General features: G+C 52.8%; 3 protein-coding genes across 3 annotated transcripts in view; 1 reads left to right on the top strand and 2 right to left on the bottom strand.

The window, feature by feature from the left end:
- Positions 1-101,240: 101,240 nt before the first annotated feature.
- Positions 101,241-255,714, bottom strand: LOC147097851 (calcium-activated potassium channel subunit alpha-1-like). Its single transcript, XM_085970789.1, has 28 exons — positions 255,571-255,714; positions 254,479-254,586; positions 245,163-245,282; positions 236,249-236,310; positions 235,906-235,996; positions 228,621-228,732; positions 226,888-226,963; positions 225,757-225,832; positions 214,809-214,979; positions 213,241-213,332; positions 212,099-212,209; positions 210,198-210,303; positions 194,771-194,853; positions 190,480-190,549; positions 188,031-188,186; positions 183,580-183,689; positions 179,481-179,549; positions 178,671-178,757; positions 177,207-177,280; positions 168,612-168,690; positions 127,197-127,290; positions 123,978-124,202; positions 120,867-121,068; positions 116,224-116,301; positions 115,447-115,577; positions 113,983-114,177; positions 104,356-104,462; positions 101,241-102,396 (listed from the first exon to the last, which is right to left on the bottom strand). Exons 1-28 carry the CDS (start codon positions 255,712-255,714, stop codon positions 101,337-101,339), a joined length of 4,089 nt encoding a protein of 1,362 aa, XP_085826915.1. The 3' UTR covers positions 101,241-101,336.
- An 11,282-nt stretch (positions 255,715-266,996) lies between these two features.
- On the top strand, positions 266,997-281,859 carry aspdh (aspartate dehydrogenase domain containing). Its single transcript, XM_085970883.1, has 8 exons — positions 266,997-267,278; positions 269,619-269,714; positions 270,966-271,110; positions 271,694-271,778; positions 272,958-273,107; positions 275,853-276,079; positions 279,866-280,023; positions 281,719-281,859. Exons 2-8 carry the CDS (start codon positions 269,660-269,662, stop codon positions 281,754-281,756), a joined length of 858 nt encoding a protein of 285 aa, XP_085827009.1. The 5' UTR covers positions 266,997-267,278; positions 269,619-269,659; the 3' UTR covers positions 281,757-281,859.
- A 1,808-nt stretch (positions 281,860-283,667) lies between these two features.
- LOC147097849 (AT-rich interactive domain-containing protein 5B-like) overlaps positions 283,668-287,010 on the bottom strand; it is a 92,012-nt gene continuing 88,669 nt past the window's right edge. Inside the window, exon 4 of the mRNA XM_085970787.1 lies at positions 283,668-287,010. This exon is cut by the window's right edge and continues 756 nt beyond it. Coding sequence (XP_085826913.1) covers positions 285,931-287,010 — 1,080 coding nt within the window. The 3' untranslated portion in view covers positions 283,668-285,930.

Genomic DNA, 287,010 nt, shown 5'->3' with positions numbered 1-287,010 from the left:
CTGAGCTATCTGAAGGCAGCAATGCTGACTGATGTGTGCAATGTGCAGTGTATCTCGACTATCCATCACTGCCTCGTTCCGGACCATAGTTAAAGGAAGAACTGTCTAAAGTGATGATGCTTTTCTTTGTGGGAGAATGTTAAAGATTATAATCCAGCATTTAAAATCCATTAACTGATTTCCCCAGCCTGGAACATTTTAAGAAGCGTGTTAAGGAGATTTGATGTTTGGTAAAGTAATTTTGATATCCAGCCTAGGTGGGCACAGAATATAAAGGGATTACTGTCGCTTTAAATCCCCTTATTCTGCTGTTGATTAAATACCAGAGTTAGGTTTACATTTAGACAATAGGATTTGGTTATGATGAGGCCCATTAAAGTCCTCAAGACATCTGCAAATCCAAATCGGATTCGATCCCACAAAAGGCTGTGCATGCTGGGGGTCAATTGGAATTTTCTAGACTGTGACTGCTCTTATTGAGTAAAGGGATTGAGGGATAGGAAGCAAAGCGGGTAGATTGAGTTGAGGTGCAGATCAGCCATGATCTAATTGAATGGCGGAGCAGGCTCGAGGGGCTGAATGGCCTCTTCCTGTTCCTGCCGTTTTCTGGATGGTTTCCTTTGACTTTAATTCATATATTGTTTAGGGTTTAAATTTATTCTTGGGATGTGGGCGTCGCTGGCAAGGCCGGCATTAATTGCCCATCCCTAGTGACCCTTGAGAAGGTGGTGGTGAGCCGCCGTGTTGAGCCGCTGCAGTCCGTGTGGTGAAGGTGCTCCCACAGTGTTGTTACGGAGGGAGTTCCAGGATTTTGCTTCTTTTAAGGCCTTCACTTGAAGGCCTTAGTCTCTCCTGAAAGCCTGGGCTTGGAGTTGATATTGCTGCCCATGACTGACTGAATGTATGCAGGATGTATCAGTACCATTCAGCCAGTACCTCCTGCTCAGGACCACCGGCCTCACCTGCCTAATCTGCTGCTGCTATCGATCACTCGATGGGAAGACCCGGGAGGGAGGTTGGAGCAGGACGGGAGGGGCCGATCGCAACGCCTGTGGGGTCGGGGGAGAATTCCTGTTTTACCGACAGGCAAGTGGCATTTCCTGGGCTGAGTGTGAATCTGAGCTAAGGATAAACAAGGCTCCAACTCTCGCTTGATCCTCGCTCCGACCCTCGCTCGATCCTCGCTCCAACCCTCACTCCGATCCTCGCTCCGACCCTCGCTCCGACCCTCGCTCCGATCCTTGCTCCTACCCTCGCTCCGACCCTCGCTCCGACCCTTGCTCGATCCTCGCTCCGATCCTCGCTCCGATCCTCGCTCCGATCCTCGCTCCGACCCTCGCTCTGACCCTCGCTCCGATCCTCGCTCCGATCCTCGCTCCGACTCTCGCTCCGATCCTTGCTCCGACTCTCGCTCTGATCCTCTCCGACTCTTGCTCCGATCCTCGCTCCGATCCTCGCTCCGACCCTCGCTCTGATCCTTGCTCCGACTCTCGCTCCGATCCTCGCTCCGACTCTCGCTCCGATCCTCGCTCCGACTCTCGCTCTGATCCTCTCCGACTCTCGCTCCGATCCTCGCTCCGATCCTTGCTTCAACCCTCTCCAACTTTCGCTCCGATCCTCACTCTGATCCTCGCTCCGACTCTCGCTCCGACCCTCGCTCCAACTCTCGCTCCGATCCTCGCTCTGACCCTCGCTCCGATCCTCGCTCCGATCCTCACTCCGATGCTCGTTCGATCCTCGCTCCGATACTCGCTCTGACTCTCGCTCCGACCCTCGCTCCGACTCTCTCTCCGACTCTCGCTCCGACCCTCGCTCCGACTCTCGCTCGATCCTCGCTCTGATCCTCGCTCCGATCCTCGCTCCGATCCTCGCTCCGACCCTCGCTCCGACCCTCGCTCCGATCCTCGTTCGATCCTCGCTCCGATCCTCGCTCCGATCCTCGCTCCGACCCTCGCTCTGACCCTCGCTCCGATCCTCGCTCCGATCCTCGCTCCGATCCTCGCTCCGACTCTCGCTCCGATCCTCGCTCCGACTCTCGCTCTGATCCTCTCCGACTCTCGCTCCAATCCTCGCTCCGATCCTTGCTTCAAACCTCTCCAACTTTCGCTCCGATCCTCACTCTGATCCTCGCTCCGACTCTCGCTCCAACCCTCGCTCCAACTCTCGCTCCGATCCTCGCTCTGACCCTCGCTCTGACCCTCACTCCGATCCTCGCTCCGATCCTCGCTCCGACTCTCGCTCCGATCCTCGCTCCGACTCTCGCTCTGATCCTCTCCGACTCTCGCTCCGATCCTCGCTCCGATCCTTGCTTCAACCCTCTCCAACTTTCGCTCTGATCCTCACTCTGATCCTCGCTCCGACTCTCGCTCTGACCCTCGCTCCAACTCTCGCTCCGATCCTCGCTCTGACCCTCGCTCCGATCCTCGCTCCGATCCTCACTCCGATGCTCGTTCGATCCTCGCTCCGATACTCTCTCTGACTCTCGCTCCGACCCTCGCTCCGACTCTCGCTCCGATCCTCGCTCCGATCCTCCTTCGATCCTCGCTCCGACTCTCGCTCCGACCCTCGCTCCGACTCTCGCGCCGATCCTCGCTCCGACTCTCGCTCCAACCCTCACTCCGACCCTCACTCCGATCCTCGCTCCGATCCTCGTTCGATCCTTGCTCCGACCCTCTCCGACTCTCGCTCCGATCCTCGTTCGATCCTTGCTTCGACCCTCGCTCCGACCCTCTCCGACTCTCGCTCCGATCCTCGTTCGATCCTCGCTCCAACCCTCGCTCCGATCCTTGCTCCGACCCTCTCTCCGACCCTCTCCGATCCTCGCTCCGACCCTCTCCGACTCTCGCTCCGATCCTCGCTCCAATCCTCGCTCCGACCCTCGCTCTGACCCTCGCTCCGATCCTCGCTCCGATCCTCGCTTCGACCCTCGCTCCGATCCTCGCTCCGATCCTCGCTCCGATCCTCGCTCCGACTCTCGCTCCGATCCTCGCTCCGACTCTTGCTCCGACCCTCGCTCCGATCCTTGCTTCAACCCTCTCCAACTTTCGCTCCGATCCTCACTCTGATCCTCGCTCCGACTCTCGCTCCGACCCTCGCTCCAACTCTCGCTCCGATCCGCGCTCTGACCCTCGCTCTGACCCTCGCTCCGATCCTCGCTCCGACTCTCGCTCCGATCCTCGCTCCGACTCTCGCTCCGATCCTCGCTCCGATCCTCAAACAAGCGTGCTAAGCTTGAATAAAGGAGACTATGAAGGTATGAGAGCGGAATTGAGTAGAGTGGATTGGGAAAACAGATTAAAGGGTAAGACGATACATGGTCAGTGGTGTACATTTAAGGAGTTATTTTACAACTTCCAAAAAATATATATTCCACTGAGAAGAAAAGGGTGTAAAAGAAAAGACAGCCATCTGTGGCTAAGTAAAGAAATTAAGGATAGTATTCGACTAAAAACAAGGGCATATAAGGTAGCCAAATCTAGTGGGAGGATAGAGGATTGGGAAAACTTTAAAAGACAGCAAAAAATAACAAAAAGATTGATTAAGAAAGGGAAGATAGATTATGAAAGTAAATTAGCAAAAAATATAAAAACAGATAGTAAGAGTTTTTATAGTTATATAAAAAGAAAAAGGGTGGCTAAAGTAAATGTTGGTCCCTTAGAGGATGAGACCGGGAAATTAATGGTGGGAAATATGGAGATGGCAAAAACACTGAATGAATATTTTGTATCAGTCTTTACAGTAGAGGACGCTAAGAATGTCCCAACACTGGACAAACAGGGGGCTATAGGGGGGGAGGAGCTAGACACGATCAAAATCACTAAGGAAGTGGTACTCGGTAAAATAATGGGACTCAAGGCGGATAAATCACCTGGACCTGATGGCTTACATCCTAGGGTCTTGAGAGAAGTGCCGGTAGGGATTGTGGATGCATTGGTAATAATTTTCCAAAACTCCCTGGACTCAGCAAAGGTCCCGGCAGACTGGAAAACTGCTAATATAACACCCTTATTTAAAAAGGGCAGTAGACAGAAGGCTGGAAACTATAGACCGGTTAGCCTAACATCTGTGGTAGGTAAAATTTTGGAGTCCATTATTAAGGAGACAGTAACAGGACATTTGGATAAACATAATTTAATAGGACAAAGTCAGCATGGTTTTATGAAGGGGAAGTCATGTTTGACAAATTTGCTGGAGTTCTTTGAGGAAGTAACATATAGGGTGGATAAAGGGGAACCAGTGGACGTAGTGTATTTAGATTTCCAAAAGACATCTGACAAGGTGCCACACAAAAGATTATTGCTTAAGATAAAAAAAATCACGGGATTGGGGGTAATATTCTGGCATGGATAGAGGACTGGCTATCTAACAGAAGGCAGAGAGTTGGGATAAATGGTTCATTCTCAGACTGGCAATCAGTAACTAGTGGTGTTCCGCAGGGGTCAGTGCTGGGTCCCCAACTCTTTACAATCTATATTAACGATTTGGAGGAGGGGACCGAGTGTAACATATCAAAGTTTGCAGATGATACTAAGATGGGAGGGAAAGTAGTGAGTGAGGAGGACATAAAAAACCTGCAAGGGGACATAGACAGGCTAAGTAAGTGGGCAGAGATTTGGCAGATGGAATACAATACTGGAAAGTGTGAGGTTATGCACTTTGGCAGGAAAAATCGTAGAGCAAGTTACTATCTTAATGGCAAGAAACTGGAAAGTACTGAAGTACAAAGGGATCTGGGGGTCCTGGTGCACGAAACTCAAAAGGTTAGTATGCAGGTGCAGCAAGTGATTAAGAAGGCCAATGGAATGTTGGCTTTCATTGCTAGGGGGATAGAATATAAAAATAGGGAGGTATTGCTTCAGTTGTACAAGGTATTGGTGAGACCGCACCTGGAATACTGCATACAGTTTTGATGTCCATACTTAAGAAAAGACATACTTGCTCTCGAGTCAGTACAAAGAAGGTTCACTCGGTTAATCCCGGGGATGAGGGGATGGACATATGAGGAGGGGTTGAGTAGATTGGGACTCTACTCATTGGAGTTCAGAAGAATGAGAGGCGATCTTATTGAAACATATAAGATTGTGAAGGGGTTGGATCGGGTGGATGCGGGGAGGATGTTCCCGATGATGGGTGAAACTAGAACTAGGGGGCATAGTCTTAGAATAAGGGGCTGCTCTTTCAAAACTGAGATGAGGAGGAACTACTTCACTCAGAGGGTGGTAGGTCCATGGAATATGCTGCCCCAAAAAGCTGTCGAAGCTACATCATTACATAAATTTAAAACAGAAATAGACAGTTTCCTAGAAGTAAAGGGAATTAAGGGTTACGGGGAGCGGGCAGGAATTTGGACATGAGTCTAGGTTCGGATCGGTCATGGCCCTGTGGGTAGCGGAGCGGGCCCAGAGGCCGTGTAGCCTGATCCTGCTCCTATTTCGTGTGTCTAATTCTGTTAGATTCAGGAGATGGTTCTGTGATAGTAGATTGGCAGTTAGGATCAGATCAGCCATGATCTTATTGAATGGCGGAGCAGGCTCGAGGGGCCGATTGGCCTACTCCTGCTCCTATTTCTTATGTTCTTATGGTGGCCACAAATCCTGCCCCTCTCAACAGGAACTCATTCAACCCCTCGAGCCTGTTACAGAGGAAGAGGAGGAGGCCATTCAGCCCCTCAAGCCTGTTATACAGGAACAGGAGGTGGCCATTCAGCCCCCTCGAGCCTGTTACAGAGGGACAGGAGGAGGCCATTCACCCCCTCAAGCCTGTTACACAGGAACAGGAGGAGGCCATTCAGCCCCCTCGAGCCTGTTACACAAGAACAGAAGGAGGCCGTTCAGCCCCTCGAGCCTGTCACACAGGAACAAGAGAAGGCCATTCAGCCCCTCGAGACTTACACAGGAACAGGAGGAGGCCATTCAGCCCCTCGAGCCTGTTACACAGGAACAGGAGGAGGCCATTCAGCCCCTCAAGCCTGTTACACAGGAACAGGAGGAGGCCATTCAGCCCCTCGAGCCTGTTACACAGGAACAGGAGGAGGCCATTCAGCCCCTCGAGCCTGTTACACAGGAACAGGAGGATGCTGTTCAGCCCCTCGAGCCTGTTACACAGGAACAGGAGGAGGCCATTCAGCCCCTCGAACCTGTTACACAGGAACAGGAGGAGGCCATTCAGCCCCTCGAGCCTGTTACATAGGAACAGGAGGAGGCCATTCAGCCCCTCTGGCCTGTTACACAGGAACAGGAGGAGGCCATTCAGCCCCTCTGGCCTGTCCCGCCATTCAATTAGTTCATGGCTGATCCATATCTTAACTCCATCTACCCACCTTGGTTCTGTAAAACGTACCTAACAAAAATCTATCAATCTCAGTTTTGAAATTTTCAATTGACCCCCAGTCTCAACAGCTTTTTGGGGGAGAGAGTTCCAGATTTCCACTGCCCTTTGTGTGAAGAAGTGCTTCCTGACATCACCCCTGAACGGCCTGGCTCTCATTTTAAGGTTCTGCCCCCTTGTTCTGGACTCGGGGTCGGGGTCAGTTGCACGAGCAAAGAAAATGCGTCTTAAAAGAAATACCTATATTATTATGTATATAATTCAGCTGTTGTAAGACCAGGCTGACAATTACATGACCAAAGGAGAGGAATTACTGCTGTCCCAGATCAGTTCTCTCCACAGCCCCTACACCCTGAGGCTGAATGGAACTGAGGTCCAATCAGTTTTACATCTCCAGTTAATTTTGTCGGAAGCAAGCCGGCAATGCATCATGGGGCAGATGTCCCTGAAGGTGACCCCTTCGCCAACCTGACAACACGATACATAATCTTTAATAAAGTCGCTATCTTGTCTGCTCGGCCTGTCCCCGCCTGTGATTAACGGCGGCCTCAGCTCAGTTAGCTGTCTCTTCGCTTCACCCTGACACAGTGGATGAAACAATTATCCCAGCTTATCGGGCGCTGCAGCCAGTACTGCGCCAGGCCAAGACTTCCTGCAGGAGGAGACTGTGGATCAAAACTAACAGGCCCAACAGCGAAACGAGCTTCGGGAACGGGCTGGAAGACAGATTGCCCATCCCAGCATCCATTGCAGGCTCTTACATCATCATGGCAGGCAGTAATTCCGTTCATTCCGATCATTCCGATCATCCGGCATCTCCTCGCAGTGAGAAAGGATGTTAGATCTCATTACTTACCGCAAAACACAAGCTTTAACCCAAAGGGACTGTACGGACCTCAACAGTTGTTTTTACAATGCCGATCGGGGCAGTTGAAGCATCTTAAATAATGTGTTTTCCCTCCAACAACAGCCACAACTTGCATTTATATAGCGCCTTTAACGTAGTAAAACGTCCCAAGGTGCTTCACAGGAGCATAAATCAGACAAAATTTGACACGGAGCCACATAAGGAGATATTAGGGCAGGTGACCAAAAGCTTGGTCAAAGAGGGAGGTTTTAAGGAGCGTCTTAAAGGAGGCGAGGCGGAGAGGTTTAGGGAGGGAATTCCAGAGCTTAGGGCCCAGGCAGCTGAAGGCATGGCTGCCAATGGTGGAGCGATGGAAATTGAGGGATGTTCAAGAGGCCAGAATTGGAGGAGCGCAGAGATCTCGGAGGGTTGTAGGGCTGGAGGAGGTTACAGAGATAGGGAGGGGCGAGGCCATGGAGGGATTTGAAACTTTTAAAATTGAGGCATTGCCGGAGCAGGAGCCAGTGTAGAAAAATGTTATGAACGAGTTTACAGCCAAAAGCGGGATCTGTACTGAAGACAGGAACTCCCTGAAACACACCACCTTCAGGGAGTGGGTGTGCAGAATGTTTCTGGAATTCAAGAACAAAGAAAGACTTGCATTTCTATAGCACCTTTCACAACCACCGGACGTCCCAAAGCACTTTACAGCCAATAAAGTACTTTTTGAAGTGTAGTCACTGTTGTAATGTGGGAAACGCAGCAGCCAATTTGTGCACAGCAAGCTCCCGCAAACAGCAATGTGATAATGACCAGGCAATCTGTTTTTTCGTGATATTGGTTGAGGGATAAATATTGACCCAGGACACCGGGGAGAACTCCCCTGCTCTTCTTCGAAATAGTGGCCATGTGATCTTTTTACATCCACCTGAGAGGGCAGACAGGGACTCGGTTCAACGTCTCATCAGAAAGATGGCACCTCTGACAGTGCAGCACTTCCACAATACTGCCCCTCCAACAGTGCAGCATTCCCTCAGTACTGCCCCTCCGACAGTGCAGTGCTCCCTCAGTACTGCCCCTCCGACAGTGCAGCACTCCCTCAGTACTGCCCCTCCGACAGTGCAGCGCTCCCTCAGTACTGCCCCTCCAACAGTGCAGCATTCCCTCAGTACTGCCCCTCCGACAGTGCAGTGCTCCCTCAGTACTGCCCCTCCGACAGTGCAGCACTCCCTTAGTACTGCCCCTCCGACAGTGCAGCGCTCCCTCAGTACTGCCCCTCTGACAGTGCAGCCCTCCTTCAGTACTGCCCCTCTGACAGTGCAGCCCTCCCTCAGTACTGCCCCTCTGACAGTGCAGCCCTCCTTCAGTACTGCCCCTCCGACAGTGCAGTGCTTCCTTAGTACTGCACTGGAGTGTCAGCCCAGCTTTATGTGCTCGAGTCGCTGGAGTGGGACCTGAACACACGAGCTTCCTGTTACACAGGCTTCGTAATTCCTCTCACGCAACTCTGGCTCCTTAACCTGCCTGACGACCGCAAGCATCGAAAGTCTGTTCTCAGGCCCCCCATTACTGAAAAAGATCGCTGGTATTTTCGGTTAACTTCCTGTTTCCCAGGATGAGTAGCGAAGTTCAGACATCATTCGCTCCCAGTCCCTCAGCACAAAGAGATCAGATCGGTTGGTGATAGGAGAAGGTATTAACTATTCGTTCTGTACCTGGGGTACCGTCCCCCCGACCCGCACACCCCTGCCCTGCCCCCACTGCTCTATGTGTGGTGGGATCTTTACCTCCACACGGCAGCCAATTTGCGCACAGCAAGCTCCCACAAACAGCAATGAGGTAATGACCAGATCATCTGTTTTGGTGGTGTAGGTTGAGGGTTACAAAATATTGGCCAGGACACTATGAAGAACCCCCAGCGATTTTTCAATAGTGCCGTGGGATCTTTTACACCCACCTGAGAGAGCAGACGGAGCCTCGGTTTAACGTCTCATCCGAAAGACGGCACCTTCGACAGTGCAGCACTCCCTCAGCACTGCACTGGGCGTGTCAGCCCGCAATATGTGCTCAATCTCTGGAGTGGAGAAGGAGATGGAGTGAAGTGTGGTGCAGTGATTGTAGGAGGGTGAAGGGAATCGAGGGAGAGGAGAATTGTGAGTGGTGAGGCTGGAGGTGTGAGCAGAGAGTGTGAGCAGAGAGTGTACAGAGTGTGAGTAGAGAGTGTGAGCAGAGAGTGTGAGCAGAGTGTGAACAGAGAGTCTGAGCAGAGCGCGTGATCAGAGTGTGAGCAGAGAGTGTGAGCAGAGAGTGTACAGTGTGAGTAGAGAATGTGAGCAGAGAGTGTGAGCAGAGTGTGAACAGAGAGTGTGAGCAGAGCGCGTGAACAGAGTGTGAGCAGAGAGTATGAGCAGAGTGTGAACAGAGTGTGAGCAGAGAGCATGAGCAGAGAGTGTGAGCAGAGTGTGAGTAGAGAATGTGAGCAGAGTATGAGCAGAGTGTGAACAGAGAGTGTGAGCAGAGCACGTGAACAGAGTGTGAGCAGAGAGCGTGAGCAGAGTGTGAGCAGTGTGAGCAGAGAGCGTGAGCAGAGAGCATGAGCAGAACACATGAGCAGAGAGTGTGAGCAGAGCGCGTGAACAGAGTGTGAGCAGAGCACGTGAACAGAGAGTGTGAGCAGAGAGTGTGAACAGAGAGTGTGAGCAGAGAGTGAGAACAGGATTTTTACCTTGACAACTCTGGTGAGGTCATTGAATTTCTTTCAGCAGTTCAGCCACCTCCTGGGAGCTAAGCTCCCGGCATTGACCTTTTCCCACTGGCGGTGGAGGTGTTACATGGAAGACTCTCAAACTTCATATCTGAACTCAACCAGGTCCGGTCGCTGCCTTTCGGCCACTATCATTGGCTCGCTCCATAACTCCAGCGGAAGTCTGGCCGATCGGCACGAAAACAAGGCCAAGGACGGCATGGGCAGGGGCGGGGTCAGGGTCAGGGGCGGGGGTGGCGCGCAGATACACCGGGTCCTGACCTTCACCGGGGGAATCCCAGTAGGCCTCGTAAGACCTGAGGCCTGTAGCCTTGGCCTTCCTGCACTGGGAGTCTCCGTTTCCCCTCGGCCTAGTGAGGGATCCAAGTGCAAGATCAGAAGCTGGTAATCCCAGCCAGAAGTAGGCCCCATCAGAGGGGGTCCTGCCCGGGGGAGCGGGGGGGGGGGATTTCAAAGACGAAGAATATTATTTCCTGTCAGAAATATTTTGCATCGGGGCACTTACACTTACAAAGGAGACAGACTGGGGTCTTGGGGTGGAGGTGGCGGGGGGGAGGCCCGGCATACAATATGGACTCCTAGTGCCACGATCGCCTGCCAACCCCAAGGCGCCCTCCCACTGACCCCGCTAGCTCCATAGTGCGTGTTCGAAGGAGCGCTATGCAGACTCCGAATCAGTGGGACGGCGCTTTCAGCGAACCGCCTCCTCCCCCACCCTGTTTTATTTGTTCCAACATTAGACCTGCTGCGTGCGTTAGACACAGTTGGAAGCGGCTAAATGTCGGCTGGGGTGTTAAGTGCCACTAAAAGACAGGTTGTTACGGGAAACGGGCCTTGCAGGTAGGCCTCGAAGTAGCAGCCGGGCGACGCGGGGCTGGTAAACACGTTCAGACTGGAATCGGCACGCTCCTTAGCAACGCTCTCGCTTTAGATCCCTCCCGCCCCGCTTTGTCCAGATATGACCTCAGAAAAAAGTCATTATATGAAAAAAAATGATAAATGCAGTTTGGCATGACATAAAGCAAAATCCACACTTTGAGCTTTGTAATGGAGTTCGTATCAGATCACCACAGTCGAATGTGGAGCCGTAATCATGTCTCATAGGGTAGTAAAATCAGCCAGCCGTGTCAAGATGATGAACTAGATTGTCCTGAGATACTCCTGCTGTCTGTCAGAGATATCACCTTCAGTGGAATGCTCATCTGGCGATAGAGTGTGATTTATCGAAGGTCAGGCCTGCAATGCGAGTTCTGCGAGGCAGGACTGGGCAACGGAGATAATTGGCTGAACAGAAATGGCCTTGCGACAAGAGTTCAGGGTCTGACTGAAACCAGTAATAGATTGGAAGCTGCTCATTCTCATTGTGAGGCTCTGCAAGGTTGTGTTAAATAAGACGACTAGAATTGATGTGGGGAGAGTGAATTAACAGCAAAGGGTGAGCACAAACCCGAATAATGTGGAGCACTCGGTTAACGAGTGAGTGTCCAGATCATTGATGGATGTTTTTCCCGCTCAACTATATTTATGACCTTTTCTTGTCATATGACTCCTTCATAAATCATGCCGGCTGGTCTAATTAAATGTTGCCTCCTCGTGACTTCTCCATTCGAAATCCATGGAACCTAATCTAATCAGCAAGAAACACAGAGCAACACAGCTATCAATTAGCGTATTTTAGCCAGTACATGCCAAGTACAATCTGTGTATTGAGACACCAGACAATCTATCCCTGTGTCTGACCTGTATTTTTAATAGTCTGATATAATTTAGCAGAAAATGTTTCTACAGCGTGGAACATTGCACATCAATGACTTGCGTCTGAGGTTAGCTGGTTTGAAAGGAATCTTTCCCAACACGTCACAAGCTAAGCTTAGAAAACTTGCATTTCTATAGCGCCTTTCACCACCTCAGGACGTCCCAAGCGCTTCACAGCCACTTTGAAGTGTAGTCACTGCTGCAATGCAGGAAAAGCAGCAACCAATTTGCGCACAGTAAGCTCCCACAAACAGCAATGTGATAATGACCAGATAATCAGTTTTAGTGATGTTGGTTGAGGGATAACTATTGGCCCCAGGACACCGGGGAGAACTCCCCTGCTCTTCTTCGAAAAGTGCCTTGAGATCTTTTACCTCCACCTGAGAGAGCAGACGGGGCCTCGGTTTAATGTCTCATCCGAAAGACGGCACCTCCGACAGTGAGTGCTCCCTTAGTACTGCCCCTCTGACAGTGCAGCACTCATCAGTACTGCCCCTCCAACAGTGCAGCACTCCTTCAGTACTGCCCCTCCAACAGTGTGGCACTCCCTCAGTACTTCCCCTCAGACAGTGCAGCACTCCCTCAGTACTGCCCCTCCAACAGTGCAGCACTCCTTCAGTACTGCCCCTCCAACAGTGTGGCGCTCCCTCAGTACTGCCCCTCCAACAGTGCAGCACTCCCTCAGTACTACCCCTCCAACAGTGCGGCACTCCCTCAGTACTGCCCCTCTGACAATAGAAACATAGAAGATAGGAGCAGGAGTAGGCCATTCGACACATCAAGCCTGCTCCGCCATTCAGTGAGATCATGGCTGATCATCCAAATTCAGTACCCTGTCCCTGCTTTCACAGAATCACAGAATCACAGAAACCCCACAGTGCAGATAGAGGCCATTTCGGCCCATCGAGCCTGCACCGACACATATCCCACCCAATTCCCCGCAACCCCTACACCAACACATATCCCACCCTATCCCCGTAACCCCACGTATTTAATCCCCCGAACACTAAGGGTCAATTTATCATAGCCAATCAACCTAACCCGCACATCTTTGGACTGTGGGAGGAAACCGGAGCACCCGGAGAAAACCCACGCAAACACGGGGAGAATGTGCAAACTCCACACAGACAGTCGCCCGAGGCCGGATTCGAACCCGGGTCCCTGGCGCTGTGAGGCAACAGTGCTAACCACTATGTCACCGTGCTCCCCATAGTCCTTGATCCCTTTAGCCTTAAGAAATATATCTAACTCCTTCTTGAATATATTTAATGAATTGGCCTCAACTGCCTTGTGTGGTAGAGAATTCCACAGGTTCACCACTCTCTGGGTGAAGAAATTACTCCTCATCTCTGTCCTAAATGGCTTACCCCTTATCCTTAGACTGTGACCCCTGGTTCTGGACTCCCCCGCCATCAGGAACATCCTTCCTGCATCTAGTCTGTCTAGTCCTGTTAGAATTTTATAAGTTTCAATGAGATCCCCTCTCATTCTTCTAAACTCTAGCGAATATAAGCCTAATTGACCCAATCTCTCCCAATGCAGCACTCCCTCAGTACTGCCCCTCTGACAGTGCAGCACTCCCTCAGTACTGCCCCTCTGACAGTGCGGCTCTGCCTCAGTACTACCTCTCCGACAGTGCAGCACTCCCTCAGTACTGCCCCTCTGACAGTGCAGCACTCCCTCAGTACTGCCCCTCTGACAGTGCAGCACTCCCTCAGTACTGCCCCTCTGACAGTGCAGCACTCCCTCAGTACTGCCCCTCTGACAGTGCAGCACTCCCTCAGTACTGCCCCTCTGACAATGCAGTGTCCTTCGTACTCCACTGGGAGTGTCGGCCTGGTCAAGTCTCTGGAGTGGGACTATGAAACCACGACTTTCTGGTTCAGACATGAGAGTGCCACCTACTGAGCTGACAGCTAATTTGTTTAATTTGTTTCTATTGCCTCAGTCAGTGTATCAGTGATCAATTAATCTCTTCTTTTAAATGAATGGCCTGGATTCTTGAGCTCGGGCGACTGGTTGACAATCTAATTAAGAGGCCCACTGATGAAGGAATTGATGAGATGGGAAGCGAGGGGCTCCTCTAAGGTTGGAATTCAGTGTTTGAAGGAGATGTCGGGGGTGGTGGGGTCGAAGCCCATCCCTCTAGTCCCCTAACGCGCCCATTGAAGCCCATTTCTCTAGTCCCCTAACTCTCCCATTGAAGCCCATTCCTCTAGTCCCCGAGCTCTCCCATTGCAGCCCATCCCTTAGTCCAACTGCCCTCCCATCGAAGCCCATCCCTCTTGTCTCCTAACTCTCCCATCGAAGCCCACCCCTCTAGTCCCCTAACTCACCCATCGAAGCCCACCCCTCTCGTCCCCTAACTCTCCCATCGAAGCCCATCCCTCTAGTCCCCTAACTCACCCATCGAAGCCCACCCCTCTCGTCCCCTAACTCACCCATCGAAGCCCATCCCTCTAGTCCCCTAACTCTCCCATCGAAGCCCATCCCTCTCGTCCCCTAACTCGCCCATCGAAGCCCATCCCTCTCGTCCCCTAACTCTCCCATCGAAGCCCATCCCTCTAGTCCCCTAACTCACCCATCGAAGCCTATCCCTCTTGTCCCCTAACACTCCCATCGAAGCCCATCCCTCTCATCCCCTAACTCATCCATCGAAGCCCATCCCTCCAGTCCCCTAACTCTCCCATCGAAGCCCATCCCTCCAGTCCCCAAACTCTCCCATTGAAGCCCATCCCTCTCGTCCCCTAACTTACCCATCGAAGCCCATCCGTCTTGTCCCCTAACTCACCCATCGAAGCCCATCCCTCCAGTCCCCTAACTCTCCCATCGAAGCCCATCCCTCTCGTCCCCTAACTCACCCATCGAAGCCCATCCCTCTCATCCCCTAACTCTCCCACCGAAGCCCATCCCTCCAGTCCCCTAACTCTCCCATCGAAGCCCATCCCTCTCGTCCCCTAACTTACCCATCGAAGCCCATCCCTCTGGTCCCCTAACTCTCCCATCGAAGCCCATCCCTCTAGTCCCCTAACTCTCCCATCGAAGCCCATCCCTCTCGTCCCCTAACTTACCCATCGAAGCCCATCCCTCTAGTCCCCTAACTCTCCCATCAAAGTCCATCCCTCTAGTCCCCTAACTCTCACATCGAAGCCCATCCCTCTAGTCCCCTAACTCACCCATCGAAGCCCATCCCTCTCGTCCCCTAACTCACCCATCGAAGCCCATCACTCTCGTCCCCTAACTCTCCCATCGAAGTCCATCTCTCTCGTCCCCTAACTCTCCCATCGAAGCCCATCCCTCTAGTCCCCTAACTCACCCATCGAAGCCCACCCCTCTCGTCCCCTAACTCACCCATCAAAGCCCATCCCTCCAGTCCCCTAACTCTCCCATCGAAGCCCATTCCTGTAGTCCCCTAACTCTCCCATCGAAGCCCATTCCTCCAGTCCACTAACTCTCCCATCGAAGCCCATTCCTCCAGTTCTATAACTCACCCATCGAAGCCCATCCCTCTAGTCCCCTAACTCGCCCATCGAAGCCCATCCCTCTCGTCCCCTAACTCTCCCATCGAAGCCCATCCCTCTAGTCCCCTAACTCGCCCATCGAAGCCCATCCCTCTCGTCCCCTAACTCACCCATCGAAGCCCATCCCTCTCGTCCCCTAACTCACCCATCGAAGCCCACCCCTCTCGTCCCCTAACTCGCCCATCGAAGCCCATCCCTCTTGTCCCCTAACTCACCCATCGAAGCCCATCCCTCTAGTCCCCTAACTCTCCCATCGAAGCCCATCCCTCTAGTCCCCTAACTCTCCCATCGAATCCCATCCCTCTAGTCCCCTAACTCACCCATCGAAGCCCATCCCTCTCGTTCGCTAACTCGCCCATCGAAGCCCATCCCTCTCATCCCCTAACTCTCCCATCGAAGCCCATCCCTCCAGTCCCCTAACTCTCCCATCGAAGCCCATCCCTCTCATCCCCTAACTCTCCCATCGAAGCCCATCCCTCTGGTCCCCAAACTCTCCCATCGAAGCACATCCCTCTAGACCCCTAACTCACCCATTGAAGCCCATCCCTCTAGTCCCCTAACTCTCCCATCGAAGCCCACCCCTCTCGTCCCCTAACTCGCCCATCGAAGCCCATCCCGCTAATCCCCTAACTCTCCCATCGAAGCCCATCCCTCTAGTCCCCTAACTCTCCCATCGAAGCCATCCCTCTCGTCCCCTAACTCACCCATCAAAGCCCATCCCTCTAGTCCCCTAACTCTCCCATCGAAGCACATCCCTCTCATCCCCTAACTCTCCCATCGAAGCCCATCCATCTCGTCCCCTAACTCACCCATTGAAGCCCATCCCTGTAGTCCCCTAACTCTCCCATCGAAGCCCACCCCTCTCGTCCCCTAACTCTCCCATCGAAGCCCATCCCGCCAGTCCTCTAACTCACTCATCGAAGCCCATCCCTCTCGTCCTCTAACTCTCCCATCGAAGCCCATCCCTCTCGTCCCCTAACTCACCCATCGAAGCCCACCCCTCTAGTCCCCTAACTCACCCATCGAAGCCAACCCCTCTCGTCCCCTAACTCTCCCATCGAAGCCCATCCCTCTAGTCCCCTAACTCACCCATCGAAGCCCACCCCTCTTGTCCCCTAACTCACCCATCGAAGCCCATCCCTCTAGTCCCCTAACTCTCCCATCGAAGCCCATCCCTCTCGTCCCCTAACTCGCCCATCGAAGCCCATCCCTCTAGTCCCCTAACTCACCCATCGAAGCCCATCCCTCTTGTCCCCTAACTCTCCCATCGAAGCCCATCCCTCTCGTCCCCTAACTCTCCCATCGAAGCCCATCCCTCTAGTCCCCTAACTCACCCATCGAAGCCCATCCCTCTTGTCCCCTAACTCTCCCATCGAAGCCCATCCCTCTCATCCCCTAACTCAGCCATCGAAGCCCATCCCTCCAGTCCCCTAACTCTCCCATCGAAGCCCATCCCTCTTGTCCCCTAACTCTCCCATCGAAGCCCATCCCTCTCATCCCCTAACTCAGCCATCGAAGCCAATCCCTCTTGTCCCCTAACTCACCAATCGAAGCCCATTCCTCCAGTCCCCTAACTCTCCCACCGAAGCCCATCCCTCCAGTCCCCTAACTCTCCCATCGAAGCCCATCCCTCTCGTCCCCTAACTTACCCATCGAAGCCCATCCCTCTGGTCCCCTAACTCTCCCATCGAAGCCCATCCCTCTAGTCCCCTAACGCTCCCATCGAAGCCCATCCCTCTCGTCCCCTAACTTACCCATCGAAGCCCATCCCTCTAGTCCCCTAACTCTCCCATCAAAGTCCATCCCTCTAGTCCCCTAACTCTCCCATCGAAGCCCATCCCCCTAGTCCCCTAACTCACCCATCGAAGCCCATCCCTCTCGTCCCCTAACTCACCCTTCGAAGCCCATCCCTCTCGTCCCCTAACTCTCCCATCGAAGCCCATCCCTCTCGTCCCCTAACTCACCCTTCGAAGCCCATCCCTCTCGTCCCCTAACTCTCCCATCGAAGCCCATCCCTCTAGTCCCCTAACTCAACCATCGAAGCCCACCCCTCTCGTCCCCTAACTCACCCATCGAAGCCCATCCCTCCAGTCCCCTAACTCTCCCATCGAAGCCCATCCCTCCAGTCCCCTAACTCGCCCATCGAAGCCCATCCCTCCAGTCCCCTAACTCTCCCATCGAAGCCCATCCCTCTAGTCCACTAACTCTCCCATCGAAGCCCATCCCTCTAGTCCCCTAACTCTCCCATCGAAGCCCATCCCTCCAGTCCCCTAACTCTCCCATCGAAGCCCATTCCTCTAGTCCCCTAACTCTCCCATCGAAGCCCATTCCTCTAGTCCACTAACTCTCCCATCGAAGCCCATTCCTCCAGTCCTATAACTCACCCATCGAAGCCCATCCCTCTAGTCCCCTAACTCGCCCATCGAAGCCCATCCCTCTCGTCCCCTAACTCGCCCATCGAAGCCCATCCCTCTTGTCCCCTAACTCACCCATCGAAGCCCATCCCTCTAGTCCCCTAACTCTCCCATCGAAGCCCATCCCTCTAGTCCCCTAACTCTCCCATCGAATCCCATCCCTCTAGTCCCCTAACTCACCCATCGAAGCCCATCCCTCTCGTTCGCTAACTCGCCCATCGAAGCCCATCCCTCTCATCCCCTAACTCTCCCATCGAAGCCCATCCCTCCAGTCCCCTAACTCTCCCATCGAAGCCCATCCCTCTCGTCCCCTAACTCTCCCATCGAAGCCCATCCCTCTCGTCCCCTAACTCACCCATCGAAGCCCATCCCTCTCGTCCCCTAACTCACCCATCGAAGCCCACCCCTCTCATCCCCTAACTCGCCCATCGAAGCCCATCCCTCTTGTCCCCTAACTCACCCATCGAAGCCCATCCCTCTAGTCCCCTAACTCTCCCATCGAATCCCATCCCTCTAGTCCCCTAACTCACCCATCGAAGCCCATCCCTCTCGCTCGCTAGCTCGCCCGTCGAAGCCCATCCCCCTCATCCCCTAACTCTCCCATCGAAGCCCATCCCTCCAGTCCCCTAACTCTCCCATCGAAGCCCATCCCTCTGGTCCCCTAACTCTCCCATCGAAGCCCATCCCGCTAGTCCCCTAACTCTCCCATCGAAGCCCATCCCTCTAGTCCCCTAACTCTCCCATCGAAGCCATCCCTCTCGTCCCCTAACTCACCCATCAAAGCCCATCCCTCTAGTCCCCTAACTCTCCCATTGAAGCCCATCCCTCTCGTCCCCTAACTCTCCCATCGAAGCCCATCCATCTCGTCCCCTAACTCAACCATTGAAGCCCATCCCTGTAGTCCCCTAACTCTCCCATCGAAGCCCACCCCTGTCGTCCACTAACTCTCCCATCGAAGCCCATCCCTCGAGTCCCCTAACTCACTCATCGAAGCCCATCCCTCTCGTCCTCTAACTCTCCCATCGAAGCCCATCCCTCTCGTCCCCTAACTCACCCATCGAAGCCCACCCCTCTAGTCCCCTAACTCACCCATCGAAGCCCACCCCTCTCATCCCCTAACTCTCCCACCGAAGCCCATCCCTCTAGTCCCCTAACTCACCCATCGAAGCCCACCCCTCTTGTCCCCTAACTCACCCATCGAAGCCCATCCCTCTAGTCCCCTAACTCTCCCATCGAAGCCCATCCCTCTCGTCCCCTAACTCACCCATCGAAGCCCATCCCTCTCGTCCCCTAACTCTCCCATCGAAGCCCATCCCTCTAGTCCCCTAACTCACCCATCGAAGCCCATCCCTCTTGTCCCCTAACTCTCCCATCGAAGCCCATCCCTCTCGTCCCCTAACTCATCCATCGAAGCCCATCCCTCCAGTCCCCTAACTCTCCCATCGAAGCCCATCCCTCCAGTCCCCAAACTCTCCCATTGAAGCCCATCCCTCTCGTCCCCTAACTTACCCATCGAAGCCCATCCCTCTTGTCCCCTAACTCACCCATCGAAGCCCATCCCTCCAGTCCCCTAACTCTCCCATCGAAGCCCATCCCTCTCGTCCCCTAACTCACCCATCGAAGCCCATCCCTCCAGTCCCCTAACTCTCCCACCGAAGCCCATCCCTCCAGTCCCCTAACTCTCCCATCGAAGCCCATCCCTCTCGTCCCCTAACTTACCCATCGAAGCCCATCCCTCTGGTCCCCTAACTCTCCCATCGAAGCCCATCCCTCTAGTCCCCTAACTCTCCCATCGAAGCCCATCCCTCTCGTCCCCTAACTTACCCATCGAAGCACATCCCTCTAGCCCCTAACTCTCCCATCAAAGTCCATCCCTCTAGTCCCCTAACTCTCCCATCGAAGCCCATCCCTCTAGTCCCCTAACTCACCCATCGAAGCCCATCCCTCTCGTCCCCTAACTCACCCATCGAAGCCCATCCCTCTCGTCCCCTAACTCTCCCATCGAAGCCCATCTGTCTCGTCCCCTAACTCTCCCATCGAAGCCCATCCCTCTAGTCCCCTAACTCACCCATCGAAGCCCACCCCTCTCGTCCCCTAACTCACCCATCGAAGCCCATCCCTCCAGTCCCCTAACTCTCCCATCGAAGCCCATCCCTCTAGTCCCCTAACTCGCCCATCGAAGCCCATCCCTCCAGTCCCCTAACTCTCCCATCGAAGCCCATCCCTCTGGTCCACTAACTCTCCCATCGAAGCCCATCCCTCTAGTCCCCTAACTCTCCCATCGAAGCCCATCCCTCCAGTCCCCTAACTCTCCCATCGAAGCCCATTCCTCTAGTCCCCTAACTCTCCCATCGAAGCCCATTCCTCTAGTCCACTAACTCTCCCATCGAAGCCCATTCCTCCAGTCCAAAAACTCACCCATCGAAGCCCATCCCTCTAGTCCCCTAACTCGCCCATCGAATCCCATCCCTCTCGTCCCCTAACTCTCCCATCGAAGCCCATCCCTCTAGTCCCCTAACTCGCCCATCGAAGCCCATCCCTCTCATCCCCTAACTCACCCATCGAAGCCCATCCCTCTCGTCCCCTAACTCGCCCATCAAAGCCCATCCCTCTCATCCCCTAACTCTCCCATCGAAGCCCATCCCTCCAGTCCCCTAACTCTCCCATCGAAGCCCATCCCTCTGGTCCCCTAACTCTCCCATCGAAGCCCATCCCTCTAGACCCCTAACTCACCCATTGAAGCCCATCCCTCTAGTCCCCTAACTCTCCCATCGAAGCCCATCCCTCTCGTCCCCTAACTCGCCCATCGAAGCCCATCCCGCTAGTCCCCTAACTCTCCCATCGAAGCCCATCCCTCTAGTCCCCTAACTCTCCCATCGAAGCCATCCCTCTCGTCCCCTAACTCACCCATCGAAGCCCATCCCTCTCGTCCCCTAACTCTCCCATCGAAGCTCATCCATCTCGTCCCCTAACTCACCCATTGAAGCCCATCCCTGTAGTCCCCTAACTCTCCCATCGAAGCCCATCCCTCGAGTCCCCTAACTCTCCCATCGAAGCCCATCCCTCGAGTCCCCTAACTCTCCCATCGAAGCCCATCCCTCTAGTCCCCTAACTCACCCATCGAAGCCCATCCCTCTCGTCCCCTAACTCGCCCATCGAAGCCCATCCCTCTGGTCCCCTAACTCTCCCATCGAAGCCCATGCCTCACGTCCCCTAACTCACCCATCGAAGCCCATCCCTCTTGTCCCCTAACTCTCCCATCGAAGCCCATCCCTCTAGTCCCCTAACTCACCCATCGAAGCCCAGCCCTCTAGTCCCCTAACTCTCCTATCGAAGCCCATCCCTCTAGTCCCCTAACTCACCCATCGAAGCCCATCCCTCTAGTCCCCTAACTCACCCATCGAAGCCCATCCCTCTAGTCCCCTAACTCTCCCATCGAAGCCCATCCGTCTCGTCCCCTAACTCTCCCATCGAAGCCCATCCCTCTAGTCCCCTAACTCACCCATCGAAGCCCACCCCTCTCGTCCCCTAACTCACCCATCGAAGCCCATCCCTCCAGTCCCCTAACTCTCCCATCGAAGCCCATCCCTCTAGTCCCCTAACTCGCCCATCGAAGCCCATCCCTCCAGTCCCCTAACTCTCCCATCGAAGCCCATCCCTCTGGTCCACTAACTCTCCCATCGAAGCCCATCCCTCTAGTCCCCTAACTCTCCCATCGAAGCCCATCCCTCCAGTCCCCTAACTCTCCCATCGAAGCCCATTCCTCTAGTCCCCTAACTCTCCCATCGAAGCCCATTCCTCTAGTCCACTAACTCTCCCATCGAAGCCCATTCCTCCAGTCCAAAAACTCACCCATCGAAGCCCATCCCTCTAGTCCCCTAACTCGCCCATCGAATCCCATCCCTCTCGTCCCCTAACTCTCCCATCGAAGCCCATCCCTCTAGTCCCCTAACTCGCCCATCGAAGCCCATCCCTCTCGTCCCCTAACTCACCCATCGAAGCCCATCCCTCTCGTCCCCTAACTCGCCCATCAAAGCCCATCCCTCTCATCCCCTAACTCTCCCATCGAAGCCCATCCCTCCAGTCCCCTAACTCTCCCATCGAAGCCCATCCCTCTGGTCCCCTAACTCTCCCATCGAAGCCCATCCCTCTAGACCCCTAACTCACCCATTGAAGCCCATCCCTCTAGTCCCCTAACTCTCCCATCGAAGCCCATCCCTCTCGTCCCCTAACTCGCCCATCGAAGCCCATCCCGCTAGTCCCCTAACTCTCCCATCGAAGCCCATCCCTCTAGTCCCCTAACTCTCCCATCGAAGCCATCCCTCTCGTCCCCTAACTCACCCATCGAAGCCCATCCCTCTCGTCCCCTAACTCTCCCATCGAAGCTCATCCATCTCGTCCCCTAACTCACCCATTGAAGCCCATCCCTGTAGTCCCCTAACTCTCCCATCGAAGCCCATCCCTCGAGTCCCCTAACTCTCCCATCGAAGCCCATCCCTCGAGTCCCCTAACTCTCCCATCGAAGCCCATCCCTCTAGTCCCCTAACTCACCCATCGAAGCCCATCCCTCTCGTCCCCTAACTCGCCCATCGAAGCCCATCCCTCTGGTCCCCTAACTCTCCCATCGAAGCCCATGCCTCACGTCCCCTAACTCACCCATCGAAGCCCATCCCTCTTGTCCCCTAACTCTCCAATCGAAGCCCATCCCTCTAGTCCCCTAACTCACCCATCGAAGCCCAGCCCTCTAGTCCCCTAACTCTCCTATCGAAGCCCATCCCTCTAGTCCCCTAACTCACCCATCGAAGCCCATCCCTCTAGTCCCCTAACTCACCCATCGAAGCCCATCCCTCTAGTCCCCTAACTCTCCCATCGAAGCCCATCCGTCTCGTCCCCTAACTCTCCCATCGAAGCCCATCCCTCTAGTCCCCTAATTCTCCCATCGAAGCCCATCCCTCTCGTCCCTTAATTCTCCCATCGAAGCCCACCCCTCTCGTCCCCTAACTCACCCATCGAAGCCCACCCCTCTCGTCCCCTAACTTACCCATCGAAGCCCATCCCTCTCGTCCCCTAACTCACCCATCGAAGCCCACCCTGATGCGCTATCAACAACACCAAAGACTACGAGATGGACTTATATGAAGTAGGCTTTTATTGACTAAGAACTGGAGCATGCCTCTGCTAGTGAATCCATCCTAAGAGCTCCCGGGGGAAGGGTGGTGAGTCACCTTTATACCCGGGCTTAGGGGTGGAGCCAGGGGTGGAGACATGCCCGGACTTGTACAGAGTTAACAGTGGTTTACCACACTGACATGTACAGGGTTAACAGTGGTTTACCACATTCACCCCTCGTTTAAAAAAGAGTCCGGCGGGGTGAAGTGTTTCTAAAGTTCGTATACGAAAGTCTCTCCGGGGGTCTTGTCTGCCGTAATGATCTTCGTGGTGCCGGTTGCGGTGGTTCTTTGCCCACGGCCGCTTCTCGCGTGGGACGGAGCACTGGCGTGTCGTCCTCTCGGGGTAGGGATGGCACCGGCATGTCGTCAGTTCGTGGTAGACACCCCGGTGGTGCGTCGTGGGTAGTGGTGGTGGGTGGAGGTAGTGGATGGTGATCGATGGTGTTTCGGGTGGTACCTGAGGGTGCGAGGTCTCGAATTGAGACTGTGTCCTCCCGCCCGTCAGGATACGCCACGTAGGCGTACTGTGGGTTGGCGTGGAGGAGGTGAACCTTTTCGACCAGGGGGTCCGTCTTATGGCTCCTCACGTGTTTCCTTAGCAAGACGGGTCCCGGAGACGTCAGCCATGGCGGTAGTGATGTCCCCGAGGTGGATTTCCTGGGGAAGACGAACATCTTCTCGTGAGGGGTGGCGTTTGTGGCAGTACAGGGCAGTGATCGTATGGAGTGGAGCGCATCGGGGAGGACATCTTGCCAGCGGGAGATTGGGAGGCCCTTGGATTTTAGGGCGAGCATGGCGGTCTTCCACACCGTTGCGTTCTCCCTCTCTACCTGTCCGTTACCCCGGGGGTTGTAGCTGGTAGTCCTGCTCGTGGCTATGCCCTTCTCGAGCAGGTACTGGCGCAGCTCGTCGCTCATGAGCGACGAGCCCCTGTCGCTGTGGATGTAATTGGGGAAGCCAAATATGGCGAACAGGTCGTTGAGGCACCTGATGACTGTGGCGCTGGTCATGTCCGGGCAGGGGATGGCGAAGGGGAAACGGGAGCACTCGTCAATAATATTGAGGAAGTACGTGTTGCGGTCAGAGGAGGGAAGGGGCCCCTTGAAATCGACGCTGAGACGTTCGAAGGGGTGGGTGGCTTTAATCAGGTGTGCCCTGTCTGGCCTATAAAAATGCGGTTTGCATTCGGCGCAGACCTGGCAGTTCCTGGTCATGGTCCTGACCTCCTCGATGGAGTAAGGCAGGTTACGAGCTTTAATAAAGTGGAAGAACCTGGTGACCCCCGGGTGGCAGAGATCATTGTGGAGGGTCCGTAGCCTATCGACTTGTGCGTTGGCACTTGTCCCACGGGATAGGGCGTCTGGGGGCTCATTAAGTTTCCCGGGCCGGTATAAGATATCGTAGTTGTAGGTGGATAACTCGATCCTCCACCGCAATATCTTATCATTTTTGATTTTCCCCCTTTGTCTGTTGTTAAACATAAATGCTACTGACCGTTGGTCAGTGAGCAGGGTGAAACGTTTACCGGCCAGGTAATGCCTCCAGTGCCATACAGCCTCCACTATCGCCTGGGCCTCCTTCTCGACTGAGGAGTGTCGAATTTCGGGGCCCTGGAGGGTCCGTGAAAAGAAGGCCACGGGTCTCCCCGCCTGGTTAAGGGTTGCGGCTAGGGCGAAGTCAGATGCATCGCTCTCCACTTGGAAAGGGATGGACTCATCCACTGCGTGCATTGTGACCTTCGCAATGTCCTCTTTTATGAGGGTGAAGGCCGCACAGGCCTCTGCCGTCAGGGGGAAGGAGGTTGACTTGATGAGGGGCCGGGCTTTGTCCGCATAGTTGGGCACCCACCGGTCGTAGTAAGAGAAGAACCCTAGGCATCTCTTCAGGGCTTTTAGGCAGTGGGGGGGGGGGGGGTAGTTCCAGGAGGGGGCGCATTCGGTCGGGGTCGGGGCCGATGACTCCGTTTTCCACCACGCAGCCAAGAATAGCGAGGCGCGCGGTGCGGAACATACATTTTTCTCTGTTGTATGTCAGATTCAGCCGTTGGGCCATACGGAGGAATTTTTCTAGGTTGGCGTCGTGGTGCTGCCGGTCATGGCCGCAGATGGTGACGTTGTCTAGATAGGGGAAGGTGGCCTGCAGCGCGTTCTGGTCAACCATCTTATCCATCTCCCTTTGGAAGACCGAGACCCCGTTGGTGACGCCGAAGGGGACTCGGAGGAAGTGGTAGAGGCGACCGTCAGCCTCGAAGGCCGTGTACTGGCGGTCCTCAGGCCTGATGGGGAGCTGGTGGTATGCCGACTTCAGATCAATCGTCGAGAATACCCGATATTGTGCCATCTGGTTGACCATGTCAGATATGCGGGGAAGTGGGTATGCGTCTAATTGCGTGTATCGATTGATCGTCTGGCTGTAATCAATAACCAGGCGCTGTTTTTCGCCGGTCTTTACTACCACCACTTGGGCTCGCCATGGGCTGGTGCTGCCCTCGATAATCCCTTCCCTCAGGAGTCTTTCTACTTCTGATTTAATAAAGCTCCTATCCCCGGCACTGTACCGCCTGCTTTTAGTAGCAATTGGCTTGCAGTCTTTGGCGAGGTTAGCGAACAACTGGGGGGGTTTGACCTTCAGGGTGGACAGGCTGCATACTTTGCGCGGCGCCGTGTTTAAATTCTGCCGGCTGCAGACTGTAAGTGGGGGCAGGGGCCCGCCATATGCCATCGTGACGCTCTCCAGATGGCACTGGAAGTCTAATCCTAGCAGTACGGGAGCGCAGAACTGTGGCAGGACGAGGAATTTAAACTCTCTGTACTCCACGCCGTTCACTGTCAGAGTCGCTACACAGTAGCCGCCGACGTCCGCCGTATAGGACTTTGAGGCCATATAGACCTGGTGGCGTGTGTGCATAACCGATAGGGAGTAGCGTTGCACCGTGTCGGGGTGGATGAAGCTCTCCGTGCTTCCGCAGTCGAAAAGGCAATTTGTGGCATGGCCATTTACCTTTACGTTCATCATGGACCTGGCTAGTTGATGGGGCCTAGATTGGTCCAGGGTGATGGAGGCCATCGTCGAGGTCGGTGGGTCGCTGTAGTATTCGCCCGCGCCGGGGGCCTGGTCCCGGAATGGTGTCCAAGATGGCGGCTCCCCCTCGGCTGGTGGTGCCCAAAATGGCGGCCCGCACGGCTCACACGTGGTTGGTGGGGTCCAAAATGGCGGCCTGTACGGTTCACATGCGGCGCTGCTGGAATTGGGGGTCGATTTCGCCCTGCACACTCTCGCGTAGTGGCCTTTCTTGCCGCATTTGGAGCAGGTCGCGTCCTTTGCTGGGCATTGCTGTCTGGGGTGCTTGGCCTGGCCGCAGAAGTAGCATTTCTGGCCTCTGGTCATTGCAGCTGTAGTTGGGCTGCTGGCGGCTTGTGGCCTTACCGGGTCCCAAGATGGCTGCTCCCGTGGCATCCACGTGGCCATCCGGTCGGGGGGTAGGCGTCCATGTTCTGGAGGGCCACGTCTAGCGAGTTAGCGAGGGCCACCGTCTTCTGCAGGTCGAGCCCCCTCTGTTCCAGCAGCCTCTGCCGAGTATAGTTGGACCTGATGCCGGCTACGTAGGCGTCTCGGATCAGGTCTTCCGTGCATTCCTTGGCCGTCACCGCTTTGCAATTACAGTCCCGGCCGAGGACTCTCAGTGCCAGTAAATATTCGGCGCCCGATTCCCCGGGGCGCTGTTTTCGGGTAGCCAGGAGGTGTCTGGCGTAGACCTCGTTAACAGGCCTCACGTATTGTTCCTTTAGCGTCGCAATGGCGGCCGCGTAAGTAGTGGTGTCTCGGATGATCGAGTAGACTCGGTGGCTCACCCATGAGTTCAAGACAAGCTGTTTCGCGTCATCTGTAGTGACGGTAGTGCTGGAGGCCTCCAGGAAGGCTTCGAAACAGCTCAGCCAGTGTTCAAAGTTATTGGCTGCATCTGCTGCTTGAGGATCCAGGTCTAAACGTTCCGGCTTCAAGATTTGCTCCATGTCGAAAATTAGTCAATAAAGTTGATGCGCTATCAACAACACCAAAGACTACGAGATGGACTTATATGAAGTAGGCTTTTATTGACTAAGAACTGGAGCATGCCTCTGCTAGTGAATCCATCCTAAGAGCTCCCGGGGGATGGGTGGTGAGTCACCTTTATACCCGGGCTTAGGGGTGGAGCCAGGGGTGGAGACATGCCCGGACTTGTACAGAGTTAACAGTGGTTTACCACACAGACATGTACAGGGTTAACAGTGGTTTACCACACACCCCTCTCGTCCCCTAACTCTCCCTTCGAAGCCCATCCCTCTCATCCCTTAACTCACCCATCGAAGCCCATCCCTCTCATCCCCTAACTCTCCCATCGAAGCCCATCCCTCTCGTCCCCTAACTCTCCCATCGAAGCCCATCCCTCTCGTCCCCTAACTCACCCATCGAAGCCCATCCCTCTCGTCCCCAACTCACCCATCGAAGCCCACCCCTCTCGTCCCTTAACTCACCCATCGAAGCCCACCCCTCTCGTCCCTTAACTCACCCATCGAAGCCCATCCCTCTTGTCCCCTAACTCACCCATCGAAGCCCACCCCTCTCGTCCCTTAACTCACCCATCGAAGCCCATCCCTCTTGTCCCCTAACTCACCCATCGAAGCCCACCCCTCTCGTCCCTTAACTCACCCATCGAAGCCCATCCCTCTCGTCCCCTAACTCACCCATCGAAGCCCATCCTTCTAGGCCCCTAACTCTCCCATTGAAGCTCCTCCAATTCTGGCCTCCTTTGCATCCCCGATTTCCTTCACTCTGCCACTGGCAGCCATGCCTTAAACTGCCAAGGCCCTAAGCTGTAGAATTCCCTTTCTAAACCGCTCCGCCTCTCTCTCCTCCTTTAAGATGCTCCTTACAACCTCTCTCTTTGACCAAGCTTTTGGTCGTCTGTCTTTGGCCCGGTGCCTGAATTACGCTCCTGTGCAGCGCCTTGGACGTTTTACTATGTTAAAGGTGCTATATAAATGCAAGTTGTTGCTGTTCTTATTGAACTCTTCACCCGGTATGCAGATGGTAAGAATATTGCTGAGACCAGGTCTCAGTGCAGTCCAAGGGGAGTGCCACCCCCTTTCTTGTGCTTTAGCATCAAGCTCGCTGTGTTGATGAGACTTTTTGTTATTTGTGTATCCACTCGTGCGTAGGATGGCTGGGTGTCTGTGACAGAGAACAGCGACGGTGTAACTAGGGCCTGCCGCATATTTGGAAACAGCAATCGCTACAGTTCATTGTGACTGCAGAGCTGATTGAACGTCACCGCCTCGGGGTGTAATATAACTAGTTATATTCAAACAACAGCGTGTCAAATCAACTCCCATCATTCTTACCCTGTGCAACTCAAGTCTCCCTCAATTTCAGAGGAACAGGAGGAGGCCATTCAGCCCCTCGAGCCTGTTCCCCCATTCAATTAGATCATGGCTGATCTGTATCTCACCTCCATCTACCCACCTCAGTTCTGTAACCCTTAATACCCTTACCCAACAAAAATCTATTGATCTGAGTTTTGAAATTTTCAACGGATTCCCAGCCTCAACAGCTTTTTTGGGGAGTTCCAGATTTCCACCACCCTTTGTGTGAAGAAGTGCTTCCTGACATCACCCCTGAACGGCCTGGCTCTAATTTTAAGGTTCTGCCCCCTTGTTCTGGACTCCCCCCACCAGAGGAAATAGTTTCTCTCTCTCTACCCTCTCAACTCCTTTAATCATCTTAAACACCTCGATTAGATCACCCCTTAACTGTCTAATCTCGAAGTAACCAGGCCCAGTCTGTAGTCGCGCACTGATGCTTCTCTCCTGGCCCAGGTTGTTTGAATTTCAGATGATTGTCTGTGTGGGTGGGACTACGTGGGGTGGGGTGGCGAGTGCCAATGCTGAACCCCCCTATTGTTTGGGGCTGCGCCCCATTTCCTTCTGCGACGGCGGGCTGGTGGCCAATTCACACCACCGCCCTCCCCCTCCCCACCCACCGCCCCTCCCCCTCCCCACCCGCCGCCCCTCCCCACCCACCGCCTCTCCCCCTCCCCACCCGCCGCCTCTCCCCCTCCCCACCCGCCGCCCTCCCCCTCCTCACCCGCCGCCCCTCCCCCTCCCCACCCGCTGCCCATCCCCCTCCCCAACCGCCGCCCCTCCCCCTCCCCACCCGCCGCCCCCCTCCCCACCCACCGCCCCTCCCCCTCCCCCTCCCCACCCGCTGCCCCTCCCCCTCACCCGCCGCCCCTCCCCCTCCGTCGCCCTCCCCCTCCCCACCTGCCGCCCCTCCCCCTCCCCACCCGCCACCCCTCCCCCTCCGTCGCCCTCCCCCTCCCCACCCGCCGCCCCTCCTCCTCCCCACCCCTCCCCCTCCGCCCCTCCCCCTCCCCACCCGCTGCCCCTCCCCCTCCCCACCCGCCGCCCCTCCCCACCCACCACCCATCCCCCTCCCCACCCGCCGCCCCTCCCCCTCCTCACGCTCCCAAACATTCTGCCTTTCAGGTGGCAGCTCAAAGTGCAAACAAAAAATAATTGGCCGCACTGTGGCAACATATCGAAGACGTTCTTCATCCCTGGTGGCATCATGGTGCGACTGCCCACCCCTCCCCCTCCTCCTCCGCTTCCTCCACCCTCCGATTCCTCCGCCCTCCGTGCCCCAGCACTCCTCCGTCCACTCCCCCCTCCGAGTTTCGAAGGAGCAATCTACAGAACAGCAAAGATGCATTTAAGGGGAAGCTCAATAAACACATGAGGGAGAAAGGAATAGAAGGATATGGTGATAGGGTGAGATAAAGAGGGGTGGGAGGAGGCTCGTGTGGAGCATAAACACCGGCACGGAGCAGTGGGGCTGAATGGCCTGTTTCTGTGCTGTAAAATTAGATGTAATATTAATACCCCAGACTGCAACTGCAGCAGAAAATAGGTTGAGGAAAGTGTGTTTACGACGGGATTATTGGTCAGTTACTTTTAGACTGTTTATACGGGTCTAATTAAATCTTCTAAAGCATTCGAACACATAAGACACGCACATTAGGATGAGTTACTGTGAGAGAACATGATGCATCACCCCAGCCACCTTGCTCACTCCGCAAGAAAAAAAAACTGTCTAGACAGGTGGCTGTGTGTAATGGAGTAGCTGAGTCAGTGATTGGGCAGCAGTGCTAACCTTTGACCTCGCTAGATGTCCCACGTCCAGCACAGCCAGTGACCTCACTGAAGAAGAGAGAAAGAAAGAAGGAAATAAGGAGATGGGCTCTGCATTGGCGAGTGTCTCTCCCAGCGGTTGCTCACTGGGCCGCACTCTCTCACCTCTGAGTCTGAAGGTTGTGGGATCAATCCCCACTCCAGAGACTTGAGCCACATAACCCAGGCTGACATTCCCAGTGCAGCACCGAGGGAGTGCTGCACTGTCGGAGGTGCCGTCTTTCGGATGAGGCGTTAAACAGAGGCTCTGTCTGCCCCCTCAGGTGGATGTAAAAGATCCCACGGCCACTCTTGGAAGAAGAGCAGGGGAGTTCTCCCCGGTGTCCTGGGACCAATATTTATCCCTCAACCAACATCACTAAAACATATTAACTGGTCATTTATCACATTGCTATTTGTGGGAGCTTGCTGTGTGCAAATTGGCTGCCGCGTTTCCCACATTACAACAGTGACTGTGCTTCATTGGCTGTGAAGCTCTTTGGGATGTCTTGAGGTTGTGAAAGGTGCTTTTGAAATGCAAGTCTTTCTTCCACTCCAGAGAAAGGATTGATCAGGAGGTGAGGTGTGGGTTGGTGAAAGGATCTGTACAACCCAAGCCTACTTGTTGGCGTCGTGTTAAAGGGAGCGCTTGATCTTTCGATCAAACAGGAACAAAGGAATACTTGCCCAGAGTCGCCTCCCCGTCTGGGCCCAAATGCAGCTTTTACAATGTGCGTCGCGACCTGTTCTGTGATGAGCTTTCAAAAACTTGAGGCAACAGCTGAGAGTTGCTCACGAAGCCTCTGTCCATTTAGAAACATAGAAGATAGGAGCAGGAGTAGGCCATTCGGCCCCTCGAGCCTGCTCCGCCATTCAATGCGATCATGGCTGATCATCCAAATTCAGTACCCTATCCCTGCTTTCTCCCCATATCCCTTGATCCCTTTAGCCTTAAGAAATATATCTAACTCCAATCTACACACAATGATTGTCTCCGGGCTCAGCAGTGGAAGGGTGGAGGACAAGATTCCCTGCGCCCTCAGTGTAGTGATACAACCTTCCCTACTGATGGTCTCCTGTAGAAACATTGGGAACAGGAGGAGGCCATTCAGCCCCTCGAGACTGTTACACAGGAGCAGGAGGAGGCCATTCAGCCCCTCGAGACTGTTACACAGGAACAGGAGGAGGCCATTCAGCCCCTTGAGCCTGTTACACAGGAACAGGAGGAGGCCATTCAGCCCCTCAAGACTGTTACACAGGTACAGGAGGAGGCCATTCAGCCCCTTGAGCCTGTTACACAGGAACAGGAGGAGGCCATTCAGCCCCTCGAGCCTGTTACGCAGGAACAGGAGGAAGCCTTTCAGCCCCTTGAGCCTGTTACACAGGAACAGGAGGAGGCCATTCAGCCTGTCGAGCCTGTTACACAGGAACAGGAGGAGGCCAATCAGCCCCTGAGTCTGTTCCGTCATTTAATTAGATCATGGCTGATTTGTAGCTCAACCCTGTTTACCCGCCTTTGCTCCATACCCCTTACCCAATAAAAATCTAATAATCTCAGTTTTGAAATTTTCAATTGACCCCCCAGCCTCAACAGCTGTTTCGGGGGGGAGTGTTCCAGATTTCCACTCCCCTTTGTGTGAAGAAGTGTTTCCTGACATCACCCCTAAACGGCCTGGCTCTAATTTGAAGGTTCTGCCCCCTTGTTCTGGACTCCCCCCACCAGAGGAAATCGTTTCTCCGGGGTCGATTTTAACTCAGGTGCAGGGAATTGTCGGGTTCCCCGAATTTGGTGTTTCCCACATGAATCTAAATGGGTCTGTGACATTGATGCAATTTTAACTCAATTGGCCAATTGATTTCCAACATGTGGGAAGCCTTGGCAATTGATTATTTCCAGTCCGAAAGTCGCAGAATATGACGTCATCATTGCTGCTGCTTTTAGGGCCCACAGCAAGCCTTGCTTCTTCTGCAGGCTTCCAAACTTCACCATTGAGATGGCACAGGAGCCTGCAGGAGCAACGGCCAGCGGGAGATCAGAGGTGATGGAACTCCATGCACAGATGCAGGAGTCTCTGGTAGATTTTGTCTCCAGGGTCACTGCGAGTGTGGAACGAATGGAGGAGTCCATAGCGAACAAGAGCAGAGCCTTTGTGGAGTCATTGGTGCATGAACGCATCAACATGGAAAGGATGGCTACCTATGTGGAAATGATTGCTGCCTCCGTGGTAAGGCTGGCTACGGTAGAGGAGAGGAGGGCTATGGCCATGGAGGAGGTTAGTCGCCAGGGTATGGAAAACATGGTGAGTGTTCAGAATAGAATGACATCTCTTGAGGAGCGATGGGCATCTATTGAACAGGGAAACCAGACCTTCATGGAAGTCCTTCTGAGTAGGACTGCCATTGCAGATACGGGTCCCCATGGCCCCCCTGATGTGCAGCAAGGTGCTCTCAAGCCACTTGCAGGCACTGAGGGGGACCTGACCCATGAGAGGGAGGTTGGTGGCAGACCTCAAGGAAGTGGGGCTCCTCTTCAAGCGCTCACACTTCCATGCCACTGCAGAGCCCTCGGTCAGAGCCCCGCCGGAGTTCACACCCAACTGAGATAGATGTCTCAACTCCTGCACAGCCGCAGGAGCAGCAGACTGCTGACGAGCCCTCACAGGCTCGCCACCCCAGAGGACGCCCGCCAAAGGTGTCGAGACAGGAGCAGCAGGAAAGTGAGCAAGGGGCCTCCACATCTGCTGAAGCCACAGGGGAACCACTACGTAGGAGCACGCGTAAGAGGAAAATAAAGCACAAATAGTCACAAGGGTAGTCACTTGGGTGAAATGTTGTGTATTCTGTAAAAATGCCATCAGTTGTTTGTTTTGCATAAAAATTCTGATGGCAACTGCTGCAGTTGTGGCGTGTGTCATTTCGCGAATGGGGCTGGAGGTCCTCTAATGCCAAGAAGGGAAGGAAAAAAAGGCCTCCCATGCTTCTGGTAGATGCCTCAGTTGAGGAAGTGCTGAGTGAGGCTGGCGGGAGGGGTCTCGCAGGAGGTCACACTGGAGAAGTGTGTGAGGCTCCAACCTTCCACAGGTGTGGTTAAGCCTGGTAATAGTTGCCCCAGGCCTGAGACAACGAAGTCCTGCCACCTGCAAATGATGGCTGATCAAATCTCCTCTTTAATGGTTGACCTGCAGCTGTTAGTCAGCAAGCCAATAGTGCTCCCGCCAGGTTTCACAGGTGTGATCCCCACCAGGCGTGTTTTACGTGGGAAAAGGGTTAAACAGGCAAGGGCCTGTTAAAATGGGATTATAAAGGCCAATGAGTGCTGTTTAAGGGCCATAAAGACCAGTCCCGCCTGTTGCAGGCGGGATTGATTCGGGGCCATCAGACACGCCTGGGTTAAAATGGCTAGGTGTCGGGAACCAGGCCGGGGGGGGGGTCCCGACCCCCAGGTTTTGCGATTTTAACCCCCCACACGCCTCAAAGCCCGCCTGACGGCTGAGTTAAAATCAAGCCCCCCGTATCTACCCTATGAAATCCCTTTAATATTTTGAAAACCTCGATTAGATCACCCTTAATCTTCTAAACTCAAGGGAATCTTATTGCTGCTGGTGTGCATAATTTGGCTGAAGCATTGTTCTACGTAACAGCCCTGATGACTTTTCCTTAATTCACCACAAGTGAAGTGTTTCTCAGGGGCGTGATAAGGCCTGATCTTATTGCACATCCACAAAGTCCGAGTGTAAAACCGTGCTTTAGCATCAGTGCGATGTGCACAGTCACACCTACAGCTGCACCCTCCCACCACGAGGTGGATTCCCCCATCCCAGTTCCTCCGGCATCACCGAGGGGAATTCGCTCCATCCTGGCTTTCTCGAGCAATGCCAGGGGAGGTCCACAAACATCTCAGAAAATATAAGGCGCAGAGTGCTGATAAAGTTCCATCTCTTTCAAACAATCTCCAGAAGGTTAGAACTCAACACGACTCGACTCCAAGAACATAACAAAATGAAAGTCTTCGGTTGTGTGTGAATAACTCTTTCCCCGTGGACAGAGGAATGTTGCTTCTCATCGTTCTCAGTCAGGACGGGCCCAGAGTCTCTCAGATGTGCTGATCAGTTGCATTTCATGGTTCATTTTTCTTCTGAAAGAAATAATTTTAGTCTGAGGCAGCAATACATGAAGCGCTGTAATCTAATCGAACCCGGTGACTGTAATTTTGACAACATGTTTAACGATCAGTGCCAATTAGAGTAATGAATTCAATTACATTTCTGCAATTCCTCTATCTTAGAATGTCAGAGATGAGAAATGGCCATCGAAGACATTCCCTCTAGTCCCCGAACGCTCACATTGAAGCCCATCCCTCTAGTCCCCGAACTCCCCATCGAAGCCCATCCCCCCAGTACCCCTAACTCTCCCATCGAAGCCCATCCCTCTAGTCCCCTAACTCTCCCATCAAAGCCCATCCCTCTAGTCCCCTAACTCTCCAATTTAGCCCATCCCTCTAGTCCCCTAACTCTCCAATCGAAACCCATCCCTCTAGTCCCCTAACTCTCCAATCGAAGCCCATCCCTCTAGTCCCCTAACTCTCCCATCAAAGCCCATCCCTCTAGTCCCCTAACTCTCCAATTTAGCCCATCCCTCTAGTCCCCTAACTCTCCAATCAAAACCCATCCCTCTAGTCCCCTAACTCTCCCATCGAAGCCCATCCCTCTAGTCCCCTAACTCGCCCATCGAAGCCCATCCCTCTAGTCCCCTAACTCTCCCATCGAAGCCCATCCCTCTAGTCCCCTAACTCGCCCATCGAAACCCATCCCTCTAGTCCCCTAACTATCCCATCGAAACCCATCCCTCTAGTCCCCTAACTCTCCAATCGAAGCCCATCCCTCTCGTCCCCTAACTCGCCCATCGAAGCCCATCCCTCTAGTACCCTAACTCTCCCATCGAAGTCCATCACTCCAGTCCCCTAACTCTCCAATCGAAACCCATCCCTCTAGCCCCCTAACTCTCCCATCGAATCCCATTCCTCTAGTCCCCTAACTCTCCAATCGAAACCCATCCCTCTCGTCCCCTAACTCTCCCATTGAAGCCCACCCCTCTAGTCCCCAAACTCTCCCATCGAATCCCATCCTTTGGTCCCCTAACTCTCACATCGAAGTCCATCCCTCTAGTTCCCTAACTCTCCCATCGAAGTCCATCCCTCTAGTCCCCTAACTCTCCCATCGAAGCCCATCCCTCTAGTCCCCTAACTCTCCCATGGAAGCCCATCCCTCTAGTCCCCTAACTCTCCCATCGAAGCCCATCCCTCTAGTCCCCTAACTCTCCCATCGAAGCCCATCCCTCTAGTCCCCTAACTCTCACATCGAAGTCCATCCCTCTAGTCCCCTAACTCTCCCATCGAAGCCCATCCCTCTAGTCCCCTAACTCTCCCATCGAAGCCCATCCCTCTAGTCCCCTAACTCTCCCATCGAAGCCCATCCCTCTAGTCCCCTAACTCTCCCATCGAAGCCCATCCCTCTAGTCCCCTAACTCTCACATCGAAGTCCATCCCTCTAGTCCCCTAACTCTCCCATCGAAGCCCATCCCTCTAGTCCCCTAACTCTCACATCGAAGTCCATCCCTCTAGTCCCCTAACTCTCCCATCGAAGCCCATGCCTCTAGGGGAATAAGGAAATGGCAGAAACGTTAAACAAATATTTTGTATCTGTCTTCGCAATAGAAGACACAAAAAACATACCAAAAATAGTGGGGAAGCAATGGTCTGATGAGGGCGAGGAACTTAACGTAATTAATATAAGTAGAGAAAAGTACTAGAGAAACTAATGGGACTAAAAGCCGACAAATCCCCTGGACCTGATGGCCTACATCCTAGGGTTCTAAAAGAGGTGGCTGAAGAGATAGTGAATGCAATGGTTTTGATCTTCCAAAATTCCCTAGATTCTAGAATGGTCCCAGTGGATTGGAAGGTCGCAAATGTAACACCGCTATTCAAGAAAGGAGGGAGAGAAAAAAACAGGGAACTACAGGCCAGTTAGCCTGAAATCAGTCGTCGGGAAAATGCTGGAATCCATTATTAAGGAAGTGGGATCAAGTCACTTAGAAAATCATAACATGATTAGGCCGAGTCAACATGGTTTTATGAAAGGGAAATCGTGTTTGACAAATTTATTAGAGTTTTTTGAGGATGTAACTAGCAGGGTAGATAAAGGGGAACCAGTGGATGTAGTATATTTGGATTTCCAAAAGGCATTCGATAAGGAGCCACATAAAAGGTTATTCCACAAGATTAGGGCTCATGGGGTTGGGGTAATATAGTAGCATGGATAGAAGATTGGTTAACGGACAGAAAACAGAGAGTAGGGAGAAACGGATCTTTTTCAGGTTGGCAGGCTGTAACTAGTGGGGTGCCGCAAGGATCAGTGTTGGGGCCTCCGCTATTTACAATCTATATTAATGACCTAGATGAAGGGACTGATTGTAATGTATCCAAGTTTGCTGATGATCCAAAGCTAGGTGGGACAGTAAGCTGTGAGGAGAACAGATACAGATATAGATAGACTGAGTGAGTGGGCAGTAAGGTGGCAGATGGAGTATAATGTAGGGAAATGTGAAATTATTCACTTTGGTAGGAAGAATAGAAAAACAGAATATTTTTTAAATGGTGAGAAACTTTCAAATGTTGGTGCTCAGAGAGATTTGGGTGTCCCCGTGCAAGAAACACAGAAAGCTAGCATACAGCAAGCAATAAGGAAGGCGAATGGCATGTTGGCCTTTATTACAGGGGGTTGAAGTATAAGAGTAAGGAAGTCTTGCTACAATTGTACAGGGCCTTGGTGAGACCACACCTGGAGTACTGGGCACAGTTCTGGTCTCCTTATCTAAGGAAGGATATACTTGCCTTGGAGGCGGTGCAACGAAGGTTCACTAGATTGATTCCTGGGATGAGAGGGCTGTCCTATGAGGAGAGATTGTGTAGAATGGGCCGATACTCTCTGGAGTTTAGGAGAATGGGAGGTGATCTCATTGAAACATACAAGATTCTGAAGGGGATTGACAGGGTAGATGCTGAGAGGTTGTTTCCCCTGGCTGGACAAGATGTCTTAATTTTTTAATTCTCCAAGTGCTCTCGATGCCCTGCTACCTCTTTCGATGCTGCGTTTAATACTCGCGTCTTTGCCTGTTTTGCAGCAAGTGCTGGTCTAGAACTAGGGGGCATAGTCTCAGGATAAGGAGTAGGCCAGTTAAAACTGAGATGAGGAGGAATTTCTTCACTCAGAGGGTGGTGAATCTTTGGAATTTTCTGCCTCAGAGGGCTGTGGATGCTGAGTCTTTGAGTATATTCAAGGCTGAGAGGGATAGATTTTTGGACTCGAGGGGAATCAAGGGATATGGAGATCAGGCGGGAAAGTGGAGTTGAGGTCGATGATCAGCCATGATCTTATTGAATGGCAGAGCAGGCTCGAGGGGCCCTTTGGCCTACTCCTGCTCTTATTTCTTATGTTCTTATGTCCCCTAACTCTCCCATTGAAGCGCATCCCTCTAGTCCCCCAATTCTCCCATTGAGCCCCATCCCTCTCGTCCCCTAACTCTTCCATCGAACCCCATCCCTCTAGTCCCCTAAGTCTCCCATCGAAGCCCATCCCTCTAGTCCCTTAACTCTCCCATCGAAGCCCATCCCTCTAGTCCCCTAACTCTCCCATCGAAGCCCATCCCTCTAGTCCTCTAACTCTCCCATCGAGGCCCATCCCTCTAGTCCCTTAACTCTCCCATCGAAGCCCATCCCTCTAGTCCCCTAACTCTCCCATCAAAGCCCATCCCTCTAGTCCCCTAGCTCTCCCATCGAAGCCCATCCCTCTAGTCCCCTAACTCTCCCATCAAAGCCCATCCCTCTAGTCCCCTAACTCTCCCATCGAAGCCCATCCCTCTGGTCCCCTAACTCTCTCATCGAAGCCCATCCCTCTAGTCCTCTAACTCTCCCATCGAAGCCCATCCCTCTAGTCCCCTAGCTCTCCCATCGAAGCCCATCCCTCTAGTCCCCTAGCTCTCCCATCGAAGCCTATCCCTCTAGTCCCTTAACTCTCCCATCGAAGCCCATCCCTCTAGTCCCCTAACTCTCCCATTGAAGCCCATCCCTCTAGTCCCTTAACTCTCCCATCGAAGCCCATCCCTCTAGTCCCCTAACTCTCCCATCAAAGCCTATCCCTCTAGTCCCCTAGCTCTCCCATCGAAGCCCATCCCTCTGGTCTCCTAACTCTCCCATCAAAGCCCATCCTTCTAGTCCCCAACTCTTCCATCGAACCCCATCCCTCTAGTCCCCTAACTCTTCCATCGAACCCCATCCCTCTAGTCCCCTAACTCTTCCATCGAACCCCATCCCTCTAGTCCCCTAACTCTCCCATCGAACCCCATCCCTCTAGTCCCCTAACTCTTCCATCGAACCCCATCCCTCTAGTCCCCTAACTCTTCCATCGAACCCCATCCCTCTAGTCCCCTAACTCTTCCATCGAATTCCATCCCTCTAGTCCCCTAACTCTTCCATCGAACCCCATCCCTCTAGTCCCCTAACTCTTCCATCGAACCCCATCCCTCTAGTCCCCTAACTCTTCCATCGAATTCCATCCCTCTAGTCCCCTAACTCTTCCATCGAACCCCATCCCTCTAGTCCCCTAACTCTTCCATCGAACCCCATCCCTCTAGTCACCTAACTCTCCCATCAAAGCCCATCCCTCTAGTCCCCTAACTCTCCCATCGAAGCCTATCCCTCTAGTCCCCTAACTCTCCCATCGAAGCCTATCCCTCTAGTCCCCTAACTCTCCCATCGAAGCCCAGCCCTCTAGTTCCCTAACTCACAAATCGAAGCCCATATCTCTAGTCCCCTAACTCACCCATCGAAGCCCAGCCCTCTAGTGTGCTTGCTGGAAATTTTCTGTTTTTATCTCTAACCCCTAACTCTCTGCTGAATTTTGAATGTTCCTAGTATTTCTCTCTTAACCCAGCACATTATTCCAAATTGTTTTGAGTTCTTTAAGTGAAGAAGATCTGGGTCTGATCTGGTTTAAATACAATATTAAGTCTCCGGCTCTAAAGCATGCATCTGATCAGACATAGGAAACATCAGGCCGCACCACAAGATCCTGGGTCGCTGCCCATCTCACCAGCTGCTGGCAGGCTGGAGCCCTCAGACTGTCTGTCACTGGAGCCCGGCACTTTGGAGCTGCAGAACCCGATCCTGAATCTGAATTCAGGCCAAGTTTGATTAGTTTGTGTCAGAACAAATGAACTCTGAGGCTGCCCTTGCTGTTCCGAGTGCACTTGCTGCAAAACAGGCAAGGACGCGAGTATTAAATGCAGCGTCGAAAGAGGCAGCAGGGCATCCGAGAGCACTTGGAGAATTAAAAAATGAAGACATCTTGTCTTTAAGAAGATAAAATCTCTCTCTGCTTTCCCCAGCAGCGACGACACAATTATAAGAAAGGAGGAAAGAAAGAAAAACAACAAGTTGTGTTAATTTAGCACCTTTAATGTGGTAAAACGCCCCAAGGCGCTTCACTGGTGTGATTATGAAACAAAATTTGACACTGAACCACATAAGGAGATATTAGAGCAGGTGACCAAAAGCTTAGATAAAAGAGGGAGGTTTTAAGGAGCGTCTTAAAGGAGAGCGAGGCGGAGAGGTTTAGGGAGGGAATTCCAGAGCTTAGGGCCCAGGCGGCTGAAGGCACGGCCACCAATGGTGGAGCGATTAAAATCGGGGATGCTCAAGAGGCCAGAATTGGAGGAGCGCAGAGATCTCGGAGCGTTGTAGGCAATGTTCTCTCTAATTTTTTTTGGCGCAGCGTGGCCCCTTTAAGGGGTTGCGCGGGCCATTGACAATACCGCGCAGGCGCGATTTTTACCATTGAAAAGCCGGCAAGCCGGTTGCGCGGGATCCCTGGAGCGCTGCACAGCCACACTGCTCAAGCATAACGTTGGCTGAGGGGCTGGAGGAGGTCATTGAGATAGGGAGGGCCGAGGCCATGGAAGGATTGGAAGACTAGGATGAGAATTTTTAAATGGAGGTGTTGCCGGACCGGGAGCCGGTGTAGGTCAGCGAGCGGTGAACGGGACCGGGTGTGAGTTAGGACACGGGGCAGCAGAGTTTTAGATGAGCTGAAGTTTATGGAAGGTGAAGGATGAGAGGCCGGCCAGGAGGGTGTTGGAAATGTTCAGGACGGGTTAGGTTAAAATTGGGGCTTTAGTGTCAGTCAGGAAGTGGTTCTGCGTTGTCTCGCCTCTAGAACGATGAGTTAGGGCAAACCAAATGGCCGTGCTCAGCCTCACTCACCTCCTGATCCTGAAAAGATTGGGGTGCAAAAAAAGCGGTTGATGGGATAAAGTTATACGGCTCTGGGTTCGAAAAATTATTTTCGTCTCTTCAAAGGGAGACCTCAGGCAAACCTGGCCAGTGGAATTTCCCAGCTCTGCGTTGTGTTACCGTGGAGACCCAGGGAGCTGGGTTACCGTGGCTCCTCCTCCAAACAAAATTCCGGTCGCAAGGCTCTGGAGAAATTCACGATTTCACTCGCAATCTGCTCACACTTCTCCCCGGTGCCCTGGGGCCAATATTAATCCTTCAACCAAGATCACTAAAACAGATGATCTGGTCATTATCACATTGCTGTTTGTGGGAGCTTGCTGTGCGCAAATTGGCTGCCGCGTTTCCTACATTACAACAGTGACTCCACTTCAAAAGTACTTCATTGGCTGTGAAGGGCTTTGGGACGTCCTGAGGGGGTGAAAGGCGCTATAGAAAGGCACGTTCTTTGGTACTATAAGCGAGCAGTAGATAATGTGTGGTGAGATTTTGAAGGTGACACGTTCAGGAGCAGAAAATAAAAAGGATTTCTGTCTTCTTTAATCAAACAGCTTCAATCGAGATTGAGTTGCAATCCTTGTCCCGAAACATTTATTTCCCTTTAAACCCGTAGCACAATCGCAGGGGTTGGGGTTAGGGGGGAGCGAGGGGGGCTTATTAACATTCAGGCCGCATTCCCAGCCCATCATTATCATGAATCAACAGAATAAATGGGGCCCTTCAGAGCGCAGTAATAAGAATTTGATAAATCATCAGGCGAAAATTAACTGGATGTCAAAACAATCTCGGGGAAGTGTGATGGATTAGGGGTGATTGTTGCAATTAATCTCGCAGCGCGAGCTCAACACAGCAGCAGAGACGGATGGGTTCGTAGCCTAGCAAGGTCAGGGTGTCAAGAGAGAGGGGAGGAGGGGCGAGGGGGGCGGATGGCGGCGGAGGGGGGGGGGTGGGTGGTTGGGGGAAGGTCTGAGTCGGCAAAAAATACCCAGCAATGAGAGAGCGCGTCGCGGGAGACTGCGCAGTGCGCTTACAGAAAAACAAAGGCTGACGAATCCCAGCTGCTCGGGATGATGAGAGCAGCACCTCCTCGCAGCTCCAATAAATATAATGTAGGTCAAGCTCGGGAGTTTGAAACGCAAACGCGATTTCCCGCAGGAAAAGCAAAGTATGACATTCACGCGCGATTTTGCGACAGGATTCGGAGCCTTGCAGTGAAAATACTGTAAATTCATTCTTCTGCCCTGGGAATTCTTTTCTTTTTATCTTTCGCTCCAGGTGATTCAGCTGCCTTATTCTAACCAAGGGAAAAGGGTCGCCAACTCTGGTTGGCCGTATTCCTGGAGGTTCATCACATGGCCTCCCGCCCCGCCTGGTCAAACAGCCCTTCCTCCTCCCCCAACCACCTGCAATATTTTTCTAACTAATAAACCAACGTATTCAATGATGTAAAAACAATTTGTTTTAAATGTCCCCGTGCTTTTGCTCTCAGTGTCCTGGAGCTTAATCCAGGAGGGTTGGCAACACGAGAAAGGAAGCGAGGGAGGCGGGCGATAGAACTAACGGAGAGCTTCGGAACATTCCCTTCAGCCTCTGCTCTTAGCAAAGAGTCGGGCTCAGCGAGGAGGCAAACTGAAGTGTTGGGGCACACTATATACATTCCAGGTTTGGAAACGGGAGGAGGAGGCTCTATGAATATCTTCATCCTCAATGATGGTGGAGCCCAGCACGTGAGTGCAAAAGACAAGGCTGAAGCGTTTGCAACCATCTTCAGCCAGAAGTGCCGCGTGGATGATCCATATCGGCCTACTCCTGAGGTCCCCACCATCACAGAAGTCAGTCTTCAGCCAATTCGATTCACTCCACTTGATATCAAGAAACACTGAGCGCACTGGATACAGCAAATACAGCAAAGGCTATGGGCCCTGACAACATGCCGGCTATCGTGCTGAAGACTTGTGCTTCAGAACTAGCCGCGCCTCTAGCCAAGCTGTTCCAGTACAGCTACAACACTGGCATCTATCCGACAATGGAAAACTGCCCAGGTATGTCCTGTCCACAAAAAGCAAGACAAATCCAATCTGGCCAATTACCGCCCCATCAGTCCACTCTCAAACATCAGCAAAGTGATGGAAGGTGTCATCGACAGTGCTATCAAGCATTACCTGCTCACTGATGCCCAGTTTGGGTTCTGCCAGGACCACTCGGCTCCCGACCTCATTACAGCCTTGGTCCAAACATGGACAAAGGAGCTGAATTCCAGAGGAGAAGTGAGAGTGACTGCCCTTGACATAAGGCAGCATTTGACCGAGTGTGGCATGAAGGAGCCCGAGTGAAACTGAAGTCAATGGGAATCGGGGGGAAAACTCTCCACTGGCTGGAGTCATACCTAGCACAAAGGAAGATGGTTGTGGTAATTGAAGGTCAATCAACACAGCCCCAGGACATTGCTGCAGGAGTTCCTCAGGGCAGTGTCCTAGGCCCAACGATCTACAGCTGCTTCGACCTTCCCTCCAACATAAGGTCAGAAATGGGGATGTTCGCTGATGACTGCACAGTGTTCAGCGCCATTCACAACTCCTCAGATAATGAAGCAGTCCATGCCCGCATGGAACAAGACCTGGATGACATTCAGGCTTGGGCTGATAAGTGGCAGGTAACATTCGCGCCACAGAAGTGCCAGGCAATGACTATCTCCAACAAGCGAGAGTCTAACCACCGCCCCTTGACATTCAATGGCATTACCATCGCCGAATCCCCCACCATCAACATCCTAGGGGTCACCATTGACCAGAAACTTAACTGGGCCAGCCACATAAATACTGTGGCACAAGAGCAGGCCAGAGACTGGGTATTCTGCAGCGAGTGTCTCACCTCCTGATTCCCCAAAGCCTTTCTACCATCTACAAGGCACAAGTTTGGATTGTGATGGAATAAGCTCTACTTGCCTGGATGAGTGCAGCTCCAACAACACTCAAGAAGCTCGACACCATCCAGGACAAAACAGCCCGTTTGATTGGCACCCCATCCACCACCTTAAACATTCACTCCTCCACCACCGGCGTACCGTGGCTGCAGTGTGCACCATCTACAAGATGCACTGCAGCAACTCGCCAAGGCTTCTTCAACAGTGCCTGACGTAATAAAACTCACTACGCACTTGGTTTGAGTATAAAGCAAGGCTTTAATAAACTTGTTTCAGAACATGGAGGTCTAGTTGTACTTCACTAGTTCCTTGTCTTACAAAATGTCCCTGTAAGCTGGGCCCACGCCCGAGTATTTATACTCCTTGGATGGCGCCACCAGCTGGCCGTCCAGCGTTATTTCACGAGTAGTTTCTTGATGAATGATGAGATTTATAACAGCGCCTCCCAAACCCGCGACCTCTTCCACCTAGAAGGACAAGGGTTGTTTTCCTTAGAGCAGAGAAGGCTGAGGGGGGACCTGATTGAGGTGTATAAAATTATGAGAGGCATAGATAGGGTAGATAGAAAGGAACTTTTCCCCTTAGTAGAGGGGTCAATAACCAGGGGGCATAGTTTCAAGGTAAGGGGCAGGAGGTTTAGAGGGGATTTGAGGAAAAACCTTTTCACCCAGAGGGTGGTTGGAATCTGGAACTCACTGCCTGAAAGGGTGGTAGAGGCAGGAACCCTCACAATATTCAAGAAGCATTTAGATGAGCACTTGAAACGCCATAGCATACAAGGCTATGGACCAAGTGCTGGAAAATGGGATTAGAATAGACAGGGCTTGATGGCCGGCGCGGACACGATGGGCCGAAGGGCCTCTTTTTGTGCTGTATAACTCAATGGCCTAGAAATTGGCCTGAGGTGCCCAAGCGGCGCAAAGATCGCCTGGGCGCTGGAATTTGCGCCGCGATCGCTGCATTAGCGATCGCCGCAAATTCAGCCTCAGCGCCCCAAGAGGGACACGGCTCGAGGCGCTCCGCATCCCTCTTAGGGCGCTGAAAGTGAATTTCGCAGCGCAACGCGCCGCAGCGTCGGCAGGCCTCCCTCCCCCTGTTAAGGGGGAGGGGCCTGCAACAGCGCGAGCCCTGATCGCGGGTGCCGGCAAAAGAGCCCGGCACCAAGGAGAAGTGCCGGGCTCTCGGGAAACAGCCAGCATTGCCGCGGGGGGGGGAACCAGGAGGCCGGGGACGGAGGTGCTGGCAGGCAGCCGCCGAAAACAGTGGCCGCCCCGCACCTCCACCTTAACTTGTGCCTCTGCCGGCGCAGCAAGGCCCCGGGAACCTGGCGCTGTTTGCGAACGGCGCTACACCGGCATTCGCAAACAAATTTCGCGATCGGGGCGCTGCACACACCGATGACGTCATCGGTGGAGGCGCAGCACAACAGGCTAACACCACCATTAGCGCCCCCACTGAATATGGCAGAAGGCGCAGCCAGTGGCGCTACAGCCACTGACTGCCTCTTTAGGCGCTAAAAGGTGGCGCTAGCCATCCAATTTTTAGCCCTATGACTCTATGGGCTGGATTTTGATTGAGGAGGCGTGTAGGAGGCGGGACTACAACTTTTGGGGTTGTAGTCCTTCCTCCATCGAGTTGTGGCCAACCCACTCGATTTTCATTTGATTGACCTTGTTGAGCCCGCCCAGCGGGTTCAGCAGGCCAATTAAGGGCCACCCGGCAACAGGTGATGTCACAGATTGACAGTTCATCTGTCAAGAGCTCTTTGAAGCTGTCAAACACTGACAATCTGTACACTTAAGTTAATTCCTTCCTCTCGGGCTGATTTAGAGATCTCTCCAGAACAGAAAGCTGAATGCTGCAGATTTTGACAGCTCGCGGCCATTCTGCTTTCTGTGCCGGTGAGATGAGGGACTCCTGAGACCTGAAGGAAGGAAGGCTGTAAAGGTAAGTAAAACTTATTTAAACACTTTACACACACCAAACACACTTACCTCTGCACTCATGCACCCATCACTCACCTGAACACCGGACATCTCGAACCCTCCAAGCCCTTCAGCCCGACGGTCCGCTTCGCTAACTTGGCGTGGTTTGGAGCCGTCGGGAATCCCACACTTCAGGGATAAAAATAGGGATTAGGCTAAAAACTACCTGTTAACAGGCAGTTAATTGGCACTAATCCCCTTCCCACCTCGGGGAGGCGGCTCCCAGCACAGGTCAGGTATCCACCTACTTTGAAACTGGCATGGAGGCGGGTTGGGGGGGGGGATGGGTTCGTGCCCCTCCGATTTTGCGATTTTAAACCCCCACACGCCTCCAATCCCGCCTCCACGGCCCAATGAAAATCCTGCCCTATGACTCTATAAGTATGTAATTGTATGTAAACAGTTGCCGGTAATGGTGTGGTTCCAGTCTCTGGCCAGTAGGTGGTGCTGTGGAGCAAGTTTCTGAAGTCTCTCTCCTAACTCAGTCTCTACCTTATAGATGAAATAAATTTGAATATATCGACTGAGCCTGATCAAGATCATGGGCAATTTATTAAATTCTACGAGCGACAGAGGGTGATAGTTATTGAGACAACAGCGAACAAGAAATATGCTTTAACGGTCTTTCAGGGAGGCGTCTGTGTTAATGCATTCCGCCAGGCAGCTGAGGAGCTGAAGGCAGCTTGTTCACACTGGGTGACAAGCGTTAATGAAAGGAAGTTACAGGTTTATCTAAAACAGAAAGTCGTGCGGTCTGCCTCCTCTTCCCACTGTTCTGTGTTGAACTGGCGATGACAGTGATGTAGATAATGGAGTCATGATAGTCATGGCAACACTATCACTGGATTCCACTGCCAGAGAGAGGCCTATTGTTAACAGGCCTCCTTTTGTGTTATTGTTCGTCCTCTTATCAGCCAAAGTGAAAACACTTTGAATCAGAGACCGACCTAGTCATGGTTAGCAAAGATCTAATTGTCGGGGCATGGTAGTGTAGCAGCTACTACCAAACCCGAGCTCAGAAGTTCATATCCCACCATGTCGCTCTGAGGTCAATAAATCTGATCATTTGTTGGGTTGGCAGCCGATTAAAATGGTGTCAGCCGTGGCTCAGCGGGCAGCACTCTCACCACTGAGTCAGAATGTTGTGGGCTCAAGTCCCACTCCAGAGACTTGAACACAAAATCCAGGCTGAGGCAACACTGCACTGTCGGAGGGGCAGTATTGAGGGAGTGCCGCACTGTCGGAGGGGCAGTACTGAGGGGGGGCAGTACTGAGGGAGCGCCGCACTGTCGGAGGGGCAGTATTGAGGGAGCGCCGCACTGTCGGAGGGGCAGTATTGAGGGAGTGCCGCACTGCAGGAATGGCCGTACTGAGGGAGCGCTGCACTGTCGGAATGGCCGTACTGAGGGAGTGCCCCATTGACCACTCACCCATTGACCACTCACCCATTGACCACTCACCATTGCCCCCGCACCATTGCCCCTTACCCTCACTCCCATTGACCCCGTGCCCATTGACCCCTTACCCATTGACCCCGCACCCAGTGACCCCTCACCCATTGACCCCTCACCCATTGACCTCTCACCCATTGACCCCGCACCCATTGACTCCTCACCCACTGACCCCGCACCCATTGACCCCTCACCCATTGCCCCCTCACCCATTGCCCCCGCACCCATTGACTACACACCCATTGACCCCTCACCCATTGACCACTCACCCATTGCCCCCTCATCCATTGACCCCCCGCCCATTGACCCCTCGCCCATTGACCCCTCGCCCATTGACCCCTCACCCATTGACCCCTCACCCATTGACCCCCCACCCATTGCCCCCACACCCATTGCCCCCTCGCCCATTGCCCCGCACCATTGCCCCTTACCCTCACTCCCATTGACCCGCACCCATTGCCCCTTGCCCATTGACCCCGCACCCATTGCCCCTTGCCCATTGACCCCTCACCCATTGACCCCTCACCCATTGACCCCCAACCCATTGCCCCCTCGCCCATTGCCCCCTCGCCCATTGCCCCTTACCCTCACTCCCATTGACCCGCACCCATTGCCCCTTGCCCATTGACCCCGCACCCATTGCCCCTTGCCCATTGCCCCTTGCCCATTGACCCCTCACCCATTGCCCTCGCTCCCATTGCCCTCACGCCCATTGCCCCCACACCATTGCCCCCGCACCCATTGACCCGCACCCATTGACCACTCACCCATTGACCCCTAACCCATTGCCCCCTCACCCTTGCCGCCTCACCCATTGACCACTCACCCATTGACCCCTCACCCATTGACCCCTCGCCCATTGACCCCGTGCCCATTGACCCCTCGCCCATTGCCTCCTCACCCTTGCCCCCGCACCCATTGACCACTCACCCATTGACCCCTAATGCTTTGCCCCCTCACCCTTGCCCCCTCACCCATTGACCACTCACCCATTGACCCATCACCCATTGCCCCCACACCCATTGACCCCTCGCCCAATGACCCCGCACCCATTGACCCCTCACCCATTGCCCTCGCTCCCATTGCCCTCACGCCCATTGCCCCCACGCCATTGCCCCCGCACCCATTGACGCGCACCCATTGACCACTCACCCATTGACCCCTAACCCATTGTCCCCTCACCCTTGCCCCCTCACCCATTGACCACTCACCCATTGACCCCTCACCCATTGCCCCCACACCCATTGACCCCTCGCCCATTAACCCTGCACCCATTGACCCCTCGCCCATTGCCCCCTCACCCTTGCCCCCGCACCCATTGACCACTCACCCATTGACCCCTAACCCATTGCCCCCTCACCCTTGCCCTCACCCATTGACCACTCACCCATTGCCCCCACACCCATTGACCCCTCGCCCATTGACCCCGCACCCATTGACCCCACACCCTTTGACCCCTCACCATTGACCCCCCACCCATTGCCCCCTCACCCATTGCCCTCGCACCACTGACCCTGCACCATTGCCCCCTTACACTTTGCCCTCACTCACATTGACCCCACACCCATTGACCCGGCACCATTGACCCCGCACCATTGACCCTGCACCCATTGACCCCTCACCCATTGCCCCCTCGCCCATTGACCCCGCACCCATTGACCCCTCGCCCATTGCCCCCTCGCCCATTGCCCCCGCACCCTTTGCCCCCGCACCCATTGCTCCTTGCCCATAGACCCGCACCCATTGACCCCTCACCCATTGCCCCCTCGTCCATTGCCCCCACACCCATTGACCCCACACCCATTGGCCCCGCACCCATAGACCCGCACCCATTGACCCCGCACCCTTTGCCCCCGCACCCATTGACCCCGCACCCATAGGCGGCACATGATGGGCTGAGGTTATGACAGTGTGTGATGTGGCCTGTCCTGCTCACCCTGATGTGGGGAGGAAGCGAGTGGGATGAACAACGGAATATCTGACTTGACAGAGAAATAAAGAAGACCTAAACTGTGAGCGTCACTGACACCCCATCGCAGTCAGAGTTGGTTCGATATTTCCCCTCTTTTAGTTTAGGCGTGTGGAGAGCGCACTTCAACCCGAAACAAGGCTATCAAAAGAACTGCAGCTTCGATCAATATTAATCTGCTTTCAGATGGAGTGTTGAAGCCTTCAAAGACACATCACTGTCTGTAGATTAATGTTTACAGCGAGATTCCCAACTGGTGCCCTCCCTCTCCCCACTGTTTAAGAGAGCAATTGAACTCATTTAAGAACGCACAGGTTAACACTTCCATTAAAATGCTGCAAGGAGGAAGGTCGCAATGACATTTATCAGCAGGCAGACGTTAGACAGGCCTGAGGACCTCGCTGGATGGCTTCTCCCGACTCGCCCATTGGGAATTGTCCAATCCGGGCGCTGTTTATAACAGAAACCGAGGGAATCTCACTGCGGGGACCATTCCACTCGTCTTACTCCCATGGTGCTCGCAACATTCCTCTCCATCAGTTTGCTGCCACCCACCCAGTACTGAGGGAGCACGGCACTGTCTGAGGGGCAGTACTGAGGGAGCACGGCACTGTCGGAGGGGCAGTACTGAGGGAGTGCCGCACTGTCTGAGGGGCAGTACTGAGGGAGTGCCGCACTGTCTGAGGGGCAGTACTGAGGGAGCGCCGCGCTGTCTGAGGGGCAGTACTGAGGGAGTGCCGCACTGTCTGAGGGGCAGTACTGAGGGAGCACGGCACTGTCTGAGGGGCAGTACTGAGGGAGTGCCGCACTGTCTGAGGGGCAGTACTGAGGGAGTGCCGCACTGTCTGAGGGGCAGTACTGAGGGAGCACGGCACTGTCTGAGGGGCAGTACTGAGGGAGCGCCGCACTGTCTGAGGGGCAGTACTGAGGGAGCACGGCACTGTCTGAGGGGCAGTACTGAGGGAGTGCCGCACTGTCTGAGGGGCAGTACTGAGGGAGTGCCGCACTGTCTGAGGGGCAGTACTGAGGGAGCACGGCACTGTCTGAGGGGCAGTACTGAGGGAGCACGGCACTGTCTGAGGGGCAGTACTGAGGGAGCACGGCACTGTCGGAGGGGCAGTACTGAGGGAGTGCCGCACTGTCTGAGGGGCAGTACTGAGGGAGTGCCGCACTGTCTGAGGGGCAGTACTGAGGGAGCGCCGCACTGTCTGAGGGGCAGTACTGAGGGAGCACGGCACTGTCTGAGGGGCAGTACTGAGGGAGCGCCGCACTGTCTGAGGGGCAGTACTGAGGGAGCACGGCACTGTCTGAGGGGCAGTACTGAGGGAGTGCCGCACTGTCTGAGGGGCAGTACTGAGGGAGCACGGCACTGTCTGAGGGGCAGTACTGAGGGAGCACGGCACTGTCTGAGGGGCAGTACTGAGGGAGCACGGCACTGTCGGAGGGGCAGTACTGAGGGAGCACGGCACTGTCTGAGGGGCAGTACTGAGGGAGCACGGCACTGTCTGAGGGGCAGTACTGAGGGAGCACGGCACTGTCGGAGGGGCAGTACTGAGGGAGCACGGCACTGTCTGAGGGGCAGTACTGAGGGAGTGCCGCACTGTCTGAGGGGCAGTACTGAGGGAGTGCCGCACAGTCTGAGGGGCAGTGCTGAGGGAGCGCCGCACTGTCTGAGGGGCAGTACTGAGGGAGCACGGCACTGTCTGAGGGGCAGTACTGAGGGAGCGCCGCACTGTCTGAGGGGCAGTACTGAGGGAGTGCTGCACTGTCTGAGGGGCAGTACTGAGGGAGCACGGCACTGTCTGAGGGGCAGTACTGAGGGAGCACGGCACTGTCTGAGGGGCAGTACTGAGGGAGCACGGCACTGTCGGAGGGGCAGTACTGAGGGAGCACGGCACTGTCTGAGGGGCAGTACTGAGGGAGCACGGCACTGTCTGAGGGGCAGTACTGAGGGAGCACGGCACTGTCTGAGGGGCAGTACTGAGGGAGCACGGCACTGTCGGAGGGGCAGTACTGAGGGAGCACGGCACTGTCGGAGGGGCAGTACTGAGGGAGCACGGCACTGTCGGAGGGGCAGTACTGAGGGAGCACGGCACTGTCGGAGGGGCAGTACTGAGGGAGCACGGCACTGTCTGAGGGGCAGTACTGAGGGAGCACGGCACTGTCTGAGGGGCAGTACTGAGGGAGCACGGCACTGTCGGAGGGGCAGTACTGAGGGAGCACGGCACTGTCTGAGGGGCAGTACTGAGGGAGCACGGCACTGTCTGAGGGGCAGTACTGAGGGAGCGCCGCACTGTCGGAGGGGCAGTACTGAGGGAGCGCCGCACTGTCGGAGGGGCAGTACTGAGGGAGCACGGCACTGTCTGAGGGGCAGTACTGAGGGAGCGCCGCACTGTCTGAGGGGCAGTACTGAGGGAGCGCCGCACTGTCGGAGGGGCAGTACTGAGGGAGCGCCGCACTGTCTGAGGGGCAGTACTGAGGGAGTGCCGCACTGTCTGAGGGGCAGTACTGAGGGAGCACGGCACTGTCTGAGGGGCAGTACTGAGGGAGCACGGCACTGTGGGAGGGGCAGTACTGAGGGAGTGCCGCACTGTCTGAGGGGCAGTACTGAGGGAGTGCCGCACTGTCTGAGGGGCAGTACTGAGGGAGCGCCGCACTGTCTGAGGGGCAGTACTGAGGGAGCGCTGCACTGTCTGAGGGGCAATACTGAGGGAGCGCCGCACTGTCTGAGGGGCAGTACTGAGGGAGTGCCGCACTGTCTGAGGGGCAGTACTGAGGGAGTGCCGCACTGTCTGAGGGGCAGTACTGAGGGAGCACGGCACTGTCTGAGGGGCAGTACTGAGGGAGCGCCGCACTGTCTGAGGGGCAGTACTGAGGGAGCACGGCACTGTCGGAGGGGCAGTACTGAGGGAGCACGGCACTGTCTGAGGGGCAGTACTGAGGGAGCACCGCACTGTCTGAGGGGCAGTACTGAGGGAGCACGGCACTGTCTGAGGGGCAGTACTGAGGGAGTGCCGCACTGTCTGAGGGGCAGTACTGAGGGAGCACGGCACTGTCTGAGGGGCAGTACTGAGGGAGCACGGCACTGTCTGAGGGGCAGGACTGAGGGAGCACGGCACTGTCTGAGGGGCAGTACTGAGGGAGCACCGCACTGTCTGAGGGGCAGTACTGAGGGAGCACGGCACTGTGGGAGGGACAGTACTGAGGGAGCACGGCACTGTCTGAGGGGCAGTACTGAGGGAGCACCGCACTGTCTGAGGGGCAGTACTGAGGGAGCACGGCACTGTCTGAGGGGCAGTACTGAGGGAGTGCCGCACTGTCTGAGGGGCAGTACTGAGGGAGCACGGCACTGTCTGAGGGGCAGTACTGAGGGAGCACGGCACTGTCTGAGGGTCAGTACTGAGGGAGCACGGCACTGTCTGAGGGGCAGTACTGAGGGAGTGCCGCACTGTCTGAGGGGCAGTACTGAGGGAGCACGGCACTGTCGGAGGGGCAGTACTGAGGGAGCACGGCACTGTCGGAGGGGCAGTACTGAGGGAGTGCTGCACTGTCGGAGGGGCAGTACTGAGGGAGTGCTGCACTGTCGGAGGGGCAGTACTGAGGGAGCACGGCACTGTCTGAGGGGCAGTACTGAGGGAGCACGGCACTGTCTGAGGGGCAGTACTGAGGGAGTGCCGCACTGTCTGAGGGGCAGTACTGAGGGAGCACGGCACTGTCTGAGGGGCAGTACTGAGGGAGCACGGCACTGTCTGAGGGTCAGTACTGAGGGAGCACGGCACTGTCTGAGGGGCAGTACTGAGGGAGTGCCGCACTGTCTGAGGGGCAGTACTGAGGGAGCACGGCACTGTCTGAGGGGCAGTACTGAGGGAGTGCCGCACTGTCGGAGGGGCAGTACTGAGGGAGCACGGCACTGTCTGAGGGGCAGTACTGAGGGAGCACGGCACTGTCTGAGGGGCAGTACTGAGGGAGTGCCGCACTGTCTGAGGGGCAGTACTGAGGGAGTGCCGCGCTGTCTGAGGGGCAGTACTGAGGGAGTGCCGCGCTGTCTGAGGGGCAGTACTGAGGGAGCGCCGCACTGTCTGAGGGGCAGTACTGAGGGAGCACGGCACTGTCTGAGGGGCAGTACTGAGGGAGCACGGCACTGTCTGAGGGGCAGTACTGAGGGAGCGCCGCACTGTCTGAGGGGCAGTACTGAGGGAGTGCCGCACTGTCTGAGGGGCAGTACTGAGGGAGCACGGCACTGTCTGAGGGGCAGTACTGAGGGAGTGCTGCACTGTCTGAGCGGCAGTACTGAGGGAGTGCTGCACTGTCTGAGGGGCAGTACTGAGGGAGTGCTGCACTGTTGGAGGGGCAGTACTGAGGAAGCAACGCACTGTCGGAGGGGCAGTACTGAGGGAGTGCTGCACTGTCTGAGGGGCAGTACTGAGGGAGCGCCGCACTATCGGAGGGGCAGTACTGAGGGAGCGCCGCACTGTTGGAGGGGCAGTACTGAGGAAGCAACGCACTGTCGGAGGGGCAGTACTGAGGGAGTGCTGCACTGTCTGAGGGGCAGTACTGAGGGAGCACGGCACTGTTGGAGGGGCAGTACTGAGGAAGCAACGCACTGTCGGAGGGGCAGTACTGAGGGAGTGCTGCACTGTCTGAGGGGCAGTACTGAGGGAGCGCCGCACTATCGGAGGGGCAGTACTGAGGGAGCGCCGCACTGTTGGAGGGGCAGTACTGAGGAAGCAACGCACTGTCGGAGGGGCAGTACTGAGGGAGTGCTGCACTGTCTGAGGGGCAGTACTGAGGGAGCGCCGCACTATCGGAGGGGCAGTACTGACGGAGCACGGCACTGACTGAGGGGCAGTACTGAGGGAGTGCCGCACTGTCTGAGGGGCAGTACTGAGGGAGCGCTGCACTGTTGAAGGGGCAGTACTGAGGGAGTGCTGCACTGTCGGAGGTGCAGTACTGAGGGAGCGCTGCACTGTCAAAGATGCCATCTTTAGGATGAAATGTTAATCCGAGGCCCCGTCTGCCCTCTCAGGTGGATGTAAAAGATCCCGCGACCACTATTTCGAAGAAGAGAAGGGGAGTTCTCCCCGGTATCCTGGACCAATATTTATCCCTCAATCAACATCACTAAAACAGATTATCTGATCATTTATCACATTGCTGTTTGTGGGATCTTGCTGTGCGTACGTTGGCTGCCGTGTTTCCTACATTACAACGGTGACTTCATTTCAAAAATACTTCATTGGCTGTAAAGCGCTTTGGGACGTCCTGAGGTGGTGAAAGATGCTGTAGAAATGATAGATCTTTCGGTTTCTTAGTAGTTCCCAGTTTTCAGAATTGGCTTCAATATCTCCGTGTCCAGCTCCCAGGGACCGATCCCAGCCCCGGTAAATGGGCAGAGACACTCAGATCGGTCCCCAGCAACACTGGCTCAAACCGGCCCCACCGCACGTACTCAGGCCCTCTGCTAGATTCGGGAGATTTAATTTCCGCTCTCTCGCTGCGCGCCTCATTAAATAGGCCAACGACAAGGATATCATCAACTTGCAGAGATTCGCATTGGGACAAATAAGACAGCAGCTCGTTTCATTTATAACACAATACATCCAAAAAGAAATGTTCCCCACTGTGCTCCCAGCCTCAAAGGACATGCTTGGCTGTTGGTAACAAATGATGTTGAATGCGGTAAATTAATATCACCGCAGCCTAGTTTTCAGCCCCGGTGTCCTCAATACTGAGGCTTCAAGGTAAAATCAAACACATGGACCTTCTCACTTAGAATGGCAGGCTGTGAGAGGTCCAGGGGGAGTCAGGGGCGGTGGCGAGACCCGAAGGTCAGGGCGCCAGTGGAGGTCGGTGGGCATTCCAAGCTAGGGATGAGATGAAGGTCGGGATTCAGGAGGCCATGGATTGGGGGGGTGGGGGGGGAGGTGACAGTGCTGGTGGTGGGGGGGTGAGGGTTTCAGCAGCAGTGAGGGGGGCAGGAGTGGTCCGGTTGTAGGGTGCAGAGCCCATTGCAGGCCATTGGATTAAGGTTGGAGGGGCTGCTGGAAAGGATCAGGGTGCAGAGTTCCTGGCTGGGGGAGAGGAGAGGGGGTTGCTTGTCATGTCTTCAATCTCTTGGCATTATAAGCAAAGCACCAAAGTAGAACTTAAGATGTGATTAACATAAAGTTTCCCTGCCATTGATCTGGTTTTGACAGGTCATGTATCATACAGAAGTACTTACATTTACATTGCAACCAGTCTCTAAATCAGCGTTCGGGAAAACTGATTATAATGTCACTTCCTCGAGATGAATGAATCGGTGTAATCAAGAATCAGGTTTTTTTTTAAAGATATTACTCCGTGTTTTAGCACCAAAGGCTTTTCATTTCCTCTTTGATTCCTCCTCTCCTTGCCTTATTTGCTGGGCTCTTCCATTCGCCACTCTTGTTTATGTGAATCGTGTCCGCGGCCCTCATCCGTCATCCTGTCAGCGCGGGGGATGTGAGGCCTTGCCAGCAGTCTCGCAGCCTTTAACTCTCATTCATCTACCTGTCAAAATCTCCCAAAGAACATTTCCCAGCTCCTGCAACAACAAAAAGATTCAAATATTTCCCCTTTCCTTACGTTTTGCCCGAGCCTGACTTTCGGTTAAGTCTCAATATCCTGCGGCGAGTGACTAATGACCCGCCGCCGTGACCCGCCCGGCTCCGTTGCCTAGGTTACTGTAACCTCAGGGATGAACTCAGTTGCTGGAGTCTCCTGTTTGCTTGATGCGAACGATTGAGGATTCAGGATAAGAAGCGGAAATTCATGGCAGGAGAGGTTAGAAGAAATGATTTGCAATGATTGGGACCAAATCTAGGCGGGTGTGTGAGTCCAAAACTTCACAGACTGGACAGACTAGATGCAGGAAGGCTGTTCCCGATGGTCGGGGAGTCCAGAACCAGGGGTCACAGTCTAAGGGTAAGGGGACAGAGATGAGGAGGAATTTCTTCACCCAGAGAGTGGTGAACCTGTGGAATTCTCTACCACAGAAGGCAGTAGAGGCCAATTCATTAAATATATTCAAGAAGGAGTTGGATATATTTCTTGAGGCTAAAGGGATCAAGGGATATGGGGAGAAGGCAGGGACAGGGTACTGAATTTGGATGATCAGCCATGATCTCATTGAATGGCGGAGCAGGCTCGAGAGGCCGAATGGCCTATTCCTGCTCCTATCTTCTATGTTTCACCATTCAGGGTGAGCGAGGCCTTGGGCCTACACTCTCTGACAGAGAGACAGTATAGAGTCGATTTTAACACCGGGAGCGGTGCGGACCAGGGGATAAGATGCCACTCCCTCCCCCTCACACTTTCTTAACCGATCGGGAACGGGAGGGCTGCCTGGGCAGGGCTTCCTGGGCAGGGCAGGGCAGGCCTGGGGCCTACATTGGGGCTGCAAACCCTATTTTAACTGGAAATGTCAGGCAGGGATTCACCTCCGCGAGAAATCCTGTGGACGCCCCAATTCCCTCGGCCTTTCCTCCCCCTCCCACCTCCAGCAGACCACCCCACCCAGCACGGACCATACGCCGGGGATCATTCCCCTGGGTCTCCGGCAGCCTCGGCCTCCCGCCTGATTTACCGCTCACCCCCACTGGTGTTTAAAGGAGGCCCGGGAGTTAAAATAGCGGCAGGCCCCATACAGGGGGGAAACGGTGGGGGAATCCAGCCCAGCCCAGGTTAAAATATTCCTCAAGGACCTGGTGGTTATTAGCGGTTGCGATGATGGGCTGCGCAAGGAACCGCTCCATAATGTGAGGTGGGGGGGTGGGGAGAAAGCCCAGTCCTCACAACAACAACAGCTTGTATTTATATAGCGCCCTTAAGGCGCTTCACAGGAGCAATTATCATTCAAATTTGACACCGAGCCACATAAGTAGATATTAGAACAGGGCTTGGTCAAAGAGGTAGGTTTTAAGGAGCGTCTTAAAGGAGGAAAGAGAGGTAGAGAGGTTTAGGGAGCGAATTCCAGAGCTTAGGGCCTAGGCAACAGAAGGCACGCCCACCAATGGTGGGGCGATTAAAATCAGGGATGCTCAAGAGACCAGAATTGGAGAAGCACAGAGATCTTGTAGGGTTGTGGGGCTGGAGAAGTTTACAGGGATAGGGAGGGATTTGAAAACCAGGATGAGAATTTCAAAATCAAAGCGTTGCTTAAATGGGAGCCAATGTAAGTCAGCGAGCACAGGGGTGATGGATGAACGGGACTTGGTGCGAGTTAGGACACCGGCAGCAGAGGTTTGGATGACGTCAAGTTTACGGAGGGTAGAAAGTCGGAAGCCGGCTAGGAGTGCGTTGGAATAGTCAAGTCCTGAGGTACCATAGGCATGGCTGAGGGTTTCAGCAGCAGATGAGGTGTGGCAGGTGCGGAGTTGAGAGGTGGAAATAGGCAGTCTTAGTGTAGGTGTGGATATGTGGTCGGAAGCTTATCTCGTACAGACAAGCTAAATACTCATGCTCACTTTACAGGACAAAGCAGCCCGCTTGATCGGCACCCCATCCACCACCTTAAACATTCACTCCCTCCATCACTGGCGTACCGTGGCTGCAGTGTGTACCATCTACAAGATGCACTGCAGCAACTCACCAAGGCTTCTTCAGCAGCACCTCCCAAACCCGCGACCTCTTCCACTTAGAAGGACAAAGGCAGCAGGTACATGGGAACACCACCACCTCCAAGTTCCCCTCCAAGTCACACACCATCCCGACTTGGAAATATATTGCTGATCCTTCATCGTCGCTGGGTCAAAATCCTGGAACTCCCTCCCTAACAACATTGTGGGAGTACTTTCACCACACGGACTGCAGCGGTTCAAGAAGGAGGCTCACCACCACCTTCTCAAGGGCAATTAGGGATGGGCAATAAATGCTGGCCTTGCCAATGACGCCCACATCTCACTAATTAATTTTTTTTTAAATTTTGAATTAAAACCATTGGGTTCGATATTTAGTACGACGGTTTTATAATTGCATCGACTACCACCCCAGCCCTCCCCCCCCCCCCCCCCCCCCGCCCACACAAAGAAAATCTAGTCTTAAAAAGTAGACCAGCACGTCCACAGGCAGTGCTGGTCCTATAGCCAGAGCCAGAGCTCCATCTGAAAGTGTGGAAGCTCAGTAGTGAGGTACGAGTGATCTCTCCTCCGACAGGTACTGAGGTACGAGTGATCGAGGTATGTGGGCCTTTGATAAAATGCCACGTAAGAGGTTAGTGTGCAAAATTAAAGCACATGGGATTGGGGGGTAATATACTGGCATGGATTGAAAATTGGTTAACAGACAGGAAACAGAGAGAAGGAATAAATGGGTCTTTTTCAGGGTGGCAGGCGGTGACTAGTGGGGCACCGCAGTGATCAGTGCTTGGGCCCCAGCTATTCACAATATATATCAATGATTTGGATGAGGGAACCAAATGTAATATTTCCAAGTTTGCTGACGACACAAAACTAGGTGGGGTTGTGTGTTGTGAGGAGGCTACAAAGAGGCTTCAAGGCGATTTAGACAAGTTGAGTGAGTGGGCAAATACATGGCAGATGCAGTATAACGTGGATAAATGTGAAGTTATCCACTTCGGTAGGAAAAACAGGAAGGTAGAGTATTATTTAAATGGTGATAGATTGGGAAATGTTGATGTACAAAGGGACCTGGGTGTCCTTGTACACCAGTCACTGAAAGCAAACATGCAGGTGCAGCAAGCAGTTAGGAAGGCAAATGGTATGTTGGCCTTCATTGCAAGAGGATTTGAGTACAGGAGCGAGGATGTCTTACTACAGTTATACAGGGCCTTGGTGAGACCACACCTGGAGTACTGTGTGCAGTTTTGGTCTCCTTACCTAAGAAAGGATATACTTGCCATAGAGGGAGTGCAGCGAAGGTTCACCAGACTGATTCCTGGGATGGCAGGACTGTCGTATGAGGAGAGATTAGGTCGACTAGGCCTGTATTCACTAGAGTTTAGAAGAATGAGAGGGGATCTCATTGAAACGTATAAAATTCTGACAGGGCTAGACAGACTGGGTGCAGGGAGGATGTTTCCCCTGGCTGGGGGGTTCTAGAACGAGGGGTCACAGTCTCAGGATACGGGGTAGGACATTTAGGACTGAGATGAGGAGAAATTTCTTCACTCAGAGGGTGGTGAACCTGTGGAATTCGCTACCACAGAAGGCTGTGGAGGCTAAGTTACTGAATATATATATAAGAAGGAGATAGATAGATTTCTAGACACTAAAGGCATCAAGGGGTATGGGGAGAGAGTGGGAATATGGTATTGAGATAGGGGGAGGGTGGGAGAGGGGGTGGGGGAGGTACTGAGGTACGAGTGACCTCTCCTCCAACAGGTACTGAGGTACGAGTGATCTCTGCTCCGACAGGTACTGAGGTACAGGTGATCTCTGCTCCGACAGGTACTGAGGTACGAGTGATCTCTGCTCCGACAGGTACTGAGGTACGAGTGACCTCTCCTCCGACAGGTACTGAGGTACGAGTGATCTCTGCACCGACAGGTACTGAGGTACGAGTGACCTCTGCTCCGACAGGTACTGAGGTACGAGTGATCTCTGCACCGACAGGTACTGAGGTACGAGTGACCTCTGCTCCGACAGGTACTGAGGTACGAGTGACCTCTGCACCGACAGGTACTGAGGTACGAGTGACCTCTGCTCCGACAGGTACTGAGGTACGAGTGATCTCTGCTCCGACAGGTACTGAGGTCGAGTGATCTCTGCTCCGACAGGTACTGAGGTACAGGTAATCTCTGCTCCGACAGGTACTGAGGTACGAATGATCTCTGCTCCGACAGGTACTGAGGTACAGGTGATCTCTGCTCCGACAGGTACTGAGGTACGAGTGATCTCTCCTCCGACAGGTACTGAGGTACGAGTGACCTCTGCTCCGACAGGTACTGAGGTACAGGTGATCTCTGCTCCGACAGGTACTGAGGTACGAGTGACCTCTGCTCCGACAGGTACTGAGGTACGAGTGATCTCTGCACCGACAGGTACTGAGGTACGAGTGACCTCTGCTTCGACAGGTACTGAGGTACAGGTGATCTCTGCTCCGACAGGTACTGAGGTACGAGTGACCTCTGCTCCGACAGGTACTGAGGTACGAGTGATCTCTGCTCCGACAGGTACTGAGGTACAGGTGACCTCTGTTCCGACAGGTGCTGAGGTACAGGTGATCTCTGTTCCGACAGGTACTGAGGTACAGGTGACCTCTGTTCCGACAGGTGCTGAGGTACAGGTGATCTCTGTTCCGACAGGTACTGAGGTACGAGTGATCTCTCCTCCGACAGGTACTGAGATTCGAGTGATGTCTGCTCCGACAGGTACTGAGGTACGAGTGATCTCTGCTCTGACAGTTACTGAGGTACGAGTGACCTCTGCTCCGACAGGTACTGAGGTACGAGTGACCTCTGCTCCAACAGATACTGAGGTACGAGTGATCTCTGCTCCGACAGGTACTGAGGTACGAGTGATCTCTGCTCCGACAGGTACTGAGGTACGAGTGACCTCTGCTCCGACAGGTACTGAGGTACGAGTGATCTCTGCTCCGACAGGTACTGAGGTCGAGTGATCTCTGCTCCGACAGGTACTGAGGTACAGGTAATCTCTGCTCCGACAGGTACTGAGGTACGAATGATCTCTGCTCCGACAGGTACTGAGGTACGAATGATCTCTGCTCCGACAGGTACTGAGGTACAGGTGATCTCTGCTCCGACAGGTACTGAGGTACGAGTGATCTCTCCTCCGACAGGTACTGAGGTACGAGTGACCTCTGCTCCGACAGGTACTGAGGTACAGGTGATCTCTGCTCCGACAGGTACTGAGGTACGAGTGACCTCTGGTCCGACAGGTACTGAGATACGAGTGATCTCTCCTCCGACAGGTACTGAGATTCGAGTGATGTCTGCTCCGACAGGTACTGAGGTACGAGTGATCTCTGCTCTGACAGGTACTGAGGTACGAGTGACCTCTGCTCCGACAGGTACTGAGGTACGAGTGACCTCTGCTCCAACAGGTACTGAAGTACGAGTGATCTCTGCTCCGACAGGTACTGAGGTACGAGTGATCTCTGCTCCGACAGGTACTGAGGTACGAGTGACCTCTCCTCTGACAGGTACTGAGGTACGAGTGATCTCTGCTCTGACAGGTACTGAGGTACGAGTGACCTCTGCTCCGACAGGTACTGAGGTACGAGTGACCTCTGCTCCAACAGGTACTGAAGTACGAGTGATCTCTGCTCCGACAGGTACTGAGGTACGAGTGATCTCTGCTCCGACAGGTACTGAGGTACGAGTGACCTCTCCTCTGACAGGTACTGAGGTACGAGTGATCTCTGCTCCGACAGGTACTGAGGTACGAGTGATCTCTCCTCTGACAGGTACTGAGGTACTGTTGACCTCTGCTCCGACAGGTACTGAGGTACGAGTGATCTCTGCTCTGACAGGTACTGAGGTACGAGTGACCTCTGCTCTGACAGGTACTGAGGTACGAGTGATCTCTGCTCTGACAGGTACTGAGGTACTGGTGATCTCTGCTCCGACAGGTACTGAGATTCGAGTGATCTCTGCTCCGACAGGTACTGAGTTACGAGTGATCTCTGCTCTGACAGGTACTGAGGTACGAGTGATCTCTGCACCGACAGGTACTGAGGTACGAGTGACCTCTGCTCTGACAGGTACTGAGGTACAGGTGATCTCTGCTCCGACAGGTACTGAGGGTACAGGTGATCTCTGTTCCGACAGGTACTGAGGTACGAGTGATCTCTGCTCCGACAGGTACTGAGGTACGAGTGATCTCTCCTCCGACAGGTACCGAGGTACGAGTGACCTCTCCTCTGACAGGTACTGAGGTACGAGTGATCTCTGCTCCGACAGGTACTGAGGTACGAGTGATCTCTCCTCCGACAGGTACTGAGGTACTGGTGATCTCTGCTCCGACAGGTACTGAGGTACTGGTGATCTCTGCTCCAACAGGTACTGAGATTCGAGTGATCTCTGCTCCGACAGGTACTGAGGTACGAGTGATCTCTGCTCTGACAGGTACTGAGGTACTGGTGATCTCTCCTCCGACAGGTACTGAGGTACGAGTGACCTCTCCTCCGACAGGTACTGAGGTACGAGTGATCTCTGCTCTGACAGGTACTGAGGTACTGGTAATCTCTCCTCCGACAGGTACTGAGGTACGAGTGACCTCTCCTCCGACAGGTACCAGCTCAGCCTCCTGCGATCTTCAAGCAAACCCCTTCATGCTCTCTTCAGCAGTTCAGCGGCTGCTGGTCAGGTAAGGTGTCCACCACTGCAATAACAAATTATTATTTGTGTGTGCGTGTATATTAATCTGTCAGGGCGGTGATTTATGGACTGGGGTTTGGCTCCTGCCCCGTTAGCCTACGGTGGTTTGGAAAATATTTCAGAAAGAAGAAGGTTATGCCTGACATTACACTCGAGGTGTGATCATTGCAACATAATCTCATGCAAATAAGGTCAGCTGAGTCCCATTATTCATAATGTCATGCACCGAATCCTATTCTGATTTATAAGCACAAAGTTGTCATGTTCTCTGAGGCCAGTCATGAGGATTGATGGCTGTTTCTGGCAGGTGATGACAGACAGGGTCGATCTGGATGGCCATGTGCTTTTTATCACAACGATATTCTGGGTAAACACTGCTCCACTGCCGGTGAAATCTCTGATTGAAACTGGAGTTGATGTAAAATGGCCGGTGAGTCTTTCCTCAGCTGCTAACCGTCACGAGTTCCCCCTCAGCTCATTGTCCCTCCTACTAGTTGCGATGCACAGGAGATGTGTGCAGCAAGTTGCTGTCACGGCCATTTCCTGTCAGGTAGGCCGGCCAAGCATAACTCCCAGCCAGCCCAGTTCTTCCTTTAAATAGTTAGGAAGTTTCGGAGCATCAACCTGGCTCAGTCGGTAGCAGGTGTGACTCGGAGTGTGAAGGTCATGGATTCAAAACTCCATTCCTGGCATCTCTTAATCCTGTTGCCCGGCCCTCTCCCCATCCGGCCCATCGCCCTTGCATCCTGTCCCAATGAAAAAGCTCCCCCCACTGCCCCCCACCCCCGAGTCCTGTTCCCCTCTCCTTCTCTGAAAGTGCCAGTCCCTTTCCCCAACTGCATTATTTATTTTTTCAAATACTTCTCCACGTCCCTTTCAAAAGATGAATTCCGCTTCACCCGTTGTTTCAGGCCGAGTATTCCATGTCCAGCCAACCCTCTGAGTGAAAGAACGCCTCCCATCCTCTCAATTCGTTCTTTACTGATGCTTTTAAATTCATGCCATTAATATATTTTCTAAGTATATATTTTATATAAAGCGTGAGCTTCCTGTGGTTGATAAAGTCCTCTAACCTGCCGTGGCGAGTTGCAGTTCCGGAACTCACTGGCAGGTACGATCTATTCGCTACGTAACAGGCTTGCAGCCAAAGTGATAGACTTGCCCTCAGGATGTCGGCGTCGCTGGCAAGGCCGCACTTTGTGAGTGGCCACGTCAGAAGGCGCTGAGTCAAGTTTGGGACTGGAGTCACGTGAAGGCCCAGACCGAGTAAGGGTGGCAGCTTCCCTTTACTGAAGGGTGAACCAGTTGGGTTTTTACGGCAATCCGGCAGCTTCAAGGTCATTTCTTTCTGGTGCCAGCCCACAGTTCACCACAAACCCCAGTGAGTCTCCCGCCATTTGACAAACGGCAAGTAGGTCTCAGTGTGTCCGAAGGCTACAGTCTACTACGTTAGAGAATGAGAAATGTTGTCAATCTCCCTTTAGAAGGTTTCAGCTCGGAAGCCAAGGCCCATCCTTTCTCCATTGCTGCTTATAGTAAGGATCCAAAATATGCTAAAATCCAACCTATTTTCCTGTCTCCTGTTGTGTTTCTTTATAACCTTAACACCCAACACAAACAGCGTATGATGCAGAGACAACCAGAGCTGTAGGGGAAGCTTACAATCGGACAGGTCCTAGAAGGGACAAGCATGGGCCGGCACCAGGTCCATCCCTTGGGGACAACCTGATTGAAGAGTGTCCTGGGTGAAGCCCAGGCCCCAATCCAACACCTGCCAGTAATGGCGGAACTAGCCTGGCCAAACATAACTGAAAAACATCAGAAGCCCAAGAGTCTCTGGCAGGCGATGGGAGACCCATAATGGAAAGTAGAAGAAAACAAAGACTTGCATTTCTACAGCACCTTTCACCACCTCAGGACGTCCCAAAGTGCTTTACAGCCAATGAAGTACTTTTGGTGTGTAGTCACTGTTGTAATGTAGGAAACGCAGCAGCCAATTTGCGCACAGCAAGCTCCCACAAACAGCAATGTGATAATGACCAGATCGCCTGATTTAGTGATGTTGATTGAGGGATAAATATTGGCCCCAGGACACCAGGGAGAACTCCCTTGCTCTTCTTCAAAATAGTGCCATGGGATCTTTTACGTCCATCTGAGAGGGCAGACAGAGCCTTGGTTTAACATCTCATCCGAAAGATGGCACCTCCAACAGTGCAGCATTCCCTCAGTACTGCCCGTCCGACAGTGCAGCGCTCCCTCAGTACTGATCCTCCGACAGTGCAGCGCTCCCTCGGTACTGCCCCTCCGACAGTGCTGCGCTCCCTCAGTACTGACCCTCCGACAGTGCGGCGCTCACTCAGTACTGCCCCTCCGACAGTGCAGCGCCCCCTCAGTTCTGCCCCTCCGACAGTGCAGCACTCCCTCAGTACTGTCCCTCCGACAGTGTGGCACTCCCTCAGTACTGCCCCTCCGACAGTGCAGCGCTCCCTCAGTACTGATCCTCCAACAGTGCAGCGCTCCCTCGGTACTGCCCCTCCGACAGTGCTGCGCTCCCTCAGTACTGACCCTCCGACAATGCGGCGCTCACTCAGTACTGCCCCTCCGACAGTGCAGCGCTCCCTCAGTTCTGCCCCTCCGACAGTGCAGCACTCCCTCAGTACTGTCCCTCCGACAGTGCGGCGCTCCCTCAGTACTGCCCCTCCCACAGTGCAGCACTCCCTCAGTACTGCCCCTCCGACAGTGCAGCACTCCCTCAGTACTGCCCCTCTGACAGTGCTGCACTCCCTCAGTACTGCCCCTCCGACAGTGCAGCACTCCCTCAGTACTGCCCCTCCAACAGTGCTGCGCTCCCTCAGTACTGCCCCTCCGACAGTGCTGCACTCCCTCAGTACTGCCCCTCCGACAGTGCAGCACTCCCTCAGTACTGCCCCTCCGACAGTGCTGCACTCCCTCAGTACTGCCCCTCCGACAGTGCAGCGCTCCCTCAGTACTGCCCCTCCGACAGTGCTGCGCTCCCTCAGTACTGCCCCTCCGACGGTGCAGCGCTCGCTCAGTACCACCACTCCGACAGTGCACGGCTCCCTCAGGTAGATACTTGGGACTATGATATTGTAGCTATTACAGAGACGTGGCTGAAAGAGGGGCAGGTATTGCAGCTCAACATTCCTGGTTACAGGATTTTCAGACGGGATAGAGAGGGAGGTAAAAAGGGAGGGGGGGTCGCGGTATTGATTAAAGAAACTATTACAGCTGTGAGGAGGGATGATATGTTGGAGGGATCATCAAACGAGGCATATGGGTCGAATTGGAAAACAGAAAAGGGGCGATCACACTGCTGGGAGTGTACTACAGACCCCCAAACAGTGAGAGGGAGATAGAAGAAAAAATATGTAGGCAAATTTCTGAGTACAAAAACTATTCTTCTTCGGCAGTCCCTCGGAACCGAAGATGTCTTGCTTCACATTAAAAATGAGTGCTGAGGTGACTGATGAGTCCAATGCGGGACCTACAGTCTCTGTCACAGGTGGGACAGACGGTGGTTGAAGGGGCGGGTGGGTGGGGTGCTTGGGTTGACATGCGCTCCTTCCGCTGCTTGCGCTTGGCTTCCACATGCTCTGGCGAAGAGACTCAAGGTGTTCGGCGCCTTCCCGGATGCTTCTCCTCCACTTTGTGCGGTCTTGGGCCAGGGATTCCCAGGTGTCGATGGGGATGTTGCGCTTTTTCAAGGAGGCTTTGAGGGTGTCCTTGAAGCATTTCCTCTGCCCACCCGGGGCTCTCTTGCCGTGTCGGAGCTCCGAGTAGAGCGCTTGTTTTGGGAGTCTCCTATTGGGCATGCGGACAATGTGACCCATCCATCGGAGCTGATCGAGCGTGGTCAAAGCTTCAATGCTGGGGATGTTGGCCTGAGCGAGAACACTGACGTTGGTGCGCCTATCCTGCCAATGGATTTGCAGGATCTTGCGGAGGCAGCGTTGGTGGTACCTCTCCAGTGCTTTGAGGTGCCCGCTGTACATGGTCCATGTCTCTGAGGCATACAGGAGGGCGGGTATTACTACTGCTCTGCAGACCATGAGCTTGGTGGCGGGTTTGAGGTCCTGGTCTTCAAACACTCTCTTCCTCAGGCAACCGAAGGCTGCACTGGCACAGTGAAGGCGGTGTTGGACTTCGTCATCGATGTCTGCCCTTGTTGACAGTAGGCTCCCGAAGTATGGAAAGTGGTCCACGTTGTCCAAGGTCTTGTCATGGATTTTGATAATTGGGAGGCAGTACTGTGTGGTGGGGGCAGGTTGGTAGAGGACCTTTGTCTTACGGATGTTTAGTGTAAAGCCCATGCTCTCGTACGCTTTGGTGAAGGTGTTAACGATGGTTTGGAGTTCGACTTCCGAGTGTGCGCAGACGCAAGCGTCGTCTGCATACTGTAATTCGACGACAGAGGAAGGGACGACCTTGGATCTGGACTGGCGGCGACGGAGGTTGAACAGTTTCCCGTTTGTTCTGTAAATTAGCTCCACTCCAGTGGGGCGCTTACTGAGGGTGAGATGGAGCATTGCCGCAAGGAAGATCGAGAAGAGTGTTGGTGCGATGACACAGCCTTGCTTGGCCCCGGTCCGTACGTGTATTGGGTCTGTGGTGGAACCGTTGGTCAGGATCACGGCTTGCATGTCGTCGTGAAGCAGGCAGATGGTGACAAACTTTTGAGGGCAGCCAAATTTGAGGAGGACACTACATAATCCCTCATGGTTGACAGTGTCAAAGGCCTTTGTGAGGTCAAAGAAGGCCATGTACAGCAGTTGGTACTGTTCCCTGCATTTCTCTTGTAATTGGCGCGTAGTGAAGATCATGTCCATTGTGCCCCTTAGTGGGCGGAGTCCGCATTGCGACTCTGAGAGGAGCTCTTCAGCCACTGGGAGAAGGCGATTGAGGAGGATTCTTGTGATGACTTTCCCTGTGGCAGACAGCAGGGAAACTCCTCTGTAATTACCGCAATCGGACTTGTCACCTTTCTTGAAGATGGTCACAATTACAGCGTCTCTGAGATCCCCTGGCATGCTCTCCTCCTTCCAGATAAAAGAAATGAGTTCATGAATTCGCGCCAGTAATGCTTCTCCGCCATGCTTTAGCGCCTCGGCAGGGATTCCATCTGCTCCTAAGGCCTTGTTGTTCTTCAATTGTCGGATGGCCTTTTCAACCTCATGCCGGGCTGGGATTGTGCTGAGATGGTGGCGGGTAGCATGCTGCGGGATGGAGTTGAGGACACTCATGTCGAAGACAGAGTCTCGGTTAAGGAGATCTTCAACGTGCTCCTTCCAGCGGGCACTGACTGCCTCCCTGTCCTTGATGAGTACCTCTCCGTTCTTGGCCCGCAGTGGGGTAGGACCTTGGGTGCTTGGGCCGTAGGCGGTCTTGACTGCGCCAGAGAATCCACACACGTCGTGGTTGTCGGCTAGCTGCTGGATCTCCTGCGCTTTCTCCACCCACCACCTGTTCTTTAGGTCGCGAGTTGGAAAACAGAAAAGGGGCGATCACACTGCTGGGAGTGTGCTACAGACCCCCAAACAGTGAGAGGGGGATAGAAGAACAAATATGTAGACAAATTTCTGAGAAGTGCAAAAACTATAGGGCAGTAATAGTAGGGGATTTCAACTACCCCAATATTAACTGGGATAAAATTAGTGTGAAGGGTATAGAAGGTGCGGAATTCCTAAAATGCATCCAGGAGAACTTTTTTAACCAGTATGTAGCAAGGGAGGGGGCGGTTCTGGACTTAGTTTTAGGAAATGAAGCTGGGCAGGTAGAAGGCGTATCAGTGGGGGAGCATTTTGGTGCTAGTGACCATAATTTTGTTAGATTTAAGGTAGTTATGGAAAAGGACAAGGATAGACCAGGAATAAAAATTTTAAATTGGGGAAAAGCAACTTTTGCTAAGCTCAAAGGGGATTTAGCCATAGTGGACTGGAAACAGCTACTTGAAGGTAAATCAGTGTCAGAGCAGTGGGAGGCGTTCAAGGAGGAGATCCGGAGGGTTCAGACCAAACATGTGCCCTTAAAGAAAAAAGGTGGGACTAACAAATCTAGAGCCCCCTGGATCTCTAGGGACATGCAGGGTAGGATAAAGAAAAAAAGGGAGGCGTATGACAGACACCGAGGGCTAAATACTCCAGGATCTGTAGAGGAGTACAGAAAGTGCAATTAAAAAGGATATTAGGAAAGCAAAGCGAGAGCATGAAAAACTCTTGGCAAGTAAAATCAAGGAAAACCCAAAGATGTTTTATAAATATATTAAGAGTAAGTGGATAACTAAAGAAAGGGTAGGGCCTATTAGAGATCATGAGGGTAATCTGTGTGTGGAGGCGGGAGACGTCGGTAGGGTTCTTAATGAATACTTTGTGTCTGTTTTCATAGAGGAGAGGGGCGAAGCAGACATTGCTATCAGGGAGGAGTGTGAAATATTAGATAAAATAAACATAGTGAGAGAGGAAGTATTAAGGGGTTTAGCAGCTTTAAAAGTGGATAAATCCCCAGTCCCGGATGAAATGTATCCCAGGCTGTTAAGCGAAGCAAAAGAGGAAATAGCAGAGGCCCTGACCATCATTTTTCGATCCTCTCTGGCTTCAGGTGTGGTGCTGGATAACTGGAGGACTGCTAATGTGGTACCCTTGTTTAAAAAGGGAGAAAAGGATAGACCGAGTAATTACAGGCCAGTCAGCCCAACCTCGGTGGTGGGAAAATTATTGGAAAGAATTCTGAAGGACAGGATAAATCTTCATTTAGAAAGACACGGATTAATCAAGGATAGTCAGCACGGATTTGTTAAGGGAAGGTCCTGTCTGACAAACTTGATTGAATTTTTTGAAGAGGTAACAAGGAGGGTAACATAAGAACATAAGAAATAGGAGCAGGAGCAGGCCAATCGGCCCCTCGAGCCTGCTCCGCTACCCACAGGGCCATGACCGATCCGAACCTAGACTCATGTCCAAATTCCTGCCCGCTCCCCAGAACCCTTTATTCCCTTTACTTCTAGGAAACTGTCTATTTCTGTTTTAAATTTATGTAATGATGTAGCTTCTACAGCTTTTTGGGGCAGCATATTCCGTGGACCTACCACCCTCTGAGTGAAGTAGTTCCTCCTCATCTCAGTTTTGAAAGAGCAGCCCCTTATTCTAAGACTATGCCCCGTAGTTCTAGTTTCACTCATCATCGGGAACATCCTCCCCGCATCCACCCGATCCAACCCCTTCACAATCTTATATGTTTCAATAAGATCGCCTCTCATTCTTCTGAACTCCAATGAGTAGAGTCCCAATCTACTCAACCTCTCCTCATATGTCCATCCCCTCATCCCCGTGATTAACCGAGTGAACCTTCTTTGTACTGACTCGAGAGCAAGTATGTCTTTTCTTAAGTATGGACACCAAAACTATATGCAGTATTCCAGGTGCGGTCTCACCAATACCTTGTACAACTGAAGCAGTACCTCCCTATTTTTATATTCTATCCCCCTAGCAATGAAAGCCAACATTCCATTGGCCTTCTTAATCACTTGCTGCACCTGCATACTAACCTTTTGAGTTTCGTGCACCAGGACCCCCAGATCCCTTTGTACTTCAGTACTTTCCAGTTTCTTGCCATTAAGATAATAACTTGCTCTACGATTTTTCCTGCCAAAGTGCATAACCTCACACTTTCCAGTATTGTATTCCATCTGCCAACTCTCTGCCCACTTACTTAGCCTGTCTATGTCCCCTTGCAGGTTTTTTATGTCCTCCTCACTCACTACTTTCCCTCCCATCTTAGTATCATCTGCAAATTTTGATATGTTACACTCGGTCCCCTCCTCCAAATCGTTAATATAGATTGTAAAGAGTTGGGGACCCAGCAGTGACCCCTGTGGAACACCACTAGTTACTGATTGCCAGTCCGAGAATGAACCATTTATCCCAACTCTCTGCCTTCTGTTAGATAGCCAATCCTCTATCCATGCCAGAAAATTACCCCCAATCCCGTGATTTTTTATCTTAAGCAATAATCTTTTGTGTGGCACCTTGTCAAATGCCTTTTGGAAATCTAAATACACTACGTCCACTGGTTCCCCTTTATCCACCCTATATGTTACTTCCTCAAAGAACTCCAGCAAATTTGTCAAACATGACTTCCCCTTCATAAAACCATGCTGACTTTGTCCTATTAAATTATGATTATCCAAATGTCCTGTTACTGTCTCCTTAATAATGGACTCCAATATTTTACCTAACACAGATGTTAGGCTAACCGGTCTATAGTTTCCAGCCTTCTGTCTACTGCCCTTTTTAAATAAGGGCGTTACATTCGCAGTTTTCCAGTCTGCCGGGACCTTTGCTGAGTCCAGGGAGTTTTGGAAAATTATTACCAATGCATCCACAATCCCTACCGCCACTTCCCTCAAGACCCTAGGATGTAAGCCATCAGGTCCAGGTGATTTATCCACCTTGAGTCCCATTACTTTACCGAATACCACTTCTTTAGTGATTTTGATCGTGTTTAGCTCCTCCCCCCTTATAGCCCCCTGTTTGTCCAGTGTTGGGATATTCTTAGTGTCTTGTAGATGAGGGTAGTGTGTTTGATGTAGTGTATATGGACTTTAGCAAGGCTTTTGATAAGGTTCCACATGGCAGACTGGTCACGAAGCTAAAAGCCCATGGGATCCAGGGCAAAGTGTCAAATTGGATTCAAAATTGGCTCAGAGGCAGGAAGCAGAGGGTAATGGTTGATGGGTGTTTTTGTGACTGGAAGGCTGTTTCCAGTGGGGTTCCGCAGGGATCAGTACGAGGTCCCTTGCTTTTTGTGGTATATATCAACGATCTTGACTTGAATATAGGGGGTATGATTAAGAAGTTTGCAGATGACACTAAAATCGGCTGTGTGGTTGATACTGAAGAAGGAAGCTGTAGACTGCAGGAAGATATCAATAAATTGGTCAGGTGGGCAGAACAGTGGCAAATGGAATTCAATCCGGAGAAGTGTGAGGTAATGCATTTGGGGAGGGCTAACAGGGAAAGGGAATACACATTAAATGGTCGGACACTGAGTAGTGTAGAGGAACAAAGTGACCTTGGAGTGCATGTCCACAGATCCCTGAAGGTAGCAGGCCAACTAGATAAGGTGGTTAAGAAGACATACGGAATGCTTGCCTTTATTAGCCGTGGCATAGAATACAAGAGCAGGGGGGTTATGCTTCAACTGTATAAAATACTAGTTAGGCCTCAGCTAGAGTACTGCGTGCAGTTCTGGTCACCACATTACAGGAAAGATGTGATTGCACTAGAGAGGGTACAGAGGAGATTTACAAGGATGTTGCTGGGAGTAGTGAATCTTAGCTATGAGGAAAGACTGGATAGGCTGGGTCTGTTTTCCTTGGAACAGAGGAGGCTGAGGGGAGACCTTATTGAGGTGTATAAAATTATGAGGGACCTAGATAAAGTGGATAGAAAGGACCTATTTCCCTCAGCAGAGGGGTCAAAAACCAGGGGGCACAGATTTAAAGTAATTGGGGGAAAGTTTAGAGGGGATTTGAGGGGAAATTTCTTCACCCAGAGGGTTGTGGGGGTCTGGAACTCACTGCCTGAAAGGGTGGTAGAGGCAGGAACCCTAACCACATTTAAAAAGCACTTGGATGTGCACTTGGGATGCTCTAACCCGCAGGGCTACGGACCAAGAGCTGGGAAGTGGGATTAGGCTGGATAGCTCTCTGTTGGCCGGCGCGGACACGATGGGCCGAAATGGCCTCCTTCCGTGCTGTAACTTGCTATGATTCTATTATTCTCAGTACTGCCCCTCCGACAGTGCAACGCTCCCTCAGTACTGACCCTCCCTCAGTACACTCACTTCTCCTCTTCTCCATTCCTCCTCCTCCTCCCCCTCCTGCTCATCTTCTGACAAACCACCCAAAGAACCGCTCAGGGACCTGTGCGCCGCACCAGATGAAGCAGACGCCCATTACTCCAGGCACAGGGTGCGGCCTTGGGATGCTGGTGTTAAGTTACCATCGCAAGGCTGCTCCACCCTGGGCCAGACTTTCAAGCTGCTGAATTATTGCCACAAGGAAGCTGGCAGAGATTCTGTAGAGTGGAACTGACAGCATAATCCTCCCAATCGGTCTGATTCCTTTGAACTCTGTCTTCAACCTTCCTTCCTTTCTTCCTTTCTTTCTTTCTTTCTTTCTCTCCTTGCTCTTTGACCCCTGCTGGGCTACATTTCCACAGTCACTGGCAGCCCTCTGGTATAATCCAGCTGTAACTCAGTGGGCAGCACTCTCGCCTCCGAGTCGAGAAGGTCGTGGGTTCGAGCCCCACTCCAGAGACTTGAGCACATAATCCTGGCTGACACTCCAGTGCAGTACTGAGGGAGCGCTGCACTGTCGGAGGGTCAGTACTGAGGGAGCGCCGCACAGTCGGAGGGACAGTACTGAGGGAGCGCCGCACTGTCGGAGGGGCAGTACTGAGGGAGCGCCGCACTGTCGGAGGGGCAGTACTGAGGGAGCGCCGCACAGTCGGAGGGACAGTACTGAGGGAGCACCGCACTGTCGGAGGGGCAGTACTGAGGGAGCGCTGCACTGTCGGAGGGGCAGCACTGAGGGAGCGCTGCACTGTCGGAGGGGCAGTACTGAGGGAGCGCCGCAGTCGGAGGTGCAGTACTGAGGGAGTGCCGCACAGTCGGAGGGACAGTACTGAGGGAGCGCCGCACTGTCGGAGGGGCAGTACTGAGGGAGCGCCGCACAGTCGGAGGGACAGTACTGAGGGAGCGCCGCACTGTCGGAGGGGCAGTACTGAGGAAGCGCCGCACTGTCGGAGGGGCAGTACTGAGGGAGCGCTGCACAGTCGGAGGGACAGTACTGAGGGAGCACCGCACTGTCGGAGGGGCAGTACTGAGGGAGCGCTGCACTGTCGGAGGGGCAGCACTGAGGGAGCGCTGCACTGTCGGAGGGGCAGTACTGAGGGAGCGCCGCAGTCGGAGGGGCAGTACTGAGGGAGTGCCGCACTGTCGGAGGGTCAGTACTGAGGGAGCGCCGCACAGTCGGAGGGACAGTACTGAGGGAGCACCGCACTGTCGGAGGGGCAGTACTGAGGGAGCACTGCACTGTCGAGGGGCAGCACTGCGGGAGCGCTGCACTGTCGGAGGGGCAGTACTGAGGGAGCGCCGCAGTCGGAGGGGCAGTACTGAGGGAGTGCTGCACTGTTGGAGGGTCAGTAGTGAGGGAGTGCCGCACTGTCGGAGGGGCAATACTGAGGGAGTGCCGCACTGTCGGAGGGTCAGTAGTGAGGGAGTGCTGCACTGTCGGAGGGAGTAGTGAGGGAGTGCCGCACTGTCGGAGGGTCAGTAATGAGGGAGTGCCGCACTGTCGGAGGGACAGTACTGAGGGAGCACCGCACTGTCGGAGGGGCAGTACTGAGGGAGCGCTGCACTGTCGGAGGGGCAGCACTGAGGGAGCGCTGCACTGTCGGAGGGTCAGTACTGAGGGAGCGCCGCAGTCGGAGGGGCAGTACTGAGGGAGTGCCGCACTGTCTGAGGGTCAGTACTGAGGGAGCGCCGCACAGTCGGTGGGACAGTACTGAGGGAGCACCGCACTGTCGGAGGGGCAGTACTGAGGGAGCACTGCACTGTCGAGGGGCAGCACTGAGGGAGCGCTGCACTGTCGGAGGGGCAGTACTGAGGGAGCGCCGCAGTCGGAGGGGCAGTACTGAGGGAGTGCTGCACTGTTGGAGGGTCAGTAGTGAGGGAGTGCCGCACTGTCGGAGGGGCAATACTGAGGGAGTGCCGCACTGTCGGAGGGTCAGTAGTGAGGGAGTGCTGCACTGTCAGAGGGGCAGTACTGAGGGAGCGCTGCACTATCGGAGGGGCAGTACTGAGGGACTGCTGCACTGTCGGAGGGACAGTTCTGAGGGAGCGCTGCACTGTCGGAGGGTCAGTACTGAGGGAGTGCCGCACTGTCGGAGGGTCAGTAATGAGGGAGTGCCGCACTGTCAGAGGGGCAGTACTGAGGGAGCGCTGCACTATCGGAGGGTCAGTACTGAGGGACTGCTGCACTGTCGGAGGGACAGTTCTGAGGGAGCGCTGCACTGTCGGAGGGTCAGTACTGAGGGAGCGCTGCACTGTCGGAGGGAGTAGTGAGGGAGTGCCGCACTGTCGGAGGGTCAGTAATGAGGGAGTGCCGCACTGTCGGAGGGTCAGTAGTGAGGGAGTGCTGCACTGTCGGAGGGGCAGTACTGAGGGAGCGCTGCACTATCGGAGGGGCAGTACTGAGGGACTGCTGCACTGTCGGAGGGGCAGTTCTGAGGGAGCGCTGCACTGTTGGAGGGTCAGTACTAAGGGAGTCCTGCACTGTCGGGGAGGCAGTACTGAGGGAGTGCCGCACTGTCGGAGGGGCAGTACTGAGGGACTGCTGCACTGTCGGAGGGGCAGTTCTGAGGGAGCGCTGCACTGTCGGAGGGGCAGTACTGAGGGACTGCTGCACTGTCGGAGGGCCAGTTCTGAGGGAGCGCTGCACTGTCGGAGGGGCAGTGCTGAGGGACTGCTGCACCGTCGGAGGGACAGTTCTGAGGGAGCGCTGCACTGTCGGAGGGTCAGTACTAAGGGAGTCCTGCACTGTCAGGGAGGCAGTAATGAGGGAGTGCCGCACTGTCGTAGGGGCAGTACTGAGGGACTGCTGCACTGTCGGAGGGACAGTTCTGAGGGAGCGCTGCACTGTCGGAGGGACAGTTCTGAGGGAGTGCTGCACTGTCGGAGGGTCAGTACTAAGGGAGTCCTGCACTGTCGGAGGGGCAGTACTGAGGGAGTGCCGCACTGTCGGAGGGACAGTTCTGAGGGAGCGCCGCACTGTCGGAGGGGCAGTACTGAGGGAGTGCCGCACTGTCGGAGGGGCAGTACTGAGGGAGTCCTGCACTGTCAGAGGGGCAGTACTGAGGGAGTGCTGCACTGTCGGAGGGGCAGTACTAAGGGAGTGCTGCACTGTCGGAGGGACAGTTCTGAGGGAGCGCTGCACTGTCGGAGGGTCAGTACTGAGGGAGTGCCGCACTGTCGGAGGGTCAGTAATGAGGGAGTGCCGCACTGTCGGAGGGTCAGTAGTGAGGGAGTGCTGCACTGTCGGAGGGGCAGTACTGAGGGAGCGCTGCACTATCGGAGGGGCAGTACTGAGGGACTGCTGCACTGTCGGAGGGGCAGTTCTGAGGGAGCGCTGCACTGTCGGAGGGTCAGTACTAAGGGAGTCCTGCACTGTCGGGGAGGCAGTACTGAGGGAGTGCCGCACTGTCGGAGGGGCAGTACTGAGGGACTGCTGCACTGTCGGAGGGGCAGTTCTGAGGGAGCGCTGCACTGTCGGAGGGGCAGTACTGAGGGACTGCTGCACTGTCGGAGGGCCAGTTCTGAGGGAGCGCTGCACTGTCGGAGGGGCAGTACTGAGGGACTGCTGCACCGTCGGAGGGACAGTTCTGAGGGAGCGCTGCACTGTCGGAGGGTCAGTACTAAGGGAGTCCTGCACTGTCAGGGAGGCAGTAATGAGGGAGTGCCGCACTGTCGGAGGGGCAGTACTGAGGGACTGCTGCACTGTCGGAGGGACAGTTCTGAGGGAGCGCTGCACTGTCGGAGGGACAGTTCTGAGGGAGCGCTGCACTGTCGGAGGGTCAGTACTAAGGGAGTCCTGCACTGTCGGAGGGGCAGTACTGAGGGAGTGCCGCACTGTCGGAGGGACAGTTCTGAGGGAGCGCCGCACTGTCGGAGGGGCAGTACTGAGGGAGTGCCGCACTGTCGGAGGGGCAGTACTGAGGGAGTGCTGCACTGTCGGAGGGGCAGTACTAAGGGAGTGCTGCACTGTCGGAGGGACAGTTCTGAGGGAGCGTGCACTGTCGGAGGGGCAGTACTGAGGGACTGCTGCACTGTCGGAGGGACAGTACTAAGGGAGTGCTGCACTGTCGGAGGGACAGTACTGAGGAATTGCCACACTGTCAGACGTGCTATCTTTCAGATGAGACATTAAACCAAGGCCCCGTCTGCCCTCTCATGGTACTATTGGAGGAAGAACAGAGGGGGAGTTCTCTCCGGTGAACAGAGGGGGAGTTCTCTCCGGTGAACAGAGGGGGAGTTCTCTCCGGTGAACAGAGGGGGAGTTCTCTCCGGTGAACAGAGGGGGAGCTCTCTCCGGTGAACAGAGGGGGAGTTCTCTCCGGTGAACAGAGGGGGAGTTCTCTCCGGTGAACAGAGGGGGAGTTCTCTCCGGTGAACAGAGGGGGAGTTCTCTCCGGTGAACAGAGGGGGAGTTCTCTCCGGTGAACAGAGGGGGAGTTCTCTCCGGTGAACAGAGGGGGAGTTCTCTCCGGTGAACAGAGGGGGAGTTCTCGCCGGTGTCTCGGGCCCAATATTTATTCCTCAACCGACACTTAAAATCTGGTCAACAACAAAAATGTAACTCTCACATTAATGCGTACTATTCACCTTGGTTGCCATACCACAAACTGGGGCTCTGGCATTACAATTTCTGACACTCGTTAGATTGGTCATTATCACGTTGTTGTTTGTGGGATCTTGCTGTGCGCAAATTGGCTGCTGCGTTTCCTACATTGCAACAGTGACTACACTTCAAAAAGTACTTCATTGGCTGAGAAGCGCTTTCTTTCTTTGTTTCTTCCTTCCTTCTTTCCTTCTTTCCTTCTTTCCTTCCTTTCTCGCTCACTCTCCTGTCAGTGGGGCTCTTTACGAAGCTGACAATGTAAATGGAATGAAGCAGCCAGTGGCTTGCTCATCTGTAGATAGATTGGCCAGAATATTATCAATACTTTGTCATTTTAATCTTGAAGCTCCCATTACAGCAGATTATGTTCCCTGAGACAGATCCATTTTTAGCTTGTCGGTAACACATCAAAGACACTTCAGGACTGCAGTTGTAAAGCGGAGTGGAATAATGACAGGTTTGTTTGACTACTGGCCATTGTGACTCAGATATATAAAGCCGTGCATTACTCTCAATCCCTGCCAGCAAACAATTGCCTTCTTGACAGGACGTCAGTAGATATAAAGGGGCTTTCTATTTCCCACTCCCACCCCTCCCCAATTAAAGCTGATGTCCTTTTTTGCCCAGAGTGGCGGCACAAACAATTTGCAGAAGCCAGATTCTCTGAACTGCGCCCGATCTCGTTAGACTGAGGGAACACAGCGGAGAACCATCTTAGCTCCAGTTCAGGCAATGTGCAGTGCTGGGAGGTAGGTCGCACTTACACCTGAGCATAGAGTTTCAAATCTGTACCAAAATCCTCCAGTGGGGAGGGGAGCGGTGGAGGGGGGAGGGAGTGGAGGGGAGGAGAGGAGAGGAGGGGGGATGGGGAGGTGAGGGGAGGGTCGGGAAGGTGGAGAGGGGAAGGAGGAGCGGGAGGGGAGGAGAGGAGATTGGAGGGGAGGAGAGGGAAAGGGAGTGGAGAGGAGAGGGGATGGGCAGGTGAGGGGAGGGAAGGGAAGGTGGAGGGGAAGGGAGAGGAGGGGAGGAGAGGAGATTGGCGGGGAGGAGAGGGAAAGGGAGTGGAGAGGAGGGGGGATGGGGAGGGAAGGGGAGGGAAAGTGGAGAGGGGAGGTTGTGCCTGTTATTATGTAACGACCCCTCCCCTCCCCTCCAGATGTATGGACATCCAGCGAGGCCACGGTCCGTCCCATCTCATCTCCGTCCCACTGTGACTGGCTGAGTTTGTTCTGGGCCTGTGAGAGGCCCGGGGCCAGGGAGTAGTGAGAGGGGCCCGGGACCAGGGAGCGGAGTGAGAGAGGCCCAGGGGGTTGGTGCAGGGTCAGAGGCCCGGGGCCAGGGGGCAGTAGGAGGGGCCTGGGGGGCAGGGGGCGGGGACAGGGGCGAGGGGCGAGAGAGCAGTGGGAGGGGCTCGGGGGCGGAGTGCGAGGCCCGGGGTGAGGGGGCAGGGGGTGGAGTGAGAGGATCCCAGGGGTGGGTGCGAGGGGGTGGAGTGCGAGGAATCCAGGGGTGTGGGACAGTGGGAGGGTCGCGGGGGGCAGGGGGCGGAGTGAGAGAGGCTCAGGGGCGGGGGCAGGGGGCAGAGTGAGAGGATCCCAGGGGCGGGTGCAAGGGGGTGGAGTGCGAGGAACCCGGGAGTGAGGGACAGTGGGAGGGTCCCGGGGGCGAGGGCGGGGGTGGAGTGAGAGAATCCCGGGGGCGGGGGGCAGTGGGAGGGTCGCGGGGACAGGGGGCGGAGTGAGAGAATCCCGGGGGCGGGGGACAGTGGGAGGGTCGCAGGGGCGGGGGCAGAGGGCGGAGTGCGAGGATCCCGGGGGTGGGGGACAGTGGGAGGGTCCCGGGGGCGGGGGCAGGGGGCGGAGTGCGAGGATCCCGGGGGTGAGGGACAGTGGGAGGGTCCCGGGGGCAGGAGGCAGTGGGAGGGTCCCGGGGGCGGGAGGCAGTGGGAGGGTTGCAGGGGCGGAGTGGGAGAGGCCCGGGGGTGGAGTGCGAGGAATCCAGGGGTGAGGGACAGTGGGAGGGTCCCGGGGGTGGGAGGCAGTGGGAGGGTTGCGGGGGCGGGAGCAGAGTGGGAGAGGCCCGGGGGTGGAGTGCGAGGAATCCAGGGGTTTGGGACAGTGGGAGGGTCCCGGGGGCGGTAGGCAGGGGGCGGAGTGCGAGGATCCCGGGGGCGGGAGGCAGTGAGAGGGTTGCGGGGGTAGGAGGTGGAGTGGGAGGATTCCGGGGGCAGGGGGCAGTGGGAGGGTTGCGGGGGTAGGAGGTGGAGTGCAGGAAGCTCTACATTTTGTTTTCACAGCCTGTGAGAGAGGCTTGGCTTTGGTTTTTTTTGTCTCGATTGATGAAAGCCTGGCTGATCTCAGCCTGTCTGAGAGAGAACGAAACTCTATATTGTTTCTGGCACTAGAGTCCTTCCCCTCTGACATCTGCCACTTTGTGACGGGAATACATTCCAAACTCATTATCCCGGGAAGCTGAATCCCACAATGACAACACATTAATCAGACTCACATCAGAAATAGGCGCTAGAAAGCATCAAATCGTTTACATGACATGCGGTAATCAATCTTGCTGAGTGGCGGCTGTGAAAGTTCACATTATTTATGCATGGTATAATGAAAGGACATCCCTTTACTCTGCGTCTCACTCTGCCAAGTACTTTCCTTTGTAAAACAAAGAGTAGAGATTTGGAGAGGGAGAGGGAAGGTGCGCTGAGCTTTAGTTTAGACAAGTGGGGTCAGTTAGCTCCTCTGTTTACAGGGTCGGGGAGCTGAATCTGGGCCTCGGACCCTTGCCAGTCTGAGCTGGGATCTCTGCCGATTCAGCTATTGCGAACCAAGGAGTTTTTCCACTCTACTAACCGACCTCCCGTGGCGGCGAGCGCAGTCACAGGAACGGGAGGAGGCCATTCAGCCCCTCGGGCCTGCTCCACCATTCAATCAGATCGTGGCTGATCTGTACCTTAACTCCATTCACCCGCCTTTGCTCCATATCCCTGACCCATCTCAGTCTTGGAAAATTACAATCGACCCCAACATTCACAATCTTCAGTTGAAGCAAGGTTGGGGGGGTATAACGGACTGGGCGTTAACTTATTCCCTGACTTAGAGCCCTACATTCTATCCTTTTTTAATATGTCCTTTATAATCCATATTAATACGGGAAACTGGCTCTGTAAGTTTTTCACATTGTAATTATACCTTCCTGTCAGTGGTGTCACTGCAGCGCATCCACTGGCGGGAGGGTATCATTACACCGTTACAAGTTTACAAAGTTTACATAGACAAATCCCATTACAAATGTAGACATCACAGAAAGAAGTTGACAGAGAGTGCAGAGAGATGTGAGATTTTAATATACGGTAGACGATATCATCACTTCACACAAACCTGGACATTCCTTAGCAAAGCAGTGAAAAAAACTGCATGAGTTTGATTGAATTTTTGGAGCCATCGCTCTATTCACACAGAGGGGCTTGTTAGCTGTAAACAAGGAGTTTTGATGCCCAGTACACATGACAGTCATATTATCAGCACTGAGGGAGCGCCGCACTGTCGGAGGGGCAGTACTGAGGGAGCGCCGCACTGTCGGAGGGTCAGTACTGAGGGAGTGCCGCACTGTCGGAGGGTCAGTACTGAGGGAGTGCCGCACTGTCGGAGGGGCAGTACTGAGGGAGCGCTGCACTGTCGGAGGGGCAGCACTGAGGGAGCGCTGCACTGTCGGAGGGGCAGTACTGAGGGAGCGCCGCACTGTCGGAGGGTCAGTACTGAGGGAGTGCCGCACTGTCGGAGGGGCAGTACTGAGGGAGCGCTGCACTGTCGGAGGGGCAGTACTGACGGAGCGCTGCACTGTCGGAGGGTCAGTACCGAGGGAGCGCCGCACTGTTGGAGGGGCAGTACTGAGGGAGCGCTGCACTGTCGGAGGGGCAGTACTGAGGGGGCGCCGCACTGTCGGAGGGTCAGTACTGAGGGAGTGCCGCACTGTCGGAGGGGCAGTACTGAGGGAGCGCTGCACTGTTGGAGGGGCAGTACTGACAGAGCGCTGCATTGTTGGAGGGTCAGTACCGAGGGAGCGCCGCACTGTCGGAGGGTCAGTACTGAGGGAGTGCCGCACTGTCGGAGGGGCAGTACTGAGGGAGCGCCGCACTGTCGGAGGGGCAGTACTGACGGAGCGCTGCACTGTCGGAGGGTCAGTACTGAGGGAGCGCTGCACTATCGGAGGGGCAGTACTGAGGGAGCGCCGCACTGTCGGAGGGTCAGTACTGAGGGAGTGCCGCACTGTCGGAGGGGCAGTACTGAGGGAGCACTGCACTGTGGGAGGGGCAGTACTGAGGGAGCACTGCACTGTGGGAGGGGCAGTACTGAGGGAGTGCTGCACTGTGGGAGGTGACATCTTTCAGATGAGATGTTAACTCGAGGCCCTGTCTGCTCTCTCAGGTGGACGTAAAAGATCCTACGGCCGCTATTTGCTACAACAGCAGGGGAGTTCTCCCCCATGTCCTGGGCCAATATTTATCCCTCAACCAACATCACTAAAAAAAAATTATCTGGTCGTTATCACATTGCTGTTTGTGGGATCTTGCTGTGTGCAAATTGGTTGCCATGTTTCCTACATTACTACAGTGACTACACTTCAGAAGTACTTCATTGGCTGTAAGACACTTTGGGACCTCCAGGTGGTGAAAGGCGCTGTAAAAATGCAAGTCTTTGTTCATCATTGCTTCCTGAGCTGATCCAGTCTGTGTTCACTTGAAGGCAAAGTCCCATGATGCAAACTATGGTAGTGAACGGTGACATCAGTCAAACCTTCCCCGATGAACAGGGTGATGCTGGGGCTCTTCATTATAGCAGAGGCTCGGAGGCAGGCAAATAACACAGGCAGCTCAATGGTCCTGGTGAGTGGGCCGTATCTTACCCTCCTCCCTTGGAGAGCAGCGGTCTGGCAGTGTGGCGTTGTCATTAGTTTTGTATCTTCGCTCTCTTCCTTTGGAGAATGGTGTGAAACAGTGGGAGGATTCACGGACTGATTAACAGTCATGAGCCACGATGCGAACGCTCCTTCCATGGCTGTGACTGCCTTTCTCCCAGCCCATGTTGGGGGGGTGTTGGTCAGATATGGCGGGAGAGGTTTTTTGGGCTCCCACAACCCACACGGTGAAGGGAGGGTGGGGCGGCACACACACCCACCGGACACGAGGATCCCGCCGGATGTTAAAGCTGAATTCCAAGCCCGAGCTCCAGGCTCCTCTCGCCGGGACTGCCTGGAGTGGGATTCGAACCTGTGACTTACTGACTCAGAGGGAGGAACATTATCACTGAGCCAAAAGCAAAATACTGCGGATGCTGGAAATCCGAAATAAAAACAGAAAATGCTGGAAACACTCAGCGGGTCAGGCAGCATCTGTGGAGAGAGACACAGAGTTAACGTTTCAGGTCGATGACCCTTCGTCAGAACTGAAAAAAGTTAGAGATGTGACAGGTTTTTAGCAAGTGCAGAGGCAGAGAAAGTGGGAGCGGAGGAAAGCACAAAGGGAAGGTCTGCGATAGGATGGAAGGCAGGAGAGACTAAATGACAAAAGGGATGATGGTGCGAGGTGAATGGAGATGGTAATGGGACAAGTTAAGAAACAAAAGATGGGTCTAGAAGAGGTGTAAATGGGAATGGCAGAATCATCAACAGCTATCCTCTGAGAAAATGACGGCTGCTCTGTACCTAACTCCATTCACCTGCCTTTGCTCCGTATCCCTTGATATTCTTACCCAACAAAAATCTCCGTTTTGGAAGCTCCAATTGACCCCCGAGTATCCACAGCTTTTTGGGGAGTTCCAGATTTCCACGACCCTTTGTGTGAAGAAGTGCTTCCTGACATCACCCCTGAACGGCCTGGCTCTAATTTTAAGGTTCTGCCCCCCTTGTTCTGGACTCCCCCCACCAGAGGAAAGAGTTTCTCCCTCTACCCTATTGAATCCTTTGAACGTACGCATTATCTATGTTCTCACACTAGAATTCGTCCTAACAAAGTTCTCAGTTTGGATCTGCCCACCCACACGCTGCTTTGGCTGCGAGTGTGATTTATGGGATTCTTTGCTGTAATCTACATTTTCATCAGACAGTGCAAGTATCGAAACAGGGAGAGGAGCCCAAGGCAGCTTCGCCAATCTCTCGCAAACTGCCTGACTTACAAATAACCCCCAGTCTCTGCTCAAAGATCGCCTCTATAGGTGAAGTGAAAAAATTCAACTAGCAAGATATTTTGTACAACAACAACTTGCATTTATATAGCACCTTTAAAGTAGTAAAATGTCCCAAGGTGCTTCACAGTAGTACTGAGGGAGCGCCGCACTGTCGGAGGGGCAGTACTGAGGGAGCGCTGCACTGTGGGAGGGGCAGTACTGAGGGAGTGCTGCACTGTCGGAGGGGCAGTACTGAGGGAGCGCTGCACTGTGGGAGGGGCAGTACTGAGGGAGCGCTGCACTGTGGGAGGGGCAGTACTGAGGGAGCGCTGCACTGTCGGAGGGGCAGTACTGAGGGAGCGCTGCACTGTCGGAGGGGCAGTACTGAGGGAGCGCTGCACTGTCGGAGGGGCAGTACTGAGGGAGCACTGCGCTGTCGGAGGGGCAGTACTGAGGGGGCGCCGCACTGTCGGAGGGGCAGAACTGAGGGAGTGCTGCACTGTTGGAGGGGCAGTACTGAGGGAGTGCTGCACTGTCAGAGGGTCAGTACTGAGGGAGTGTTGCATTGTCAGAAGGTCAGTACTGAGGGAGTGCTGCACTGTCGAAGGGACAGTACTGAGGAAGCGCTGCACTGTCAGAGGGTCAGTACCGAGGGAGTGCTGCACTGTCGGAGGGGCAGTACTGAGGGAGTGCTGCACTGTTGAAGTGGCAGTACTGAGGGAGTGCTGCACTGTCGGAGGGACAGTACTGAGGGAGTGATGCACTGTCGGAGAGGCAGTACTGAGGGAGTGCTGCACTGTCGGAGGTGCCGTCTTTCAGATGAGATGTTAAACCGAGACCATGTTCAAGTGGATGTAAAAGATCCCATGGCCACTATTGGAAGAAGAGCAGGGGAGTTCTCCCCGGTGTCTTGGCCAATATTTATTCTTCAACTAACATCACTAAAAAAGCAACTATCCTGGTCATTTCGCTTATTTGCTGTTTGTGGGATCTTGCTGTTCCTACATTGCAGCAGTGACTGCGCTTTAACTCATTGTTAGTGAAGCACTTTGGGATGTCCTGAGGATGGGAAAGACGATATATAAATGCGAACTTCCCCTTCAAAGGGTGTGTTCCCGATCTGACGGGACGTCTCGTCTCGAGTGTTTTGCGAAAGTGTGTCGGCTCCATGTGATCCCTCGAGTGCGCCCTTTGCTTCTGAAGAATTGAAAACTCTTTCTTTATAAACCAGGCCAGCCAAGCAGCCTGACCCTCATACCGCCTGGTGCAACACTGTAATACCGGGCCGCCCTGGCGAGCGGAGGCTGTTACCTTGCAGAGTTCAAATTCTTGAGTATGAACAGCCACAAGCCTCGAGATCATGGGGGCAGGTTGTCCAAGCTCCACTCCAACTGGATTTTCTACCCCACCCCACCCCCCAATCCCCACCCTGCACCCTCCCCAAACCCCTTCCGGTTTGTTGACCATGAATTGCTTGTCCTGAAGATTTGTTTCTGTCTCTTGGAGTGATAATGTGATCAGGGATGCCTGATGCAAATACTGAGCCCCATGTTAGCCTTTATTGTAAGGGGGTTGGCGTATAAGAGGAAAGAAGTCTTGCTGCAGTTAAATGGGGCCTTGGTGAGACCACACCTGGACTATAGTGTACAGTTTTGGTTTCCTTATCGAAGAAAAGGATTTACTTGCCTTTGAGGCGGTGCAACAAAGGTTGATTCCTGGGATGAGAGGGCTGTCCTATGAGGAGAGATTGAGTAGATTGGGCCGATACTCTCTGGAGGTGATCTCATTGAAACATATAAAATTCTTACAGGGCTTGACAGGGTAGATGCAGGGAGGATGTTCCCCCTGGCTGGAGAGTCTGGAACTAGGGGGCCACAGCCTCAGGATAAAGGGTAGGCCATTCAGGACTGAGATGAGGAGAAATTTGTTCACACAGAGGGTGGTGACTCTTTGGAATTCTCTACCCCAGAGGGCTGTGGAGGCTCAGTCATTGAGTAGCTTCAAGGCTGAGATCGATAGATTTTTGAATATTAAGGGATATGGGAATAGTGCGGGAAAGTGGAGTTGAGGTCGATGATCAGCCATGATCGTATTGAATGGCGGAGCAGGCTCGAGGGGCCGAATGGCCTACTCCTGCTCCTATTTCTTTTGTTCTTATTATCAGGTTTGGGGGGAGGAATTGCCAGCTCTGGCTGGGGCATTCTCGGAGGTTTCATTACATGACATCGCACCTGGAACTCCCCTCACTCCCGGCATTGGTCCATCCTTTGGGTGCACTGCCATCCCACGGCCAATTGGAAAGGGAGCAGACTCTTCGTTACCCAATAGGATTAATCGGGACTGTTAGTGAAAGAGCTTCTTTTTGCCATCGCCAATATTTTTATAACCAATAATTGAAAGTGTTCAAAGAAAATGACAAACTAACACCTTTTTTTAACTCCCCGGTGATGTTTCTCCCGGGTGTTGCTGGCAGCCGGTGTCCCGGAGATTAATCTTCAATTCTTGGAGACTCCAGGCCAACCCTGGAGGGTTGGTAACCTTGTGTGGAGGCCTGAGGCCTGAGACCTGGGCTTACTCCATGCCCTGTGCACACAATGCTAGACGATGACGTAGGCCGGAAGTGCTTTGAGTATATACAGGTTGCACACCGACTGCCTGCAAGGCTTGTTAAGGCCCTCCATTTTATTTAATTTAGTGTAAAGCCGCATAATAATAATTTCAATTGGCCAATTCGAGGGAGGCCCACTCAAACATGTCACCGTTTGTTGCTTGTCCAAACTGAGCCTCCCTCTGCTGCAGCATGGCTTCCATCATCTGGGCTGCGAATCAACCGTGCTGCCCCACGCCAGAAAACAAAGCAGACACGGCTTTGAGGGCAGTCAGCAGCCCTTTCAGTGCTGCTGGTCTCCCTACGATCTCAGTGCGGGGAACTGCGGCAAGGTGCATTGCAATGTGGGGTGAGGTCAGCGGGTCACCCCCAATGCGCTCGCAGTGCCCCACGGGGCCACCCTGCCCTGCCCACCCTGCTTAACACAGTCTGGGAAGAAGGAACAGAAATAAAGACTTGTATTTCTATAGCGCCTTTCACCACCTCAGGACGTCCCAAATCACTTTACAACCAATGAAGTACTTTTTGAAGTGTGGTCACTGTTGTAATGTAGGAAATGCGGCAGCCAATTTGCGCACAGCAAGCTCCCACAAACAGCAAATTGATAATGGCTAGATCATCTGTTTTTAATGATGTTGGTTGCTTTTCTTCCAATAGTACCACTGGTGCCCTAATCCCGTTCTTCATTAAGCAAGCTATTCGACCCTGGGCTCCCTCTTGGCCTCACCCAATCAGATAACGATCGTTCCAATCAGATAACAATCGCGAGCAGGAACTCAACCAAATTTCAACTCCACCCCCTGAGGGCAATTGTAACCCCGACTAACCTCAACCTCACCCCCTCCACTCCCCTCCCCTACCCCTCTCTATCCACCCCAACCTCACCCCCTCCACTCCCCTCCCCTACCCTACCCCTCTCTACCCACCCCAACCTCACCCCCTCCACGCCCCTTCAATTCCACTCTATTCCCCTCCCCTATCCTACCCTACTCCCTTCCCATCCTCTCCCTACCCCTCTCTACCCACCCCAACTTCACCCCCTCCACTCCACTCCCCTACCCTACCCTACTCCTCTCCCATCCCCTCCCTACCCCTTTCCACCCACCCAAGCCTCAACCCACCCCAATCCTCACCCCCACACTGAGTGGAAAGAAGTCGAGTGAGATGGCGAGGGAAGCGGATCAAGTTTCCTGATCGGATCCTGGGAACCGAGTGCCAATTAGGGCGGGCTATTTATTTTTAAAGGAAGAAGCAACACCTTGGCACGTGTTTGAGGAAGTAAAAGGTGAACGTTTCAACTCAGCTTGCTCGGTGACGGATGTGTGGTGCCACTTTCCATCGATTGGAGTGAGAAGCCTTTGTTGTGAGGCTTATCAATGGTTGCAGCAGACTTGCAGACTCCAGCACGCAGATATCAGGCCAACAATCACACTCGAAGTCTCTGACCTCGGTTTCGAAAGGCACCTCGGGGCTTTGACTCACTCAGTCTGCAGAGAGTACCTGCATTGTTTGCACCTCCACGCATATCGCGCTGGCTGTGTGACAGGACTGCCTCCGTGTAGCAGATCAACAGGTGATTGTAGAGTGGCAGATTATTGAGCACATTCCATGCAACTCAGTGCCAGGGAACTCATTGATCGAGACAGGACCTTCTGTCCCCTTCTCTCGTTTTCCTGAAGCCTCAGCAAGGTTAGCCACTGACCAGTTAAGACGCACACATCCCTGGTAGGCGCTCAGTGTCATAGGAAGGACGGGGGCCGAGCCTCCAATATTGGTAGGTTCCAGTATGTTGATAAGGATATACTTGCCTTGGAGGCGGTGCAATGAAGGTTCACTAGACTGATCCCCGGAATGAGAGGGCTGTCCTATGATGAGAGATTGAGTAGAATGGGCCGATACTCTCTGGAGTTTAGAAGAATGAGAGGTGATCTCATTGAAACAATACAAGATGCGGAAGGGGATTGACAGGGTAGATGCTGAGAGGTTGTTTCCCTTGGCTGGAGTGTCTAGAACCAGGGGACATAGTCTCAGGACAAGGGGTCGGCCATTTAAGACTGAGATGAGGAGGAATTTTTTCACTCAGAGGGTGGTGAATCTTTGGAATTCTCTGCCCCAGAGGGCTGTGAATGCTGAGTCTTTGAGTATATTCGGCTGAGATCGATAGATTTTTGGACTCTAGGGGAATTGAGGGATATGGGGATCGGGCGGGAAAGTGGAGTTGAGGTTGAAGCTCAGCCATGATCTCATTGAATGGTGGAGCAGGCTCGAGGGGCCGTATGGCCGACTCCTGCTCCTAATTCTATGTTCTTGCGATGGTTCCAGTGATGGTGGAGATTTCATCACATGACCTCCCCCTCCAACTGCCCCACCCGGTCAAACAGCCGCCTCCAATATATTGTTATAATTAATAAATGAAAGAGTCAAAGAATTTTTTTTTAAAACCCTTCTTTTTCTAATGCTGCAGTACTTTTTCTCCCTTGATGCTCACAGCAGATTGATCTTCAATCCTGGAGGGGTGACCCTCAGCAGAGCCCCTGCCCATGGAGACAAGATTTACCCTCCAGTGAAGGTCTCTTATTGTGTGATGTGTCTTTGTCTCTGAATGCAATCAGTTCAAATGTACACCTCACTGCTACAAACGTCAAAACCCCTGGGCATCTGTTCGCACTTTGTCTCACACAAGCTTAAGAAGCTTAATTGGCAGAAGGGTGAGCTTTGTTTAGCAGACATAACACAACAAAGTGAAGGCCTAAATGCTTAATGATGGTGTTTGAAAGATTCCAAGGCAGCTCCGTCAACACCTCTCATCGCACCAAAGTGAAGTCTCTCCTTTATTATGTACATAGTGCGTCACGCATCCTGTTTTACAAAGACAAATTGGCAGAAAAATAAACCTTCAACAAATGGGCCATATTCTTTTCCAAGGGGTCTCCGGCCCCCATTGCAGAGTTACGGCCTACTTCTGAATTTGTAACGGTCTAAGAACAGGTTGCTATGGATTACAGCACCTTAAAATATCATTGGAAATGAGTAGACCTTGCATTTCTCCAGCGCCTTGCACAACCTCAGGACGTCCCAAAGCGCTTTACAGCCAATTAAGTACTTTTTTTTGGAGTGCAGTCACTGTTGTAATGTGGGAAACGAGGCAGCCAATTTGCGCACAGCAAGCTCCCACAAACAGCACTGTGATAATGACCATATAATCTGTTTTAGTGATGTTGGTTGAGGGATAAATATTGGCTCCAGGACACCGGGGAGAACTCCCCTGCTCGTCTTCGAAATACTGGCCGTGGGATGTTTTACAATTGCTGGGTTAAAAGGTTAACAACAGTATCCATTTATGATCATCCCAAGATGCTTCACAAAGAGGGCCACATGTGGAGTCAATCGGGCACTCACTAGGCGGGCAGGGTGGGGGTGGGGTTGGGGGAGGTGGGGTTGGGGGGTGAGGTTGGGGGGGGTTGAGGTTGGGGCGGGGGTGGGGTTGGGGTGGGGGTGGGGTGGGGTGGGGGTGGGGTTGGGGGGTTGGGGTGGGGTTGGGGTGGGGGTGGGTTGGGGTGGGGGTGGGGTTGGCGGAGGTGGGGTGGGGTGGGGTTGGGGGGTGGGGTTGGGGGGTGGGGGTGGGGTGGGGTGGGGTTGGGGGGGTGGGGGACAAACACCCAATTGAGATCCTACATGCAGAATTCTGTAAAAGTATCCTCCGGACTCAAAGGAAAACCGTAAACAATGCATGCAGGGCAGAACTAGGCCAATATCCATTAATAATCACTATCCAAAAAAGAGCCACCAAATTTTGGAAACACCTAGAAATGAGCAACCCCCAATGCTATCATTACGAAGCCCTGAAATGCCAAGAGAGGACCATAAAGAAGAATACCCTCAGTCAACTAGTCCTGGGACTCAGTGAAGTAACTACTAACACTACTAACAATAACCAGCCCCAGGACAGTGACAGCGTAACACAAAGAATTCGACCCAACACAATCGTCGCTAAGCAAAAGGAAAAATATCTGTCATATTGGACAGAAACAACAAAAACCCAAAGCAAACTCAATTGCTACTTGGCCCTAAACAGACAATACAACATGGCTGATTACCTGACCATGGTAAAGGATAGCAAACTGAGAAAAACCTTGACAATGTACAGACTTAGTGAACATAGCCTGGTGATCGAAAAAGGTAGACACAGGCAGACCCGGCTACCAAGAGAGGACAGGATATGCTCTCACTGCAGTCAGGGAGTGGGGGAGACAGAGATGCACTTCCTCACAGCTAGCTTGAAAATATTAGGGCATAAGGGGGAATTTCTACCCAAAATTCACAAAATATGCCCGGAATTCAGAAATTTGAATGACGACCAAAAACTCCCATACCTACTAGGGGAAGAGAGAAATTGTGTAACCTTAGCGGCACACTATGTTACAGCTTGCCATAAACAGAGGGACAACCACTAAATATAAGAAAAGAGTATATACAAATTATATGAATGTATATTTATACACTCCGGGATATATCTGTTTATACACTGTATGGATAGATCTGTATTTTTGTGTACAACCATGAATGTTTTTTCGATGCTTTGGCAACATAAGATGTACCTTGTCATGCCAATAAAGCGATTTGAATTGAATTGAATTGAATTGGTTGGGGGGTGGGGGGTGGGGTGGGGTTAGGGGGGGGGTGGGGTTGGGGGGTGGGGTGGGGTTAGGGTGGGGTGGGTGGGTTGGGGGGTGGGGTTGGGGGGTGGGGGTGGGGTGGGGTTGTGGGGGTGGGGGGGGTTGGGGTGTAGGGTTGGGGTGGGGTTGGGGTGGGGGTGGAGTTGGGGTGGAGGTGGGGTTGGGGGAGTGGCGTTGGGGTTGGGGGGTGGGGTTGGGGGAGGTGGGGTTGGGGGGTGAGGTTGGGGTGGGGGTGGGGTGGGGTTGGGGGGTGGGGTTGGGGGGGTTGGGGGGTAGGGTTGGGTTGGGGTGGGGGTGCAGTTGGGGTGGGGTTTGGGGAGTGGGGTTGGGGTGGGGTTGGGGGGTGGGGTCGGGGGGGGTGGGGTTGGGGTGGGTGTGGGGTGGGGTTGGGGGGGGTGGGGGTGGGATGGGGGGTTGGGGGGGGTGGGGTTGGGGTGGGGGGGTTGGGGGGTGGGTTTGGGGTGGGGGGTGGGATAGGGGGGTTGGGGGGGTGGGGCCGTGGTGGGGGGGTTGGGGGGTGGGGTTGGGGTGGGGGTGGGGTTGGGGTGGGGTGGGGGTGGGGTGGGGGTGGGGTTGGGGTGGGGTTTGGGGGGGTGGGGTCGGGGTGGGGGGTGGGGTGGGGGGGCGTTGGGGGGAGGGGTTTTTGGGGGGAGGGGGGTGGTTCGGTGCCAAGGGTTTTGGTGGTGGCTGAACAGAATGCTTTGAGTCTCGGTCTTTGTTGAGTTGGAGAAAACCGTGAGTAGTTGTCAACTCAATTCATCTGATAACACATTTGCCTCTGAGTCCTTATAAACAGATGATCTGGTCATTATCACATTGCTGTTTGTGGGATCTTGCTGTGTGCAAATTGGCTGCCACATTTCCTACATTACAACAATGACTACACTTCAAAAAGTACTTCATTGGCTGTAAAGTGCTTAGGGACGTCCTGAGGTGGTGAAAGGCGCTGGAGAAATACAAGTCTTTATTTCTGTTCCTTCTTCCCAAACTGTGTTAAGCAGGGTGGGCAGGGCAGGGCAGGGTGGGCAGGGCAGGGTGGGCAGGGCAGGGCAGGGTGGGCAGGGCAGGGTGGGCAGGGCAGGGTGGGCAGGGCAGGGCAGGGTGGGCAGGGCAGGGCAGGGTGGGCAGGGCAGTCTTTTGGAGCACTCCTGTAGCAAGCGATGTTGCCTCCTTCTCTTCCACCGCGGTCTCTCTCTCTCCCCCGGGTCTCTCGCTCTCTCCCCCGGGTCTCTCTCTCTCTCTCTCTCTCTCTCTCTCTCTCTCTCTCTCTCTCTCTCCCCCCCGGGTCTCTCTCTCTCTCTCCCTCTCCCCCGGGCCTCTCTCTCTCTCTCTCCCCAGGTCTCTCTCTCTCTCTCTCTCTCTCTTCCCCCGGGTCTCTCTCTCTCTCTCCCTCTCCCCCGGGTCTCTCTCTCTCTCTCTCCCCCGGGTCTCTCTCTCTCCCCCGGGTCTCTCTCTCTCTCTCTCTCCCCCAGGTCTCTCTCTCTCTCTCTCTCTCTCCCCCGGTCTCTCTCTCTCTCCCCCGGGTGTCTCTCTCTCTCTCCCCCAGGTCTCTCTCTCTCTCTCTCTCCCGGGTCTCTCTCTCTCTCCCCCGGGTGTCTCTCTCTCTCTCCCCCAGGTCTCTCTCTCTCTCTCTCTCCCGGGTCTCTCTCTCTCTCCCCCGGGTGTCTCTCTCTCTCTCTCTCCCGGGTCTCTCTCTCTCTCTCTCTCTCTCTCCCCCGGGTGTCTCTCTCTCTCTCTCTCCCGGGTCTCTCTCAATTCAATTCAATTCAATTCAAATCGCTTTATTGGCATGATAAGGTACATCTTATGTTGCCAAAGCATCAAAATACATTTATGGTTGAACACATAAACGCAGTTCTATTCATACAGTGTATAAACAGGTATATCCCTGAGTGTATAAATATACATTCGCATGATTTATATATACTCTTTTCTTAGTTTACTGGTTGTCCCTCTGTTCATGGCAAGCTGTAACATGGTGTGCCGCCAGTGCTACACAGCTTCTCTCCTCCCCCAGTAGGTATGGGAGTTTTTGGTTGTCATTCAGATTTCTGAATTCAGGGCATATTTGTGAGAATTTTTGGTAGAAATTCTCCCTGATGCCCTGATATTTTCCACAGGCTGTGAGGAAGTGCATCTCTGTCTCCACTGCTCCCTGACTGCAGTGAGAGCATATCCTGTCCTCTCTTGGCAGCCTGGTCTGCCTGTGTCTGCCTTTTTCGATCGCTAGGCTATGTTCGCTTTCTCTCTCTCTCTCTCTCTCCCCGGGTCTCTCTCGCTCTCTCCCGGGTCTCTCTCTCTCTCTCTCCCGGGTCTCTCTCTCTCTCTCATCTCTCTCCCCGGGTGTCTCTCTCTCTCTCTCCCGGGTCTCTCTCTCTCTCAATTCAATTCATTCAATTCAATTCAATTCAATTCAATTCAATTCAATTCAAATGCTTTATTGGCATGAAAGTTTACAGGGAACCATATTGCCAAAGCTTACATAACAAAAAGTACAGTTTTCCAACATTCTGTAGGTGTCAAACAATTTTGACCTTCGTTGGGTACAGACAATATTAATTTAAACAGTCGTTGACCCTCGTTGGGTACATTCAGTATTAATTTTTAAACAGTCGTTGGGTACATTCGGTATTGATTTAAACATTCTTAATGTTTATATATGCTATGGGTGTGCTCGTTAGTCCCTCACTGTTCCTCAGGTTGTGACATGTTGTTACATATTGGGCACCAAGGTATGGTCTGTCTCCTTCTCCAAGGGCTAATCTTAATTTTGACAGGTCATCCAATTCTTTGAAATCTGGGGTTGTTGGCTGAGCTTGTCAAAATATATGTTTCTTGTTTTGTTGAATTTTCGCATTTTAGGAGAAGTGCATCTCTGTCTCAACCTCGCCGGCCAGACATTGATCACATATTCTATTCTCTCTAGGCTGCCAGGATTTCTTGTATCTTCCTTTTCAATTGCAGTTGGTGGTCGCTTAGTCTGTACCTGGTGAGGGTCTGTCTCTGTTTTGTGTCTCTGATGGTCGAGAGATAGTCTGCCAGTTTATATTCTCTTTTTAGGGCCCGGTAACATTCTATCTGCTTTGGCTTTTGGTTATTTTGTTCCACTGTTCCAGGTAGGTTTCTTTGCATTGTTTAATGATTTGGTTCACATCTCTGGATTGGTGTTGGAGGGCAGTGTTGGTCTGGGACTGGTCAGGGTCCGGCTGAGTAGGAGTACTTAATTTCAGTAGCAGCTGACTCTCTCCCTCTCCCCCAGGCGTCTCTCTCTCTCTCGCTCTCTCCCAGGTCTCTCTCTCTCTCTCTCTCCCGGGTCTCTCTCTCTCTCTCCCGGGTCTCTCTCTCTCTCTCTCTCCCGGGTCTCTCGCTCTCTCCCCTGGGTGTCTCTCTCTTTCTCTCTCTCCCAGGTCTCTCTCTCTTTCTCTCTCTCTGCTCTCCACCGCCACTTTCAGGTGTGGAAATTAATTCCCTGCCCTCCGCGTTAGCCCGCTTGGGTCAGAGGCGCGCCCGCTCAGCGCAAACACAATGGCCAAGCTGCCTGTTCTGGAGACAGCCTCTGTCAACGGACGCTGTGGGTCGACGGGGCTGTGGCTGTTGGTTAGCTGACAAGTTTGAAGAGGCCCAGGGCAAGTCCAAGCATGTACGAGAGGGTGTTTACTGTGGCCTTGTGAGATGAATGGAGAAATGGAAAGTCTGTGAAGGGCCTCTTTCACAACCATACGTGCTGGCTGCTTGTTATAATCCTCTTTGCTTATTGTACAGTCAATGTTGGACATCCTGGGAGTTAGTTTGTGCCTATCTGTCACTTCTACACCCCAGCAAGTAAGGGACGAATAAAGATTAGGTTTTAATCCTATAAAGGCAGTAAACTATTACAAGTCAGTCACATTACTAAAGCTTTTGGATTTCATTCAACAGAAGTTCGGGAAGAAAGCTGGCTTTCTGATTAGACTGACAAGGTTTTGAAATCTCCTGTCTCATAAAGTTACGAAACAAAGACTTGTATTGATGTAGAGACTCAGGAACATGTCAAACTGCCTCACAGGCAATGAATTAAAGGCGTTGAGCTGCTACAAGGGCAAATGCACAGCTATTCCGTGCACAGCAAGATGCCAAAAGACAACACTGAATGTGCTTCAGGTTGAGGGATAAATATTGGTCCGGATACCCCGGGAGAACTCCCCTGCTCTTTTTCCAATTGTGCCATAGGATCTTTTACATCCACCCGAGAGGGCAGACGGGGCCTCGGTTTAACATCTCATTCGAAAGACATCAACTCCGACAGTGCGGCACTCCCTCAGTACTGCCTCGCCAACAGTGCGGGACTCCCTCAGTACTGCCCCTCGACAGTGCGGCCCTCCCTCAGTATTGCCCCTCCAACAGTGCAGCACTCCCTCAGTACTGCCTCTCCAACAGTGCAGCACTCCCTCAGTACTGCCTCTCCAACAGTGCAGCACTCCTTCAGTACTGCCCCTCGACAGTGCGGCACTCCCTCAGTACTGCCTCTCCAACAGTGCGGCACTCCTTCAGTACTGCCCCTCGACAGTGCAGCCCTCCCTCAGTACTGCCTCTCCAACAGTGCGGCGCTCCCTCAGTACTGCCCCTCCGACAGTGCGGCCCTCCCTCAGTACTGCCCCTCCGACAGTGCAGTGCTCCATCAGTACTGCCCCTCCAACAGTGCAACACTCCCTCAGTACTGCCCCTCCGACAGTGCAGCACTCCCTCAGTACTGCCCCTCTGACAGAGCAGTGCTCCCTCAGCATTACCCCTCCAACAGTGCAGCACTCCCTCAGTACTGCCCCTCGAGCAGTGCGGCGCTCCCTCAGTACTGCCCCTTCAACAGTGCAGCACTCCCTCAGTACTGACCCACCGACAGTGCGGCGCTCTCTCAGTACTGCCTCTCCGACAGTGCAGCGCTCCCTCAGTACTGCCCCTCCAACAGTGCAGCGCTCCCTCAGTACTGCCTCTCCAACAGTGCAGCATTCCCTCAGCACTGCCCCTCCAACAGTGCAGCACTCCCTCAGTATTGCCTCTCCAACAGTGCGGCACTCCCTCAGTACTGACCCTCCGACAGTGCAGCAGCCCCTCAGTACTAGCCCTCCGACAGTGCAGCGTTCCCTCAGTACTGCCCCTCCGACAGTGCAGCAGCCCCTCAGTACTGCCCCTCCAACAGTGCAGCGTTCCCTCAGTACTGCCCCTCCGACAGTGCGGCACTCCCTCAGTACTGCCCCTCCGACAGTGCAGCACTCCCTCAGTACTGATCCTCCAACAGTGCAGCACTCCCTCAGTACTGATCCTCCGACAGTGCAGCACTCCCTCAGTACTGATCCTCCGACAGTGCAGCACTCCCTCAGTACTGATCCTCCGACAGTGTAGCACTCCCTCAGTACTGATACTCCGACAGTGCAGCACTCCCTCAGTACTGATCCTCCGACAGTGTAGCACTCCCTCAGTACTGATCTTCCGACAGTGCAGTGCTCCCTCAGTACTGCCCCTCCAACAGTGCAGCACTCCCTCAGTACTGCCCTGGGAGTGTCCACCTGGATTTTGTGCTCAAGTTGGAGTGGGGCTTGAACCTACAACCTTCTGACTCGAGGGAGAGTGCTCGCAATGCGCCCGGGCTGACACCGTACAAATTCCTCTGAATATTAGAGTTAGTAGCTGCTATTAATGATTTGGCAGAAGAGTGGATCAGGTATTGCACTGCACAAAAAACACAACTCAATCAATCATTGAAGCTCTTTCTGTTCTTGTTAATGAGCTAATACAGATAGAGAGAAAAAACAATATTGGAACCCCTCAAGCACTTTTTAATTTATCTTATTTATAATGATAAATGATCGGCTGGCAGGGAATTTTGTTATGGATTTGTGAATTTGAAATCTCATTTTTTAATTTTACAATAAGTCACTCTTGAATTCATCAGCGTAATTGCCAGACTCAGAGAATTCTGGAGGGGATTAGCTTGCCGGAGGTGGGGTTTTGAGAATTAGTGAAGGGGATGGTTAGAAAGGCTTCAAGTGCAGCCACCCAGTAATGAAGCTAAGTGTTAGTGAGGTGCGGGAGTGGGAGGAGCTTCTGTGACTGTTTACATGTGGGTCGGTTGAAAGTCGGGACAGATTTGCAGGCCTGTCTGCCTCGGACGCCTGCACTGAACCCTGCCTGGCGATGTCAGGGGAGGGTTGAACCATTACTGAGCTCTGATGTTTATTAGGTGGGGAGGGAGGGGGCAGAGAGAGAGAGGCGTTGGAGCTATGGAGCGGTGCCTGAAGTTCGATATCGTGCCAATACCAGATACCTTTCCAAAGCTGAATGTGTGATTCATCGATAGCCCTGCTATTGCCTTCTGGTCCCACTTATCACTAATTATCCCGTCAAGACCTCAACTTTTCCACGTTATGGAAAAGGAAAGGAAACTTATTCTTGGTTCAAGATTTTAGGAAGAGAGTCGGAATTTGAAACTCCCTGGAGTCCGGCTGCAGAGTTCTATCCTTCTCCAAATTTCCCCTCATCCAGTTTCCCCCTCCCCTCCCCCTCCAGCCACGGATGCACAGGTGTCAGCCTCATCCAAGGGACTGCTTGCGAGCTTGGGGCCATTCCACTGGGGGAGGCATCACACCCAATCCAGCAGGGGCGCTCGTTCCTTTGTGCTTATTTGCTCTCGCGATGTGGGCGCCGCTGGCAGGGCTGCCGTTTATTGGCCCCGTCCCTCGGTGTCCTGAGAAGCTGGTGGTGGTGGGCCTTCTTCTTGAAGTCTTGAGTGACCACCTTAAGGGGACATTAAGAGTCAACCACATAGGCTGATACTGGAGTCATGTATAGGCCCAGAGCAGGTAGTGGGCGGCAGGTTCCTTTCCCTGAAGGACATCAGTGAACTAGACGGGTTTGCACCACATTTTCTCTGGAACCAGCCCGTGAATTACAAGATTAGTTGAATTCGGCTCCACAACATGCCACAGTTGGGTTTGGGCCCACGACCTCTGGCTTGCTGGACCAGTACCGTAACCACAACAGTACCTGCCTTGTAATGTAGGCTGCGATCGGAAGCGGGATCCCTGCCTGGTTTTTCCAGACTGGGGGCGGGGGAGGTGCAGCTGAGACTAACTAATTCAGCGCAGGCCGGCATTGGGGCTGGGACTTTACTGGGTCATAAAGCCCAGGTACAGAGACTCTAACTAGGAACCGTGCCCCCCACGAGCCTGCCCCGCCATTCAATCCGATCACGGCTGACCTGCACCTCAAACCCATTTAACTGCCTTTGCTCCATATCCCTCGATACCCTCACCCAACAAAAATCTATCGACCTCAGTCTGGGACGTTCCAAGTGCTCCCAGCATCCACAGACTCTTGGGGCGGAGAATTCTAGATAGAAGCAGATCATTTCAACAACAACAACAACAACTTGTATTTATATAGCGCCTTTCACCCAGTAAACCATCCCAAGGCGCTTCACAGGAGCGTTGTCAAACAAAATTTGACACCAAGCCACATAAGGACAAGAGGTAAGTTTTAAGGAGCGTCGTAAAGGAGGAGAGCGAGGCGGAGAGGTTTAGGGAGGGAATTCCAGAGCTCGGGGCCCAGGCGGCTGAAGGCGCTGCCGCCAATGGTGGAGCGATGGAAATCGGGGGATGCGCAAGTGGCCAGAATTGGAGGAGCGCAGAGATCTTGGAGGATTGTGGGGCTGGAGGAGGTTACAGAGATAGGGAGGGGACGAGACCACGGCGGGATTTGAACACAAGGATGAGAGTTTTAAAATCAAGGCGTTGCTGGAATGGGAGCCAATGTAGGTCATTCCAGTGGTTGAGGGGCCTAGAAGAAAGGGAGTTTGCATGGATGTAAGACTAAACGTAAGAGATTTTTGAATTTGTATTTTCTAAGTAACTCTCAATTGATTGAGCTTGCAGGGGCAGGGTTTGAACTCACGGACTTTAGTTGCCATCCCAGTGCCATCACCACTCTCTCACACGGTATGCCTGTATTCTACATTAGCCTGCGTCAGCGGTGAGGTATCAGGTAGACTCGAATGCAGCGAGCATCTGGCCAATATTACATCCAGATGTGCGCCAGGTGTTTTTTATTTACAGCACTTGTCTGCGCAGCTTTAGCCTGCAGCACGAGCCCGAGATTTACAGATTAAACACGGCGGTGAGGTGTTTATACTCTGAAATGGAGAAGGCCCAGAGTCGTAGTAACAGGAGCAACCTGTCAGGACGGAGTCCCCTGCTCCTGCCTGTCTTATTCAGCCCACTTCCAAGAAAGTTGAAAGGGGAACAAAAGCAGCAAATTAATTTAAATTTAATTATATCCCGCCAAAAATAAATAAAGATTAAACCAACGGGCTTAATATTATTCATTTTTTTGAGGGATTATATTTCATGTCATTCATCTGCTCCGTCTGTTTAAATCATAGAGTCATTCATCGAATCAAAGACCCTGACAGCACAGGAGGAGGCCATTCGGCCCATCGTGCCTGTGCCGGCTCTTTGAAAGAGCTCTCCGATTAATCCCACTCCCCTGCTCTTGCCCCATAGCCCTGTGAATTTTTCCTTTTAATCAATTTTAAGCTCGAATTTACAGAGTAACAGGCTTCAGAATTAAGATCAATTATTGTATGAGGTAGAAAGGGTGACAGTTAGAAGAATTGTACAACACATTTGGTGTAAATACTTTTATTTCATTCATTCTGGGGATGTGGGTGCCGCTGGCGAGGCCGGCATTTACTACCCATCCTGAGTTGCCCTGAGGCGGTGAGCCGCCTTCTTGAACCACTGTAGCAGTTTTACACTGAGTGACTCACTCGGCCACTTCAGAGGGGCAGTGAAGAGGCAACTGCGTTGGTGTGGGACTGGAGTCACATAGGCAAGCACGCCAGCCAATCTGCGCACAGCAAGATCCCACGAGCCGCAAGTGACGGCCAGGTATTCTGTGTTGATGGTGCCCTTTGAGCCAGGACAGAGCCCCGCTTGCGCCTCTTCGAATAGTGCCACGGGATCTTGTATGTCCACCTGGGAGGGCAGACGGTTTAACGTCTCATCTGAAAGACACTTTCCCTGCACCCAGCTCGTGCAGAGCCTCCTCAAATTTAGCAGCCATCAAGCGGGAGAGGAGAGGTGCTGGGCCGCTCCATGCATTCTCGTCTCTGCTGTAAGAAGGTCGTGGGGTCAAGTCCCACTCCCGCGACTTGATCACATAATCCAGGCCAACACTCCCAGTGCAGTACTGAGGAGCGCTGCACTGTCAGGGGTGCATCATTTGGATGAGGCCCCGTCTGCCCTCTCGGGTGGATGTAAAAGATCCCGCAGCCAGTATTGGAAGAAGAGCAGGGGAGTTCTCCCCGGTGTCCAGGGCCAAAATTCATCCCTCAAACAACATCACTTCAAAAGTACTTGCTGGCTGTAAAGCGATTTGGGACATCCTGAGGACATGCTAGGCGCTATAGAAATGCTTTCACTTGCCTGCAGACTCATGGTTAGACCTTGGGGGTCCCGTCCCTGTTATATTGGCCTCCTAGTCTGTGGTCCCCTGCTCTTGCAGTCTTGCTGAAAGCCGGTAATGGACTGAGCAGTTGTTTGAGGCTTTCCAAAGCGGACATTTTGTCCCCCTCCCCCTCTTGTGACACTCCCTTTTACTTCTCCCATCCCTTTAAAATTAATACATTCTTACCTAACCCCGTCTGAGTTTACAGCTGTGACTGTGAATAATGATGCAGAGGTACATCGAGTTTACAGCACAGAAACAGGCCATTCGGCCCAACAGATCCGTGCCGGTGTTTCTGCTCCACATGCGCCTCCTCCCACCCCTCTTCATCTCACCCCATCACCATATCCTTCTGTTCCTTTCTCCCGCGTGTGTTTATCCAGCTTCCCCTTAAATGCATCTATACTATTCACCTCGACCACTCCCTGTGGTAACGAGTTCCTGATTCTCACCACTCTCTGGGGAAAGACATTTCTCCTGAATTCCCTACTGGATTTATTAGTGACTCTCTTATATTGATGGCCCCTAGTTCTGGTCTCCCCCACAAGTGGAAACATCTTCTCTACGTCTACCCTATCAAACCCATCAAAAAAAGAGTCTGCTCGCTTCCCAATCGTCGTGGAAACACGGGGCGTCACGAGGATGGGCCAATAGTGGGGGGCAGGGCAGTTGGAGATGGGAGGTCATGTGTTGAACCATCCAAGAATACATCCAACCAGAGTTGGCAACGCTCATGTAGGTTGAACCCCTTTCGAAGGAGATGCTACCGTTTGGGAAGTTCATTATGAGTGAGACTTGTAAGGCAGTAGGATGATGGTAGAATTACATTTTTAAAGTATTAGCTTAAAATAAGCAGGGTGGTTACAGTAAGTTCAAACACAGGGTTAATATATTTCGGGTGATACGACAGTAAACTCAAACCTGTTTGATCATATTATAAAAGGTACCAATAAGAGGACCATTTTTGTACCGCTTGGTCTCCGTACCTAAGGAAGGATATACTTGCCTCAGAGGTGGTGCAATGAAGATTCACTAGATTGATTCCTGGGATGAGAGGGTTGTCCTATGAGGAGAGATTGAGTAGATTGAGAGATTTAGAAGAATGAGGTGATCTGATTGGAACGTATAAGATTCTGAGGGGGATTGACAGGGTAGATGCTGAGAGGCTTTATTGAGTATATTCAAGACTGAGATCGATAGATTTTTGAACACTAAGGAAAATTGAGGGATATGGGGATCGGGCGGGAATGTGGAGATGAGGTAGAAGATCAGCCAGGATCTTATTGAATGGTGGAGCAGGCTCGAGGGCTGAATGGCCGACTCCTGCTCCTAATTCTTATGTTCTTATTTGATCACATTGTTTGGGCTATTGATCAAGGGAAGTAAAGGCAGATGGTGCGATTACAATCTTTAGGTGAGTTTGCATCTTAATTAAGTGGGGTTTGCATGCAGCGTATGGTGAGCAATACAAGAAAGGCATGTTAGTGGAGCCACTGAAACTTGGATCACAGCATAGAAACTGGGATAAAGAAAGAACTGGGGTGTGAATCAAAGGACGAACACGAGGAAGAGGCAGGGGTTATGATTCTACCCAGAAGACCAGGTAATACCATTTGGCTTATTCTCTGTGCTATTGCTAAAGGGATAGTATTCCCTCAGATGCATACAGGCTCTTGCTGACTCTTCATAACTGCCTTGCTTCACATCCCTTTCTCACTTCTGCCTGACCTTTGCGGAAAGTCAAATACAGGCAGGTTCTTGAAAAGCGCCATGGTTCCCAGCCTCATTTAAAGGGTAAGGAGCCATCAAATAAAAGAGTGAAATGTGTAACAAAGAAGTGTTATCAGAACTTTATTGATAACTGGCAGAGAAATACAAAAATGGTTGTAATATATCTACTGCCAAGCTCGTATGGAATGACAAAAAAAATGTCATTCTGGATCATCTTCACCAGATTTAGGCTTTTCCTTTGACTGTCTGAGTGCCGAGTCTTCACCAGATTTAGGCTTTTCCTTTGACTGTTTGAGCACCGAGTCTTCACCAGATTTTGAACCTTCCTTTGACTGTTTGAGCGCCGAGTCTTCACCAGATTTAGGCTCTTCCTTTGACTGTTTGGGCGCCGAGTCTTCACCAGATTTAGGCTCTTCCTTTGACTGTTTGAGCACCGAGTCTTCACCAGATTTAGGCTCTTCCTTTGACTGTTTGAGCACCGAGTCTTCACCAGATTTAGGCTCTTCCTTTGACTGTTTGAGCACCGAGTCTTCACCAGATTTAGGCTCTTCCTTTGACTGTTTGAGCACCGAGTCTTCACCAGATTTTGAACCTTCCTTTGACTGTTTGAGCGCCGAGTCTTCACCAGATTTAGGCTTTTCCTTTGACTGTTTGAGCACCGAGTCTTCACCAGATTTAGGCTCTTCCTTTGACTGTTTGAGCGCCGAGTCTTCACCAGATTTAGGCTCTTCCTTTGACTGTTTGAGCACCGAGTCTTCACCAGATTTAGGCTCTTCCTTTGACTGTTTGGGCGCCGAGTCTTCACCAGATTTTGGCTCTTCCTTTGACTGTTCAACTGGCATGACGTCAGATGATTTATTTTTATCTTTTGACTGTTTGTGCATATCAGTGGATTTCTGCCTTATGCCCATCATGGTTTGCCCGAAAGTTTTCAACACATTGGAGTGACCAAATAAGCTCTCTTCAGAAGTCATAATCCCGAACTTGTCCGACCCTCGCTTAGCGTCAATGAAGCTCTGCTGCCCTATTAGGTCTAGTCGAGCGCTATCGAGATTGAAAAGGTGATGGTCAATGTTTGTGGCCCTTACAGCCATGGAGGTTTTTCTGGCCATTGTGTGCAACGGGATGAACTTGGAGGAGTAATTCTTCTGACAGTAGGTGGAGGTGGCCATGGTTTGCGTGTCAAGGTAGGGCACAGAACACATGATGAAGTCTGTCATGATAAGTTCAAACGAAGAGAAGGGATTTGTGATGACGAATCTGAAGGAGAGGACAACAAGAGTGACTTTGAATCATAGAATGATACAGAAGGAGGCCATTCTGGGCCATCGTGCCTGTGCCGGCTCTTTGGTCGAACTCTCCAATAAGTCCCACTCCTCTGCTCTTTCCCCATAGCCCTGAAAATGTTTCCTTTATAACTATTTATCCAATATCCTTTTGAAACTTATTATTGAATCTGGTTCCACCGCCCTTTCAGGCAGCGCATTCCAGATCACAACAACTCCAGTGTATTACTGAGAGAGCCAGAGGTGCCGTCTTAAAACACCTCATTGGATCAAGCTCTTGGTCACCCCCCCCAACATCTCCTTTGTTGCCTTGGTGTCCATTTTCTTTTTTGCATGACACCTCTGCGCCGCGCTTTGGGATGTTTTCCGACATTAAAGGCGCTATATAAATGCGATGTGCTGTTGTCTTTCGGATGAGACGTTAAACCGAGACCCCCATTGGCCCTCTCAGGTGGGTGTAAAAGATCCCACGGCAACAAGGTTTCCTGTCACTTTTTTATTGGGTGCGCGGCCCATTCAAATTTTTGCACATGCACAGTTATTCCAATTGAAAAGCCGGCGAGTGGCCTGCGCGGGAGCTAACGACTGCTGCATGGCCGCGCGATTCATGGGAACATTACACGGCACTATTTCAAAGAAAAGTAGGGGAGTTCTCCCCGGTGTCCTGGGGCCAATATTTATCCCTCAACCAACGTCACTTAAAAAAACAGATGATCTGGTCATTATCTCATTGCTGTTTGTGGGAGCTTGCTGTGCACACGATTGGCTGCCACGTTTCCTACATTACAACAGTGACCACACTTCAAAAGTAATTGAGACGTCCTGAGGACATGAATGGTGTTTTATGCAAGTTCTTTATTTCTTCTGTTTTAGGCCCTTTTCGATTTGAGGCACTTGGAGCGGAGGAAACAGATGAGCGTTGTCCATGTGCTCGTTCCTTGTGTCTGCATTGCTAAAAATGAATCTCAGCTGAAATTGTGGGTCTACACAGCAGCCAATTTGTGTGCAAGTGACAAGCAGTGAATAACTAGATAATCTATTTTTTTTTGGTGGTGTAAAGGGTGGATTGTTGACCTGCACATTGGGACTACTCCCTGCTCTTCTTCCAATAGAGCCATGGGGTCCAACTGTACAGGTGGACAGAGCCTCATCCAGACGCCGACTCCCTTGGTACTGCACTGATCAGCCGAGATTACGTCCTCAAGTCTCTGGAGTGGAGATGGAAACCCGTGACCTTCTGACTCAGAGTGCTACCGACTAAGGCAAGCTGACAGTGTTGCGTTCAGTTCTGGGCCCCACATCTCAGGAAGGGTATATTGTCCTTGGAGGGAGTGCAGCACAGATTCACCAGAATGATACCCGGGGGGGGGGGTAAAAGGCTTAAATTACGAGGACAGGTTGCACAGTCTGGGCTTGTGTTCCCTCGAGTATGGAAGATTAAGGGGTGATCTAATAAAGGATTCAATAGACTAGATAGAGAGAAACTGTTTCCTCTGGTGGGGGGAGTATAGAACAAGGGGGCATAACCTTAAAATTAGAGCCAGGCCGTTCAGGGGTGATGTCAGGAAGCACTTCTTCACACAAAGGGTGGTGGAAATCTGGAACTCTCCCCCCCAAAAAGCTGTTGAGGCTGGGGGTCAATTGAAAATGTCAAAACTGAGATTAATAGATTTTGGTTGGGTAAGGGTTGTGTTACAGAGCCAAGGCGTTAAGATACAGATCAGCCGTGATCTAATTGAATAGTGGAACAGGCTCGAGGGGCTGAATGGCCTCCTCCTGTTCCTGTGTTCTTATGTTTCTATGACAGCAATTATGGTAGATATTAGCAAACTTGTTATGGCCATTACAATGCAATGGTTGCCAAGCAACTGCGCGGAGTATGGACACAGAGGCGCAGGGCATAGTGACACTATACGGTAACAGAAAGTATTACCGCTTCTTCGATTGCTTGGCTGGGTCTTGCAATCGAAATATCCCGAAGCAAAGTATTCCATAGGTGTTCAAGGCTTTGCAGAAGAGTTCCCCGTACTTTCCTCCATCCTAGTAAAACACAGAGACCTGTTACAGAAGAGAAATGCTTCTTGGGCAGCGCGAGTGAAGCAGAAAAGCAGCATTATTCACGTTGGGTCCCCGGGTACGCTATTCGACCTTGGTGGGGCATCCTGTCTTCACACCATCGCAACGTGTACATTGGAGAATAGAAACACAGGCTGGGTTTTTATTTTACTGAGGTACTCACCTTGTTTCTCAGAGCCCCTGCCCCCTCCCCCCTCACTGCCACTACCATCCCGTCCCGACAGCTGTCCCCACACAAACTCGAGGATCAAAATACTCGATGGGGCATTGCAGAGCCGTCCAGACCCAGCTGCCAATCAGGACAGGTTTTTTTTCTCAAAGTCCACTCACTAGGGTTGCCAACTCTGGCTGGACACATGCCTGGAGGTTTCATCACATGACCTCCTCCCGCCAACCGCCCCGCCCCCACTCTCCCACCATTGGTCAACCGACATGTCCATCATCATGATGGCCTGCCCCCTTCCCACGGCCAATCGAAAATTTCTCCTCAAATCCCCTCTAAACCTCCTACCAATTACTTTAAATCTGTGCCCCCTGGTTATTGACCCTTCTGCTAAGGGAAATAGGTCCTTCCTATCCACTCTATCTAGGCCCCTCATAAATGTTATGATGCGCTATCAATTACTCATAAAAGACTGAGAGTTAAGAGAGTAACTAAAGGCTTTTATTAGCAAAGAACAGAGCATGCCTCTCGTGGTTGACTGGGTTCCAAGAAGGCAGGGGGCTGCAGGTCAATCACCTTTATACCTGGGCCTGTGTGGGTGGAGCCAGCCGAGACATGTTGAGGCATGCATAGGTACAACAGTGTGTAACAACAACAACAACAGTGGTTTACCACATTCACCCCTTGTTTAAAATTGAGTCCGGCGGGGTGAAGTGTACTAAAGGTTTGTGTAAGTAAGTCTATCAGGTGGCCTTGTATGCCGTCCTGATCGTCGTGGTGGCGGCAGTGATGGTGCAGCATCCAACGTTGAGTCTGGCGTCTCATTGAGTGGTTGGGTTGTGGGTAGTGGTGGATGGCAATGGTCGTGTTTCAGGGGCCCCCAAAGGTGTGAGATCTCGTGTGGGGGCTGTGTCCTCCCGCCCGTCCGGGTACGCTACGTAAGCGTACTGGGGGTAGGCGTGGGTAGCGGTGGATGGCGAGGGGGGTGTTTCGGGAGCACCCGAAGGTGCGAGGTCTCGTATGGAGACTGTGTCCTCCCGCCCGTCCGGGTACACCACGTAAGCATACTGAGGGTTGGCATGGAGGAGGCTCACCCTCTCGACCAGGGGGTCCGTCTTATGGGACCGCACATGCTTCCGCAGTAGGACGGGTCCTGGAGAAGTCAGCCATGTCGGTAACGAGGTCCCCGATGTGGACTTCCTGGGGAAGGAGAACATTCTCTCGTGAGGGGTAGCATTGGTGGCTGTACAGAGCAGTGACCGAATGGAATGGAGCGCCGCAGGGAGGACTTCCTGCCAGCGAGAGGTCGGGAGGCCCTTAGATTTCAAGTTTAAAAGGACTGCCTTCCAGACCGTCGCATTCTCCCTTTCCACCTGGCCATTCCCCCGGGGGTTGTAGCCGGTGGTCCTGCTTGTAGCGATACCTCTCGAGAGCAGGTACTGCCGGAGTTCGTCGCTCATAAAGGATGAGCCCCTGTCGCTATGAATATAGCTAGGGAAACCGAACAAGGCGAAGAGGTCATTCAGACATTTAATGACCGTGGTACTGGTCATGTCTGAGCAAGGGATGGCAAACGGGAAACGGGAGTACTCATCAATTATGTTGAGGAAGTACACATTGCGGTCGGAGGAGGGGAGGGGCCCTTTAAAATCGACGCTCAGCCGTTCAAAGGGGCACGTGGCTTTGATCAGGCTTGCTCTGTCTGGCCTATAAAAATGCGGTTTGCACTCGGCACAGATTTGGCAGTTCCTGGTCATGGTCCTGACCTCCTCGATGGAGTAGGGCAGGTTACGGGATTTGATGAAGTGAAAAAACCTGGTGACCCCCGGGTGGCAGAGGTCATTGTGGAGGGTCTTCAGTCTATCGACCTGCGCGTTGGCGCATGTACCACGTGATAGGGCATCTGGGGGCTCATTGAGTTTCCCGGGCCGGTACAAGATATCGTAATTGTAGGTGGAGAGTTCGATTCTCCACCTCAAGATCTTGTCGTTCTTGATTTTGCCCCTCTGCGTATTATTAAACATAAAAGCTACTGAACGCTGGTCAGTGAGCAGGGTAAATCGTTTTCCAGCCAGGTAATGCCTCCAATGTCGCACAGCTTCCACAATGGCCTGGGCCTCCTTTTCGACAGAGGAGTGTCGAATCTCGGGGCCCTGGAGGGTCCTTGAGAAAAAGGCCACGGGTCTCCCCGCCTGGTTAAGGGTTGCAGCTAGGGCAAAGTCGGAAGCGTCGCTCTCCACTTGGAAAGGGATGGACTCACCCACTGCGTGCATTGTGGCCTTCGCAATATCTCCTTTTATGAGAGTGAAGGCTGCACAGGCCTCTGCTGTCAGGGGGAAGGAGGTGGACTTGATGAGGGGTCTGGCTTTGTCCGCATAGTTGGGCACCCACTGAGCATAGTACGAGAAAAACCCTAGGCATCTCTTCAGTGCTTTTTGGCAGTGGGGGAGGGGGAGCTCCATAAGGGGGCGCATCCTGTCGGGGTCGGGGCCGATGACTCCGTTCTCCACTACACAGCCAAGAATGGCAAGGCGCTTGGTACGAAACATACATTTGTCCTTGTTGTATGTTAGGTTCAGCCGCTGGGCCGTACGGAGGAATTTCTCTAGATTAACATCATGGTCCTGCTGGTCGCGGCCGCAGATGGTGACGTTGTCTAGATAGGGGAAAGTGGCCTGGAGCGCATTCTGGTCGACCATCCGGTCCATCTCCCGTTGGAAGACTGAAACCCCGTTGGTGACGCCGAAGGGAACTCTGAGGAAGTGGTAGAGACGACCGTCAGCTTCAAAAGCTGTGTACTGGCGGTCCTCAGCCCTGATGGGGAGCTGGTGGTATGCCGACTTCAGATCAATCGTCGAGAACACCCGGTATTGTGCTATCTGATTGACCATGTCAGATATGTGGGGGAGTGGGTATGCATCTAGCTGGGTGTAGCGATTGATCGTCTGGCTGTAGTCAATAACTAGGCGCTGTTTTTCGTCAGTCTTCACTACCACCACTTGTGCTCGCCATGGGCTGGTGCTACTTTCAATAATCCCTTCCTTCAGGAGTCTTGCTACCTCGGATTTAATGAAGCTCCTATCCCCGGCACTGTAACGCCTGCTTTTGGTAGCGATGGGCTTACAGTCGCGGGTGAGGTTAGCGAACAAGGACGGGGGGGGACTTTAAGGGTGGAGAGGCTGCAAATGGTGCGCGGCGGGTGATTTAAAAGCTGCTGGCTGCAGACTGTGAGTGGGGGGAGGGGTCCGTCGTACGCTAATGTGACACTCTTAAGGTTGCACTGAAAATCCAACCCCAGTAGAACGGCAGCGCAAGGATGGGGCAGGACCAGGAGTTTAAAATTTTTGTATTCTGTGCCCCTTACTGAAAGGGTCACTACACAGTAGCCACCGACGTCCGCTGACTGGGCTTTGGAAGCCAAAGAGATCCGATGTCGCGTCGGCAGGACCGGGAGAGAGTAACTCCGCACCGTGTCGGGGTGGATAAAGCTTTCCGTGCTCCCGCTGTCAAAAAGGCAGGTAGTGGCGCGGCCGTTTACCTTAATGTCCATCATGGACCTGGACAGTTGATGAGGGAGAGATTGGTCCAGCGTCACGGAGGCCAGCGTATGGTCGAGCGAGTCGATGTGGTCGTCAGATGAGGCGGTGGTTGAGTCCGGGTCCCCCGTGGTTGAAGTTGGAGACGTCCGAGATGGCGGACAAAATGGCGGCGCCCATGGTCCCGATCCCCACGCGGCTGGGGGAGCCCAAGATGGCGGACAAGATGGCTGCCCCCACGGTTCGCACGCGGCGCTGCTGGTGTTAGCGGTTTTACCTTTGCAGGCGCTGACATAGTGTCCTTTCTTCCCGCAACCGGAGCAGGTAGCGTTTCTCGCCGGGCAGCGTGCTCTGGGGTGTTTTGCCTGGCCACAAAAATAACATTTCTGTGCCTTGGACATCGCAGCAGCAGTTGAAGGTGGTGGTCCCATGACCCAAGGTTGTGGCGTCCACGTTGCGGAGCGGTTAGGGGAGAAGGCGTCCATATTCCTGTGGGCCGCGTCGAGCGAGAACGCGAGGGACACTGCCTTTCTCAGGTCCATTTCTCCCTTTTCCAACAGTCTCTGCCGGGAGTAGTCGGACCTTAGACCCTCAACGAAAGCATCTCGGATCAGTCCCTCCGTGTGTGCTGCGGCTGATGCTTCTTTGCAGTCGCAGTCTCGGCCGAGTATCCGTAGTGCCCGTAGGAAGGCCTCCACCGATTCCCCGGGCTGCTGTCTGCGGGATCTTAAGAGGTGCCGGGCATAGACCGTATTTACCGGGCGTGCGTATTGCCCTTTTAGCAGACCGATAGCCGCCGCGTAGGTCGTCGCGTCCTGGATTATTGTATAAACTTGGTGGCTCACCTTTGAGGCCAGGATTTCCAACTTGTTTTCGTCCAGGGTCACAGTTGAGGCTTGCAGGTAGGCCTCGAAGCAACGCAGCCAATGCGCGAATTTGGTAGCCGAACCCGCCTCTTGGGGGTCTAGGTCCAGGCATGTTGGTATGAGGGCTCGCAGCAGCTCCTGTTGCTCAGCGTTTGGTGCAGCAGCCTGCTGTTCAGCGTTTGGTGCAGCAGCCTGCTGTTCAGCAAATGTCGACATTTTGTTTTTGCTAATAAAATTGATGTGCTATCAATTACTCATAAAAGACTGAGGCCTAGAAATTCGGTTTGAGTCCGCCAGGGCTTTAGCGCCCGAAATTTTGCGCCCGCCATAATTGCCGCTGCGTCCGCCTAAAATTCAGTTGCCCCGGGCCCAGATGGCGGCGGGCGCTAATGGAGGGTTTTAGCGCCTCGCTATGGGCGTTGAATGCAGGTTTCAGGCGCTAATCCCCCGCTGCGGCACCCGATGCGGTGCGGCAGGCTGGGGTACTGCAGGTCACCTCCTTCGCTTAAGGAGGAGCTGCGTGCAGCCGACAGCTGACCGGTGGATTCCCCCGACAAATGAGCCCGGCACCTCGCGGGACACACACATCAGTGCCGCGGGGGGGTGGTGCAGGAGTCCGGGGAGGGAGGTGCGGGCAGGCGGCTGCCGGGAAAGCGGCCGGCCGCCGCTCCACCTTTATGCGCCGGCCTTACGGTGCTGCAACATCCCGTTCCACAATCGTTGTTTGCGGCTGCCACGGGCGAGGCGGCCGCAACTGAATTTGGCCATCGGGCCGGATTACCACTGCAACCGGGGCGCTGCGCACACCGATGACGTCATCGGTGCCGGCGCAGCGCTACCGGGTAACGCCGATGTTAGGGCCCATCGCAATTTCGGGCGCAGCGATACCGCCGGCGCAAGCCACTCCAACGCCCCTAATTGGGCGCTAACCCAACCGAATTTCTAGGCCTGAGAGTTAAGAGAGTAACTAAAGGCTTTTATTAGCAAAGAACAGAGCATGCCTCTCGTGGTTGACTGGGTTCCAAGAAGGCAGGGGGCTGCAGGTCAATCACCTTTATACCTGGGCCTGTGTGGGTGGAGCCAGCCGAGACATGTTGAGGCATGCATAGGTACAACAGTGTGTAACAACAACAACAACAACAACAACAACAACAGTGGTTTACCACATGTTATACACCTCAATCAAGCAGCATCTCTGTTACCCGAGGGGATGAGCCTTGGCCGTCAGTCAAACTCCCATTTCTTTCCCATCGCCAACAATTTAATAACTAATAAGCAGCAGTGTCCGGGAGATCAATCATCAATTCCTGGAGACTCCAAGCCAGTCCAGGAGAGTTGGTAACTCCTCCGGTCACTCAGGAAGAGGAGTGGGCCTTTGGCGTAGCGGTAGCATCCCCGCCGCTGGGCCATGAAGGCATAGGGTTTCGAACCCCGCTCCAGACAGTCCCGGCAAGTGGAGTCGGAGCTCCAGCTCTAAATTCTAGGTTGACATCCAGTGGGATACTTGCGTCCGTGGGTGTGGGTGGCCCCCCCCCCCCTCATATGGGTTGTGGGAGCTCGTAAAACCCTCCTGTCATAGGACTAACCACCCTAATGGCTGGTACGAAGATGGTTACAGTCACGGAAGGAGCGTTAATTGCAGCCAGAAATCCTTCCACCACTTCATACAGTTCCCCAAAGGGAACAGTATGAAGACACATATGACGACGACTCAGGAAGAGCAATGTTAGCAGGGTTTCTTGAAGAAGATATTAAGACAACATGGGAGAGAATATTTTTATTCATTCTTGGGATGTGGGCATTGCCGGCAAGGCTGGAATTTATTACCCTTCCCACGTTCATAGAACCAGAGAAATTTACAGCACAGGAGGAGGCCATTCGGCCCATCGTGTCCGCGCCGGCCAACAAAGAGCTACCCAGCCGAATCCCACTCTCCAGCTCTTGGTCTGTGGCCCTGTAGGTTACGGCACTTCAAGCGCATATCCAAGTACTTTTTAAATGTGATGATGGTCTCTGCCTCTCCCACCCTTTCAGGCAGTGAGTTCCAGACCCCCACCACCCTCTGGGTGAAGAAATTTCTCCTCAAATCCCCTCTAAACCTCCTACCACTTACTTTAAATCTCTGCCCCCTGGTTATTGACCTCTCTGCTAAGGGAAATAGGTCCTTCCTATCCACTCTATCTAGGCCCCACATAATTTTATACACCTCAATTAAATCTCCCCTCAGCCTCCTCTGTTCCAAAGAAAACAACCCTCAGCCTATCCAATCTTTCCTCAGAGCTAAAATTCCCCAGCCCAGGCAACATCCTCGTAAATCTCCTCTGCACCCTCTCTAGTGCAATCACATCCTTCCTGTAATGTGGTGACCAGAACTGCACGCAGTATTCTAGCTGTGGCCTAACTAGTGTTTTATACAGTTCAAGCATAACCCCCCTGATCTTATATTCTATACCTCAGCTAATAAAGGCAAGTATCCCGTATGCCTTCTTAACCACCTTATCTACCTGTCCTGCTACCTTCAGGGATCTGTGGGCATGCACTCCAAGGTCCCTCTGATCCTCTGCACTTCTCAGTGTCCTACCATTTTTTTTATTTACTTATGGGATCTGGGCAACCGTTAGCCCTCCCCAAATGCATTACCTCACACTTCTCCAGATTGAATTCCATTTGTCTCTGTTCTGCCCACCTGACCAGTCCATTGATATCTTCCTGCAGTCTGCTGCTTTCTTCTTCATTATCAACCATACGGCCAATTTTTGTATCATCTGCAAACTTCTTAATCATACTTCCTACATTCAAGTCTAGATCATTGATATATACCACAAAAAGCAAGGGACCTAGTACTGAGCCCTGCGGAATCCCACTGGAAACAGCCTTCCAGTCACAAAAACACCCTTCGACCATTACCCTCTGCTTCCTGCCTCTGAGCCAATTTTGGATCCAACTTGCCACTTTGCCTTGGATCTCATGGGTTTTTACTTTCGTGACCAGTCTGCCATGCGGGATCTCATCAAAAGCCTTGCTAAAATCCATATAGACTACATCAAACGCACTACCTGCATCGACCCTCCTTGGTACCTCCTCAAAAAATTCAATCAAGTTAGTCAGACACGACCTTCCCTTAACAAATCCATGCTGACTGTCCCTGAATAATCCGTGTCTTTCTAAATGAGGATTTATCCTGTCCCTCAGAATTTTTTCCAATAATTTTCCCACCACCAAAGTTAGGCTGACTGGCCTGTAATTACTCGGTCTATCCCTTTCTCCCTTTTTAAACAACGGTACCACGTTAGCAGTCCTCCAGTTCTCTGGCACCACACCTGTAGCCAGAGAGGATTGGAAAATGATGGTCAGAGCCTCTGCTATTTCCTCTCTTAACAGTTTGGAATACATATCATCCAGGCCTGGGGATTTATCCACTTTCAAAGATGCTAAACCCCTTAATACTTCCTCTTTCACTATGTTTATTGCCCCGTTGCTATGTTGCCCCGAGAAGGTGGTGGTGGCCTTCTTCTTGAATCGATGCCGTCCATTCTTTCTAGTGGTTTGATACAACTGAGTGGCCACTTCAGAAGGCAGCCGAGAGTAAACCAGGTTGGTGTGGGTCTGGAGTCACATATAGGCCCAGACTAGGTAAGGACGGCAGATTTCCTTCCCTAAAGGACATTAGTGAACCAGTTGGGTTTTTACGACAATCCGACAGCTTCATGGTCACTTTTACTGAGAGCGGGTTTTTATTTCCAGATTTTTTTTAACTGAATTCAAAATGTTCAAACTGCCCTGGTGGGATTTGAACTCACGTTCCGGGGATTATTAGTCCAGGCCTCTGGGTTGCTAGTCCAGTAACATAACTCGTGTCATCATGGTATAAAGACAAAATTAAAAGCTCTTTATCTGAATGCATGCAGCATTCATAACAAGATAGATGAGTTGATAGCACAAATAGAAGTAAATGGGTATGATCTGATAGCCATTACAGAGACGTGGTTGCAAGGTGACCAAGGCTGGGAACTGAATATTCAGGGGTATTTGCCATTTTGGAAGGATAAGCAGAAAGGAAAAGGAGGTGGGGTAACTCTGTTAATAAAGGATGAGATCACTGCAGTGGTGAGAAATGAGATTGGCTCAGAAGATCAAGATGTAGAATCAGTTTGGGTGGAGATAAGAAATAATAAGGGAAAGAAGTCGCTGGTGGGAGTAGCCTATAGGCCCCCTAACAGTAGCTACACTGTAGGACAGAGTATAAATCAAGAAATAATGGAGGCTTGTAAGAAGGGTACTGCAATAATCATGGGCGATTTTAAATCTTCATATAGATTGGACAAATCAAATTGGCACAGGTAGCCTTAAGAACGAGCTCATAGAGTGTATTCGGGATGTTTTCTTAGAACAATACATTGTGGAACAAACCAGGGAACAGGCTATTTTAGATCTGGTATTGTGTAATGAGACAGGATTAATTAATGATCTCATAGTAAAGGATCCTCTAGGGAAGAGTGATCATAGCATGTTAGAATTTCAAATTCAGTTTGAGGGTGAGTAACTTGGGTGTCAAACTAGTGTCCTGAACTTAAATAAAGGCAATTACAAAGGTATGAAGACAGAGTTGGCTAAAGTGGACTGGGAAAATAGATTAAAGGGTAAGACGGTAGATAAGCAGTGGCAGACATTTAAGGAGATATTTCATAACTCTCAGCAAAGATATATTCCAGTGAGAAGGAAAGACTCTAAGAGAAGGATAAACCATCCGTGGCTAACTAAAGAAGTTAAGGATGGTATCAAATTGAAAGAAAAGGCATACAATGTTGCGAAGATTAGCGGAAGGCCTGAGGATTGGGAAATTTTTTAGAAATTTCCAAAGCCAGCAAGTGCCACCCCAGCCCCTCACCACAGAGCGCCAACGTGGGGAGACTGCCTACCGCAAACTCTACAAAGCGCTTGTCGCACAGGGTGATTCGCGCCAGCTTGCACCGGTTCCTCTGCTCCGCCTTGTCCTGGGCGAGGATGCTGCCCCTCAGGGCGTCCTCGTCGGCCAACTGTTCGTCAAGCTCCGGGGTCGCGCCCCCCGTAACCATGGTGCGGATTAGCAGCAGTATGTTGTCATTGAAGTAGGTCTGGAAAGGGAGAGCAAGAACATTCTTTAGATTGAGCGTGACACGATCGCCTGTGAAATTAGATTAAGGCACACTTACCCATGTCCTAACTCGCACCAACTCCCGTTCACCCATCACACCCACCACTCGCTGACCTACATTGGCTCCCGGTCCAGCAACACCTCGATTCTAAAATTCTCATCCTTGTTTTCAAATCCCTCCATGGTCCTCGCCCCTCCCTATCTCTGTAACCTCCTCCAGCTCCACAACCCCCCGAGATCTCTGCGCTCCTCCAATTCTGGCTTCTTGCACACTCCCGATTGTCATCACTCCACCATTGGCGGCCGTGTCTTCAGCTGCCTGGGCCCCAAGCTCTGGAATTTCCTCCCTAAACCTCTCCGTCTCTCTCCTCCTTTAAGACGCTCCTTAAAACCTGTCCTAATATCTCCTTATGTGGCTCGGTGTCAGATTTTGTTTGATAATCGCTCCTGTGAAGCACCTTGGCATGTTTTACTAGGTTAAAGGCGCTATGTAGATGCAAGTTGTTGTGTGTTGTAGATGACCAAGTTGACTCTTGATAACCAATTCCATTATTTTACCTGGTTTCAACAAAGCCTAATTGCCTGGATCTGCATTGCCACCTCTTTGAAAAGTATTTCCAATCTCCTAGGACTTTGCAGGAATTCAGCATCTCACAAATCTCATCCGTTGCCTCTCTTAGTACCTCAGGATAAATACCATCCATGCCTTGAGATTTGCTGCCCTAATCCCTCCAGGCCCATTTGGACCTTCATCCCATTGATGTAAAGTGACAAACACCATTAAGATTTTCTATTTGCTTTCTCACTAATGCAATGAGAGGTATCAGGGCCTTCAAATCCAGGACACATCTCTGAGGTTCTTGACATTAACCAACCTGATTTCACCTCAACCTCGTCACATCGGCAACTATTACATAAGAACATAAGAAATAGGAGCAGGAGTCGGCCAATTGGCCCCTTGAGCCTGCTCCGCCATTCAATGAGATCATGGCTGATCTTCTGCCTCAACTCCATTCACCGGCCCTATCGCCATATCCCTTGATGCCCTTACTAGTCAGAAATCTATCAACTTCTGTTTTGAATATACCCAATGACTGAGCCTCCACAGCCCTCTGGGGTAGAGAATTCCAAAGATTCACCACCCTCTGTGTGAAGAAATTTCTTCTCATCTCAGTCCTGAATGGCCTACCCTTTATCTACATTGACCTGCACTAAGATTCCAGTGTCTGTTTACTGTGGTTTAACTCACCGTACACATCAAAGAATTCAAAATATTGGACGCAAATACGCATCCACTGGCGTACGGCTGTGTGAGGTAAAGGTCCGTATCTGGGTCATCTCGGTCCTCCTGGTCCAAAAAATGGACATTCGAATCGTGAACTGGAATTAAAAAGGGAGCTGAGAGAGGGCCAAATGGAAGTGTCTGTAGACCCGACACAATTCTTTGAAGTAATAGGAGAGGAGAGATAAAGGAAGTGTAGTGGCTCTTGGAATGTCAGAAACACAGCAGCCAATTTGCGCACAGCAAGCTCCCACAAACAGCAATGAGATAAATGACCAGATAATCAGTTTTAGTGATGTTGGTTGAGGGATAAATATTGGCCAGAACACCGGGGAGAACTCCTCCGCTCTTCTTCAAAATAGTGTCGTGGGATCTTTTGCATCCACCTGAGAGAGCAGACGGGGCCTCGTGTGTAACACCTCATACATAAGATGGCACCTCCGACAGTGCAGCACTCCCTCAGTACTGCACTGGAGGGTCAGCCTAGATTTTGTGCTCAAGTCTCTGGAGCGGGACTTGAACCCACAAACTTCTGAGTACAGAGGTGAGCATGCTAGCCACTGAACCACGGCTAAGTCCACACATCCCACACCATTGTTTCACTAGCGGTTCGGTAGACTTGGGTTTTCGAAGCCTGGTCTCTGAAGCTGCAGATTATTGGAAAGTGAGCCCAGTCTGACTGGTGGTGAGGACACTAAGGAGGTTTAAACAGGTATAGGACTCTAAATAAACACATTCTCTTACCGAGTGCAGTGATGATGGGAATTCTGTAGTAGTGCTTGTTCTCTATGGAGGGAAAATCAGAATCTGTAAAGTTAGCTCCTATAAAACAAAGAGTCAGATGCAAGTCAACCATTTTGTGATAGGTGGCAATTAAACAGTTCCTCAGTATCCTTGAGTGTGAAGCATAGCCAGGTATCATCACCTGATCTCTACACTCACCAAGCAACAACTGGTGATTCCCTGCTCTTCTTCAAAATAGTGCCATGGGATCTTTTACATCCATCTGAGAGAGCAGACAGGGCCTCTTCATTCTGAAAGACAGCACCTCCAACAGTGTGGCGCTCCCTCAATACTGCCCCTACCGACAGTGTGGCACTCCCTCAGTACTGCCCCTCTGACAGTGCAGCACTCCCTCAGTACTGCCCCTCCAACAGTGAGCACTCCCTCAGTACTGCCCCTCTGACAGTGAGTGCTCCCTCAGTACTGCCCCTCCGACAATGCAGCACTCCCTCAGTACTGCCCCTCCGACAGTGCAGCACTCCCTCAGTACTGCCCCTCTGATAGTGCAGCGCTCCCTCAGTACTGCCCCTCCGACAGTGAGTGCTCCCTCAGTAATGTCCCTCTGACAGTGCAGCACTCCCTCAGTACTGCCCCTCCGACAGTGAGTGCTCCCTCAGTACTGCCCCTCCGACAGTGCAGCACTCCCTCAGTGCTGCCCCTCCAACAGTGCAGCACTCCCTCAGTAATGCCCCTCCAACAGTGTAGCGCTCCCTCAGTAATGCCCCTCCAACAGTGCAGCACTCCCTCAGTACTGCCCCTCCGACAGTGCAGCGCTCCCTCAGTACTGCCCCTCCGACAGTGCAGCACTCCCTCAGTACTGCACTGGAAGTGTCGGCCTAGATCTTTGTGCTTAAGTCTCTGGGACTTGAACTCACGACCCTCTAGGCTCAAAGGCGAGAGTGCTACCCACTGAGCCATGGCTGACGCCTCTCCACATCTGGTTTTAGTGTTTGTTCTACAATGAGCGAAGTGACATAGTTCGGAAGGGGGATCGAAGCCCTCGCAAAATCGCACAGTCGTAGTCCACAGCCCAGCGAGTGAGCGGGCACTGACCACTAAGCATTGCTGCCTAATTAATCGAGTTATCACTGCCTTATTTTCGAGCTGGCTCACTTCCAGCAAGTGTCAAGTTGTAGTGCACGTTAATTCATGTTCTGGTGCCTGTTATCCCGCTCTACCGCTCAGCTTTGTACAAGCGAAGCAGAGATAAGACAAGGCCCTAATTAAGACCGTAGCGTCTGATTTAAGGAAAAGAAAGCCAGCACGCATTCCAATTAGAGCCTGCACCCCCTGATCACCTGCGTCTAAAGGCCTGTCTAAATAGATTTGACCTGACGTCTGTGGGATTTGTATGTAATTGATAATAGGCTTCGTTTGCTCCTTGTAGTGACAGGCTCTCCCCCCCCTCCCCCCAACCCCCTCCCCACCCCACCCCAACCCCCACCCCCACCCCCACTCTCCCACCCTCCCACTCTCCCCCACCCCTCCCACTCTCCCCCACCCTCTCCCACCCTCCCACTCTCCCCCACCCCCCACTCTCCCCCACCCTCTCCCACCCTCCCACTCTCCCCCACCCCCCTCCCCACCCCCCTCCCCCCAACCCCCTCCCCACCCCCACTCTCCCACCCTCCCACTCTCCCCCACCCCCTCCCCACCCCTCCCACTCTCCCCCCCCACCCTCCCCTCTCCCCCCCACCCTGTCCACCCTCCTCAACCCCCTCCCCCACCCACCCACTCCCCCATTCTCCCCCTCTCTCCCTCTCCCACCCTCCACCACCCCCTCTCCCACCCTCCCCCACTCTGCCCCATCCCAACCTAAGAACATAAGAAATAGGAGCAGGAGTTGGCCATTCGGCCCCTCGAGCCTGCTCTGCCATTCAATGAGATCATGGCTGATCTTCTGCCTCAACTCCATTCACCGGCCCTATCGCCATATCCCTTGATGTCCTTACTAGTCAGAAATCTATCGACTTCTGTTTTGAATATACCCAATGACTGAGCCTCCACAACCCTCTGGGGTAGAGAATTCCAAAGATTCACCACCCTCTGAGTGAAGAAATTTCTTCTCATCTCAGTCCTGAATGGCCTACCCTTTATCTTGAGGCTGTGGCCCCTGGTTCAAGGGAAACATTCTCCCAGCATCCATCCTATCAAGCGCTGCAATAATTTTGTATGCTTCAATTAGATCCCCTCTCATTCTTCTGAATTCAAGAGAATACAGGCCTAGTTTACTCAATCTCTTCTCATACGACAGTCCCACCATCCCAGGAATCAATCTCGTGAACCTTCGTTGCACTCGCTCTATGGCAAGTATATCCTTCCTTAGGTAAGGAGACCAAAATTGTACACAGTACTCCAGGTGTGGTCCCACCAAGGCCCTATATAATTGGAGTAAGACTTCTTTACTCCTGTACTCAAATCCTCTTGTAATGAAGGCCAGCATACCATTTGCCTTCCTAATGGCTTGCTGCACCTGCACATTCACTTTCAGTGACTCATGTACAAGGACACCCAGGTCCCTTTGAGCATCTGCATTCCCCAATCTTTCACCATTTAGGAAATACTCTGCCTTTCTGTTTTTTCTACCAAAGTGGATAACTTCACATTTATCCACATTATATTCCATCTGCCATGTTCTCACCCACTCACTGAGACTGTCGAGATCCCCTTGAAGCCTCTTCACATCCTCTTCGCAACTGACACTGCCACCTAGCTTTGTATCATCAGCAAATTTGGAAATGTTACATTTAGTCCCCTCATCCAAATCATTGATATAGATTGTGAATAGCTGGGGCCCATGCACCGATCCTTGCAGTACCCCACTAGTCACAGCCTGCCATCCTGAAAAAGACCCGTTTATCCCTACTCTTTGTTTTCTGTCTGTTAACCAATTCTCAATCCATGCTAGTATATTACCCCCAATTCCATGTGCCCTAATTTTGTATACCAACCTCTTGTGTGGGACCTTATCGAAGGCCTTCTGAAAATCCAGATACACCACATCTACCAGTTCCCCTTTGTCTACTTCACTAGTTACATCCTCAAAGAACTCCAATAGGTTTGTCAAACAGGATTTCCCTTTCATAAATCCATGTTGACTCTGCCCAATCTTACTATTAGTTTCTAAGTGCCCAGTTATTGCATCCTTTATAATAGATTCCAGCATTTTCCCAACTACTGATGCGAAGCTAACAGGTCTGTACTTCCCCGTTTTCTCTCTCCCTCCTTTCTTAAATAGCGGGGTTACATTTGCTATCCTCCAATCTGCAGGAACCATTCCAGAATCTATAGAATTTTGAAAGATGACAACCAATGCGTCCACTATTCCAATGGCCACCTCTTTCAAAACCCTAGGATGTAGGTCATCCGGTCCTTGGGATTTATTGACTTTTAGTCCCATTAATTTTGCTAGTACTGTTTTTTTACTAATAATAATTTCTTTAAGTTCCTCATTCTCGCCACACCCTTGGTTTTCTCGTATTTGTGGGAGGTTTTTTGTGTCTTCCTCTGTGAAGACAGAAACAAAGTATTTATTTAATTTCTCTGCCATTTCCTCGTTCCCCATTATAAATTCTCCTGTCTGACTGTAAAGGACCTACATTTACCTTCGCCAGTCGTTTCCATTTCACATACCTATAGAAGCTTTTACAATCTGTTTTTATATTTTTCGCTAGTTTGTGCTCATATTCCATTTTCCCTTTATCAATTTCTTGGTCCCCCTTTGCTGATTTTTTAAAAAGATCCCAATCCTCAGGCTGACCGCTTTTTCTGGCAACTTTATAAGCTCCCTCCTTTCACTTAATACTAGCTTTAATTTCTTTTGTTAGCCATCACCTCCACCCTCCCCCTCCCTCAATTTCTCCTTATTTATTCTCTCAAAATTTTGAGCACCTCTATCAGATCTCCCTTTAACCTTCTCTGCTCTAAGTAGAACAACGCCAGCTTCTCCAGACCCTCCACGTGACTGAAGTCCCTGAGGTTTTGGGGCAGAATTGGTGTAATTTGGGCACGTGTGTGGGAAGGGAGGGGATTGATGGGGTGGGAATGGGGGCCAAATTTGGGGCAGACGTTTATCCATTGAGAAACTCGAATGGAGAAGGGGTTGACAGTATAGGTTATAGTCCTGTTGTCACTCAGTTACGAACCCCATCAGTAAACCTGGTCATTAGTGGACTGACACCTAAAATTAAATGACCGTGAAGCTGCTGGATTGTGGTAAAAAACCCAACTGGTTCACCAATGTCCTTCAGGGAAGGGAAGCTGCACAACCCCCACCCCACCCTGCACCAATAGGTGACTCTGGGCTGCAGTCGACGGTTGACTCTTAATGTCCTCTGAAGTGGCCACTCTTCTATCAGGGCAACTAGGAGAAGCCAACAGGTGAGGGCTTGCCAGCATTGCCCAGATCCCAAAGGGAATTTCCGCTAGTTGGGACGAGTCACCATTTATTGATAAAGTCCTTGACTAGTTCTCAGCCACATAACAGATGCAGGTCAGCCATGAACTAATTGAATGGCGGAAGAGGCTCGAGGGGCTGAATGGCCTCCTCCTGTTCCTGTGTTCTTATAAAAATCTCCAGCCTGTTGGGCAGTGAGCATCCGTACCGAGTGAAGACAGCGAGAAGAGCTCACTGTCTTCCTTAGAATCCTCGAAGAGCATTGCCTTGAGGTTGAGGGTGGCCAGGATACATTCCTTGTCCTGCAGGGTCTTCTCCTCCAAGTCGCTGCGATTCGATGAGATGATGACGGTCATGTCGCAGCTCCCGATGCTGACTGCTTTTAAGTCGGCGCGGCATAACGGCGAGCCCTGCACCAAACACCGAGAGGTAATTATACATCGTCCCTTATCGCTACACAGCTCTCAGCCGCTTCTCCAATACACTGACAGGGCTGTAGATTAGCAGCCAATGGCGCAGTAGAAAGACAGAAAGAAAGAATCAGAAAGAAAGAGAGGGAGAGAAAGAAAGAGAAAAGAATCAGAGAAAGAATCAGTGAAAGAAAGAACAACAGAAAAAGAGAAAAATGAAAGAGGAAAATAACTCGCATTTATATTCACGACCTCACGATACTTTACAACCAATGAAAAGCAAGACCTGTATTTCTACCGCACCTTTCACAACCTCAGGACGTCCCAAAGCGCTTCACAGGCAATCAAGAATTTTGTTTTGAAGTGTAGTCACTGCTGTACTGTCGGAAACACGGCCACCAATTTGTGCACAGCAAGCTCCCACAAACAGCAATGTGATAAGGACCAGATAATCTGTTTTAGTGATGTTGGTTGAGGGATAAATATTGAGCCGCAAGACACCGGGGAGAACTCTGAGCTGTGACTAACATCTTAGTCAGAAGGTCGTGGATTCAAAATCCAGGCTGACTCTCCCAGTGTAGTACTGAGGGAGTGCCGCACTGTCGGATGGAGAGTACTGAGGGAGCGCCGCACTGTTGGAGGGGCAGTACTGAGGGAGCGCCGCACTGTCGGAGGGGCAGTACTGAGGGAGCGCCACACTGTCAGAGGGGCAGTACTGAGGGAGCGCCACACTGTCGGAGGGGCAGTACTGAGGGAGCGCCGCACTGTCGGAGAGGCAGTACTGAGGGAGCACCGCACTGTCGGAGGGGCAGTACTGAGGGAGCACCGCACTGTCAGAGGGGCAGTACTGAGGGAGCACCGCACTGTCGGTGGGGCAGTACTGAGGGAGCGCCGCACTGTCGGAGGGGCAGTACTGAGGGAGCACCGCACTGTCAGAGGGGCAGTACTGAGGGAGCGCTGCACTGTCGGAGGGGCAGTACTGAGGGAGTGCCGCACTGTCGGAGGGGCAGTACTGAGGGAGTGCTGCACTGTTGGAGGGGCAGTACTGAGGGAGCGCCGCACTGTCAGAGGGGCAGTACTGAGGGAGCGCCACACTGTCAGAGGGGCAGTACTGAGGGAGCGCCGCACTGTCGGAGAGGCAGTACTGAGGGAGCACCGCACTGTCGGAGGGGCAGTACTGAGGGAGCACCGCACTGTCAGAGGGGCAGTACTGAGGGAGTGCTGCACTGTCGGAGGGGCAGTACTGAGGGAGCGCCGCACTGTCGGAGGGGCAGTACTGAGAGAGCACTGTACTGTCAGAGGGGCAGTACTGAGGGAGCACCGCACTGTCAGAGGGGCAGTACAGAGGGAGCACTGCACTGTCGGAGGGGCAGTACTGAGGGAGCGCCGCACTGTCGGAGGGGCAGTACTGAGGAAGCACCGCACTGTCAGAGGGGCAGTACAGAGGGAGCAATGCACTGTCGGAGGGGCAGTACTGAGGGAGCACTGTCGAAGGAGCAGTACTGAGGGAGCGCCGCACTGTCAGAGGGGCAGTACTGTCAGAGAGGCAGTACTGAGGGAGTGCTGCACTGTCAGAGTGTCAGGGCTGAGGGAGCGCTGCACCGTCGGTGGGGCAGCATGGAGGGAGCACTTCACTGTCGGAGGGGCAGTACTGTCAGAGAGGCAGTACTGAGGGAGCGCCGCACTGTTGGAGGAGCAGTACTGTGGGAGCGCAGTACTGTGGGAGCGCCGCACTGTCGGAGGGGCAGTACTGTCAGAGAGGCCATACTAAGGGAGTGCTGCACTGTCGGAGGGACAGTACTGAGGGAGTGCTGCACTGTCGGAGGGGCAGTACTGAGGGAGCACTTCACTGTCGGAGGGGCAGTACAGAGGGAGCACTGCACTGTAGGAGGTGCTATCTTTCGGATGAGACGTTATACCGAGGCCCCATCTGCCCTCTCAGCAGCGCCTATATTTCCTAAGGAGGCTGAAGGGATGTAACCTGTCACCCCTGATCCTCTCTAACTTTTACCGCTGACGAACTGTATCACAGCATGGTATGGCAGCTGTAGCTACTATGACCGGAAAGCCCTGCAGCGGGTAGTCAAAACTGCCCAACGCATTACCGGCACCCGGCTACCGACCATAGAGCACATATACCAGAAACGCTGTTTACGGAGGTCACGGACCATCATCAAAGGCCCTACCCACCCCAGCCACAGTCTGTTCACCCTCCTGCCATCTGGGAGACGCTACAGATGCATTCGCACCCGAACGACCAGATTTAGGAACAGCTTCTTTCCCAGGGCTGTCATCCTACTGAACTCCACAAATAAACTCTAAAGCCTGCACATCTGCCAATGCACTTTATTATGTTTATGTTTATGTTAATGTATTACAAGCCAAATGTATGTTGAATGTTTAAATGTCTTAATCTAAATGTACACTCTCGGGAGCCGCAAGCCTACATTTCGTTGTACTGCACTTGTGCACTAACAATGACAATAAAGTTGATTATTATTATTATTATTATTATGTAAAAGTCCCACAGCCACGATTGGATGACTCAAACAGATTATCTGGTGATTTATCACATTGCGGTTGTGGGAGCTTGCTGTGCGCAATTTCCTACCTGACAACAGTGAGTGCACTTCAAAAGCACTTCATTGGCTGTAAAGTGCTTTGGGATGATCTGAGGTTATACAAAGCGCTGTAGAATGCAACATCTTTCTTTACTGGAGTGTCAGCCTAGATGATGTGCTCAAGTGCAAGAGTGGAGCTTGAACTCATGACCTTCTGACCCGGAGACAAGGTTGCGGCCGACCGAGGGCTGCACTTGGCGCACCGTCAGCCCTCCCTGGGCTTGTGAGCAACTCTCCATGTTTATCAGCCTGCCGAAGATGAACTGCGTAGCGTGCTCTGGTACTGACCGGCAGAATGAAGACCTTGGGGAAGTTACTGATTGTCTCCCACTCCTGGGCGATGTACTTCAGCGACACCACGAACACAATGGACTTCAGCTCGTCATATGTGAAGCTGCTCGCCCGCAGGGGCATCACAAAGTTGCGCAGGCCAATCTCAGGGCACTGCTCCTCGCCAAAGATGCAGACGATCACGTGTTTAGAGAGGTGCAGTCGAGATGCCATCGCACGATTCTGGAGGACAGGAAACAGCGACAGCAGGCTACTTGAACGCTATGTTACTACGATGAGGGGACCATTAGGAAACAGGAGGAGGTCATTCAGCCCCTCGAATTCAGTCTTGAAAGTACCAATTGACCCCAGCATCCACATCCCACTTTTGGGGGAGAGAGTCCCAGATTTCCACTACCCTTTGTGTGAAGAAGTGCTTCCTGACATCACCCCTGAACGGCCTGGCTCTAATTTTAGGGTTATGCCCCCTTGAACTGGACTCCCCCCACCAGAGGAAATAGCTCTTCTCTATCTAATCTATCAAATGCCTTTATCATTTTAAACACCTCAATCAGATCACCCCTTAATCTTCTATACTCGACGGAATACAAGCCTCATCTATGCAACCTGTCCTCATAATATAGATACAGAGTAAAGCTCCCTCTACACTGTCCCATCAAACACTCCCAGGGCAGGTACAGCACAGGGTTAGATACAGAGTAAAGATCGCACTAAACTGTCCCATCAAACATTCCCAGGGCATATAAAGCACGGGTTAGATACAGAGTAAAGCTCCCTCTACACTGTCCCATCAAACACTCCCAGGGCAGGTACAGCACGGGTTAGATATAGAGTAAAGCTCCCTCTACACTGCCCCATCAAACACTCCCAGGGCAGGTACAGTATGGATTAGATACAGAGTAAAGCTCTCTCTACACTGTCCCGATAGCACTCCCAGGGCAGATACAAAACGGGTTAGATACAGAGTGAAGCTCCCTCTACACTCTCCCATCAAACACTCCCAGGGCAGGTACAGCACGGGTTAGATACAGAGTAAAGCTCCCTCTACACTGTCCCATCAAACACTCCCAGGGCAGGTACAGCACGGGGTTAGATACAGAGTAAAGCTCCCTCTACACTGTCCCATCAAACACTCCCAGGGCAGGTACAGCACGGGTTAGATACAGAGTAAAGCTCCCTCTACACTGTCCCATCAAACACTCCCAGGGCAGGTACAGCACGGGTTAGATACAAAGTAAAGCTCCCTCTACACTGTCCCATCAAACACTCCCAGGGCAGGTACAGCACGGGTTAGATACAGAGTAAAGCTCCCTCTACACTGTCCCATCAAACACTCCCAGGGCAGGTACAGCACGGGTTAGATACAGAGTAAAGCTCTCTCTACACTGTCCCGTCAATAACTCCCAGGGCAGGTACAGCACGGGTTAGATACAGAGTAAAGCTCCCTCTACACTGTCCCATCAAACACTCCCAGGGCAGGGACAGCACGGGTTAGATACAGAGTAAAGCTCTCTCTACACTGTCCCGTCAATAACTCCCAGGGCAGGTACAGCACGGGTTAGATACAGAGTAAAGCTCCCTCTACACTGTCCCCATCAAACACTCCCAGGGCAGGTACAGCACGGGTTAGATACAAAGTAAAGCTCCCTCTACACTGTCCCATCAAACACTCCCAGGGCAGGTACAGCACGGGTTAGATACAGAGTAAAGCTCCCTCTACACTGTCCCATCAAACACTGCCAGGGCAGGTACAGCACGGGTTAGATACAGAGTAAAGCTCCCTCTACACTGTCCCATCAAACACTCCCAGGGCAGGTACAGCACGGGTTAGATACAGAGTAAAGCTCCCTCTACACTGTCCCATCAAACACTCCCAGGGCAGGTACAGCACGGGTTAGATACAGAGTAAAGCTCCCTCTACACTGTCCCATCAAACACTCCCAGGGCAGGTACAGCACAGGTTAGATACAGAGTAAAGCTCCCTCTACACTGCCCCATCAAACACTCCCAGGGCAGGTACAGCGCGGGTTAGATACAGAGTAAAGCTCCCTCTACACTGTCCCATCAAACACTCCCAGGGCAGGTACAGCACGGGTTAGATACAGAGTAAAGCTCCCTCTACACTGTCCCATCAAACACTCCCAGGGCAGGTACAGCACGGGGTAGATACAGAGTAAAGCTCCCTCTACACTGTCCCATCAAACACTCCCAGGGCAGATACAGCACGGGTTAGATACAGAGTAAAGCTCCCTCTACACTGTCCCATCAAACACTCCCAGGGCAGGTACAGCACGGGTTAGATACAGAGTAAAGCTCCCTCTACACTGTCCCATCAAACACTCCCAGGGCAGGTACAGCACGGGGTAGATACAGAGTAAAGCTCCCTCTACACTGTCCCATCAAACACTCCCAGGGCAGGGACAGCACGGGTTAGATACAGAGTAAAGCTCCCTCTACACTGTCCCGATAACACATCCCACGCCAGCCTCTAATGGGCCGTCCCAATGCATACTGACATTTTCCATTACCCACAGCACCATCCTATGCCAATGTCCGACTAATTATCGGCCCCTCAGGAACAGATTATTGCTGGGAGCCTGCACAACTGGAAACTACGTTGAAATCTTGCCCAGACAGTTGCAGCTTTCCATTAAGGGCAAGCGGTCCAGTGGGGGTCTTCCCTGGGGGTCTTCTCGATCATAACTATGGTGGAGGAGCCTCAAATACCGCCCAGCATTTCAGCTGGACGTGTGGGAGAATCTCCGGTGGAAATATGCACCGCGATACCTCAGCTCTTCCGACCATAGAGAACATATACCAGAAACGCTGTTTACAGAGGTCACGGACCATCATCAAAGACCCTACCCACCCCAGCCACAGTCTGTTCGCCCTCCTGCCATCTGGGAGACGCTACAGATGCATTCGCACCCGAACGACCAGATTTAGGAACAGCTTCTTTCCCAGGGCTGTCATCCTACTGAACTCCACAAATAAACTCTAAAGCCTGCACATCTGCCAATGCACTTTATTATGTTTATGTTAATGTATTACAAGCCAAATGAATGTTGAATGTTTAAATGTCTTAATCTAAATGTACACTCTCGGGAGCCGCAAGCCTACATTTCGTTGTACTGCACTTGTGCACTAACAATGACAATGAAGTTGATTATGATTATTATTATTATAACAGTCGCCAGCCCAACTCTGAGTACCCACCAGCGTCACCTGATTGATGCCCTTTGGCGGGCACCAGTGAAACATGCCGGTGGAGTCCAATTTCACTATCTCTTTAGCTGGCATCGCTTCCATTCTGCAGGATAAAAAAGGAAAATCAGAAGCATGAAGTGACCTTTGCCCCTTGATTCAGAGTGTGACGGGACGTGCCCTCGCCAAGTGTGAACGGAGGTGGGCGCTCGTGTTGGGGTTCAGCAGCGGAGGCCTGCGCCCCACGGTGAGAACCGCGCTTTGAGGGAGCCACTGATGGCGGTGTGGAGAGAAACGCACTGATAACATTGAGCCTCACAAACGTGTCGCTGGGATGTCGAAGTGTCTCCGCGTAGTTTGGAGTTTTGCCTCAACGGGGCACACTGAATCAGAACTTGTGACTTCAGACATAGAAACATAGAAGATAGGAGCAGGAGTAGGCCATTCGGCCCCTCGAGCCTGCTCCGCCATTCAATGAGATCATGGCTGATCATCCAAATTCAGTACCCTGTCCCTGCCTTCTCCCCATATCCCTTTATCCCTTTAGCCTTAAGAAATATATCTAACTCCTTCTTGAATATATTTAATGAATTGGCCTCTACTGCCTTCTGTGGTAGAGAATTCCACAGGTTCACCACTCTCTGGGTGAAGAAATTCCTCCTCATCTCTATCCTAAATGGCTTAACCCTTATCCTTAAACTGTGACCCCTGGTTCTGGACTCCCCGGCCATCGGGAACATCCTTCCTGCATCTAGTCTGTCTAGTCCTGTTAGAATTTTATAAGTTTCAATGAAATCACCTCTCATTCTTCTAAACTCCAGCGAGTATAAGCTCAATCGACCCAATCTCTCCTCATACGTCATTCCTGCCATCCCAGGTATCAGTCTGGTGAATCTTCGCTGCACTCCTTCCATGGCAAGAACATCCTTCCTCAGATAAGGCGACCAAAACTGCACACAATACTCAAGATGTGGTCTCACCAAGGCCCTGTACAACTGCAGCAAGACATCCTTGCTCCTGTACTCAAACCCCCTCGCTACGAAATCCAACATACCATTTGCCTTCTTAACCGCCTGCTGCACCAGGTTGTCGAGGCTGACTCGTCAGTGCAGCACGGAGGGAGGATTATACAAGATTATAGCACAGAAGGAGGCCATTTGGCTCAACATATCAGTGCTGGCTCTTTGTTAGAGCAATCCCAAACTAAACCCACTGCCCCACTCTCTCGCCCCATAGCCCTATATCAATCGAACAACAACTTATATCTATATAGTGTCTTTAACATAGTAATACGCCCCAAGGCGCTTCACAGGAGCGATTATCAGACAAAATTTGACACCAAGCCACATAGGGAGATATTAGGACAGGTGACCAAAAGCTTGGTCAAAGAGGCAGGTTTTAAGGAGCGTCTTAAAGGAGGAAAGAGAGGCGGAGAGGTTTAGGGAGGGAATTCCAGAGCTTAGGGCCCAGGCAGCTGAAGGCACGGCCGCCAATGGTGGGACGATGAAAATTGGGGATACGCAAGAGGCCAGAATTGGAGGAGTGCAGAGATCGTGGGAGGGCTATCTCTGTAATCTCTTACAACCCTCAGTGAATAATACCTTCAGTGGGACTGATGCCAGTTCTTCCCTTCCCCTCCCCCTCTCCGCTGTGGCTCAGTGGGTAGCACACTCGCCTCTGAGTCAGAATACTCCAGAGCCTTGAGCACAAAAACATAGGCTGACACTCCAGTGCAGTACTGAGGGAGCACCGCACTGTCAGAGGGGCAGTACTGAGGGAGCGCCGCACTGTCGGAGGGGCAGTACTGAGGGAGCGCCGCACTGTCGGTGGGGCAGTACTGAGGGAGCGCAGCACTGTCGGAGGGGCAGTACTGAGGGAGTGCCGCACTGTCGGTGGGGCAGTACTGAGGGAGCGCAGCACTGTCGGAGGGGCAGTACTGAGGGAGTGCAGCACTGTCGGAGGGGCAGTACTTAGGGAGCGCCGCACTGTCGGTGGGGCAGTACTGAGGGAGCGCCGCACTGTCAGAGGGGCAGTACTGAGGGAGCGCCGCACTGTCGGTGGGGCAGTACTGAGGGAGCGCCGCACTGTCAGAGGGGCAGTACTGAGGGAGCGCCGCACTGTCAGAGGGGCAGTACTGAGGGAGCACCGCACTGTCGGAGGGGCAGTACTGAGGGAGCGCCGCACTGTCAGAGGGGCAGTACTGAGGGAGCGCCGCACTGTCAGAGGGGCAGTACTGAGGGAGCACCGCACTGTCAGAGGGGCAGTACTGAGGGAGCACCGCACTGTCGGAGGGGCAGTACTGAGGGAGCACCGCACTGTCGGAGGGGCAGTACTGAGGGAGCACCACACTGTCGGAGGGGCAGTACTGAGGGAGCGCAGCACTGTCGGAGGGGCAGTACTGAGGGAGCACCACACTGTCGGAGGGGCAGTACTGAGGGAGCGCAGCACTGTCGGAGGGGCAGTACTGAGGGAGCACAGCACTGTCGGAGGGGCAGTACTGAGGGAGCACCACACTGTCGGAGGGGCAGTACTGAGGGAGCGCAGCACTGTCGGAGGGGCAGTACTGAGGGAGCGCTGCACTGTCGGAGGGGCAGTACTGAGGGAGCGCTGCACTGTCGGAGGGACAGTACTGAGGGAGCACCACACTGTCGGAGGAGCAGTACTGAGGGAGTGCTGCACTGTCGGAGGGTCAGTACTGAGGGAGCGCCGCACTGTCGGAGGGGCAGTACTGAGGGAGTGCCGCACTGTCAGAGGGGCAGTACTGAGGGAGCACCACACTGTCAGAGGGGCAGTACTGAGGGAGCGCCGCACTGTCAGAGGGGCAGTACTGAGGGAGTGCTGCACTGTCGGAGGGGCAGTACTGAGGGAGCACCACACTGTCAGAGGGGCAGTACTGAGGGAGCGCTGCACTGTCAGAGGGGCAGTACTGAGGGAGTGCTGCACTGTCGGAGGGTCAGTACTGAGGGAGCGCCGCACTGTCGGAGGGGCAGTACTGAGGGAGCACCACACTGTCAGAGGGGCAGTACTGAGGGAGCACCACACTGTCAGAGGGGCAGTACTGAGGGAGCGCTGCACTGTGGGAGGGGCAGTACTGAGGGAGTGCTGCACTGTCAGAGGGGCAGTACTGAGGGAGCGCTGCACTGTCGGAGGGGCAGTACTGAGGGAGCACCACACTGTCAGAGGGGCAGTACTGAGGGAGCGCTGCACTGTCGGAGGGGCAGTACTGAGGGAGCGCAGCACTGTCAGAGGGGCAGTACTGAGGGAGCGCCGCACTGTCAGAGGGGCAGTACTGAGGGAGCGCAGCACTGTCGGAGGGTCAGTACTGAGGGAGCGCCGCACTGTCGGAGGGGCAGTACTGAGGGAGCGCTGCACTGTCGGAGGGACAGTACTGAGAGAGCGCCGCACTGTCGGAGGGGCAGTACTGAGGGAGCGCTGCACTGTCGGAGGGGCAGTACTGAGAGAGCGCTGCATTGTCAGAGGGGCAGTACTGAGGGAGCGCCGCACTGTCGGAGGTGCAGTACTGGGGGAGCACCACACTGTCAGAGGGGCAGTACTGAGGGAGCGCAGCACTGTCGGAGGGGCAGTACTGAGGGAGCGCTGCACTGTCGGAGGGGCAGTACTGAGGGAGTGCTGCACTGTCGGAGGGGCAGTACTGAGGGAGCGCTGCACTGTCGGAGGGGCAGTACTGAGGGAGCGCTGCACTGTCGGAGGGGCAGTACTGAGAGAGCGCTGCATTGTCAGAGGGGCAGTACTGAGGGAGCGCCGCACTGTCGGAGGGGCAGTACTGAGGGAGCACCACACTGTCAGAGGGGCAGTACTGAGGGAGCGCAGCACTGTCGGAGGGGCAGTACTGAGGGAGCGCTGCACTGTCGGAGGGGCAGTACTGAGAGAGCGCTGCATTGTCAGAGGGGCAGTACTGAGGGAGCGCCGCACTGTCGGAGGGGCAGTACTGAGGGAGCGCTGCACTGTCGGAGGGGCAGTACTGAGAGAGCGCTGCATTGTCAGAGGGGCAGTACTGAGGGAGCGCCGCACTGTCGGAGGGGCAGTACTGAGGGAGCGCTGCACTGTCGGAGGGGCAGTACTGAGGGAGCGCTGCACTGTCGGAGGGGCAGTACTGAGGGAGCGCTGCACTGTCGGAGGGGCAGTACTGAGGGAGCGCTGCACTGTCGGAGGGGCAGTACTGAGGGAGCACCGCACTGTCGGAGGGGCAGTACTGAGGGAGTGCTGCACTGTCTGAGGGGCCGTCTCTCGGATGAGATGTTAATCCGAGACCCCGTCTGCAATCTCAGGTGGATGTAAAAGATCCCATAGCCCTATTTCAAAGAAGAGCTGGGGAGTTCTCCCCGGTGTCCTGGTCAATATTTATCCCTCAATCAACATAACAAAAACACAGTTTTATTTGGTCATTATCACATTGCTGTTTGTGGGATCTTGCTGTGCGCAAATTGGCGACTATGTTTTGTACATTACTACAGTGACCACACTTCAAAACAAAGTGCTTCATTGGCTGTACGGCGCTTTGGGACGTCCAGTGGTCGTAAAAGGTGTTGTAGAAATGCAAGTCTTTCATTTTTTCTTTCTCCCCTCTCCCCATCTCAGCCCTCTCGCAGATGACCCCGTTCAGGTGATCAGCGACCTCCGCCCTCAGGCCCGAGTGTTGTTCAGAATCAGGTCAGTTTGACCTTCAAGAGTCAATGTGTGCTGCCGTTTGTTTTCCCAGCCAATGAAACGGTTATTTTTGGCACTAACTCTCTATTATGACAAGCATATATTTTACCAGTTGACTAAGCAGAGCCAAAGAGTTAATCCTGCCCCATAACAAAACAGCAGTGATTGAGACACAGGCCCAGCTTAAATGAGGTAAAGAAATGTTATCAAAGTGCGTGCGCGCGACGTGCACAGAGCAGCTAATTTGCAGCAGGTTCTGCCCCACTCCGAGCCTCGGACAGCTGCCTGCTCGCAAATCCATCAATGAGGCCGAGCGAGCAGGGTTTTTATTTGGAGTCGAACTCCGCCTTACCCCCAGATTTACGACCGCCCTTCTGCCCTTTGAAGGACTGAGGAGCATTTCTGTATTTAACATTATTCATTTTTTTTTTGTTTTGTGCGTGTACGGGAGGGACTTTGACAGGCGCTGATCTACAGAACTGGCTTTGGGCCCATCACTTTCCCTTTGCTTAATTAAATTAAGGCTGCGGCCTGTGAAAGAGCTGGAGTCAGGCGGTGCAAACCTTTCCCTTCAGCGTGTGCCAGCAAAAGAAATAAATCCAGCTTGTGCGCAATGGGCCCTTGCTCATGGTCAAGGGGTTCAACTGGGCGAGGGCTTGGAGCCCGGGGCTGCGAGTCTTTCCGTCGCCCTGGTCTGATTGGTTTTGCTTGTTTTCAACTTCCTATGATATCACAAACTGCAACAGTAACAGAAATCTTTGACGGTGGCAGGACATGGTGATAAAGCTGTTAAAGAAGCATCCTGGGCTTTATAAACAGAAGCATAGGGTACAAAAGCAAGGAGGTTACAACACACTGGTTCGGTTCTAACTGGTGTCTGGTGTCCAATTCTGGGCACCACACTTTAGGAAGGATGTCAAGGAGAGGGTGCGGACTGGACCAGGGATGAGGGACTTCAGTGATGTGGAGAGACTGGAGAAGCTGGGATTGTACTCCTTAGAGCAGAGAAGGTTAAGAGGAGATTTAATAGAGATGTTTAAAATCATGAGGGGTTTAGAGCAAATAAAGAGAAACTGTTTCCAGTGGCAGGAGGGTCGGTAACCAGAGGACACAGATTGAAGATAATTGGCAAAAGAGCCAGAGGCGACATGAGGAAACACTTTTTTACTGAATTTGGATGATCAGCCATGATCTCATTGAATGGCGGAGCAGGCTCGAGGGGCCGAATGGCCTACTCCTGCTCCTATCTTCTATGTTTCTATGTTTACGCAGCGAGTTGTTGTGATCTGGAATGCGCTGCCTGAAAGGGCGGTGGAAGCAGATTCAATAGTAACTTTCAAAAGGGAATTGGATAAATACTGGAAGGGGAAAGATTTGCATGGCTCGACCAAAGAGCAGGCTCAGGAACGACGGGCTGAATGGCCTCCTTCTGTGCTACAAGGGGAATGGCACCCGAACAAGCGTGCGGATAGTGCCTATAACTTTAGGGGGTAACAGACAGGGACACTGCCAACGGGCTGTTGTGTGTTGCGTATCAAGCAAACGGAAGAATCCAAAGTGTGCGGACTGACAGCAGTGAGATACACCCCACCCCGCCCCCACCCTTTAATATTGATACATTCCAAATTATCGGTCTTGAGAAGACAACAACAACTTACATTTATACAGCGTCTTTAACATAGTAAAACGTCCCAAGGTGCTTCACAGGAGCGATTATCAAACAAAATTCGACACCGAGCCACATGAGGAGATATTAGGACAGGTGGCCCAAAGCTTGGGCAGAGGGAGGTTTTAAGGAGCATCTTAAAGGAGGAGAGAGAGGCGGAGAGGTTTAGGGAGGGAATTCCAGAGCTCAGGGCCCAGGCAGCTGAAGGCACGGCCGCCAATGGTGGAGCGATTAAAATCGTGAATGTGCAAGAGGCCAGAATTGGAGGAGCGCAGAGATCTCGGGGGGTTGTGGGGCTGGAGGGGGTTACAGAGATAGGGAGGGGGGCGAGGGCCATGGAGGGATTTGAGCAGGAGGATTTGAATTGTAAAAGAGAGGGCTTGGTGGAGGGGTGATTTGTAGGGCCAGGCAGCTGATGGTATCAGAGAGTCGCTAGTCATTGATGATTAAAGCTTTAATGAACTACAGCTGTTGTCAGGGCGATGGAAAATCTCTGCAAAGCTGGGAGGGGGAGGGAAACAGCACAGGCCCAAGAATGTCCGCTGTTAATCTTTCAGCCAGTGATTAATGGCAGCCTACAATAAAACATTAAACTGGCGAGCGGAGTTGTCTTATCAAAGCTCGTGAGTAATTTACAGGATCACAAATCAATCAGCAGGCATCCTGTTCCAAACAGACTCCAGTAACGTTTAAAGAGCAGCTGTCAGAATGGAGGCAGCTCGCTACTAACCCGAGAGACGGAGAGAAGGAAAGAGCTGAAATTTGCCTTGTGAGAGGGCACTTCATCACTCAAGCTTCTGTCGAGCTGCCTTCTTGCCAAGTTTGTAACAGACCCTGTTCACCATTCCCGACTTGAAGACTCTTTGCTGCCTTGCATTCTGGGGCTGAACAAAGTAAATCCGGTGATAAATAAAGGCTACGGGGCCAAGAGCAGAGAAATGGGATTAGGTGGAGAGCTCTTTCAAGGAGCCGGCACAGGCGCGATGGGCTGAATGGCCTCCTTCCGTGATATAAGGTTCTATGATTGCAATTCTTTTCTGTCGCTGAGGGGTGTCTGCCTGAGCATGTCAGTGGGCCATCAGGTCTACTTTGACTGCATAGCGTAGAAAAGTGACGGGTGACAACTATGTGTGCAGGAAGTGTGTCCAGCTGCAGCTCCTAGCAGACCGCATGGCGGCGCTGGAGCTGCGAATGGACTCACTCTGGAGCATACGCGATGCTGAGGATGTTGTGGATAGCACATTCAGTGAGTTGGTCACACCGCAGGTAAAGGCTAGCTCAGACAGTAAATGGGTGACCAAAAGGCAGGGTAAAGGCAGGAAGGTAGTGCAGGAGTCACCTGCGGTCATCTCCCTCCAAAACAGGTTTACCGTTTTGGGTACTGTTGGGGGAGATGACTTATCAGGGGAAGGCACCAGCAGCCAGGTTCAGGGCACCATGACTGGCTCTGCTGCACAGAAGGGCGGGAAAAAGAGGGATAGGGCTATAGTGATAGGGGATTCAATTGTAAGGGGGATAGATAGGAGTTTCTGTGGCCGAGACCGAGACTCCAAGATGGTATGTTGCCTCCCTGGTGCAAGGGTCAAGGATGTCTCGGAGCGGGTGCAGAGCATTCTGAAGGGGGAGGGGGAACAGCCAGTTGTCGTGGTACATGTAGGTACCAACGATGTAGGTAAAAAGAGGGAGGAGGTCCTACAAGCTGAATTTAGGGAGTTAGGAGCTAAATTGAAAAGTAGGACCTCAAAGGTAGTAATCTCTGGATTGCTACCAGTGCCACGAGCTAATAAGTTTAGAGAGAGTAAGATAGATAAGCTAAATACGTGGCTTGAGCAGTGGTGCAAGGGAGAGGGATTTAAATTCTTGAGGCATTGGAACCAGTTCTTGGGGAGGAGTGACCTGTACCAAGGGGACGGTCTACACCTGAACTGTGAGGGAGCCGATGTCCTCGGGGTAATATTTTCTAGGGCGGTTCGGGAGGATTTAAACTAATTTGGCAGGGGGATGGGAACCTAGGTAGTGGAAAAGAGGGAAGTCATATGAAGTCAGAAATAGATGGTAGAAAGGTGAGAAGCAATAAGCAAAGGAGAGAAACACAAAGGGCCAAACTAATTCATAATGAGAGTGTGAAAAAAGCAAGCCTGAAGGCTTTGTATCTTAATGCTAGAAGCATTAGGAACAAGGTGGATGAATTAGTTGTGGAAATAGAGGTAAACAAGTATGATTTGATTGGGATTACAGAAACGTGGCTGCAGGGTGGGCAAGGCTGGGAACTTAACATCCAGGGATATACAATATTTAGGAAGGATCGGCAAAAAGGTAGGGGAGGTGGGGTAGCATTGCTGGTAAAGGAGGGGATTAATGCAATGGAAAGGAAGGATATTAACTCGGATGAAACGGAATCTGTATGGGTAGAAATGAGAAATAGCAAGGGGAGGAAAACGTTAGTGGGTGTGATATATAGGCCTCCAAATAGTAATATGGAGGTGAGGGAAGGCATAAAAAGGGAAATTAGAGAAGCGTGCGATAAGAGCACAGCTGTCATCATGGGTGACTTTAATTTACATATTGATTGGACTACCCAAATTAGTAAAAATTCTGAGGAGGAGGAATTCCTGGAATGTTTTCGGGACGGTTATCTGGACCAATATGTCGAGGAGCCGACTCGAGATCAGGCCATTTTAGACTGGGTATTGTGCAATGAGAAGGGACTTATCAACAATCTTCTTGTACGAGGCCCCTTGGGTCAGAGCGATCATAATATGATCGAGCTCTCAGTCGAGATGGAGAGTGAGGAAATTGAATCAGAGACTAAGGTCCAGAACTTAAATAAAGGGAATTACGAGGGTATGAGACGGGAATTGGGTAAGATTGATTGGGTGGTGTTTCTGGGGGGATTGACAGTGGATAGACAATGGCAAGCATTCAAAGATAGAATGGAAGAATTCCAGAACATGTTTATACCGGTTTGGCATAAAAATAAACCTAAAAAGGTGGCTCAACCGTGGATAACGAGGGAAATTAGGGACAGCATAAAATCAAAAAAAAGGGCATATCAACTGGCAAAAAAAAGCAGCAGACCGGAAGATTGGGGGCAGTACAGGATACAGCAAAAGAGGACAAAGGGATTAATCAGGAAGGGGAAAATAGAATACGAAAGTAAACTTGCAGCAAACATAAAGACAGACTGCAAAAGCTTTTATCGGTATATCAGGAGGAAAAGACTGGTAAAATCCCAAGTCGGTCCCTTGCAGTCCGATTCGGGAGAATATATAATGGAGAATAAGGAAATGGCAGACCAATTAAACTCATACTTTGGTTCTGTATTCACAAAGGAGGACACAAATAACCTCCCAGGAATATCGGCAAACATAGGGACTAATGAGAGGGAGGAGCTGACAGAAATTAGTATCTCTAGGGATATGGTGTTGGGTAAGTTGAGGGGACTGAAGGCCGACAAATCCCCGGGGCCTGATAAACTACATCCTAGGGTACTTAAGGAGGTGGCCCTGGAGATAGCAGATGCTCTAAGGATCATCTTCCGGAACTCCATTGACTCGGGAACAGTACCCGTGGATTGGAGGGTAGCTAATGTTACCCCAATATTTAAAAAGGGGGGTAGAGAGAAAGCAGGGAATTATAGACCAGTAAGCCTTACATCGGTTGTGGGCAAAATGCTAGAGTCCATTATTAAGGATAAAATAGCGGAGCACTTGACAAATGGGGAAAGGATCGGACAGAGTCAACATGGATTTACAAAGGGTAAATCGTGTTTGACTAATCTGCTGGAATTTTTTGAGGAAGTAACTGGTAAAATAGATGGGGGAGAGCCAGTGGATGTGGTGTACCTTGACTTCCAGAAAGCCTTCGATAAGGTTCCACACAAAAGATTATCATGCAAAATTAAGGCTCATGGGATTGGGGGCAAAGTATTAACGTGGATAGAGAACTGGCTGGCGGATAGAAAACAGAGAGTTGGAATAAACGGCTCGTTTTCGGAGTGGCAGGCAGTGACCAGCGGGGTGCCGCAAGGATCTGTCCTGGGACCCCAGCTGTTCACAATATATATAAATGATCTGGATCAGGGAATTGGATGCAATATTTCCAAATTCGCTGACGACACTAAACTAGGAGGAGGGGTGGGCTCTGATGAGGATGTCAGGAGGCTACAGTGCGATTTGGACAGGTTGGGGGAATGGGCGGATACGTGGCAGATGCACTATAATGTGGATAAATGCGAGGTTATCCACTTTGGGGGTAAAAACAGGAGGGTAGATTATTATCTAAATGGCAATAGATTGGGAGATGGGGAAGTGCAGAGGGACCTGGGTGTTCTTGTGCACCAGTCACTGAAGGAGAGCATGCAGGTGCAACAGGCGATTAAGAAGGCAAATGGTATGTTGGCCTTCATATCAAGGGGGTTCGAGTATAGGAATAGGGATACCTTACTACAGCTGTACAAGGTGCTGGTGAGACCGCATCTGGAGTATTGTGTACAGTTTTGGTCGCCCCATCTGCGGAAGGATGTTCTTGCCATGGAAAGAGTGCAGCGGCGATTCACCAGGCTGATACCTGGAATGGCGGGAATGACCTACGAGGAGAGATTGAATAGTTTGGGCTTGTACTCACTGGAGTTTAGAAGATTGAGAGGGGATCTCATCGAAACATATAAAATTATGGCAGGCCTGGACAGGCTGAATTCAGAGAGAATGTTTCCAATGGCAGGGGAGCACAGAACCAGGGGCCACAGTCTAAAAATAGCGGGCAAATCATTTAAAACAGAGATGAGGAAGAATTTCTTCACTCAAAGAGTGGTGAGCCTGTGGAATTCCCTGCCACAGAGGGCTGTGAAGGCTAATTCAATAAATATTTTCAAGAGAGAATTGGATATATTTCTGAAGGCTAAGGGGATTAAGGGTTACGGAGAAAAGGCGGGGACGGGGTACTGAACTGGTAAGATCAGCTAAGATCTCAGACGAAGATCAGCCATGATCTCATTGAATGGCGGAGCAGGCTCGAAGGGCCGAATGGCCTACTCCTGTTCCTATCTCTATGTTTCTATGTGATCTAATCAAGGTGCTTAAGATGTTAAAAGGGGGAGTCCTACCCTGGTTATATAGCCTGGGTCTCCTTAGAACAGAAAAGACTGAGTGAAGATTTGATAGAGGTGTTTAAAATCATGAAGGGGTTTAGATAGAGTAAATAAAGAGAAATTGTTTCCACTGGCAGAAGGGTCGGTAACCAGAGGACACCGACTTAAGGTGATTGGCAAAAGAACCAGAGGCGACATGAGAAAAAACTTTTAACGCAACGAGTGGTTAGGATTTGGAATGCACTGCCTGATCGGGTGGTGGCGACAGATTCAATAGTAGCTTTCAAAAGGGAATTGGATAAATACTCGAACAAGAAAAAATTGCTGAGATATGGGGAAAGAACGAGGGAGGTCTTTGAAAGACCGGGCACAGATTCGATGGGCCGAATGGCCTCTTGCTGTGCTGTAAGATTCTATGATTCTATAATCCAGGCTGACGATCTCAGTGCAGTACTGAGGGAGCACTGCACTGTCGGAGGGCAGTACTGAGGGATCACCGTACTGTTGGAGGGGCAGTACTGAGGGAGCGCTGCACTGTCGGAGGGGCAGTACTGAGGGAGTGCTGCACTGTCGGAGGGCAGTACTGAGGGATCACCGTACTGTTGGAGGGGCAGTACTGAGGGAGCGCTGCACTGTCGGAGGGGCAGTACTGAGGGAGTGCTGCACTGTCGGAGGGCAGTACTGAGGGATCACCGTACTGTTGGAGGGGCAGTACTGAGGGAGCGCTGCACTGTCGGAGGGGCAGTACTGAGGGAGTGCTGCACTGTCGGAGGGCAGTACTGAGGGATCACCGTACTGTTGGAGGGGCAGTACTGAGGGAGCGCTGCACTGTCGGAGGGGCAGTACTCAGGGATCACCGTACTGTCGGAGGGGCAGTACTGAGGGAGCACTGCACTGTCGGAGGGGCAGTACTGAGGGAGCGCTGCGCTGTCGGAGGGGCAGTACTGAGGGAGCGCTGCACTGTCGGAGGGGCAGTACTGAGGGAGTGCTGCAGTGTCGGAGGGGCAGTACTGAGGGATCACCGTACTGTCGGAGGGGCAGTACTGAGGGAGCGCTGCACTGTCGGAGGGGCAGTACTGAGGGATCACCGTGCTGTTGGAGGGGCAGTACTGAGGGAGCGCTGCACTGTCGGAGGGGCATTACTGAGGGATCACCGTACTGTCGGAGGGGCAGTACTGAGGGAGCGCTGCACTGTCGGAGGGGCAGTACTGAGGGAGCACTGCACTGTCAGAGGGGCAGTACTGAGGGAGTGCTGCACTGTCGGAGGGGCAGTACTGAGCGATCACCGTACTGTCGGAGGGGCAGTACTGAGGGAGCGCTGCACTGTCGGAGGGGCAGTACTGAGGGAGTGCTGCACTGTCGGAGGGGCAGTACTGAGGGAGCACTGCACTGTCAGAGGGGCAGTACGGAGGGAGTGCTGCACTGTCGGAGGGGCAGTACTGAGCGATCACCGTACTGTCGGAGGGGCAGTACTGAGGGAGCGCTGCACTGTCGGAGGGGCAGTACTGAGGGAGTGCCGCACTGTCGGAGGGGCAGTGCTGAGGGAGGGCCGCACTGTCGGAGGGGCAGTACTGAGGGAGCGCCGTACTGTCGGAGGAGCAGTACTGAGGGAGCGCTGCACTGTTGGAGGGGCAGTACTGAGGGAGTGCCGCATTGTCGGAGGAGCAGTACTGAGGGAGCGCCGCATTGTCGGAGGGGCAGTACTGAGGGATCACCGTACTGTCGGAGGGGCAGTACTGAGGGAGCGCTGCAGTTTCGGAAGGGCAGTACTGAGGGATCACCGTACTGTCGGAGGGGCAGTACTGAGGGAGCACCGCACTGTCAGAGGGGCAGTACTGAGGGAGCGCCGCACTGTCGGAGGGGCAGTACTGAGGGAGCACCGCACTGTGGGAGGGGCAGTACTGAGGGAGCGCTGCACTGTCGGAGGGGCAGTACTGAGGGAGCGCCGCACTGTGGGAGGGGCAGTACTGAGGGAGCGCCGCACTGTGGGAGGGGCAGTACTGAGGGAGCGCCGCACTGTCGGAGGGGCAGTACTGAGGGAGCGCCGCACTATCGGAGGGGCGGTACTCAGGGAGCGCTGCACTGTCGGAGGGGCGGTACTGAGGGAGCGCTGCACTGTGGGAGGGGCAGTACTGAGGGAGTGCTGCACTGTCGGAGGGGCAGTACTGAGGGAGCACCGCACTGTGGGAGGGGCAGTACTGAGGGAGCACCGCACTTTGGGAGGGGCAGTACTGAGGGAGCGCCGCACTGTCGGAGGGGCAGTACTGAGGGAGCGCCGCACTGTCGGAGGGGCAGTACTGAGGGAGCACCGCACTGTCAGAGGGGCAGTACTGAGGGAGCGCCGCACTGTCGGAGGGGCAGTACTGAGGGAGCGCCGCACTGTGGGAGGGGCAGTACTGAGGGAGCGCTGCACTGTCGGAGGGGCAGTACTGAGGGAGCGCCGCACTGTGGGAGGGGCAGTACTGAGGGAGCGCTGCACTGTCGGAGGGGCAGTGCTGAGGGAGGGCCGCACTGTCGGAGGGGCAGTGCTGAGGGAGCGCCGCACTATCGGAGGGGCGGTACTGAGGGAGCGCTGCACTGTCGGAGGGGCGGTACTGAGGGAGCGCTGCACTGTGGCAGGGGCAGTACTGAGGGAGTGCTGCACTGTCGGAGGGGCAGTACTGAGGGAGCGCCGCACTGTCGGAGGAGCAGTACTGAGGGAGCGCCGCACTGTCGGAGGGGCAGTACTGAGGGAGCGCCGCACTGTCAGAGGGGCAGTACTGAGGGAGCGCTGCACTGTCGGAGGGGCAGTACTGAGGGAGCGCCGCACTGTGGGAGGGGCAGTACTGAGGGAGCGCCGCACTGTGGGAGTGGCAGTACTGAGGGAGCGCCGCACTGTCGGAGGGGCAGTACTGAGGGAGCGCCGCACTATCGGAGGGGCGGTACTGAGGGAGCGCTGCACTGTCGGAGGGGCGGTACTGAGGGAGCGCTGCACTGTGGAAGGGGCAGTACTGAGGGAGTGCTGCACTGTCGGAGGGGCAGTACTGAGGGAGCGCCGCACTGTGGGAGGGGCAGTACTGAGGGAGCACCGCACTTTGGGAGGGGCAGTACTGAGGGAGCGCCACACTGTCGGAGGGGCAGTACTGAGGGAGCGCCGCACTGTCGGAGGGGCAGTACTGAGGGAGCACCGCACTGTCGGAGGGGCAGTACTGAGGGAGCGCCGCACTGTCGGAGGGGCAGTACTGAGGGAGCGCTGCACTGTCGGAGCGGCAGTACTGAGGGAGCGCCGCACTGTGGGAGGGGCAGTACTGAGGGAGCGCCGCACTGTGGGAGGGGCAGTACTGAGGGAGCGCCGCACTGTCGGAGGGGCAGTACTGAGGGAGCGCCGCACTATCGGAGGGGCGGTACTGAGGGAGCGCCGCACTGTGGGAGGGGCAGTACTGAGGGAGTGCCGCACTGTCGGAGGGGCAGTGCTGAGGGAGGGCCTCACTGTCGGAGGGCTAGTACTGAGGGAGCGCCGCATTGTCAGAGGGGCAGTACTGAGGGATCACCGTACTGTCGGAGGGGCAGTACTGAGGGAGCGCTGCAGTTTCGGAAGGGCAGTACTGAGGGATCACCGTACTGTCGGAGGGGCAGTACTGAGGGAGCGCCGCACTGTCAGAGGGGCAGTACTGAGGGAGCGCCGCACTGTCGGAGGGGCAGTACTGAGGGAGCACCGCACTGTGGGAGGGGCAGTACTGAGGGAGCGCTGCACTGTCGGAGGGGCAGTGCTGAGGGAGGGCCGCACTGTCGGAGGGGCAGTACTGAGGGAGCGCCGCACTATCGGAGGGGCGGTACTGAGGGAGCGCTGCAATGTCAGAGGGGCGGTACTGAGGGAGCGCTGCACTGTGGGAGGGGCAGTACTGAGGGAGTGCTGCACTGTCGGAGGGGCAGTACTGAGGGAGCGCCGCACTGTGGGAGGGGCAGTGCTGAGGGAGCACCGCACTTTGGGAGGGGCAGTACTGAGGGTGCGCCACACTGTCGGAGGGGCAGTACTGAGGGAGCGCCGCACTGTCGGAGGGGCAGTACTGAGGGAGCGCCGCACTGTCGGAGGGGCAGTACTGAGGGAGCGCCGCACTGTCAGAGGGGCAGTACTGAGGGAGCGCCGCACTGTCGGAGGGGCAGTACTGAGGGAGCACCGCACTGTGGGAGGGGCAGTACTGAGGGAGCGCCGCACTGTGGGAGGGGCAGTACTGAGGGAGCGCCGCACTGTCGGAGGGGCAGTACTGAGGGAGCGCCGCACTATCGGAGGGGCGGTACTGAGGGAGCGCCGCACTGTGGGAGGGGCAGTACTGAGGGAGTGCCGCACTGTCGGAGGGGCAGTGCTGAGGGAGAGCCGCACTGTCGGAGGGGCAGTACTGAGGGAGCGCCGTACTGTCGGAGGAGCAGTACTGAGGGAGCGCTGCACTGTTGGAGGGGCAGTACTGAGGGAGTGCCGCATTGTCGGAGGAGCAGTACTGAGGGAGCGCCGCACTGTCGGAGGGGCGGTACTGAGGGAGCGCTGCACTGTGGGAGGGGCAGTACTGAGGGAGTGCTGCACTGTTGGAGGGGCAGTACTTAGGGAGCGCCGCACTGTGGGAGGGGCAGTACTGAGGGAGCACCGCACTGTGGGAGGGGCAGTACTGAAGGAGCGCCGCACTGTCGGAGGGGCAGTACTGAGGGAGCGCTGCACTGTGGGAGGGGCAGTACTGAGGGAGCGCTGCACTGTCGGAGGGGCAGTACTGAGGGAGCGCCGCACTGTGGGAGGGGCAGTACTGAGGGAGCGCTGCACTGTCGGAGGGGCAGTACTGAGGGAGTGCTGCACTGTCGGAGGGCAGTACTGAGGGATCACCGTACTGTTGGAGGGGCAGTACTGAGGGAGCGCTGCACTGTCGGAGGGGCAGTACTCAGGGATCACCGTACTGTCGGAGGGGCAGTACTGAGGGAGCACTGCACTGTCGGAGGGGCAGTACTGAGGGAGCGCTGCGCTGTCGGAGGGGCAGTACTGAGGGAGCGCTGCACTGTCGGAGGGGCAGTACTCAGGGATCACCGTACTGTCGGAGGGGCAGTACTGAGGGAGCACTGCACTGTCGGAGGGGCAGTACTGAGGGAGCGCTGCGCTGTCGGAGGGGCAGTACTGAGGGAGCGCTGCACTGTCGGAGGGGCAGTACTGAGGGAGTGCTGCAGTGTCGGAGGGGCAGTACTGAGGGATCACCGTACTGTCGGAGGGGCAGTACTGAGGGAGCGCTGCACTGTCGGAGGGGCAGTACTGAGGGATCACCGTGCTGTTGGAGGGGCAGTACTGAGGGAGCGCTGCACTGTCGGAGGGGCATTACTGAGGGATCACCGTACTGTCGGAGGGGCAGTACTGAGGGAGCGCTGCACTGTCGGAGGGGCAGTACTGAGGGAGCACTGCACTGTCAGAGGGGCAGTACTGAGGGAGTGCTGCACTGTCGGAGGGGCAGTACTGAGCGATCACCGTACTGTCGGAGGGGCAGTACTGAGGGAGCGCTGCACTGTCGGAGGGGCAGTACTGAGGGAGTGCTGCACTGTCGGAGGGGCAGTACTGAGGGAGCACTGCACTGTCAGAGGGGCAGTACGGAGGGAGTGCTGCACTGTCGGAGGGGCAGTACTGAGCGATCACCGTACTGTCGGAGGGGCAGTACTGAGGGAGCGCTGCACTGTCGGAGGGGCAGTACTGAGGGAGTGCCGCACTGCCGGAGGGGCAGTGCTGAGGGAGGGCCGCACTGTCGGAGGGGCAGTACTGAGGGAGCGCCGTACTGTCGGAGGAGCAGTACTGAGGGAGCGCTGCACTGTTGGAGGGGCAGTACTGAGGGAGTGCCGCATTGTCGGAGGAGCAGTACTGAGGGAGCGCCGCATTGTCGGAGGGGCAGTACTGAGGGATCACCGTACTGTCGGAGGGGCAGTACTGAGGGAGCGCTGCAGTTTCGGAAGGGCAGTACTGAGGGATCACCGTACTGTCGGAGGGGCAGTACTGAGGGAGCACCGCACTGTCAGAGGGGCAGTACTGAGGGAGCGCCGCACTGTCGGAGGGGCAGTACTGAGGGAGCACCGCACTGTGGGAGGGGCAGTACTGAGGGAGCGCTGCACTGTCGGAGGGGCAGTACTGAGGGAGCGCCGCACTGTGGGAGGGGCAGTACTGAGGGAGCGCCGCACTGTGGGAGGGGCAGTACTGAGGGAGCGCCGCACTGTCGGAGGGGCAGTACTGAGGGAGCGCCGCACTATCGGAGGGGCGGTACTCAGGGAGCGCTGCACTGTCGGAGGGGCGGTACTGAGGGAGCGCTGCACTGTGGGAGGGGCAGTACTGAGGGAGTGCTGCACTGTCGGAGGGGCAGTACTGAGGGAGCACCGCACTGTGGGAGGGGCAGTACTGAGGGAGCACCGCACTTTGGGAGGGGCAGTACTGAGGGAGCGCCGCACTGTCGGAGGGGCAGTACTGAGGGAGCGCCGCACTGTCGGAGGGGCAGTACTGAGGGAGCACCGCACTGTCAGAGGGGCAGTACTGAGGGAGCGCCGCACTGTCGGAGGGGCAGTACTGAGGGAGCGCCGCACTGTCGGAGGGGCAGTGCTGAGGGAGCGCCGCACTATCGGAGGGGCGGTACTGAGGGAGCGCGGCACTGTCCGAGGGGCGGTACTGAGGGAGCGCTGCACTGTGGGAGGGGCAGTACTGAGGGAGTGCTGCACTGTCGGAGGGGCAGTACTGAGGGAGCACCGCACTTTGGGAGGGGCAGTACTGAGGGAGCGCCACACTGTCGGAGGGGCAGTACTGAGGGAGCGCCGCACTGTCGGAGAGGCAGTACTGAGGGAGCGCCGCACTGTCGGAGGGGCAGTACTGAGGGAGCGCCGCACTGTCGGAGGGGCAGTACTGAGGGAGCACCGCACTGTGGGCGTGGCAGTACTGAGGGAGCACCGCACTGTGGGAGGGGCAGTACTGAGGGAGCGCTGCACTGTCGGAGGGGCAGTGCTGAGGGAGGGCCGCACTGTCGGAGGGGCAGTGCTGAGGGAGCGCCGCACTATCGGAGGGGCGGTACTGAGGGAGCGCTGCACTGTCGGAGGGGCGGTACTGAGGGAGCGCTGCACTGTGGCAGGGGCAGTACTGAGGGAGTGCTGCACTGTCGGAGGGGCAGTACTGAGGGAGCGCCGCACTGTCGGAGGAGCAGTACTGAGGGAGCGCCGCACTGTCGGAGGGGCAGTACTGAGGGAGCGCCGCACTGTCAGAGGGGCAGTACTGAGGGAGCGCTGCACTGTCGGAGGGGCAGTACTGAGGGAGCGCCGCACTGTGGGAGGGGCAGTACTGAGGGAGCGCCGCACTGTGGGAGTGGCAGTACTGAGGGAGCGCCGCACTGTCGGAGGGGCAGTACTGAGGGAGCGCCGCACTATCGGAGGGGCGGTACTGAGGGAGCGCTGCACTGTCGGAGGGGCGGTACTGAGGGAGCGCTGCACTGTGGAAGGGGCAGTACTGAGGGAGTGCTGCACTGTCGGAGGGGCAGTACTGAGGGAGCGCCGCACTGTGGGAGGGGCAGTACTGAGGGAGCACCGCACTTTGGGAGGGGCAGTACTGAGGGAGCGCCACACTGTCGGAGGGGCAGTACTGAGGGAGCGCCGCACTGTCGGAGGGGCAGTACTGAGGGAGCGCCGCACTGTGGGAGGGGCAGTACTGAGGGAGCACCGCACTTTGGGAGGGGCAGTACTGAGGGAGCGCCACACTGTCGGAGGGGCAGTACTGAGGGAGCGCCGCACTGTCGGAGGGGCAGTACTGAGGGAGCACCGCACTGTCGGAGGGGCAGTACTGAGGGAGCGCCGCACTGTCGGAGGGGCAGTACTGAGGGAGCGCTGCACTGTCGGAGCGGCAGTACTGAGGGAGCGCCGCACTGTGGGAGGGGCAGTACTGAGGGAGCGCCGCACTGTGGGAGAGGCAGTACTGAGGGAGCGCCGCACTGTCGGAGGGGCAGTACTGAGGGAGCGCCGCACTATCGGAGGGGCGGTACTGAGGGAGCGCTGCACTGTGGGAGGGGCAGTACTGAGGGAGTGCTGCACTGTTGGAGGGGCAGTACTTAGGGAGCACCGCACTGTGGGAGGGGCAGTACTGAAGGAGCGCCGCACTGTCGGAGGGGCAGTACTGAGGGAGCGCTGCACTGTGGGAGGGGCAGTACTGAGGGAGCGCTGCACTGTCGGAGGGGCAGTACTGAGGGAGCGCCGCACTGTGGGAGGGGCAGTACTGAGGGAGCGCCGCACTGTCGGAGGGGCAGTACTGAGGGAGTGCCGCACTGTGGGAGGGGCAGTACTGAGGGAGCGCCGCACTGTGGGAGGGGCAGTACTGAGGGAGTGCCGCACTGTGGGAGGGGCAGTACTGAGGGAGTGCCGCACTGTCGGAGGGGCAGTACTGAGGGAGCGCCGCACTGTCGGAGGGGCAGTACTGAGGGAGCGCCGCACTGTGGGAGGGGCAGTACTGAGGGAGCGCCGCACTGTGGGAGGGGCAGTACTGAGGGAGAGCCGCACTGTGGGAGGGGCAGTACTGAGGGAGCGCCGCACTGTGGGAGGGGCAGTACTGAGGGAGCGCCGCACTGTGGGAGGGGCAGTACTGAGGGAGCGCCACACTGTGGGAGGGGCAGTACTGAGGGAGTGCCGCACTGTCGGAGAGGCAGTACTGAGGGAGCGCCGCACTGTCGGAGGGGCAGTACTGAGGGAGCACCGCACTGTGGGAGGGGCAGTACTGAGGGAGTGCCGCACTGTCGGAGGGGCAGTACTGAGGGAGCGCCGCACTGTGGGAGGGGCAGTACTGAGGGAGCGCCGCACTGTGGGAGGGGCAGTACTGAGGGAGCGCCGCACTGTGGGAGGGGTAGTACTGAGGGAGTGCCGCACTGTCGGAGGGGCAGTACTGAGGGAGCGCCGCACTGTCGGAGGGGCAGTACTGAGGGAGCGCCGCACTGTGGGAGGGGCAGTACTGAGGGAGCGCCGCACTGTCGGAGGGGCAGTACTGAGGGAGCACCGCACTGTGGGAGGGGCAGTACTGAGGGAGCGCTGCACTGTCGGAGGGGCAGTACTGAGGGAGCGCCGCATTGTGGGAGGGGCCATCGTTTGGGTGAGAAGTTAAACCCAGGTCCCGTCTGACCTCTCAGGTGGAAGTTAAAGATCCCCTGGCACTATTTTGAAGAAGAGCAGGGGAGTATCGCCAACATTCCTCCCACAAGCAGAAGCAGATTAGCCGGTTGTTTAACTCACTTGCTGTGTGTGGGATCTTGCTGTGCGCATATTGGCTGCTGCGTTTCCTACATTACAACAGTGACTACACTTCAAAAGTACTTCATTGACTGTGAAGCGCTTTGGGACGTCCTGAGGTTGTGAAAGTTGCTGGATAAACGAAAGCATGTTCTTTCTCACTAAATCTCACCACTTGTCAGACTTTAAAACACCGTGCACCCTGCGAGATATATCATTTCATCCGACTTTCCAATGCACCAAGTCTTGTCTGAACTGATTGGATTAAACCGGCCTGGTTGGGGGTAGATCTGGCTTCTGATGTCAATGCATCTCTCCACGCCCCCCCCCCCGCCTCCCCAAGAGCTAGAAGGAACATTGTGTTCAGTCTCCCCCTGCGCCTCACGGGCTAGTCTTCGCGAGGCAAATGCTTTCCCTGTAAAGTAGAATTCTAACACTGATCCTTGTCAGTCAAATCGCCCGAGGCATGAGCTATTTGAAAATTCAACACCCCTTCCCCTGCTCCCCCCTTCCTATTTTATGCTCGATTATCTGAAGACACCAATCTATTTGGTGTGCAGAATAACGCCAGATAAAAGTGTTTGAAAGCGCTCCAAGGGTTTCTGGGATGTGGGTTGAAGACAGCATTGAATCCCAACGGATGATTTATTTCGTGTTCCTAATCTTTTTACTGAGTCATCGCTCAGACGCTTCCCGGTGACAGATCTTAATAATAATGACCCCTGGAGCAAGTTATGGTCCCAGCTATAGAAACATTGATCAAAGTGGCAATGCAAGTAAATGAAATACCACAGGCAATAATGCTACATGTTTAAGACAGCAATCGGTTACTAAATGCGATTTGCTCCGTCTCCCTGTCTATTTTTTGGAACGCTGCACTGTGAAGTCCTCTTGTGATTTATTGAGACGGAAATTGAGATGCATCTTTTCCTGCCCTTTTCTGCCTTGTTCCACACAAACTGAGACTTGCATCAATACAGCACCTTTCAGAGCCTCAGGACGTCCCAAAGCCTTTCACAGCCATTGAAGTACTTTTGAAGTGTTGTCACCTGTCCCGTCTTGATCCAAAAATATATCAGCTGCCAGTACTGAGGGAGCGCTGCACTTTCGGAGGTGCCAATAGATGAGACGTTAAACCGAGGCCCCGTCTGCTCTCTCAGGTGACTGTAAAAGATCCCATGGCCACTGTTGGAAGAAGAGCAGGGAAGATGTCCTGGCCAACATTCCTCTTTCAGCCAACAAAAAGCAGATTATCTGGTCATTCATCTCATTTGCTGTTTGTGGGATCTTGCAGTGCACAAATCGGCTCTCACATTTACCGACAAACCAGCAGTGACTGCACTTCAAAAGTACTTCATTGGTTGTGACGTGTTTTTGGAATGTGACTGAGGCTGTGAAAGGCGCTGTAGAAATGCAAGGTTTTTTTAAAATTAAAAATGTTACATCTGCACGCGCTTCCTGTTGTCGTGTTTCGGTCCGTCTTTAGAATGGGAGCTTCCTAGGTAAACATGTCACGCTGCAATTGCACTCTCCCGCCAGTGGTGGCGCTGCAGTGCCTCACTTGTGTTTCCCACAGCTCCTCAGCCTCCACTGCGGTGAGACACCTCTGCTCCAACCAACCCTGCTTCCGAAATTGCTGCACGCTTTGCTATTTAACTGCAAATAATATCAAGACTGATCAGGATGGGGCTCTTATCTCTAGAACAGGAAAGGCTGAGGGGTGGTCTGATCGAGGTCTTTAATATTACGAAGGGGTTTGAAAGGGTAAACGTAGAGAAGTTGTTTCCACTTGCGGGGGGGAACTAGGGGCCATCAATATAAGATCGTCACTAATAAATCCAACAGGGAATTCAGGAGAAACCTCTTTACCCAGAGAGTGCTGAGAATGTGGAACTCGCTCCCACAGGGAGTGGTTGAGGCGAATAGTATAGATGCATTTAAGGGGAAGCTCGATAAACGCAGGAGGGAGAAAGGAATAGAAGGATATGCTGATGGGGTGAGATGAAGAGGAGTGGGAGGAGGCTCGTGTGGAGCAGAAACACCGGCACGGACCAGTGGGGCCGAATGTCCTGTTTCTGTGCTGTAAATTCTATGTAAATCAAAGTATTATATAAAAATGGAGACTGGGTTACATCTGGGCGCTCTGGTCCAGTTATCACCCCTGACCTGTGACCTCGCTTCACCTGAAGGTTACACTCGGTCTCAGCTCCCACAGTGCAACGGCACGGGAGGTCGACGAGCTCGCTGAAACAAAAGTGACGCACAAAGTATCCCGGGCGCCCGGGAAGTTTAGCCCAGATTCAACTTCCGATTCACGAGGGAAGGACTTCCCAGAAGAGGCAGCATTCCTCATTTCGGAGTGTTCTCTGCGAGAGAAAGTTGAAATTACCTCTGGGGAAAGGGTGAGTCTGGGACTTTCTCCTGTTCCAAATTGCCTTCATAATTCATTTGACTATTTAAAAAAAAAAAAATGCCTGTTCATCTTTCAGTGATGAGTTGTTTGTATTTAGTAAGTCAAGTGCTTCTCATCCTTCAAAGCTTCTAACTTCATATTGAGGAATAAATCAGCTATAATTGCAGTGTCCGACAACCAGCTCAACGGGATGAGGCCTAATTGGGCATGGACAATGGCCAATACCCGGGAGTTTGGCGAGCAATTTATCACCAAGGATATATCGGCCTTGGAGGGGGGGCAGCGCAGATTCACCGGAATGATACCAGGGCTAAAAGGGTTAAATAATGAGGACAGGTTGCACAGACTGGGCTGGTGTTTAGAAGGTGGAATCGGGGAATATGGAGATTGGACAGGAAAGTGGAGTTGAGGTTGACGATCAGCCATGATCTTATTGAATGGCGGAGCAGGCTCGAGGGGCTGTATGGCCTCCTCATGCTCTTAATTCTTATGTTCTTATGCAGGGGTGATCTAATCGAGGCGATTAAAACAATTACAGGATTCGACAGGGTAGAGAGAGAGAAACTGTTTCCTCTGGTGGGGGGAGTCCAGAACAAGGGGGCAGAACCTTAAAATTAGAGCCAGGCCGTTCAGGGGTGATGTCAGGAAGCACTTCTTCACACAAAGGTTAGTGGAAATCTGGAACTCTCTCCCTCAAAAGGCCGTGGAGGCTGGGGGTCAATTGGAGCCTCGAGACTGAGATTGATAGATTTTTGTTGGGTAAGGGTATCGAGGGATACGGAACCAAGGCGGGGAAATGGGGATGAAGCGCAGATCAGCCATGATCTGATTGAATGGCGGAGCAGGCTCGAGGGGCTGAATGGCCTCCTCCTGTTCCTCTGAAGGGTTTAGTACTCGGAGAGATGCCAGACACAGTTTAACCTCTGGGTGGGGGTGGGCGGGGCAATAGGACCAGTGCGGTAGAAAATTCTACACCCTAAGTATAATGCCTACACCTTCCACCCCTAATGAGCAGATTCAGCATTTACCCCTGTCCCAGGAACCGCCCCAGCTTCCCATACAGACCCTCCAACACCGATTTAGGCTGTGACCCTTTGCACAGCCAGAATGCACTGTTAATGGACTGGAGGGATGGGCTTCGATGGGAGAGTTCGGGGACTAGAGGGATGGGCTTCGATAGGAGAGTTCGGGGACTAGAGGGATGGGCTTCGATGGGAGAGTTAGGGGACCAGAGGGATGGGCTTTGATGGGAGAGTTAGGGGACTAGAGGGATGGGCTTTGATGGGAGAGTTAGGGGACTAGAGGGATGGGCTTCAATGGGAGAGTTAGGGGACCAGAGGGATGGGCTTTGATGGGAGAGTTAGGGGACTAGAGGGATGGGCTTTGATGGGAGAGTTAGGGGACTAGAGGGATGGGCTTCGATGGGAGAGTTAGGAGACTAGAGGGATGGGCTTCGATGGGAGAGTTCGGGGACTAGAGGGATGGGCTTCGATGGGAGAGTTAGGGGACCAGAGGGATGGGCTTCGATGGGAGAGTTAGGGGACCAGAGGGATGGGCTTCGATGGGAGAGTTCGGGTACTGGAGGGATGGGCTTCGATGGGAGAGTTAGGGGACTGGAGGGATGGGCTTCGATGGGAGAGTTAGGGGACTAGATGGATGGGCTTCGATGGGTGAGTTAGGGGACTAGAGGGATGTGATGCGCTATCAATTACTCATAAAAGACTGAGAGTTAAGAGAGTAACTAAAGGCTTTTATTAGCAAAGAACAGAGCATGCCTCTCGTGGTTGACTGGCTTCCAAGAAGGCAGGGGGCTGCAGGTCAATCACCTTTATACCTGGGCCTGTGTGGGTGGAGCCAGCCGAGACATGTTGAGGCATGCATAGGTACAACAGTGTGTAACAACAACAACAACAACAACAGTGGTTTACCACATTCACCCCTTGTTTAAAATTGAGTCCGGCGGGGTGAAGTGTACTAAAGGTTCGTGTAAGTAAGTCTATCAGGTGGCTTTGTATGCCGTCCTGATCGTCGTGGTGGCGGCGGTGATGGTGCAGCATCCAACGTTGAGTCTGGCGTCTCATTGAGTGGTTGGGTGGTCAATGACGGGTCCTGGGGCTGCGGCATGCCGTCTAGCGGGGTTGGGTTGTGGGTAGTGGTGGATGGCAATGGTCGTGTTTCAGGGGCACCCAAAGGTGCGAGATCTCGTGTGGGGGCTGTGTCCTCCCACCCGTCCGGGTACGCTACGTAAGCGTACTGGGGGTAGGCGTGGGTAGTGGTGGATGGCGAGGGGGGTGTTTCGGGAGCACCCGAAGGTGCGAGGTCTCGTATGGAGACTGTGTCCTCCCGCCCGTCCGGGTACACCACGTAAGCATACTGAGGGTTGGCATGGAGGAGGCTCACCCTCTCGACCAGGGGGTCCGTCTTATGGGACCTCACGTGCTTCCGCAGTAGGACGGGTCCTGGAGAAGTCAGCCATGTCGGTAACGAGGTCCCCGATGTGGACTTCCTGGGGAAGGAGAACATTCTCTCGTGAGGGGTAGCATTGGTGGCTGTACAGAGCAGTGACCGAATGGAATGGAGCGCCGCAGGGAGGACTTCCTGCCAGCGAGAGGTCGGAAGGCCCTTAGATTTCAAGTTTAAAAGGACTGCCTTCCAGACCGTCGCATTCTCCCTTTCCACCTGGCCATTCCCCCGGGGGTTGTAGCTGGTGGTCCTGCTTGTAGCGATACCTCTCGAGAGCAGGTACTGCCGGAGTTCGTCGCTCATAAAGGATGAGCCCCTGTCGCTATGAATATAGCTAGGGAAACCGAACAAGGCGAAGAGGTCATTCAGACATTTAATGACCGTGGTACTGGTCATGTCTGAGCAAGGGATGGCAAACGGGAAACGGGAGTACTCATCAATTATGTTGAGGAAGTACACATTGCGGTCGGAGGAGGGGAGGGGCCCTTTAAAATCGACGCTCAGCCGTTCAAAGGGGCGCGTGGCTTTGATCAGGCTTGCTCTGTCTGGCCTATAAAAATGCGGTTTGCACTCGGCACAGATTTGGCAGTTCCTGGTCATGGTCCTGACCTCCTCGATGGAGTAGGGCAGGTTACGGGATTTGATGAAGTGAAAAAACCTGGTGACCCCCGGGTGGCAGAGGTCATTGTGGAGGGTCTTCAGTCTATCGACCTGCGCGTTGGCGCATGTACCACGTGATAGGGCATCTGGGGGCTCATTGAGTTTCCCGGGCCGGTACAAGATATCGTAATTGTAGGTGGAGAGTTCGATTCTCCACCTCAAGATCTTGTCGTTCTTGATTTTGCCCCTCTGCTTATTATTAAACATAAAAGCTACTGAACGCTGGTCAGTGAGCAGGGTAAATCGTTTTCCGGCCAGGTAATGCCTCCAATGTCGCACAGTTTCCACAATGGCCTGGGCCTCCTTTTCGACAGAGGAGTGTCGAATCTCAGGGCCCTGGAGGGTCCTTGAGAAAAAGGCCACGGGTCTCCCCGTCTGGTTAAGGGTTGCAGCTAGGGTAAAGTCGGATGCGTCGCTCTCCACTTGGAAAGGGATGGACTCATCCACTGCGTGCATTGTGGCCTTCGCAATATCTCCTTTTATGAGAGTGAAGGCTGCACAGGCCTCTGCTGTCAGGGGGAAGGAGGTGGACTTGATGAGGGGTCTGGCTTTGTCCGCATAGTTGGGCACCCACTGAGCATAGTACGAGAAAAACCCTAGGCATCTCTTCAGTGCTTTTTGGCAGTGGGGGAGGGGGAGCTCCATAAGGGGGCGCATCCTGTCGAGGTCGGGGCCGATGACTCCGTTCTCCACTACACAGCCAAGAATGGCAAGGCGCTTGGTACGAAACATACATTTGTCCTTGTTGTATGTTAGGTTCAGCCGCTGGGCCGTACGGAGGAATTTCTCTAGATTAACATCATGGTCCTGCTGGTCGCGGCCGCAGATGGTGACGTTGTCTAGATAGGGGAAAGTGGCCTGGAGCGCGTTCTGGTCGACCATCCGGTCCATCTCCCGTTGGAAGACTGAAACCCCGTTGGTGACGCCGAAGGGAACTCTGAGGACGTGGTAGAGACAGCCGTCAGCTTCAAAAACTGTGTACTGGCGGTCCTCAGCCCTGATGGGGAGCTGGTGGTATGCCGACTTCAGATCAATCATCGAGAACACCCGGTATTGTGCTATCTGATTGACCATGTCAGATATGCGGGGGAGTGGGTATGCATCTAGCTGGGTGTAGCGATTGATCGTCTGGCTGTAGTCAATAACTAGGCGCTGTTTTTCGCCAGTCTTCACTACCACCACTTGTGCTCGCCATGGGCTGGTGCTACTTTCAATAATCCCTTCCTTCAGGAGTCTTGCTACCTCGGATTTAATGAAGCTCCTATCCCCGGCACTGTAACGCCTGCTTTTGGTAGCGATGGGCTTACAGTCGCGGGTGAGGTTAGCGAACAAGGAGGGGGGCGGGACTTTAAGGGTGGAGAGGCTGCAAATGATGCGCGGCGGGCGATTTAAAAGCTGCTGGCTGCAGACTGTGAGTGGGGGGAGGGGTCCGTCGTACGCTAATGTGACACTCTTAAGGTTGCACTGGAAATCCAACCCCAGTAGAACGGCAGCGCAAAGATGGGGCAGGACCAGGAGTTTAAAATTTTTGTATTCTGTGCCCCTTACTGAAAGGGTCACTACACAGTAGCCACCGACGTCCGCTGACTGGGCTTTGGAAGCCAAAGAGATCCGATGTCGCGTCGGCAGGACCGGGAGAGAGTAACTGCGCACCGTGTCGGGGTGGATAAAGCTTTCCGTGCTCCCGCTGTCAAAAAGGCAGGTAGTGGCGCGGCCGTTTACCTTAATGTCCATCATGGACCTGGACAGTTGATGAGGGAGAGATTGGTCCAGCGTCACGGAGGCCAGCGTATGGTCGAGCGAGTCGATGTGGTCGTCAGATGAGGCGGTGGTTGAGTCCGGGTCCCCCGTGGTTGAAGTTGGAGACGTCCGAGATGGCGGACAAAATGGCGGCGCCCATGGTCCCGATCCCCACGCGGCTGGGGGAGCCCAAGATGGCGGACAAGATGGCTGCCCCCACGGTTCGCACGCGGCGCTGCTGGCGTTAGCGGTTTTACCTTTGCAGGCGCTGACATAGTGTCCTTTTTTCCCGCAGCCGGAGCAGGTAGCGTTTCTCGCCAGGCAGCGTGCTCTGGGGTGTTTTGCCTGGCCACAAAAATAACATTTCTGTGCCTTGGACATCGCAGCAGCAGTTGAAGGTGGCGGTCCCATGACCCAAGGTTGTGGCGTCCACGTTGCGGAGCGGTTAGGGGAGAAGGCGTCCATATTCCTGTGGGCCGCGTCGAGCGAGAGCGCGAGGGACACTGCCTTTCTCAGGTCCATTTCTCCCTTTTCCAACAGTCTCTGCCGGGAGTAGTCGGGCCTTAGACCCGCAACGAAAGCATCTCGGATCAGTCCCCCCGTGTGTGCTGCGGCTGATGCTTCTTTGCAATCGCAGTCTCGGCCGAGTATCCGTAGTGCCCGTAGGAAGGCCTCCACCGATTCCCCGGGCTGCTGTCTGTGGGATCTTAAGAGGTGCCTGGCATAGACCGTATTTACCGGGCGTGCGTATTGCCCTTTTAGCAGACTGATAGCCGCCGCGTAGGTCGTCGCGTCCTGGATTATTGTATAAACTTGGTGGCTCACCTTTGAGGCCAGGATTTCCAACTTGTTTTCGTCCAGGGTCACAGTTGAGGCTTGCAGGTAGGCCTCGAAGCAACGCAGCCAATGCGCGAATTTGGTAGCCGAACCTGCTTCTTGGGGGTCTAGGTCCAGGCATGTTGGTCTGAGGGCTCGCAGCAGCTCCTGTTGCTCCGCGTTTGGTGCAGCAGCCTGCTGTTCAGCGTTTGGTGCAGCAGCCTGCTGTTCAGCAAATGTCGACATTTTGTTTTTGCTAATAAAATTGATGCGCTATCAATTACTCATAAAAGACTGAGAGTTAAGAGAGTAACTAAAGGCTTTTATTAGCAAAGAACAGAGCATGCCTCTCGTGGTTGACTGGGTTCCAAGAAGGCAGGGGGCTGCAGGTCAATCACCTTTATACCTGGGCCTGTGTGGGTGGAGCCAGCCGAGACATGTTGAGGCATGCATAGGTACAACAGTGTGTAACAACAACAACAACAACAACAACAGTGGTTTACCACAGGATGGGCTTTGATGGGTGAGTTGGGACTAGAGGGATGGTCTTCGATGGGAGAGTTAGGGGACGAGATGGATGGGCTTCGATGGGAGAGTTAGGGGACTAGAGGGATGGGCTTCGATGGGTGAGTTAGGGGACCAGAGGGATGGGCTTCGATGGGAGAGTTAGGGGACTAGAGGGATGGGGTTCGATGGGAGAGTTAGGGGACGAGAGGGATGGGCTTCGATGGGAGAGTTAGGGGACTAGAGGGATGGGCTTCGATGGGAGAGTTAAGGGACCAGAGGGATGGGCTTCGATGGGTGAGTTAGGGGCCTAGAGGGATGGGCTTCGATGGGAGAGTTAGGGGACTAGAGGTGTAATGAAATCTGTTTGTTCTTGCCTGTATTCGTTTTGCACTCATGTATATTACCCTCCCCCACACGGTGTATAGTTTCACTTCCTCTTTCCTGACTAACCTGTATGACTCATTCCTGTGAGCCAGTCAGTGTGTTGAGATGTTAGCTCTGATCTTAGTGATTAAAAGCCAACTTGTTTAAGCCTATAACTTCTAGTTTTGTGGTTATTGAAGGCGCATCAATTTTAATCACTAAAGAATACTAGGATGGATCGACTCCTAAAACCAGAGCGTCTGGACTTGGATCCACATTCTGCTGAAGCATCAAATCAATTTGGACACTGGCTCAAATGCTTCGAACTCTTCGCAAGGGCCTCATCCGCTAGCGAGGTAGATAAACTGAGTCTACTGACTACTCGCATTAATCATCGGATTTATTCGTTCATCCGGGATGCCACCTCTTACACGGAGGCCATCACTATCCTGAAGGCCCAATACCAGAGGCCAGTAAACGAAGTGTACGCCAGACATCTGCTGGCTACACGCAGGCAGCGACCTGAGGAATCAATGGACGATTTCTTACAGGGCCTAAAGGACTTGGTCCGGGACTGTAACTGCAAGGCCGTGACGGCCAACGTGTACTCTGACGACTTGGTCCGCGATTCCTTCATCACGGGCCTCAAATCGAATTATATCCGGCAGAGACTGCTGGAGGAGGAGGTCCTGGACTTAAAAAAGGCAGTGGCCACTGCGCGATCGCTGGACGTGGCCCAGAAACACTCTGACTCTTATTCTTCCGGCCATGCGGCCCTCGCCGCCTCGTGCGCGCCGAGCGGGCCGCCATCTTGGAATCAGCCATCTTCCCCATCCAGGTCTCAGACCAGCTCTACACCGCCGGAGTCCCCACACAGAAGTTCACCCAGGAGTCCTACTACAGCAGCAATGTCTCGAGGCCCGAAATGCTACTTCTGCGGCCAGGCCAAGCACCCCAGACAACGCTGCCCAGCGAAGGACGCTACATGCTTCAAATGTAAGAAAAAGGGGCATTTTAGCAAAGTCTGCAGGGGGAATCCGATTTCCAACTCCGTCACCGCCTCGTGCGTGCCGTGCGGGCCGCCATCTTGGGATCCACCATCTTTACCCGACTCAACGGCCGCCCAGGGCCCAACAGTGGCTTCGATCACGGTGGATCAATCCAGGCCACACCCGTTGACAAAATCCATGATGGACATATAGGTAAACGGGAATTTAACGAAATGTTTAATTGACTGTGGGAGTACCGAGAGTTTTATCCACCCTAGCCTGGTACGGCAGCACTCATTAACGGTAACCCCTACACGGAGCAGAATTGCTATGGCTGCTAAGCCCCACACTTCGGACATTTTGGGCTACTGTGTGGTAACACTGACTGTAAAAGGCACGGACTACAAGGATTTTAAACTCCTCGTGATGCCAGAACTCTGTGTTAATGTAATCTTGGGCCTGGACTTCCAGTGCCACCACGAAAGTGTCACGCTAGCATATGGCGGGTCCCAGCCGCCACTCACAGTCTGTGGCCTATCAACCTTAAAAATCAGCCCGCCCTCTTTATTCGCTAATCTCGCTCCGAACTGTAGGCCCATAGCGACCAAAAGTAGACGGTACAGTCTGGAAGACAGACACTTTATCAAGGCGGAAGTGGACAGACTCCTGCGGGAAGGCATTATTGAATGCAGTACCAGCCCGTGGCGTGCCCAAGTAGTCATAGTTAAAAATAGCGAAAAGAAACGGATGGTAATTGACTACAGCCAGACTGTTAATATTTATACCCAGCTGGACGCCTACCCTTTACCCCGCATATCAGAAATGGTCAACCAGATCGCGCAATACCGAGTCTTCTCGACTATCGACCTCAAATCCGCGTATCACCAGCTCCCCATTAGAACGGAGGACCGCCCATACACCGCCTTTGAGGCGAACGGACGCCTCTACCATTTTCTCAGAGTGCCCTTCAGGGTAACAAATGGGGTCTCGGTCTTCCAACGTGAGATGGACCGCATGGTTGACGAGAATAAACTACAAGCTACCTACCCCTATCTGGACAATGTCACTATCTGCAGGCACAACCAGCAAGACCACGATCTAAATCTTGCGAGATTTTTAAAAACTGCCCTAAAGCTGAATCTAACCTACAACGAAGACAAATGTGTCTTCAACACAACCCGTCTCTGTATCCTCGGCTGTGTGGTGGAAGATGGGGTAATTGGACCGGACCCTGACCGATTATGCCCCCTAAAGGAACTGCCCCTGCCACACAATCCCAAAGCTTTAAAAAGGTGCCTGGGATTTTTTTCGTATTATGCCCAATGGGTGCCCAATTACTCTGATAAGGCCCGACCCCCTCATTAAATCAACGTCCTTCCCACTATCAGCTGAAGCTCGGGAGGCTTTCACCAGTATCAAACAGGACATTGAAAGGGCTGCACTGTGTGCAGTGGACGAAAGCATTCCCTTTCAAGTCGAAAGCGATGCGTCAGACTTTGCTTTAGCTGCGACCCTCAATCAGGCTGGGAGACCTGTGGCCTTCTTCTCCCGAACCCTTCAGGGACCTGAAATCAGGCACTCTTCTGTCGAGAAGGAGGCACAGGCTATAGTGGAGGCAGTGCGGCACTGGAGACACTACCTAGCCGGCAAACGTTTCACCCTGCTCACCGACCAGCGGTCGGTGGCTTTCATGTTTAATAACAAACAAAGGGGGAAAATCAAGAATGACAAAATACTCAGGTGGAGGATCGAACTATCCACGTTCGACTATGATATTATGTACAGGCCGGGAGCCCTTAATGAACCCCCAGACGCCCTATCGCGGGGAATGTGTGCCAGCATTCATACGGACAAATTACAGGGTCTCCACAACGACCTCTGTCACCCAGGGGTCACCCGACTATACCATTTTATAAAGTCCCGCAATCTGCCCCACTCCATCGAGGAGGTCAGGGCAATGACCAGAGCCTGCCGCATCTGTGCGGAATGCAAGCCTCGTTTCTACAGGCCTGACCGTGCACACCTTATCAAAGCCACACGGCCATTCGAGCGCCTAAGTCTGGACTTCAAGGGACCCCTTCCCTCTGCCGACCGTAACGTATACTTCCTCAATATCATCGATGAATATTCCCACTTCCCCTTCGCCATTCCCTGCCCAGACATGACCAGTGCCACGGTCATCAAGTGTCTCGGTAATCTATTCTGCATGTTTGGCATGCCGAACTACATACACAGCGATAGGGGAACATCATTTATGAGTGACGAACTGCGCCAGTTCTTGCTCTCAAAGGGGATAGCCACTAGCAGAAGCACTAGCTACAACCCCCGGGGTAATGGGCAAGTGGAAAGGGAGAATGCTACTGTTTGGAAGGCTGTCACGTTAGCCTTAAAGTCAAAAGGCCTTCCGACCTCCCGCTGGCAGGAAGTCCTCCCAGACGTGCTCCACTCCATAAGGTCTCTGTTATGTACAGCCACTAACGCTACCCCTCACGAAAAGATGTTCGTTTTCCCCCGGAAATCGACCTCGGGCATATCTCTACCCGCGTGGCTGACGTCCCCGGGGACAGTACTATTGCGGAAGCACGTGAGAGGCCATAAAACGGACCCCCTTGTGGAAAAGGTACAGCTCCTCCATGCAAACCCTCAGTACGCCTATATCGAATACTCTGACGGGCGAGAGGACACTGTTTCCATAAAAGACCTCGCTCCCTCGGGGAGCGGAGAGAACGATGAGAGACTACCCGAGGAAGACCTACACAAAGAGACAGGACGGCCAGAGGTATCAATACCCAACTTTAACCTGGAGGACACTGCAGATAACCTGGAAGACACTGCGGAGGCCCGGACAGCGGAGGAACCAGAATCCACTCCCCTAGAGGCACCCCAACCGGCTTTGCGCCGATCACTGAGAACCGCAAAACCTCCTGACAGACTCACTTATACCAACTTTTAAGAAACATCACCCCGATGGACTAAATCTAAAGAAGGGGTGAATGTAATGAAATCTGTTTGTTCTTGCCTGTATTCGTTCTTGCCTGTATTCGTTTTGCACTCATGTATATTACCCTCCCCCACACGGTGTATAGTTTCACTTCCTCTTTCCTGACTAACCTGTATGACTCATTCCTGCGACCAGTCAGTGTGTTGAGATGTTAGCTCTGATTTTAGTGATTAAAAGCCAACTTGTTTAAGCCTATAACTTCTAGTTTTGTGGTTATTGAAGGCGCATCAATGGCTTCGATGGGAGAGTTAGGGGACTAGAGGGATGGGCTTTGATGGGAGAGTTAGGGGACGAGAGGGATGGGCTTCGATGGGAGAGTTGGGGTACTGGAGGGATGGGCTTCGATGGGAGAGTTAGGGGACGAGAGGGATGGGCTTCGATGGGAGAGCTAGGGTACTGGAGGGATGGGCTTCGATGGGAGAGTTAGGGGACTGGAGGGATGGGCTTCGATGGGAGAGTTAGGGGACCAGAGGGATGGGCTTCGATGGGTGAGTTAGGGGACTAGACGGATGGGCTTTGATGGGAGAGTTAGGGGACCAGAGGGATGGGCTTCAATGGGTGAGTTAGGGGACTAGACGGATGGGCTTTGATGGGAGAGTTAGGGGACTAGAGGGATGGGCTTCGATGGGAGAGTTAGGGGACTAGAGGGATGGGCTTCGATGGGAGAGTTACGGGACTAGAGGGATGGGCTTCGATGGGAGAGTTAGGGGACGAGAGGGATGGGGTTCGATGGGAGAGTTGGGGTACTGGAGGGATGGGCTTCGATGGGAGAGTTAGGGGACGAGAGGGATGGGCTTCGATGGGAGAGTTAGGGTACTGGAGGGATGGGCTTCGATGGGAGAGTTAGGGGACTGGAGGGATGGGCTTCGATGGGAGAGTTAGGGGACCAGAGGGATGGGCTTCGATGGGTGAGTTAGGGGACTAGACGGATGGGCTTTGATGGGAGAGTTAGGGGACCAGAGGGATGGGCTTCAATGGGAGAGTTAGGGGACCAGAGGGATGGGCTTTGATGGGAGAGTTAGGGGACTAGAGGGATGGGCTTCGATGGGTGAGTTGGGGGACGAGAGGAATGGGCTTCGATGGGAGAGTTAGGGGACTAGAGGGATGGGCTTCGATGGGAGAGTTAGGGGACTAGAGGGATGGGCTTCGATGGGAGAGTTGGGGACCAGAGGGATGGGCTTCGATGGGAGAGTTAGGGGACCAGAGGGATGGGCTTCGATGGGAGAGTTAGGGGACCAGAGGGATGGGCTTCGATGGGTGGGTTGGGGGACCAGAGGGATGGGCTTCGATGGGTGAGTTAGGGGACCAGAGGGATGGGCTTCGATGGGTGAGTTAGGGGACCAGAGGGATGGGCTTCGATGGGAGAGTTAGGGGACCAGAGGGATGGGCTTCAATGGGAGAGTTAGGGGACCAGAGGGATGGTCTTTGATGGGAAAGTTAGGGGACTAGAGGGATAGGCTTCGATGGGAGAGTTAGGGGACTAGAGGGATGGGCTTCGATGGGAGAGTTAGGGGACTAGAGGGATGGGCTTCGATGGGAGAGTTAGGGGACGAGAGGGATGGGCTTCGATGGGAGAGTTAGGGGACTAGAGGGACAGGCTTCGATGGGAGAGTTGGGGACCAGAGGGATGGGCTTCGATGGGAGAGTTGGGGACTAGAGGGATTGGCTCCAGTTGAGCCTCCACTCCAAGCTGTGATTTTTTTGTTTCTCTCTGTTTCTGATAAGTTTTTTAAACCTCCGTGAACACGCTCCAAATAATCTATCTGTCATCGCTGGCAGGCGCCCGTTGTAAATTATATTAGTTCGGGATATTTCACATCAAACCCATTGCAAGCTTGTCATGAGAAATACTGTTTACAATGGATTGTGGCAGGATTGCTGTCTGCACTGGGAGCTGAGGACTAACAATCAGCTGCTTCGCTATGAAGTATTCCTGCTCTCAATGTCAGTATTTAGGCAAATTCTGGGCCTCACATCTCCTGGGGATGAATAAAGAGCGTTATAGGCATCACTTCTTATTTGAAAACATGGATAGCGACGCCAGGGAACTAACTAACAACACATTTTACAGGGCAATAAGCCGTGCCATCTGTGGCTCAGTGGGCAGCTCGCTCGCCTCTGAGTCAGAAGTCGTGGATCCCATTCCAGAGACATGATCGCAAAATCCAGGCTGAAACTCCAGAGCAGTACTGAGGGAGTGCCGCACTGTTGGAGGGCGATTATTGAGGGAGCGCCGCACTTTCGGAGGGGCAGTACTGAGGGAGCGCTGCACTGTCGGAGGGGCAGTACTGAGGGAGTGCCGCACTGTCGGAGGGGCAGTACTGAGGGAGCACCGCACTGTCAGAGGGGCAGTACTGAGAGAGCGCTGCACTGTCGGAGGGGCAGTACTGAGGGAGCACCGCACTGTCAGAGGGGCAGTACTGAGGCAGCGCTGCACTGTCGGAGGGGCAGTACTGAGTGAGTGCTGCACTGTCGGAGGGGCAGTACTGAGAGAGCGCTGCACTGTCGGAGGGGCAGTACTGAGGGAACGCCGCACTATAGGAGGGGCAGTACTGAGGGAGCGCTGCACTGTCGGAGGGGCAGTACTGAGAGAGCGCTGCACTGTCGGAGGGGCAGTACTGAGGGAACGCCGCACTATAGGAGGGGCAGTACTGAGGGAGCGCTGCACTGTCGGAGGAGCAGTACTGAGAGAGCGCTGCACTGTCGGAGGGGCAGTACTGAGGGAACGCCGCACTATAGGAGGGGCAGTACTGAGGGAGCGCCGCACTGTCGGAGAGGCAGTACTGAAGCAGCGCTGCACTGTCGGAGGGGCAGTACTGAGGGAGCGCTGCACTGTCGGAGGGGCAGTACTGAGGGAGTGCTGCACTGTCGGAAGGGCAGTACTGAGGGAGTGCTGCACTGTCGGAAGGGCAGTACTGAGGGAGCACCGCACTGTAGGAGGGGCAGTACTGAGGGAACGCCGCACTATAGGAGGGGCAGTACTGAGGGAGCGCTGCACTGTCGGAACGGCAGTACTGAGGGAGCGCCGCACTGTCGGAGAGGCAGTACTGAGACAGCGCTGCACTGTCGGAGGGGCAGTACTGAGGGAGCGCTGCAGTGTCGGAGAGGCAGTACTGAGGCAGCGCTGCACTGTCGGAGGGGCAGTACTGAGGGAGCGCCGCACTGTCGGAGGGGCAGTACTGAGGGAGCGCTGCACTGTCGGAGGGGCAGTACTGAGGGAGCACTGCACTGTAGGAGGGGAGTACTGAGGGAGCATTGCACTGTCGCTCCGGCCTAGCTCCGATGGATGAACCACATCATCCGCATGTCCGATACGAGACTCCCAAAACAAGCGCTCTACTCGGAGCTCCGATATGGCAAGAGAGCCCCAGGTGGGCAGAGGAAACGCTTCAAGGACACCCTCAAAGCCTCCTTGAAAAAGTGCAACATCCCCACCAACACCTGGGAACCCCTGCCTTCCTGACATCGCTCGCTGCACGGGGTGGGGCCCAGACAGGCTGAAGCACCCCAGGAACAAGAGGCATCTCGAGCTAGGGGAACGGCTGGGGACTTTAGGGAGGTGCAAGTGCTGAAGGGCAACTAGAGCTGGAACAGATGCAAGATGTATCCCAGGCTACTATGTGAGGCAAAGGAGGAGATTGCAGGGGCTCTGACACAAATTTTCAGAACCTCTCTGGCCACAGGGGATGTGCCAGAGGACTGGAGAACAGCTAACGTAGTACCATTATTCAAGAAGGGTAGTAGGGATAAACCAGGGAATTACAGGCCAGTGAGCCTAACATCAGTGGTAGGGAAATTATTGGAAGAAATTCTGAGGGACAGAATTGGTCTCCACTTGGAGAGGCAGGGATTAATTAGGGATAGCCAGCATGGCTTTGTCAAGGGAAGATCATATCTGACCAATTTGATTGAATTTTTCGAGGGGCTGACTAGGTGTGTGGATGATGGTAGTGCAGTGGATGTGGTTTACATGGATTGCAGTAAGGCTTTTGATAAAGTCCCGCATCGGAGACTGGTCAGGAAGGTAAGAGCCCATGGGATCCAGGGTGCCTTGGCACATTGGATCCAAAACTGGCTTAGTGGCAGAAGGCAGAGGGTGATGGTGGAAGGTTGTTTTTGTGACTGGAAGCCTGTGTCCAGTGGGGTACCGCAGGGATCGGTGCTGGGTCCCTTGCTGTTTGTGGTCTACATTAATGATTTGGATGTGAATGTAAAAGGTATGATCAGTAAGTTCGCAGATGACACGAAAATTGGTGGGGTGGTAAATAGCGAGGCGGGAAGCCTCAGGCTACAGGACAATATAGATGGGTTGGTCAGATGGGCGGAACAGTGGCAAATGGAATTTAACCCTGAAAAGTGTGAGGTGATGCATTTTGGACGGACTAACAAGGCAAGGGAATACATAATGAATGGTAAGACCCTAGGAAAGACAGAGGATCAGGGGGACCTTGGTGTGCATGTACATAGATCCCTGAAGGCAGCAGAACAGGTGGATAAGGTGGTTAAAAAGGCATATGGGATACTTGCCTTCATTAGCCGAGGCATAGAATATAAGAGCAGGGAGGTTATGATGGAGCTGTACAAAACGCTGGTAAGGCCACAGCTGGAGTATTGTGTGCAGTTCTGGTCGCCACACTATAGGAAGGATGTGATTGCTTTGGAGAGGGTGCAGAGGAGGTTCACCAGGATGTTACCTGGGCTGGAGCGCTTCAGCTATGAAGAGAGACTGGACAGGCTGGGGTTGTTTTCCTTGGAGCAGAGAAGGCTGAGGGGAGACCTGATTGAGGTATACAAAATTATGAGGGGCATAGATAGGGTGGATAGAAAGGAACTTTTCCCCTTAGTAGAGGGGTCAATAACCAGGGGGCATAGTTTCAAGGTAAGGGGCAGGAGGTTTAGAGGGGATTTGAGGAAAAACTTTTTCACCCAGAGGGTGGTTGGAATCTGGAACTCACCGCCTGAAAGGGTGGTAGAGGCAGGAACCCTCACAACATTCAAGAAGCATTTAGATGAGCACTTGAAACGCCATAGCATACAAGGCTACGGACCAAGTGCTGGAAAATGGGATTAGAATAGACAGGGCTTGATGGCTGGCACGGACACGATGGGCCGAAGGGCCTCTTTCTGTGCTGTTGGACTCTATGACTCCAGGCAGACAGGGCAGGTTGGGAGGCTGCAGATGTAGGGAGGAATTTCTTCACCCAGAGAGTGGCGAACCTGTGGAATTCTCTACCACAGAAGGCAGTAGAGGCCAATTCATTAAATATATTCAAGAAGGAGTTGGATATATTTCTTAAGGCTAAAGGGATCAAGGGATATGGGGAGAAGGCAGGGACCGGGTACTGAATTTGGATGATCAGCCATGATCTCATTGAATGGCGGTGCAGGCTCGAGGGGCTGAATGGCCTATTCCTGCTCCTATCTTCTATGTTTCTATGTTTCTATGAATGAGGCCATTGAAGGAGTTGCTAAGAAGGATTTTTGAATTCACAACCAATGTCCCAATGCTCCCCCTAATTTTTTTTGGGTGCGCGGCCCATTAAAAACTTTGTGCACGCGCGGGACCTCCAAACAGCCGCGCGGCTGTGCAGCTTCGCGGGAACGTTGGTCTCCACACACTGAGGTGCATCCTTCCCTGAACCCACAAACTGCGTTAGGAAATTCCGTTACCCTCGTTGTCTGAGAGCAAGGGGCAGAGTCTGGGAGGGGAGAATTTCCAGCAGTATTCCTTTGCAACTGGAAGAGAGGGCACCGCTTTCATCTCTCATCTCACAAGCGCCGCAGGGGACAGTAATATAATAAAAATATTACATCTGTCAACTCTGTCCATTCTAAATTCAGCTTAACATCGGTGTTAGGAAAAATAATGGAATCCCTACTATAGAAGAACATCTAGAAACCAAAAGCATAGTAATGAGTAGTCAGCATGGGAAAGTCTTGCTTGACCAACCTCAATGAATTTTTTGAAGAGGTAACAGAGAGAGTAGACAATGGTAATGCAGTAGATGTAAGTTATCTAGATTTTCAAAAGGCCTTCGATAAGGTACCCCATAATAGACTGATGAACAAGGTCAGAGAATGTAGAGTCGGGACAAGTAGCAGAATGGATTGCTGGTTGGCTTCAGGACAGAAAGCAGAGAGTAGGGGTAAAGGGTAGTTATTCACAGTGGCAGAAGGTGGGTAGTGGTGTTCCATAAGGATCAGTGCTGGGATCACTGTTGTTCACAATTTACATTAACGATTTAGATTAGGAATCAAAAACACAATTTCTAAATTTGCGGATGACACCAATTTGGGGGGGGGGATAGTCAATACTGAGGAGGACTGCAACAAATTACAGGAGGACATTAATAAACTTGCAGAATGGGCATATAATTGGCAAATGAAGTTCAACACAGATAAATGTGAGGTATTACATTTTGGTAGGAAGAATAGGGAGGTCACTTATCACTTGGAGGGAGCGAGTCTAGGTGGGGTAGAGGAACAAAGGGATCTCGGAGTACAGATACACAAATCACTAAAAGTTGCGACACAGGTTAACAAGGCCATAAAAAAAGCAAACCAAGCACTAGGGTTTATTTCTAGAGGGATAGAATTGAAAAGTGGGGAAGTTATGCTAAACCTGTGTCGAACCTTGGTTAGACCACACTTGGAGTACTGCGTACAGTTCTGGTCGCCATATTATAAAAAGAATATAGAGGCACTGGAGAGGGAGCAGAGAAGATTTACAAGGATGATACCAGAAATGCACGGGTATACATATCAGGAAAGGATGAACAGGCTGGGTCTCTTTTCTCTTGAAAAAAGAAGGCTGAGGGGTGACCTAATAGAGGTCTTTAAAATTATGAAAGGTTTTGATAGAGTGGATACAGAGAGAATGTTTCCACTTGTGGGGAAGAGCATAACGAGAGGCCATCAATATAAGACCGTCACCAAGAAATCCAATAGGGAATTCAGAAGAAACTTCTTTACCCAGAGAGTGGTGAGAATGTGGAACTCGCTACCACAGGGAGTGGTTGAGGCGAATAGTATCGATGCATTTAAGGGGAGGCTGGACAAGCATATGAGGGAGAAGGGAATAGAGGGTTACGCTGATAGATTTAGATGAGGAAAGACGGGAGGAGGCTCGAGTGGAGCATAAACGCCGGCATGGACTGGTTGGGCCGAATGGCCTGTTTCTGTGCCGTATATCCTATGTAATCCTATGTAAGTTGGTCCACATTTATAATGGGAACTGTCTATGTAAACGTCACACTGTAATTACACCCTCCCCCCAGTGGTGGTGCTGTAGTGCCTCAGCCTGTACTGCAGAGACAATCCTTTGCTCCGACCAACTCTGCTCCCCAAGTTGCTGCAAGTTTTACGCTTTGACTCTTGATAAAATCAAATCAAAGTATTTATGAAAATAAAGCACAGGATGTGTGAACCCATACTGATGGCTGAATATCGTCCTGTTTCAATTTAACCTCGCCTCACACGCCTATACCACTGGGCAGAGGTTCTTCGCGGGCAAGGTCATGGGAGGTAAACTTGCCAATAACTAAATGGTGGCGAGGGTATTCCCGTTTGAGTGTTGTGCGGACACTGTTTACGGTTTACTCTTGGTTGCTGTCGGGAAGCGTGACTTGGTGCCGGTAAAAATCGATCAATTGGCACCGATGCCTCGTTGTAATGGCTGCCCTTTATGGGGCGGGGGTAGGGGGGGCGCGACTGGATGAGTGAGCGTCAGAAGGACATTCGACCGGGGGGTGGAGGGGGAGGTGATGGCGTGCTCGTGGCGCAGCTTTAGATGGAGAGGACACGTGTCTGGCTTACCTCTCCCGCGATGAGATCGGCAGCACTCCAAACGACTGGGTTCGGTTCATGGGGTATGACATCCCCTCGGGGTTTGTTGCTAGAAAGGAGCAGAAACAGTGAACAGAATCCTGAAACCCATAGAACGACCGAGGTATCGGGAACAGAGCCAGCGTGTTTCCACTGTGTGGCACTCTCCCTTCACCTAGGGCGGGATTCTGCGCCTCTCCCGGTTTATCTCCGAGCTCCGTTCTTTCTAGTTTATACATGCAAATCCCGTGTTCCCATTGGCTAATCAGTTCCGAATCGGAACGAGGCTGGCTGGACGTCACCGGAAGGTGCTGTGACCCTTCATAAAGTCTCAAGTGCACTGACCGTTGCTAATGTAGGCAATGGCAGCAGCCACTTTGTGCATGGCAAGATCCCACAGGCAGCATCGAGGTGATCACCGGGTCAACCTTTCAGTTGATTGAAGGAGGAATGTTAGCCCAGGACACTGGGGAGAACTCGGGTAATGATACAGAGTAAAGCTCCCTCTACACTGTCCCACCAAACACGCCCAGGTCAGGTACAGCTCGGGTTAGATACAGAGTAAAGCTCCCTCTACACTGTCCCATCAAACACTCCCAGGGCAGGTACAGCTCGGGTTAGATACAGAGTAAAGCTCCCTCTACACTGTCCCACCAAACACGCCCAGGTCAGGTACAGCTCGGGTTAGATACAGAGTAAAGCTCCCTCTACACTGTCCCACCAAACACGCCCAGGTCAGGTACAGCTCGGGTTAGATACAGAGTAAAGCTCCCTCTACACTGTCCCATCAAACACTCCCAGGGCAGGTACAGCACAGGTTAGATACAGAGTAAAGCTCCCTCTACACTGTCCCATCAAACACTCCCAGGGCAGGTACAGCACGGGTTAGATACAGAGTAAAACTCCCTCTACACTATCCCATCAAACACTCTCAGGGCAGGTACAGCACGGGTTAGATACAGAGTAAAGCTCCCTCTACACTGTCCCATCAAACACTCCCAGGGCAGGTACTGCACGGGTTAGATACAGAGTAAAGCTCCCTCTACACTGTCCCATCACACACTCCCAGGGCAGGTACAGCACGGGTTAGATGCAGAGTAAAGCTCCCTCTACACTGTCCCATCAAACACTCCCAGGGCAGGTACAGCACGGGTTAGATACAGAGTAAAGCTCCCTCTACACTGTCTCATCAAACACTCCCAGGGCAGGTACTGCACGGGTTAGATACAGAGTAAAGCTCCCTCTACACTGTCCCATCAAACACTCCCAGGGCAGGTACAGCACGGGTTAGACACAGAGTAAAGCTCCCTCTACACTGTCGCATCAAACACTCCCAGGGCAGGTACAGCACGGGTTAGATACAGAGTAAAGCTCCCTCTACACTGTCCCATCACACACTCCCAGGGCAGGTACAGCACGGGTTAGACACAGAGTAAAGCTCCCTCTACACTGTCCCATCAAACACTCCCAGGGCAGGTACAGCACGGGTTAGACACAGAGTAAAGCTCCCTCTATACGTTTGTACAGCACCTGATACTGTGGCACTGTGTTAATTCCCATTCTCTGCACCAGTCTTTCTGCAGCCTCCCTGACTAGGATTTCAGGCTGGTGCCTGCCCACATTCTCTGCTCCGCCAATGGGACAGTTGGCCGGTGCATGGGGCAGGGTTGAGTCACTTTAGTCCCTGCCTTTTTTCCCCAGAGTTGGTGGTTGCTGGAATTAACCTTCGCCAACCCTGGGTTGGGGTAGCGGGGAAACATCGACAGGGTTCCTTCTCCTGATTGGTTCTCTAGTCAGTGCCGTTGGAACGTGCAAGGATGTTGGTTATGTGGGCGTGAAGCCTCCCATAGTTCAATATCATGCTGACATTGCCAGGTGTGTCAGTCTGCCTTAGGTACTGGGGAGTGCCTGGTACTTGGTACATCAGCAATAGAAAGAAAAAAAGAAAGACTTGCATTTCTATAGCGCCTTTCACAACCTCAGGACGTCCCAAAGCGCTTTACAGCCAAAGCGCTTTACAGCCAATGAAGTACTTTTTGAAGTGTAGTCACTGTTGTAATGTAGGAAACGCAACAGCCAATTTGCGCACAGCAAGCTCCCACAAACAGCAATGTGATAATGACCAGATAATCTGTTTTATTGATGTTGGTTGAGGGATAAATATTGGCCCCAGGACACCGGGGAGAACTCCCCTGCTCTTCTTCAAATAGTGGCCGTGGGACCTTTTACATCCACCTGAGAGGGCAGACGGGGCCTCAGTTTAACATCTCGTCTGAAAGACGGCACCTCCGACAGTGCAGCACTCCCTCTATTTGAAGTGTTTAAGATGATTTCAGGATTCGATAGGGTAGAGAGAGAGAAATTATTTCCTCTGGTGGGTGAGTCCAGAACAAGGGGGCGTGACCTTAAAATTCGAGCCAGGCCGTTCAGGGGTGATGTCAGGAAGCACTTCTTCACACAAAGGGTGAGGAAATCTGGAACACTCTCCCCTAAAAAGCTGTTGAGGCTGGGGGTCAATTAAAAAATTCAAAACTGAGATCGATAGATTTTTGTTGGGTAAGGGTATTAAGGGTTACGGAACCAAGACAGGTAAATTAAGTTAAGTTACAGATCAGCTATGCTCTAAGTGAATGGTGGGACAGGCTCAAGGGGCTGAATGGCCTCCTCCTGTTCCTATGATCCCTCAGTACTGCACTGGGAGTGTCGGCCTGGATTTTGTGCTCAAGTCTCTGGAGTGGGACTCGAACCCACAACCTTCTGACTCAGAGGCGACAGGGGGCAACTTCTCCTTCGGAGGGGAGAAAACTTGGGAGATGGAGGGTGGTGGGTGATTGGGGGAGTGGGGGGAAGCATGGTGTCAGCTAGCCAGCTAAGGCCTGAATGTTGGAAAGTAAGCAGGAGGGACCACGGGTGCAACGCACGCCAATCTCCACACATTTGAAACACCTCCATGTGACTGCCCTGTTTCCGGGACAGGTTGGCTAATGGGGCCAGTTGGACAAGGGGGCCAGAAATTACCAGCCCGCGAATCTCCCTCCCGAGGCCACGCTCACCACCATCAGCTACTCGATCTTCCAGGGAGTTGGCGAGAACAAGGCCTCAGGCTTTCCTAAATGCGGGGGCTATTGTGCACCGTTCTCTAGATACCCTCTCGCCGGCATCAATCTAACCGCAAAAGCATCGCACACACCGAGCATTTGAAGGGAGCCCTGGGAGCAGGTGTGATAATGTATGTCCCTCATCTGTTATTAATCGGCTGAGGAGTAGCTTGTACGCAGCTCTGACTAACACCTCATGGCCCCTTGAACATTCACATCAACTGTGGGCAGCACCAGAACAGACACACACACTGGTTCAGTGGGCAGCACTCTCGCCTCTGAGTCAGAAGGTCATGGGTTCAAGTCCCACTCCAGAGATTTGAGCACAAAAATCCAGACACTCCAGTTCAGTGCTGAGGGAGCGCCACACTGTCGGAGGGGCAGCACTGAGGGAGCGCCACACTGTTGGAGGGTCAGTACTGAGGGAGCGCCGCACTGTCGGAGGGGCAGCACTGAGGGAGCGCCGCACTGTCGGAGGGGCAGTACTGAGGGAGCGCCACACTGTTGGAGGGTCAGTACTGAGGGAGCGCCACACTGTCGGAGGGGCAGCACTGAGGGAGCGCTGCACTGTCGGAGGGTCAGTACTGAGGGAGCGCCGCACTGTCGGAGGGGCAGTACTGAGGGAGCGCCACACTGTCGGAGGGGCAGCACTGAGGGAGCGCCGCACTGTCGGAGGGGCAGCACTGAGGGAGCGCCGCACTGTCGGAGGGGCAGTACTAAGGGAGCGCCGCACTATCGGAGGGGCAGTACTGAGGGAGCGCTGCACTGTTGGAGGGGCAGTACTGAGGGAGCGCTGCACTGTCGGAGGGGCAGCACTGAGGGAGCGCCGCACTGTCGGAGGGGCAGTACTGAGGGAGCGCCGCACTGTCGGAGGGGCAGTACTGAGGGAGCACTGCACTGTCGGAGAGGCAGTACTGAGGGAGCGCCGCACTGTCGGAGGGGCAGTACTGAGGGAGCGCTGCACTGTCGGAGGGGCAGTACTGAGGGAGCGCCGCACTGTCGGAGGGGCAGTACTGAGGGAGCACTGCACTGTCGGAGAAGCAGTACTGAGGGAGCGCCGCACTGTCGGAGGGGCCGTAGTGAGGGAGCGCTGCACTGTCGGAGGGGCAGTACTGAGGGAGTGCCGCACTGTCGGAGGGGCAGTACTGAGGGAGCGCTGCACTGTCGGAGGGACAGTACTGAGGGAGCACTGCACTGTCAGAGGGGCAGTACTGAGGGAGCGCTGCACTGTCGGAGGGTCAGTACTGAGGGAGCACCGCACTGTCGGAGGGGCAGTACTGAGGGAGCGCTGCACTGTCGGAGGGGCAGTACTGAGGGAGGGCTGCACTGTCGGAGGGGCAGTACTGAGGGAGAGCTGCACTGTCGGAGGGGCCATCTGTCGGATGAGAGATAAAACTGAGGCCCTGTCTGCCCTCTCAGGTGGATGTAAAAGTTCCCACGGCCACTATTCCGAAGAAGAGCGGGGGAGTTCTCCCCGGTGTCCTGGCCCAATGTTTATCCCTCAACCAACATCACTAAAACTGATTATCTGATGAGTATCCCATTGCTGTTTGTGGGAGCTTGCTGTGTGAAATTGGCTGCTGCATTTCCTACATTACAGCAGTGACTACACATCAAAAAGTACCTCATTGGCTGTGAAAATTCTTACAGGGCTTGACAGGGTAGATGTAGGGAGGATGTTTCCCCCTGGCTGGGGAGTCTAGAACCAGGGGTCACAGTCTCAGAATAAGGGGTCGCCCATTTAGGACTGAGATGAGGAGAAATTTCTTCACTCAGAGGGTGGTGAATCTTTGGAATTCTCTACCCCAGAGGGCTGTGGAGGCTCAGTCGTTGAGTATATTCAAGAAAGAGATCGATAGATTTTTGAATATTAAGAGATTCATAGAAACATAGAAGATAGGAGCAGGAGTAGGCCATTCGGCCCCTCAAGCCTGCTCTGCCATTTAATGAGATCATGGCTGTTCATCCAAATTCAGTACCCTGTCCCTGCCAACTCCCCATGTCCCTTGATCCCTTTAGCCTTAAGAAATATATCTAACTCCTTCTTGAATATATTTAATGAATTGCCCTCAATTGCCTTTTGTGGTAGAGAATTCCACAGGTTCACCACTCTCTGGGTGAAGAAATTCCTCCTCATCTCTGTCCTAAATGGTTTACCCCTTATCTTTAGACTGTGACCCCTGGTTCTGGACTCACCGGCCATCGGGAACATCCTTCCTGAATCTAGTCTGTCCAGTCCTGTTAGAATTTTAAAAGTTTCAATGAGATCCCCTCTCATTCTTCTAAACTCCAGCAAATATAAGCCTAATCGACCCAATCTCTCCTCATACGTCATTCCTGCCATCCCAAGTATCAGTCTGGTGAATCTTCACTGCACTCCCTCCATGGCAAGAACATCCTTCCTCAGATAAGGTGACCAAAACTGCACACAATACTCAAGGTGCGGTCTCACCAAGGCCCTGTACAACTGCAGCAAGACATCCTTGCTCCTGTACTCGAATCCTCTCGTTATGAAGGCCAACATACCATTTGCCTTCTTAACCGCCTGCTGCACCTGCATGCTTACCTTCAGCGACTGGTGCACAAGGACACCCAGGTCTCGTTGTACTTCCCCTTCTCCCAATCTATTGCCATTCAGATAATAATCTGCCTTCCTGTTTTTGCCACCAAAGTGGATAACCTCACATTTATCCACATTATACTGCATCTGCCATGCATCTGCCCAATCGCCCAACCTGTCCAAATCATCCTGGAGTTTCTCTGCATCCTCCTCACAGCACACATGCCCACCCAGCTTTGTGTCGTCTGCAAACTTGGAGATATTACATCTAGTTCCCTTGTCTAGATCATTAATATATATTGTGAATAGCTGGGGTCCTAGCATCGATCCCTGTGGTACCCCACTAGTCACTGCCTGCCATTTGGAAAAAGACCCGTTTATTCCAACTCTTTGCTTCCTGTCTACCAACCAGTTCTCTATTCAAGTCAGTACCTTACCCCCAATCCCATGTGCTTTAACTTTACACGCTAATCTCTTATGCGGGACCTTATCGAAATCAAGGGATATGGGGGTAGTGCAGGAAAGTGGAGATGAGGTAGAAGATCAGCCATGATCTTATTGAATGGCGGAGCAGGCTCAAGGGGCTGAATGGCCAACTCCTGCTCCTATTCTTATGTTCTTATGTACATTAAAAGGTATGGTGGTAGACAAGAATTAATACATAATTTACAACAAATATACATTCCTTTAAGGCACAAAAACCCCACAGGAAAAGTGATCCAACCGTGGCTAACAAGAAAAGTTAAAGATAGTATTAGATCAATGGAAGAGGCTTATAATGTTGCCAAAAAGAGCAGCAAGCCGGAGGATTGGGAGGATTTTAGAATTCAGCAAAGGAGGACCAAGAAATTGATAAAGAAAGGGAAAACAGAATAGGAGAGTAAACTAGCTAGAGATATAAAAACAGACTGTAAAAGCTTCTATAGGTATGTAAACAGGAAAAGATTAGCGAAAGTAAACGTGGGTCCCTCACAGGCTGAGACAGGAGAAATTATAATGGGGAATAAGGAAATGGCAGAGAAATTAAACAAATACTTTGTGTCTGTTTTCAAGGAAGAAGAAGAAGCAAAAATACTTCCCGGAAATAGTGGAGAACCAAGGGTCTAGCGAGAATGAGGAACGGAAAGAAATTAATATTAGTAAAAAAATAGTACTGGAGAAATTAATGGGACTGAAAGCCGATAAATCCCCTGGACCCGATGGCCTACATCCTAGGGTTTTGAAAGAGGTGGCTATAGAGATAGTGGATGTTCTGACGAAGGGTTCGACCCAAAACATTGACTCTGTTTCTCTCTCCTCGATGCTGCCTGACCTGTTGAGTGTTTCCAGCACATTCTGTTGTTATTTGAGATAGTGGATGCATTAGTTGTCATTTTCCAAAATTCCATTGATTCTAGAATGGTTCCCACGGATTGGAAGGTAGCAAATGTAACCCCACTCTTTAAGAAAGGAGGGAGAGAGAAAACAGGGAACTACAGACCAGTTAGCCTGCCATCAGTAGGAGGGAAAATGCTCGAATCTATTATTAAGGACCTGGTAACAGGGCACTTAGAAAATAATAATAGGATTGGGCCGAGTCGACACAGATTTATGAAAGGGAAATCGTGTTTGACAAATCTTTTAGAATATTTTGAGGTTGTAACTAGCAGAATAGATAAGGGGGAACCAGTGGGTGTGGTGTATTTGGATTTTCAGAAGGCATTCGATAAGGTGCCACACAAGAGGTTATTAAACAAAATTAGGGCTCTTGGGATTGGGGGTAATATACTAGCATGGATTGAGGATTGGTTAACGGACAGAAAACAGAGAGTAGGAATAAACGGGTCATTTTCGGGTTGGCAGGCTGTAACTAGTGGGGTACCACAAGGATCAGTGCTTGGGCCTCAGCTATTCACAATCTATATCGATGATTTGGATGAGGGACCAAATGTAATATATCCAAATTTGCTGATGACACAAAGCTGGGTGGGAGTGTAAGTTGTGAGGAGGATGCAAAGAGGCTTCAAGGGGATATAGACAAGCTACGTGAGTGGGCAAGAACATGGCAAATGGAATATAATGTGGAGAAATGTGAAGTTATCCACTTTGGTAGGAAAAATAGAAAAGCAGAGTATTTTTTAAATGGTGAGAGATTGGGAAATGTTGGTGTTCAGAGGGACCTGGGTGTCCTTGTACATGAATCACTGAAAGTTAACATGCAGGTACAGCAAGCAATTAGGAAAGCAAATGGTATGTTGGCCTTTATTGCAAGAGGATTTGAGTATAAGAGTAAAGACGTCTTACTGCAATTATATAGGGCCCTGGTGAGACCACACCTGGATATTGTGTACAGTTTTGGTCTCCTTACCTAAGGAAGGATATACTTGCCATAGAGGGAGTGCAACGAAGGTTCACCAGACTGATTCCTGGGATGGGGGGATTGTCCTATGAGGAGAGATTGAGGAGACTTGGCCTATATTCTCTAGAGTTTAGAAGAATGCGAGGTGATCTCATTGAAACATACAAAATTCTTACAGGACTTGACAGGGTAGATGCAGGGAGGATGTTTCCCCTGGCTGGGGAGTCTAGAACCAGGGGTCACAATCTCAGAATAAGGAGTCGGCCATTTAGGACTGAGATGAGGAGAAATTTCTTCACTCAGAGGGCGGTGAATCTTTGGAATTCTCTGCCCCAGAGGGCTGTGGAGGCTCAGTTATTGAGTATATTCAAGACAGAGATCGATAGATTTTTGGACACTCAGGGAATCAAGGGATATGGGGGTAGTGCAGGAAAGTGGAGATGAGGTAGAAGATCAGCCATGATCTGATTGAATGGCGGAGCAGGCTCGAGGGGCCGAATGGCCGACTCCTGCTCCTATTTCTTATGTTCTTATGAAGCGCTTTGGGACAAGTGGTGAAGTAGCTGTAGAATGTGAGTGGAGATACTAACTTTTGCACGCACACTTCTTGATCCTCTTGAGGTCGAAAATATCGTAGTGACATTCAGTGCAGTAGATGTTCGCCCTGCAGGGATGGAAAAGTGGCGTCAAGCGTGAAGACCAGGAGATTATTTTCAGAACGAATAAAGCGCGGCCACCACCTATATCCCACAATCCCCCTCACCACTGGTTGCCTCTTCAAACCCATTCGATTGACGAAAAGCTCCCGGCCAAAGTTGGCGGGCAAATGGCTAGCGAGCACGTCAGAGGAGCCCCTGGTGGCCATTTTACATGCTGGAGTCAACCCAACTGAGGATTAGTGGGCAGCACTCTCGCCTCCGGGTCAGAAGGTCATGTGTTCAAGTCCCACTCCAGAGACTTGAACACAATATCTGAGGGAGCGCCGCACTGTTGGTGGGGCAGTACTGAGGTAGTGCTGCACTGTCGGAGGAGCTGTACTGAGGGAGCGCTGCACTGTCGGAGGGGCTGTACTGAGGGAGTGCTGCACTGCCGGAGGAGCACTACCGAGGGAGCGCTGCACTGTCGGTGGGGCAGCACTGAGGGAGCGCCGCGCTGTCGGAGGGGCAGTACTGAGGGAGCGCCGCACTGTCGGTGGGGCAGTACTGAGGGAGCGCCGCACTGTCAGAGGGGCAGTACTGAGGGAGCGCCGCACTGTCGGTGGGGCAGTACTGAGGGAGCGCCGCACTGTCGGTGGGGCAGTACTGAGGGAGTGCTGCACTGTCAGAGGGGCAGTACTGAGGGAGCGCTGCACTGTCGGTGGGGCAGTACTGAGGGAGCGCCGCACTGTCGGAGGAGCTGTACTGAGGGAGCGCTGCACTGTCGGAGGGGCAGTACTGAGGGAGTGCTGCACTGTCAGAGGGGCAGTACTGAGGGAGCACTGCACTGTCGGAGGAGCTGTACTGAGGGAGCGCTGCACTGTCGGAGGGGCAGTACTGAGGGAGTGCTGCACTGTCAGAGGGGCAGTACTGAGGGAGCGCTGCACTGTCGGTGGGGCAGTACTGAGGGAGCGCCGCACTGTCGGAGGAGCTGTACTGAGGGAGCGCTGCACTGTCGGAGGGGCAGTACTGAGGGAGTGCTGCACTGTCAGAGGGGCAGTACTGAGGGAGCGCTGCACTGTCGGTGGGGCAGTACTGAGGGAGCGCCGCACTGTCAGAGGGGCAGTACTGAGAGTGCTGCACTGGGTGTCTGAGTGTATTACACTGTTACGATAGTTTAATCTTGAGATATACTCAGGCCGGGGACCGGCAGCACAGCCTGTGATACATCGGGAATGTGAAATGTAATAAAGAGACTGAATTTCATAACATGTTCGACGTCTTGCACCTGGCATGCACTTCCTGAAGCATCACATACACTTGCTGTCACACTTCGCCCGTCACTCTAAAGGTGAAGTGTCACCGCGGCCTGTCCCCTCTGCCTCACCCAGGGAGATCTGCCCGACTTGTATAAACTACCTCTGCACAAGGCCTCGTTTCCTTGCAATGAAGAATCCGAGAGTGTGTTCCTGAATCAGAATGCTGCAGTTCGGGTTGATCAATGTACTGTGAGAGAGAGAGAGGGACAGGAGGAAATATTCGAGAATTACACACACACCGACACTCACTGAGGAGTTTTATACCGGCGAGTGCTGGTTTGGTATTAGCTCCTTTGATCCAGATACATAAGGAGTAAAAAACCAGCAGCACCTCGAAGTCATAACCCAGCCTACCTCGTTAGGAATGCTGCTTGACAACGTCTGAGTCGCCAGCTTGAGGGAGGAGCCAAGCCACACAATTCAGACTCCAGAAGCTCGACACCATCCAGGACAAAGCAGCCCGCTTGATCAGCACTCCATCCACCACCTTAAACATTCACTCCCTCCACCACCAGCGCACCGTGGCTGCAGTGTGTACCATCTACAAGATGCACTGCAGCAACTCGCCAAGGCTGCTTCGGCAGCACCTCCCAAACCCACGACCTCTTCCACCTAGAAGGACAAGGGCAGCAGGCGCATGGGAACACCACCACCTCCAAGTTCCCCTCCAAGTCACACACCATCCTGACTTGGAAATAGATCGGCCGATCCTTCATCGTCGCTGGGTCAAAATCCTGGAACTCCCTCCCTAACAGCACTGTGGGAGCACCTTCACCACACGGACTGCAGCGGTTCAAGGCGGTGGCTCACCACCCAAGGGCGACTGGGGATGGGCAATAAATGCCAGCCTTGCTAGCGACGCCCACATCCCAAGAATAAATGAAAGAAACGCACAGAGGGACAGAGTTACCTAATCTCATCGGTGCTGTTCCTGTACTGAATGGCTATCAGTAGGAGCTGCAGCTTAATATAGCACAATCTAGAGAGAATTAGATAGATAGAAAGAGACGAGTATCACAGGGTGAATTATTGCACTGTCAACATTCTTCAAAAAATCCTTTTACCAAGAGATTTCTCATCATTTTAACAACTCATTTCTTCAGCAAGTTACAGTAGATCACATGTTGATGGTCATTTTCACTCCATTTGTTGTTGCCATAGAGTCACAGAGCACAGAAGGAGGCCATTCAGCCCATCGGGCCTGTGCCGGCTCTTTGAGAGAGCTCTCCACTTAGTCCCACTCCCCCTGCTCTTTCCCCACAGCCCTGCACATTTCTCCTTTTCAAGCATTTATCCAATTCCCTTTCAAAAGTAAATTGTTCAGAAAATTTTGATAAATATAAAAGGGAAAAAGGAAATGAATGTAGCTTATCCCCCCCCCCCCGGTTATTGACCTTTCTTATAGGCTTGTATTCCCTCGAGTTTAGAAGATTAAGGGGTGATTGAATTGAGGTGTTTAAGATGATTAAAGGATTCAATCAGGTAGAGAGAGAGAAACTATTTCCTCTGGTGGGGGGAGTCCAGAACAAGGGGGCAGAACCTTAAAATTAGAGCCAGGCCGTTCAGGGGTGATGTCAGGAAGCACTTCTTCACACAAAGGGTAGAGGAAATCTGGAACACTCTCCCAAAAGGCTGTGGATTCTGGGGGTCAATTGAAAACTTCAAAACTGAGATTGATAGAATTTTGTTGGGTAACGGTATTAAGGGTTACGGAAACAAGGCGGGTGAATGGAATTAAAATACAGATCATTCTTGATCTAATAGAATGGGGAACAGCTCCGAGTAGCTGAATGGCCTCCTCCTCTTCCTGTGTAACAGTCTCGAGGGGCTGAATGGCCTCCTCCTGTTCCTGTGTAACAGTCTTGAGGGGCTGAATGGCCTCCTCCTGTTCCTGTGTAACAGACCCAAGGAGCTGAATGGTCTCCTCCTGTTCCTGTGCAACAGGCCCGAGGGGCTGAATGGCCTCCTCCTGTTCCTGTGTAACAGACCCAAGGAGCTGAATGGTCTCCTCCTGTTCCTGTGCAACAGGCCCGAGGGGCTGAATGGCCTCCTCCTGTTCCTGTGTAACAGGCCCAAGGAGCTGAATGGCCTCCTCCTGTTCCTGTGCAACAGGCCCGAGGGGCTGAATGGCCTCCTCCTGTTCCTGTGTAACAGGCTCAAGGGGCTGAATGGCCTCCACCTGTTCCTGTGTAAGGCTCGAGGGGCTGAATGGCCTCCACCTCTTCCTGTGTAACAGGCCCAAGGAGCTGAATGGTCTCCTCCTGTTCCTGTGTAACAGGCCCGAGGGGCTGAATGGTCTCCTCCTGTTCCTGTGTAACAGGCCCGAGGGGCTGAATGGCCTCCTCCTGTTCCTGTGTAACAGGCCCGAGGGGCTGAATGGCCTCCTCCTGTTCCTGTGTAACAGGCCCGAGGGGCTGAATGGCCTCCTCCTGTTCCTGTGTAACAGGCCCAAGGAGCTGAATAGAAACATAGAAGATAGGAGCAGGAGTAGGCCATTCGGCCCCTCGAGCCTGCTCCGCCATTCAATGCGATCATGGCTGATCATCCAAATTCAGTACCCTGTCCCTGCTTTCTCCCCATATCCCTTGATCCCTTAAGCCTTGAGAAATATATCCAACTCCTTCTTGAATATATTTAATGAATTGGCCTCAACTGCCTTGTGTGGTAGAGAATTCCACAGGTTCACCACTCTCTGGGTGAAGAAATTCCTCCTCATCTCAGTCCTAAATAGCTTACCCCTTATCCTTAGACTGTGACCCCTGGTTCTGGACTCCCCAACCATCGGGAACATCCTTCCTGCATCTAGTCTGTCTAGTCCTGTTAGAATTTTATAAGTTTCAATGAGATCCCCTCTCATTGAATGGCCTCCTCCTGTTCCTGTGTAACAGGCCCAAGGAGCTGAATGGCCTCCTCCTGTTCCTGTGTAACAGGCCCGAGGGGCTGAATGGCCTCCTCCTGTTCCTGTGTAACAGGCCCAAGGAGCTGAATGGCCTCCTCCTGTTCCTGTGTAACAGGCTCGAGGGGCTGAATGGCCTCCACCTGTTCCTGTGTAACAGGCTCGAGGGGCTGAATGGCCTCCTCCTGTTCCTGTGTAACAGGCTCGAGGGGCTGAATGGCCTCCACCTGTTCCTGTGTAACAGGCTCGAGGGGCTGAATGGCCTCCTCCTGTTCCTGTGTAACAGGCTCGAGGGGCTGAATGGCCTCCACCTGTTCCTGTGTAACAGGCTCGAGGGGCTGAATGGCCTACTCCTGTTTCTGTGTAACAGGCTCGAGGGGCTGAATGGCCTCCACCTGTTCCTGTGTAACAGGCCCAAGGAGCTGAATGGCCTCCTGTTCCTGAGTGTTGTAAGGAGGCTGCAGTACTGCTTGGTGCCTGTTGGTGGCAGTGCAAGATCAGGAATCTATAAGCAGGCCAACATCGCCACCGCCAGGCTGCCCGATGTATGGCACCTGTCCAGGACTCTGAAGTGATGAGAAATTGACCTTAATTTTGGGCACAGGTTTATACAGCAAGGCTGGTCACTGCAGTTTAGGGTGGCCTCGTCCCTGGAACGTAAAACTCCAGCACACGTGAGGCACCATTGATACTTTTACAGCAGCCAACATTACATCTTCCGCGACAGAGACTTTTAAACTGTGGACTTGACAAATTTCCTGATGTTTCTTGTGAGTTTGTCGAGTCTCAGTTTGCCCACCCGGGTATCAGGAGAGCAAGGGCGAAGTGGTTCAAACACATCAGCCGGACTCCCACTCTGGATCGCTATTGGCTGACTGCAAAACTCCCCCACACCCCAGCCCCCTGTTGTAATGTGGGAAACATGGCAGCCAATTTGCGCACAGCAAGCTCCCACAAACAGCAGTATGATAAATGGCCAGATAATTTGTTTTAGTGATGTTGGTTGAGGGATGAATATTGGCCCCAGGACACCGGGGAGAACTGCCCTGCTCTTCTTCCAATAGTGGCCATGGGATCTTTTATGTCCACCTGAGAGAGCAGACGGGACCTCGGTTTAACATCTCATCTGAAAGACGGCACCTCCGACAGTGCAGCACTCCCTCAGCACTGCCCTGCAGTCTCAGCCTGGATTATGTGCTCAAGTCTCTGGAGTGGGATTTGAACCCACAACCTTCTGACCCAGAGGTGAGAGTGCTGCCCACTGAGCCAAGTCAGGTCAGGAGCAGGATGGGACTCAACCTCACTCCTCCCCCGCCTTTCCTCACTAATGACATTGCTCTTCACATGGGAGATGAGGCAGAGATTGTCAGCGGGCTATTTGGCCAGGAGTGGCATCATAGCCGTGTCCAATTCTCCCAAAGTTTTCCAGCAGGGGCGCTACTGCATGATTATTGGGAGCAGGAACCTGACCCATTTTTCCCCCATTTTAGCCGCTACCATCAGATTCGGTTGCCATCAGCGCTGAACAGGGGTCAAGCAGGGATTCTTCCTGCATCAGCTATTCACGGCCTTGAACCAGCTGAGCTTCCAGGAAAGCATGCAATAAATCCATGATATTTTGTTAAAACCAACCTCTGCATGTATTCTCGGGTTCCCATTTATCATGGGAACTGCCTATGTAAACTTGTCACGCTGTAATTGCACCATCCTGCCAGTGTGGGCGCTGCACCGACAGGATGATCCAATTGCAGTGTGCCGTGTTTACATAGCCTGTTTCCATTCTAAATGTGGACATCGGAATTTACAGGGCAAACATAACAATCAGGATCGAATGCCTGAGCTTTAACGCAGACTGAATTGTGTTTCAGTGCACCCTCGAACCCGGAGCAATGCCACAGGAGATAGACTTGTCATGCGATCATGCTGTCGCAGTGGGACGGGGTTATTGCAAGGCAGCTCTGTAGGGCAGAGTGCAGGACGTTGGGAGTGAGCAGCGCCAACTTTTTTGGCCTGCTAATGGGGGGAGCGTTGACCGCGAGCCTTCTCCCCCTCCCACTCCCTCCAGGCCGTAAACGCTACATCACCATTTTACACCATGTGTAAAGTCACTCACTCGCACACACGACAAAAGGGCATGCCTACGAAACTGTCGGACAGAAACTCGGTGTAAATCTCATGGCTCAATCCTTCTTGGTAAATGTCGAGCCAGGTTCCGGTTTTAAACTGCAAATGGAAAGTGCGTTCATCAGCAACGGGAAGAATCCAGAAGATAAGAAAAGTTCAGGATGAAAAAAATTCATTGCTCCATCAGTCATCCATCTACCTTAACTCTCCCATCAAAGCCCATCTCTCTAGTCCCCTAACTCTCCCATCGAAGCCCATCCCTCTCGTCCCCTAACTCTCCCATCGAAGCCCACCTCTTTAGTCCCCTGATCCTCACATCGAAGCCCATCTCTCTAGTCCCCTAATTCTCCCATCGAAGCCCATCCTGTAATGATCAATAACATGTCATTCTATAGTGGACACTAGGTGGAGCCGTAGAGCTGTGTAGAGCTGTATGTATAAGACTACACTACCCAGCTGTATATATATTAAGACTACATTACCCATGAGGCACTAGGCTACCCACAAGGCAGCAGTCAAGATGGCAGCCTGCACACAGGAGCACACATGCTGCATCTCTACAGATACTGTACCTAGAGAACGTGTACTGAATAAATGACTAGCTAGAAGCTAGCTGTGTTCATAATAAGAATGTCTAGTTATTAATGAAAATAACATGGTACCAGGGTGGTGAAGATCTGCTGAAAATTGTGAAAAGCGACATGGAGAATTTGAAGCCACCAGAGCGTTTGAATCTTGAGGGAAATGTCGACTACAATTGGCGGATTTTTAAACAACAATTCGAACTCTACATTGCAGCCATCGGGTTCGGTACGAAGCCAGATGCAAGAAAAATAGCGTTGCTGCTTATGGTTGCAGGCCCACAGGCGATAGAGGTATTTAATACATTTGTATTTAATCCAGAGGAGAACAGAGAAAAATTAGAAGATGTGCTAAAAAAATTTGATGCACATTGCTCTCCCAAAAAGAATGAGACGTATGAAAGATACATCTTCCGTTCTCGGACACAGCAACAAAATGAGACTTTTGTTAGCTTTATAACTGATCTGAAACTGAAAGCACAGACATGTAATTTCTCTGAGCTGAAATCATCCATGATTCGTGACCAGATTGTGTTTGGTATTCATGATAAAAAAGTCAGGGAACGTCTGTTGAGAGAAACCGAACTAAATTTGGAAAATGCAGTGAAAATATGCCAAGCCAGCGAGCTAGCTCGAAAGCACGCGAAGACTTTCAGTGAAATCAATAATGATGCGATTGTAATGAGTGATAATGCTGCTGTCGGTGCTGTGTCCTATAAGGGGAAGAAACATGGGCAGAACAGAAATGAAAAGAAATCGGAGGATGAAATTTTTAATTGTAAACGCTGTGGTTACAAACACCAGTTAAGACAATGCCCAGCATTTGGAAAAATGTGCACAAAGTGTAATGGAAAGAATCACTTTGCCAAACAATGCTTTTCAAAAGTAAAAACAACGAAAGGGCAACAAGTTAATGTGATTGAGGACACTGATTTAAATGAGACATTTTTTGTAGGAATGGTGTCATGTGACGATATCAAAAAAGATACAGAAAATGTGCAGCCCTCAGAAATGGACAATGCTGAACACAAAGTCAATGCAGTAAAAGTGGACAAATGGATGATCCCACTGCAGATAAATGGAGCATTAGTTACATTGAAACTGGACACTGGGGCAAAAGCAAACTTAATCAGTATGAGTGACATAAAAAATATGAAAGAAAAGCCCAAAATACAGAAAAAGTCAGTACTACTGAAGAGCTATAATGGACAGAAAATAGATAGCTTAGGTGTATGCAGACTTAAAGTGACAGTCAAAGACAAAGTGCATCATCTCATGTTTTCTGTTGTGGCTGAAAGACTTGATTCGATACTAGGTGACAAAGCTTGTGAAGACTTAGAACTGGTCAAGAGAGTCTACCGTATAAACTGTGCCATAAGCAGACCAGATGACTCAGGTGATGAAGCAGAGAGCCCATCAAGGATGAAAAGGCCAAAGGGTATCCATGTCTTCAAAAAGCCTAGTTTCTCCAAGAAGAAAGAAAAAGACTTTAAGGTCAAAGAGAAGCCAAAGGAAGAAAAGCACAAAGAGGAAAAACACAAGGAGAAAAAGTCCAAAGATATAACCGCAGCAGATGTTGTTAAGCAGTGGAAAGAGAAAAAGAAAAAAAAGAAGCCTGCACCAGAGCAGGAAGCAGTTCCGGTGGATACTCCTTCTTCCCTCAGGCCAATCTTTGGTGTTCCATTAGCCGAGGCTGCTGAGAGGACTATGCTGTATGATGGGATCCAGCTGCCAGCAGTTTTTCGAGAGTGCATTGACTACATTGAGAGTTATGGCATGAAGAGTGAAGGAAACACTGAAACCCTCTCCAAGCAAAGATCGCAAGGAGACCTCGATCTATACAAGAGCAGATTGATGACAATGCCGCAACTGCATCTTGTCATTCACCGCCAGAACAATCTCATGAAGACACATCAAACTTACCCGTGTTGAGAAGATCCACACGTGAAGTAAAAGAGCCTGATAAACTTAATCTTTGAGTACAATGTAAAGCTTTGAAAATGTGTTGACTGTTTTGAAAATGTTTATGTTTATAGAGCACTAACAAAAGTGTTACTGATATTATCTTTATTGTTTTCTTGAAAGTTGATTGATATTGATTTTGTTAAACCTCAAAGAAAGGGGGATGTAATGATCAATAACATGTCATTCTATAGTGGACACTAGGTGGAGCCGTAGAGCTGTGTAGAGCTGTATGTATAAGACGACACTACCCAGCTGTATATATATTAAGACTACATTACCCATGAGGCACTAGGCTACCCACAAGGCAGCAGTCAAGATGGCAGCCTGCACACAGGAGCACACATGCTGCATCTCTACAGATACTGTACCTAGAGAACGTGTACTGAATAAATGACTAGCTAGAAGCTAGCTGTGTTCATAATAAGAATGTCTAGTTATTAATGAACATAACACATCCCTCTAGTCCCCTAACTTTCCCATCGAAGCCCATCCCTCTAGTCCCCTAACTCTCCCATCAAAGCCCATCTCTCTAGTCCCCTAATTCTCCCATCAAAACCCGTCCCTCTAGTCCCCTAACTCTCCCATCGAAGGTCATCTCTCCAGTCCCGTAACTCTCCCATTGAAGCCCATCGCTCTAGTCCCCTAACTCCCCCATCGAAGCCCATCGCTCTAGTCCCCTAACTCCCCCATCGAAGCCCATCGCTCTAGTCCCCTAACTCCCCCATCGAAGCCCATCGCTCTAGTCCCCTAACTCTCCCATCGAAGCCCATCCCTCTTGTCCCCTAACTCACCAATCGAAGCCCATCCCTCTAGTCCCCTAACTCTCCCATTGAAGCCCATCGCTCTAGTCCCCTAGCTCTCCCATTGAAGCCCACCCCTCCAGTCCCTCACTCTCCTCTCCCATCGAAGCCCCTTCCTCTCATCCCCTAACTTTGCTTGGGAGTTTATTAATAACATTTCTCAGTGTTTAAGTTTCTGTTCAAAGCTACTTTACACTAATTCCCATTTAGATCCTGCTGTCCAGTTGATTCTGAATGTTGCGATTCTGTCACTGAATATTTTCCGTACCTCAGTGATGTCCCCTTTTTCTCCATCTGCTGTGTAGGGTTAGGGTTAGGGTTAGGGAGCATCAGGGAACTGGCGGGATGGGGTTCGCTATCGAATTGCTACACCCCTTTATAGTGAATTACCACTAACCAGCCCGATTATCTGGCAAATTCTATCTTTGCTTTAAAGGAATATTCCCAACTAAAACATCGCGATTGCTGCTGGCCTCAAGGCAGCCTCACTCGCTGATAACTGTTTTTAGGCCTTTCTAGATAACGTCCCAAAAGTTAAATCGACGTATGTAATAAGGGCTCATCTCTCCACCAATATCTCCACTCCCCTGGGGAAAGTGCGACTGCTCCACAGACTTGCCCTTGTCCCTGTGATCTGGACTGGGTTTCGATTGCCTGAGGGGATTGGAGAGGCATTTTCCCCTTACTGGCCCAGGGAGTTTCTCTATTTTTATTCTCTCTCCCAGGAGCTGAGATGGGTGTGGACGGGGCAGGTAGGGAGTGTCTAGTCACGGTGCTCCAGCCATTGTGTGGTGAAGCAGGCTTGATGGGCCAGCTGGCCTTTGTGTGTTCGTGTGCAGGGTGCGAGAGGTCCTGCCCTCGTCCGGTAACCACAAGCGCTCATTCCCATCTAGAGCTCGCTGCGCAGGAGCAGGCACCGGGACTGATTATTTACCTCCTCCTCGCCCCTCCCTTGGCTCAATCGCCTGTCCAGTCTGCCCTGGCTGGGATCCTCTAACGCAGTGCAGCCTGGGGATTGTACAACTCAGCTACTCCTCTGCTAACTCACCGGGTCATCGTGGGAAGACCAGCCACTCCTCTTGGGTTATCCTTACCTGCACTAGGGACTTCTTGATGAAGAGGTTGGCCAGCAGTGTGGAGAAGCCTGGGACGATGCAGTTCTGCGCAATAAAGCCCATCTTCAGCTCCGACAAACAGATCACGCTATCCCTCTGCGTCATGTCCCAGCTAGGGAGGTTCTGCAGGTAGGCCTGCCACACCACACACAACAAGAACAACAACAACGTGCATTTATATAGCACCTATATGGGGTATGGGGAGAAGGTGGGTGGGGTTGAGGGATATGGGGAGAAGGTGGGAGGGTGGGGTTGAGGGATATGGGAAGAAGGTGGGTGGGTGGGGTTGAGGGATATGGGGAGAAGGTGGGTGGGTGGGGTTGAGGGATATGGGGAGAAGGTGGGTGGGTGGGGTTGAGGGATGTGGGGAGAAGGTGGGTGGGTGGGGTTGAGGGATGTGGGGAGAAGGTGGGTGGATGGGGTTGAGGGATGTGGGGAGAAGGTGGGTGGGTGGGGTTGAGGGATATGGGGAGAAGGTGGGTGGGTGGGGTTGAGGGATGTGGTGAGAAGGTGGGTGGGTGGGGTTGAGGGATATGGGGAGAAGGTGGGTGGATGGGGTTGAGGGATGTGGGGAGAAGGTGGGTGGGGTTGAGGGATGTGGGGAGAAGGTGGGTGGGTGGGGTTGAGGGACGTGGGAAGAAGGTGGGTGGGTGGGGTTGAGGGATGTGGGGAGAAGGTGGGTGGGTGGGGTTGAGGGATGTGGGGAGAAGGTGGGTGGGTGGGGTTGAGGGATGTGGGGAGAAGGTGGGTGGGTGGGGTTGAGGGATGTGGGAAGAAGGTGGGTGGGTGGGGTTGAGGGACGTGGGGAGAAGGTGGGTGGGTGGGGTTGAGGGATGTGGGAAGAAGGTGGGTGGATGGGGTTGAGGGATGTGGGGAGAAGGTGGGTGGGTGGGGTTGAGGGATGTGGGGAGAAGGTGGGTGGGTGGGGTTGAGGGACGTGGGGAGAAGGTGGGTGGGTGGGGTTGAGGGATGTGGGGAGAAGGTGGGTGGGTGGGGTTGAGGGATGTGGGGAGAAGGTGGGTGGGTGGGGTTGAGGGATGTGGGGAGAAGGTGGGTGGGTGGGGTTGAGGGATGTGGGGAGAAGGTGGGTGGGTGGGGTTGAGGGATGTGGGGAGAAGGTGGGTGGGTGGGGTTGAGGGATGTGGGGAGAAGGTGGGTGGATGGGGTTGAGGGATGTGGGGAGAAGGTGGGTGGGGTTGAGGGATGTGGGGAGAAGGTGGGTGGGTGGGGTTGAGGGATGTGGGGAGAAGGTGGGTGGGGCTGAGGGATGTGGGGAGAAGGTGGGTGGGTGGGGTTGAGGGATGTGGGGAGAAGGTGGGTGGGTGGGGTTGAGGGATGTGGGGAGAAGGTGGGTGGGTGGGGTTGAGGGATGTGGGGAGAAGGTGGGTGGGTGGGGTTGAGGGATGTGGGGAGAAGGTGGGTGGGTGGGGTTGAGGGATGTGGGGAGACGGTGGGTGGGTGGGGTTGAGGGATGTGGGGAGAAGGTGGGTGGGTGGGGTTGAGGGATGTGGGGAGACGGTGGGTGGGTGGGGTTGAGGGATGTGGGGAGACGGTGGGTGGGTGGGGTTGAGGGATGTGGGGAGAAGGTGGGTGGGTGGGGTCGAGGGATGTGGGGAGACGGTGGGTGGGTGGAGTTGAGGGATGTGGGGAGAAGGTGGGTGGGTGGGGTTGAGGGATGTGGGGAGAAGGTGGGTGGGTGGGGTCGAGGGATGTGGGGAGACGGTGGGTGGGTGGAGTTGAGGGATGTGGGGAGACAGTGGGTGGGTGGAGTTGAGGGATGTGGGGAGAAGGTGGGTGGGTGGAGTTGAGGGATATAAAAAAAAGCAAAATTTGCCTTTTTTACAAATTCAGGATGCTCCAAAGCCAATGAAGCAGTTTTGGAGTGCAGTCACTGTTGTAATGTGGGAAACGCGGCAGCCAATTTGCGCACAGCAAGCTCCCACAAACAGCAATGTGATAAATGACCAGATAATCTGTTTAGGTGATGTTAGTTGAGGGATAAATATTGGCCAGGACACCGGGGAGAACTCCCCTGCTCATCTTTAAATAATGGCCATGGGACCTTTCACGTCCACCTGAGGGGGCAGACGGGGCCTCGGTTTAATGTCTCATCTGAAAGACGGCACCTCCGACAGTGCAGCACTCCCTCAGTACTGCACTGGGAGTGTCGGACTGGATTTTGAGCTCAAGTCCCTGGAGTGGGACTCGAACCCACGACCTTCTGACCCTGAGGCAAGTGTGCTACCCACTAAGAAGTTGAGTTGATCATCAAAAAGGGCAAGACTAGTTTGGGGTTACTGACTGGTTTGGGGGTTACTGCCGTTTGCCTTTTCCCAGAAATGATTCTGTTTGTACGGGATGTGGAACGATAGGTCAGGATTGAGGATGTAGACAGCAGTGCTCATCCCTCCAGCGATGACGGACTCACCTTGCTGTGGTATTGTAGTACCTGAGCGATCACTCTTATTTCAGGACAGTACTGCTTGACGGCAATTGCCCTACAATCAGACATTAAAGGAAAGTTTTGTAAATATTTAAATATGAAGGTTTGAGAGAGTTGTTGCACAAGAGTAATTCCACACTCCCGGGGGGGGGGACAGAGCTACAACACTGTGGGAAATAGCCCCACAGGGGACTGGAGGGATGGGCCTCGATGGGAGAGTTAGGGGACTAGAGGGATGGGCCTCGATGGGAGAGTTAGGGGACCAGGGGGATGGGCCTCGATGGGAGAGTTAGGGGACTAGAGTGATGGGCTTCGATGGGAGAGTTAGGGGACTAGAGGGATGGGCCTTGATGGGAGAGTTAGGGGACTGGAGGGATGGGCTTCGATGGGAGAGTTAGGGGACTAGAGGGATGGGCTTCGATGGGAGAGTTAGGGGACTGGAGGGATGGGCCTCGATGGGAGAGTTAGGGGACTGGAGGGATGGGCTTCGATGGGAGAGTTAGGGGACTGGAGGGATGGGCCTCGATGGGAGAGTTAGGGGACTAGAGGGATGGGCTTCGATGGGAGAGTTAGGGGACTAGAGGGATGGGCTTCGATGGGAGAGTTAGGGGACCAGGGGGATGGGCCTCGATGGGAGAGTTAGGGGACTGGAGGGATGGGCCTCGATGGGAGAGTTAGGGGACCAGGGGGATGGGCCTCGATGGGAGAGTTAGGGGACTAGAGGGATGGGCTTCGATGGGAGAGTTAGGGGACTAGAGGGATGGGCTTCGATGGGAGAGTTAGGGGACTAGAGGGATGGGCCTTGATGGGAGAGTTAGGGGGCTAGAGTGATGGGCTTCGATGGGAGAGTTAGGGGACTAGAGGGATGGGCCTTGATGGGAGAGTTAGGGGACCAGGGGGATGGGCCTCGATGGGAGAGTTAGGGGACTAGAGTGATGGGCTTCGATGGGAGAGTTAGGGGACTAGAGGGATGGGCTTCGATGGGAGAGTTAGGGGACTAGAGGGATGGGCCTTGATGGGAGAGTTAGGGGACTAGAGGGATGGGCCTCGATGGGAGAGTTAGGGGACTAGAGGGATGGGCTTCGATGGGAGAGTTAGGGGACTGGAGTGATGGGCCTTGATGGGAGAGTTAGGGGACTAGAGGGATGGGCCTTGATGGGAGAGTTAGGGGACTGGAGGGATGGGCTTCGATGGGAGAGTTAGGGGACTGGAGGGATGGGCCTCGATGGGAGAGTTAGGGGACTGGAGGGATGGGCCTCGATGGGAGAGTTAGGGGACCAGGGGGATGGGCCTCGATGGGAGAGTTAGGGGGCCAGGGGGATGGTCCTCGATGGGAGAGTTAGGGGACTAGAGGGATGGGCTTCGATGGGAGAGTTAGGGGACTAGAGGGATGGGCCTTGATGGGAGAGTTAGGGGACTAGAGGGATGGGCCTCGATGGGAGAGTTAGGGGACTAGAGGGATGGGCTTCGATGGGAGAGTTAGGGGACTAGAGGGATGGGCCTCGATGGGAGAGTTAGGGGACCAGGGGGATGGGCTTCGATGGGAGAGTTAGGGGACTAGAGGGATGGGCTTCGATGGGAGAGTTAGGGGACCAGGGGGATGGGCCTCGATGGGAGAGTTAGGGGACTAGAGGGATGGGCTTCGATGGGAGAGTTAGGGGACTAGAGGGATGGGCCTCGATGGGAGAGTTAGGGGACTAGAGGGATGGGCTTCAATGGGAGAGTTAGGGGACTAGAGGGATGGGCCTTGATGGGAGAGTTAGGGGACTAGAGGGATGGGCCTCGATGGGAGAGGTAGGGGACTAGAGGGATGGGCTTCGATGGGAGAGTTAGGGGACCAGGGGGATGGGCTTCGATGGGAGAGTTAGGGGACTAGAGGGATGGGCCTTGATGGGAGAGTTAGGAGACGAGAGTGATGGGCTTCGATGGGAGAGTTAAGGGACCAGGGGAATGGGCTTCGATGGGAGAGTTAGGGGACTAGAGGGATGGGAGAGTTAGGGGACTAGAGGGATGGGAGAGTTAGGAGATGAGAGGGATGGGCTTCGATGGGAGAGTTAGGGGACTAGAGGGATGGGAGAGTTAGGGGACTAGAGGGATGGGAGAGTTAGGAGATGAGAGGGATGGGCTTCGATGGGAGAGTTAGGGGACTAGAGGGATGGGAGAGTTCGGGGACTAGAGGGATGGGAGAGTTAGGGGACTAGAGGGATGGGAGAGTTAGGGGACGAGAGGGATGGGAGAGTTAGGGGACGAGAGGGATGGGCTTCGATGGGAGAGTTAAGGGACCAGGGGGATGGGCTTCGAGGGGAGAGTTAGGGGACTAGAGGTGCAGCTGTGATGGGCAACATGGCCTTTTGTCATACATGATTTTTTAAAGTGATTTTACACCAATTGATGACGAATTACTTTATTTGTGAGAAGTATTTTAGCTTAAGGTTAAACTTGATGATTATCTGCGTCTGGGGACTGAGTCTTGCAGGCGTTTACCTCACGGCTCCTTCACCTCTGCCATTTGATCGGATTCCGTTCAGGTTGTAGAAGACCGGTCTCCCACGAGACCTCGGCCGGATTCACACCCACCACACGCAGATGGTTAATCTGGTGAAAATCGGCCGGATAAACCCACGCCTAATCTGGCTCTGAGTTATCAAACTGTCTCAGCAAGGTTGCCTTGGGAACCAGAAATGTGACTTTGGTCCCGAAGGAGATGTTGCTGTGAGGGGGTAGTTGAGGCAGATAGAGACAAAAACTGTAAAAAAGAAAGACCTGCATTTCTATAGCGCCTTTCACCACCACTGGATGTCCCAAAGCGCTTTACAGCCAATGAAGTACTTTTGAAGTGCAGTCACTGTTGTAATGTAGGAAACGCGGCAGCCAATTTGAGCACAGCAAGCTCCCACAAACAGCAATGTGATAATGACCAGAGTATCTGTTTTAGTGATGTTGGTTGAGGGATAAATATTGGCCCCAGGACACCGGGGAGAACTCCCCTGCTCTTCTTCAATAGTGCCACGGGATCTTTTACATCCATCTGAGAGGGCAGGAGGGACCTCGGTTTAACATCTCATCCGAAAGACAGCAACTCCGACAGTGCAGCACTCCCTCAGTACTGCCCATCCGACAGTCGGAGGGGCAGTACTGAGGGAGTGCTGCACTGTCGGAGGGGCAGTACTGAGGGAGCACCGCACTGTCGGAGGGGCAGTACTGAGGGAGCGCCGCACTGTCGGAGGGTCAGTACTGAGGGATCGCTGCACTGTCGGAGGGGCAGCACTGAGGGATTGCTGCACTGTCGGAGGGGCAGTACTGAGGGAGCGCCGCACTGTCGGAGGGTCAGTACTGAGGGATCGCTGCACTGTCAGAGGGGCAGTACTGAGGGAGCGCCGCACTGTCGGAGGATCAGTACTGAGGGATCGCTGCACTGTCGGAGGGGCAGTACTGAGGGAGCGCCGCACTGTCGGAGGGGCAGTACTGAGGGATCGCTGCACTGTCGGAGGGGCAGTACTGAGGGAACGCCGCATTGTCGGAGGGGCAGTACTGAGGGAGCGCCGCACTGTCGGAGGGTCAGTACTGAGGGATCGCTGCACTGTCGGAGGATCAGTACTGAGGGATCGCTGCACTGTCGGAGGGGCAGCACTGAGGGATTGCTGCACTGTCGGAGGGGCAGTACTGAGGGAGCGCCGCACTGTCGGAGGGTCAGTACTGAGGGATCGCTGCACTGTCAGAGGGGCAGTACTGAGGGAGCGCCGCACTGTCGGAGGATCAGTACTGAGGGATCGCTGCACTGTCGGAGGGGCAGTACTGAGGGAGCGCCGCACTGTCGGAGGATCAGTACTGAGGGAGCGCTGCACTGTCGGAGGGGCAGTACTGAGGGAACGCCGCATTGTCGGAGGGGCAGTACTGAGGGAGAGCCGCACTGTCTGGGGCAGTACTGAGGGAGCGCTGCACTGTCTGGGGCAGTACTGAGGAAGCGCCTCACTGTCGGAGGTGCCGTCTTTCAGATGAGACATTAAACCCAGGCCCCGTCTGCTCTCTCAGGTGGATGTAAAAGTTCCCGCAGCCATTTTGGAGAAGAGCAGGGGAGTTCTCCCCCGGTGTCCTGGACAGTATTTATCCCACAACTAACTGTAACCAAATATCGATCCTATTGTGGAAAATGCTCTGTTCAGAATGACAGCTGAGGTGATCTGCACTGCAAGCGATGCCATTGGGTGATGTGCTTGTAGGTGTCAGGGTTCTATATAAATGCAGTTTGATCCATGGCTCGACGCCAGCTTCCTACCTCATGATGTTTGTCGAATCCTCCGCTTCAGGATTGATGCAATTTTTGTCTGCCAAAATCAAACAGGCGTCGGCCTTGTCCAGCTACAGTGAGAATGAGAAGAGCTTTACTCATATTTAATGACAAATATATATTTAAGGACCGTTTTGTTTCCTGTACATTGCCCAGATATCGTCCTCATTCTACCCATTTGCTCATGGTGCTGTGCCTTTAAGAACTATCCCTTTAACAAGTCATTGGAAACCCAAAATAAATGATCGCCTTGGTCGGATTTATCTAACGGACCAATCGGGCAGTGGAGGGTGGCGGGGGGGCGGAAGAGGGGGAGAGGCGGGCGGTGTGGGGCCTGAGCTATGCTGGGGATGGGGTGGGGATGGGGTGGCGGGGGTCAGGGGGACGGGGGAGGGGGCGGGGCGGGCGGTGTGGGGCCTGGGCTATGCTGGGGATGGGGTGGGGATGGGGTGGCGGGGGGCAGGGGGACGGGGGAGGGGCGTGGCGGGCAGTGTGGGGCCTGGGTTATGCTGGGGATGGGGTGGGGATGGGGTGGCGGGGGGCAGGGGGACAGGGGAGGGGCGGGGTGGGCGGTGTGGGGCCTGAGCTATGCTGGGGATGGGGTGGGGATGGGGTGGCGGGGGTCAGGGGGACGGGGGAGGGGGCGGGGCGGGCGGTGTGGGGCCTGGGCTATGCTGGGGATGGGGTGGGGATGGGGTGGCGGGGGGCAGGGGGACGGGGGAGGGGCGTGGCGGGCAGTGTGGGGCCTGGGTTATGCTGGGGATGGGGTGGCAGGGGGACGGGGGAGGGGCGGGGCGGGCGGTGTGGGGCCTGAGCTATGCTGGGGATGGGGTGGGGATGGGGTGGCGGGGGGTAGGGGGACGGGGGAGGGGCGGGGCGGGCGGTGTGGGGCCTGAGCTATGCTGGGGATGGGGTGGGGATGGGGTGGCAGGGGTCAGGGGGACGGGGGAGGGGCGGGGCGGGCGGTGTGGGGCCTGGGCTATGCTGGGGATGGGGTGGCGGGGGGTAGGGGGACGGGGGGAGGGGCGGGGCAGGCGGTGTGGGGCCTGGGTGATGCACTATCAACAACACCAAAGACTACGAGTTGAACTTATATGAAGTAGGTTTTTATTGATTAAGAACTGGAGCATGCCTCTGCTAGTGGATCCATCCTAAGAGCTCCCGGGGGAAGGGTGGTGAGTCACCTTTATACCCGGGCTTAGGGGTGGAGCCGGGGCGGAGACATGCCCGGAACTGTACAGAGTTAACAGTGGTTTACCACATTCACCCCTCGTTTAAAAAAGAGTCCGGCGGGGTGAAGTGTTTCAAAAGTTCGTATACGAAACTCTCTCCGGGGGTCTTGTCTGCCGTAATGATCTTCGTGGTGCCGGTTGCGGCGGTTCTTTGCCTGCGGCCGCTTCTCACGTGGGACGGAGCACTGGCGTGTCGTCCTCTCGGGGTAGGGATGGCACCGGCCTGTCGTCAGTTCGTGGTAGACACCCCGGTGGTGCGTCGTGGGTAGTGGTGGTGGGTGGAGGTAGTGGATGGTGATCGATGGTGTTTCGGGTGGTACCTGAGGGTGCGAGGTCTCGAATTGAGACTGTGTCCTCCCGCCCGTCAGGATACGCCACGTAGGCGTACTGTGGGTTGGCGTGGAGGAGGTGAACCTTTTCGACCAGGGGGTCCGTCTTATGGCTCCTCACGTGTTTCCTGAGCAGGACGGGTCCCGGAGACGTCAGCCATGGCGGTAGTGATGTCCCCGAGGTGGATTTCCTGGGGAAGGCGAACATCTTCTCGTGAGGGGTGGCGTTTGTGGCAGTACAGAGCAGTGATCGTATGGAGTGGAGCGCATCGGGGAGGACATCTTGCCAGCGGGAGATTGGGAGGCCCTTGGATTTTAGGGCAAGCATGACGGTCTTCCACACCGTTGCATTCTCCCTCTCTACCTGTCCATTACCCTGGGGGTTGTAGCTGGTAGTCCTGCTCGTGGCTATGCCCTTCTCGAGCAGGTACTGGCGCAGCTCGTCGCTCATGAGCGACGAGCCCCTGTCGCTGTGGATGTAATTGGGGAAGCCAAATATGGCGAACAGGTCGTTGAGGCACCTGATGACTGTGGCACTGGTCATGTCCGGGCAGGGGATGGCGAAGGGGAAACGGGAGTACTCGTCAATAATATTGAGGAAGTACGTGTTGCGGTCAGAGGAGGGAAGGGGCCCCTTGAAATCGGCGCTGAGACGTTCGAAGGGGCGGGTGGCTTTAATCAGGTGTGCCCTGTCTGGCCTATAAAAATGCGGTTTGCATTCGGCGCAGACCTGGCAGTTCCTGGTCATGGTCCTGACCTCCTCGATGGAGTAAGGCAGGTTGCGAGCTTTAATAAAATGGAAGAACCTGGTGACCCCCGGGTGGCAGAGATCATTGTGGAGGGTCCGTAGCCTATCGACTTGTGCGTTGGCACATGTCCCACGGGATAGGGCGTCTGGGGGCTCATTAAGTTTCCCGGGCCGGTATAAGATATCGTAGTTGTAGGTGGATAACTCGATCCTCCACCGCAATATCTTATCATTTTTGATTTTCCCCCTTTGTCTGTTGTTAAACATAAATGCTACTGACCGTTGGTCAGTGAGCAGGGTGAAACGTTTACCGGCCAGGTAATGCCTCCAGTGCCGTACAGCCTCCACTATCGCCTGGGCCTCCTTCTCGACTGAGGAGTGTCGAATTTCGGGGCCCTGAAGGGTCCGTGAAAAGGCCACGGGTCTCCCCGCCTGGTTAAGGGTTGCGGCTAGGGCGAAGTCGGATGCATCGCTCTCCACTTGGAAAGGGATGGACTCATCCACTGCGTGCATTGTGGCCTTCGCAATGTCCTCTTTTATGAGGGTGAAGGCCGCACAGGCCACTGCCGTCAGGGGGAAGGAGGTTGACTTGATGAGGGGCCGGGCTTTGTCCGCATAGTTGGGCATCCACTGGGCGTAGTAAGAGAAGAACCCTAGGCATCTCTTCAGGGCTTTTAGGCAGTGGGGGAGGGGTAGTTCCAGGAGGGGGCGCATTCGGTTGGGGTCAGGGCCGATGACTCCGTTTTCCACCACGCAGCCAAGAATAGCGAGGCGCATGGTGCGGAACATACATTTTTCTCTGTTGTATGTCAGATTCAGCCGTTGGGCCGTACGGAGGAATTTTTCTAGGTTGGCGTCGTGGTCATGCCGGTCATGGCCGCAGATGGTGACGTTGTCTAGATAGGGGAAGGTGGCCTGCAGCACGTTCTGGTCAACCATCCGGTCCATCTCCCTTTGGAAGACCGAGACCCCGTTGGTGACGCCGAAGGGGACTCGGAGGAAGTGGTAGAGGCGACCGTCGGCCTCGAAGGCCGTGTACTGGTGGTCCTCAGGCCTGATGGGGAGCTGGTGGTATGCCGACTTCAGATCAATCGTCGAGAATACCCGGTATTGTGCTATCTGGTTGACCATGTCAGATATGCGGGGGAGTGGGTATGCGTCTAATTGCGTGTATCGATTGATCGTCTGGCTGTAATCAATAACCAGGCGCTGTTTTTCGCCGGTCTTCACTACCACCACTTGGGCTCGCCATGGGCTGGTGCTGCCCTCGATAATCCCTTCCCTCAGGAGTCTTTCTACTTCTGATTTAATAAAGCTCCTATCCCCGGCACTGTACCGCCTGCTTTTAGTAGCAATTGGCTTGCAGTCTTTGGCGAGGTTAGTGAACAACGGGGGGGGGGTTTGACCTTCAGGGTGGACAGGCTGCATACTTTGCGTGGCGCCGTGTTTAAATTCTGCCGGCTGCAGACTGTAAGTGGGGGCAGGGGCCCGCCATATGCCATCGTGACGCTCTCCAGATGGCACTGGAAGTCTAATCCTAGCAGTACGGGAGCGCAGAGCTGTGGCAGGACGAGGAATTTAAAATCTCTGTACTCCACGCCGTTCACTGTCAGAGTCGCTACACAGTAGCCGTCGACGTCCGTCGTATGGGACTTTGAGGCCATAAAGACCTGGTGGCGTGTGGGCATAACCGATAGGGAGTAGCATCGCACCGTGTCGGGGTGGATGAAGCTCTCCTTGCTTCCGCAGTCGAAAAGGCAATTTGTGGCATGGCCATTTACCTTTACGTTCATCATGGACCTGGCTAGTTGATGGGGCCTAGATTGGTCCAGGGTGATGGAGGCCATCATCGAGGTCGGTGGGTCGCTGTAGTATTCGCCCGCGCCGGGGGCCTGGTCTCGAAATGGTGTCCAAGATGGCGGCTCCCCCGCGGCTGGTGGTGCCCAAAATGGCGGCCCGCACGGCTCACACGTGGTTGGTGGGGTCCAAAATGGTGGCCTGCACGGTTCACACGCGGCGCTGCTGCAATTGGGGGTCGATTTCGCCCTGCACACTCTCGCGTAGTGGCCTTTCTTGCCGCATTTGGAGCAGGTCGCGTCCTTTGCTGGGCATTGCTGTCTGGGGTGCTTGGCCTGGCCGCAGAAGTAGCATTTCTGGCCTCTGGTCATTGCAGCTGTAGTTGGGCTGCTGGCGGCTTGTGGCCTTACCGGGTCCCAAGATGGCTGCTCCCATGACATCCATGTGGCCATCCGGTCAGGGGGGTAGGCGTCCATGTTCTGGAGGGCCACATCTAACGAGTTAGCGAGGGCCACCGTCTTCTGCAGGTCGAGCCCCCTCTGTTCCAGCAGCCTCTGCCGAGTATAGTTGGACCTGATGCCGGCTACGTAGGTGACTCGGATCAGGTCTTCCGTGCATTCCTTGGCCGTCACCGCTTTGCAATTACAGGCCCGGCCGAGGACTCTCAGTGCCAGTAAATATTCGGCGCCCGATTCCCCGGGGCGCTGTTTTCGGGTAGCCAGGAGGTGTCTGGCGTAGACCTCGTTAACAGGCCTCACGTATTGTTCCTTTAGCGTCGCGATGGCGGCCGCGTAAGTTGTGGTGTCTCGGATGATCGAGTAGACTCGGTGGCTCACCCGTGAGTTCAAGACAAGCCGTTTCGCGTCATCTGTAGTGACGGTAGTGCTGGAGGCCTCCAGGAAGGCTTCGAAACAGCTCAGCCAGTGTTCAAAGTTATTGGCTGCATCTGCTGCTTGAGGATCCAGGTCTAAACGTTCTGGCTTCAAGATTTGCTCCATGTCGAAAATTTAGTCAATAAAATTGATGCACTATCAACAACACCAAAGACTACGAGTTGAACTTATACGAAGTAGGCTTTTATTGACTAAGAACTGGAGCATGCCTCTGCTAGTGGATCCATCCTAAGAGCTCCCGGGGGAAGGGTGGTGAGTCACCTTTGTAAAGTCTGTGGGTTGTATAGCGAAGTAATACACAGACTACAAGAGTAACTTAAACAGGACTTTACTATTCGAAGGTCAGGGCGAATCTGCCCAATAAATCCTGACACAGCACTTATATACTGGTGTGGTCACCGTCGGTATTACAGTATACAGCAGCCAAGATAAAGTAGTGCCAGACCTAAAATAGTTCTCTTAAAGGTGAACGGTTACATACGATAGTTCTCTTAAAGGTAGAACAGTTACATACACTACAATCCTCCCTTTTTAGCTTACAACATACTTATTCCCCATTAACCATATCATTAGAACATATATACAAATTATGTAAAACAGTTCACAGATTCAGTCTCTCTGGAGGTCTCCTGACTCTGTCCGGATAACGCCTCGTGGTGTAGTAGTTTTCGGCGGGGTAGTAGGTTCTTCCGGCAAGGCCGATTCAGCTTGAAGGACAGTGTCAGGATCATCTGATTCCAGTATTACCAGATCGGAGGTAGGTGTTCTGGGTTCTCTGTTTCTACATTAGCCGTGTAAGGTTGTGGAGTAGGTTGGCTCTTTGTGGATGACCCTATGATCTGGTCAACATGGCGCCTTATTATGCTGTCACCAATGTCCACGGTATACAGCAGCGGCCCTAGCCTTTTTACAATAGTTCCAGGCTGCCATTTCTCGGTATGGTAGTCCCGGGCCAAAACTTGTTGACCTGTCTGAAAAGATCTAGTTGGCCTTTCATTCATGCCCTGGAATTGCCGGTTCTCTACGTCCCTTCTGACGTTTGGCTTAATCAAATCCAGCCGGCATCTTAGTCTTCTATTGAAAAACATCATGGCGGGAGTTTGATTTGTGACCGCATATGTTGCATTCTTGTACGCCAACAAGAAGTTATCTACGTTATGTTGTAAGTTGATGTTCTCATTACCCATGGCCTTTATGGCCTTCTTGAAGGTCTGGACAAACCTTTCAGTTAAGCCATTGGTGGCGGGATGGTATGGGGCTGACGTGTAGTGCTTGACCCCATTGCTTTTTAAGAACTTCCTGAATTCTTCGGACACAAATTGTGGTCCATTATCAGAACAGACCTGTTCCGGCAGCCCATTCCTGGCAAACATGGTCCTTAATACTGTGATGGTTTTTTCCGTGGTGGTGGAGGACATCTTTATTACCTCCGGCCACTTGGAGTGTGCATCCACCGCTATTAGAAACATTGAGTCCATAAATGGACCAGCAAAGTCGATGTGTACCCTTTGCCAAGGAGATGAGGGCCACTCCCATGGATGCAGAGGAGCTTGTGGTGGTGCGTTTTGGACCTTCTGGCATCCTAGACAACTCTTGGTTATTTCCTCGATGTCTCCATCAATACCTGGCCACCACACAAACGCTCTTGCTAGGTTCTTCATTTTCACTCCACCCAGATGCCCCTCGTGAAGTTCCTTTAGCACCTTATGCTGAAGTTTGGGTGGAATCACCACTCTCGATCCACACATCAAGGTTCCTCGGCACACTGGCAGCTGTTCTTTCCGTTGCGAAAATGCTAGCAGTGTTGGTTCGCCATGTGCTGGCCATCCCTCCACTGTTAGATCGTAGACCCGTGAGAGAGTCGGGTCATTTCTTGTTTCATTCTCGATCATCGAATTGGTTACTGGTAGACATTCTACTATGGATGAGTGGAACATTTCTACCGGGTCCATTGTAGCCGCCTCTTCTACTACCGGCAACGGTAGGCGCGATAACCCATCAGCATTTCCATGCTGTTTGGAGCTTTTGTATTCAATGTCATATTGGTGTGCCCCAAGTAACACGGACCACCTCTGTAACCTTTGCGCTGTCATAGTGGAAACGGCCTTGTTAGGGTTGAATATGGACACCAACGGCTGGTGGTCTGTCAGTAATGTGAACTTCTTGCCCTGCAGGTAATGATTGAATTTCTTTACTCCCCACACAAGGCTGAGGGCCTCCCTGTCTATCTGAGCGTAGTTTCGCTCCACGGAGGTCAACGATCGGGACGCAAATGCGACTGGCCTTTCCGAGCCATTTGGTAACTTGTGTGAAAGTACTGCTCCAATTCCATAAGGGGAAGCATCACAAGCTAGACGAAGAGGTAACGTTGGGTTGAAATGAGCCAACACTTCCTCAGAGGTAATCAACGCCTTGCTTCTGCGAAAGGCCTTTTTACAGTCCTCGCTCCACTTCCATGGCACTTCTTTCCGTAACAGAGCATTCAGCGGATGTAGCACCGTGGATAAATTTGACAGAAACTTGTGATAATAATTAATCAACCCCAGATACGATCTCAACTGTGAAACGTTTTCCGGAGCGGGGGCCTTCACGACAGCTTCTATCTTGTCAGGCGACTTGTGCAGCCCCTCTTGGTCAATGACATGACTGCAGTACGAGATCCGTTTCTGGAAGAACTCACATTTCTGGCGATTAACTCGAAGGCCATATTCCTTCAACCTGGTGAGCACCAGTTTCAAATTTGTGAGGTGTTCCTCCTCGTCTTCTCCCGTAATCAGGATATCGTCCAAGTAACACTGCGTGCTTGGAACACCTTGTAAGACCTGCTCCATTGCCCTCTGCCAAATTGCTGGAGCCGAAGCTACTCCAAAAACCAGTCTATTATAACGATACAAGCCTCTGTGCGTGTTGATTGTGAGATACTGGCGCGACTCTTCCTCGACTTCCATTTGTAAGTATGCCGGTGCCAGGTCTATCTTGGTGAAGTGTTGCCCGCCAGACAATGAAGCAAAGATATCCTCAATCCGCGGAAGCGGGTATTGTACCGTGTGAAGCATCGGATTAACTGTGATCTTGAAATCTCCGCAGATGCGGACCTTCCCCAGTCCCCCTGGCTTGTTACTTGATGAAGACTTCATGACGGGAACAATGGGCGTGGCCCACTCACTCCAGTCCACCTTAGACAGTACCGCTGAACGTTCAAGCTCTTCCAGTTCTGCCTCCACAGCAGGTCGTATCGCGTAAGGTACCGATCTGGCTTTGAAAAATTTTGGGCTTGCATGTTCTGCAATCTTGATTTTTGCTTTAATTCCTCTCAGTGTTCCCAGTCCTTGCTGGAATACCTCTTTAGCTTCGTCCAATATTCTGGACAACCGTTCAGGTTTGACCTCTTCCTTCCCGGAATCTACCATCATTGTGTTCAGTGAATGCCAGTCTATCTTTATTTTCCTGATCCATTCCCGTCCCAGAAGTGGTGGACCTCCCTCGGGCAGCACATACAAGTCCATCCTTTGGTGATCTTTGTCTTTGTATCTCACCTTGACTTCTATCTTTCCGATGGGGTATACTTTGTGCCCCGTGTATGCCTGCAATACTATCTCCGTATCCCGTAGGGGAATATGTTTGAATAACTTTTTGTAATCATGCTTATTCATGACCATCAACGCCGACCCGGTGTCCATTTCCATCTTCACTTGGACTTTTGCAATCTGTAGTGTGATCCAGATAGTTTGTCGGTCAGCTTCTTTACTCACATTATGAATCCTCAGACTACCCAGTGCCTTGCTGTTGGAGTCTGAGTCCGAATTCTGTTCATCTGGACTCTTCCCAGTCACCTCATGTACCTTTCTGTACTTCTTCTGCGGTGACTTATTATTGTTGTTCTTCTTTCCTGACCGGCATACCTTAGCTATGTGGCCAAGCTTGCCACATTCCCTACAGTCCTGGTTTTTAACCCAGCATTGGTTCTGGTCGTGTGTTGTCTTCCCACAACGAGAACATTTCGTTGTACCCGAAGTCATTTGATCCACACTGAGTACCGCTGTCTTCCGCTGCATTTCCGCCGTGCCTCTCGCTGCGGCTTCATGCGATGCTGCAATAAGGACAGCCTTATCAAGTGTAAGATCATTCTCTTCGAGTAGTCGTTTTTGCGTTCCTTCCTTTGACAATCCACACACGAACTTGTCTCGCAATGCCCCTGTCAGATTTCCTCTAAACTGGCAGTATTTCGCTAGTCTATGCAGCTCGACCAAGTACTCCGCGTTGCTTTCCTCTTTTCGTTGCGTTCTCCCGTAAAATTTAGATCGTTCCGCTAACATCAGCGGTGCGGGGTTAAAATGATCCTTCAGGACAGCAACAATATTATCGAAAGACTGATCCGCCGGTTTAGCTGGTGATAGGAGATGCTTCAATAACCCGTATGTCCTCGCACCCATTGAGTTTAATAAGGTTAGAGCTTTTTCATAATTTGCTATCTTATTAGCCGTACAATATATCTCGATGCGTTCTACATACGTGGGCCAGTCTTCCACCTCGGCATTGAACCCGTTGCTGTTACTATGCTTAGGCATCTTCACACTCTTCCTGAGAAACAACAACAATATTCTTTAACTTTTTTTTTTCCAGATGGCGGTTTCCCGCGCTTATCTTCTTTCCCCGCCCACTTTAAAAATGGCGGTTCCCGCTTCTGTCTTCTTCCCCGCCTACTGGCGGCTTCCCGCGTTTCTTCCCCTGGCAGGAGGGGTAAGCTTCCCTCGGGCGACGGCCGCTGGCTTTCGGGTTTGCAGCCTGCGCGTCGGCTTCAGCGCGTTCCCTTCTCTCGGCAGGGCAGCCGGTGCTGGGTACAACCCGTTGGCGGCGAACAGTTTCAGCCGCTGGGCTGGATCTCGCTCAGTCTTCCTCGGGCTCTGTCTCTCCCGCTCGCGCGGCTCTCGCTCGCTCTCTCTCGGGCTCTGTCTCTCCCGTTCGCGCGGCTCTTGCTCGGGCTCTGTCTCTCCCGCTCGCGCGGCTCTCAATCGCGCCTCCCAGCCCTCTCGCAGTCCGGTGCTTCCCTCCCCGGCTGCGGCTGAGTTCTCCACGATTTATTTATTTTATCTCTTCCCGCGCCTTACGATCCCGGTCGCAGCGCTTCGTGGCCTCGGTCACTGTCCGACCTTTTTCACCCAATCGCTCCTCCCAGCTTCTCACAGTCCGGTGCTTTCCTCCCCGGCTGTGGCTGAATTCTCCGTGGCTTATTTATGTTTATATCTTCCCGCGCCTTACGATCCCGGTCGCAGCGCCTCATGGTCGCGGTATTTGTCCGGCCTTTTTCGCCGTCGCGGTCTAGTCGTCTCACGACGCTCCCCAGCCCGCTTGTACCGCGGCTTCTGCTCCACGCTGCCCCAGTCTCAGCGCCTCTGGGCCCGACTTCTGTCCGGCTCCTTTCCCTCTCGACCGTGGTCGAGTGCACCGCCCTTATCCTCCGTTTATTTGTTTCTATTTTCCCTTTACTCACAGTCACCGTGGCTGACTTGCTTCTCGTGTTGATCGGCTCACTCACCACCGTGGCAGAAGGGACAATCCGTGCCTGTTGCTGATGGAAGACTTCGTGTTTGAAATCTTCCTCCTTTCTTGGTCTGCAGACTCGAGTTTTCTCTCAGCAAAACGACGAGGGCGGGTGCCTCTTCTCGACGCTCGTTTACTTCTTCAGAAGTATTGTTGCCGCAGGGTAAGATCGAACTCGTCGCCACTGTAAAGTCTGTGGGTGTATAACGAAGTAATACACAGACTACAAGAGTAACTTAAACAGGACTTTACTATTCGAAGGTCAGGGCGAATCTGCCCAATAAATCCGGACACAGCACTTATATACTGGTGTGGTCACCGTCGGTATTACAGTATACAGCAGCCAAGATAAAGTAGTGCCACACCTAAAATAGTTCTCTTAAAGGTGAACGGTTACATACGATAGTTCTCGTAAAGGTAGAACAGTTACATACACTACAACCTTTATACCCGGGCTTAGGGGTGGAGCCAGGGGCGGAGACATGCCCAGACCTGTACAGAGTTAACAGTGGTTTACCACACTGGGCAATGCTGGGGATGGGGGGGGCGGGGGCATGTGTTTAGTCACAATGCTCCGACCATTATTGGGTGTGGGGCAGGACTGATGGACCAGTTGGTCTTTGCCTACCCGTCAGTTTCACACGTTCGTGTGACCTTAATGGGCTCATTAGCAAGAAGAGGCCCGGCCTGTGTGCGAAGGCTGTACAGGGCAGCTGGGCTTCACCTCGAGCTGGGCGAAGGCCCTCCCGAATGGTCAGATCGGCTGCAACTGGGTCAAAGGTCAGAGGGATCCGGTTGTGAATGTCCTTGACAGGCACTTTGACCCCTGGCTCACCGTTCAATGCCATGGTGCAGCATTGGGACCGCAACAGAGTTAGTTGGAGATTGGGATCTGGGAGGAGATGGACGGTGGACTCGGCCCTTTGGGCAGCGAGGAGATGGACGGTGGACTCGGCCCTTTGGGCAGCGAGGAGATGTACGGTGGACTCGGCCCTTTGGGCATCGAGGAGATGGACGGTGGACTCGGCCCTTTGGGCAGCGAGGAGATGGATGGTGGACTCGGCCCTTTGGGCATCAAGGAGATGGACGGTGGACTCGGTGGACTCGGCCCTTTGGGCAGCGAGGAGATGGACGGTGGACTCGGCCCTTTGGGCAGCGAGGAGATGGACGGTGGACTCGGCCCTTTGGGCGTCGAGGAGATGGACGGTGGACTCGGCCCTTTGGGCAGCGAGGAGATGGACGGTGGACTCGGCCCTTTGGGCGTCGAGGAGATGGACAGTGGACTCGGCCCTTTGGACGTCGAGGAGATGGACGGTGGGCTCGGCCCTTTGGGCAGCGAGAAGATGGACGGTGGACTCGGCCCTTTGGGCGTCGAGGAGATGGACGGTGGACTCGGCCCTGGCCCTTTGGGCAGCGAGGAGATGGACGGTGGACTCGGCCCTTTGGGCGTCGAGGAGATGGACGGTGGACTCGGCTCTTTGGGCAGCGAGGAGATGGACGGTGGACTCGGCCCTTTGGGCAGCGAGGAGATGGACGGTGGACTCGGCCCTTTGGGCAGCGAGGAGATGGACGGTGGACTCGGTGGACTCGGCCCTTTGGGCGTCGAGGAGATGGACGGTGGACTCGGCCCTTTGGGCAGCGAGAAGATGGACGGTGGACTCGGCCCTTTGGGCGTCGAGGAGATGGACGGTGGACTCGGCCCTTTGGGCAGCGAGGAGATGGACGGTGGACTCGGCCCTTTGGACGCCGAGGAGATGGACGGTGGACTCGGCCCTTTGGGCAGCGAGGAGATGGACGGTGGACTCGGCCCTTTGGGCAGCGAGGAGATGGATGGTGGACTCGGCCCTTTGGGCAGCGAGGAGATGGACGGTGGACTCGGTGGACTCGGCCCTTTGGGCGTCGAGGAGATGGACGGTGGACTCGGTGGACTCGGCTCTTTGGGCGTCGAGGAGATGGACGGTGGACTCGGCCCTTTGGGCAGCGAGGAGATGGACGGTGGACTCGGCCCTTTGGGCAGCGAGGAGATGGACGGTGGACTCGGCTCTTTGGGCGTCGAGGAGATGGACGGTGGACTCGGCCCTTTGGGCGTCGAGGAGATGGACGGTGGACTCAGTGGACTCGGCCCTTTGGGCGTCGAGGAGATGGACGGTGGACTCGGCCCTTTGGGCGTCGAGGAGATGGACGGTGGACTCGGCCCTTTGGGCGTCGAGGAGATGGACGGTGGACTCGGTGGACTCGGCTCTTTGGGCGTCGAGGAGATGGACGGTGGACTCGGCTCTTTGGGCGTCGAGGAGATGGACGGTGGACTCGGTGGACTCGGCCCTTTGGGCAGCGAGGAGATGGACGGTGGACTTGGCCCTTTGGGCGTCGAGGAGATGGACGGTGGACTCGGCCCTTTGGGCGTCGAGGAGATGGACGGTGGACTCGGCCCTTTGGGCAGCGAGAAGATGGACGGTGGACTCGGCCCTTTGGGCGTCGAGGAGATGGACGGTGGACTCGGCCCTTTGGGCAGCGAGGAGATGGACGGTGGACTCGGCCCTTTGGGCGTCGAGGAGATGGACGGTGGACTCGGCCCTTTGGGCAGCGAGGAGATGGACGGTGGACTCGGCCCTTTGGGCAGCGAGGAGATGGACGGTGGACTCGGCCCTTTGGACGCCGAGGAGATGGACGGTGGACTCGGCCCTTTGGGCAGCGAGGAGATGGACGGTGGACTCGGTGGACTCGGCCCTTTGGGCGTCGAGGAGATGGACGGTGGACTCGGTGGACTCGGCTCTTTGGGCGTCGAGGAGATGGACGGTGGACTCGGCCCTTTGGGCAGCGAGGAGATGGACGGTGGACTCGGCCCTTTGGGCGTCGAGGAGATGGACGGTGGACTCGGCCCTTTGGGCAGCGAGGAGATGGACGGTGGACTCGGCCCTTTGGGCGTCGAGGAGATGGACGGTGGACTCGGCCCTTTGGGCAGCGAGGAGATGGACGGTGGACTCGGCCCTTTGGGCAGCGAGGAGATGGACGGTGGACTCGGTGGACTCGGCTCTTTGGGCGTCGAGGAGATGGACGGTGGACTCGGCCCTTTGGGCGTCGAGGAGATGGACGGTGGACTCAGTGGACTCGGCCCTTTGGGCGTCGAGGAGATGGACGGTGGACTCGGTGGACTCGGCTCTTTGGGCGTCGAGGAGATGGACGGTGGACTCGGCCCTTTGGGCGTCGAGGAGATGGACGGTGGACTCGGTGGACTCGGCTCTTTGGGCGTCGAGGAGATGGACGGTGGACTCGGCCCTTTGGGCGTCGAGGAGATGGACGGTGGACTCGGTGGACTCGGCCCTTTGGGCGTCGAGGAGATGGACGGTGGACTCGGTGGACTCGGCTCTTTGGGCAGCGAGGAGATGGACGGTGGACTCGGCTCTTTGGGCAGCGAGGAGATGGACGGTGGACTCGGCCCTTTGGGCGTCGAGGAGATGGACGGTGGACTCGGCTCTTTGGGCAGCGAGGAGATGGACGGTGGACTCGGCCCTTTGGGCGTCGAGGAGATGGACGGTGGACTCGGCTCTTTGGGCAGCGAGGAGATGGACGGTGGACTCGGCTCTTTGGGCAATGAGGAGATGGACGGTGGACTCGGCTCTTTGGGCAGCGAGGAGATGGACGGTGGACTCGGCCCTTTGGGCGTCGAGGAGATGGACGGTGGACTCGGTGGACTCGGCCCTTTGGGCAGCGAGGAGATGGACGGTGGACTCGGCCCTTTGGGCGTCGAGGAGATGGACGGTGGACTCGGCTCTTTGGGCAGCGAGGAGATGGACGGTGGACTCGGCTCTTTGGGCAATGAGGAGATGGACGGTGGACTCGGCTCTTTGGGCAGCGAGGAGATGGACGGTGGACTCGGCCCTTTGGGCGTCGAGGAGATGGACGGTGGACTCGGCTCTTTGGGCAGCGAGGAGATGGACGGTGGACTCGGCTCTTTGGGCGTCGAGGAGATGGACGGTGGACTCGGCTCTTTGGGCAGCGAGGAGCATGAGGTTGAACTCTTCCTTTCCCAGGAATGGATCAAGTCCGTGCACCACAAGAAACAATGGCCGCGGTCTATTGGTTCTATGGTCATCAGCTAGCTGGAAGGCCTGTGGACCGAGATGCTAATGGGGCCTGGGGCAATGGAAGTCGGGATATGCACGGCTAACTTTGTCTGAGGAGAGATATTCTTTATGGAGTCTTGGCCTCTAGGTCAATCCTTAAGTACGTTCCTCAGAAGCTGCATTTTGCTGAGGACTATGAACGGCCTGACTCCCCAATGGTCCGCGTGATATCAGGCCTGTAGCTTTGGGCCTGGTACCCACTCATCTGCTGATGGTGCTCTCTGCGATTGTGTAAAGCTTGGCACATCCATTGCTTCCCAATTTCAACGGTCATTGATGCTGGGGAACGTCAGACTGCTGGCCAGTTACCTTATTTGTCAAGGCCATTCTTGAGCAAAATGGTCCCTCGACAAAGGACAACTGCCAAGCCAGTGCGGCTGATGGCCCCCATTCTACGAGTGATTGGGTCAAAGGTGCTTGACCTCGAGAAGGATATGGCTAAACGCAAGGCCTGGGCAATGGTCTGTGCCAACTGCCAATAGGCTAGACCACACAGCCAATGATTTCCTCACCTGTGCTACCTACAACCTTAAGCCTGCTAGATGCTCACTCGCCAAGCCAGGCTCCATCAAGGTCAGGAGAGCAGGTCAGGGCGATGTTGTCTGCTATCCCGGGGCCTGTTATTTTCATGGAGGAATTATAATCCAAATAAAATGAACAGCTGTCAGTCAGAGGAGCGGCAATCAAATGCATTTGGGCCTCCGTCTGATAACATCAGCACCAGCATCATCGCAACTGTTAATGTTCTTACCTGAACCCTGTCCAAATCAGTTGGGTTGAGTACGGATCCTTGGTAAAACTCCATCTGGGTCATGTGGCGTTTGAACAGGGCCTGTAGCTCGAGGCCAGGGTTAAGGCTGTAACCAAGCATTGCGTACTGAGTTCATTGAGAAGACATTTCCTGTGAAACTAAGCTTAGATTGACTATTATTTACGTGATTCCAGTTCCTTTGTTCGGATAGACTGGAGCCGCCGCCATTTTGTTAATTCGTTCCTCCGCTCTCCATTTCTACAAATCAGTTACAGGAGCGAGCTCACTCTGAACAAAAGGTCAGCCACAGTACCACACGTTATATCCGGTAATGCTACAAGATATTTTTCTCGCCCAGTTTTCTTGTCAAGCTGGACTGTTGCACGGTCAGTTCTGTGACAACGCAGCTCAGCGGCGCCCCCATTTGGACCAGCCTACATGGTCAGGCAGGGCTGCCAACCCTCCAGGATTGGCCTGGAATCTCCCGGGATTGAAGATTGATCTCCAGGACACCGCCCGCGGTTTGAACCCAGCACTGTACAATGGGGGAAAGTCTGCGGAATAAAACTCCGAGATGAATTGAGTTTGGTGGTTTCACCCCACTCCGACGTGAGCTCACATACATCGAATTAACTTTGAAATTGGTAAGTCTGCCCAAGGGGACACAAGATAGCTGGCATGACGAATGGGTAAAATACAAGCAGCACTGGGTCACATCACCCAGACCGGGATTAAGACACAACGAGCTATATGTTCTGATTGGTACAGTTAACACACCAACTCCAAAACACACACATGCTGTATTGGCCCCCATGCGTTATCTTTGGGTAGGCTTTACCCCGCTTAAGATGGGGTTGGGAGGGGGAATAAAAAGATGGCAATTTGTCTTGGTTGCCAAACCTGACCCTTGTCCAACAATCTCAAAATGAAGGGCAATCAGCGACGGGGTTGGGTTCTGCTGAAGAGCAAAACAGCAGGAGGGGAGGGGGTCGGGGGTGGATTTTCAAACGCCCGCACAGGTGTGAAACAGGCGTGTCGGATGGGGGCAAATCGACTGAGGTGAAAATCAGGCGGGCGTGGATCCACCATGCTCTTTTCACACCCAGCACCAAATTCGAGATCTACCCCATTCCATCAGTGCTTCTACAATGGAGACTCCGCCCCTTACACATCGGCACAACACTGGGGCCATTTTTAATGATTCCCTTCTCGGGATCTGGGTGTCGCTGGCAAGGCCGGCATTTATTGCCCATCCCTAGTTGCCCTTGAGAAGGTGGTGGTGAGCCGCCTTCTTGAACCGCTGCAGTCCGTGTGGTGAAGGTGCTCCCACAGCGCTGTTAGGGAGGGAGTTCCAGGATTTTGACCCAGTGACGATGAAGGAACGGCGATATATTTCCAAGTCAGGATGGTGTGTGTTGGAGGGGAACTTGGAGGTGGTGGTGTTCCCATGCGCCTGCTGCCCTTGTCCTTCTCAGTGGTGAAGGTCTCGGGTGTGTTTTAGAACAAAATGCGGTTTGGGTTGGTGGTCCAGTTCTATAACCACTAGACTACCTTTCCTATGATAATAACATGAACTACAGCTACTCGAAATCAAAGACCAGTTGCTGCATTTTTATATTACTGGTTCACTAATGTTCTTTAGGGAAGGAAACCCGCCGTCCTTGCCCAGTCTTGGCCTATATGTGACTCCAGTCCCACACCAATATGGTTGACTCTTAACTGCCCTCTGAAGTGACCCAGCGAGACCCTCAATGTATAAAACCAAGGGTAATTAGGGATGGGCAATAAATGCCGGCCTCTCCAGCGACGCCCACAACCCGAGAATTTTTTTTTTTCAATATATATTTCAGATCTTGAAAGGAAACTAGGAGAGATGCCAGTTATCAGCACTTGGAACTTACTCCTCCATAACTACAATGTCTGTTGAACTTTCCTCTCTCTCTTTGCGGATAAAATCCTTCAGGAAATTATGGATACTGTACAGAGTGATGTGGCCGCAGACTACAACATATCTACAACAGATCACATACAAAGGTCAAAAGTTACACCACAGAAGTGAATCTTTTCGCAGTCGAGATGTGGGGAGCGCTCCCTTGTTCCTGGCATTGCACTGGCAAACTCTCACCCTCACTTGCCCTTGAAGACTCTAGGTGAAGTGGTTTGAAGCCGCTCCGAATCAGTTCTGTGGCGGGTGAAAAGGCGTGGCACAGTTATGGCTACAAATGGGCATCATGCCCAAATGAGAGGGCATGAGGGTTCCCCTCTGCAGGACCGGGAACGTTGGTGGACAGTAGGTCAACAGTAGACTTGACATTCATGCCAACAGTCTGCGCTTTGTGGGGTGGTTAGGAGCGTTAGCGCAAACTAGACTGTCTCTTTTGCTCGCTTTGCTGTACCCCTCCGCTCCCCCTCCCCCCACCTCCGCCGTGCCTCCTGTTCACCAAATGCTGCCCCAATAGATGTTCAGTGCAGAGTTAAGCCAGGGGTCCTGGGAACAGCCCCACAACCTCCTGCATCATTCCGCTAGCAATGCTGGTCGGCCTGACCCCAATCACAGCGTTGGTCGGCCGATTGGGAACACGAAGGGGGCAAGACAGTAGGGACGGAGATTTGAGAACCCAGCCTCCCCCGGGCAATGCGATAAGGAAAATTGGTTCCCCTTCTGCCAGCGCTAACAGTAGCAGTTTGACAACTTTTAACTGGCGGTTCTCAATTGTGACTTTCCAATGGCGGCTTCTCCTCAGCTATGATTTGCTACCGGACTAGGAGTTCAAAATCTCAACCAACCAGATGTAAGTGTGACACATGATGCGTGTGACAAGTGTCACGGCTGGTCATGCCCTCCTCTGACGCCCACGCACTGTCCGGCAGGAGTCCCTGTGTTGTGAGTGGAGGCAAGCCTTACCCTGCCTAACGCCCGTCCTGATCTGGGTGACTCGGAGAAAGCTTGCTGAGACAGCAGGGACATTTTAATAAAAAAAAATCGATCAGAAGACCCGTCTGGTCTGGGAAGTGACTGGCGAGACAGACGGAGAATACTCACTTTTTACCCATGACTTGTCGGTATGACCCAGTGTATTTGCGATGGCTCCCGATAATTTCTATAATCTCAGGGACGTGACTTGCAAACAAGGCCTGTCAGAGTTGGCAAAGGTTCGATTATTAGCTTTAATTTCAAAACCGGCCATCGTTAAGGTTTCGGTGGAGTTGCCGCGTTTAAGCCGAATGGTTATCACCACCATCGTACCTAGAAATACATCGAGACTACAGCACGGAGACAGGCCATTCGGCCCACTGGTCTGTGCCGGAGTTTCTGCTCCACACCAGCCTCCTCCCACCCCTCTTCATCTCACCCAATCAGCATAACCCTCTATTCCCTTCTCTCTCATGTGTTTATCTAGCTTCCCTTTAAATGCATCTATACTATTCACCTCAACCACTCCTTGTGCTAGTGAGTTCCACATTCTCAACACTCTCTGGGTAAAGAAGTTTCTCCCCTGGGTCGGGGGGTGATCAGTGGGTCGGGGGGTAATCGGTGGGTCGGGGGGGTGATCGGTGGGTCGGGGCGTGATCGGTGGGTCGGGGGTGATCGGTGGGTCGGGGGGCGATCGGTGGGTCGGGGGTGATCGGTGGGTCGGGGCGTGATCGGTGGGTCGGGGGCGATCGGTGGGTCGGGGGCGATCGGTGGGTCGGGGGCGATCGGTGGGTGGGTCGGGGTGTGATCGGTGGGTCGAGGGGGTGATCGGTGGGTGGGAGGGAGACGGCCAGCATTCTTCTAATGAGGGCTCAGGGGGACTATTCCTCCTCCTGGCTCCACCTTGATGTAACCTCCTGCAGTTAACGCCACGTCCTGCTGGGCAGGCTGAGCAAGTGGCGAGTGAAGCAGTGGGGCCTCCGCAAAATCTACAAAGGGTCCTGTAAGAAGTGCAGGATCCTTATTTCAATGAATTAATCTGGCCTTTAAATGTTCCCGCCGCACGCAGCCACCTTATCCAATATGGCGGGCGGCACACTTTCACCCAGAAATGTGCGCGCGCTTGTTACCCGCCATATTGGCACCTTAGTTTCCACTTAGCAACCGAAAAACGGGCCAAATGTTAGGTCTGGATCTCTTCTAAATACTTTGTTCAATGTAGATTGAAATGACCAGGGTATTGCAAAGCTAAGGGATCCCATTAGGTCCAACGCCATCATAGCCTCCAGTAGCATCCGCTACGTGCAAAATGGCAGCCGTGGTCTCCCGATGGGAGAGGCCCGTGGGCAAGGTCTCCTCTGCTAGTAACGCACCTTCATATAGCAGGTCAAGCTGGCCCCTTCCAGCCAGAAGTCTGAAAGTGGACTAAATTTACCTCGATTGTTCACCGGCCCTTCCCATGGTAACTGCCTGCGGGGGAGGGGGAGGAGGGAGTGGCGGGGGCAGGGGGGGCATCTCTGATCAAGAAGGACAACTTGGTGCCAACTTGAGTGACAGTTCCACCCATGCTCCCTCGGCAGAGAGGAGACTGTGGTGCCGTTAATCAGAGCTGGGTTCAAAGGGCGCACATTAGAGGCGAGATGAAGGAACACTGCATGCCTTAAAGACATTAGCAGAAAATGAAGGGATTGTCTTACCAAACCCAGGATGATGAAGAACACCATGAAGACCTGGCCAACTGTGGTCATGGCAATGATGTCACCGTACCCGACGGTTGACATGGTGACCATGAGTAGATAGACGCACTGCCAGTAAGTTAAGGTTTGCTCGTTGGATTCCTTCAACCAGGGGTCTCCGGAGTTCTCGATCTAAAAACAAAGAGCGTGACAATTAGTGACCAAGTCGTCCAAGAGTCTTCTTCACTCAACCCTAACCAGCCCAGGTGAAAGGACTCACGCAGCAGAAATGCTATGACGAAGATTCAGGCTTGGAGGCAAATAAAATTGGCCACAACATCCTCAGACCTTCCCAAGTCTTCCCCTGCCTCTCCCCTCCTCACTCTTCCTCTGTTAACAACCCCCGTGGTACCTCACCCCACCCTGCAACCGCCCCCCCCAACCAGGCAGCCAGTCTAGACGGTGCAAGGGCAGGGGATGGACTTTTACAAGTTATCTTCACATAAACTGGAGGGTGAGGGGTCAAACCTGGAGTCTTCCTGAGCTACTGAGCAATCTGCAAGAGCTTGAAGAGTTTCCAACGCTGCCCATATCCTGTCCCACACCGAGTCCCGCTCGCCCATCACCCCATCTCTCTGGCCTACATTGGCTCCTGGCCCCCCAATGCCTCATGTTCAAATCCCTCCATGGCTTACACGGGATTACATGGGATATACGGCACAGAAACAGGCCATTCGGTCCAACCTGTCCATGCCGGCGTTTATGCTCCACTCGAGCCTCCTCCCGTCTTTCCTCATCTAAATCTATCAGCATAACCCTCGATTCCCTTTGCCCTCATATGCTTGTCCAGCCTCCCCTTAAATACATCGATACTATTCGCTTCAACCACTCCCTGTGGTAGCGAGTTCCACATTCTCACCACTCTCTGGGTAAAGAAGTTTCATTTTGGTAGGAACAATAGGGAATTCCCTATTGGATTTCTTGGTGACTATCTTATATTGATGGCCTCTAGTTATGCTCTTCCCCACAAGTGGAAACATTCTCTCCGGATCCACTCTATCTAAACCTTTCATAATTTTAAAGACCTCTATTCGGTCACCCCTCAGCCTTTTTTCAAGAAAAAAGAGACCCAGCCTGTTCATCATTTCCTGATATGTATACCCTCGCATTTCTGGTATCATCTCTGTAAATCTTCTCTGCACCCTCTCCAGTGCCTCTATACCCTTTTTATAATATGGTGACCAGAACTGTACGCAGTACTCCAAGTGTGGTCTAACCAAGGTTCGACACAGGTTTAGCATAACTTCCCTACTTTTCAATTCTATCCCTCTAGAAATAAACCCTAGTGCTTGGTTTGCTTTTTTTTTTATGGCCTTGCTAACCTGTGTCGCAACTTTTAGTGATTTGTGTATTTGTACTCCGAGATCCCTTTGTTCCTCTACCCCACCTAGACTCGCACCCTCCAAGTGGTAAGTGACCTCCCTATTCTTCCTACCAAAATGTAATACCTCACATTTATCTGTGTTGAACTTCATTTGCCAATTACTTGCCCATTCTGCAAGTTAATAGAAACATAGAAGATAGGAGCAGGAGTAGGCCATTCGGCCCTTCGAGCCTGCTCCGCCATTCAATGAGATCATGGCTGATCATTCAAATTCAGTACCCTGTCCCTGCCTTCTCCCCATATCCCTTGGTCCCTTTAGCCTTAAGAAATATATCCAACTCTTTCTTGAATATATTTAATGAACTGGCCTCCACCGCCCTCTGTGGCAGAGAATTCCACAGGTTCACCACTCTCTGGGTGAAGAAATTCCTCCTCATTTCAGTCCTAAATGTCCTACCCCTTATCCTTAGACTATGACCCCTGGTTCTGGACTCCCCGACCATCGGGAACATCCTTCCAGCATCTAGTCTGTCCAGGCCTGACAGAATTTTATAGGTTTCGATGAGATCCCCTCTCAATCTTCTAAACTCCAGTGAGTATAAGCCCAATCGACACAATCTCTCCTCATACGTCATTCCTGCCATCCCAGGTATCAGCCTGGTGAATCTTCGCTGCACTCCTTCCATGGCAAGAACATCCTTCCTCAGATAAGGCGACCAAAACTGCACACAATACTCAAGGTGCGGTCTCACCAAGGCCCTGTACAACTGTAGCAAGACATCCTTGTTCCTGTACTCGAACCCTCTTGCTACGAAGGCCAACATACCATTTGCCTTCTTAACCGCCTGCTGCACCTGCATGCTTACCTTCAGCGGCTGGTGCACAAGAACACCCAGGTTTCTTTGCACTTCCCCTTCTCCCAATCTATTGCCATTCAAATAATAATGTGCCTTCCTGTTTTTGCCACCAAAGTGGATAACCTCACATTTATCCACATTATAGTGCATTTGCCATGTTTCTGCCCAATCACCTAACCTGTCCAAATCGTACTGGAGTTTCATGACATCCTCCTCGCAGCATACCCTCCCACTCAGCTTTGTGTCGTCTGCAAATTTGGAGATATTACATCTAATTCCCTCGTCTAGATCATTAATATATATTGTGAACAGCTGGGGTCCTAGGACCGATCCTTGCGGTACCCCACTAGTCACTGCCTGCCACTCGTAAAATGACCTGTTTATTCCAACTCTTTGCTTTCTGTCCGCCAACCAGTTCTCTATCCAAGTCAATACCTTGCCCCCAATCCCATGTGCCTTAATTTTGCACGCTAATCTCTTATGCGGGACCTTATCGAAAGCCTTCTGAAAGTCCAAATACACCACATCCACTGGTTCTCCCTTATCTATTTTACCAGTTACATCCTCAAAAAATTCCAGTAGATTAGTCAAGCATGATTTACCTTTTGTAAATCCATGTTGATTTTGTCCGATCCTGTCACTGCTTTCCAAGTGCTCTGCTATTACATCTTTTATAATGGACTCTAGCATTTTCCCCACTATCGATGTCAGGCTTACCGGTCTATAATTCCCCGCTTTTTCTCTGCCACCTCTTTTGAATAGTGGGGTAACATTAGCTATCCTCCAATCCATGGGTACTGTTCCAGAGTCTATCGAGTTCTGGAAGATGACCAGCAATGCATCTACTATTTCTAGGGCCACTTCCTTAAGTACCCTGGGATGTAGATTATCAGGCCCTGGGGATTTATCGGCCTTCAATCCCATCAATTTCCCTAACACCATTTCCCTACAAATACTGATTTCTTTCAGTTCCTCCCTTTCATCAGACCCTATGGCCTAGAAATTAGGTTGGGGCGCCAAAGTGGCGCAAAAGTCGGCTGAGCGCAGGATTTAGCGCAGCGATCGGAGTGATACCGATCACCAGAAATTCAGTTTCAGTGCTGCTCGAGGGACACGGGGCGAGGCTCGAGGCGCTCCACGTCCCTCTTAGGGCGCTGAAACTGATTATCGCAGCGCAACGTGCCGCAGCGCCACACGCTGCGGCACGGCACGCTGCGGTACTGCAGGCCTTCCTCCCACTGTTAAGGGGGAGGTGCCTACAACAGCGCGATCCCCGATCGCGAGTGCCGGCAAATGAGCCCGGCACCAAGGAGAAGTGCCGGGCTCTCGAGAAACAGCCGGCAATGCCGCGGGGGGGGGGAGCGGTTAGGAGGCCGGGGACGGAGGTGCTGGCAGGCGGCCGCCCCGCACCTCCACCTTAACTTGCGCCGCTGCCGGCACAGTAAGGCCCCGTGAACCGGGCGCGGGTAGCGAGCGGCGCAACTGCGGCTTTCGCTACCAAATATCGCGAACGGGGCACGAATGGGGCGCTGCGCACACCGATGATGTCATCGGTGGCGGCGCAGCGCAAATGCCTAACGCCACCATTAGCGCCCCTACTGAATATCGCCGGAGACGCAGCCAGTGGCGCTACAGCCACTGACTGCCTCTTTAGGCGCTAACAGGTGGCGCTACTCACCCAATTTCTCCCCCTATGTTCCCTGACATCTCTGGGAGGTTATTTGTGTCCTCCTTTGTGAAGACAGAACCAAAGTATGTATTTAATTGGTCTGCCATTTCTTTGTTCCCCATTATAAATTCCCCTGATTCTGACTGCAAGGGACCTACGCTTGACTTCACCAATCTTTTTCTCTTCACATATCTATAAAAGCTTTTACAGTCAGTTTTTATGTTCCCTGAAAGCTTACTCTCATATTCTATTTTCCCTTTCTTAATTAATCCCTTTGTCCTCCTTTGTTGAATCCTGAACTGCTCCCAATCCTCAGGATTATTGCTTTTTCTGGCCAATTTGTATGTCCTCTCCTTGGATCTTATGCTATCCCTAATTTCCCTTGTTACCCACGGTTGAGTTACCTTTTTTGTTTTATTTTTGTGCCAAACTGGGATGAACAACTTCTGCAGTTCATCCATTCGGTCTTTGAATGTTTGCCATTGCCTATCCACTGTCACCCCTTTGAGTGCCATTCCCCAATCAATCCTACCCAACTCGCTCCTCAGACTGTAGTGTATGTAACTGTTCTACCTTTAAGAGAACTATCGTATGTAACCGTTCACCTTTAAGAGAACTATTTTAGGTGTGGCACTACTTTATCTTGGCTGCTGTATACTGTAATACCGACGGTGACCACACCGGTATATAAGTGCTGTGTCCGGATTTATTGGGCAGATTCGCCCTGACCTTCGAATAGTAAAGTCCTGTTAAAGTTACTCTTGTAGTCTGTGTATTAATTCGCCATAATACCTACAGACTTTACAGTGGCGACGAGTTCGATCTTACCCTGCGGCAACAATACTTCCGAAGCAGTTAACGAGCGTCGAGAAGAGGCACCCGCCCTCGTCGTTCTGCTGAGAGAAAACTCGAGTCTGCAGAGCAAGGAAGAAGGAAGAATTCAGACACGAAGCCTTCCATCAGCAACAGGCACTGATTGTCCCTTCTGCCACGGTGGTGAGTGAGCCGATCAGCACGAGAAGCAAGTCGGCCACGGTGACTGTGAGTAAAGGGAAAATAAAAAAATAAACGGAGGATAAGGGCGGTGAACTCGACCACGGTCGGGGGAAAGGAGCCGGACAGAAGTCGGGCCCAGAGGCGCTGAGACTGGGGCAGCGTGGAGCACGGAAGCCGCGGTACAAGCGGGCTGGGAGACGCAACGGCGTCGTGAGACAGCTAGACCGCGACCGGCGAAAAAGGCCGGGCAGCTACCGAGGCCACGAGGCGCTGCGACCGGGATCGTAAGGCGCGGGAAGATATAAAAATAAATAAACCGCGGGGAACTCAGCCGCAGCCGGGGAGGAAAGCACCGGACTGCGAGAGGGCTGGGAGGCGCGATTGGAGTGAAAAAGGCCGGGCAGCGACCAAGGCCACGAAGCGCTGTGACCGGGATCGTAAGGCGCGGGAAGATATAAAAATAAATAAATCACGGAGAACTCAGCCGCAGCCGGGGAGGAAAGCACCGGACTGCGAGAGGGCTGGGAGGCACGATTGGAAGCCGCTGAGGGAGAGACAGAGCCCGAGCGAGCGGGAGAGACAGAGCCCGAGCGAGGGAGACTGAGCGAGATCCAGCCCAGCGGCTGAAACTGTTCGCCGTCAACGGGTTGTACCCAGGGCCGGTTGCCCTGCCGAGAAAAGGGAACAAGGAACGCACTGAAGCTGACGCGCAGGCTGCGAACCCCGAAAGCCAGCGGTCGTCGCCCGAAGGAAAAGCTTACCCCTCCCGCCAGGGGAAGAAACGCGGGAAGCCGCCAGTAGGCGGGGAAGACGACAGAAGCGGGAAACCGCCATTTTGAAAGTGGGCGGGGGAAGAAGACAAGCGCGGGAAACCGCCATTTTGAAAAAAAAAAGTTAAAGAAAAATTTCGTGTTTGTTTCGCAGAAAGATAGTGAGAGATAGTGAAGATGCCTAAGCATGGTAACATCAACAACTTCGATTCCGAGGTGGAAGATTGGGCCACGTACGTAGAACGTATCGAGATATATTGTGAGGCCAATAAGATAGCAGATGATGATAAAGCTCTCACCTTATTAAACGCAATGGGGGTAAAGACATACGGGCTATTGAAGCATCTTCTATCACCAGCTAAACCGGCGGATCAGACTTTCGCTAAGATTGTTGCTGTCCTGAAGAATCATTTGAACCCCACACCACTGATGTTGGCGGAACGATTCAAATTCTATGCGAGAACGCAACGGAAAGAGGAAAGCAACGCGGAATACTTGGTCGAACTGTGTAGACTAGCGAAATACTGCCAGTTTGGGGAAAATCTGACAGAGGCATTGAGAGACAAGTTCGTGTGCGGGTTGTCGAAGGAAGGAACACAAAAGCGTCTGCTAGAAGAGAACGATCTCACACTTGATAAGGCTGTCCTTATTGCAGCATCGCACGAAGCCGCAGCGAGAGGCACAGTGGAAATGCAGCTGAAGGCAGCGGTACTCAGTGTGGATCAAATTACTTCGGGTACATCGAAATGTTATCGTTGTGGGAAGACAACACACGACCAGAACCAATGCTGGTTTAAAAACCAGGAATGTAGAAAATGTGGCAAACTTGGTCACATAGCTAAGGTATGCCGGTCAGGAAAGAAGACCAACAACAACAAAAAAAAGTCACCGCAGGAAAAGTACAATAAGGTACACAAGGTGGCTGAGAAGAGTTCAGATGAACAGAATTCGGATTCAGACCCAACCGTTCAGGAACTGGGTAGTCTGAGAATTCACAATGTGAGTAAGGAAGCTGACCTGCAAACTATCTGGGTCATGCTAAAAATAGCCGGAGTCCAAGTGAAAATGGAATTGGACACAGGATCAGCCCTATCAGTCATAAATCGAAGGGATTACAACCGGCTATTCTCACACATACCCTTGAGAGATACCAAGATCGTATTGCAGACATACACGGGGCAGAAAGTATACCCCATGGGAAAGATAAAAGTCAAGGTGAGAGACAGGGGCAAAGAATACCAAGGAATGTATTTATATGTACTACCTAAGGGAGGTCCACCACTTCTGGGACGGGAGTGGATCTGGGAAATAAACATGGAATGGCACTATTTAAAAGCAATAATGAGCGAGAACTCAGTGAAGACAATCAGCTCAGACTCTGAAACGGATGACGATAAGACCAGCCCAGGTGCAAAAGACAAGTTTAAAATGGACTTGCTGACTAAGGTTGGAAAAACGAAGGAGTGCATAAATGCTTATGCTTCAGAGGAGAACAAAGTTTCAGAACAGAATTCCACTGAACAACAACAACATAGTTTGACAGAGAATTCTGAGTCTGTCCAGTTTACAGATATGCACAATTCTGAGGAACACCGGGCTCGAACTCAACTCCATTTCAAATTACAACAGCAATTAGAACAATTGAGTTGCCGTCTCGAACAAGAGATGAAAGCAATGAAAAAGTTCTGTGACACAGAGTTGGAGAACCTGGAAAGACAACAGAAACAGCTGATGGAGAAAAAGGAGCAGGAGCACACAAACCGTCGGGGCAAGGAGGCCAAACGAATCAAAGCTGATTCGGTTTCAGAAGGTGCGTGCTTTAATCTGGTGGAGCAAGAGGTTCAGCAACTGAAAGCGCTTGTTAGCGGATTGCAGGCAGAAAAGACTGATTTGGTCGCCATGAACTCCGAGCTCCTACTGAAGTTGGGTGCAGCATCACCGGACGATTCAAGTGGGGAAATTCAAATGGTGGAGGCTGCGGATGATGGCGAAGTAGAAACAGCAAAGGAGCCCCAGGGCAAGGTTATAAACAGCCCTGCAGCTACTGGGAAACGTATGAGGTCAGAAGAGTTAACGGTCAGCCAACTCTTTCATATGCTGAAGGACAAGACTCTGAAATGGGAACAAATTGAACATGAGTTTAAATCTTCAAAGGAGAGGGGTTTGGAGTTAACGGTCAGCCAACTCCTTCATATGCTGAAGGACAAGACTCTGAAATGGGAACAAATTGAACAGGAGTTTAAATCTTCAAAGGAGAGGGGTTTGGAGCTCCCAAAAGTTATTGAAGTAGCTGAGGTTGCAACACAGACTGAGAAGATGGCAGCAGAGCAACCCTTGGATGCTAAAAGTACGCTGACTCACGTCAATGTTGAACAACAGAAGGTTGAAACAGCTGCTGCAGTAGAGGGATTGAATAGTCCGATCAACCAATCTCCGAATGAAGTTGAAGTATTGAAATCACAAATGACGTCATTAGTAAAAGACTTGCAGGAAGCCCAGAAAAAGCTGGATGAAGCTGAACGCCTGAAGAAGTCTCTTCAGGAAAGATGTCTGGATTTGGAACAAAAGCTGGCTAATGTCCAGCTGGGTATGGAGGAAATAGAAGACCCTCTCACTGGCCTAGCTCAAGATGACACCGAATATTACCATGACCTGTTGGACGACATCGAATATTACGATGACCTGTTCTGCCCAGCTTGTGATGAAAACTCCCAAAGTGCAGAAACCATGAAGAATCACAAAAAGTCTAAGGAACATCGGGAGATGGTGGCGCTACTACGGAAAAAGGAGGACGAGAAGGAGGAACTGTGCATGCAGCTGGCAGCTGACAGTGGAGCCCAGAGAGTCTCCAAGAAGCAGAAAAGGAAAAGATGAAGCAGAAGATGATGATCATCTGGACCATCATCATCACTACTAGATCACGCACGGGGTCCCTTCGAACGGAGCCAAATCAGTTTGGAAGTAGAAAAACTTCCCAAGGTACTCAAGTTTTTACAAGCCAACAATGCTGGTTCAGAAGGACGGAAGTTCAAGCTGTTAAGTCCAGTGAAGGACTATTGGATGAGTCACTCCAGCAACGTGAACCGACTACACCACAGGGAACTGCTACACCACTGAGGTGTTGTCAGGACCGAGTCAAGAAGCACGGAAGGCGCATCCACCGAGATTGAATCTGTGAACTGTTTTCCGCAGAGACTGAATCTATGAACTGTTTCCCGCAGAGACTGAATCTGTGAACTGTTTCCGCAGAGACTACATCTGTGAACTGTTTTAACATGAAGTTGGATATATGTTATGATGTTATGTTTAATGGGGAATAAGTATGTTGTAAGCTAAAAAGGGAGGATTGTAGTGTATGTAACTGTTCTACCTTTAAGAGAACTATTGTATGTAACCGTTCACCTTTAAGAGAACTATTTTAGGTGTGGCACTACTTTATCTTGGCTGCTGTATACTGTAATACCGACGGTGACCACATATAAGTGCTGTGTCAGGATTTATTGGGCAGATTCGCCCTGACCTTCGAATAGTAAAGTCCTGTTAAAGTTACTCTTGTAGTCTGTGTATTAATTCGCCATAATACCTACAGACTTTACACAGACCATCGTAGTTTCCCTTATTTAAATTGAGGACCCTTGTCTCTGAGTCAACTACTTCATTCTCCATCTTAATGAAGAATTCGACCAAGGGACCTCGTACAACAAGATTGCTAATTAATCCTTTCTCATTACATAATACCCAGTCTAAGATGGCCTGATCTCTGGTTGGTTCCTCGACATATTGGTCCAGGAAACCATCCCATAAACACTCCAGGAATTCCTCCTCCACAGTATTGTTACTAATTTGGTTAGCCCAATCTATATGTAGATTAAAGTCACCCATGATGACTGCTGTGCCCTTATTGCACGCTTCTTTAATTTCCCTTTTAATGCCATCCCCAACCTCCGCCTTACTGTTTGGAGGTCTATATACCACTCCCATTAATGTTTATTAATGTCCTCCTGTAACTTGTTGCAGTCCTCCTCAGTATTGACTATCCCCCCACTCCCCAATTTGGGGTCATCTGCAAATTTAGAAATTGTGATTTTGATTCCAAAGTCTAAATCGTTAATATAAATTGTGAACAGCAGTGGTCCCAGCACTGATCCTTGTGGAACACCACTACCCACTTTCTGCCCCTGTGAATAGCTGCCCTTTACTCTCAATCTTTGCTTTCTGTCCTGAAGCCAACCAGCAATCCATTCTGCTCCTTGTCCCCTGACTCTGCATTCTCTGACCTTGTTCATCAGTCTATTATGGGGTACCTTATCGAAGGCCTTTTGAAAATCCAGATAAATTACATCTACTGCATTACCCTTGTCTACTCTCTCTGTTACCTCTTCAAAAAATTCATTGAGGTTGGTCAAGCAAGACTTTCACTTTTGAAATCCATGCTGACTATTCATTATTATATTTTTGGTTTCTAGATGTTCTTCTATTTTCTCCTTTAGTAAGGATTCCGTTATTTTTCCTACCACCGATGTTAAGCTGACTGGTCTATATTTCCCTGCACATGTTCTATCCCCTTCTTAAATATCGGTATTACGTTAGCTGTCCGCCAGTCCTCTGGCACTACACCTTTTACCTAATGAATTATTAAATATGTGTAGTAATGCCTCTGCTATCTCTTCCCTAGATTCTTTTAAAATGCGTGGATGCAATCCATCCGGACCAGGGGTTTTATCCTTTGAGTTTGATTAGTTTATTTAATTATCCCTTTTTTTATTTTAAATGCACTTATCTCATTACTCATCTCCTCATCCAATGTCATGTTCTATACTGAAGCAAAATAATAATTTAATATTTCTGCCATCTCGCCTCTCTCTATTTCTGTAACCTCATCCAACCCTACAACCCACCCCACCCCCCCCAAAAAAAAACTCTGATCCCAGGATCTTCTGCAACACCCTCTCCCTTGGCCCCACCATTGGTGGCCATGCATTCAGCTGCCTGGGCCCTAAGCTCCAGAATTCCCTCCCTAAACCTCTCCGCCTCTCTCTCCACCTTTAAGACCTATCCTTAAAACCAGTCTCTTTGAGTAAGTTTTTGATAACCGCTTCCTCAGCTCGCCCCCTTCACCTGAGCATCTATTTTCCCCAAGCCTCTGAGAATCATCTCGGGACCTCTTTCCACATTAAAGCCGCTACACAAATGCAAGATGCCCTTGTTGCCATTAATAAGTAAAGTCAATGTCCCCAAAACCTGTGGTGTATGAAACAGGTGGAAGTAGTAAAGAACCGGGCTACAAACTCACCGTGTGGATAAAGCCAGCAGCCGTGAGCCACGTGCCCAGAAACACAGACAGCAAACTTGCCAATTTGATGTTTGTACTGTAGAATAAAATATTTAAAGATCAGTAGGAATGGTGAGCAGCAGGGATTCAACACCGGAGGAAATATTACACTGTTCTTAGCTCCTTTTACTGCCAAATTTTTCCCCTTCTTCTCCTGAAGGCACAGGAATCTATTCTCCAACAAGAGCCGGTTTGGCTCAGTGGGCAGCAGAAAGTCATGGGTTCAAGCCCCACTCCAAAGACATAATCTAGGCTGAGGGAGTGCTGCGCTGTCAGAGGTACCGCCTTTCGGATGAGGCGTTAAACTGAAGCCCTGCCAATGAGATTAAGGCGAATCTGTACCTGAACTCCATTGATCTGTCTTTGCTCCGTATCCCTTGCTACCCCTTACCCAATAAAAATCGATCAACTTCAGTCTTGGAAGCTCCAATTGACCCCCAGCATCCACAGCTTTTTGGGGGAGAGAGTTCCAGATTTCCACTACCCTTTGTGTGAAGAAGTGCTTCCTGACATCACCCCTGAACGGCCTGGCTCTAATTTGAAGGTTATGCCCCCTTGTTCTGGACTCCCCCCACCAAAAGAAATTGCTCCTGTCTAACTACCCTTCGAATCCTTTTAAACATTTTAAACACCTCGATCAGATCACTATTCAATCTTCTAAACTCAAGACAATACAAGCCTCGTCAATGCAACCTCATAATTTAACCCTTTTAGCCCCGGTATCATTCTGGTGAATCTGCGCTGCTCCCCCTCCAAGGTTAATATATCCTTCCTGAGGTGCGGGGCCCAGAACTGAACGCAGTTACTCCAGATGTGGTCTGACCAAAGCTCTGCACAGCTGAAGCATCACTTCCTCCCCTCGAGAGAAGGTCCCAGGTCTGTGGCTCTCTCGCCAGCAGTCAGTCAGCTCTCGCATGCTAGGATGAGAAGGGAGAATAGTGGATGAAGAGAGAATGTAAAAGGTTCTTCAGGACATGCTTGTGTTTAGCACCTGACATCTTCTGGCCCTCTGCCCGCTGGCTGTCGGCACTTTACGAAGCTGTTGCGATACCACCTGATAGTATCGACCCCACCACTCACAGCATAACTTACTTTCTCTTCAGGATCCTTAAATACTGCAATATTTCTGGCAACTGCAGCAGGCGGAGAGACCTCAGGAACCTCAAGCCTGCGTGAGGGCAAACAAAAACAAAAATCACCTTGCTGTCTGCAAATTGGCTGCCGTGTTTCCTACATTACAACAGTGACTAGACTTCAAAAGTACTTCATTGGTTGAAACTACTTTGGAACGTCCTGAGGTAGTGAAAGGCGCTGCAGAAATGCAAGACTTTCTTTCAGACAGTTGAGATTGAACTAAAGCAAAATGCGAACTGGACTGTCCAGAGAGTGTGGAAAAATGTAAGTGAGAATTGGATAGGAACACAGGAACAGTTGGAGGCCATTCAGGCCCTCGAGCCTGTTCCACCATTTAATTCGATCATGGCTGATCTGTATCTCACCTCCATTTGCCCGCCTTTGCTCCACATCCCTTAATAATCTTACCCAACAAAAATCTATCAATCTCAATTTTGAAATGTTCAATTGACCCCCAGCCTCAACAGCCTTTTGAGGGAGAGAGTTCCAGATTTCCACTGCCCTTTGTGTGAAGGAGTGTTTGAGGGAGTGGGCGATAGATGGACTTTCATTTTTGGGACTGGCCGGGTGGACTGCAGAATCTTACTTCCCCAAGTTCCTTCAAGACACCTCATAGAGGAAATTCTATCTCAACAAGTCTCAACCATTGAGGGAAAGCTTAGCTGCATCAATGTGAATCTTCCCGCTTCCCAAACCAAACCAACTCTCCTTCTGGCATAGGACCCTGGCTATTCTCTTCTAATCTATGTCTAATTCTCAGTCGTGTCGTGCTATAAGGCAGAGAAGGCACTTTCATCCGATGCCCGTGGACTGCATTTGAAATCGGGTCACAGAGGGGAAAGGACAAAGCACACCTCTCCGAGTCTTCATTGCTCAGTTCTTCAGTGCATTTACTCACCGAGTGTCGTGACTCTCACCAGAACCTTCTGATAGACCCTCGGTCAGACCATATCTGGCTGGAGTGACTGGGTTCAGTTCTGGGCCCCGCTCCTCAGGAAGGATATATTGGCCTTGGAGGGGAGCAGCGCAGATTCACCAGAATGGTACCGGGACTTAGAGAGTTAAATTATGAGGACAGGTTGCATAAACTAGGCTTGTGTTTCTTGTTGGGGGCGAGTCTGGGGAGAAACAATCCGGCACTTTCACGGTCACTTTACCTGCTGCCAACCCACAAGTGACCAGATTTACTGAATTTCGTTTCACAATTCGCCACGGTGGACTCAGGAGCTCAGGTGTTGAGAGCCCAGGGCCGTCAACTCTGGTTGGAGGCATGCTGGGAAGTCTCATCACACGAGGTAACGGCAGCGTCGCGAGCAGCACCAACCAGAGGGTTGGTAGAACGCAGGGTGGCATTGCCGTGGCAATTCAAACACCGGCCAGACCAAACAGCCTCCAGGAATGTTCCAAAATATGGAGAAGGTGACAACAATCTGATTCACTGCTCAATATCTGTTTTCCCCCGGGTTGCTCACAGCAGCATGCCGGAGATTCCAGAACATTCCGGGAATGTTGGACTACCCCTACCACAGTAGCATACCCACAATCCTGGTTTCAGGAAGTCATGCCCACTACATGATGTAGGCGAGATGCTGCGCAACAAGAATATTTTAAATATGGGTGAACGCTGTCCAAGGTGTTGGCCGACCGAGAAGAGAGTTAGGAACAAATAAGCGGTAACAGCATGCACTCACCGATACAGTCCTTGTTAAAGTAGAGTGAGACAATGACTGGAGGGATGGTGAAGAAATCCACAATGGAGTTGAGCTCGACCCAGAACCGAAGCTTATCGTCAGCTGCGAGGTACTGTCACACAAAGAGAAGCAGGTGAGCATCGGGTCTGGATCTCCTCCCGACTCCCAGCCAGGAATCGCTTGATAGTGATCGGGAGCAGGAGTAGAGGTTGATCCCCACCCCACCTACCCCACCCCACCCACCCTACTCCACCCTACCCCACCCCACGCACCCTACCCCACCCCACCCCACCCCACGCTACCCCACCCTACCACACCCCACCCTACTCCACCCTACCCCACCCCACCCCACCCACCCTACCCCACCCACCCTAGCCCACCCCACCCACCCTACTCCACCCCACCCCACCCCACCCACCCTACCCCACCCCACCCACCCTACTCCACCCCACCCCACCCACCCTACTCCACCCCACCCCACCCCACCCCACCCACCCTATCCCACCCCACCCACCCTACTCCACCCTACCCCACCCCACCCACCCTACTCCACCCCACCCCACCCACCCTACTCCACCCCACCCCACCCTACTCCACCCCACCCCACCCACCCTACTCCACCCTATCCCACCCCACCCACCCGACTTCACCCTACCCCACCCCACCCACCCTACTCCACCCCACCCCACCCACCCTACTCCACCCTACCCCACCCCACTCCACCCCACCCCACCCACCCTACTCCACCCTACCCCACCCCACCCACCCTACTCCACCCTACCCCACCCCACCCACCCTACTCCACCCCACCCCACCCCACCCTACCACACCCCACCCTACCCCACCCCACCCCACGCTACCCCACCCCACCCCACGCTACCCCACCCTACCACACCCCACCCTACTCCACCCTACCCCACCCCACCCCTCCCACCCTACTCCACCCCACCCCACCCCACCCTACCCCACCCACCCTACTCCACCCCACCCCACCCACCCTACTCCAACCTACCCCACCCCACCCCACCCTACTCCAACCTACCCCACCCCACCCCACCCCACCCACCCGACTCCACCCCACCCCACCCCACGCTACCCCACCCTACCCCACCCCACCCCACCCCACGCTACCTCACCCCACCCCACCCACCCTACCCCACCCCACCCTACTCCACCCCATGCTACTCCACCCACCCTACTCCACCCCACCCCACCCCACGCTACCCCACCCTACCCCACCCCACCCCACCCCACGCTACCCCACCCCACCCCACCCACCCTACCCCACCCCACCCTACTCCACCCACCCTACCCCACCCCACCCCACCCCACGCTACCTCACCCCACCCCACCCACCCTACCCCACCCCACCCTACTCCACCCACCCTACCCCACCCCACCCTACTCCACCCCATGCTACTCCACCCACCCTACTCCACCCCACCCCACGCTACCCCACCCTACCCCACCCCACCCCACCCCACGCTACCCCACCCCACCCCACCCACCCTACCCCACCCTACTCCACCCCATGCTACTCCACCCTACCACCCCACCCCACCTACCCTACTCCACCCCACGCTACTCCACCCTACCCCACCCCACCCACGTTACTCCCACCCCACCTACCCCACCCCACCCACGTTACTCCCACCCCACCCCACCTACCCCACCCCACCCACCCCACCCACCCTGTTAAGTCTGTGTGTTCTAGTTGTAATTACTAACACAGACTACAAGATTAAAGTTCAACAGGTCTTTTTTACTGGTTGGAGGTCAGGACTATACTAAATACAATATTACTACACAGTGCTTATATACCGGTGGTCACCACCGGTATTACGTATACAGCAGCCAGAGAAAGTAATACATCTCTTAAGGTGGAACAGGCTTAAGTTCTCTTAAGGTGGAACAGGTTACATACACCACAATCCTCCCTTTTTAGCTTAACAGTCATATCCCCATTTAACATAACATAATAACATATAACTTCAGGTATAAACAGTTCAAAGGTTCAGTCTCTCAGGAGGCCTTCTGATTCGGTTTGGATAACGCCTTTCAGTGGTCTCTGATTCCTGTTGCTGAGGTGACTCCTCTAGTTGGTCTCCCATGCATTGGGTGTTATCATCATCAGGTACATTCCCTGCCGAGGTAGATGCTTCAGGTTCATTAACGTCTTCCACAGTTGTCTCTGTCGCAACCATGGGTTCGACCCTTGCTCTCGATTCTACCAGTTGATCCGCATGACGCCTTATCACATTGTTACCAATATCTACTGTGTACATCAGAGGTCCTTGTCTGGCCCGAATTGTTCCGGACTGCCATTTTTCGTTTCCATAGCCCCTTGCCAACACTGGTTGTCCTACGTCGAAACTTCGAGTGGTCTTGTTATTAATATGCCGGAACTGTTTGTTTTCCACTTCCCTCCGCACATTTGGTTTTAACAAGTCCAACCTGGACCGCAACCTCCTGTTATAAAACATCATGGCAGGACTTTGGTTAGTCACTGCATGAGCGGCGTTTCGATATGCCATTAGGAAATTGTCCACCTTGTGCTGTAGCGGAATCTGATCATCGTTCATGGCCTTTATTGCCTTTTTGAATGTTTGGACAAATCTCTCGGCCAACCCATTTGTCGCCGGATGATATGGGGCAGAGGTATAATGTTTCACCCCATTCTTCTTTAAGAATTTTTGGAATTCTTCCGACACGAACTGTGGTCCGTTGTCCGAACATATCTGTTCTGGCAATCCGTTCCTTGCGAATATTGTTCTTAACACCGCAATTGTCTTTTCTGAAGTAGTGGTATTCATCTTGATCACTTCTGGCCATTTGGAATGTGCGTCCACCGCAATTAGGAACATGGAGTCCATGAATGGACCAGCAAAGTCAATATGTACGCGTTGCCATGGGGCTGAAGGCCATTCCCATGGGTGTAGTGGTGCGATCGGAGGTGCATTTTGCACTTTTTGGCACCCAGCGCAGCGCAGCTTTTTGTCAACTCCTCTATCTGTTGGTCAATACCCGGCCACCATACATAAGCCCTAGCAAGACTTTTCATCTTAACTCCCCCCAGATGACCTTCATGCAGTTCTTTTAGAACTCTTTCCCTTAACTTGGGAGGAATAATCACTCTTGTCCCGTACATCAAAGTACCATGGCAGACGGACAGCTGGTCTCGCCTTGCCGAGAATGCCGGTAACAGAGGATCACCACGTGTTGGCCATCCTTTCACTGTCACCTCGTAGACTCTGGACAGTGTCGGGTCGTTCCTGTTTTCTCTTTCAATACTTGCATTGGTGACTGGTAAACACTCGATGATGGTCGAATGAAATAACTCAACAGGGTCAACTTTCGTCGTTTCTTCTTCTTCAGGTAGTGGCAGGCGCGACAGCCCATCAGCATTGCCATGCTGCTTCATACCTTTGAATTCTATTTGATATTGATGTGCCCCTAGGAAAAGGGACCATCTCTGGAGACGCTGTGTTGTCATCACTGAAACGCCCTTCTTAGGGTTAAAAATGGATACCAATGGCTGATGGTCTGTCAGAAGTGTGAATTTTTGGCCCTGTAGGTAATGATTAAACTTCTTCACTCCCCATACAAGGCTGAGAGCCTCCCTATCGATCTGCACATAGTTGCGCTCAGCGGAGGTCAATGATCTGGATGCAAACGCGACTGGCCTTTCCGTGCCATTTGGCAACTTGTGTGAGAGTACTGCCCCAATACCATATGGAAAAGCATCACAAGCCAACCGAATAGGCAGTGTCGGGTTGAAGTGAGCCAACACTTCCTCTGAGGTGGTCAATTCTTTGCTTTTGCGAAATGCCTTCTTACAGTTTTCGCTCCATTCCCATGGTACCCCCTTCTGTAAAAGAGCGTTTAGCGGGTGCAGTACCGTGGATAGATTTGGTAGAAATTTATGGTAATAGTTAATCAATCCTAGAAATGACCTCAACTGAGAGACATTATCCGGAGCAGGAGCCTTTACAACTGCCTCTATCTTGTCAGGAGACTTATGAAGCCCCTCCCGGTCAATGACATGACCACAGTACGAGATCCGCTTCTGGAAGAACTCACATTTCTGCCGATTAACTCTAAGTCCATACTCTTTCAGTCTGTTGAGCACCAGTTCCAAGTTTGCGAGGTGTTCTTCATCACCATCACCTGTAATCAGAATATCGTCCAGGTAACATTGTGTGCCTGGAATTCCCTGTAATACCTGCTCCATGGCCCTCTGCCAAATTGCTGGAGCCGATGCCACTCCAAAAACCAGCCTATTGTACCGGTACAAACCTCGATGCGTGTTGATCGTGAGGTATTGGCGTGACTCTTCTTCAACCTCCATCTGCAAGTACACCTGCGCCAGGTCTATCTTGGTGAAGTGTTTCCCACCAGACAACGAAGCAAAAATATCCTCAATCCGCGGAAGCGGATACTGCACCGTGTGAAGCACCGGATTAATGGTGATTTTGAAATCTCCACAGATGCGAACCTTCCCTGGTTCTCCTGGCTTGTTGCTCGAAGGACGTTTCATAACGGGAACAATGGGCGTAGCCCACTCACTCCAATCTACCTTAGACAGTACACCTGAACGTTCTAGCGCTTCCAGTTCCGCTTCTACAGTAGGTTGTATTGCATAGGACAATCGTTTAGGTTTGACATCTGTTTCCCCGGAATCTACCGTTAGTGCCTTCAAGGAGTGCCAGTCCATATTCATTTTCCTAATCCACTCCCGTCCCAGTAGTGGTGGACCTCCTTCAGGTAGCACATATAAGTCCATTACTTGGCTTTCTTCGCCCTTGTGGACCACTTTTACCTCTATCTTTCCAATGGGGTACACTCTTTGCCCCGTGTATGTTTTCAATATAATCTCCGTATCCCGTAGGGGAATATGTTGGAATAACCTTTTGTAATCTTTCTTATTCATGACCGTCAATGCCGATCCAGTGTCCAATTCCATCTTTACTTGGACTCCTGCTATCTGAAGGGTGACCCAAATTGTCTGGAGATCTGCATCCTTACCAACGTTGTGTACTCTTAAGCTACCCAGTTCATTACTGCTAGCGTCTGAATCTGACTTTTGTTCGGTCGAACTGTTCTTTGTCACCTTGTGTACCTTTATGTATTTTCCTTGCGGTGACTTTTTGTTGCTGGTCTTCTTTCCTGACCGGCATACTTTAGCTATGTGGCCAAGCCTGCCACACATTCTGCATTCTTGGTTTTTAAACCAACACTGGTTCTGATCGTGCGTTGTCTTTCCACAACGATAACATTTTACAGTACTCAAACCCAATTTATTTGTACTGAGTTCCAGTGACCGTAGCTGCATTACTGCCGTGCCTCTCGCTGCGGCTTCGTGTGCTGCTGCCATAGTGACCGCTTTCTCAAGCGTCAGCTCATTCTCCTCGAGCAGTCGCTTTTGTGTATCTTCTTTTAATAAACCACACACAAATTTATCTCGTAGCGCCTCTGTCAGTCTCGTTCCAAACTGACAGTACTTTGCTAGCTTACGTAATTCCATTAAATATTCAGCATTGCTTTCATCCTTCAGCTGCCTTCTGCTGTAAAATTTAAATCGTTCCGCTAGCATCAGCGGCGTGGGGTTTAGATGATTTTTCAGGACAGTAACAATCTCCTCGAACGTCTTATCCGCCGGTTCATCTGGTGATAAAAGGTATTTCAATTGCCCGTATGTCTTCGCACCCATTAAGTTTAATAATGTTAGTGCTTTCTCTTCATCTGGGATTTTATTTGCTTTACAATAATTTTGTATGCGTTCTACATACATGGCCCAATCTTCGATGTCGCTATCAAAGGTATTAATGTTCCCATGTTTAGGCATCGTTGCAATTTAATTTATTTTTATTTTTATCCAAGATGGCAGCTTCCCGCTCTTGTCTTCGTCCTCCGCCTACAAAATGGCGGTTTTCCCGCGCTTGGCGGTCTTCACCCGTCCCCCGACGCTGTCTCCGCTTCACCGCGGCTCTTGCGCCTTCAGTTGCCCCAGACGCTGCGCCTTTTTAGCCCGAATGCGGCCCGGCCCTTATCACCAGCCGCGATCAATGTCCCCGCGCTGCGCCTTTCGGCCTGAATGCGGCCCGGCCCTTATCTCCGGTCGCGATCGATCTCACCGCCCTTATTCCTCCGTCTTCCCTCCCCGTCTGTACAGCCAACGCGGCCGACTTTCTGGTCGCGTCGCTGCCCGGCTTACCCACCACCGAGGTAGAAAGAAGATAGCTGACAGCCGCTGATGGAGGCTTCGAGTTCAGGATGTCTTCTGCACTCTGGTTTCTCGATGTCTGCCGCGCGACGTGTCTTCCAGCAGGGTGATGAGGGTGGAAGCCTCTCTTCGACGTCCGTTCTGTGGACGAAGCCGCCGTGGATATAAACTGCCGCAGGGTAAGAATCGGACTCATCGCCACTGTTAAGTCTGTGTGTTCTAGTTGTAATTACTAACACAGACTACAAGATTAAAGTTCAACAGGTCTTTACTGGTTGGAGGTCAGGACTATACTAAATACAATATTACTACACAGTGCTTATATACCGGTGGTCACCACCGGTATTACGTATACAGCAGCCAGAGAAAGTAGTACATCTCTTAATGTGGAACAGGCTTAAGTTCTCTTAAGGTGGAACAGGTTACATACACCACACACCCTACCCCACCCCACCACACCCCACCCCACCACACCCCACCCTACTCCACCCCACCCCACCCACCTTACTCCACCCCACCCCTCCCCACCCCATCCACCTTACACCACCCCACCCCACCCCTCCCCACCCCACCCACCTTACTCCACCCCACCACACCCCTCCCCACCCCACCCACGTTACTCCCATCCCACCCCACCCACGTTACTCACACCCCACGCTACCCCACCCAACGTTACCCTACCCTACCCCACCCCACCCCACGTTACTCCCACCCTACCCCACCCCACATTACTCCCACCCCACCCCACCCCACCCCACGCAACCCCACCCCACCCCACTCCAAGCTACCCACGCTACCCCACCCCACCCCACCCCGCCCCACGCTACCCCCAGATCTCGGAGGGATGTAGGGCTGGAGAATGTTACAGAGATAGGGAGGGAGAGAGGGCCGGCCATGGAGGGATTTGAGCACAAGGCTGAGAATTTTAAAATCGAGGCGTTGGTGCACCTCGAATAGTAGTCTAGATTTTTGTGCTCAAGTCTCTGGAGTGGGGCTTGAACCCACAGCCTTCTGACTCCATGGCGCGAGTACAATGAAACAAAAGAAAGGCAAACTACTTACACGCAGTCCAAAGTAAAACAGAAAGAATGCGTTAAACCCCAGATCAACTGACTGTAGCGTGCCCAAAACCACCTTGGTGCTTTCATTATACCTGTAGAAATGGAAGAACAAATCAAAATCTCTTCTGACCCACTGGATCCGCTCCAAATTCTGTCCTCCCCAGAATCCCACCCACCTGCCCACCTAAGGAGGAGAATTCTCCCCTCTTCCCACCAGCAATGCCAGCTGAAAATGGATGAGCATTTCCCTTTACAAAGGGTCACCAGGCCACCAGCCCTGCTCTTGCTGGACCCCACCATGTGTCAACAGCACTATCTCAGTTCCTCTCTCATTAAATACTTACTCTATTGATGTTACAAAGTAGATGAAGAGGGAACCAAAGCTCAGTAAGAACACCAACACCACCTATCAAAAAGAGACATCTGTCACATAACATTAGCATACATATTGGACTGGGTGGATGGGATGTTGGACTGGGTGAGCGTGATGTCGCACTGGGTGAGTGTGATGTCGCACTGGGTGAGTATGATGTCGCACTGGGTGAGTGTGATGTTGGGCTGGGTGAATGTGATGTCGGGCTGGGTGAGTGTGATGTCGGACTGGGTGAGTGTGATGTCGGACTGGGTGAGTGTGATGTCGGACTGGGTGAGTGTGATGTCGGACTGGGTGAGTATGATGTCGGACTGGGTGAGTGTGATGTCGAGATGGGTGAGTGGGAAGTAGGGCTGGGTGAGTATGATGTCGCGCTGGGTGAGTGTGATGTCGGGCTGGGTGAGTGTGATGTCGGGCTGGGTGAGTGTGATGTCGGACTGGGTGAGTGTGATGTCGGACTGGGTGAATGTGATGTCGGGCTGGGTGAGTGTGATGTCGGGCTGGGTGAGTGTGATGTCGGACTGGGTGAGTGTGATGTCGGACAGGGTGAGTGTGATGTCGGACAGGGTGAGTGTGATGTCGGACTGGGTGAGTGTGATGTCGGGCTGGGTGAGTGTGATGTCGGGCTGGGTGAGTGTGATGTCGGACTGGGTGAGTGTGATGTCGGGCTGGGTGAGTGTGATGTCGGACTGGGTGAGTGTGATGTCGGACTGGGTGAGTGTGATGTCGGACTGGGTGAGTGTGATGTCGGACTGGGTGAGTGTGATGTCGGACTGGGTGAGTGTGATGTCGGACAGGGTGAGTGTGATGTCGGACAGGGTGAGTGTGATGTCGGACTGGGTGAGTGTGATGTCGGGCTGGGTGAGTGTGATGTCGGACTGGGTGAGTGTGATGTCGGACAGGGTGAGTGTGATGTCGGACAGGGTGAGTGTGATGTCGGACTGGGTGAGTGTGATGTCGGGCTGGGTGAGTGTGATGTGGGACTGGGTGAGTGTGATGTGGGACTGGGTGAGTGTGATGTAGGACTGGGTGAGTGTGATGTTGGGCTGGGTGAGTGTGATGTTGGACTGGGTGAGTGTGATGTTGGGCTGGGTGGGTGTGATGTCGGGCTGGGTGAGTGTGATGTCGGGCTGGGTGAGTGTGATGTCGGACTGGGTGAGTGTGATGTCGGACAGGGTGAGTGTGATGTCGGACAGGGTGAGTGTGATGTCGGACTGGGTGAGTGTGATGTCGGGCTGGGTGAGTGTGATGTCGGGCTGGGTGAGTGTGATGTCGGACTGGGTGAGTGTGATGTTGGGCTGGGTGAGTGTGATGTTGGACTGGGTGAGTGTGATGTCGGACTGGGTGAGTGTGATGTCGGACTGGGTGAGTGTGATGTCGGACTGGGTGAGTGTGATGTCGGACTGGGTGAGTGTGATGTCGGACAGGGTGAGTGTGATGTCGGACAGGGTGAGTGTGATGTCGGACTGGGTGAGTGTGATGTCGGGCTGGGTGAGTGTGATGTCGGACTGGGTGAGTGTGATGTCGGACAGGGTGAGTGTGATGTCGGACAGGGTGAGTGTGATGTCGGACTGGGTGAGTGTGATGTCGGGCTGGGTGAGTGTGATGTGGGACTGGGTGAGTGTGATGTGGGACTGGGTGAGTGTGATGTGGGACTGGGTGAGTGTGATGTTGGGCTGGGTGAGTGTGATGTTGGACTGGGTGAGTGTGATGTTGGGCTGGGTGGGTGTGATGTTGGACTGGGTGAGTGTGATGTTGGGCTGGGTGAGTGTGATGTTGGACTGGGTGAGTGTGATGTTGGACTGGGTGAGTGTGATGTTGGGCTGGGTGAGTGTGATGTTGGACTGGGTGAGTGTGATGTCGGGCTGGGTGAGTGTGATGTCGGACTGGCTGAGTGTGATGTTGGACTGGGTGAGTGTGATGTTGGGCTGGGTGAGTGTGATGTCGGACTGGGTGAGTGTGATGTTGGGCTGGGTGAGTGTGATGTCGGACTGGGTGAGTGTGATGTCGGACTGGGTGAGTGTGATGTTGGGCTGGGTGAGTGTGATGTCGGACTGGGTGAGTGTGATGTGGGACTGGGTGAGTGTGATGTTGGACTGGGTGAGTGTGATGTTGGGCTGGGTGAGTGTGATGTCGGACTGGGTGAGTGTGATGTCGGACTGGGTGAGTGTGATGTTGGGCTGGGTGAGTGTGATGTCGGACTGGGTGAGTGTGATGTTGGACTGGGAGAGTGTGATGTTGGGCTGGGTGAGTGTGATGTCGGACTGGGTGAGTGTGATGTCGGACTGGGTGAGTGTGATGTTGGACTGGGAGAGTGTGATGTTGGGCTGGGTGAGTGTGATGTCGGACTGGGTGAGTGTGATGTTGGGCTGGGTGAGTGTGATGTTGGACTGGGAGAGTGTGATGTTGGGCTGGGTGAGTGTGATGTCGGGCTGGGTGAGTGTGATGTTGGACTGGGAGAGTGTGATGTTGGGCTGGGTGAGTGTGATGTCGGGCTGGGTGAGTGTGATGTCGGACTGGGTGAGTGTGATGTTGGACTGGGAGAGTGTGATGTTGGGCTGGGTGAGTGTGATGTCGGACTGGGTGAGTGTGATGTTGGGCTGGGTGAGTGTGATGTCGGACTGGGTGAGTGTGATGTCGGACTCGGTGAGTGTGATGTGGGACTGGGTGAGTGTGATGTTGGGCTGGGTGAGTGTGATGTCGGGCTGGGTGAGTGTGATGTTGGGCTGGGTGAGTGTGATGTTGGGCTGGGTGAGTGTGATGTGGGACTGGGTGAGTGTGATGTCGGACTGGGTGAGTGTGATGTCGGACTGGGTGAGTGTGATGTCGGACTGGGTGAGTGTGATGTTGGGCTGGGTGGGTGTGATGTTGGACTGGGTGAGTGTGATGTTGGGCTGGGTGAGTGTGATGTTGGACTGGGTGAGTGTGATGTTGGACTGGGTGAGTGTGATGTTGGGCTGGGTGAGTGTGATGTTGGACTGGGTGAGTGTGATGTCGGGCTGGGTGAGTGTGATGTCGGACTGGCTGAGTGTGATGTTGGACTGGGTGAGTGTGATGTTGGGCTGGGTGAGTGTGATGTCGGACTGGGTGAGTGTGATGTTGGGCTGGGTGAGTGTGATGTCGGACTGGGTGAGTGTGATGTCGGACTGGGTGAGTGTGATGTTGGGCTGGGTGAGTGTGATGTCGGACTGGGTGAGTGTGATGTGGGACTGGGTGAGTGTGATGTTGGACTGGGTGAGTGTGATGTTGGGCTGGGTGAGTGTGATGTCGGACTGGGTGAGTGTGATGTCGGACTGGGTGAGTGTGATGTTGGGCTGGGTGAGTGTGATGTCGGACTGGGTGAGTGTGATGTTGGACTGGGAGAGTGTGATGTTGGGCTGGGTGAGTGTGATGTCGGACTGGGTGAGTGTGATGTCGGACTGGGTGAGTGTGATGTTGGACTGGGAGAGTGTGATGTTGGGCTGGGTGAGTGTGATGTCGGACTGGGTGAGTGTGATGTTGGGCTGGGTGAGTGTGATGTTGGACTGGGAGAGTGTGATGTTGGGCTGGGTGAGTGTGATGTCGGGCTGGGTGAGTGTGATGTTGGACTGGGAGAGTGTGATGTTGGGCTGGGTGAGTGTGATGTCGGGCTGGGTGAGTGTGATGTCGGACTGGGTGAGTGTGATGTTGGACTGGGAGAGTGTGATGTTGGGCTGGGTGAGTGTGATGTCGGACTGGGTGAGTGTGATGTTGGGCTGGGTGAGTGTGATGTCGGACTGGGTGAGTGTGATGTCGGACTGGGTGAGTGTGATGTGGGATTGGGTGAGTGTGATGTTGGGCTGGGTGAGTGTGATGTCGGGCTGGGTGAGTGTGATGTTGGGCTGGGTGAGTGTGATGTCGGACTGGCTGAGTGTGATGTTGGACAGGGTGAGTGTGATGTTGGGCTGGGTGAGTGTGATGTGGGACTGGGTGAGTGTGATGTCGGACTGGGTGAGTGTGATGTCGGACTGGGTGAGTGTGATGTCGGACTGGGTGAGTGTGATGTCGGGCTGGGTGAGTGTGATGTCGAGATGGGTGAGTGGGAAGTAGGGCTGGGTGAGTGTGATGTCGCACTGGGTGAGTGTGATGTTGGGCTGGGTGAGTGGGATGTCGAGATGGGTGAGTGGGAAGTAGGGCTGGGTGAGTGTGATGTCGCACTGGGCGAGTGTGATGTAGGGCTGGGTGAGTGTGATGTTGGACTGGGTGAGTGTGATGTTGGGCTGGGTGGGTGTGATGTTGGACTGGGTGAGTGTGATGTCGGGCTGGGTGAGTGTGATGTCGGACTGGGTGAGTGTGATGTCGGACTGGGTGAGTGTGATGTCGCACTGGGTGAGTGTGATGTCGCACTGGGTGAGTGTGATGTCGGGCTGGGTGAGTGTGATGTTGGAGTGGGTGAGTGTGATGTTGGGCCGGGTGGGTGGGATGTTGGACTGGGTGAGTGTGATGTCGGGCTGGGTGAGTGTGATGTCGGACTGGGTGAGTGTGATGTCGCACTGGGTGAGTGTGATGTCGCACTGGGTGAGTGTGATGTCGCACTGGGTGAGCGTGATGTCGCACTGGGTGAGTGTGATGTCGCACTGGGTGAGTGTGATGTCGGACTGGGTGAGTGTGATGTCGGGCTGGGTGAGTGTGATGTCGGGCTGGGTGGGTGTGATGTCGGACTGGGTAAGTGTGATGTCGAACTGGGTGAGTGTGATGTCGGACTGGGCGAGTGTGATGTTGGGCTGGGTGAGTGTGATGTTGGGCTGGGTGAGTGTGATGTTGGGCTGGGTGAGTGTGATGTTGGGCTGGGTGGGTGTGATGTTGGACTGGGTGAGTGTGATGTTGGACTGGGTGAGTGTGATGTTGGACTGGGTGAGTGTGATGTTGGGCTGGGTGAGTGTGATGTTGGGCTGGGTGAGTGTGATGTTGGGCTGGGTGAGTGTGATGTTGGGCTGGGTGGGTGTGATGTTGGACTGGGTGAGTGTGATGTTGGACTGGGTGAGTGTGATGTTGGACTGTGTGAGTGTGATGTTGGACTGGGTGAGTGTGATGTTGGACTGGGTGAGTGTGATGTTGGACTGGGTGGGTGGGATTTTGGGCTGGGTGGGTGGGATGTTGCACTGGGTGAGTGTGATGTTGGGCTGGGTGGGTGTGATGTTGGACTGGGTGAGTGTGATGTTGGACTGGGTGAGTGTGATGTTGGACTGGGTGAGTGTGATGTTGGGCTGGGTGAGTGTGATGTTGGGCTGGGTGAGTGTGATGTTGGGCTGGGTGAGTGTGATGTTGGGCTGGGTGGGTGTGATGTTGGACTGGGTGAGTGTGATGTTGGACTGGGTGAGTGTGATGTTGGACTGTGTGAGTGTGATGTTGGACTGGGTGAGTGTGATGTTGGACTGGGTGAGTGTGATGTTGGGCTGGGTGGGTGGGATGTTGGACTAGGTGGGTGGGATGTCGGGATGAGTGAGTGGGAAGTAGGGCTGGGTATATTGAGTTTGAGAGTGATGCAGTTAAGTCCGCAACTAGGGTCTTAAATTTAAACAAAAACAAAGCCAATTACGTAGGTATGAGGGGAGAGTTGGCTAAGGTAGATTGGGAAATTATATTCAAAGATATGACGGTAGATAAGCAGTGGCAAACATTTAAAAGAAATAATTCATAATCCCTGAGAGTAAACTCACAAGAAATATAAAAACAGATTGTAAGAACTTCTACAAGTTTGCCTTTTGAAAATCCAAATATACTACTTCCACTGATTCCCCCTTATCTACCCTGTTAGATACACCCTCAAAAACACTGATAGATTTGTCAAATAATGATTCCCCTTTCATAAAACCGTGTTGACTCTATTAGGAAAGAATAAGTTCTTGAGAAACTAATGGGATTAAAAGCCGACAAATCCCCTGGACCTGATGGCTGTAAAAGCTTTTATAGAAATGTGAAGAGAAAAAGATTGGTGAAGTCAAGCGTAGTTCCCTTGCAGCCAGAATCAGGGGAATTTATAATGGGGAACAAAGAAATGGCAGACCAATTAAATACATACTTTGGTTCTGTCTTCACAAAGGGAGGACACAAATAACCTCCCAGAGATGTCGGGGAACATAGGGTCTGATGAAAGGAGGGAACTAAACGAAATCAGTATTTGTAGGGAAATGGTGTTAGGGAAATTGACGGGATTGAAGGCCGATAAATCCCCAGGGCCTGATAATCTACATCCTAGGGTACTTAAGGAAGTGGCCCTAGAAATCGTAGATGCATTGCTGATCATCTTCCAAAATTCGATAAACTCTGGAACAGTTCCCATGGATTGGAGGGTAGCTAATGTTACCCCACTATTCAAAAAAGGTGGTAGAGAGAAAACGGGGAATTATAGACCGGTAAGCCTGACATCGGTAGTGGGGAAAATGCTAGAGTCCATTATAAAAGATGTAATAGCAGAGCACTTGGAAAACAGTGAAAGGATCGGACAAAGTCAACATGGATTTACAAAAGGTAAATCGTGCTTGACTAATCTACTGGAATTTTTTGAGGATGTATCTGGTAAAATAGATAAGGGAGAACCAGTGGATGTGGTGTATTTGGACTTTCAGAAGGCTTTCGATAAGGTCCCGCATAAGAGATTAGCGTGTAAAGTTAAGGCACATGGGATTGGGGGCAAGGTATTGACTTGGATAGAGAACAGGTTGGCAGACAGAAAGCAAAGAGTTGAAATAAACGGGTCTTTTTCCGAGTGGCAGGCAGTGACTAGTGGGGTACCACAGGGATCAGTCCTAGGACCCCAGCTATTCACTATATATATTAATGATCTAGACGAGGGAACTAGATGTAATATCTCCAAGTTTGCAGACGACACAAAGCTGGGTGGGCGTGTGTGCTGTGAGGAGGATACTGAGAAACTCCAGTATGATTTGGACAGGTTGGGTGATTGGGCAGAAACATGGCAGATGCAATATAACGTGGATAAATGCGAGGTTATCCACTTTGGTAGCAAAAACAGGAAGGCAGATTATTATCTGAATGGCAATAGATTGGGAGAAGGGGAAGTGCAACGAGACCTGGGTGTCCTTGTGCACCAGTCGCTGAAGGTAAGCATGCAGGTGCAGCAGGCGGTTAAGAAGGCAAATGGTATGTTGGCCTTCGTAGCGAGAGGGTTCGAGTACAGGAACAAGGATGTCTTGCTGCAGTTGTACAGGGCCTTGGTGAGACCACATCTTGAGTATTGTGTGCAGTTTTGGTCGCCTTATCTGAGGAAGGATGTTCTTGCCATGGAGGGAGTGCAGCGAAGATTCACCAGGCTGATACCTGGGATGGCAGGAATGACGTATGAGGAGAGATTGTGTCGATTGGGCTTATACTCACTGGAGTTTAGAAGAATGAGAGGGGATCTCATTGAAACTTATAAAATTCTAACAGGACTAGACAGACTAGATGCAGGAAGGATGTTCCCGATGGTCGGGGAGTCCAGAACCAGGGGTCACAGTCTAAGGATAAGGGGTAAGCCATTTAGGACAGAGATGAGGAGGAATTTCTTCACCCAGAGAGTGATGAACCTGTGGAATTCTCTACCACACAAGGCAGTAGAGGCCAATTCATTAAATATATTCAAGAAGGAGTTAGATATATTTCTTAAGGCTAAAGGGATCAAGGGGTATGGGGAGAAGGCAGAGACAGGGTACTGAATTTGGATGATTAGCCATGATCTCATTGAATGGCAGAGCAGGCTCGAGGGGCCGAATGGCCTCCTCCTGCTCCTATCTTCTATGTTTCTAAATCCTAGGGTTTTAAAAAGAGGTGGCTGCAGCAATAGTGAATGCATCAGTTGTGATCTTCCAAAATTCTCTAGATTCTAGGATGGTCCCCGTGGACTGGGATGTATTCAGGAAAGGAGGGAGAGAGCTCAGTTGGCCTGACATTAGTAGTAGGGAAAATGCTAGAATACATTATTAAGGATGTGGTAACAGGGCACTTAGAAAATCATAATAGGATTGGGCAGAGTCAACATGGATTTATGAAAGGGAAATCGTGTTTGACAAATCAATTAGAGTTTTTAAATCTAAAACTAGGAGTCATAGTCTCAAGATAAGGGGTCGGCCATTTAGGACTAAGTTAAAGAAAAATTTCTTCACTCAGAGGGTGGTGAATCTTTGGAATTCTCTGCCTCAGAGGGCTGTGGATGCTCAGCCGTTGAGTATATTCAAGGCTGAGATCAACAGATTTTAGACACTAAGGGAATCAAGGGATATGGAGATTGGGCAGGAAAGTGATGTAGAAGATCGGCCATGATCTTATTGAATGGCGGAGCAGGCTCGAGAGGTCGAATGGCCCACTCCTGCTCCTAATTCTTATGTTCTTAAGTCTCCCAGCCCAGCAAGTCCTTCATTATTCTTTGTCAGGCCTATACTACTGTGTTGGGTTGGCAACTTTGAAGAAGTGTTACAAAATGGACAAACTATTGTCACTCAGAGGGACCTGTCCTCTTTGACCGGATATGAAACATGGGACCTTCAGGGTGAGGGGTGATTATTGTCACCTCAACCCCAATATCCAAATTGGATATTTTTTTTCTCTTTTATTTTTGGACTGATTTTTCGAACCCTCTTTTGCTCCTTTCCTCAAAGCCTAGTTGGGGTAAATGTCACAACGAGTGGCTACAGGGCATTTGACCACAGAGGGCGTTGCGCCCCATCCTGAGCACATCCTTGGGCAATAACCATGGCGTTAAATGATCCAGCCAGTCACTGGATAGTCATCAGGAGGGTGGTTCTCTGGTCACTGATGTGCTCCTTCGCCCAGAGTCTCTGCTGGCTTTCCACACAAGCTATGTCTTTAGTAAGCCCTTGTTCTAAGTGTAGGTGTCTCTGGTGTGACCTTTCACTCTTGTTACTCACCAGCACTTGGCCAATCAGAGACTGAGCTGATATCATTCGTTGTGCCCATTCCTGGACTGCGATCATCAAACTGACGGACTTTATTTTCGACGTCTCTGTGGCATCCAGTTTTTCAAGCTCCTAAGACACATTTAGCATCGACAGTTAGGTGAAAGGGGACTCCGTACCATCCAGACACAAACAGCTGTTGTGGGTTTCCTGGCACTGAGCCCCACTGGGGAGTGGTGTGGTGGTTTGGGAGCTACACGCTGTTTACTGTGGGCTCCACCATCCCCCACATGACGAGTGCCTCATCTCGGCCCAGCTACTTTGGACAACCAGGGACATCCCGATAAGGGGAGGCTCGGATCGCCAACTCTGATTGGCCATATTCCTGGAGGTGCCACCACAAGACCGCCTACCTCCAAGCGCCCCCCCCTCCCCCGCTCACTTCCGCCATTGGTCGGCCAACACGTCCATTCCCGCTGTGCCCCCAATTCCCACGGTCCATCGTAAAGCAAACAGACTCCTCGTTATCCAATTCGATGATTCTTGACTTGCGTGTCTGATATTTTTATAACTATTAAACAAAAATGTTCAAAAAATTTTTTTTTTTAATGATTTCTTTAACAGCCCGATGATATTTCTCCCGGGATTACTCGTAGAGTGTCCCGGAGATTAGCCTTCAATTCCTGGAGACTCCAGGCCAATCCTGGAGTGTTGACAATCCATGGGGTGGGGCATTTAGGAGGAGTGGGTGGGGGTAAGAGATCATCTCTATTTGTTCTCCCAGTGTCCTGGCTGACATTTTCCCCTAACCAACACCACCGAAACAGACTATCATTCATCTCATTTACTATTCGTGGGAACTTGCTGTGCGCAAATTGGTTGCCATGTTTTCTGTGGGGAATCCTGAGGCGTTATATAAAACCACGTTCATTAACCTTCACGACAAGATTAAAATGCAAAAGGACACACTGGTGGCCCAGCTCAGGCTGTGTAAATTTGTTAAACTCTCTTATCCCTGCCTTTCTCTTCCTAGTCTCGCTCTGTTTCTGTCTATCTCTCTTTCTCTGTTTCTCTATCTATGTATCTATCCGTCTCTCTCTCTCTGTCTCTTTCTCCCTCCATCCATCTCTCTCTCTCTCCATCTCTCTCTCTCCGTCTCTCTCTCTCTCTCCATCCGTCCCTCTCTCTCTCTCTCTGTCTCTGTCTCTCTCTCTCTCTGTCTCTCTCTCTCTGTCTCTCTCTCCATCTCTCTCTCTTCGTCTCTCTCTCCGTCTCTCTCTCCGTCTCTCTCTCTCCCCCGTCTGTCTCTCTTGCTCTGTCTCTCTCTCTGTCTCTCTCTCCATCTCTCTCCCTCTCCCTGTCTCTCTCTCTCCGTCTCTCTCTCTCTCTCCGTCTCTCTTTCTCCCCGTCTCTCTCTCTCTCCCCGTCCGTCTCTCTCTCCCCGTCCGTCTCTCTCTCTGGCTCTCCATTTTAAAGGTACAGTCCTTGCTGTATACAGCGGGTGTGTTGGTGCTGATGTGATTTGTCTGCAAGAGTCAGTGGACCAGCTGATTGAAGCTGCCAGGACTCTCCACCAGCCGCTCATACTGTCAGCAAGTACAGGAGGCCGTGGGAAAGTGGAGACTTTGCGCAGCGTCAAACACCTCACTGGAATTAAAATGGACGAATTAAAAGAGATATGAGTTCCTCAGGGCAGTGTCCTAGGCCCAACCATCTTCAGCTGCTTCATCAATGACCTTCCCTCTGTAATGTATATACCTTTAAGGGGGGAACTATGTTTTACAGATCATGTATACTGCAGTACCGGCAGTGACCACACCTGTATATAGCACTGAGTGGTAATCTGTACAGATCAGTTCCAGTGTGAGCCACGTTGAGTAAGCACCTGTTGTACCGTTCTCCGCAGTCTGTGTCTTATTATACACAGACACAACATTGACGACGAGGCAAGTTCGAACCTACCTGCAACTCTGCATCACCTCCCGGGGATTCGTTCCTGGAGATCAGTGGATTGGAGGTCAGGGCCAGAGACTCGGGCGTCGACCACGGGCAACCGCCCAGTCATCCAGCAGAGACTCGAGAATTGCGGGGGAGGCTGTCGAGAGCCAGGCTTGGCTTTCCAGTCGAGGTGGTCCAGCGAAACGGGCTGGCAACAGGTAGTGCGCAGACCCTTCCCGGACAGCGGCGGGCTAGAGCCCGACCGAGCGGCACAGCAAAGGGCTGAGCAGCGTCGATGGGGGAGGGAGAGAGACGGCAGAGCGCACAGGGTGCAGCCGGTGTTCAGGGGCTGAGCAGCGTCGAAGAGAGGGAGAGAGAGACGCGCAGAAACCCGCGAGGCGCCGCCATTGCCACGAGGACCGCCGAGAGCGGCGTTGGCAGCAGCGCAGGAGAAGCGCGGCAGCAGCGGGGGAGGAAGGAAAGCGCGGGAGACGCCATTTTAAGCCATTGGGAGACGCCATTTTAAACCACACCCAAAATGCCGAAGAGTGGCAGTATCACCGCGTTTGACAATGAAGTCGAAGATTGGACTACATATGTCGAACGAATAGAAGTATACTGCAAGGCAAATGAGGTGTCAGATGACAAGAAAGCGTCGGTATTGTTAAATTTAATGGGTGCAAAGACGTATGGTTTATTACGAAATCTAGTAACCCCAACGAAGCCAATGGAAAAGAGTTTTGAAGACATAGTAACGATACTAAAGGAACATTTAAACCCCACACTGCTGCTGATAGCAGAAAGATTCAAGTTTCACAAACGGAACCAGCATAAGGATGAAAGCAATGCTGATTATTTAACAGAACTGCGCAAACTATCGAAACACTGCCAGTTTGGAACGGGACTGGCAGATACCTTAAGGGACAAGTTTGTGTGTGGGCTTCAAAGTGAAGGAACCCAGAAACGGCTTTTATCTGAAAAGGACCTTACGCTGGAAAAGACTTTCAGCATTGCGGTATCATATGAAGCAGCAGCACGGGGTGCTGCAGAGATACAACAGAGACTGCAAGAATATGGCACAAACGAAATGTCATATGGAACAGAGAAGTGCTATCGCTGCGGCAGAACAACACACGACCAGAATGATTGCTGGTTCAAAGACAAAGTGTGCAGACAGTGTGGAAAAGTAGGACACATAGCACGAGTCTGCAGGTCGGGAAAGAAAACCAGCAATAAGAAACCTACCAAAGGAAAGTACAAGAAGGTACATAAGATGACGGAGAATAGTTCAGACGAACAAAAGAGTGATAACGACTCCGAAAGCAGGGAACTGAGTTGTCTGAAACTACATAATGTGATCACAACGGAGGATCACCGAACCATTTGGGTCACTCTCAAGTTAGCAGGAGTCCAGGTAAAGATGGAATTGGACACAGGATCAGCCCTAACATTCATAAACTGACGGGGCTACGAGCGGCTATTCTCACACATACCCTTGAGAGACACAAAAATTATTTTGAAGACGTACACGGGGCAAAAAGTCTACCCCAAAGGAAAAATAAGGGTGACCGTTATATATAATGGTAAGGAAACACCAAAACTAGACCTGTATGTATTGCAAGATGGAGGACCACCATTACTGGGACGTGAATGGATCCGGAAAATACAACTGGATTGGCATTCCATACAGGCACTGACTGTGGCTGACAAAAAGGATGACGACGTCACACCTGGGCGACTGTCAAAGATCCTAACTGACGCGAAAGAAGTGTTCCAGCAAGGACTCGGAACACTAAAAGGCATGACAGCGATGATTAAAATTGAAGAAAACGCAAGCCCAAAATTTTTTAAGGCCAGACCGGTACCTTATGCGATCCGCCCAGCCATCGAAGCAGAGCTGGAGAGTCTGGAACGTTCAGCTGTACTGTCAAAGGTAGACTGGAGCGAGTGGGCTACACCCATCGTCCCTGTGATGAAAAAGTCGTTGAGCAGCACGCCTGGGGAACCAGGGAAGGTTCGCATCTGTGGGGACTTTAAGGTAACAGTGAACCCGTTCCTTCACACTGTACAATATCCACTTCCGCGGATTAAAGATATTTTCACCTCGCTATCTGGAGGGAAACGCTTCACTAAGATTGATCTGGCCCAGGCGTATCTGCAAATGGAGGTAGAAGAAGCATCAAAAAAATACCTCACCATCAACACCCATAAAGGTCTCTACCAATACAACCGGCTGGTATTCGGGGTAGCATCAGCTCCGGCTATTTGGCAGAAGGCAATAGAACAAGTCCTGCAAGGGATCCCAGGGACCCAGTGTTATTTGGACGATATCCTGGTCACGGGCGAAAATGACAGTTATCACCTTGCCAACCTGGAGCAGGTGCTCACTAGATTGCAGGAATATGAGCTCCGAGCTAACCGCCCCAAATGCGAGTTTTTTAGAAAACAGATCTCGTATTGTGGCCACGTTATCGATAAAGAGGGGTTACATAAGTCCCCAGAGAAGATTGAGGCAGTAGTCAAGGCTCCAGCACCGGAAAATGTGTCACAACTGAGGTCGTTCCTCGGGCTGGTAAACTACTACCATAAGTTCTTGCCAAATTTGTCTACAATACTACACCCACTGAACACCCTACTGCAAACTGGGGTGCCATGGAAGTGGAATGACGAATGTAGACGAGCTTTCCAGAAGAGCAAAACACTAATCACATCGAAAGAGGTATTGGCCCATTACAACCCAGCATTACCAATTCGGTTGGCATGTGATGCGTCACCCTACGGCATTGGAGCGGTGCTGTCGCACAAATTCTCGGACGGCTCAGAGAGGCCAATAGCCTTTGCGTCACGATCACTAACCTCAGCCGAGCGTAACTACGCCCAGATTGACAGGGAGGCCCTCAGCCTAGTGTGGGGAGTGAAAAAGTTCAATCACTATCTGCACGGGCAGAAAATCACCTTGCTGACTGATCACCAGCCTCTTGTCTCCATTTTTAATCCGAAGAAGGGCGTTCCGGTGATGACTGCACAACGACTACAAAGATGGTCACTTTTTCTAGGGGCGCACCACTATGAGATTGAATATAAGGGCACGAAACAGCATGGAAATGCTGATGGGCTATCACGCCTGCCACTGCCTACTGCGGAGGAAGCACCAGCAGTGGATCCTGTCGAAATATTCCATTTGACTATAGTTGAATACCTACCGGTAACTAACGCTTGTATCGAAAAGGAAACCCGAAATGACCCGACACTGTCTTGGGTCTATGATTTGACGGTGAAGGGATGGCCAGCACATGGCGACTCACTGTTGCCAGCATTCTCGACAAGGAGAGAACAGCTGTCAGTGTGCCGGGGGACCTTGATGTGTGGATCCCAAGTGGTAATTCCACCCAAGTTAAGGGATAGAGTGCTCAATGAGCTTCATGAGGGTCATCTGGGAGGGGTAAAAATGAAAAGCATAGCCAGGGCTTATGTGTGGTGGCCGGAATCGATAAACAAATCGAGGACCTGACCAAGAGCTGCTCAGGATGCCAGAAAGTCCAAAATGCACCACCACAGGCCCCTCTACACCCATGGGAGTGGCCCTCATCTCCATGGCAACGGGTGCATATTGATTTTGCTGGTCCATTCATGGACTCAATGTTTTTAATAGCCGTGGATGTGCACTCGAAATGGCCTGAGGTCATCAAAATGTCCTCCACCACCACGGAGACAACTATTGCAGTCCTACGGACCACTTTTGCCAGGAATGGCTTGCCAGAACAGATTTGCTCCGACAACGGACCACAGTTTGTGTCCGAAGAGTTCCGGAGGTTCTTGAAAAAGAATGGGGTAAGGCATTACACATCCGCCCCGTATCATCCAGCCACAAATGGATTGGCTGAGAGGTTCGTACAAACCTTTAAGAAGGCAATAAAGGCTATGTACAATGACAACATTCCGCTGCAGCACAAGGTGGACAATTTCCTGTTTGCCTACCGGAATGCGACACATGCAGTCACCAACCAGGCCCCAGCCATGATGTTCTTTAACCGAAGGTTAAGATCTCGCCTGGATTTGCTCAGACCAAACGTACGAAGAGATGTTGAGAGTAAGCAATTCCAGCACATCCATGAGAAGCCAACAAGGAGCTTCAATGTAGGGCAACCAGTCTTGGCCCGCGACTACCGAACAGAAAAATGGCAGCCAGGAACGATATGCACACGGCAGGGCCCACTAATGTACACAGTGGACGTTGGGGAGAGCATCGTGAGACGCCATGCTGACCAGATCCTAGAGTCACAGGAACAAGTCAACCCCATGCCTCGCCCATACGTACCTGGTGATGAACCCGATGTACAGGTCGCATCTACCCCAGAAACAGTAGCATCGGAAGCTGATGAACCAACCGACGACAGGGGGCCAGAATCGCCTCCACACCAAGAGCAAGACACTCGGGAAAGGCGCTATCCAGAAAGGATCAGGAAGCCTCCCCAAAGACTGAATATATAAATAGACTATTTTCAGCTAATGTTGCATGTTAAAAGTGTTAATTGTAATTAGTTTGATATTTAATTGTTAAATGAGTGTTATGGTACTGTTAATCTAAAAGGGGAGGAATTGTAATGTATATACCTTTATAAGGGGGGAACTATGTTTTACAGCTCATGTATACTGCAGTACCAGCAGTGACCACACCTGTATATAACACTGAGTAGTAATCTGTACAGATCAGTTGCAGTGTGAGCCACATTGAGTAAACACCTGTTGTACCGTTCTCCGCAGTCTGTGTCTTATTATACACAGACACAACACCCTCCAACATAAGGTCAGAAATGGGGATGTTCGCTGATGACTGCACAGTGTTCAGTGCCATTCACAACTCCTCAGATAATGAAGCAGTCCATGCCCACATACAACAAGACCTGGACAATGTTCAGGCTTGGGCTGGTAAGTGGCAGGTAACATTCGCGCTAGAGAAGTGCCAGGCAATGATTATCTCCAACAAGCAAGAGTCTAACCACCTCCCCTTGACATTCAACGGTATTACCATCGCCGAATCCCCCACCATCAACATCCTGGGGGTCACCATTGACCAGAAACTTAACTGGACCAGTCACATAAATACTGTGGCAACAAGAGCAGGTCAGAGGCTGGGTATTCTGCGGCGAGTGTCTCACCTCCTGACTCCCCAAAGCCTTTCCACCATCTACAAGGCACAAGTCAGGAGTGTGATGGAATACTCTCCACTTGCCTGGATGAGTGCAGCTCCAACAACACTCAATAAGCTCGACAGCATCCAGGACAAAGCAGCCCACTTGATTGGCACCCCATTGACCACCTTAAACATTCACTCCCTCCACCACCGGTGCACCGTGGCTGCAGTGTGTACCATCTACAAGATGCACTGCAGCAACTCACCAAGGCTTCTTCGGCAGCACATCCCAAACCCGCGACCTCTTCCACCTAGAAGGACAAGGGCAGCAGGCACATGGGAACACCACCATCTCCAAGTTTCCCTCCAAGACATCATCCTGACTTGGAAATATATCGCCGTTCCTTCATCATCGCTGGGTCAAAATCCTGGAACTCCCTCCCTAACAGCACTGTGGGAGCACTTCCACTGCAGCGGTTCAAGAAGGCGGCTCACCACCACCTACTCAAGGGCAACTAGACATGGGCAATAAATGCTGGCCTTGCCAGCGATGCCCACATCCCATGAACGAATAAAATAAAACATTTATACTGAGGCAGGCTTGTTAATAGAGTTATTACACCATCGCAAACACCTTTGCAGTACAGCGGCACTACTGAAAGACCCGAGATAGGCGCAAGTGTAACATTATCAGCACCGCCTTTGTAATTGAGTCCAGTGGAACTGGTGAGCAACATTCGCGCTGCAATGTGTGACTCAGGCTGTGGCTCAGTGGGCGGCACTTTCACTTCTGAGTCAGAAGGTCGTGGGTTCAAGTCTCACTCCAGAGACTTGTACTCCATTATCTAGGCTGACACTCCCAGTGCCGTACTGAGAGCGCGCCGCACTGTCGGAGGAGCAGTACTGAGGGAGAGCCGCACTGTTGGAGGGGCAGTACTGAGGAAGCACTGCACTGTCAGAGGGTCAGTACTGAGGGAGCTCAGCACTGTCGGAGGGGCCGTACTGAGGAAGCGCTGCACTGTCGGAGGAGCAGTACTGAGGGAGCGCCGCACTGTCAGAGGGGCAGTACTGAGGGAGCACTGCACTGTCGGAGGGTCAGTACTGAGGGAGCGCCGCACTGTCGGAGGGGCAGTACTGAGGGAGCGCCGCACTGTCAGAGGGGCAGTATTGAGGGCGCGCCGCACTGTCGGAGGGGCAGTACTGAGGGAGAGCCGCACTGTTGGAGGGGCAGTACTGAGGGAGCGCTGCACTGTCGGAGGGGCTGTACTGAGGGAGCACAGCACTGTCGGCGGGGCAGTACTGAGGGAGTGCAGCACTGTCGGAGGGGGCAGTACTGAGGGAGCGCAGCACTGTCAGAGGGGCAGTACTGAGGGAGCGCCGCACTGTCGGAGGTGCAGTACTGAGGGAGCGCCACACTGTCGGAGGGGCAGTACTGAGGGAGCGCCGCACTGTCGGAGGGGCAGTACTGAGGGAGCGCCGCACTGTCGGAGGGGCAGTACTGAGGGAGTGCTGCACTGTCGGAGGTGCAGTACTGAGGGAGCGCCGCACTGTCGGAGGGGCAGTACTGAGGGAGTGCCGCACTGTCAGAGGGGCAGTACTGAGGGAGCGCTGCACTGTCGGAGGTGCAGTACTGAGGGAGCGCCACACTGTCGGAGGGGGCAGTACTGAGGGAGCGCTGCACTGTCAGAGGGGCAGTACTGAGGGAGCGCAGCACTGTCAGAGGGGGCAGTACTGAGGGAGCCCTGCAGTGTCAGAGGGGCAGTACTGAGGGAGCGCCGCACTGTCAGAGGGGCAGTACTGAGGGAGTGCTGCACTGTCGGAGGGGCAGTAGTGAGGGAGCGCCGCACTGTCAGAGGGGCAGTACTAATAGAATGTCGGAGGTGCCGTCTTTTGGATGAGACATTAAACGGAGGCCCCGTCTGTCCTCTCAGGTGGATGTAAAAGATCCCGCGGGCACTATTTCGAAGAAGCGCAGGGGAGTTCTCCCCGGTGTCCTGGGGCTAATATTTATCCCTCAACCAACATCACTAACAAGCAGATTGCCTGGTCATTATCACATTGCTGTTTGCGGGAGCTTGCTGTGCGCAAATGGGCTGCTGCATGTCCCACATTACAACAGTGACTACACTTCAAAAAGTACTTCATTGGCTGTAAAGCGCTTTGGGACGTCCTGAGGTCGTGAAAGGCGCTATAGAAATGCAAGATCCTTTTCTTTCTCGGCGCTGAGTGTGGCTGGTGGATGTGGTGGGACTGTACCTCTGATGTCAAGCCTTTGGTTACATGCTCCAGGACAAGGTGGCTGATCTTGTGCTTTCCTGTGATCGTGATTTCGTGAGTCTGTAACATGCTCTTCCTCCTCATCCACTGGTTCAAAGGGAAAGAAAGGGAGAAATTAGTCCAAAGTGGAATGCTGTGGCTTGGCGAGGCATTTCAGGGTACAGTGTTTGAACCTCGCCCAACTTACAATTGACATCTATTTTTTGACATGTTTGGACACAACCATTTCCTCCCGGCAGTCTCGCCTCGGAATCAAGTTCCACTCCAGGGACTCGGCACGTAACCTACACTTCAAAAGTACTTCATTGGCCGTGAAGCTTTTTGGGATGTCCTGAGATCTCCCCCTCTCAGAACCATGATAGGTTTCCCCTTGTCCTCAACATCCACCAGACCAATCTACACATTCAACAGGACATCTTCTGCCACCTATAGCGTGAGCCCACCACCAAACACTTTTCCCCTCCACATGCCCTTTTTCTTGTTTCTCTTCCTCTCCCCTCTCATGCTCTCTCTCCAACCTCATCTTATCCATGAGACCAACCTCCTGTTCCCTTGACCCCATTGGCCCTGGAGCAGAGATCGCATCATATAGAAGGTAAGTGTCTTCCTACACGTGGTCCATGTGATCTCCTGAGCTGATTTCTATCGGCTGAGGGGTTTGAAGAGGAATTTTCCGGGGTATTTTTTCTCTTGTTGGCCCGTTGTTTGCCTCCCAGGAGATTACATGGCTGCGGCGCGGGGAGAAGGGGGTAATGTCTCATCATGATAGTGCGGCCATCATAGTGTGTGAGACAGGCTCGATGGACTAGCTAATCTTTACCTGCCCGTCAATTTTCTATGATCGTATTTCCACTAAACTGCTGATCACCCAACTTCCCTTTCTGCCTCCATGGCAACTGATGTTAAAGATGGTTCCACCTCTTCAGGTATAGTTCCCTCCCTTTGAAAACCATGATCAGTCTCCTTCTCAAAAAGCCACCCTCAATCCCTCTCTACTACCACCCTATCTCCAACCTCCCTTCCCTTTCCAAATTACTTGAACGTGTTGTCATCTCTGTAATCCATGCCCACCTTTCCCACAGCTCCATGATTGAATTTCGCATCAGGTTTGTGTCCCTGCCATAGCACAGAAATGACCCTGATCAAAGTCAGAAACAACGTCCATGGTGCACCAGCCATCTTCATCATCCTCAACCACTCTGCAGCCATGTGCATGGTTGACCACATCATCCTCCTCCAACGCCTCTCCTCTTTTGTCCAGCTCTGTGGGACTGCCCTCGCTTACTTCCACTCTCATCTATCGGGTCATCACCAAATCATCTCTTGCAATGTCAATCCTGCACTGAAAGTCCCAAGGACCTATCCTTGGCCTCCTCCTCTTCCTCATCTACATGTTGCCCCTTGCTGACATCATCTGGAGATATGGGATCAGGTTCCACATGTATGCTGATGACACCCAGCTCTACCTCTCCACCACCTCTCTCCACCCCTCCACTCCTTCGGTGTTGTCAGACTCCTTCTCCAACATCTAGTCCTGGATGAGCTGTAATTTGCTCCAGTTAAACATTGAGAAGACTGAAGCCATTGTCTTTTGCTCCCTTCACAAAATACCGTACTCTCATCACCGATTCCATCCCCATCCACAGCCATTACCGCAAGCTGAATCAGACTGTTGCAACCTTGGTGTCCTACTTGACCTTGATCCGACCTACTGACCCCAGATCTTCTCCATCATCAAGACTGCCTACTTCCACCTCCGTAACATCGCCCGTCTCTGCCCCACCTCAGCTCTGCTGAAACCCTCACCCATGTCATTGTCACCTCCAGACTAAACTTTTCCAACGCTCTCTTATCCAGCCTCCCATCTTGCATCCTCCATAAACTTCAGCTTATCCAAAACTCTGCCCCCTGTCCTACCCTGCACCAAGTCCCATTCACCCATCGCCCCTGTGCTTACTGACCTATTGGTTCCTGGTGCCCCATGCCCCAAATTTAAAATTCTCATCCTCGTGTTGAAATCCCTTCATTACTTTACCCCTCCCTATCTCTGTAACCTCCTCCAAACCTTCCACCATCTCCCACTGAAATCTGTTCCTCTGACTTTAGCCTATTGTGCATCCCCCCGCCGCCCTCCCCACCCACCGCCGCCCTCTCCCCCCCTCCCTCCCCCCACCTTCCCCCCACCCCCCGCACCCCCCCCAGCAATCTCTTCACTTCACATTTGGTGACAATGCCTTTAGCCGTCTAGGCTGCATATCTGGATTTCCTTCCCTAAACCCTCCGCCACCCACCCTCCCCCCACTCCCCCCACCCCCCCCACCCTCCCCACACCCTCCCCCCACCCCCTCCACACCCCCACACACCCTCCCCCCACCCCCCCGCCCACCCCTCCCCCCACCGCCCTCTCCCTCCCCCCACCTTCCCCCCACTCCCCGCCCCCCCCAGCAATCTCTTCACCTCACATTTGGTGACAATGCCTTTAGCTGTCTAGGCTGCATATCTGGATTTCCTTCCCTAAACCCCTCCGCCACCCACCCTCCCCCCACTCCCCCCACCCTCCCCCCACACCCCCCACCCCCTCCCCCCACCCCCTCCACACCCCCACACCCCCTCCGCCCACCCCCCACCGCCCTCTCCCCCCACCCTCCCCCCACCCTCCCCCCACTCACCCCACCCTCCCCCCACACCCCCCCACCCTCCCCACCCCCTCCACACCCCCACCCCCCCGCCCACCCCCCCGACGCCCTCTCCCTCCCCCCACCTTCCCCCCACTCCCCCCACCCCCCGCCCCCCCCAGCAATCTCTTCACTTCACATTTGGTGACAATGCCTTTAGCTGTCTAGGCTGCATATCTGGATTTCCTTCCCTAAACCCCTCCGCCACCCACCCTCCCCCCACTCCCCCCAGCCTCCCCCCACCCCCTCCACACCCCCACCCACCCCCACACCCCCCCCACCCCTCCCCCCGCCGCCCTCTCCCCCCCCACCCTCCGCCACCCACCTCCCTTTCTGCTCCGTGACTGTTAAGTCCGTGAATGATTGAGACACGGACTAGCAGGAGAGAAACAAAGAGATCTTTACTGGTGGAAAGCATAAACGAATCTAACTAACACAGGCTCTCTAGCGCCTTTTATACAGGGGTGGTCACTGCCAGTACTGCAGTCTGAGACCAGTTATTCTCTTAAAGGTACATACACAACAATTCCTCCCCTTTTAGATAAACAGTACATAACATTCATTTAACAACTAATGATAACGAATTACAATCACAATTACTGTTGCTAGATACATTGGTTAAGTTTAAGCAATTATAAGTTCAGTCTTTGAGGAGACTTCCTGATTCTGTCTGGATAACGCCTCTTTGGAGTATCAGGTTCTTCTGGCAATGTTGAGTCGGAATCAATGTCGTTGTTTGGTTCATCTGCTTCCAATATTACCGGTTCTGCGGTAGCTGCAATTGGAACGTCGATTTCATTACCAGGTGTATCAGATCGTGGTGTGGAGTTGACGTTTTCCAGTGACTCTAGAATCTGGTCAGCATGGCGTCTTACAATGCTCTCCCCAACGTCCACGGTATACATGAGAGGTCCTTGTCGTGTACAAATCGTTCCTGGCTGCCATTTCTCAGTGCGGTGGTCCCGGGCCAAAACTGGTTGACCTATCTTAAAACTCCTGGTCGGCCTTTCATTCATATTCTGAAACTGCCTGTTCTCCACATCTCTTCGGACGTTTGGCTTAACCAAATCCAAGCGGCGTCGTAGTCTTCGATTGAAGAACATCATGGCTGGAGTTTGGTTGGTAACCGCATGTGTCGCATTCCGGTAGGCAAACAAGAAGTTGTCCACCTTGTGTTGTAGGGGTATATCTTCATTACACATTGCCTTGATAGCCTTCTTGAATGTTTGGACAAACCTCTCGGCCAATCCATTAGTGGCTGGATGATATGGGGCAGATGTGTAATGCTTAACACCATTGTTCTTTAAGAACCTCCGGAACTCTTCAGACACAAACTGTGGTCCATTGTCAGAGCAAATCTGTTCAGGCAGCCCATTCCTGGCGAATATGAGTCATAGAGTCATAGAGTTATACAGCACGGATAGAGGCCCTTCGGCCCATCGTGTCCACGCCGGCCATCAAGCCCCGTCTAATCTAATCCCATATTCCAGCATTTGGTCCGTAGCCTTGTATGCTATGGCATTTCAAGTGCTCATCCAAATGCTTCTTAAATGTTGTGAGGGTTCCTGCCTCCACAACCCTTTCAGGCAGTGAGTTCCAGACTCCAACCATCCTCTGGGTGAAAAAGTTCTTTCTCAAATCCCCTCTAAACCTCCTGCCCCTTACCTTGAATCTATGCCCCCTAGTTATTGACCCCTCTACTAAGGGAAAAAGCTCCTCAGCATCCATCCTATCTATGCCCCTCATAATTTTGTACACCTCAATCATGTCCCCCCTCAGCCTCCTCTGATCCAAGGAAAACAAACCCAATCTGCCCAGTCTCTCTTCATAGCTGAAGCGCTCCAGCCCTGGTAACATCCTGGTGAACCTCCTCTGCACCCTCTCCAACGCGATCACATCCATCCTGTAGTGTGGCGACCAGAACTGCACACAGTATTCCAGCTGTGGCCTAACCAGTGTTTTATACAGCTCCATCATAACCTCCTTGCTCTTATATTCAATGCCTCGGATAATGAAGGCAAGTATCCCATATGCCTTTTTTACCACCTTATCCACCTGTTCTGCCGCCTTCAGGGATCTGTGTACTTGCACACCCAGATCCCTCTGACCCTCCGTCTTGCCTAGGGTCTTACCATTCATTGTGTATTCCCTTGCCTTGTTAGTCCCCCCAAAGTGCATCACCTCGCACTTTTCCGGGTTAAATTCCATTTGCCACTGTTCCGCCCATCTGACCAACCCATCTATATCGTCCTGCAGGCTGAGACTACCCTCCTCGCTATTTACCACCCTACCAATTTTTGTATCATCCGCGAACTTACTGATCATACCTTTTACATTCATATCCAAGTCATTAATGTAGACCAAAAACAGCAAGGGACCCAGCACCGATCCCTGTGGTACCCCACTGGCCACAGGCTTCCAGTCACAAAAACAACCTTCGACCATCACCCTCTGCCTTCTGCCACTAAGCCAGTTTTGTATCCAATGTGCCAAGGCACCCTGGATTCCATGGGCTCTTACCTTCTTGACCAGTCTCCTGTGCGGGACTTTATCGAAGGCCTTACTGAAATCCATGTATACCACATCCACTGCGTTACCCTCATCCACACACCTAGTCACCCCCTCAAAAAATTCAATCAAATTAGTCAGACATGATCTTCCCTTGACAAAGCCATGTTGACTATCCCTGATTAATCCTTGCCTCTCCAAGTGGAGACAAATTTTGTCCCTCAGAATTTTTTCCAATAATTTTCCTACCACTGATGTTAGGCTCACTGGCCTGTAGTTCCCCGGTTTTTCCCTACTTCCCTTCTTGAATAATGGTACTACATTAGCGGTTCTCCAGTCCTCTGGCACATCCCCTGTGGCCAGAGAGGTCCTGAATATATGTGTTAGAGCCCCCGCAATCTCTTCCTTTGCCTCACACAGCAGCCTGGGATACATTTCATCTGGGCCTGGGTTTTTATCCATTTTTAGGCCAGCTAAAACCGCCAATACCTCCTCCCTCTCGATGTTAATATGTTCGAGCATATCACAGTCCCCCCGCCCTATTTCTATGTCTACATCGTCCTTCTCCATAGTGAAAACAGATGCAAAAAATTCATTTAGAACCCCTCCTACATCTTCCGGCTCCACACACAGATTGCCACTTTTGTCCCAAATGGGCCCTATTTTTTCCCTAGTTATCCTCTTACCCTTAATATACTTATAAAACATCTTAGGATTTTCCTTTATTTTGCTCGCCAGTGTTATTTCATGGCCCCTCCTTGATCTCCTAATTTCTTTTTTAAGTATCCCCCTGCACTTTTTGTACTCCTCTAGGGCTTCCTCCGTCTTTAGCCTTTTGTATCTGCCAAAAGCCCTCCTTTTTTTCCTAATCCATTCTCGTATATCCCCTGACATCCAAGGTTCCCTGTGGTTTTTGGAACCACCCTTGACCTTTACGGGAACATGTTGCCATTGTATGATCTCAGTCTCCCTTCTGAAAGCCTCCCATTGCTCCGATGCGGATTTTCCTACAAGTAGCTGATCCCAGTCCATTTTGGCCAAATCCTGCCTTATCCTATTAAAATCGGCCTTCCCCCAATTTAGAACCTTTATTTCCGGCCCATCCCTGTCCTTTTCCATGACCACCTTAAATCTCACCATATTATGGTCACTGTCACCAAAGTGCTCACCTACTAGCACTTTTTCCACTTGGCTGGCCACATTCCCTAGAATTAGGTCCAGTACCGCCCCCTCTCTTGTAGGACTTTCTACATGCTGGCTCAAAAAGCTCTCCTGGATGCACTTTAAGAATTCTACACCTTCTGAGCCTTTCACACTCTGACTATCCCAGTTAATATTTGGGAAGTTGAAATCCCCCATTATTATTACCCTATTATTTGCACATTTCTCTGAGATTTGCCTACATATCTGTTCCTCTATCTCCCCCTGGCTGTTTGGAGGCCTATAGTACACTCCCAGCAAAGTGCTTGCCCCCTTTTTGTTTTTAAGCTCCACCCATATGGCCTCATTAGAGGAACCTGCTAATATATCATCCCTCCTTACTGCAGTAATTGACTCCTTAATTAATATTGCGACACCCCCTCCTCTTATACCTCCCCCTCTGTCTCGCCTGAAGATTCTGTACCCCGGAATATTGAGCTGCAGTCTTGCCCCTCCCTCAACCATGTCTCCGTGATAGCAACAATATCATACTCCCATGTGTTTATCAACACCTTCAGTTCATCCACCTTATTTGCAAGACTCCTTGCATTAAAATAGATGCCATCCAGCCTTGCCCTTATATATTTGCCCTGTCTACCAAGCTGACTTGTTTTTTTCTCTATAATTGGCAGCACATCACCCCCTATTTCAGCTCCCCTCTGTATCCCATCCCCCTGCCAAGTTAGTTTAAACCACCCCCAACAGTGCTAGCAAACCTCCCCGCAAGGATATTTGTCCTGCTCTGGTTCAGGTGCAACCCCTCCGACTTGTACAATATGGTTCGTAAAACTGCGATAGTTTTTTCCGTGGTGGTTGAGGACATTTTTATTACCTCTGGCCACTTTGAATGTGCATCCACCGCAATTAAAAACATCGAGTCCATGAAGGGACCAGCAAAATCAATGTGCACCCTTTGCCATGGAGATGAGGGCCACTCCCATGGATGCAGAGGAGCTTGTGGTGGGGCGTTTTGGACCTTCTGGCATCCTACACAGCTCTTGGCCATCTCTTCGATTTCTCTATCGATTCCCGGCCACCACACAAACGCTCTGGCTAAGCTCTTCATTTTTACCCCACCCAGATGACCCTCATGAAGCTCATTGAGCACTCTATCCGTCAACTTAGGTGGAATTACTACTCTGGATCCACACGTCAAGGTTCCTCTGCACACTGACAGCTGTTCTCTTCTTGGCGAAGATGCTGGCAGCAGTGGTTCGCCATGTGCTAGCCATCCCTTCACCGTTAAATCATAGACCTGTGATAGTGTCGGGTCATTCCGTGTTTCCTTTTCTATGTTTGCATTCGTCACAGGGAGACATTCGACTATGGTCGAGTGGAATAACTCCATTGGATCCACTGCAAGGTCTTCTTCTTCCACCGTCGGCAACGGTAGACGTGACAATCCATCAGCATTTCCATGCTGTTTAGTTCCTTTGTACTCGATGTCATATTGGTGTGCCCCTAGGAAAAGGGACTATCTCTGCAGCCGTTGTGCTGTCATTATCGGTACGCCCTTCTGAGGGTTGAAAATGGAGACAAGAGGTTGATGATCGGTTAGTAGAGTAAATTTTTGACCGTGCAGATAGTGATTGAACTTCTTCACCCCCCACACTAGGCTGAGGGCCTCTCTGTCAATCTGGCTGTAGTTACGCTCGGCAGGAGTTAACGAGCGTGACGCAAAAGCTATCGGCCTCTCCAAACCATCAAGGAATTTATGTGACAGTACCGCCCCAATGCCGTAGGGAGACGCATCACACGCCAGCCTGATTGGCAGTGCTGGGTTGTAGTGAGCCAATACTTCCTTTGAAGTGATTAAGTCCTTACTCTTCTGAAAAACACGTTTACAATCATTGCTCCATTTCCATGCTACCCCCGTTCGTAGCAGGGCATTCAGTGGATGCAGAATTGTCGACAAATTCGGCAAAAACTTATGATAGTAATTCACCAACCCGAGGAATGACCTCAGTTGCGACACATTTTCAGGCGCTGGGGCCTTAACAACCGCTTCAATTTTGTCAGGGGACTTATGTAACCCCTCTTCGTCAATCACGTGGCCACAATACGATATCTGTTTCTTGAAAAATTCGCACTTGGGGCGGTTGGCTCGCAGCCCATGTTCCCGTAGTCTAGTGAGCACCTGTTCTAGGTTGTTAAGGTGTTCACTGTCATCTTCACCTGTTACAAGGATGTCGTCCAAGTAACACTGAGTCCCCGGAATCCCTTGCAGGACTTGTTCCATCGCTCTTTGCCATATCGCCGGAGCCGATGCTACTCCGAATACCAATCGATGATACTGGTAAAGACCTTTGTGAGTGTTTATCGTGAGATACTTCCTAGAGGACTCTTCAACCTCCATCTGCAAATATGCTTGTGCTAGGTCAATTTTTGTAAAACGCTTCCCTCCAGACAGTGAGGCGAAGATGTCTTCTATCCTTGGAAGAGGATATTGTACTGTGTGAAGGACAGGGTTCACCGTCACCTTGAAATCCCCACAGATGCGAATCTTCCTTGGCTCTCCGGACTTATTGCTTAACGTTTTCTTCATGACAGGAACGATGGGTGTCGCCCAATCGCTCCAGTCGACCTTAGACAACACGCCCGCCTTCTCCAGATTCTCCAGCTCTGCCTCGACGGCTGGACGAATTGCATATGGTACCGGTCTCGCTTTGAAAAACTTGGGAACTGCATTCTCTTCTATTTTTAACGAGGCGGTTACGCCTTTAAGCGTGCCCAGTTCTTGTTGAAATACCTCTTTGGCGTTAGCTAAGATTGTTGACAATCGTCCAGGAGTGACGTCTTCATCTTTTTTACCGTCCACCGTCATTGCATGAATGGAATGCCAATCTAAGTTTATCTTCCTGATCCATTCCCGTCCCAATAACGGTGGTCCACCATTTGGCAGTATGCAGAGATACAATTTCCGTATTTTCTTGCCATTGTATTCGACAGGCACCCTTATTTTTCCTCTGGGGTATACTTTTTGCCCCGTATACGTCGTCAAGATGATGGATGTCTCTCTCAAGGGTATGTGTGAAAATAGCCGCTCATAGTCTCGTCGATTCATGACGGTTAGCGCTGATCCTGTATCCAATTCCACTTTAACTTGGGACCCTGCTATCGTGAGGGTGACCCAAATGGTTCGGTGATCCTCTTTTGCGATTATATTGTGAAGTTTGAGACAGCTTAATCTCCTGTTCTCGGATTCACTATCGCTCATCTGGTCTTCGGAACTACTGTCCGTCATCTTTTGTACTTTCTTGTACGGTTCCTTAGTAGCCTTTTTGTTGTCGCTGGTCTTCTTCCCAGACCTACAAACTCATGCAATGTGTCCAATCTTCCCGCATTGTCTGCATATTTTGTCTTTGGACCAGCAGTCCTTCTGGTCATGGTTAGTTCTGCCGCAGCGATAACATTTTGCAAATCCCCGTGTCATTTCATGGGTGCCGTATTCCTGTGGTTTTTGTTGAATTTCTGCAGCTCCCCTGGCTGCTGCTTCATACGATACTGCCACGCTGAAAGCCTTATCTAGCGTCAGCTCTTTTTCTGCGAGTAACTTCTTCTGTGTTCCTTTACTCAGGAGTCCACAGACAAATTTGTCCCGTAGGGTATCTGCCAGTCCTGCTCCGAACTGGCAGTGCTTTGATAGCTTGCGTAGTTCCGTAAGATACTCAGCATTGCTCTCATCTTTGTGCTGAGTTCTCCTGTGGAATTTAATTCTTTCTGCTATCAACAGCAGTGCAGGGTATGCTCCACCCTCTCTCTCCTTGCTTCCCGACTCGCTGCCCGGCCCCGTTGCAGCCCAGGGAGGATCAGAGCACTACCTGCCACCAGCCCGATTAGCTGGGAAACCACGGACCGAGGAACCCAGCCTGGCTCTGGACAGTCTCTCCTGCGAGTTTTGAACTCGATGATTGACGGTCGACGCCCGTTTCTCGGGATTCAATGGCCTATTTTTATTATTTTTTTTCTTCTGGCTCCGACCTTCAACACGTCGTCGGAGCTGCTGCTGAGTTGCAGGTAAGTTCGTTTCTAACTCGTCGCCAGTGTTAAGTCCGTGAATGATTGAGACACGGACTAGCAGGAGAGAAACAAAGAGATCTTTACTGGTGGAAGGCATAAACGAATCTAACCAACAGAGGCTCTCTAGCGCCTTTTATACAGGGGTGGTCACTGCCGGTACTACAGTCTGAGACCAGTTATTCTCTTAAAGGTACATACACAACAGTGACGACCCCTATTTAAAAAGTCACCGCTTGGACCAAGCTATTGGTCACCCTTCCTAATATCTCCTCCGATGCCCCAGTGTCTAGTTTTGTTTGATTACATCACTGTGAAACACCTTGCAATGTTTCTCTACACTAAAGATTGCAACCATGACTACACTTCACAAGTAGCTCCTCGGTTCTAAAGCACCTGAGGTTGTAAAGGGCACTATATCAAGGCAAGACCTTGCTTGTTCTTAACAGAGCAAACTCCACAAATCAACAAACGTTTCACACTTTACCTTGGGTTTTTGGCCCCGAGATATTTTAGACCCTAAATTCCACACATACTTCAGGGCTCTGTAGATCAGTATGAACAAAATGCCTCCAAGGAACACTGTGAAGGAGGACCCGACAGTGCCCCACCACATGTCCTGGCTCATGATGCGACAGTTGTGACTTGGCAATCTGATGTCACTACCAGTATCACCGAAAACCAGGAGGCTGAGGGGATCAGTATTGTTACTGCTCGCAAAATCCATCTTGTGTCCTGCAGAAACTCACTTCCCCGTCCGATTTGGCACTGACTTGCTGCTCTTACTGTCCTCACGGAGTCACCCTTCGGGCCTGTTGATGTTATCAATGATCCCATTGTGAGTCACCCTTCAGGCCTGTTGATGTTATCAATGATCCCATTGTGAGTCACCCTTCAGGCCTGTTGATGTTATCAATGATCTCATTGTGAGTCACCCTTCAGTCCTATTAGAATCATAGAATCTTACAGCACAGAAGGAGGCCATTTGGCCCGTTGTGCCGGTTCTTTGAAAGAGCTCTCCAATTTAGTCCCACACCCCAGCATGTGCCCCATAACCCTGCAAATTAATCCTCATCAAGTACACGTCCAATTGCCTTTAGTAAGTTCCTATGGGATCTGCTTTGGACAGTTTTCTCTCCGGCCCTTGAAGGCATTATTTCAGTCACTGGTGCCCACCAAGAATCTCCCGCCTGTGCCCAATTTCATGTTGGAGTCTCGAAAGAAAATACATGCCAGCTATTTGACTGGGACAGGAGGGTGTCAAATCCACCTGGATCTGGTTCGTACCCAGTGGCCGATCATAAAACCATGAGAACTAGGAGCAGGATTGGCCATACAGCCCTCCACCATTCAATAAGATCATAGAATCATACACTGGTTACAGCACAGAAGGAGGCCGTTCGGCCCGTCGAGTCCGTGCCAGCTCTCTGCAAGAGCACTTCACCTAGTCCCACTCCCCGCCCTTTCCCCGTAGTCCTGCAAATTTCTTTCCTTCAGATGCTTATCCAACTACTTTTGAAAGCCGAGATTGAGTCTGCCTCCACCACCCTTTCAGGCAGTGCATTCCAGATCCTAACCACTCACTGCGTAAAAAGGTTTTTCTTACGTCGCCTTTGGCTCTTTCACCAATCACCTTAAATCTCTGTGTCCTCTAGTTCTCGACCCTTCCGCCAATGGGAACTCTACTCTGTCCAGACCCCTCATGATTCTGAACACCTCTATCAAATCTCCTCTCAATCTTCTCTGCTCCAAGGAGAACAACCCCAGCTTCTCCAGTCTATCAACATAACTGAAGTCCCTCTTTCCTGGAATCATTCTCGTAAATCTTTTCTGCACCCTCTCTAAGGCCTTCACATCCTTCCTAAAGTGCGGTGCCCAGAATTGGACACAATACTCCAGTTGGGGCCGAACCAGTGTTTTATAAAGGTTCATCACAATTTCCACACTATTGTACTCTATGCCTCTATTCATGAAGCCCATGGCGGGAGGGTGGGGGCGGGGCGCTGAGGATGGACGTGTCGGGTGACCAATGGCGGGAGAGTGGGGGCGGGGCGGTTGGAGCGCGGGAGGCCATGTGATGAGAGCTCCAGGAATATGTCCGACCAGAGTTGGCGACTCTGCACAAACACACAGCCCCGGCCAGTCAGCGAGGAGAGGTCACAACTGCAATCACACTGACCGCACACAACAGCGGGGAGGCTCGCAGTCAACAAACTAAACAAACAATGCCAGGCTCCTCCAGCGTGACGATTCATTATTAACTGACAGGGTCAAAGTGTCCCTGTATCTGCAATCTCCAAACCGCGACAGCCCCGGAGATTGTGGGGGAGGCGGAGGGTCCGTATTGCAGGAGACCACAGCTGATCCTTCAATCCTCAGGTTCGTTCTGATCATTATTAAGTTTTGTGTTGTGCGTCTTTTCAGCAGTTTGGTTACGATTTCGTCCTGGATTCTGTTTGCACAAGTGTAAAGAAAGACTTGCCTTTCTCCAGCGCCTTTCACAACCTCAGGACGTCCCAAAGCGCTTTACAGCCAATGAAGTACTTGTTGGAGTGTGGTCACTGTAGTAATGTGGGAAACGCGGCAGGCAATTGGCGCACAGCAAGATCCCACAAACAGCAATGTGATAATGACCAGATAATCTGTTTTAGTGATGTTGGTTGAGGGATAAATATTGGCCCCAGGTCACTGGGGGGAGCTCCCCAGCTCTTCTCCCAACAGTGGCCGTGGGATCTTTTAATATCCACCTGAGGGGGCAGACGGGGCCTCGGTTTAACGTCTCATCCGAAAGACGGTGTTGGGGATGTGGGCGGCTCCTGTTTTACCCGACACCTCCCCTCCCCTCCGACACTTCCCCCCGGCACCTCCCCCTCCCCCGACACCTCCCCCTCCCCCGACACTTCCCCCTCCCCCGACACCTCCCCCGCGACACGCCCCCCCGACACCTCCTCCCCCAACACCTCCCCTCCCCCGACACCTCCCCTCCCCCGACACCTCCCCTCCCCCGACACCTCACCTCCCCCGACACCTCCCCCTCCCCAACACCTGCCCCTCCCCCGACACCTCCCCCTCCCCCGACACCTCCCCTCCCCCGACACCTCCCCTCCCCCGACACCTCCCCTCCCCCGACTCCCCCGACACCTCCCCTCCTCCGACACCTCCCCCGACACCTCCCCTCCCCCGACACCTCACCTCCTCCGACACCTCCCCCTCCCCAACACCTGCCCCTCCCCCGACACCTCCCCCTCCCCCGACACCTCCCCTCCACCGATACCTCCCCTCCCCCGACACCTCCCCTCCCCCGACACCTCCCCCGACACCTCCCCCTCCCCAACACCTGCCCCTCCCCCGACACCTCCCCTCCCCCGACACCTCCCCCGACACCTCCCCCTCCCCAACACCTGCCCCTCCCCCGACACCTCCCCCTCCCCCGACACCTCCCCCTCCCCAACACCTGCCCCTCCCCCGACACCTCCCCCTCCCCCGACACCTCCCCTCCACCGATACCTCCCCTCCCCCGACACCTCCCCTCCCCCGACACCTCCCCCTCCCCAACACCTGCCCCTCCCCCGACACCTCCCCTCCCCCGACACCTCCCCCGACACCTCCCCCTCCCCAACACCTGCCCCTCCCCCGACACCTCCCCCTCCCCCGACACCTCCCCCTCCCCAACACCTGCCCCTCCCCCGACACCTCCCCCCCTCCCGACACCCTCGTCCCCTCCGACACTTCCCCCCGACACCATCCCCTCCCCCGACACATCCCCCTCCCCTGACACCTCCCCCTTCCCCGACACCTCCCCTCCCCCGACACCTCCCCTCCCCTGACACATCCCCCCCCGACACCTCCCCTCCCCCGACACCTCCCCTCCCCTGACACATCCCTCCCCTCCGACACCTCCTCCCCCGACACCTCCCCTCCCCCGACACCTCCCCCCCGACACCTCCCCCTCCCCCCGACACATCCCCCCCGACACCTCCTCCCCCGACACCTCCCCCTCGACACCTCCCCTCCCCCGACACCTCCCCCTCCCCCGACACATCCCCCTCCCCCGACACATCCCCCTCCCCTGACGCATCCCCCTACCCTGACACCGCCCCTCCTCCGACAAATCCCCCTCCCCCTCCCCGACACCTCCCCTCCCCGACACCTCCCCTGACACCTCCCCCTCCCCGACATCTCCCCCTCCCCGACACCTCCCCTGACACCTCTCCCACCCCCAAGGGGGTCGCGGATGCCTGAAGTGACCCTCGCGAGGGGCTTGGCCTCCCTGTGGGGAAGCGGTTAGTCCACGGTCTAACAGCCACTATTGGCGTGAGGGATAGGGTCGGTCCGGCCAGGGTTTCTTGGGCCAAGGCCCCTGGTAGTTGTGTGAGGCCTTGTGACGTGGGCTCCAATCGGGCCTAGGACTTGCGGATCTGATACGTCTATGTTCAGCGCTCGCTGGCAGAGCAAAGGCAGCTTTCCCCCGCCCGTACCATCTGCTGTTAATATAAATAACCCCACGTCTCTCTTCCGACGATAGCGGAGGCCCACTTATCTTTTTGTAGGTCCCACGAGCTGCCATTTAAAGCCACCAACATTGAGTGGGATTCCCTCACCTTGACCAATGGGATGTCAGTGGGGTTTGGCAGCCTGAGAAATGTAGCCCTCACCAGGACCCCTCAACGCATACACAAGAGCCTTCACATTCTCTACCCATTTGACTGTGTCTTTCAGAAGCAGGGACTTCAGGAGCAGGACCAGTCCCGGAGGCTGCAATGGCTCAAGAGGGGAAGTCCCGGAGAATTGGGATCATCGGCTTTGGTCACTTGGGTAGGTTGAAAGAAACAAACAACTTGTATTTCTATAGCGCTTTTCATGACCTCAGGATGTCCCAAAGCGTTTCACTGCCAATCAAGTACTTTTGAAGTGTAGTCACTGTTGCAATATAGGAAACACAGCAGCCAATTTGTGCACAGCAAGCTCCCACAAACAGCAATGTGATAATAACCAGATAATCTGTTTTAGTGATGTTGATTGAGGGATAAATATTGGCCCCAGGACACCAGGGATAAGTCCCCCCTGCTATTATTCAAAGCAGTGCCCTGGAATCCTTTATGTTCACCTGAGAGGGTAGTCGGGGCCTCGGTTTAACATCCCATCCGAAAGATGGCACCTGCGACAGTGCAGCGCTCCCTCAGCACTGCCCCTCCGACAGAGCAGCGCTCCCTCAGTACCGCCCCTCCGACAGTGCGGTGCTCCCTCAGTACTGCCCCTCCGACAGTGCGGCGCTCCCTCAGTACTGCCCCTCCGACAGTGCGGCACTCCCTCAGTACTGCCCCTCCGACAGTGCGGCGCTCCCTCAGTACTGCCCCTCCGACAGTGCGGCGCTCCCTCAGTACTGACCCTCCGACAGTGCGGCGCTCCCTCAGTACTGCCCCTCCGACAGTGCGGCGCTCCCTCAGTACTGCCCCTCCGACAGTGCGGCGCTCCCTCAGTACTGCCCCTCCGACAGTGCGGCGCTCCCTCAGTACTGCCCCTCCGACAGTGCGGCGCTCCCTCAGTACTGCCCCTCCGACAGTGCGGCGCTCCCTCAGTACTGCCCCTCCGACAGTGCGGCGCTCCCTCAGTACTGCCCCTCCGACAGTGCGGCGCTCCCTCAGTACTGCCCCTCCGACAGTGCGGCGCTCCCTCAGTACTGCCCCTCCGACAGTGCGGCGCTCCCTCAGTACTGCCCCTCCGACAGTACGGTGCTCCCTCAGTACTGCCCCTCCGACAGTGCGGCGCTCCCTCAGTACTGCCCCTCCAATAGTGCAGCATTCCCTCAGTACTGCACTGGGAGTGTCTGCCTACATTGAGTAACACGTATGGGTCTATAGGCAGTGACTGAAGATGAAATCTCCCATATAGTGGAGAGAATCTGAGTTGATGCTTTGCAGGGAAATGTCTGGATGCCTCCTGTTCAGGTGAAGCCCTCAAGAGATGATGCCCCATTGGGTCTTGATCTTTGCAAAGATTTAACTGTGTTGAAGAGGAGCATGCAAGCTCAAAGTCTTCATCTCTCTCTTCATACCTCGCTTGCAGGCCAGTACCTGACTGAGATGATTGAGGAAGAAGGGCATCAGCATGGCCTCGAATTGGCCTTCGTGTGGAACAGAAATCAGGAAAAGATGGCAGGGAAAGTCCGAAAGGAATTGCAGCTGGAGGATCTGAGCACGTTTATTGAGAGGTGACAGATCTCACCTTAATATGAGAGGAATGGCCAATCCTGGGTACCACACTTTAGGAAGGATGTCAAGGCCTTGGAGAGGGTGCAGAGGAGATTTACCAGAATGGACGATAGCAAGGCGGAGGGGCTGAAAGATGAGACTAACTGGGCGGGAAACTAAATGGATGCTCAACGGCTGATGGTGAAGTGGTGGAAGGAGGGAAGGAACGTTCGATAGACTGGAGTTGGAAGAGCCGAGCGGATGAGCAGAAGGAGGGTCTGAGATGTCGGTTCAATGGGCCCCCAGGTCAACCCCTCAAGGGCATTCTGCCCTCAGTGCCCAGGACAGTGGGTGGGTGGGTGGGGGAACTCACCATGTGGTTACTGGTGGGATTTGTGTGATGTCATTATGACTTGCTTTATTACTGTCCCTCATTGCCAAGACCTGTCCTCCTGGGGCCTTGTTGTCTCAGGTTCCTGACTTGACAATGGAGCAACGGCCTCACCTGGTAACGGAAAACCAGCGATGGCGCATTTTTGCTGTTTAATGAAATTGGTTATTGTTGTCCAGGATGGCTGCCCATTGGCTGTTTTTTCCCCCCAGATGTGCCGACCTGATCTTAGAAGTAGCCCATCCTCAGATAGCAAAGGATTATGGGGAGGAGTTTCTCAAACATGCAGATTTTATGGTAAGTTTTGCCAACCCAGGACTTTGTGGTCTTTTGATGGAGGCAATAGCACACTGAACAAAATCAGGTTTCTTTCTCAGGGGAGAGGGGTTGAGATGCAGATAAAACTAAACACTTCTCCTCTCTCCTTGCCTCTTATTGAAAACCTCAGCAACCATCCCATGGGTGGCAACAACAACTTGCATTTATACAGCGCCTTTAATGTAGAGAAAGGTCTCAAGGCGCTTCACAGGAGCATGATCAACAAGAGAAAATGGACCAAAGGTGGAGCGCTTAGGACAGATGACCAAAAGCTCAGTCAATGAGGTGGCTTTTCAAGGACAGGAGGGAGGTGGAGTGGAGGAGGGGTTTAAGGGAGGGAATTCCAGAGACTCGGGTCCAGTCAAATGATGGCACGGCCGCCAATGGTGGGGCAAAGGGGAATGGAGTGTCCAAAGGGCAGAGTCTCTGAGTCAGTGCTTTACATCATTGCCCCCTAGGAATTGGTTTGAAACTGTCCAAACTAATTCCTCATCGGATGCTTCTGGCCAGCAAGTGAGACTGACCACCCCATTGAGTCAGGGCAAAGTTCAAATCCAGGCCCCAGGGGTGACAGGACGAAGTGTCCGCGAGAGACACCTTGGGGAGGGTAAATAGTGAAAGATTGTTCCCATTGGTTGGGATTCGGTACCGAGGGGGCACAGACTGAGGATTCTCACTGGGGGAACGGGAGGGGTAGTTCGATGGAATGTTTTCACACAGAGGGGCATTAGAGCAGGGAATGTGTCACCACAAGGGGCTATTGAGGCAGAGACTGGAACATCAGCTAAAAGGGAATTGGGTAAGGGTTTGAACAGGAGGAAATGGAGAAAAGGAATTAAAGTAGATCAGCTACAGTTAAACCGCTAGTACTGGCACAGGCTCGATGGGCTGAATGGTCTCCTTCTGTGCTGTAAATTCAATGATTAAAGAGCAAGACCTCAAAGAAAAGAAAGAACTTGCATTTATGTAGCACCTTTCACAACCTCACAAACTAAACAGACCCACCCAAACACAAGATGTTCCAACACGAGAGAGGTACAACTCAGAAATATCACTGTTCGGGGCGGGGGTGGGGACGGGGGGGGGAGGTGTTCTGGGCGCTGAATTCTTCTGTTCCCCCTGTTTCCCACACCGGCATGGTTTCTTCCTGTCCCACAGGTCGGTTCTCCCACTGCATTGGCGGAGCAGGGAGTTGACACCAGATGTCGAGAGGCAGCGAGGAGGTACGGACACACGCTTTACGTGCCCTGTGGGGCCCTCTGGGGGGGAGAAGATATCCAGAAAATGGCGGACAGAGGCACGCTGAAGGTGAGCAGCGAGGAGACCGAACCTCACAGGGTCTCCAATGGAGTCAAAGGGCGGTTGACCTTTCTTGGTTCCTGTCTTACTGGGTGCGTAGAGTGTTCTTTCCTGGCTCACTCTGTCCTCTCGGCATTGGATCCGGTCTCACTGGGTTAGAAGGTGAGAAGGATACCAGAGTGAATTCAGGGGCAAAGAAGGAGAAGAATATAATCTTAACAGGGAGGATTGGAGCAAGAGTGTGTGTGTGAGGGTGGGGAGTTGGATGGGGTACAGTGTGTGTGTGTGTGAGGGTGGGGAGTTGGATGGGGTACAGTGTGTGTGAGGGTGGGGAGTTGGATGGGGTACAGTGTGTGTGTGAGGGTGGGGAGTTGGATGGGGTACAGTGTGTGTGTGTGAGGGTGGGGAGTTGGATGGGGTACAGTGTGTGTGAGGGTGGGGAGTTGGATGGGGTAGTGTGTGTGAGGGTGGGGAGTTCACAGAATCACAGAAACCCCACAGTGCAGATAGAGGCCATTTCAGCCCATCGAGCCTGCACCGACACATATCCCACCCGATCCCCGTAACCCCTACACCAACACATATCCCACCCTATCCCCGTAACCCCACGTATTTAATCCCCCTAACACTAAGGGTCAATTTATCATAGCCAATCAACCTAACCCGCACATCTTTGGACTGTGGGAGGAAACCGGAGCACCCGGAGAAAACCCACGCAAACACGGGGAGAATGTGCAAACTCCACACAGACAGTCACCCGAGGCCGGATTCGAACCCGGGTCCCTGGCGGATGGGGTACAGAGTGTGTGTGAGGGTGGGGAGTTGGATGGGGTACAGTGTGTGTGAGGGTGGGGAGTTGGATGGGGTACAGTGTGTGTGAGGGTGGGGAGTTGGATGGGGTACAGTGTGTGTGAGGGTGGGGAGTTGGATGGGGTACAGTGTGTGTGAGGGTGGGGAGTTGGATGGGGTACAGTGTGTGTGAGGGTGGGGAGTTGGATGGGGTACAGTGTGTGTGAGGGTGGGGAGTTGGATGGGGTACAGTGTGTGAGAGGGTGGGGAGTTGGATGGGGTACAGTGTGTGTGAGGGTGAGGAGTTGGATGGGGTACAGTGTGTGTGAGGGTGGGGAGTTGGATGGGGTACAGTGTGTGTGTGAGGGTGGGGAGTTGGATGGGGTACAGTGTGTGTGAGGGTGGGGAGTTGGATGGGGTACAGTGTGTGTGAGGGTGGGGAGTTGGATGGGGTACAGTGTGTGTGAGGTTGGGGAGTTGGATGGGGTACAGTGTGTGTGAGGGTGGGGAGTTGGATGGGGTACAGTGTGTGTGAGAGGGTGGGGAGTTGGATGGGGTACAGTGTGTGTGAGGGTGGGGAGTTGGATGGGGTACAGTGTGTGTGAGGGTGGGGAGTTGGATGGGGTACAGTGTGTGTGAGGGTAGGGAGTTGGATGGGGTACAGTGTGTGTGAGGTTGGGGAGTTGGATGGGGTACAGTGTGTGTGGGGGTGGGGAGTTGGATGGGGTACAGTGTGTGTGAGGGTGGGGAGTTGGATGGGGTACAGTGTGTGTGAGGGTGGGGAGTTGGATGGGGTACAGTGTGTGTGAGGGTGGGGAGTTGGATGGGGTACAGTGTGTGTGAGGGTGGGGAGTTGGATGGGGTACAGTGTGTGTGAGGGTGAGGAGTTGGATGGGGTACAGTGTGTGTGGGGGTGGGGAGTTGGATGGGGTACAGTGTGTGTGAGGGTGGGGAGTTGGATGGGGTACAGTGTGTGTGAGGGTGGGGAGTTGGATGGGGTACAGTGTGTGTGAGGGTGGGGAGTTGGATGGGGTACAGTGTGTGTGAGGGTGGGGAGTTGGATGGGGTACAGTGTGTGTGAGGGTGGGGAGTTGGATGGGGTACAGTGTGTGTGGGGGTGGGGAGTTGGATGGGGTACAGTGTGTGTGAGGGTGGGGAGTTGGATGGGGTACAGTGTGTGTGAGGGTGGGGAGTTGGATGGGGTACAGTGTGTGTGTGAGGGTGGGGAGTTGGATGGGGTACAGTGTGTCTGAGGGTGGGGAGTTGGATGGGGTACAGTGTGTGTGAGGGTGGGGAGTTGGATGGGGTACAGTGTGTGTGAGGGTGGGGAGTTGGATGGGGTACAGTGTGTGTGTGAGGGTGGGGAGTTGGATGGGGTACAGTGTGTGTGAGGGTGGGGAGTTGGATGGGGTGCAGATTCAAGGTTGAAAAATCTGAAACCTGTCTGGTTTTCCCCTGCCCCCCGCCGACCTGCGGTCTCCGCCCCCTGACGTCCGCCCCTCGACCCCCGACCTCCACACCTCTCCTTGGCTGCAGCCTCGCAGCTCAGGCTTTCCCAAAGGGCGGCCAATTCGTCGGAGACGGAGAAAATAAGTCAAATGAGAGCCTGCTGTTAAATTCATCCAAACATTGGCGCTCCCCACATTCCCGGTCTCCCGGCCGCTCGACCCCACTGCCCGTGAATATCGGGGCTTACTCTCTCTCCGTATATGGCGGGACGTTAGAACGGACGCTGTAATTAATTCACGAGCATTCAGCGAAGGTGGGAGCCACCATTTTAATTGATCACCATTTAATTCTACAAAAAGTGGTGAACTTTATGCCATTTTTAACCAGAATTGTATCAGACACCCATCCCTTCAAATGGCCAGAGCTGGGAGATGGGCCGTCCTTGCTTTGGCCTGATTGAGTGGGACTGAGCGGTCAAGGGGTTAACTGATAGTTGACCTTTGCCCTTTCCCGCAGGCCCTGAAGGTCACGATGAGCAAACACCCGGACAGCTTCAAGCTGGAGGGCTGCCTCCAGGAGCTGAAGGAGAGCGTGAAGGGCCAGCGGACGGTGCTGTACGACGGGCCAGTGAGGAGCCTGTGCCCTCTCGCACCCAACAACGTCAACACCATGGCTGCTGCAGCCATGGCCGGGCACAACCTGGGCTTTGACCGAGTGCAGGGCTGCCTGATAGCTGACCCCAGGTAAGTGCCACTTCTGGGTCATCAAAGGGTCACTCGTCATTCAGAGATGTCGGGGCCAAGGTGACCTTTCAACTTTAGCAAGGCCCATCGTCTAAGAAGAGCCTTATTGGGCGCATCACACTTGGAGTAAGTTACTCCTCAAAATATTAGGATTCACAGCATTACAGATTTATTAAGCATTTGATAATAAATGTTATTAGCACTAATTAAACACGTTCTTAACATCAAAACCTGGCGAGTTTACCGGTGAATCCACACGTTAACAGTGAGGTTGTCGGCTGATCATCGAATCCTGAGCTCTCGCCCAGTCATTACTCTTTTATATCGTTTAGTTTCCAATCCCGAATCATCCGTTCATCTCCCCTGTCAATCACTTCAGTTTTACATATCCTGACTGATCTGTCATCAAATCCTGTGGCTGAAGACAGTTACAGAAATTCATGAACTATCCAAAGCCAGTCATACTCTTCCTTCACCCTTGGCTGTATTCCTTTCGACAGATGTGGCCTTCCAATGTAGCCTTTACATACAGCTGTTTATGTCTGATCACTACATCCACCTTCAACTTTATCAACACCTAACCATCATACAACAACAGCTTGTATTTATATAGTGCCTTTAACGTAGCAAAACGTCCCAAGGTGCTTCACAGGAGCGATTATCAAACAAAATCAGACACCGAGCCATAGAAGGAGAAATTAGGACAGGTGACCAAAAGCTTGGTTAAAGAGGGAGGTTTTAAGGAGCATCTTAAAGGAGGAGAGAGAGGCGGAGAGGTTTAGGGAGGGAATTCCAGAGCTTAGGGACCCAGGCAGCTGAAGGCGCGGCCACCAATGGTGGAGCGATGGAAATCGAGGATACTCAAGAGGCCAGAATTGGAGGACCGCAGAGATCTCAGAGGGTTGTAGGGCTGGTAGGAGGTTAGAGAGATAGGGAGGGAGCGAGGCCATGGACGGATTTGTAAACAAGGATGAGAATTTTAAATTTGAGGTATTGCCGGACAGGGAGCCAATATAGGTCAGCGAGCACAGGGGTGATGGGTGAACAGGACTTGGTATGAGTTTGGATGCGGGCTGCAGAGTTTTGGATGAGGTCAGGTTTATGGAAGGTGGCAGATGAGAGGACGGTCAGAGAGCGTTGGAACATAAGAACATAAGAAATAGGAGCAGGAGTAGGCCAATCGGCCCCTCGAGCCTGCTCCGCCATTCAATAAGATCATGGCTGATCTGATCCTAACCGCCAATCCACTATCACAGAGCCATCTCCTGAATCTAACAGAATTAGACACACGAAATAGGAGCAGGATCAGGCTACACGGCCCCTGGGCCCGCTCCGCTACCCACAGGGCCATGACCGATCCGAACCTAGACTCATGTCCAAATTCCTGCCCGCTCCCCGTAACCCTTAATTCCCTTTACTTCTAGGAAACTGTCTATTTCTGTTTTAAATTTATGTAATGATGTAGCTTCTACAGCTTTTTGGGGCAGCATATTCCATGGACCTACCACCCTCTGAGTGAAGTAGTTCCTCCTCATCTCAGTTTTGAAAGAGCAGCCCCTTATTCTAAGACTATGCCCCCTAGTTCTAGTTTCACCCATCATCGGGAACATCCTCCCCGCATCCACCCGATCCAACCCCTTCACAATCTTATATGTTTCAATAAGATCGCCTCTCATTCTTCTGAACTCCAATGAGTAGAGTCCCAATCTACTCAACCTCTCTTCATATGTCCATCCCCTCATCCCCGGGATTAACCGAGTGAACCTTCTTTGTACTGACTCGAGAGCAAGTATGTCCTTTCTTAAGTATGGACACCAAAACTGTACGCAGTATTCCAGGTGCGGTCTCACCAATACCTTGTACAACTGAAGCAATACCTCCCTATTTTTATATTCTATCCCCCTAGCAATGAAAGCCAACATTCCATTGGCCTTCTTAATCACTTGCTGCACCTGCATACTAACCTTTTGAGTTTCGTGCACCAGGACCCCCAGATCCCTTTGTACCATTAAGATAATAACTTGCTCTACAATTTTTCCTGCCAAAGTGCATAACCTCACACTTTCCAGTATTGTATTCCATCTGCCAAATCTCTGCCCACTTACTTAGCCTATGTCCCCTTGCAGGTTTTTTATGTCCTCCTCACTCACTACTTTCCCTCCCATCTTAGTAGCATCTGCAAACTTTGATATGTTACACTCGGTCCCCTCCTCCAAATCGTTAATATAGATTGTAAAGAGTTGGGGACCCAGCACTGACCCCTGCGGAACACCACTAGTTACTGATTGCCAGTCTGAGAATGAACCATTTATCCCAACTCTCTGCCTTCTGTTAGATAGCCAATCCTCTATCCATGCCAGAATATTACCCCCAATCCCGTGATTTTTTATCTTAAGCAATAATCTTTTGTGTGGCACCTTATCAAATGCCTTTTGGAAGTCTAAATACACTACGTCCACTGGTTCCCCTTTATCCACCCTATATGTTACTTCCTCAAAGAACTCCAGCAAATTTGTCAAACATGACTTCCCCTTCATAAAACCATGCTGACTTTGTCCTATTAAATTATGATTATCCAAATGTCCTGTTACTGTCTCCTTAATAATGGACTCCAAAATTTTACCTACCACAGATGTTAGGCTAACCGGTCTATAGTTTCCAGCCTTCTGTCTACTGCCCTTTTTAAATAAGGGTGTTACATTAGCAGTTTTCCAGTCTGCCGGGACCTTTGCTGAGTCCAGGGAGTTTTGGAAAATTATTACCAATGCATCCACAATCCCTACCGCCACTTCCCTCAAGACCCTAGGATGTAAGCCATCAGGTCCAGGTGATTTATCCACCTTGAGTCCCATTATTTTACCGAGTCGAGTCTGGAGATAACAAAGGCATGGATGAGGGTTTCAGCAGCAGATGAGCTGAGGCAGAGGTGGAGTCGACCTCCTATGTCCCTGTGAAGTTAAAAGATGAGTAATCTTCAAGACAGCAAAATAATCCACAGCTAACCAGCGCTGGACCCAGTACTCAAGGTGGGTTTGACCTGAACTGGACCCAGTACTCAAGGTGCGGTCTGACCAGAACTGGACCCAGTACTCAAGGTGCGGTCTGACCAGAACTGGACCCAGTACTCAAGGTGGGTTTGACCAGAACTGGACCCAGTACTCAAGGTGCGGTCTGACCAGAACTGGACCCAGTACTCAAGGTGCGGTCTGACCAGAACTGGACCCAGTACTCAAGGTGCGGTCTGACCAGAACTGGACCCAGTACTCAAGGTGCGGTCTGACCAGAACTGGACCCAGCACTCAAGGTGCGGTCTGACCAGAAGTGGACCCAGTACTCAAGGTGCGGTCTGACCAGAACTGGACCCAGTACTCAAGGTGCGGTCTGACCAGAACTGGACCCAGTACTCAAGGTGCGGTCTGACCAGAACTGGACCCAGTACTCAAGGTGCGGTCTGACCAGAACTGGACCCAGTACTCAAGGTGCGGTCTGACCAGAACTGGACCCAGTACTCAAGGTGCGGTCTGACCAGAACTGGACCCAGTACTCAAGGTGCGGTCTGACCAGAACTGGACCCAGTACTCAAGGTGCGGTCTGACCAGAACTGGACCCAGTACTCAAGGTGCGGTCTGACCAGAACTGGACCCAGTACTCAAGGTGCGGTCTGACCAGAACTGGACCCAGTACTCAAGGTGCGGTCTGACCAGAACTGGACCCAGTACTCAAGCTATTTTGACGTCTCCTAATTTGGTCCTTTAATAATTTGAAATTTGCTCTTTGACCCTGCAGTCTGTTGGATTGGCACGTTGTGGATATTGAAGTAACCGGTCCAGTGGACAAGGCCTCAGGCCACGAATTCACAGTGAAGACCAGCCGGAGGAACCCGGCCGCCCCGGGGGCAGTGACGGGTACGGCCACCTATGCTTCATTCTGGAGCAGTTTGCTCAGTAAGTATGAGATCCCACCTCACTCTCGACACTCCGACTTAAGGCAGGTCAAGAGCTGGTCAAGCTGGACTGGTGACCGGTGAGATTGAGATTGGGAGTTACCGGTCAAGCAGCTCAAGGTTCAGATAACTCCTTCACTGACTTCTACAAAACCTGATGGAATCACAGTGAAAGAAGATAGAAAGAGTTGCATTTATATAGCGCCCGATCACACCTCAGAAATATTTCAGAGTATAACAGACAATGAATGACCTTTTGATGTGCAGTGAGTGTTTTATGTAGGCAAATGTGGCACTCATCTTGCACACAATATAACAACTTGCATTTATATAGCGCCTTCAGTGCATTAAGATCTGGAACGCACTCTCCAAAAGAGTGTGCTGGAAGCAAATTCAACTTTCAAAAGGCAATTGGACGTGTACTTGAAGAGGACTAATTTGCAGGGGTGTGGGGAAAGAGCTGGGGTGTGGGACTAATTTGCAGGGGTGTGGGGAAAAAGCTGGGGTGTGGGACTAATTGGAGAGCCGGCACAACGGGCCGAATGGCCTCCTTCTGTGCTGTAAGATTCTGCGATTCTACAAGGCGCTTCACAGGAGCGTAAATCAGACAAAATCAAACACCGAGACACATAAGGAAATATTAGGACAGGCGACCAACAGCTTGTAACACTAACAGTTTCCAGCAGGGGACCTTCAGCCCATCGAGTCCTCCTGTCCACAGTCGACCCTGAATCCCATTATCAACAAGACTCCCATTATTGCCGGGTCCCTTTCTTGAAACCCCATTCGGGTTTCCTGTTCCACCCCGTGCCGGTAATCTGTTCCACACACTCACCATCCTTTCAGCACCAACATTTCCTCCTGCATTTCCTATTCTCATGTTGTCCTGAATAACGAAGGGGAATCCCAGAATATTGTTCCAAGCTCAGACCAACAGACCGAGAAGATGAATTTTAATCAGCGAAAAGTGAATCGAAGCAAGTTCAAACGGCCAGGCGCTGGTGATTTATTTCTTGTCGCTGAGACACTGAGCAACGACTGCAGCCTCCGTGCGATGCTGCCCTCTCCTGGATCTGTATTGAGGTGACAAGCCTCTTAGATTTTTACACGGCAGGATTTAGGCCAGTGTGTGAAAGCAGAATACATTCAAACAGAAACCACGCACAGAGTAACTTCCGAGATTTAGGAATTGATGGAGAAAGCAGCAATATTGGTTTCTAATAGTGTCAGCCACGAGGCCTGGCCAGACTGCGGGCTGAGTGAGGCCCGGCCAGACTGCGGGCCGAGCGAGGTCCGGTCAGTTTGTTTGTAAAATGAGGCCTGGGGCTGGATTTTTACACAGACAGCAATATCCAACCTAAACAGAGCCTAACTTTGCTCCCCTGTTGATTTCTGGCTCAGAGGAGTTATTAAATCAAAGTTCATGAAAGGCAGGGGAACCTAAAGTGACACATTTACAAATAACAATTGTTAAACAGCAACCTTCCTCTTCCCCATTCTTAATAAATACCCCCCAGCTCATTCTGCATCGAAGTCATCGCTGTTTGAGCAGGAAGAGAGCCACAGAAAGCCCCACCCCTGAAAATCACAGGCCATGCGAGCTCAGAAATCCGGCCTTTGGGAATTCCAGTTGAGGGTTTACTTCCTTTGACGGTTTGTTGAATCGCTAACCTTTTCCCTCACCACCCTTCCCCAGATTGTAAAGGTCATGGAGGCAAAGTCTTTCTGTGCTGAGGAGCCGCCCAGTTCGTCCCTCCTGCAGGAATTCAGCCATCGATCAGGCCCTTGGAGCCATGGCCATCTCGTAACACAAGCAATAAAGTGCAGTTACAAATGATTTCTCAAAATCTTGTCCTTTGTCTCTTCTCTACGATTTGTGACAGTGAAGGGTCCGTTACTGGACCTAGACTTGGGCCAGCGAGCCCCCGAACCAGGGATCGCCGGGAATTGCTCCTCGTGCCTCACTAGCCGGGAGATACCGGCACTGGTCGCACCTCCAGACAGCTCACCCGAACCAAGGGATCACACGGAGCGGGTAGAGTCTCTCCGGCCATGGGGAGCGGGCAGTCTCTCTCAGGCCATGGGGAGCGGGCAGTCTCTCTCAGGCCATGGGGAGCGGGCAGTCTCTCTCAGGCCATGGGGAGCGGGCAGTCTCTCTCAGGCCATGGGGAGCGGGCAGTCTCTCTCAGGCCATGGGGAGCGGGCAGTCTCTCTCAGGCCATGGGGAGCGGGCAGTCTCTCTCAGGCCATGGGGAGCGGGCAGTCTCTCTCAGGCCATGGGGAGCGGGCAGTCTCTCTCAGGCCATGGGGAGCGGGCAGCCTCTCTCAGGCCATGGGGAGCGGGCAGTCTCTCTCAGGCCATGGGGAGCGGGCAGTCTCTCTCAGGCCATGGGGAGCGGGCAGTCTCTCTCAGGCCATGGGGAGCGGGCAGTCTCTCTCAGGCCATGGGGAGCGGGCAGTCTCTCTCAGGCCATGGGGAGCGGGCAGCCTCTCTCAGGCCATGGGGAGCGGGCAGCCTCTCTCAGGCCATGGGGAGCGGGCAGTCTCTCTCAGGCCATGGGGAGTGGGCAGTCTCTCTCAGGCCATGGGGAGCGGGCAGTCTCTCTCAGGCCATGGGGAGCGGGCAGTCTCTCTCAGGCCATGGGGAGCGGGCAGTCTCTCTCAGGCCATGGGGAGCGGGCAGAGTCTCTCAGGCCATGGGGAGCGGGCAGATTGGGGAGGGGGGGTTACGGGGAGGTGATTGGATCGGGATGTAGGTTTCTGCCCAAGACACCTAATCAATGACCATTGGTTTTTGGTGCCTCCTCAGTACTGCACTGGGTGCGTCAGCCTGGATTTTGTGCTCAAGTTGACTTAAACCCATGACCTTCCGACAGGCAAGATCGCCGCCCACAGAGCCACTTACGTTAAAAAAAAGGACGAAGGCCTTTAAAGAAAATGGTGCCGAGTCTATCAGCTCTGAATAGGCCGTGCATGGAATAAATTCACGTCAGTCTGAGCTCAGCGTTGGTGTCTGTTCTTTGAAGCGGATGCCAGTGAATCAGTAACCTCAACGCAAGGGCTGAAAAACCCAATCAGGCCCAGGGAATGGAGAGTGTGAACGTTATACACTGTCCAAAAGTGTGACACCTGAACTCGGCCTTGAAGCCTACATGATTGGACTGTGCTTAAAGTATAATCAGATCGATCAATGGGGCTAGGCCAATAGCTGCACACAGAAAAGGACAGATCAGGAGCAGCTCATCCACTCAGCCTAGTGAAAGTTTCGCAGATACAATGCAAGCCTCGGCAGCAAGACTTTCTCCAAATCATTCCCTGCTCCATGAGAGAGACTTTGAAACAGGGCAAGGGACACATGCCCGTTAGGAGGAACGCACGAGGGGAACGCATGATCAGTGAGGTGAGTGTGTGAGGGGATGTGTTACATTACGTCAATCAGTGCACGGGGACCCGATACCATGTGTGTGTTAGGGTGAGCATGCGAGGGAAAAGGTCACAATCGGTCAGGGGAGGGAATGAGGGGGTCATTAAAGTGTGCAAATCAGGGTGAGTGTGCAAGGGGACATTCTGGTACAGCAGTGTGCACTTGCTCTGGTCTCAAGCCAACAGAGAGCAGTTCCAGATTCAGCGAAGGTACAGCAAACGCTCATTGCACAAATAGTTTTATTATCATAAGAACATTACAGACCAAGGTGAATGGAGATGGAGATCCTGCCCCACTGGAGATAACCAATCCCCTCAGCCATTGACATCACGAGAGAAGGCCCTTTAAGCGGAGGATAGGAAACCACTCCAGAAATCATTTTACGTTCAGAGGGGCTCCTGATTGGCCAAAGTGCTTACATACGGGAAGAATTAAAAGATGTTGGTTTTAAAGTAAAATGACTGGCGCGATTCTACAAGCCCAGCACCAGGCAGTGTCCTTGGCAAGTCACCACCCAGGGCAGTGGGCACATTCCCCCATCCCGTGCTCATTCTGGTGAGTGTGGCGAACAGGTAGACCCCTCTATCCATCCCACCACGATGGCAGCTGAAGTGCATCACCCTTCCTGCCCCCTCCGCACAGGGTGCCAGCTTCCTAGTGCCCGCACTAGTGCAAGTGGCAGGGGTGACAATTCCAAGAGGGCCGTCAGATGTTGTTCACACCTTCTGTCGACTGCGAGCACCTCCTTTCCCCCCCCCACCCCGCCCGTCCCTTGCCCCCGCATCCTCCGACGCCAATGGGAGCGGCCCAGAGCCTGACCATCAGCGCGATCTATCCGCTCTACGTACTGTTCTCAGACTTGGCTCGCCAACACTCCTGGATTGTCCTGGAGTCCCCCGGAATTAAAAAGAGTTAATCTCCAGGACAGCAGCCCAGGGACGCGAGCATGCCGCAAAAACCGCGCGGTGGATAGAGCGGTTTCAGGAGTGCCGAGGATTGAGGGTCTCGCAGTCGCCATTATCAAGAGGGCTGACCTATTGGGCGAAAGCGTGGGGGGGGGGGGGGTCAGAGGACATGAGACAAAACACGCCAACTGGAGTTGGCAACTCGGTCAAGTCGTTAATTGACCAAACTAACCATGTGCACGATCATTAAAATGTAGTAGTTAGGCACAAAAAATAATCAAAAAGGCTAATGGAAAGTTAGCCTTTATAACTAGAGGGCTAGAATATAAAGGGGAGGACATTATTCTAAAGTTTTACTAATTGGATAGATTTTTCAGAGAGCCAGCACTGGCTGGATGGGCCGAATGGCCTCCTGTGATTCAATGATCTGGTTGTTAGTGAACAAAAATATTTCTGCTCATCACAGCAAGCGAGAAAGAGGGGGGAGAGGGGGGAGAGGGGGGAGGGAGAGGGAGGGAGGGAGAGATGGGGGGTGGGAGAGATGGGGGGGGAGGGAGAAAGAAGGGGAGGGAGAAAGGGAGAGAGAGAGAAAGAAAGAGAGAATAGAGAGAAAAGGGAGTTTTGCATTTATATAGCGCCTTTTATAACCTCAGGATGTTCCAAAGCACTTTTTGAAGTGTAGTCACTGTTGTAATGTGGGAGGCACAAACAGCAATGTGATAATGACCAGATCATCTGTTTTAGTGGTGTAGGTTGAGGGTTAAATATAGCTGGGGTTCAGATACAGTTCTGCCATTATGTGACTGAATAGGGGGAACTGGCTCGAGGGGCTGAATGGCCTCTTCCTGTTCCTATGTAGCAGAAAGACATCTTACAATCGATACACTTTTTTGTCCTTGCGTGTAAATGTACGACTAATTATTTCAAATTTTTGGTTCTTATAAAATCACGTCTAAAGTCAGTGTTTTGGGAATAGTTTGTCGTGTTCAAAGTCTCCCACACTGTGCATCGAGAACCTTCTTTGTTTCCAGATGTTTTTGCCTCATTTCTGAAAAGGTTATTTACACAGGAGAGGCCACAATTGGTTCAGGAGGCCATTTTCTGATTGGATTCTGACCCCTTCCTTGAACCCTTGGGGCCAAAGGTCCCAGCCTCCCAAGTCACTGGCCTAATGATCTCCATTAAATACTATTGGGCGAAGAAAAAAAGCTTCTTCCAGTCTTCACAGTTAAAAAGTGAGTGGCTTCGTCGAATAAGAAACGAGCGCTCACTTGCAACTAAAATAAAATCATTTCTTCACCAGCCGAACTTGACACAACTGATTCGCTTTATATTTTCGAAAATGTTCACAAGGTTCGGGCGTGCACCTCTCGAGTCTTTGGGATCCTGCCCCAAGTAAAAAAAATGTGCACGGACCATGAGCTGGGTGGACCAGCTCACCCCATATGTTCCTCCCCCTTTCCAGCTCAACACGGAGTCACTGAATCGGCGTAGGAGGAACCAAGCTCTTCAGCTGCAGGAATTATGGCAACTGGAAGGGTGGGGGAGGATAATTATCGTTACACCACAGGGCGAGTGGCTATAGCTTGTGACCCGCATGGGACGAGGGCAGGTGTGGAGAGGGGTACCAGCCAGTGAAGGGGTACAGTCTGTGACGGAGCAGGTTCTCGTAGGAGGTGCCCATGGCCAAGTGTTTGTACAGGTCCAGGGAATGACCGGGGGAGCTGAGCGCCTGTCCCTGAATGGCTGGGATCATGAAGGAATTCACAGTCAGCGAGGGGATGAAGGGTGAGTAGAGGGCCTGGCTCTTCACGTGGTCCAAGTGATGGGCATAGCCAGCTGGGAAACGTGACCTCGCCCCCTCGTAGAAGGCAGAGTCCTGGTGAGTCAGAGCTGTCGGCAGCCAGCCAGGAACGCCAGGCAGTGGGGGCTTCCGGTCACCGTCCATCGCCTTACCATCACCACCACCCTGCCCATCCTTGGTGTCTGGATTCTTGGCAACAAGTAGAGGGGAGACGATGCGAAGTTTCTTCCCATAGGTGGCGTCCAGCTCCTTCTGGCTCCTCTGCAAGGGCTGGGCAGGCCGGCAGTTGGGGAGGGCGCTCTTGGCGTTGGTCAGCAGCCCGTCGCTCTTCGCCCGCTTCGCCGGAACCCTCCGGGGCAGGGCGACGCTGATGGGCGGGACCCAGCAGGCCTTGGGGTGGCCTTCGAAGGATGAGGGGGCCCTACTAGTGAATGAGCTCCTCCTCAGCGGCGAGGGGCCACCTTTAGACTCTGTGACCCAGGGCAGCTGGGTCTGGGGCGTGTTGGCCGCGCTGGCTCGGGGGAGGCTGAGGTCCGTTGGCTGATCGTTCGGAGTAAGCGTCCCTCCGTAGCGCCTTGCCATTTTGTGCGAGTCCGACGTCAGCGTTGGGACTGCACTGCCGCTAAACTCCCTGAAGCTTCTCGGATTGGTGTAGCAACCAAAAGGACCCCCTTTGTTGGGGTAATGGAGGAGGGGCTTCACTATCCCGTGAATGTACGGGCTGCAACAAAAGTTCCCGAAGCACCGAGGAGGTTGGGAATGCTCGCCCGCCCTTCCTTTTGGATCCCTTTCTTCCCGCTCCCCATGGCCATCGAGTGAGGCGACCTGCGAGGGGTAGAACTGATACTTGGCCAG

Source organism: Somniosus microcephalus, chromosome 30 (genome assembly GCF_052327205.1).
Source record: "Somniosus microcephalus isolate GS21.2 chromosome 30, FLI_Smic_1.0, whole genome shotgun sequence".
Lineage (NCBI taxonomy): Eukaryota > Metazoa > Chordata > Chondrichthyes > Squaliformes > Somniosidae > Somniosus > Somniosus microcephalus.
The sequence above is the reverse complement of the archived record's forward strand: the minus strand, read 5'-3'. Positions and strand labels throughout refer to the sequence as shown.

What these genes read in the sequence shown, in the direction of transcription:
- LOC147097851 (XM_085970789.1), bottom strand. Translation starts at nt 255,714, where the DNA reads ATGCACATGGCTGCAGAGTGGTTGAGGATGATGAAGATGGCTGGTGCA. An exon ending in CTTTAACAAGGACTGTATCG is followed by an intron (nt 226,964 to 228,620) that starts GTGAGTGCATGC and finishes GCCCTCACGCAG; the next exon opens with GCTTGAGGTTCCTGAGGTCT. An exon ending in CTGCTGGCTTTATCCACACG is followed by an intron (nt 214,980 to 225,756) that starts GTGAGTTTGTAG and finishes CTTTGTTTTTAG; the next exon opens with ATCGAGAACTCCGGAGACCC.
- aspdh (XM_085970883.1), top strand. Translation starts at nt 269,660, where the DNA reads ATGGCTCAAGAGGGGAAGTCCCGGAGAATTGGGATCATCGGCTTTGGT. An exon ending in CTGAGCACGTTTATTGAGAG is followed by an intron (nt 271,111 to 271,693) that starts GTGACAGATCTC and finishes TTTTCCCCCCAG; the next exon opens with ATGTGCCGACCTGATCTTAG. An exon ending in ATTCTGGAGCAGTTTGCTCA is followed by an intron (nt 280,024 to 281,718) that starts GTAAGTATGAGA and finishes ACCCTTCCCCAG; the next exon opens with ATTGTAAAGGTCATGGAGGC.